The sequence below is a fragment of the Panthera pardus genome, unplaced genomic scaffold (genome assembly GCF_024362965.1).
Source record: "Panthera pardus isolate Hobbes unplaced genomic scaffold, ASM2436296v1 HiC_scaffold_13, whole genome shotgun sequence".
Lineage (NCBI taxonomy): Eukaryota > Metazoa > Chordata > Mammalia > Carnivora > Felidae > Panthera > Panthera pardus.
The window spans coordinates 88,360,937-88,634,793 of NW_026526688.1; the positions used below are offsets into that span (position 1 = coordinate 88,360,937).

The following is a 273,857-nucleotide window of genomic DNA, read 5'->3' on the forward strand; positions in this document are numbered from 1 at the left end:
AGAAGAAGAAAGAAAGAAAAAAGCAGCAATAGAGCCGTGATGATAAACTTAAAAGAAATTGTGGAGCAGAAAGAATATCATAAATAATCATATTTTCAAATAAGAATACCCTATCAGTTTCTGTGACCCGGATAAAGCACAAGCCTCCCATGACATTTCCCAGCATTCTGATGCACACACAATGCAATTTTCAGCTCAGGCATTTTATTCTTCAGTGTAAACAAGCTTTGGGTTCTTAAAATACATATCCGAAAAGTGCTTTCATAAATAATGCATATATTATAAAAATTTGACTTGTAAACTACAGGGTCCAGGTCCCTCCCAGTCTACATTGTGAAGGCTCACCATGTATAGAGAAAATCTTTTGGTAGAAACTGGTATGCTAAAGCATGAAATGTCTTTTACTGAAGGCAAATAGGATTTTTTGAAGTACAAGACAAAGAAATATCATAGCCAATTTTGCCCCAACTCAAAGAAAAAAGTGATAGATGGTAGAACTATATCGGTAATTAGTTTCAAATCCTAAGGTGTTCCTTTAAATCTTGCTAATTAAGAGAATTCAAGAGTGGAAAATAGCCCTTTTCTTATCTTCAAAGAATAAAGATGAAAGAAAACCAGAAAATGAAACCTCCTTACTTGTTCTGTTCTTTAAAACAGAGCCCCAAGAAAATCTGCCTGTGCTCACAGGAGAAAGACCCAAGCATTTACAGAGGGGGAGGGGAAGGGGGCGGGCTGAGAAGCATAATTAGAAGCAAGTTTTCAAATTTTATTAAATTCCTTCACCAACAAAATGCACTTAGAGGTATTTCAAGTTAAACCAGTACTTAAAGACTATGAAAAGCAAGATGATTACATGTTTGCGGAAGAAGAAAGGGCAATTAAGAAAACCAGAACAATTTAAGATGCCAACTAAATAAAGGCGACCAGAAGTTGATTTAAAGTTTTTCTTCTGTAATTTGCTCCCCTTTGTCGTGGCACGCTCAGAGAAAGTGAATGCAGTAAACTGGGAGGAGGAGGGGGGCGTGGGGAGGAGGAAGGGAGGAGCGGAGCGAAGGAGCGGCTCCCATCCTCCTCCCGCAGCCCCCAACCGGCCCTCCTCCCGGCTCTCCCAGCCGCGCCCCCCCACCCCCCGCCCGCCCCAAGCCCCCGCCTTCCTCCTCGCCGCTCGCTCTCCCTCTCCACCCTCCACTCTCGGCGACCGCCCTCGCTTTGGGGACACCATCAGCTTTTGATTTGGAAGCACGCTGATTGGCTGGAAGCGATTCAACACACGCCGGGCAAGAGAGCTTTGTCTGAGTTGGAGTGAAGTTGTACAGATTTTAGACTGGAGTCAGCAATCACGGGTGTTTAGTCTGCAGCCGCGCGGAGAAAGGGAGAGAGCATCGCTGGAGAAAGATTCACTGCAGCCTCTGCCGGCACCCTGCAATCGATGGATTCCGACAACACAAGGAGGGAAGCGCGGAGGTGACCCTCTTCTGCCTGCGGAGAGGACAAATGCAAGGCTCGGACTCCGCGCCGACAAGAGCTGCGAGTCGTGACACGGTGTGTATAAACCAAAAGTTTGCGAGCTGTTAATTGCTGTGCTGTGTTATTAAGAGACGCTTTCAAGTGGCAAGTACCAAACGTAGCTTAGCTTTAAGTTGCCAAAGGAAGTTGAGGGGAATTGCTTTGCTGTTTTAACTTGGTCTGTGTGAGGAGTCTCCCAAACTGACCGAGGTGCCAAATGAATGCTAAAATGCACTTTAGATTTGTTTTTGCACTCCTGACGGTGTCTTTCAACTGCGATGTGCTGGGCAAGAATTTGAAATACAGGATTTATGAGGAGCAGAGGGTTGGATCAGTGATTGCAAGACTATCAGAGGATGTGGCTGATGTTTTAGTTAAGCTACCTAATCCTTCCACCGTTCGTTTCCGAGCCATGCAAAGGGGGAATTCTCCTCTCCTTGTAGTAAATGAGGATAACGGAGAAATCAGCATAGGGGCTAAAATCGACCGCGAACAACTGTGCCAGAAAAACTTGAACTGCTCCATAGAGTTTGATGTGATCACTCTACCCACCGAGCATCTGCAGCTTTTCCATATTGAAGTCGAAGTGCTGGATATCAATGACAATGCTCCCCAGTTCTCAAGATCTGTCATACCTATTGAGATATCCGAGAGCGCGGCCGTGGGGACGCGCATCCCCCTGGACAGTGCATTTGATCCAGATGTTGGGGAAAATTCCCTCCACACCTACTCTCTCTCTGCCAATGATTTTTTTAGTATTGAGGTTCGCACCAGGACCGATGGAGCCAAGTATGCAGAACTCATAGTGGTCAGAGAGCTGGATCGCGAGCTGAAGTCAAGCTATGAGCTTCAGCTCACTGCCTCAGACATGGGGGTGCCTCAGAGGTCTGGCTCATCCATACTAAAAATAAGCATTTCCGACTCCAACGACAACAGCCCTGCTTTTGAGCAGCAGTCTTATGTAATACAACTCTTAGAAAACTCCCCCGTTGGCACTTTGCTCCTTGACCTGAATGCCACAGATCCAGATGAGGGCGCTAATGGGAAAATTGTATATTCCTTCAGCAGTCATGTGTCTCCCAAAATTATAGAGACTTTTAAAATTGACTCAGAAAAAGGACATTTGACTCTTTTCAAGCAAGTGGATTATGAAATCACCAAATCCTATGAGATTGATGTTCAGGCTCAAGATTTGGGCCCAAATTCAATCCCAGCTCACTGCAAAATTATAATCAAGGTTGTGGATGTTAATGACAATAAACCTGAAATCAACATAAACCTCATGTCCCCTGGAAAAGAAGAAATATCTTATATTTTTGAGGGGGATCCCATTGACACATTTGTTGCTTTGGTCAGGGTTCAGGACAAGGATTCTGGGCTGAATGGAGAAATAGTTTGTAAGCTTCACGGACATGGTCACTTTAAACTTCAGAAGACTTATGAAAACAATTATTTAATCTTGACAAATGCCACACTGGATAGAGAAAAGAGATCTGAATACAGTTTGACTGTAATCGCTGAGGACAAGGGGACACCCAGTCTTTCTTCAGTAAAACATTTTACTGTTCAGATCAATGATATAAATGACAATCCACCCCACTTCCAGAGAAGTCGATATGAATTTGCAATCTCAGAGAATAACTCGCCAGGGGCATATATCACCACCGTTACGGCCACAGATCCTGATCTTGGAGAAAATGGGCAAGTTACATATACCATTTTGGAGAGTTTTATCCTGGGCAGTTCCATAACTACCTATGTCACCATTGACCCATCTAATGGAGCCATCTATGCCCTCAGAATCTTTGATCATGAGGAAGTGAGTCAGATCACTTTCGTGGTTGAAGCAAGAGACGGAGGAAGTCCAAAGCAACTAGTAAGCAATACCACAGTTGTGCTCACCATCATTGATGAAAATGACAACGTCCCTGTGGTTATTGGGCCTGCTCTGCGCAATAATACTGCAGAAATCTCCATACCCAAAGGGGCTGAAAGTGGCTTTCATGTCACAAGAATAAGGGCAATTGACAGAGACTCTGGTGTGAATGCTGAACTCAGCTGCTCCATAATAGCAGGCAATGAGGAGAATATCTTTTTAATCGATCCACGATCATGTGACATCCATACCAACGTAAGCATGGAATCTGTTTCCTACACCGAGTGGGAGCTCTCAGTCATCATCCAGGACAAAGGCAATCCCCAGCTGCATACCAAAGTCCTTCTGAAGTGTACGATCTTTGAATATGCAGAGTCAGTGACAAGTACAGCAATGACCTCAGTCAGCCAGGCATCTTTGGATGTCTCCATGGTTATAATTATTTCCTTAGGAGCAATTTGTGCAGTGTTGTTGGTTATCATGGTGCTGTTTGCAACGAGGTGTAACCGAGAAAAGAAAGACACTAGATCCTACAACTGCAGGGTAGCAGAATCCACTTACCAGCACCACCCAAAAAGGCCATCCAGGCAGATTCACAAAGGGGACATCACATTGGTGCCTACGATGAATGGCACTCTGCCCATCAGATCTCATCACAGATCGTCTCCATCGTCATCCCCCACCTTGGAAAGAGGGCAGATGGGCAGCCGGCAGAGTCACCACAGTCACCAGTCCCTCAACAGTTTGGTGACAATCTCATCCAACCACGTGCCAGAGAATTTCTCACTAGAACTCACCCATGCCACTCCTGCCGTTGAGGTAAGATCGCACTCTGTACCAACTCACTGACACGGTCAGCTGCTAGTGTGCAGAGGTTGTGTATGTGCTAGTTCTTAAGTGTCTCCTTTAAGCAGTAAACAATACTAACAATATCCGAATTAAATGGGATACAAGGTACATCACCTGTATGTAGCAAGTATGCATAGTTTAGCATGCTGTTCTGTTTTTCTTAAAGAATGGGCTTGCATGTATGATGCATAGTATTGAAAAATAAATGTGAATCTCCCAAATGACTATCTAATTAGAATACCCTTCCTTCCCAGATTAAGATACTGGAAGCCACAAATAAAGGGACTTGTTTCATTCTCACAGTTGTGGCTTCTACTCAGAAAAAAAAAAAAAAAAAAAAAAGCCAAAAGATAACAACAACAGCACCAGCAAAAACCCAAGGCCTCCAGAATCCCATCTGAATGCATGTTGTATTTGTTCAACTTTTGAATTTTTTCTGACCTTATTTTAACTGCATGTGCTAGATTGTTGCATCTTACAATATTTTCCATGTATTTTTATAATGGACCTCTTTAACCTGAACTAAAACATAAAGGAACTCAGTCTATTATTTATAAAGGAGTTCTCTTTCAAAAAAAAAAAAAAAAAAAAGCAGTGTATGAGATCATTCAAGCCTCTCCGGGATGTATTCAGTTGTGTGTGGTGCCTGGCTGCATCGTCTGCCACATTCCAGCATGTGTAAATCTTTAAAACAGAGATAACATGTTCAATTCATCAGGATGAAAAGCAGTGAGCAACTGTTTTTCCTTGCTTAAGCTCGTGAGTATTAGGGGGTTTGTTTCCAGAAATCAGTTCTGTGTGTTTGGTTTCCAGCAGGTCTCCCAGCTTCTTTCAATGCTTCACCAGGGGCAATATCAACCAAGGCCAAGTTTTCGAGGAAACAAATATTCCAGGAGTTATAGGTATGAATTATCCCCCTGTTACCTATTGAGTCTCTAATGGCGTGAATGCTAAAGAGTAAAAACCATACTTTCCCTGATTTATCTTTCTAGATATGCCCTCCAAGACATGGACAAATTTAGCTTGAAAGACAGTGGCCGTGGTGACAGTGAAGCAGGAGACAGTGATTATGATTTGGGGCGAGATTCACCAATAGACAGGCTGCTGGGTGAAGGATTCAGTGACCTGTTCCTTACAGATGGAAGAATTCCAGCAGGTAAGAGGGTGGTGATAGACGGTAAATTCTTACGTTCAGATCTGTTACACCCATGGAGTGCACAGTTTCTCCCATGCTTACATTTTTCTTTGTCCTTTGCACTGAAGTATCTGTCATCTGTACACTATTAGCATTGAACATGACCTGGAGCCCCTCAGAATTATTTTCTTAAACTTCAGACACGGCAGTTGGTGGAGGAGGGGTAAGCACGAGAGCGGAGCAGGACAAGAAGGAAGGAGTGGGGAGAGGGGGATAGAGAGCCACACTATTTCTTTCCTCTCCCTGCCCCCATCCAGTGCTGCCACAGGATACTCTTGAGCAACTCTATGAAATTACTGGGTGGTTGTTGTTATTCAAACGGCCTGTTTTGGTGCATGGTGGTGAACTGGGCTATAATTTGGAAGACACAAATTTCCTGTGATGGGAACCCACTCACAGAATCAGAGATTAAAATACACTAGGGAATGGTACATTTCAATCACCAAAAATAGGACAAAGAATGCAGCTTTGTAGGTGGGAAGCACAGAATATTTTTGCCACCGTTCATTTCCTATCCGCACGGTAGTTGAAGAGGCACACGCGTTTACAAGGGAAATGTTAAGTCTGTAGCCAGATGGAGGAGACCCTGGGAAGTTAAAAACCACGTTTTCCATAGAGTCCCCCCTCTCTGACTGTGCAGTAGAACCTGTCTGAACCAACTGGGTAAACACTGACTACATCGCTGCAGCAACCCCGTTACCAGAGACTGTAATATTCAATCGACTCTTAGGAACACATAAAAACGTCGCCCTGGCTACTTACATTCCTAAACTCCACTGAATTTGATCAGCTGAGTGTTAATCAAGTGCCTGCCATTTGATAAATTAAAGAAAGGCAGAGCAAAACTAATTGCCGTCTGAGTTCCATCCAAAAATGTATCCCAAATCAGGCAGTTTGTACATGGTAGAGGTGAGATTTGAACCAATCCCATACTCTTAAATACCAACCTATTAAGAGTAATGAAGCAACAGGTTTTTAAAAAATAAGTTTAGTAATGGATTTATTCCTATATTCTGAAGTCTAATTATCCTCTATGAAGTGATTAAATGCTGCCTATTTCATTATGTTATTACAGTCATAGATATCGTATCTGTGGCAGGATGAGTGTGTGGAAAGGACTTCTGCTGGCATTAGGGCTACAATGTACATAAGAACCAATATTTGCACAGTGGTGTCTTTGTTTCTTTGTTTCATTCAGAGACTCCCTATTTCAAGGAAGAAAATGAATCTCTGAAAATCCAGTGGGATTTTCACTTGCTCACCTCAGATGATTTTCACCTCAGAAAACTTGCTCAAAGAGAATCAGTTTTATTATTTTTACCAATGAAAGGAAAGGGCTGGCTGGCTAAATTTCTATGGTTCCATGATGTTGATGGAACCCTAATTTTGAATATTGGTCCTCAATGTTGAATAATGTGATTTCTCAAATGAAAAGTAGTACAGCGGGCATAACATCAGTATTTCATTATGTAAGTTCTTTTTAAATTGTGTGAAACGTATTCATTTAAATTAAAAAAAATTAACTATTTATTAGAGAGAGAGAGAGACAGAGAGACAGAGAGACAGAGACAGAGTGTGAGTGGGGGAGGGGCAGAGAGAGAGGGAGACACAGAATCTGAAGCAGTCTCTAGGCCCAATGTGGGGCTCGAACCCACAAACTGTGGGATAATGACCTGAGCCGAAGTCAGAAACTTACCCAACGGACCTCCCCCCCACCAGGCGCCCCTGAAATTATAATTTATTGATATAGCTAAGAGGAAAATAACTTTCCCTATTGAGATAACTTTTCTATTTGTGGGCCTAAATGATATCTAAAGTCCTTTTGAATTCTGAAATTGTATAATTATATTAGCTGACCTGTTTTAGAAAAAGGCAGGACTTCTCTTTCATTCTTTCAAAGTTACCAACACCAGACATGTTCATGGCAGGAGAATTATCTAATGCTTGCATTAAAAAATAAAATAAAAATGCATGTTAATAAAGACATTGAGGAAACAATGGGTAGATATACAGTCTAGGTAATAGTGAGTCTTATTTAGTGAGTGGCTTTAGGCTCCTTCTAAGTTAACATTTCGTTCAAAGTTAAGAGTTTGGCTTTTATATTATCAACAATGATACCGCTCAATATACAGACAACCCTTTCAAAACATTCCATATTTGCACAGTCATACTTACTCTGGGCGTGTGGTGGGAGAGTTATATTGCTGGTGTATGATGTTGTTTCACTGTAGATACATTTCTTTCTTACTATCTACCTGCCTCCATGTGGGGAAAGCATTCAGGTGGCATAGAGCACCAGGATATTCCCAGTGACTTATAAAATATTTTAAGCTTTCTTCATGTCTGGCTGGTGTAGAAAGTTACATGTATACTGAGTATCTGTGCAGAGCTACTTTAATTATGACCATCCTTCTGATGATACTTCACCCATTTTCTGGTTTATTATTCTTTCTGGCAGCTCATGCTTTGTAAACTTATATTCCCAGGAAACAGGCCAAGTAGGAAAAAAAAAAAAAATGTAAGTCCACATCTGAATGCCATTAACAGAAATCAGTGCAGTTTTTGAAAGCATGTGTATTTTTAGGACTTAAGTGTCTTATTCCAACTGGTTTTCTGCATTAAACTGTGATCAAATATAGATTATGTTATGTTGCATTGCCTGCCAACAAGGTCATTTCTGGTCATTCATTCTATTAATTCCCACAGAAATATCCTGCATTCTGAGCAGTAAAATCAGCAAGCATTCTTGTCCGTTAGCTCATGTTTGTCAACATGCTTTCTTCCTTACTCATTCAACTTTGCGCTACAGTGCAAAATCTTGAACTACTTGCAGAATCTCCATTTTTCCAATGTCTTAGCGGCACCAGTGTGATTTATAAAGGCCTTTTGATTTTGTTTCTTGTGAAACTCCTTTGCCAAGCTCATTCCACTTTTCATTAATCTGCCATTGGTGATTACTTTACTCCGACATTTCTCTCTAATTCCAAGTTCTGTCCATCGTCATGGCTGGTATCCGGGTCCTGGCTATTCTTCCAGGGCCCGTTTACTGGCCCGGCATACAAGCTGAGGTTCACTCTCTAGCACCTCCTCCCTTTGTCAAATATTTCTCTTATGCAGCTTGAACAACTTTTTCAGAACATTTTAATTTAAAGTTTTTTTGGTTTAAAATCAGTTATTGACTTTTGTTGCCCAGCAACACCTAATAAAACTACTTCCCTTGGCATTCCAAGGCCAATAAAATCCACTCCTGACTTATTAACTCTCATTTTGGGCTGTTTCGTATCTTTTGCAATAGAACCATCTTTCCACGTCCATCCTTTGTTCATGTTGCCTTTCTATCTGAAAAAAACAAAAACAAAAACAAAAAACAAACTGGCTTCTCTTCACTGTGTCTATCTGAATCCTGTTCATCTCTCACAGTTTGTGTCTTTAACTACTTTAGTCTCCGCTTTGCCTCTTTTTTTTCCTTTTCTTGACATGCCTTTAGCATCATATAGGCTGGCACTTAAACTGGGCATCTGGAGCCTCATTTGTTACACTAGACTCAGAACTAGATCTGAAACCATTTGAGGACAAGGATCTATCATGGCACTCCACATATGGCAGGCTCTGACTAGATAACTGATTGGTTATTCAGTAACTCATGACTTGATGGAAGTTCGGCACCTACTTTTCGTTTCTTCTTCTTACGTCGAGTCCTACCTAAAAAGTATAGTAAGTCACAAAATTGGAAGTCATATAGTGGGAAAGAAGAGTTGTCTGCTCCCTCAAGCCTTCCCCTTCCCAGGGGAAATGTAACCACCTGGCAGGTTTCAAGGAGAGACAGAAAGATTAGCCATATGCACCACTTGCCAGTAAGTTCTGACTTACTGGGGGTGGTATGAGACCTCTGTGGCTCTGAATTATATGTACACTGAGAATGTTTTTAAATAGTTGGGTCTCCAGGGAAAAGGTTGAGCATATCACTGAAACAGAAATGATCTATTCTGTGCCACTACCTTCTTATCTCTATTTTTGCCAATATTCTCTCTATTAGCCTGTCTTCTTCAATTTTTCCTATTTTCTGAATTTAAAAAAATTATGTTAATGTATTATTTAATACTCAGGGTTCCATTTATTTATTGTTTCATTAAAATGGCATTCCCTGTTTTAAAAAATTCCTGTAAACAAAATTACCTGTGGACATATACCATCATTTGAATCATCCAGATTGTATTTTTGGTTGCATGTTCATTATATTCGGGTCTCTAGAAAGTTGGTCATACTCGGGATTCTTAGAAGCCTATGTACTTTTTCCGTTTTCCCCCACTGTCATTAAATATTAAAAGAAAACAAAGACAATCAAATAATCAAAAAATTAAGTCCTTCCCACAGGGTCAAAGGCCAGAAAACAAATGAAAGGTATCATCAGACCTGTTTCTGGTCCTTCCAACAGGATGTGTGTAAGACAAGAGAGACGGGTCTCCTTTCCATTTTCAGAGACCCAGGGAATTAGGGAAAAAACTTCATTACCACTTTGATAGCTATTTCACTGCTGAGAAAACCTCACTGCTATTAAGGCATTCCAGTTACTTTCAACTCCTTTTGGTTTTGTCCACATAAATGATGAACAATAGTAATTATTTCTCAGCAGTAAAAATGCATGCCATGCCGTCAGTAAATCTAAACATGCTTTTCTTCTTAAATCATCCATCTTTATTTAAATTTAAATAGGAAATGATATGCTGAAAGAGTATGCTTTCTTCATGGCAAAATCACACAAGGATTCTGGGTGTTTGCCCTTCCTTTTACCCATAGTTAGTTCTGCTGTTTCTGCATTTTTTCTACTTTCTATGTATTTCTAGTTTTCCTACCAATCAGACCTTTTTCTCCTTCAGAACACTTGTTCTCGATTTTGTTCCACAGATTATCCCTTCTCTGTTAAGGAATGAGTCCAGAATTGATGAGGTATAAAACCAAATTATCTCGAAGGTTTAGTGGTGAAGGGGAGGGACTTCCACCCCTTTTAACAAAGTCCTTTATTTCTCTTTTTTTCTGAGAGGAAACATTTACTCTTCGCCTTTCTTTTTCTGCATATCAATCTTTTTTAAAATTTTATTTTACTGCATAAGAACACTTAACATGAGACGTACCCTCTTAAAAATATTTAATTGTAGAATACAGCATTCTTAACTATAGGTACAATGTTGTATAGCAGATCTCTAGAACTTTTTCATTATGGTCAACCAAAACTTTATGCCCATTGTTTGGCAGTTCCCCATTTTCTCACCCCCCTGCACATGCACCTTTTAGCAAACACCATTTCACTCTTGGATTCTATATATTTGTTCATTTTAGACACCTTATATACATGGAATCATGCCATATTTGTCCTATGGCTGGTTTATTTCACTAAGTAGAATGTCCTCAAGGTTCATCCATGTTGTCACATATTGCAGAATTTCCTTCTTTTTTTAAGGCTCAATAATATTCCACTGTATGCAAATACTGTGTTTTCTTTATCCATTCATCTGCTGGTAGGCATTCGGGTTGTCTTCCCACAATGGCTATTGTGAATAGTGCTGCGGTGAACAAGGGAGTGTTAATAGCTCTTTGAGATCCTGAATTCAATTCTTTTGGATAAGTGTTCAGAAGTGGGTCTGCTGGATAATATGATAGTTATCCTTGTGATTTTTTGAAGAACTTCCATATTGTTTTCCATAGTGACTGCACCATTTTGTGTTCTTAGCAATAGTGGACAAGTATTCGAATTTCTCCACATCCTTGCCGACACTTGTTATTATTTTTTTTTGTAGTAGTTATCCTGACAGATTTGAAGTGATATCTCATTGTGGTTTGGATTTGCATTTCCCTGATGATTAGAAAATACATAGTGCATTCTTATTCCATGCAGACATTTTACCTGGTGCTAGGGATACAACAATAAACACAAGACACTACTTGCTTCTCCTGATAAGGGCTTTGACATCGTTCAAGTGTCATCCTTTTTAGCAATAATTTGGGAAGAAGAGAAACCTTGCTTAAATAGCCAGATCTAAAGAATAAGCTCTGACTAGATAGCTAAGGTTGATTATCAATCCAGTTTCGTTCAAATGTAAGATAATTACTTTGCATTTTCTGCATTGTCACTTGCTCTAAAGCAAAATCATGATGCCGAAGAGACATAATTGTCACTGAAAGAGATAAGTGATTTGTGAAGTATGTTTTACATTTCTGCATCCTTCATCATTCCTTTTATTGTAGTTTAGTTATTGCACTTGTCAATTTAGAAATTTTTCTCCTCTTTATTTTCTGCTTTTCTAATAGCATTTATTATTTGCATTCCTTCATTATTATTATTGTAGTTTAGTTATTGCCTTTGTCAAATTTAGAAATTTTTCTCCTCTTTATTTTCTGCTTTTCTAATATCATCTATTATTTTCTATGAGCATGGCCACTCAAATTCCAATCAGACATTAAAACAACTGGAAGAACTAACCAATGGATTTTTTATATTCTTTTTTACATTTTGATGACTTTTCCATCTATTTGAATTCCAAACCTTTAAAAGAAGACTTCTGAATAGAGTAACTATAGGTGTCCAGTAGTTGAGGACAGTTTGCACTGCTATTTTAAGTAACAAATCAATAAATAATCCAAAATACCTTTGAGAGAATTTACTAAGTATAATGACCTGATAGCTTGTTATATTCCCAATGCCTCCATTAAAAGTAAAGTTGGTCAGATAGACCCCAATATCCAGACGGCTACTCATAGGCGTTGCTCAAAAATTAATCTGGTGGCATTCCAAAATCACAGATTTCACCGTACAGCTCTGAGGATTTTAGAATTTATATCCAGCAAATATCCCACCACCCATACCTTCGCTCCTTTTCAGTCATCCTCATGTGTAAGTTATAAATCTATTTTCTCATTACTTGAGTAGCAGAAATAATAATCCTGAGAAGTATGTGAGTCATAATCTTCCTTTTGTTCTTTGATAAACGGGGGGAAAAAGAGGTCCATTTAACTGATACTCAGATTAAAGCCGTAACTGTAGTCCATTTAATGTGTAAAATAACGGGTATCATCACGGTAGTAGTTTAAAACGGTGTCCTGTTTTTTTTTAAGACTAAACTTGCATTCTTTTCTACCATTTTGAGATATGCTAAGCATGACGATGAATCCCTGTTGTCTTCCTTGGGTGTAGCTATGAGGCTTTGCACGGAGGAGTGCAGGGTCCTGGGACACTCTGACCAGTGCTGGATGCCGCCTCTGCCCTCGCCGTCCTCTGACTACAGGAGTAACATGTTCATCCCGGGGGAAGAATTCCCAGCACAACCCCAGCAGCAGCAGCACCCCCATCAGAGTCTTGAGGACGACGCCCAGCCTGCAGATTCTGGTGAGAAGAAGAAGAGTTTCTCCACCTTTGGGAAGGACTCCCCAAACGAGGAGGACTCCGGGGACACCAGCACGTCCTCTCTGCTCTCGGAAATGAGCAGCGTGTTCCAGCGCCTCCTACCCCCTTCCCTGGACACCTGCTCCGAGTGTCCCGAGGTGGATCGCTCCAACTCTCTGGAACGGCGGAAGGCGCCTTTGCCAGCCAAGACTGCGGGTTACCCGCAAGGCGTGGCAGCCTGGGCAGCTAGTACACATTTTCAGAATCCCGCCAACAACTCGGGGCCCCCACTTGGAACTCACTCCAGTGTGCAGCCTTCTTCCAAGTGGCTGCCGGCCATGGAGGAGATCCCCGAAAACTATGAAGAAGATGATTTTGATAATGTGCTCAACCATCTCAACGACGGGAAACACGAACTCATGGATGCCAGCGAGCTGGTGGCGGAGATTAACAAACTGCTTCAAGACGTTCGCCAGAGCTAGGAGATGCTAGCGAAGCATTCTTGTTTCCGTGTGTATGGAAATCGGGGACAGAGAAAACCCTGAGAGAACTGGCATTGCCAAATAGTTGCATTTATCATAAATGTGTCTGTGTATATTGAATATTGAATACTGTATTTTCGTATGTACACGATGCAAGTGTGATTATTTTAATCTGTATTTTAAAAATACATTTGTACCTTATATTTATGTGTAATTTAACAGACAAATTTTATTTTTTTACTCCCATGACAAACATGTCTTTCCTAATCATGTAGAAAGTAGCCACTGTTCAAATATGATATAGTCTTCGACCACAAAGTGTAAAGGCACTGTGTAGATGAGTTCTGTTGGGGGAAGAATTTGCTGTTGCTGTATGAACAACCCCACTGAAGCATTATGCAATTCTTAGTTTCGTTAAGTGATCCAGTTTCTTTTTTCGATACTTTTTAAAAAAAGAAGCATCAATGACAACGTCAGCCACTTAATTATTATTTTTACTGCTCTCTGCTAGTTCTGATGGTTCAATTTCAGCAAAATTGAGACATGGGGTGAAATTTCATTTCAGGACTATGAAGTATGTTTCACAGACCATGATGAAAAAAATAGGGCTAGAGTCAATGCTTCCCAACCCTCCCCCACGCCCCAGGCCCCTACTGTTCCAAGGCATCACACTGGCCTATACTCGAGAATATTTCTCCTGAAGTATTAGTGTCTATTTGTAACCAAGGGAAACAATGAATTTCATTCCATCCTTGTAACAGTAGACACGCTCCAAGAAAATGGAATCTGTCCTTTAAATGGGTAACGGTATGTATTCTAACAGCCTAAAGTATTTGTGGACAAAGACCATGGTGTCAGTGTCCCTCCTAGGGTAGTAAATGGAATTGATTTATTCTGAAACTGTTTTGTTTGAATCTTCCCCTGTCCTCTCATGATACTTGAACATTTTTATGTTTTGCAATGTTTTTGCTATAACTATTCACTTTTAGCTTTTGTCTCCAGTGCATGATCTCATATTTTTGCTTTTATTTTTAGTATAAGAACGTTTTTTAAAATTATGATTTTGTTATTGCAATTCTTTTGTATCTGTTGTGTGACGAACGACAAATTCTTTAATTATTGTGCTGTTATCTCTCTGTGTGGAATGCCTTGGTGAAGGAGATCGTTATTATGACTGTTCTCATTTATGACCAAGCTTCTGTTAATGTTATTTCTATGAATACACTATCTTGATTGTACTCTCCAGAAAATTTTGCTGTCAATGAAAATAAAAGGAAAATTAAAGTAAAGCTTAAGAACTGTCCATAAATCAGAACCCTGTTCCTACATATACGTTCAAAAGTTTTGCATGAGGCGTGTCCTTCATGAGAAGGTAATTCAGTGTTGAGTTTTGAATGATAAAGAGGGAACATTCAGCTTGGTGAACAAGGGAAATGCAATGGAAAAGGAATAATTTGAGACCTGTGATGGGAATGAAAGTCGTCTACCATTTTCCCAGTAGATTAAAATATTTAAATGCATTTGAAGCATAAAGAAAAAAGAATAATCAAATAGTAACTACATGAACATTTTTCAAATGAAAAAAAAATTTCTCAGAACATTTTGTATTAAGTTGAATCCAAAAAAAAAAAAAAAAAAATGTACCTTACAATGTTTCCAAGAGGTGAAAATATTATCCTCCTTGGTTTACTAGCAGGGAATTGAAATACGAAGAAAGTTAAATAGCCTAAAAGAGGCTACACTCAGATATTTTAAATCTCAAATGGGTACCACATCAAATACATGTATTATGTCTTTGAAAGGCACATTTTCCTTTATAGGAGGGATTGCAGTTACAAGGGAAATTTCAGTTTATTTTTCAGTAGATTACATACACAAATGCTAACCACATTTAAAAACATTTTTTTTTTTCAAATTCACTTCCTTTCAGTATGTATTATCCTTAAGACTTCCATAACTTCAGTGTTCTTAATTTAAAGCAGCAATAGTCATTTAGGAAGCAGAGGTGGAAATCAATGTTTAAATAATGTGAAGTAAATAAAATGCAATATTATATTAAACACAAAACCTTTGTATATTGTCTGTATAGTAAGCATTCCGTGTTTCAGACTCCTTGTTTCTCCAGTCTTCTCCACTTACTATGGCTTTCCAGATCCACAGGCTATTAGTGCAAGATTGTCACTTTTCACTCCTGTTCCTGTTACAGGTAATGTAATCTCAGTGAAAGCACGATTGTCTGGTGCTATCATAACAATTTAACCTCTCAAGTTTGTATTTCCTCCTCTTTGGTACCATGCCTCTCTTCAGACTGAAGCAACCAAAAGCACTTAAACCAAGGAGGTTCTTTTATCCAATCATGAGTGTTTAATCCCTTTGGCCCCATTTGATTCCTTTAAATGTTCTTCAGTGATAAACTTCTATTAGTGGAATCATCTTCCAAAATTCTCTTTCAACACTAAATCTGTTGCTTAATAAATCTTCCTTTTAAACACTTGTTTATAGGATGATTAGAACTGGCTCTCTCCAAATTCTTACAGGTTATTCACGTTGTTACTCATTTATCATTTACTTTTTTCTTGGTATGTAGCAGAGGAGATTTATAACTGTTTTGGTCATTCAAATTATTTCTCTTCCTGTCACCGATGTATCAAATTTGCCACTTACCAGTAGATAAATATTCAGGCAAAAGAGATGGTTAAGTTATTCTTATTGGAGTGACTGAAGAAGTCTCATTTGTGAAAGTCAGCTTAGCATCCTTGTTTCTTTCTTTTGGTACCTACTAAAACGTCAGAACATACTCAAAGCTGAGTTTGGGTATTGACACATTAAAAGTCAAACTGTTGGGAGTCTATTTAAAAATTAGTTGTGTGTGTACATTCCAATCGTACGTGAACTCATAGAACTGGTTCACCACATTTCAGGCAATTTGCCAAACCATCAGAAAGGTTTTGATGTTCCCGTTGGAATTTAATATGTCTTGAATGTATCATCACAGTATCAAAGATTGGGGATGTGCTCAACTCTGAGAGGCAATAGATATTGCTGTGTAAAATTAAATTCCAACCATATGAAAGTCTTAAAGATTTATGTTGAGTTTTAAAAAGAATAAAGACTGTATAGGCATTTTTAAAGACCCAGAGTATTAACTTCCTTAATTGCAGTTTAGATTCCTAGAACAAAGCTATCTTATATTTAAGAAGCTGTCTTATATATTGTGAAAATATTAGCTGCCTTACTGATTGTAATCATTTTTAATGTATTAGGATGTCTCTAACTGTGAATGATGGAAACAACTGAATGTGGTTATATAAAGTTTTAATTTGAGAAATTAAGCTATATGAGCCATTCATCTCATTCAGTTTTGTTCCCAGTACAAATAATAAGTCACTTTTTTAAAATAAGTACATGATATCTAAAGTTCTACATTGCAACTGAAACTGCCCAAGTCGAGGTTCAGTGCTCACCTGTGTAAGTGGAGTCACAGTCAAGTATGAACATCCTGTATACACAATCTGTACACGACATGAATTATATACAATCTGTATACCAGAAATAATAGGGCCTTTAATACACTCCAAACCAAAACAAAAATACTGACTAGGAAGATACTGTATAACAGATCTGAAAGTGATTGTATATGCTTCTCATTAATTTATATTTTTGTTATATGCTAACCTATAGAACTTGTGGAACTGTTAAAAGAATTTTATGAGGAGCTGGCATTGCAAACTTGCTGCCAAAATTTACATACTTCTTGACTTTTAAAATTGCAATAACATCCGACTCTGGCACTTTAAAATAATAGTTTTCTATTTCCTTTTATGACTTCTGCAAGTTGCTCCTAATTCTTGTTTGCTTTTTCAGATTTTATCTTTTCAATTTATTTATTTTATGGTACTCTTCCTTGATAATTCATCCTACTGTCCACATTTTATAGCAACCCTCTCCAAATTTTTGCATGTATATAGTTTTTTATATAATCACTTAGATTTTATCATTTTTCCACATATTTTCTTTGTTGTTAATACAATCGGGATCATATTTTTGAGATATGAAACTAATACCTTTTCATTCTCAATAAACCTCGCTCCTTTGATTCACTGGTTTAATGGAAGGGTAAATGTATACAATTAAGAACAAAGGGTCATTTCTGTTGTTCTTTTTTAAATTAATGTTTTTGAGTGTCTAGGGAGACATAGTGTAGAAAACAATTTATTGAGGGAGGGACTTTTTTTTCCTAAAAATAAAACACTTCTCTCTGTATTAAGGATTGGGCTAGGAAAGATAAGCTTGGAATTTTAGTATAAGTCAAAGTTAAGTGCAAGGAAATACATGTTAAAGTAAAAAAGGTCGATTACCACAGAAGAGAAAGATAACTTAGGCAATTGTTGACAGCATAGACTCTAAAGGTGAATAAATTCAGAAGGGTAAAATCTCAAATGTTAGTATCTTCTTTATTCTCACCTCCCATGATCTTTAGAAGAAACTGTAGTACAAAAACACTACTTTTGGAGAAGATGTTTCTCCTTTCCCCGACTTTCCCTGCATAAGCGTACAGACATGGAAAATCTAGTGCCAAGGTGTGTGTGCCTCTGGCATAGCATCTCTCCTCCTCACTGCCTGTGGATGGCCCGTAGAAGATGCAGATTTTCTTTCTTGTCCAAATGGGGGAGGGGCTGATAGTATAAACTACTATGTTACAAAGTGCTTTTATCTAAATGATGGAAAGCTTTCTAAAAAGCCCAGGTACATTCTTGTTTTATTAACAGGTACCATCTGTAGCTTAAAATAACTAACCACAAAATATTCTAGACAGAAGAAGCATAGACTTCTTTGGACGTACATCTTTGGGTTAGCCAGTTTTAGGTTCCAAACAATCTACACAACTTCCAGTAAATCTTGTTACATGAGATACAGCATCCAAAAAAATGCAATGAAGAATATTTTGTGAATTCTAACCAGAAAAATATTTTGCCATTCCCTGACTTGTGATTTGGATCTCTTCTGCAAACTCATGCCTGGAGGCTGTCTGTGTGGATTGCATGAACTCCCTCTACAGAATTTTGTTAATTGCTGAGTGTAGGGTGGCAAATATGCAAGACCACCTGACAACAAGGGTCATTGTAGGAAAAGTCTACAAAGGATCAACCACGACAACTGACTTCGATCTTCACTGCATTTTCTTTCTCTTTTTCCTCCTCACTTTTTCCTTGGATGGCAACTGAGTAGAGGGTCAGCATACAAATCATTCCTTTAATCAGCAAGTATTCATTGTGTACTTATGATGGATCAGACACTGTTTTAGGTGTTTGAAATATGATCATGAATAAAACAGAGAAAGAGAGAGAGAGAGATGGAAACTGCTGTACATCTATTAGGGTGGCCAAAATCCAGAATATTGACAATACAAACTGCTGGCAAGGATGTGGAGCTACAGGAGCTCTTTATACACCACTGATGAGAATGCAGAATGGTGCAGCCACTTTGGAAGAGAGTTTGGAGATTTGAAAAGAAACAAAACAAAACAAAACAAACAAAAAAAACATATTTGTACCTTATGATCCAGCAATCATGCTTCTTGGTTTTTACCCAAGGGATTTAAAAAACAGGTCCACACAAAAACCTGCACAAAGATGTTTATAATAGCTTTAGGGGCACCTGGCTGGCTCGGTCAGTTAAACCTCTGACTTCAGAGTCATGAAGATCATGTCATGATCTCGCAGTCCATGAGTTTGCGCCCCTCATCAGGCTCTGTGCTGACAGCTCAGAGCCTGGAGCCTGCTTCAGATCCTGTGTCTCCTTCTCTCTCTCCCCCTCCCCTGCTCATGCTCTCCCTCTCTCTTTCTCAAAAATAAACATTAATTTTTTTTAATGTTAAATGGCTACAGCCATTTATTTTAAAAAATGGCTTTATTCATAGTGGACAATAGTTAAAAACAACTAAAGTGTCTTTCAGTCAGTGAATGAATAAACATATACCGTGCACCATCTAGACAGTGGGATATTATTTAGCACTAAAAGAAAGGTGCTATCAAGCCCCAGAAGGACATGGAGGAATCTTAAATGCATATAATTAAGTGAAAGAAGCCAGTCTGGAAAGGCTACAGACTGTATGATTCCAGCTGTAGGACATTCTGGAAATGGCAAAATAATGACGAAAATAAAAAGATCAGTAGTTGTCAGAGATCGGGCGGGGTGGAGAGAGGGATGAACAGGCAGAGCACAGAGAATTTTTAGGGCAGTGAAAATCCTACTCTGCGTGATACCTAATGATGCACATAGGTCATTACACATTTGTCCAGATCCTTAGAATGTAAACCACAGAGAGCGAGCAATAATGTAAACAATAGGCTGTGGGTAATTATGATGTGTCAGTCTGGGTTCATCAACTGCAACAAATGTACCACTCTGGTGAAGGATATTGCTAATGGGGGAGGTTTTGCATGTATGAGTTCAGGGTGTATATGGGAAATCTCTGTTCTTTCCTCTCATTGTTGCTGTCAATCTAAAATTGCTCTAAAATAATCAAGTCTTGAAGAGAGGGAGGGAGAGAGAGGGGGAAATATATGAGGAGCAGAGCTGATACTTCACATCCAGCCAATAAGCAAGAGGACAGGAAATGACCAGAGGGTCAGCTTTGTTTACCTGTATATCTCTAGTGCCTAAAACAGGGCCTGGCCCAATACAGATGCTCCATAAATATGCTCTGCACGCATGGTTGATTGTATGTTTCTTCTGAACCCAAATGCTGCCCAGAGAGAAGGACTGAAAAAATATTGCATTAGATTACCCCCAAATACTTAAGCATTAAGCCTCAAAGAACTTAGCATCAAATAAAATAAAATCTGGTGTTTCCTGCCAGCAGCAGAAACTGGAAATCAAGAAAAATTGACACCACATATGACTGTCTATGCTCAGTTTGCACTTTTCTTAAGCACCACTTAGACACTTTGGAATATTTTGCCCTTTTCCTTGGGCATTTTTTTCTAGATCAGGCGGTACAGTCAAAAGCCCAAAGCTGATGTTCCAGAACTACATCTTTCTGGCAGAATGACTTAGAGTAAGTAACATAACAAGTGAACAATTGTTTCTTCATCCTCGTACTACAATGTTAATAATAATAACAACATTATTCACCTCAACTGAAATGAATAATGAACTTTAGCTGAGAAAAACACACAAGAATTTAAAACAGGAACAGCTGGTCAGCTCAGGGGCAGATATGGAGAATTAAATAAGTTTCTTCCCTATTGATAATTTTACTGGATGGATTGAAAGGAAAAATAATTTCATGTAAGAAAGAGAAACTATAGTTTACATTGTAACTTTCTGTTGGGGAAGGCTAACAGTTACAAAAGTAAACTCAAAATGAATAACTTCTCAAGAATAATAGAAGTTTCTTTCTTATAAAACAGTCTAAAGTGAAGTTCAGTTGAGGACCAGTCTCATGGAGACTCTACTATCATTAACCCATTATTTCCAGGGTTACTTTGGGAAGGATCTCCTTTCCAGCCAGAAACAAAGGAAATAGCCATGGAATAGTACAATAAGGAGGTCATTAGGGACCAACCCTGAAAGCGTCACATGTCACTTCCACTGATAGACCCTTGGCTAGAAACAGTCAGATGGCCACAGAGTAAGGCTACTAAATGATGCCTGCTATATTTGCTGAGCAGCGAAGTCCCTACCACACAATCTGTAGGAATCCCTGCACTCTCAAAATGTCACTGCTAGTCTTCATATAATTTTTACTGTAATTTTCAGTTTATTTCTCTAATTCCTGCACTAGAATATTGACACCTTGAGAGAGGGAGTGTAGATGTTTGTTTTTTAAATGATTTTGTGTTTCCAGAGACTAGTATAATTATCACCTATCAAAGGTCTAAGAATCAGTCTAAGAATCAGTAATATAAAATAATAAAATAAAATAAAATAGCATTTAAATATGGGGTAGGGTTAGTGGATATAGTTATTATCAGAATCAGCCTCCAAAATGATTTATTCAGAATAAGTAGAAACTATTTCTCAAGTTTTGATAGATATCAAAAAACGACTTCCCAGGTTGTGGGGGTAGGGAGCAGAGTGGGTGGAGATTGCCTACAAAGCAAAGTGAGGGAAATCTTTATAGTAATGAAAATATTCTCTATCTTGAATGGGGGTGGTGGATTACATTTGTCAAAACTCATCTAAATGTATATTTAACATCTGTGCATTTTATTGTTTTCAAATTATGCCTCCATAAAACTGAAAAAAATTACAATTAAAAATATGGCTAAGAAGCAAAAATTAAGAAGAATGAATCCAATCCAATCTTCTCTAATTCATTAAGTCAGTTTGGAGAAAGTCTGCAGCTGGAAACTCTATATGGTATTGCATTGGCAGTGACTCAGTTCCATGACCTAGCTGCTTGTGTTTTGTTATAACCTAAGGCTTCTTAGGGTAGAGAGGATCTACTTAGAGCTAATCACCTTAATCTCTATCCTATCAGCCATGACAAGAGAGCAGTGCTGAAGAAACAATCTTTTATTTCCAATATATGAAATTTATTGTCAAATTGGTTTCCATACAACACCCAGTGCTCATCCCAAAAGGTGCCCTCCTCAATACCCATCACCCACCCTCCCCTCCCTCCCACCCCCGATCTACCCTCAGTTTGTTCTCAGTTTTTAAGAGTCTCTTATGCTTTGGCTCTCTTCCACGCTAACCTCTTTTTTTATTTTTTTCCTTCCCCTCCCCCATGGGTTTCTGTTAAGTTTCTCAGGATCCACATGAGAGTGAAACCCTATGGTATCTGTCTTTCTCAGTATGGCTTATTTCACTTAGCATCACACTCTCCAGTTCCATCCACGTTGCTACAAAGGGCCATATTTCATTCTTTTTCATTGCCACGTAGTACTCCATTGTGTATATAAACCACAATTTCTTTATCCATTCATCAGTTGATAGACATTTAGGCTCCTTCCAAAATTTGGCTATTGTTGAGAGTGCTGCTATAAACACTGGGGTACAAGTGCCCCTATGCACCAGTACTCTTGTATCCTTTGGGTAAATTCCTAGTAGTGCTACTGCTGGGTCATAGGGTAGGTCTATTTTTAATTTTTTTTGAGGAACCTCCACACTGTTTTCCAGAGCTGCTGCACCAGTTTGCATTCCCACCAACAGTGCAAGAGGGTTCCCATTTCTCCACATCCTCTCCAGCATCTATAGTCTCCTGATTTGTTCATTTTGGCCACTCTGACTGGCGTGAGGTGATATCTGAGTGTGGTTTTGGTTTGTATTTCCCTGATGAGGAGCGACGTTGAGCATCTTTTCATGTGCCTGTTGGTCATCCGGATGTCTTCTTTAGAGAAGTGTCTATTCATGTTTTCTGCCCATTTCTTCACTGGACTATTTGTTTTTTGGGTGTGGAGTTTGATGAGCTCTTTATAGATTTTGGATACTAGCCCTTTGTCTGATATGTCATTTGCAAATATCTTTTCCCATTCCGTTGGTTGCCTTTTAGTTTTGTTGGTTGTTTCCTTTGCTGTGCAGAAGCTTTTTATCTTCATAAGGTCCCAGTAGTTCATTTTTGCTTTTAATTCCCTTGCCTTTGGAGATGTGTCAAGTAAGAAATTGCTACGACTGAGGTCAGAGAGGTCTTTTCCTGCTTTCTCCTCTAGGGTTTTGATGGTTTCCTGTCTCACATTCAGGTTCTTTACCCATTTTGAGTTTATTTTTGTAAATGGTGTGAGAAAGTGGTGTAGTTTCAATCTTCTGCATGTTGCTATCCATTTCTCCCAGCACCATTTGTTAAAGAGACTGTCTTTTTTCCATTCGATGTTCTTTCCTGCTTTGTAAAAGATTAGTTGGCCATACGTTTGTGGATCTAGTTCTGGGGCTTCTATTCTGTTCCATTGGTCTATGTGTCTGTTTTTGTGCCAATACCATGCTGTCTTGATGATGACAGCTTTGTAGTAGAGGCTAAAGTCTGGGATTGTGATGCCTCCTGCTTTGGTCTTCTTCTTCAAAATTACTTTGGCTATTCGGGGCCTTTTGTGGTTCCATATGAATTTTAGGATTGTTTGTTCTAGCTTCGAGAAGAATGCTGGTGCAATTTTGATTGGGATTGCATTGAATGTGTAGATAGCTTTGGGTAGTATTGACATTTTGACATTATTTATTCTTCCAATCCATGAGCATGGAATGCTTTTGCATTTCTTTATATCTTCTTCAATTTCCTTCATAAACTTTCTATATTTTTCAGCATACATATCTTGTACATCTTTGGTTAGATTTATTCCTAGGTATTTTATGCTTCTTGGTGCAATTGTGAATGGGATCAGTTTCTTGATTTGTCTTTCTGTTGCTTCGTTATTAGTGTATAAGAATGCAACTGATTTCTGTACATTGATTTTGTATCCTGCAACGTATAATATCATGTCATCTGTAAAAAGTGAAAGTTTAACTTCATCTTTGCCAATTTTGGTGCCTTTGATTTCCTTTTGTTGCCTGATTGCTGATGCTAGAACTCCCAACACTATGTTAAACAACAGTGGTGAGAGTGGACATCCCTGTCATGTTCCTGATCTCAGGGAAAAAGCTCTCAGTTTTTCCCCATTGAGGATGATGTTAGCTGTGGGCTTTTCATAAATGGCTTTTGTGATGTTTAAGTATGTTCCTTCTATCCCGACTTTCTCAAGGGTTTTTATTAAGAAAAGATGCTGAATTTTTTCAAATGCCTTTTCTGCTTTGATTGACAGGATCCTATGGTTCTTATCTTTTCTTTTATTAATGTGATGTATCACGTTGATTGATTTGCAAATGTTGAACCAGTCCTGCATCCCAGGAATGAATCCCACTTGATCATGGTGAATAATTCTTTTTATATGCTGTTGAATTCGATTTGCTAGTATCTTATTGAGAATTTTTGCATCCATATTCATCAGGGATATTGGCCTGTAGTTCTCTTTTTTTACTGGGTCTCTGTCTGGTTTAGGAATCAAAGTAATACTGGCTTCATAGAATGAGTCTGGAAGTTTTCCTTCCCTTTTTATTTTTTGGAATAGCTTGAGAAGGATAGGTATTATCTCTGCTTTAAACGTCTGGTAGAACTCTCCTGGGAAGCCATCTGGTCCTGGGCTCTTCTTCGTTGGGAGATTTTTGATAACTGATTCAATTTCTTCACTGGTTATGGGTCTGTTCAAACTTTCTATTTCCTCCTGATTGAGTTTTGGAAGTGTGTGGGTGTTTAGGAATTTGTCCATTTCTTGCAGGTTGTCCAGTTTGTTGGCATATAATTTTTCATAGTATTCCCTGATAATTGCTTGTATCTCTCAGGGATTGGTTGTAATAATTCCATTTTCATTCATGATTTTATCTATTTGGGCCATCTCCCTTTTCTTTTTGAGAAGCCTGGCTAGAGGTTTATCAATTTTGTTTATTTTTTCAAAAAACCAACTCTTGGTTTCATTGATCTGCTCTACAGTTTTTTTAGATTCTATATTGTTTATTTCTGCTCTGATCTTTATTATTTCTCTTCTGCTGGGTTTAGGCTGCCTTTGCTGTTCTGCTTCTATTTCCTTTAGGTGTGCTGTTAGATTTTGTATTTGGGATTTTTCTTGTTTCTTGAGATAGGCCTGGATTGCAATGTATTTTCCTCTCAGGACTGCCTTCGCTGCATCCCAAAGCGTTTGGATTGTTGTATTTTCATTTTCGTTTGTTTCCATATATTTTTAAATTTCTTCTCTAATTGCCTGGTTGACCCACTCATTCTTTAGTAGGGTGTTCTTTAACCTCCATGCTTTTGGAGGTTTTCCAGACTTCTTCCTGTGGTTGATTTCAAGCTACATAGCATTGTGGTCTGAAAGTATGCATGGTATGATCTCAATTCTTTTATACTTTATTAAGGGTTGTTTTGTGACCCATTATGTGATCTATCTTGGAGAATGTTCCATGTGCACTCGAGAAGAAAGTATATTCTGTTGCTTTGGGATGCAGAGTTCTAAATATATCTGTCAAGTCCATCTGATCCAATGTATCATTCAGGGCCCTTGTTTCTTCATTGACTGTGTGTCTAGATGATCTATCCATTTCTGTAAGTGGGGTGTTAAAGTCCCCTGCAATGACCACATTCTTATCAATAAGGTTGCTTATGTTTATGAGTAGTTGTTTTATATATCTGGGGGCTCCCGTATTCGGCGCATAGACATTTATAATTGTTAGCTCTTCCTGATGGGTAGACCCTGTGATTATTATATAATGCCCTTCTTCATCTCTTGTTACAGCCTTTAATTTAAAGTCTAGTTTGTCTGATATAGGTATGGCTACTCCAGCTTTCTTTGACTTCCAATGGCATGATAAACAGTTTTTCATCCCCTCGCTCTCAATCTGAAGGTGTCCTCAGGTCTAAAATGAGTCTCTTGTAGACAGCAAATAGATGGGTCTTGTTTTTTTATCCATTCTCATACCCTATGTCTTTTGGTTGGTGCATTTAGTCCATTTACATTCAGTGTTATTATAGAAAGATATGGGTTTAGAGTCATTGTTATGTCCGTAGGTTTCATGCTTGTAGCGATGTCTCTGGTACTTTGTCTCAAAGGATCCCCCTTAGGATCTCTTGTAGGGCTGGTTTCGTGGTGACAAATTCCTTCAGTTTTTGTTTGTTTGGGAAGACCTTTATCTCTCCTTCTATTCTAAATGACAGACTTGCTGGATAAAGGATTCTCAGCTGCATATATTTTCTGTTCATCACATGGAAGATCTCCTGCCATTCCTTTCTTGCCTGCCAAGTTTCAGTAGAGAGATCTGTCACAAGTCTTATTGGTCTCCCTTTGTATGTTAGAGCACATTTATCCCTAGCTGCTTTCAGAATTTTCTCTTTATCCTTGTATTTTGCCAGTTTCACTATGATATGTCGTGCGGAAGATCGATTCAAGTTACGTCTGAAGGGAGTTCTCTGTGCCTCTTGGATTTCAATGCCTTTTTCCTTCCCCAGATCAGGGAAGTTCTCAGCTATTATTTCTTCAAGTACCCCTTCAGCACCTTTCCCTCTCTCTTCCTCCTCTGGAAGAATTATGCGTAGATTATTTCTCTTTAGTGCATCACTTAGTTCTCTAATTTTCCCCTCATACTCCTGGATTTTTTTATCTCTCTTTTCCTTGGCTTCCTCTTTTTCCATAATTTTATCTTCTAGTTCACCTATTCTCTCCTCTGCCTCTTCAATCCAAGCCATGGTGGTCTCCATTTTATTTTGCAGTTCATTTATAGCATTTTTTAGCTCCTCCTGACTGTTCCTTAGTCCCTTCATCTCTGTAGCAAGAGATTCTCTGCTGTCCTCTATACTGTTTTCAAGCCCAGTGATTAATTTTATGATTATTGTTCTAAATTCACTTTCTGTTATACTGTTTAAATCCTTTTTGATCAGTTCGTTAGCTGTTGTTATTTCCTGGATGTTTTTCTGAGGGGAATTCTTCCGTTTCGTCATTTTGGATAGTCTCTGGAGTGGTGTGGGACTGCGGGGCACTTCCCCTGTGCTGTCTTGAATAACTTGCGTTGGTGGGCGGGGCCGCAGTCAGACCTGATGTCTGCCTGCAGCCCACCGCTGGGGCCACAGTCAGACCTGATGTCTGCCTGCAGCCCACCGCTGGGGCCACAGTCTGACTGGTGTGTATTTTCTCTTCCCCTCTCCTAGGGGCAGGATTCACTGTGGGGTGGTGTGGCCCATCTGGGCTACTTGCACACTGCCAGGCTTGTGGTGCTGAGGATCTGGCGTATTAGTTGGGGTGGATCGGCAAGGTGCACAGGGGCGGGGGGGGGGGGGGGCGGGCAGGGTTGGCTCACTTATCCTTCAGTGACCCGCTTTGGGAGGGGCCCTGCAGCATCTGGAGGGAGTCAGATCGGCTGCCGGAGGGGTGGCTCCGCAGAAGCACAGTTTGGGTGTTTGCTCAGAGCAAGCAAGTTCCCTGGCAGGGACTGGTTCCCTTTGGGATTTTGGCTGGGGGATGGGCGAGGGAGATGGCGCTGGCGAGTGCCTTTGTTCCCCGCCAAACTGAGCTCTGTCATCCCGGGGCTCAGCAACTCTCCCTCCCGTTGTCCTCCAGCCTTCCCGCTCTCCGAGGAGAGCTATTAACTTATGACCTCCCAGATGCTAAGTCCCGCTTGCTGTCGGAACACACTCCAACTGGCCCCTCTGCTTTTGCAAGCCTGACTCCGGGACTCTGCTTGGCCGGCGGGCCACCCCTCCACCTGGGCTCCCTCCCGCCAGTCCGTGGAGCTCGCACCGCCTCTCCGCCCTTCCTACCCTCTTCCGTGGGCCTCTCGTCTGCGCTTGGCTCCGGAGACCTGTTCTGCTAATCCTCTGGTGGTTTTCTGGGTTATTTAGGCAGGTGTAGGTGGAATCTAAGTGATTGTCAGGACGCGCGGTGAGCCCAGTGTCCTCCTACGCCGCCATCTTCCCTCCGAGTTCAATAAACTTTATTTCTTAAAGCAGTTAAAAGTATACAGAAAAGTGAACAGATGCATAGAGTTTCTGTGTGTTCTCTTTCCCCCAACCCATGAAAAGTTTTCCCTACTGTTAACATTTGCACTGGTATACTACATTTGTTACAAGTTATAATTCAATATTGATACAATATCTTTTTAATTTTTTTTAATGTTTATTTATTTTTGAGGGACAGAGACAGAGTAGGAGCAGGGGAGGGGCAGAGAGAGAGGGAGACACAGAATCTGAAGCAGGCTCCAGGCTCTGAGCTGTCAGCACAGAGCCTGACATGGGGCTCAAATTCACGAACTGTGAGATCATGACCTGAGCTGAAGTTGGACACTTACTTAACTGACTGAGCCACCCAGGCGCCCCAATATTATATTATTAACCAAAGTCCATAGTTTACATTAGGGTTCATTTTTTGTGTTGTATAGCTTTCATGTCCTGTATTTACCATTAACTATCATGCAGAATAATTTGATTATTATACCCTAGCTTGACCTATTTGTCCATATGTCCTTTACTCCACCCTCAGCACCATCCCCCACTCCCCATGGGCAACTACTATCTTTTTACTAGAAATGTTACATTTTCTAGAATGTTGTATAGTTGGAATCATATGGTATGAAGCCTTTTCAGACTGAAGTTTTGCTTAGCAATACGCATTAAAGTCCCTTCCCCTCTCCGTGTCTTTCCAGGGATTGAAAGCTCATTTATTTTTTCACTGAATAATACTCCGTTCAATGGATATATGATTTATTTATTCATTCGCCTATTGAAAGACATCTTAGATACTTGGTAGCTTAGATACTTGGGTTATTTAGGCAGGTGTAGGTGGAATCTAAGTGATCAGCAGGAAGCGCGGTGAGCCCAGAGTCCACCTACGCCGCCATCTTCCCAGGGTCGAGCCTGAAGATACAGTGATTAACACTGAACATCAAACTTCATCTCAGGGCCCCTCCCATATTTAGGAAAAAAACTTAATAATTCTGTTTTGTTTTGAGTGAAACCCAAATTGTCACACAAGAAGACTCTATGTGCATCACGAGGGTAGCATATTGAGGAAAAGGAGGTATATTCTCCCCCAAAGTATATTGCGTATATGTGTGTCTAATACAATATGCCCAAGTTATTTAACAATAGAATTCTTACCAAGTTCTCTGAAAGTACATCTGGAACATTTCATGTCAGCAATAATATAAGAGAAACCTGAGACTTACCCAGAACTATCACATGAAGATTGTGAGCAGCAAGAAACAAAATTGTTGCTCTGAAATTGTAACAATGAAACAGCCAGAAAAACTGTCAGAATGAGCAGTAGACCCAGCCTGTCAGTTGAGAGCTTACACCATGCATAAGGCATCCAACCAGCCCACATCATATTCAGGGATACACATGAAATTAATGATGATGCCACTCACCACAGAACAGTATTTGCAGAATCCTTCCTCTCCTATTGAGCAAGTCACTGTTGAAGGGTTGTGATTCCCAGCATTAGCTCTTTTATGACAACAAACAAGCAAATAACAAATGGCAAAACAAAACGAAAGCACAATCTCTTCCATATTCCTCATTTTTATTACAATGCATGCATTCTGATAAAAAGCAAAGACATGCCATACATTAAACTAATGTCTGGGATGAAGGAATGTATACTGTGACAGATTTACAGAGCGTCTGGCCTTCCATAGAAAGAATCTCTCAACTACATAATTTCTTTTAATGTGGAGGAATGCTTTCTACTCATTTAGCATAAAAAGTCTCCGCTGATATTTCACTCTCTGAATCTCAGTGAAAATATCCAAATTCACTAATTGCACATATTTCTGACGGTGGTTTTGAGTATAACTCAGAATAATCCAGTTTAGTCCATGATAGAACAACTTTTCCTAAATTAATTTTTATTCTGAGTGCTTTTCAATTTTCCTTTTCTGCTGACATGCCTTCAGAAAGTTAACCACTGTTCAGGATGTCATATCCTGAATATCAACCCCTTCTACGAAAAGAAAATTTGATTTAATCACATCTCTCCTTGACTCTTCACACTTTCCTCATTTTATTTGGTTCTAGTTCAGGCAAAAAGCTACTGCTGATAAATATTCTCCTTCAATTTGTATAATATATATTTTTTTTCTCAAGCTCTCAACTATGGTTTTCATTTAAACAATCTTTTGACTAAAAACTCATAGAAAATGAATCATATGGTGAGCAATTGATTAGTTTCAGAATAAAAAATACAATAACATAAAAATATCAATGCTTGTAGTGGTTAACAATATAGAAATTGCCTTTCTATTCAGTATCATGCTGTTTTAATTATTGTGAATTTAAAGTGATACAGCTAGAGCAACATAATCTCTGTTTCTTTCTCTTTCTGTCTATTTTTAGGACATTTATTCCTATTTTAACTTTGGAATCAATTTGTCTCGTTTCTAAAAATATGCTGTTGGTATTCTTACTAGGAGAGCATTAAATTCATAGATTAATTTCAGAAGAACTGATGTTTTGGGGATGGCATATATTCTTTTCCGAGAATGTGTCTTTCCTTGTGCTAAAGCCTTCGTTTGTGTTTCTCGGTGGCATGGATGGTTTTCTTCAAACAAGATTTTTTAAAAATGCTTTTAATGTTTATTTTTGAGAGAGAGAGAGAGAGCGCGCGCACGCCAGTGGAGGAGGGGCAGAGAGAGAGAGAGAGAGGGAGACACAGAATCCAAAGCAGGCTCCAGGCTCTGAGCTGTCAGCACAGAGCTCGACACAGGGCTTGAACACACAAGCTGTGAGATCATGACCTGAGCCAAAGTCGGACACTCAACCGACTGAGCCACTCAGGAGCCCTGTTGAAACAAGATTTTATATATTTCTTTTTATGTTTCATATTTTATCTTTTGGTATTTTACTCTTATACCTAGTTATTGTCCATGAGAAACCCATTTATTCCTATGTATCAATTTTGTACTGAGCCCTGTAACTGCTTTGCCTTATTATTTGTAATAATATAAGACAATTATTAAATATATTAGTGTTCCAATTGATCCTTTTAGATTTTCCAAGGAAAAAATATATTATTCTCAAGTAATTATCATTTGAAACTCTCCTTCCAATTTTGTTTCTAAATTCATCCCCCCAATGCATTCTTCAATATCATTGGCTAATACCTCCAGAAAATATTATAATCAAAATATTGATTACAAATTTTGTTGCTTTATTATTGATTTTAAAGAGAATGTTTCTAACGTTTCCTCAATTAGCATATATATTGCTATTTTTGCACATACATATAACAGCATCATAAAGAAATTACCCTATATTATTGTGATTTTTAAAATCAATAATAAATGTTGGATTTTACTAAAAAAATTTTACATCTATGAGATTCATATGACTCTTTTGACTTAATAAATATGTTGATTTATATTTATAGCTCTCTTAATATTTAATCACAAGAACATTCCAGGAATAAACTGAATTTGCTTTACTATTTAAGAAACAAACAGCTGAATTTTGCTCCTTATTTTTAAAATGTTTTTATTGTAATATGTTTGAATGTACTGTGGTTTTCTTTTGTGTATCTTTAATGAGATTTTGGTATCAATGTGATGCACACATTCTAAAAGAAATTTTCTTTTTTTTCCCTATGTTCAGAACAATTGAAGTTTACCTGCAATTATTTATTACTTGAGGTTTCAAAGAATTGCCTTGTGAAACCATCTGGGTAATGGCGATTAGGCAACTGCATTTCTTGAATGGTAAATCATGTAAGTTTTTGTCCAGAGCCGCCTTCTCTGGTCAGTTTTGCTAGGTTATATTTTCCAAGAAAAGCATTCATTTCATTCATGTAGTTGAACAAATGTGAAGAGATTTGAGAATATTAGTTGTTTAGAATTCTACTAATTTCTACAATGTCTGTTGTTATCTCTTTATTGTCTTTGATAAGTAAGGTTAGAAAACTGCCCTTTTTATTCATGTTACCAATTTTATTCATGAGAAAGAGCAATAAGCTATATGTACTGGTTCTAACATTTAACTGCTTAAAATTAATTAATTTTTGCTTTTATTTTTATTATTCACTTCTTTAAAAAAAAAAAAATTTTTGATGTTTATTTTTGACCGAGAGACAGAACACGAGAGGGGGAGGGGCAGAGAGAGAGGGAGACACAGAACCAGAAGCAGACTCCAGGCTTGGAGCTGTCAGCACAGAGCCTGAGGCAGGGCTCGAACCCATCAGCAGTGAGATCATGACCTGAGGGGAAGTGGGACACTCAACAGACTATGCCACCCAGGTGCCACTTTATTATTCACTTCTTTCCTTACCTTTGTTTTGTCGTTTTTCAAACATTCCAAATTGATTGTATGCTACTTTTGATATTATATGTTTCCTCTGTGCACTATTTTACCTATGTCTTTCATAGGTTTATAAATATTTATTTTAGAGGCACTTGAGTGGTTCTGTCGGTTAAACATCCAACTTCAGCTCAGGTCATGCTCTCACAGTTCCTGAGTTTGAGCCCCGCCAGGAGCTCTGTGCTGACAGCTGGGAGCCTGGAGTCAGCTTCAGATTCTGTGTCTCCCTCTCTCTCCGCCCCTCCCCCACTCACCCTCTGTCTCTTGCTCTGTCTCTCTCTCTAAAATAAACATTAAAAAAAATTAGAAATAGCGGATTTTAATTGAACTAATTTTCTAAATCATTTCCTTTTTTAAAAAAAATTTAATGTTTATCGATTTTTGAAAGAGAGAGACAGAGCACCAGTGGGAGAAGACACAGAACTGGAAGCAGGCTCCGGGCTCTGAGCGGTCAGCACAGAGCCTGATGCGGGGCTCAAATTCACAAACTGTGAGATTATGACCAGAGCTAAAGTCAGGTGCTTAACCGAGTGAACCACCCAGGTGCCCCTACATCATTTCCAATTTTAGTTTGATTCCCCATTTTATATTAGAAATGTGTAAGAAAAATTTTCTGGTAGAAAGATCATTCCTCCATTCTTGCTGTTATTTCCTATTTTATAGCATTGTGGTTATGTTATTCTTACTCTTTGGAATTTATTAAGGGGGCCAATAAATGATAAACTTGTGAACATTATTTAAGAATTTGGAAAGAATATGTATCCTCATCTTTTGGAAATATGCACACATGCACAGACATATTTACACATAATTTAGTAAAGATATAATAACGTTTCTAATACGGAGATATGACTTTTTTTGAAATTTTTTTTAACGTTTATTTATTTTTGAGACAGAGAGAGACACAGCATGAACGGGGGAAGAGCAGAGAGAGAGGGAGACACAGAATCGGAAGCAGGCTCCAGGCTCTGAGCCATCAGCCCAGAGCCCGACGCAGGGCTCAAACTCATGGACCGTGAGATCGTGACCTGAGCTGAATTCGGACGCTTAACTGACTGAGCCACCCAGGCGCCCCAAGATATGACTCTTAAAGTTTACTACTACTGGGGCACCTGGGCGGCTCAGTAGGTTAAACATCCTACTTCAGCCCGTGATCTCAGGGTTCATGGGCTCCAGCTCTGTATTAAGCTCGTGTTGACAGCATGGAGCCTGTTTGGGATTCTCTCTCTTCCCCTCTCCTACTCTCTCTCTCTCTCTCTCTCTCTCTCTCTCTCTCTCTCAAAAAAAAAAAAAAAAAAAAAAAAGGTTTACAACTACTATGTGTTTCTATCTCTTTCTTATTGTTTTTCTCTGTAAAGTTTGTTCCATTAGTGTTGAATCTATTTTTTTTTGTTGTTGGTTGTGGTTTTTGTTTGGTTTTGGTTTTGGTTTTGGTGCATAGGTGATTGGCTAGTATGCCTTTACCTATTCATTAATTTTTAGTCAATATAAATGTTGTTGTGTGAAGAATGTTTATTACAGCATATTGTGCTTTGTAGGCCAACATAAAAATGTTATTCTTTTTTTAAGCTTATTTATTTATTTTGAGAGAGAGAGAGAGAGAGAGCATGGAGGAGCAGAGAGAGAGAGAGAGAATCCCAAACAGCCTCCACACTGTCAGCACAGAGCCTGATATGGAGTTCGAACTCACGAACTGTGACCAGAGCCAAAACCCAGAGTCTGATGCTCAACTGATTGAGCCATCCAGAAGCCCCTAAAAATATTACTCTTTTAATAAGTGTAGCCTTCCTTTTGTGATTTTGATATTAATGAAATCCACTTTTTTTTTATTGCTTTGTGTTTTTTTTTTTTTAAATTAATCTCCTTTTTAGAAAATGTGTATTAACTTCTTACTATGGGCAATGACATTCAATATTTCTATTGCATTTACTCTTTTTATTCCATGTCTTTTCCTATCGTGTTATTGATCTTTATACCTTAAAATACACACACAACTTTATTTATACCATTAAATTGTTTCATTTAACTTGCATTTATGAAAGATGAAACATTCATGCTATTCACCATAGTTCTCATTGTTTTCCTTCTACTATAATTTTAGCCATCCCATTCCTACATTTTCAGGGCATGTAATGTTTTCATTTTATGTATAATCATATTCTCTGCAATTGTTTTTATTCTACTTGTTCAGGTAAATTAATTTATTGCCCATCATTAGTTCTTTTGCCATAGTGCACTTGATGCTTAAATAAATTGACATAGAATATTTACATTATCCATTCCTACTCTGAAAGCTGTGTCCACACTGCTCTGATTCCAGTGTTAGATGATACAGCAAGGAATCAGAGCCCAGAATAACTCAGTTTCCCTTCTAGCTGACTTGATCCTTTTTGCTTGGATCCCTAGAAGGTTTGTTTTTTCTGTTTATTCAACATTCAGTAAAATTTTTAGGATTTATATCATGATTGTTCTGTGCCAGTTTTTCTTGTGATAAGTGTGTTTTCTTAGTCTATATATTCACATCTTTGATTTTTGGAAAGTTTATATTATTTTTATTTTATTTTGGAAGGTTTTGCTTTATTTTATCTTAGAATAGTTTTACTGCTTCCTTGTCGAATAATTATTTCATATTCTTTTTGGACACCAATTTTGAAAATGAAATACCATTTGCCTTTCTTTCTTATCATTCATTGTTGTCTATTTTTTTTAAAACTTTTGTCTTAATTGTATCATTCATCTACATTTTTTTTGTTCCAGTCCTCTCCTCCATGTCAGTTATTGTGTTTTCAGCAGTGTCTGATTCATTAGTTGCTACATCCAATGAGGATTCGTTTCCTTGATGGTTTTGTATGCTTGTGGATCTATGTTCCTAGGTTTCCTTACTGTACTTTCCCTGTTCACATTTTATTTCCTTCTGAATTCTCACCATAAGTCCTTGAACTTTCTGGACTATACTTTCTGGTTTTCTTTTTTATGAGTTTATTTAAGTTTGAGATTGCTTCTTTGCAAATATGGCTTGTCTGTGGCTCTTTTTTTCAGGCCTGTCTTGCTTGAATCCCAAGGTCTTATGCCTAGAGCAGTTCCTCTAAAGTTTAGCTGTTGAACGAAGTTTCTAAACTATTGTTTGATTGGTAAGTTGTTTACAGAGCAAGCCACTTTTTGGAGAACATGCTTTGGTTCGTTTCCTGAATTCTAAAATTGAGATAATCTGTATTGGTTTCTTGAGGCTGCCATGACAAATTTCCACAAACTGGTTGACTTAAAGCAACCAAAATGTATTATCTCAACAGCACTGTGGGTGGGAAGTGTGTAGTCAAGGCATCACCAGGGCTGTTCTTCCTCTTATAGCCTTTGAGGAGAACCTTTTTTGCCTCTTCCAGCTCCAGTGGGTCCTAAGAAGCGAGGGAACTTCTCCTTCTTGTCTTTTCCCCTTCATTGGGTTTAGATCTCATCTTGAGATCCTTAATGTAATTACATCTTCAAAGATTTTTCCAAATAAGGTCAAATTCACGGGTTCTGAGTGAACATATTGTTTTGAGGCCCACTATTCAATCAACCATAGAATCTTAGTGTATTTCTACCTACCTTTCTGACTTTGGCAAAAGTGGTCTTCATAATTTATGGTTTGAGGTTATAAATATCCCTATGTTTTATCAGAACATGAGTTTTATTTTTATTACTTTTTTCAAGTTTTACTGAGATACAATTGACATGTAACAATATATAAGTTTAAGGTATATGAGGTGTTGATTTGCTTGAAGTATATATTGCAAAATGATTACCACCATAACAAAAACTAACACCTCCATTCCATTATATAATTACCATTTTTTTTTTGAGGTGTGAACACTTAAGATTTATTCTCAGCAACATTCAGGTATACATTATAGTATGGTTATCTATCATCACTATTCCGTACATTAGACCACCAATTAAAATAGTTATTGATAGGTAGGGGTTTATTAATATCATATTTTTATTGTTTTCCAGCTGTTCTATAGTTCCTTTGTTCTTTTTTTTCTTGCTATCTTTCTTTGTGATTTGATGATTTTCCGTAATGAAATGCTTAGATTTTTTTTTATCATCTGTGTATCTACTGTAGATTTTGTGTGTGTGCAATTATGTGGTTACCATGAAGCTTACATAAAACATCTTATAGAAATACAATTTACTTGAAGCTGATCGCAACCTAAATTTATTGCATATAAAAGCTGTACCCTTTTATTCCCTCCCCTCCACATTTTATGCTTTTGGTATCACAATTTGCCTCCTTTTTTATTGTATATCCATTAACATTACTGTATCTATAGCTATATCTAATACCTTTGTCCTTTAACCTTTATATTAGAGTTAGCTGATTAACACACAGTATTGGGATAGTCTGATTTTGATACATACTTATCTCTACCATATATTTTCATGTTACTAATTAGCCTCCTTTCATTTCACCTTGAAGAACTCCTTTCAGCATTTCTTGTAAGGCCTGTGCAGTGGTGATGAACACCCTCAGTTTTGGTTTCTCTGGGAAAGTCTTTATCTCTTCATTTCTGAAGGACAAATCCGTCAGGGGAAGTATTCACGGCTGGCAGTTATTTTCTTTCAGCACTTTGAATACATCAACCTAGGCTTTCCTGATCAGCAAGATTTTTGCTGAAAAAAACTAATGACAGCCTTATAGGGGTTCCCTTATAAATGACCAACTTCTTTTATCTTTCTTCTCTCAAGATTTTCATTTTATCTTTGATATTTTACAGTTTTAGTATTATATGTCTTGAGGGAAATCTCTTTGCACTGAATCTGTTTGGGGGACACAGGACCTTCATGAACTTGGTTGCGAGTGCCATGGATGTACTCAGGGCTGCCTCAGGTTCAAGGTTAGGAGCCAGAGCTGACAGCGGTGGTGGCTGGGGCTGATGGAATTACACCCTCTGTTGTGCGGACTGGCTGCAGATGCCAGTGTGGTGGTGGCCAGGCCACTGCAGGTACAACAGCAGCGGTAAGGGCTGGGGGCCCGCAGCAGGGACAGGGACCAGCTGGGGTATGAGAGCAACTGTGGGAGCCCTAGAGGTCAGCATGAATTTGGATGACTACAGGAGCTGGCTACAGGTGCAGATATGGTAGTGGGGGCCAGGGATAGGAGTCAGGCAAGCAGCGTGCACGTTGTGTGTAGCTGCAGGGGCTAGCTGCGGGTGCATGTGCTGGTGCAGGCTAGTGACAGGAATTGGGAACAGTCTCCAAGTACCAGGCAACCGTGTGGGCTTAGGTTGTTGACACGTGCTTCTACAGCAGCGGGTATTAGCCATGGGTGTGCACATGGCCGTGGAGGCCAGTGACAGCACACACGGCCAGATCCACGCCCACAGCAGCCACGGGGGCCTTGGCCATAGAGATACAATCACGCAAGTGTAAGTGCTAGCCATGGGCACACGCGGGGCAAAGGGGGTCAGTTGTTAGGGGCTCGGGCTGGCGTCTTGCATGCCCAGTCACAGAGGCTGGGGCTGGCTGCTGGTGCTTCCAGACTCCGTTGTGAGGGCGGCAGAGGGAACGGGAAGGGACAAAGGTGGGGGGGTGTTTGCAAACAAAAGAAAACTTCTGGGGCAAAAATCTCAGTGGTGAAATCTGAAGGGGTCTGGGGTGGCCTCGGTAACCACTGTTTCCTCAGTGGCAAAAGCTGCTGGGGTCTTCTATGGACCAGTCTGCTATGGTCCACAGCAAGATCCTCAGTGATGAAAGGGGAGGGGGGGTGTGCAGCATTGGCAAAGGGGGTTGACGTCCTCCGCAGGGTAGGCTGTCGGGGTCTCCGGCTGAGCAGGCCAGTGGGAACCACTGTGGCTCCTGCTCCTGGACTGATACGGGTAGTCCCTGGCCTTCTTCCTTGTTCCTAGCTGTGAGGGCTCAGCTTTGCCCTCTTCTGGGTGGGGTGAAAATGAACCGGGATTGAGTGCAGTGCCCTGAAAGTCTGGAAGGGCTGATTGCTCACCAGATTCTCCTACTCCCAGCCAGAGCAAGTCTCTGGTGCCAGAACTCTTTCCATCTTGCTTCTTAGCAGTGCCGGCTTAGGGGATGGGATAATGCAGGCACCTTGAAACTGTTTTTCTGGACTTTTTGCCCCAGCTCTTCTTGGGTTTTTTTGCTCTGCTGTGTTGCTGAAGCTTCTGAAATGGACTCCTGAGCTCTCTCATAGCTGTTTTCATTTGTGGATCGTTGTCTAATTGTTCTCTGTGGGACAGTGGAGGCTAGGGTCTCCTACCCCACCATCTTGGTGACACTACTATTTTGCCCATTGTTTTTTGTTGCTTTTGAAGTGATAGAAAAGGGAGAGACTTCTGTCACTTAGCCACTGTTTTAAGAATCCTAGTCTCTTTTTTTTAAAACATGTAGCTCAACTTTACAGAGGTAATATCAATCAGATAGACATACTTGAACTTTTTGCATGCAAATCTATCTCTAGCTGAAACCATCATCTATATTCCCTTTATATTAAGAATGAGTAAATGTAAATAGATGGGTCACCACCACGTTTCTACAACATTCCCTTCCCAGGTATATTGCCAAATTTTTCTCCTGGTATTTTCAGACCCTTAATTTTCGTCTCCACATGTCAAACCCTACCTTAATAGTATATTCTTTTGTGTGTTTCATCTTATTTTTTTCGATGTTTATTTATTTTTGACAGAGAGAAAAAGAGAGAGAGACAGAGTGTGAGTTGGGGAGGAGCAGAAAGAGAAGGAGACACAGAATCCGAAATAGGCTCCAGGCTCTGAGCTGTCAGCACAGAGCCTGACTCAGGGATCAAACCCACGAACCACTTGATCATGACCTGAGCTGTCGTTGGATGCTTAACCAACTGAGCCACCCAGTTACCGCTGTGTATTTTATCTTAACCTCCTCTGGAACACAGGAACTACTCCAGTTACCACACTTTCTCCCCCCTATATTCTGTAACGAAATTTCTTAAATACACTTTTCCAACTCACTAATCACAGTTTCTAACTCATAGTTCTAGATAGACTTCTGCCTTCCATTCCCAGTTTTTCATCAAACAGCCCCTACCTAAGCTATGAATAGCCTCCAACCTCATAAAGCCAGGGGATGCTTTTTGATCCTCCTTTTATATGACCTTATACTGCATTTGGCATTGTCTGCATACCATCTCTCTTTAAATCTTATTATTCCCTCGGTTTTTATGTTAATTATATATTATATGTAACAACTTACATCAAAACTTAGTGACTTAGAGCTACAAACATTTATCACCTCACAGTTTCTGTGGGTTAGGAATTTGGGAGCGGCACAGGTGGTCATTCTGGCTCAGCATCATTCATAAAGTTGCAGTTAGGATGTTAGCAAGGGTTACAGTCATCTGAAAGCCTAATTAGGGCTAGATGATTTGCTTCCAAGATGGCTTACTTGCATGGTTATTGGATGGAGGCCACAATTCCTTACTCTGTGAACATCTTCTTATAATATGGCAGCGGGCTGCCTTCAGAGTGAGTGGCCCAGGAAAGTGCCTTTTATGATCTAGTTTTTCAAATCACACCGTGTAACTTCAGCTTTATTCTCGTCTTTAGAAGTAAACTATTAATTCCAGCCACACTGAAAGAGGAGGGGAATTAGGTTCTACCTCTTGAATCAAAGAATTTTTGGAATTATTTTAAGATCACTGCAGTCATCTCATCATAAGGTTCTAAGAACTCTTAACGGATTCTCTGGGTGCTCCTTTTCCGCATGTACATTTTTCTCACTTCTTTTCTACACACTAGTGGATAGGTTGATGTACCTCAGAGCTTTGCTCCAGGTTTTCTTTGACTGTCCATTCCACAGAATCCATCCAGGTGTCACGATATATAGATATCTAAATGGAAGAAAATGCAAATTATCACCGTGGTTTAGATGTGTCTACCTAAAATGAGAAATCTAGCCGAATAGTATTGTCATAGTAACACCCGTCCTGGGCATCAGATTGGAATGGACAGGGAGACTTGGAGGAATACAATCTGTCTTTGATTTAACAAAAAGACACATATAGGTATAAGCTTCCTCCCACCATTCATTTCCTTTGTTTGTTTGTTGTCACAGTATTTATTCTAATTAGAAATCTCAAAGCATTATAAGAGATGACTAGGTTTTCTTTCTAATTTCTTTTGTCTGTTTTTCAAAGTGAGACATGGACTAGAACAGTTTGAAAAGCACACACTTAAAGAATGTTGCTTGCTAAGGCTAATTGCTTTTTGAAAATACTACACATTATGTAAGCAGCAATATTTGGAAGGAAATAATAACAAAATATTATGCATATCCCTATTTTTTGCCTGAAGAAAATGGATAGACCTTAATGAATTTACCCTTTAGAATGGGCCAGGCAATGTCTGAAGAATACAAATTGTCTAACAGTAGAGAAAAGGGTAGTTAGCAATTATTGTTAAAACCTTTGCCTCCCTGCTCTCATACTTTAATGCTAAGGCATCTGGGAAATTTAACCTTTTCCCCTCAGGCAATATTTTGTCTTGATATTCTAGATCCCTGAAACTTTGTGAAAAGATCACTATCCATTTATCTCTTTTTGATGCATTTTTCAAAGGACACAAGCCTCAAATATATACTCCAAACCAGCCCTGGGTCATCGATTCTCTGGGTTTTGCACTTCTAAGCTGCTACACTTCATCACTCAAACCAAAGCTTCTGCATTACCTACCCGAATATTTCTTTGTTTTCTAAGTGGGTTTATTTATTATTTTTTTTTCCTGGCACATACCAAGGCAAACATGTTGACTTTGTGCACTGATGGTTATTTTTAACTTTCTCCAGTTGAAAGAAATAGTCTAGATATATGCCAAAGTAACTCTAGCAAAAAAAAAAAAAAAAAAACAAAAACAAAAAACCCACAAACTTTCCTTTAGTCGGCTTAGTAATATATGTTTAATGCATTTTCTTTCCATTTGCAAGATCCACCATGGGAATTCTTTTATTTTCTTCCAGGTACAGAGTAAAAATGGCAAGAGGTTATTTCAGGGCAAATTTTTGGAGAATAATTTGAATTAACATGAAGTTAACATTTCCTAAATGGTTATTTCAGAAACTAGACCATTAACCTTTAGAAAAGACAAAAAAGAAATATATTGTAACTTTGTTCTAGTATTATTGGCTTCAGACAGAACTTGGAACAAGAAGCATATCTCTTGGACCAACTAAAAACAGTGTTATTCATCAGAAATTAATACAACTTCATAATAAAACACTCCTACTTATAAGGTAACCCCATTCAATAGAATCCCTTAAAAAGTGTTTTCTAAAGTTATGAAATAAAATGGCATGAAAGAGTAAAGATACGTATCTTTCAAGTCAAATTAGAACATTTCTTTTAGAAGAAATTGAGAAGTCTGACAGAAGGGATAGAATGTAAAGGAAAAGTATGATATTGGGGTGATTAACAATTTTATAGAAGGATGATAAAAACTTCTAAAATTAAAATATTCTTCTGTAAAAAATAGAAGAATATAGATCACATGGAACCTTCCACACATGAACCAAATAACCTGTTGTTGTTTTTTTTTTTTTTTTAATTGAACTCAGACTCCAGTGTATCAGTGAGAATACCACAACACTTGAGTGTTAACTAATATGGGTTGAAGTGGTCAGCGTTGCAGATAAGGTAGGAAACACAGAGGCCATCCTTTGGAAGCTGGAGTGTTGACTAAATGTTAAGAATTAACTTGTCCAAGGGGGAATTTGCCTCCTGCAGAATATCTGGGCACTGAAATCTATTCCAATAGGTAGCTGGAGCCAGCTGTAGATTTAAGTGCTAAAAGAATACATTCTAACAAAGTGCTGAGGTGATCAATTAGGGCTGGAAACCACTGGTATAGCCATTCACACAGCTGCAAGTTCGAGGCTTGGATACGTTCCTGAGCAAGCTGGTAGAAGTGTTTGTGCTTCCTCAATCTGCAGCCACAGAAGGCCTCAGTCCAGAGGACTGGGTCTGCCCTCCAGAGTCTGAATTCTTGTCCTACTGTTTCACCAAGTGCAGACTTGGAGTGTGATCATCGACAGGGTACAATATGCTTGCTGTTTCTGTCCCTTTTTTCCCCCAGTAATATTGTTTCAGGTCTCATGTGTTTATTTGCTAGCCAATCAGCCTTCTTTGCTTAATAGTCCTTTTGAATAAGTAAGGTGATATGCTTGTACTGTTCACTTCTTCAAAAAATTATACTTATTAGTCATACCCCAAGAATGAAATGAGGCTGTGCCAATATGAGATACAATTACTAAGAAGTTGCAATACTTACTACTGATTGTCATATTTTCTTTTTTTTCAATTTTTTTAACGTTTATTTTTGAGACAGAGAGAGACAGAGCATGAATGGGGGAGGGTCAGAGAGAGAGGGAGACACAGAATCCGAAACAGGCTCCAGGCTCTGAGCTGTCAGCCCAGAGCTAGACGCGGGGCTCGAACTCACAAACCGTGAGATCATGACCTGAGCCGAAGTCGGACACTTAACCGACTGAGCCACCCAGGCGCCCCTGATTGTCATATTTTCATTACTAGATTTTGAACTCTTAGCACAATGAAATCATTCATTTTTACATTGTGTCTTCACATACACTATTAGAGTGGACAGATTCTAAAGTGGTCCCCAGTGATTCCTGCTTTATGTTGTTCTTGCTTTTGTATACTCCTCTCTCCTTGAACATGGGTAAGATCTGTGATCTGTCACTAAGCAATAGAATATGATAAAGATCTGGGGAGCCTGGGTGGCTCAGTTGGTTAAACGTCCGACTTCGGCTCGGGTCATGATCTCGTGATCATGGGTTCAAGCGCTGTGTCAGGTTCTGTGCTGACAGCTCAGAGCCTGGAGCCTGCTTTGGGTTCTGTGTCTATCTCTCGCTTTCTCTGCCCCTCCCCTGCTTGCGCTCTGTCTCTCTCTAAAAAATAAATAAACATTTTTAAAAATTTTAAAAAAGAAAAAGTTCATGATGACGTATTCTTCTAATGCTATGTAAAAAATTACTCCAAAACCTAGTAGTATAAATAATTATTTTTATTACCTCTCATGATTCCGTGGCTCAGCAGCTTAGAACACAGTAGGAATTGCTTGTCTGTCTGGGGCTTCAGTGAGAAAATGCAAAGACTTGGGGCTGGTATTATCTAAAATTCACACACTAACATGTCTGACAGTTGATGGAGGCTGTTAGCTAGGGACTTGGCAGGGGCCGTCAACCTGAACGACCACACATAGTCCCTACGTGTGGTTGGGGCTTGCTCAAATATAGTGTGTGTATCCCAAGGGAAAATATCTCAAGAGAGGTAACAAAAAGAGAGAGTGAGAGACTGCCAGTGGAAGCTATATTGGCTTTTAGGACTTAGCCTCGAAAACCAGACAGCATCACTTCAGCCACATTGGTTGAGACAGGTGCAAGTTCCACTTAGGTTCAGGGAACGTAACATAGACATCACCCTTGATGGGAAATATTAATGTCACATTGTACATTTAAAAGTATGGAATGAGATACATATTGGTGCACCAATCTCTGGGGCAAAAATGACCTGCCACATTCCCTCTAACAATAAAAAGTAATTTTACGTATTTTTTTCTTTAGCAAATACAGGGAGAAAGAATACTGGCTTGTAGGTCAGGCAAGAGATTGACTCCCTTTTCTCATATTCCTAATTTACTCTGTAAAGTTAATTAACTTAGGGTGCTCCTTTTGTAAAATTTTCTTTCTCTACCTGTGATAAAATGACCCCTGGAGTTCTGAATTCTAATATTTTTCATATCAGTGGTTGAAATATACTAGTTAATTCTCAAGGTAGTTAAATAAAGGTATTGTAGTCTCAAACATTTTATAGCTTTTGGAAATATGAGTATAGAAAGTTTCTTAAAGAGGGATAGATTTTTCTTCTGGATAATCCTCAAATTATAGTACATGAAAGGCTACAAAATATAGATGTTCACTTATAAGTAAGGCTTCTGAAGTCAACTTGCTTGGATTCAAACCCCAGTTTCTTCACTTCTGGAAATTGGAGAAATCACTTTGCATTCTTTTTTTTTTAATGTTTATTTATTTAGTTTTAGAGAGAGATAGAGCATGAATAGGGGGAACAGCAGGGGGAACTCTCTCTCTCTCTCTCTCTCTCTATATATATATATATAGAGAGAGAGAGAGAGAGAGAGAGAAAGAAAGAAAGAAAGAAAGAAAGAAAGAAAGAAAGAATCTCAAGGAGGCTCCATGCTCAGCATGGAGTCCGTTGCAGACTTGATCTCATGACCATGATATCATGACCTGAGCTGATATCAAGAGTCAGACATTTAAATGACTGAGCCACCCAGGTGCCCCTCTCTTTGCATTTCTATATTTTTGTTTCCAGTTCTGTAAAATTGTCATAATGATACTTTATGAAGCTGACGTGAGGAGTAAATAGGTTAAAAAGCAATGTCTTACACATAATGAAATTCAATATGTGTTAACTATCATAGTTACTATTGGTATCATTAAATAGTTTAGTTTGTTGCTTACCGCTGTATTGGAGAAGACAGGTAGGTAGCCATTACAAAGGAAAATATAACATGACTATTAAATTAATAAATAGCATAATATAGCAGCATAACAGGTGATAGATGCATTGGGTTGAATTTTGTCTCCCCAAAAATTATGGCCATGTGAATGTTACCTTATTAAATTGTCTTTGCCAGCGTAATTAAGGATTTTGTTATGAGATCATCTTGGATTGTTTAGGTGGGCCCTAAATCCAATGACAAGTGTCCTTATAAGACAGAAGAAAAGAAGATGCATAGAAGAGCAGAAAGCCATGTGAAGACAGAGGCAGAGACTGGATCTCTGCATCTAAAAGCTAGTGAACATCTGGAGTCCCCAGAACCTGGAAGATGCAGGAAGAATTTTCCCCTGAAGCTTTTGGAGGGAGGACAGTCTTTTGGACACCTTGATTCTGGACTTCTTGTCTCCAAAACTATAAAAGAATACATTTGTGTGGATTTAAGCCATTAAGTTTGTCACCGTTGCCCTAAGAAACTAATATACTTGCAGATCTGACAGTTCCTCCTTTTAGTACACAGGTATGTTCCTTTTTGTTCTCTGTTTTCTTGGTGGCAGGCTACAGCTAACATTCAATTTCACAGACTAGTAGATGTATCTGCTAAATGTTTTTGATTAAACTGTCATATATGGCTATCATTGGCCCCAATTTAAAAACCAGAACTTGGGATGTCTGTTCAGCCCACAAGACAACCTCTACGTTGTTCTTGGTTTAGTAAGTCAACCATAACTGACAATGAGGTGGCCATATGTTAGTGAGGGATGCAGGTCGCTATGCATGTGATCTATTTAAGACATTTTAATACCTCTGAGAGAAATTCGGCTTTTGTAAAAAGATTTTTATTTTCCCATAAGAAAGCCAAACATTTGTAAATATATGTCTAAACTGTCCTTGTTCGTGCTTTCCTTCCCAAAATAAATTGTTCTGCTAAGAATATATGACATCTTTGGTTTGAAATTGGCTATTAATGTTGCTAGAAAATGTGTTTCAGGAGTCCAACTGAATGGATATTATGGATTAGATTTTTTTAACTCATCATCATTCATACTAATGCCCTTAATTCATATATATATATATATACGTATATATATATATATATATATATATATACGTATATATATGTATATATATATCTGAATGTTCAAATCAGAAGAAAAATTGATATATATCTCATCTCTTCTACACTCATACAAGTTGTAGTTGAATTTACATAGATGCATTATTTATGGAGGTTTTTGTAGAGTTAGGAACTTTGTTTCCTACAGACCTGATCAATTTGCCTTTACATAAAAATAAAGGTATAAAGTCAACATGACTGCAGAAAGACTATCTGTAAAAATGGATGCTAAGGCATTAAGGTAGTTCCCTACGCTACGTTATATCTTAAAAGCTACTTTCTGGAACAGACTTCAGAAGAGAAATTTTCCAACTCTTGTCTCTGACTGACCAACTTTACTGGAGAAAGTGTCTACATGTAATCCTGTGAAAGCATTCTAAATCATATTTAAAAATATATATGTTGCCATAAAGTCCTTAGGGTTGCTTTCAATTCATTACCATAAATTGTAAGCTACTGCTTGATCCATTCTCTTTTATTGATATTTTGTGTGCTATATAAACAAAAAAGAGAGTGGAAATGTTTTGGTTTTTTTTGCAATAATTACAGTACAAGGACACATCATGTGTTTCAGTAAATGTTTCTTAAATAAATGTTAAAAAAAACCCAATCCATGTGCCCATAGAGTTTTAAATAATTCAACATAAGTATATAAATATTAATTGTAATCTTTGGCTTAAACTATGAGGTTACCAGAAAATTGAGATACAATTTTTATACAGGTCATAATATTTTTTAATCATAACAACATCACCTGAAAGTAAGCACACTTTTAGATGTTATGGATAAGCTATATATTTTTTTCTTTTCTTTCAACTTTTCTTCATTTTGTATATTTTCTATAATTATTTTTATTAATGAAGATTGAGGTAAAGTTAAAAATTTTTTAAAAAGTGTTCATATAGAGCCATCTCATAACACAATATCAGATGTAATTCATACACAAGAATAAATTTTTATTTGGAGAGAGAATGTACACTAAAATCAGTTAGGAAGGCACAGCCTTAACTAAAACAATAAAGTCCACTTTTTTCCAGACATAAAATTGGGAATGCAATCAACATGTTTTGGATAAAAAGTTTTGAAAATGGATGGTGGAACAGTGTGAATGTAGTTAATGTCACTGAACTGTACACATAAAAATGATTAAAATAGTAAAATATTATGATGTTACCGCATTAAAAAAAAGCATATCTCTCTCCTTTTATTCATAAATAAGAAGAAAAATCACTATTAACAGTAGCTGCAGTTTCTTCTTAATGGACCACCATTAGATTGCCCTCATGGGTGTTATAATGTATTAACAACACAAAATGAATAGATAAGAGCAGAGTTTTACAACATTACCACATTTAGGTTTTCTTGCTTTGTTGAAACATATGTACTCTGAAAATATGATGCAATTTATAATCATATTCTCAGAAAAATGCACAGGTTCATAAACTCTTAATATTCAAATTCAATTTTCAATTTTAATTAATATATGAACTAATATGTGACTAATATATGAACACAAGAGGGCCTTTAAGACCTAGCCATGAATGTTTGTGTTAAGAATTCCTTCCAAAGGAGACAAAATATATCCAGTCCAATAAAATGTGATTTCTATATGTTTGCGTATACTACTTACAACTCTAAAACAAGGGGTCTAATCAACCTGAGATTGTAATGAAAAGTGAATCACCTAGGAAATATTAACCAAAAAAAGAAAATCAGTCTAAAGAGCCAAAAGAAAGAAAATCACCGAAAGAAATCACTCTACCTAAAAAATTCCATCTCCCTTTCAATGGTGATGTAGGTATGAGGTATTCTTAAACTGATGTCACAAAACATTTTATTGTGTAAACAACTTTACTTTTGTTCTGGAGATCTATATTTGACAAGAAAATTCCTAACTTTGAGCAAGTTTCTCATGAAGACTGTCTGCATGGCACTGCTAACGTACCTGCGAGATGATGTGATCAATTTCATTATCTTGGAAATTTATCGTTCTAGAAGTCTTACTGATAGCTCTTGCCAGCCTTGTAACACAGAGATTAAACAAGATTTATTTCAGATTACAGGTTAAAGTAATGTTTTCTCCAAAACCACCTTTAAGTTTCTTTGTCACCCAAGGCTACTATCTGTTCTTGAACCAGTGTTCCAGAATGTTCCAGCAAAGGAGAAAATTATTAAATTTTCTTTGAAATTGTTATTAGGAGGGTGCATGGGTCAGTCAATTAAGTGTCTGACTTTGGCTCAGGTCATGATCTCACAGTTTGTGAGTTCAAGCCCCTCATGGTGTTCTGCTGTCAGTGCAGAGCCTGCTTCAGATCCTCTGTCTCCCTCTCTCTCTGCCCCACCCCTGTGCTTTCTATCTCTCTCAAAAATAAGTAAACACTTAAAAATAAAATAAAATAAAATAAAATAAAATAATTAAATTAAATTAAATTAAATTAAATTAAATTGTTATTAGGAAATAGTATAGTATAGTATAGTATAGTATAGTGTGAACTCTCTAGCAAGATTTTATTACATATAATGAACCGTAGGATCTATGTAAAGTCATGTGGGAAACATAATTTGGCTCAAGAAATTCACTTCTTACTTATCTTGCTTTGTTATTATTTTTATTTAAAAATTTAATTAAATTTCTTTTAATGCTTATTTGTTTTTTTGTGAGAGAGACAGAGTACAAGTGGGGGAGGGGCAGAGACAGAGAGACAGAATCAGAAGCACTCTTGGCCCTTTCAGTGTTAAGCTTGAAGTGGGGACTAGAATCCATGAACCATGAGACCAGGACCTGAGCAGGTCAGATGCTCAAGTGACTGAGCCACCCAGAGGGCCTTTACCTTGCTTTTTTTTTTTTTTTTTTTAAGAAATCTGGATTCCAAAAACCTATGTAATTAGTGAACAATTCAAAATATTCATATTAATAGTGAGAATTAGGAATCTAATAAGTTACTCTCTAGAAAAGTACTATGAATGGACACAAGGGCTCTGGAGTAGAGTTTGTGTTTAAATCCAGCCTAGTAGCTACATTACCTAGAAAAAATTACTTATCCTCTCTATGTTGTTTCCTTATGGGGATAATAATGTTATTTGTTACACACAGTATAAGTACTGGGTACATAAAGTGCTTAGAATAATTTCCAGAGCATAATAAGTATTCCATAATTGCTTATTAACTAGTTGGCATGTAATTATGGAATTTATCCCAAAGTATACTACTCTACAGAAAAAAAAAATCATGAAATCTACTAGAGAGTTTAAAACAGTAATTTCATTTATATTTTCAACTTATATTTTACCACTTTGGTGGCTGTTCACTTAATAAGCCTAAAAAAATTCTAAAATAAGAAATTAAGACTGCCTTTCTATAAGATGTCAGAGTGACCATACCTTTGATATTTTTCAAGTTTCAAATTATTTTTCTAAATTTAGTCACATTTACAAATAATAAAGTTTCTAATGAAACAATATCTTTAGAATTGTTTATGTCCCTGGACATATTTCACGATATTTCTGTTATTACTGAATTTTGGAATAGGAGTGTGATGAAGGATGTATTTCTCCTCTGCCTCCTTCCCTTTCCTATTGCAACATTACACAATTTGTTTATCCTGTTTTAAAATCTTTTGAAAACTAAAACCCTCTTGTCAAGTCATGTGTGCCAAAGTTCTTTAACATTCTAAACCTGCTATGCTTGCTGAAATAGCTTATCGCGAAAAGAAAAGAAATGCCTTTGGCACTATCGGGAAAATAAATAAATAAGTAAAAGAAGAAGAAGGAAGAAAGAAAAGACAAGAAAAAAAAAAAGGGGGGGTGGGGAGAAAAATCCTGAGCTCACAAATAGACTATTGAAGAGCAGGAGCGTAAGGAGGAACTACTATTAGGGATATTTCATAATATGAAAAGACAGGCCAATTGGGTCCCCTCGCCTGATGGGATCAGTCCTGTCAGTGCCATTTATTTGCAATCCCTTGTGATTTTGGTATCCCACAACCCTTTTGCATGAAAATGAACCATAAAGGCAGTCAAAACACCTGCTTTACTGACAAGACCGATTAATTCTTTCATTTATCCCTGTAAGTGTGAGCTAGTCTGCTGCTACAAGGGCCTTGGTTTGGCATATAATTCATCAGACTTTGAAGGTCTTCTTTTCTACATCCCAAAGTTTCAGCTGTGAATGTCTTTTGTATAGGCTAGAAAGTTCTGTTAAGCTCCAGAACATTTAGCACAGCTGGAAGCCAAAGTTTTTAATCAATATTGGTTCAGTATCTTAAGTTATTAAGTGACTGTAAATTATCGGACTAATTTGAAAGGCCTCCGGTATACCTGGGTCTGCATTTCTCAGCACCACACTTAGCCCTAACAGCCCAGAAAAAGAAAATGGACAGACTTTACATAGTTTACTTCAAATTGTGGGTTTCCAAAGTTGATGTTTGTCATTTTTTAAATTTGTGTTATAAGCAGGCAGGTTTGGAATGGTGTTTGCATTGCTGAAGCAGGACATGTACTCTATTTTTGAACATAGGGTGATGACCATCCCTTTCAGCCTAGTCATGCTTCTCTGAGGAAAGAGAATACATCCCCGATGCTGTAAAACCTGGGCCACCTATTGATATCACAGGATACGGTTGCAGAATTCAGTAAGATAAGCTAATCTTGAAAAAAAAAAAAAAATCAATAAATGTGCCTGAATTCAGAAGACGCTACTTGGCAAGATACCTGTTTCCCTTGTCACACTTAAAAGAGCAGATCTATTTTTGTCTTAACTGAAGTGTTTAGATACATTTCTTCTGATCTTGGGAAACACTTTTTCACCCCACTTAACTCCAAAATGTTTCAAGCCTTTTTAGGATTTAGGTATTTGAGGCCATATCATTTCAGCTTAAGTAAATTTGAAAGATTATTTTATGAATGCTCAGTAAGTCTGAGCACCTTATTTGCTGTAGAAGAGGAATCTTTCATACCGTGATGGTATGATGGTGCCATGAGGATTCAGTCAGTAGCAAGGCAGCTAGGGTGGAAAGCTGTTTCTCAGAAAAAGGAAAGGAAGCTACAACAGGAGAAAGATGTTTTAAAACTTAGTAAAGAAATGAACATCCAGAGGGACACTTCTGAATACCAGTAATTCAAAGAGGTCAGTTTCAACATCACAATAATAAGGCGATTTGTTGGTATTCTGTTCTAGTCCAAGAACATGTGCCCCAAAATAGTAAGGTATGATAAAACTGAGAATAAAACTTCAACAATTTGCTGCAACTAAATAGCAGACCAGGACTGTAAAACCAGTCAAGCTCCAAACCTTTTTTTTTTTTTTTCCCCATCACACCCCAAGGAATGAATAGTTTACACATAGACAATAGGGGGTTTCTACATGTGCCTTCAGAGAAGTCAAGTAATTAAAGTTCAGAGACGGTCTGTATTTTTCAGCTTTTAGAAAGTGCTTGTGCTCATAGCTTCAAAACCTTCTGCAGCTGGTCCTATTCCCGCAAATGTATGTTTCTGCTGAGAGTTTGGCTCTAGTCCAAGCACATGCATAGAAACAACCGAAGGCCTGTATACAGTCTAAGTTTCAAGTCAGTTCAAAGGCCTGAGGGGACATCCAATTTGTGCTCTATTTATGTTTAGTTAAAATAACCTGGTTTAAAGTACCCTGTGGCTTCCTAGCAGGATGTACTTTTGGGGGATTAGTAAGTCAAAAAAATAAAAACAAAAAAAGCTTTCCTCCTATTTTGCTTTGTTTCAAATAAAATTATCAGCAGAGGTTTGGTACAAACTCATTTGTGGGATTTCTTTGTAATCAAGTCAAGGAGAAACACTTAATAACTAAAAGCAGAATATTCCCTGAATTTATTCATTTCTTTGCACCTGAAATCCTATAAACATTTGTTGACAGAAAAGAAACTGGAGTTAATCAAAGTCTGGTGACATCAGTGAAACCACTGTATTAGTATTAGCATATCAGTTTTCCAGTTTCTTTGAGAAGAAGAGGATGTGGGACGCCTGGGTGGGTCAGTTAAGCGACTGACTTCAGCTCAGGTCATGATCTCGCAGTTTGTGAGTTTGAGCCCTGCATTGGGCTCTGTGATGACAGCTCAGAGCCTGGAGCCTGCTTCGGATTCTGTGTCTCCCTCTCTTTCTGCCCCTCCCCTGCTCGTGCTCTGTCTCTCTCTGTCTCTCAATAATAAATAAACGTTAAAAAAAATAAAGAAGAGGATGTATCCATAGTTGTTACAAGTTTGAACTCAAGTAGTAGATTGTCTAGTGTGATTCTTATTTATTCCCCTACTATTTGTAAGACCTTAACCTAGCTTTTGGGTCCTCAATGCTCTGGTCCCCCAAGTTCTCATCTGTAAATGAGGATTCTAATGAGACCTGCTTTAATTCGATAATTGTAAGAGATTCAAGGTTCCTCTCTCCCAGGAAATACAACAAATGTTAGCTATTACTGTTACAAATACAAATTAGTACTTAGTGAGGTAACAGATTGTAACCCCATTTTAAAAGATGAAGACACTGGGGCATCTGCCTGACTCAGTTAATAGACCATGTGACTCTTGATCTCAGGATCATGAGTTTGAGTCCCATCCATGTTGGGCATGCAGCCTACTTAAAAAATAAAAAAAAATAAATAAATAAAGATGAGGACACTAAAATTTACCAATTTGGAGTAATATGACAAAAAATAAAGAGATCCAGTTTACTCCGAATCTCTTTGTGAGAGTATTCTTTCTAAGATAATTTAATACCCTACGTAAGAAACAGATAAGGAAAGACACTGCTTTTGCATGAACACATTTTGTGCTCATTAATATGCCTAACAATGCCATTTGTCACCAATCAGCTGAGTGTAATTTAAGTATTGTTTAAAATTAAGTGAAGTATACACTATGCTCTGTTATTTTTTTTAATGTTTTATTTATTTATTTTGAGAGCAAGAGAAAGTGTGGGGAGGGACAGAGAGAGAGAGATGGTGAGAGAGAATCTCAAGCAGGCTCTGTGCTGTCAGTGCAGAGCCCAATGTGGGGCTTGATCCCACGAACCCATGAGATCATCACCTGAGCGGAAATCAAGAGTCAGACGCTTAACCAACCGAGCCGCTTAGGTACCCCAACTATGCTCTATTATTAAAGGAGGTTAATATCATTGGATCTATGGCTTGAAAAGCAGAAGATCTGGGTTATGTTAGCATGTTTTGCCTCTAGTTACTAGCCTTGAAAGTGTATTTTCTTCATAATTTACAAATCGGCCATTTTATTTTCTAACGCTATTGTAGGCATGTAATGGAAATTAAATTTAATGTGCACAAATCTTTGGGAAATCTAGTAATATTTTACCCAAAGTTAGAGACTAGCTTGATTTTTGCCTTTCTTTTTTTTTTTTCTCTACTCCAGGCATAGTAGGATTACAGTGAAACTTTGGATTGCGAGTACCTTGTTCTATGAGTGTGCTGAAAGATAAACCAACATTTCTAATAAATTTTGGCTTGATAAACTAGCAATGTCTTGCAATACGAGTAGCATGTGACACCGAATGTCACATGGTCACAACTGAGCCGACAGTTCTTGAAATTTGCTTTGATATCCGAGGGCTTTGGATTACAAGCATGTTTTTGGAATGAATAATGTTCACAAACCATTGCTACTGTATTTAGATTTCACGTGTAGATTGAGATTACTACCTCTTTGTAGAATCTTTTCCATCTGCCAGCAATGCTTGTTACTGCCCTCTCATTAGAATACATTCCTCAATATAGTTGAGTCAGTGTTTGACTTCTTTGGTCACATTGAATTCCCATATGTACCTTTCTTTCCTCCGCAACAATTGTAAAAGGACAATTTGGCATTTATTTCAGAGGAGATTTAATTGGTTGTTTTTTTTTTTTTTTTTTACTACTTGACTGTCAGTGCTATGATGGTATAGGCCATGTTGGGTTTTGTTCTCTGTTGTATCTCCAGAGCCCGGGAGAGCACCAGAAAAATAGCGCATGCTTAGTAAATATGTTTTGAAAAAACTTAGGAACTAAAAACATGGCCTCTACCTTCCCCAATTAAACTATAAATGAAGAAATTCAAAATGAGAGAGTATGGGAGAAGGAAAGATAAGAAAGAGAAAAGTGAAGAAAATGTATCTGAAATGTAATTGTTAACAACTGATACAGCAGGTGTTTCTCTCCTTTCATTCTCTTTGGTTTTTGTTTTTTTTTTTTTTTTTTTCTACCACCAAGTGGAATACATTGTACTATGTTGCTATGCTCTGTAAAAACATGAAAACAATTTAATATGGCCTCAACATTTTGCTATCTATTGATATTGAATAATGACATTGATATTATGTTGCTGTTCCATTTCTAATTATACAGGTTCTACACCTATGGGCGTAAATATTAGCATACTTTCACACAAGGACAGATTTAGTAATGCCCTGGCAATTCATTTTCAGTGCTTTATAAATTCAACTTCAAAAGAGCTCTGCTCAGGCATTTGCAAATATCCCTCACCTAGGAACTAAGTAAGAATGCGTTCGTTTGAGTTCATGTCTGCCACATAACATGTGGCAACTTCTTTGGAACAATAATAGGAACGACAACAAAAGCACAAGGTCTGCAAGGCTTGAAAAGCTGATGAGGAGAAATAGCATAAGAGCAGAAGGAAAAGCAGGACTTTTATACATATCATTCAGTTCATGAAGAATGAGACAGCTGAGGTCCTCAAGGCACTAAAATGTCTGACAGATTAAGTTCATGTCCTCTCTTTTGGTTGTTTCCTTTCTACTTTAGCAGTTTATTCTCTCCTATGTGCCATTCTATAGAGTATACAAGGTCAAGCTAGTATGAAATTGGAAACCCATTACTACACAGTTCAGCATATCTTTATTTGCTCACAAATCCTAATAATTACCACTTGCCTGTGGAAAGATTACCAGCTATGAGAATATATTCAAAAGGTTAAAAGTACAATTCAGATAATAAGATGACTTTTTCCAAAGGAAATATGAATTCATTACCGATTTTGGGGGTACTTTCTTTAGAGAATTGAAATGGGTGGGGGAGGGATGCCCTGGTTTTGTTAAGAAATTGTACAAACAAGAGAATAAGATGTAAAGATTCACAAAAAGCTATCAAGTTGATTAACTAGTAACTCCTAGAGTAAAGATAAAAGTGATATTCTCTATAGATAACAAGTATGGGATTTCTTTTCAGGGAATTTTTTTTTTTTTTTTCCCCTTGGGACCAAACAATAGAATCAAGGCAAAGTTATAAAACCTTTGAAGGATTAGAATTCCCAGAAAAGAAGATGTGGAAATCAGTTTGAATTCAACTTTATGCACTTGGTCATAGGACTACTGCATTTTATATCATGAGTTACAAAATAATCTTGAGAGCCAGTTTAGAAAAGTAAATGAGATAAAGCGAGCTAGGCTTTTCCAAACGATGCAGCCCCTCAAACTATAGATATTCAAATAATTTTCTTGCCTTGCTTCCATATCTTCTCTCTAAATAAGAGCCCCTAACTCCTGTCAGTGGCTTATTCCTAACCACTTCTGACGTGGTGCTGTCCATTAGGAATCAATGTTTGCTCAAATACACTCTTAAAATTTTTCATATGCTTTAAGTTTATCTTTTAACAGAACCAAAATTAATCCCTGGGAAAAATAAAAACAAAGAAGTCAGTTTCCATTATAATGAGTTCCTTGTCCCTAAATCCAACGGCACATCTTATTTCCAATTCTAGATGACATTTAAATTGCACTAGGTGGTATTTGTCTTAAAGTTTGTTCATTTATTTTGAGAGAGACAGAGTGCAAGTGGGGAGGGGCAGAGAGAGAGAAACCCAAGCAGGCTTTGCACTGTTATCAGGGAGGCTCGAACCCATGAACTGTGAGATCATGACCTGAGCTGAAACCAAGAGTCCGAGGCTTAACCAACTGAGCCATATTAACCACTTCCTCCTTCAAACTCTGCCCTTAGCTTCATTCCACTGTCCCAACGTTGATTTTACTTCACCTCTCTAGCTGCTCTTTGTCAAGATTTTTGGGCTCATCTTCCCCCATGCAACATTTAAATGCTGGAAACCCTCCGAGTTTAGCCTTAGTCCAAACTACCTGTATCTCTTTCTTCTCAGCCTGCATTTATTTGCTAATTTGTCTCCTTATATCCATCTATTACAAACCTCTCTCACAGTTCCTCAATTCTTTTTAAACCCAATCTGATTAGGTCCCTGATCTACTCAAAACCCTTGAATGACTTATCATTACTCTTTGTTGATGAAAAGATCAACATCTTTGAAAGGGTCTAAAGGATTCTTTATTATCTAGCTCTTGCTTCTCTCTCCACTAGCATTTTATGCAGCTTCTTAGCTTCAGGGGTAAAATGTCACTTATCTGCCTTACTTTTATTCCTCAAGCACTCTTCTTCACACACTGTTCTCTGTCAGAAAGTTTCCCCTCACACTTTCTGTGTATTAATTCTCTACTTATCATTCATATTCCAGATGATGAAGTACTTCCTCAGGGAGGATTTAGCCACCCCCTGAACCAGACTGTCGCCCCCCTCCCCCCAATCTTTATCTTTCTTTCATGGTACTTAACACATTCGCTCATCATCACTGATCCACATAAGTTTTTTAATTAATGTTTTTCTCTTTTTTTTTTTTTTTTTTTTTTTTATTTTTGGGACAGAGAGAGACAGAGCATGAACGGGGGAGGGGCAGAGAGAGAGGGAAACACAGAATCGGAAACAGGCTCCAAGCCATCAGCCCAGAGCCTGACGCGGGGCTCGAACTCACGGACCGCGAGATCGTGACCTGGCTGAAGTCGGACGCTTAACCGACTGCGCCACCCAGGCGCCCCAACTCTTTTTGAAATTTTAATGTTTATTTATTTTTAAGAGAGACAGAGACAGAGAAAGAGCATGAGCAGGGGAGGGGCAGAGAGAGAGGGAGACACAGAATCCAAAGCAGGCTCCAGGCTCTGAGCTGTCAGCACAGAGCCCCACGTGGGGCTTGAACCCACAAACCTTGCGATCATGACCTGAGCCTTAACTGACTGAACCACATGTGCCTGTTTTTTTTCTCTTCCTACACCGATACTTCTTCATGTCTCTGGGCCCTCCCTGAAGGCTTGGAACAAAGTATCTGTTCCAGGGACTACTGGCAGAGTGAATGGAGGAAATGACAAGTTCTACATTTTTAAACCTCACAACAAACTTTTGGTGGGGAAAAAAAGGTATTACTATTATTTTCATTTTACCCAGAGAACTCTGAAACTGGCAAAAATAAAATGTGTTGGCTGTGCTGGCAGAGAGCAACTTGGCCCTGACGACAGAACTTACGCTGTAAACCGCTATGGTTCTCCATGTCCCAACAGATCCAGGTTTTCTGTGCAGATAGAAACCAGATCATTTCCCCACTGAGACACTTCAGTACAGGGATTAAAGTCAATGGCTCTTGGGCCAAACAGAACTGGCTTTAAAATCGATTAGGCCATTTGTTTGCTCTGCCATTTCTGACAAGTCATTTAATTTAAGAATTGTTGTCTTCATCTGTAAAGTGCAATTAATAATAGTAGCCATTGGGGCGCCTGGGTGGCTCAGTCGGTTAAGCGTCCGACTTCAACTCAGGTCACGATCTCGCGGTCCGTGAGTTCGAGCCCCGCGTCAGGCTCCGGGCTCATGGCTCATGGCTCAGAGCTCAGAGCCGGGAGCCTGCTTCCGATTCTGTGTCTCCCTCTCTCTCTGCCCCTCCCCCGTTCATGCTCTGTCTCTCTCTGTCTCAAAAATAAATAAATGTTAAAAAAAATTAAAAAAAAAATAATAATAGTAGCCATCACATAATTGTGGCAACTAAGTGACATGAAAATATAAGGCATAGCAGAGGACACCTACCGGCTTAATAGTAGTACTTATATTTTTTTTACCCCAGCTCTTCTGGCTCAGTTGTGAATAGAAGGTCATGGTTTATGTATGTCTAGACTCTTTCTTCTATATATAGCCATAGATCTTAGTTCATAGTCTATATTGTGCAATACTTACCTAGAAGAGAGTAAAGACAAATCTATATGGCTATCATTTTGATTAGACATGCTAAGAATGTGGAAGTTTTCTGATAGAACTAGGATTCTGCCATTTCTTTTTTATGGCAAATCAGATGATTGGACTGACTTTATTTTATGCAATGTAAAATCATGCACATATATCTTATGCATTTGTAACAATAATATTAGTAGAGAGCATTTTTAAAGAAAAAAATCACCTATTTATAATTCCAAAAATCCTATCGACATGAAGTCCACTTGTCCTTCTACCGTTTTCACATTTCTTATGTCATTAAAATCATATCGTACTTTTACCAGTTCACATTATTTCATTAACATCTTCATAATTATCATCAGATTATCTTCATAACTATAACTTTATGACTAAAAATATTTATCTAAAACAATGTCCACAAATCTTTAGCTATTTCTCTGTTGCTGGACATTTAGGATATTTACAAAGGTTTGTAGTTATAAATAATGCTGTAATTAATATTTATAAGTTTAATTTCCCTCTGTTGATGTTGATTTTTTTTTTAAGATACATTACCTCTAGTGGCTAATTTGGGGTATTCTTTTTTTTAAAATTTTTTTAACGTTTATTTATTATTGAGAGAAAGAGCATGAAAGAGCAGGGTAGGGTCAGAGAGAGAGGGGGACACAGAATCTTAAGCAGGCTCCAGGCTCTGAGCTGTCAGCACAGAACCCGACACAAGGCTCGAACTCACAAACTGAGAGATCGTGACCTGAACCGAAGTCGGATGCCTAACCTACTGAGCCACCCAGGTGCCTCTAATTAGTGACATTGTTACCACTATGCATTTGTTAGGCTTTAACAATCTCTATCACATGAAGTTAAATAAAAGCTTCTACAAAATTCTAGTGCCCCAATGCATATGTAAATATAAAAATTGCAAAATACATGTTCACACAATGATCAGAGAGTATGGGTTCCTGGGACAGGTTTCTGGGCTTTATTTATGGACCATGAGGGTAACGTTGAATGATCTTGAAAGACAGTTCTTTGTTGAATAAGAACAGCAAAAGCTATATTGTACTCCTCCTCAAAGTACCAAATATAGTATCATTACACTCAAGTCAGCTGGAGTGGCATACTAAATAGACATGACTAGTAAAGAATGCTCAGTTCAATATGCGAGAGTGTTACATTTAAAAAGATACATTTACTTGTTCAGTCAATTGTATCTTTCTAGAGTATGAATAAAATCTTTACACTCTAATTTCAAGATATGCGATTATATTATTTACCTTTTTCTAGGTGCCCAGACACAAGCTGAAATCAAAATCTCTCCCAGGACTCATGAAGATCCTAGACTAAATCAAGGGATTGTTTTCAAATTGCATGTGATAGTTGCCTTAAGTATAGTACTTGACCATCTTTGAGTTATTAACATCAGAGCTTGCCCATTTCACTTGGAAATTGATGTCCATTTGATGCAAATGATGTCACAGCCCTCATTAGAGCGTTGGTTTTAACTAAAAATCTTTGTGAGCATTGCCTAAATTGTTGCAGAGCGTGTTAGATAAATGTGAGTAACACAGGATAAAGCTCAGGATTTCTGGCCAAATATTATATAAAAAGCCAACATTTTATCATCAATGCAAGTAGTAAAATACCTCTCAGTAAAATATACATTTTTCCCTTTAAGTTTAAAAATGGAAAAGAAGTTGTTTCCTGATGCAAAACAGGGTTTAGTTATGAATTTCAAATCACTTTTCTGAGGTATATAATAAAACAGGAAAATGAAACACAACTGGTTTGAATAACATGTTTGTTTTTTCTCTCGTTCTTTAATACATTACTTAATTTATGGTGCATTTTCATAAATGCGTAAAACATGCACTTCAACTTATAAAATTATTAGAGTGCCTATTTCTCTTCCCATAATTTATTATTCACCTACATTAATTTTATTCAATCACAATGTATCCTCCCAATCCCCACTAGCACCATTGTTAACAATAGCAATTCAGCAATTTCATACCCAATGATTTTTTTATGTTTTCATGTGATTTTCGTAAAAATAAACTTGACTACACCATGACTTATTTCACATTCCAAAAAGAAATGTTTTCTTTTTCCTTTTTCTCTTGGTTATAATCGTTTTTCAACAAGTACCTCTAACCTCCGTTTATAGATGGGAAGCCCCCATTATTATGCTGCCTCAGATATAACACAAGCACCTGAAATCTTAAGTGGGACATTCTTTGCAACATCCTCTCCTAAATACCTATCCATATAGTTGTGCAATCTATAGGGAGATTCCATTAAGCATGGAAAAAGATATAGATACCTACCCATTCAGAGATGAATTGTTAAGGGATTATTTGTCTTCAATAAGAAGATAATAAATTCTTGAGTAGATATGTGTGTAAATTCTCACAATTTGGAAAGGAGAAAAACATTTCATGTTTAATAGTCATTTGCAACTTTGAGCAATATGTTTAATGAAGTTTACTGCGTATTTCCTAATATGATAATTAAGGCATAATATAACCCTTCCACTGTTTTTGGTTTTTGTTGTTGTTGTTGTTGTTGTTGTTGTTTTGAATGGATTTGCCCAATAACACAAAACTTGGAGAAATTAATTTTAACCACAAATAAAAATAGACAAGTAGTAGACTGGACTTCAAAATCAACATAGTTCTTGATGCTAATAACATAGTGCTTGATGGTAACATGGAAAGCAAAGAGATTCATGGCACTCTTTAGATTCGAGGGTATACAAAACAGGCCATTCTAATTTTCAGACTAAATGTATATTTTTGTTGCTACTATTTTCTAAGGAAACTCCTGAAGAAGGCAAATAAAAATTGTCCATAAAAGAAGAAGAAAAATAGTTTTGTTCTTTGAGTTGTAGCTGTGTGCTTTATTAAATTACAATTTAAACGGTTTATGTCTAAAATGAAACAAGAAAGAATTTTGCAATTGCCTGAGATTTTCAAAGGGAAACTAGCAAAGAAGAATATGATCAGAGAAGAAACATTAGGGTGGTTAAAAACTAGAAGTCACATCATAAGAAATATCTTACAATAATGCACTCATTTCTTATTCTAGATGGTAGAAACAGGGTTTGGCAGGGAAATGACATGGAGGTGAGTTTTGACACAATTTGAATGATTCAGATATACAAAACAAGAGGGTGTCTTATTAAATTATGAGCTCCTCAACTCAGATATTTTTGAACAATTGTCAATGACAATTAGAAAAAAAAAATGGATGTTTGTAGGTGTTTGTTTTATTAAGTGGACAATTTGTCTATATGACATCTCAATTCTTTTCCAAACTTAAGATTGTATTTTTTTCTAAATAATTTCTCTTTGAGAGGGTGCTTTCTGAAACTGCTATCGTGATAAGGTTATTTGTTCTTTGTAGGAAGCATATCATAGTTATTATAAGCCAAGGAATATGTTTTTATTTTTAGCTTCTGTTTATACTTCAGGCTATGTAATATTGCATGCTCAATGAATTGAAATGAGGAGAAATTTCAGATCCACCCACATAGAATTTCATTATTGAAAAAGAAAACAATGAATTTCAATATTTTCTTCTTCCTAGAAACAACTGTTCTGTATAAACACTGCACATATCAGTAATAACGTAAAAATAATGTGAGAAAAATAGTTACTAATATAATTTTTAAGTGAAATCATATTATAAAATGTGTATATAAACAAATTTTTTTTCTTAAAAATTTTTTTTAACGTTTATTTATTTTTGAGACAGAAAGAGACAGAGCATGAACGGGGGAGGGTCACAGAGAGAGGGAGACACAGAATCTGAAACAGGCTCCAGGCTCTGAGCTGTCAGCACAGACCCCGAGGTGGGGCTCGAACTCACAAACCGTGAGATCATGACCTGAGCCGAAGTCGGAAGTTTAACCGACTGAGCCACCCAGGCGCCCCTAAACAATAAATTTTTAAATCTATATTATCTAAGAGGTTGTCTTGTGATGGTATGTAATTCAAGAAAAAGGCAACTGTTAAGTACTCATAATTGTAAATATTTTAAGAACAACTTTGTTTCGGTTTGAAAGGTATAGTTACCCAAAGCAAATTCCTAAGTAATTCATACTTTTAATGTCGGAAAAAATCTTGGATATAAGCTAACAATTCTTTATTAAATAGTAAAATATACTGAAAGAGCTTAAAATGCTTGTAAAATTATTCAGTGAATTCGTAGAAAGTAAAAGATTAATCTCCAACTTTCTCCCATCAATACTAGTCATAATAATATTAACAGTTAACATTTGCTATAGTGCTTAGTATGTGGCAGGCATTTTCCTGAGCACTTTACATGATTAAGCACATTTATTCTTCCTAATAATTACAAGAGGAATATTGTCTCACTTTACAAAGGAAGAAATTGAGGCACAGGGATGTAAAATGACTCGGTGAAGGGCATTTGGGTAGGAAGTCGCAGCCCTGAGATCGGAATCTGGGGCATCCTGGTCATATTCTGCACTCTGAATTATTGCAGTATTCTGTCTCTCCAAATTAAGCTATATGGGATGATGCTTTTTAAAATTTTATGCACAAAATGTTTGAGGACAGTAATATGTAAATAAGAGTTGGCTAAGGAATTCACTGCATGTGGTCCAAATATCCTGGATAAAAAGTGAAAGATGTTTCGGGGTGCTGACCCTAGGTTACTTTTGTAGGTGGGGACCCTGTGGAAATGCCTCCCTGATGTCCTGGATTTGGAGACTGTGCTGCGGGGTGGCAGAGTGGACCCCCAGGCGTCTGTGAGGGGCTATCTTCTAAAAGGCAGCCACTGAAAAGTTATGTCAAGTAGAAACACTGTGTTGGCTCTTCTGAGAGAGCTGAGAGAAGCAAATAGAAGGGCTGAGAGAGCCAAGAAAGCAAAAGTAGAGGAATCAGTCAGCGTCGTACTGGTAACACTGTGATGGGCTCAGGAAGAGCATTGCCAGTGCGAAAAAACTGCCCTGTGACCTCGCTGAGTCTCAGGCTTTTAACCGTGTGCTCTGATGTCTCCTCGTTCAGGTCCAGGGGGGGTCTGGAGGCATAGCACAGAATATGGAAAGAGAAGTAATTTGAGAGAGGCAGAGAGTAATAAAATAGAAGGTTACAGAGAGGGCAAGGAGGGCCTTGCAAGGTCAGCAAGAGCAGTAGCTGTAGCTTTTAAGGAGTGGGTTGCAATTCCTTATTACAGGAGACAAACGAATAAACATGGAAAGAGATGAGGCTCCTTGGGTTAGTTCTGCAGAATAAACAGGGGATCTAAGAAGATTACACATGGCTCAGAATAGAAAAAGAATGAAAACAAAAGTAAAACATAGAAAGAACAGTGCTGGACAGGGCTCCAGGGAAATCAGTGTCCGGTGGGTAATTAAACCCTGTGATTTATGTTTTATTTGTATATTCATTTGTTTGTTTGTTTTTGGTTTTGTTACATTTTTAAGTTTATTTACGTATTTTGAGAAGGAGAGAGAGCATGACCAAGGGGGGGACAGAGAGAGAGAGGGAGAAAGAGAATCCCAAGCACGCTCAGCACAGAGTCTGATCCTCAGCACAGGACTTGAACTCAGGAACCATGAGATCATGACTTGTGCTAACATCAAGAGTCTGACCTTAACCGACTGAGCGTCCCGATTTTGTTACTGTTTTCAGGTATTTGCTTTTCGTTGCGTATGTGTGTCTTAACATTTTTTTAGTTCACTTATATGCTGCTTACCTATGGATATATTTTTAATCACCTCAACTAATTCTTCTGTGATTTTTGAAAGAGCTCTTAAACATATCGGACCTGAGATAACACTGAGGATCACAAGGATTGCAAGCATTCTGCATTTGGCATCATACCATGCAGTTAAAGAAGGGCTAATAGAAAATGAAAACTAGGCTCATAAATTGAAATTGTGCTGCAACAGAGAATATTTGTGAGCTTGGTGTCTTAACACTGTTGCCAGAATGACTAATTCTAGAAAGGCTTCAATATTCTGAGGTATTTTTAATCCACACCCTTTTCTTCTCCCCCGTTATTATTTTTCCAGAAAGTTGGCTTCATGTAGAGATTGCAGGAATTTTTTGGTTTGTTTTGTTTGTTTGTTTTTTCTATTTTAACTGAAGACCTATATTTATAGTATTTGCTCAGAGGGTATTCATTTGAATTATCACTGAAAAGGTTGCCGTCAGAGAGGGGAAAACATTCGAGAATGATTCAGTGCAGCATGCCCTTTTGTCTAACGAGAATTTGCTTCTACATAACTTAAGTTTGTTGCTCAGAGAGAGCAGCAGCACGTTCAATTATTCATGCTTTCTAATTAAGCCCTGCTGACTGTGCCTAAATGGAAACTTTATTTTGGAGAGAATGTGTTCTTAATGTTTTTCACTACAACAATAATTTGTCTGATGGCGACATAAGTCTCTGTAGGATCCTGAGCAGCCTATTTGTTGGGTTTCGGACTCACACATAGATATGAGATGTCATGTGGAAGGTCTCCAAATTGTTCATCTCATGTCTTGTTTAGTGATGACAACGATATCTTACTTTTTGCTAATGACCTTTTAGTTATTGCCTGTGTTGGAAATATTGGGAATTTACAAGCCAGATTCTGGTGCTGCGCAGTGATTCAGCAGTTGCTGTACGGTGCACTAAAATTACGTTTCTTGCAAAGCTGAGTGAGGTGATTAAAAGATTACATTTATGTACTTGTCTCTTCTTTTTGGTTGCTGTGTGGATGAAAAGCCTGTCGTCCCTAAAAATTGGCCAGCTGTCATTACTTCAGTAATGTTTATCCTAAAAAAAACCCCAAGAGGTTGATTTTAAACATTAATATTTCCTCGTTATCTCTTCCCATTATACTTTCCTAAGGTAAATTTTCCACAATTTTCCAAAAGTGTAATTGTTGTATGGTTCCTTAAAATACTGAAATTTGGATTATTTTAGCTTCATGTCCATAGATCAAGATGATTGTATTTATTTCTTATAATTCCATTCTTGCATTTTCTTAACGTTTATGATCTTTTTAGTATATTTCCTTCATTTATTACATATCTTAGTTATTCAGTAAAATATAAAGTGAATCTATTATACTGTATAATCCTATTTGAAATATTTTCATTAATTTTTCTATATCACCCATTGGACAGTTTGAAATGAACTCTAGTTAGTCTGAACAATAAATCAGTGACAATAGGATAAAGTCCTGAATCATCCATTTTGGCTAACACTATTAATCAGATTACATAGAGAGATTGCCTCTGTTACTTCATGGGAAAACATCCCAGCTTTAGTGTTTTTAAAAAGTAAGTTTTCATTTACAGACTGTGTTTTTGCTATCAAAAAGTATATATTTTTCTTAGTTTTCTCCATAAGAAAAATCTTATGGTGATTAAAGATGTTTCTTTTTTAAAAATTTTTTTAACTTTATTTTTTATTTTTTAAAATTTACATCCAAATTAGTTAGCATATAATGAAGAAATGATTTCAGGAGTAGATTCCTTAATGCCCCTTACCCATTTAGCCCATCTCTCCTCCCACAACCCCTCCAGCAACCCTCAGTTTGTTCTCCATATTTATGAGTCTCTTCTGTTTTGTCTCCCTCCCTGTTTTTATATTATTTTTGTTTCCCTTCCCTTATGTTCATCTGTTTTGTCTCTTAAAGTCCTCATATGAGTGAAGTCATATGATTTTTGTCTTTCTCTGACTAATTTCACTTACCATAATACCCTCCAGTTCCATCCACGTAGTTGCAAATGGCAAGATTTCATTCTTTTTGATTGCCGAGTAATGCTCCATTGTATATATATACCACATCTTCTTTATCCATTCATCCATTGATGGACATTTGGGCTCTTTCCATACTTAGGCTATTGTTGATAGTGCTTCTATAAACATGGGGGTACATCTGTCCCTTCAAAACAACACACCTGTATCCCTTGGATAAATGCCTAGTACTGCAATTGCTGGGTGATAGGGTAGTTCTATTTTTAGTTTTTTTGAGGAACCTCCATACTGTTTTCTAGAGTGGCTGCACCAGTTTGCATTCCCACCAACAATGCAAAAGAGATCCTCTTTCTCCGCATCCTTGGCAACATCTGTTGTTTCCTGAGTTGTTAATGTTAGCCATTCTGACAGGTGTAAGGTGGAATCTCATTGTGGTTTTGATTTGTATTTCCCTGATAATGAGTGATGTTGAGCATTTTTTCATGTGTCGGTTGGCCATCTGTATGTCTTCTTTGGAGAAGTGTCTATTCTTTGGAGAAGTTGTATGCCTTTTGCCCATCTCTTCACTGGATTATTTGTTTTTCGGACATTGAGTTTGATAAGTTCTTTGTAGATTTTGGATAGTAACCCTTTATCTGATATGTCATTTGCAAACATCTTCTCCCATTCTGTCAGTTGCCTTTTAGTTTTGCTGATTATTTCCTTTGCTGTGCAGAAGCTTTTTATTTTGATGAGGTCCTAGTAGTTCATTTTTGTTTTTGTTTCCCCTGCCTCAGGAGATGTGTTGAGTAAGAAGTCGCTGCAGGCAAGATCAAAGAGGTTTTTGCCTGCTTTCTCCTTGAGGATTTTGATGGCTTCCTGTCTTACATTGAGGTCTTTCATCCATTTTGAGTTTATTTCTGTGTATGGTGTAAGAAAGTGGGCCAGGTTCATTCTTCTGCATGTTGCTGTCCAGTTTTCCCAGAACCACTTGCTGAAGAGACTGTCTTTATTCCATTGGATATTCTTTCCTGCTTTGTCAAAGATTAGTTGGCCATACGTTTGTGGGTCCATTTCTGGCTTCTCTATTCTGTTCCATTGATCTGTCTGTTCTTGTGCCAGTACCATAGTGTCTTGATGGGTTACAGCTTTGTAGTATAGCTTGAAGTCTGGGATTGTGATGCCTCCTGCTTTGGTTTTCTTTTTCAAGATTGCTTTGGCTATTCGGGGTCTTTTCTGGTTCCATGCAAATTTTAGGATTATTTGTTCTAGCTCTGTGAAGAATGCTGGTGTTACTTTGATAGGGATTGTGTTGAATATGTAGATTGCTTTGGGTAGTATCGACATTTTAACAATATTTGTTCTTCCTATCCAGGAGCATGGAATATTTTTCCATTTCTTTGTGTCTTCTTCAATTTCTTTCATAAGCTTTCTATAGTTTTCAGTATAGAGATTTTTCACCTCTTTGGTTGGATTTATTCTTAGATATTTCATGGATTTTGGTGCAACTATAAATGGGATTGGTTCCTTGATTTCTCTTTCTGTCGCATCATTGTTGGTGTATAGGAATGCAACCGATTTCTGTGCATTGATTTTATATCCTGCAACTTTGCTGAATTCATGAAACAGTTCTAGCAGTTTTTTGGTGGAATCTTTTGGGTTTTCCATATAGAGTATCATGTCATCTGCGAAGAGTGGAAGTTTGACCTCCTCCTGGTTGATTTGGATGCCTTTTATTTCTTTGTGTTGTCTGATGGCAGAGGCTAAGACTTCCAATACTATGTTGAATAACAGTGGGAAGAGTGGACATCGCTGTCTTGTTCCTGACCTTAGGGGGAAAGCTCTCAGTTTTTCCCCATTGAGGAGGATATTAGCATTGGGTCATTCATATATGGTTTTTATGATCTCAAGGTATGATCCTTCTATCCCTACTTTCTTGAGGGTTTTTATCAAGAAAAATTGCTGTGTTTTGTCAAATGGTTTCTCTCCATTTATTGAGAGGATCATGTGGTTCTTGTCCTTTCTTTTATTGATGTGATGAATCACGTTAATTGTTTTGCAGACAATTTGAACCAGCCCTGCATCCCAGTTATAAATCCCACTTGGTCGTGGTGAATAATTTTTTTAATGTATATTTAGTGCTGGTTGGCTAATATCTTGTTGAGGATTTTTGCACCCACGTTCATCAGGGAAATTGGTCTATAGTTCTCCTTTTAGTGGGGTCTCTGTCTGGTTTTGGAATCGAGGTAATGTTGACTTCATAGAAAGAGTTTGGAAGTTTTGCTTCCATTTCTATTTTTTTTGAACAGTTTCAAGAGAATAGGTGTTAACTCTTCCTTAAATGTTTGGTAGAATTCCCCTGGCCTTCTGGCCCTGGACTCTTGTTTTTTGGCAGATTTTTGATTACTAATTCGATTTCCTTACTGGTTATGGGTCTGTTCAAATTTTCTATGTCATCCTGTTTCAGTTTTGGTAGTGTATATGTTTCTAGGAATTTGTCCATTTCTTCCAGATTGCCCTTTTTATTGGCATGTAATTGCTCAAAATATTCTCATTAATTTTTTTATTTCTGCTATGTTGGTTGTGATCTCTCCTCTTTAATTCTTGATTTTGTTTATTTGGGTGCTTTCCTTTTTGTTTTTGATCAAACTGGCTAGCGGTTTATCAATTTTGTTAATTCTTTCAAAGAACCAGCTTCTGGTTTCATTGATCTGTTCTACTGGTTTTTTGTTTGTTTTTTTTTTTTTTTTTTTTGGTTTCTATAGTATTAATTTCTGCTCTAATCTTTATTATTTCCTGTCTTCTGCTGGTTTGGGTTTTATTTGCTGTTCTTTTTCCAGATCCTTAAGGTGTAAGGTTAGGTTATATATCTGAGATCTTTCTTCCTTCTTTAGGAAGGCCTGGATTGCTATATACTTTCCTCTTATGACTGCCTTTGCTGCGTCCCAGAGGTTTTGGGTTGTGGCGTTATCATTTTCATTGGCTTCCGTATACCTTTTAATTTCCTCTTTAACTGCTTGGTTAGCCCATTCATTCTTTAGTAGGGTGTTCTTCAGTCTCCAAGTATTTGTTACCTTTCCAAATTTTTTCTTGTGGTTGATTTCAAGTTTCATAGCATTGTGGTCTGAAAATATGCACGGTATGATCTCAATCTTTTTGTACTTACTTAGGGCTGATTTGTGTCCCAGTATATGGTCTATTCTGGAGAACACTCCATGTGCACTGGAGAAGAATGTATATTCTGCTGCTTTAGGATGAAACGTTCTGAACATATCTGTTAAGTCCATCTGGTCCAGTGTGTCATTCAAAGCCATTGTTTCCTTGTTGATTTTCTGTTTAGATGACCTGTCCATTGCTGTGAGTGGGGTGTTGAAGTCTCCTACTGTTATGGTATTACTATCGATCAGTTTCTTTATGTTTATGATTAATTGATTTATATATTTGGGTACTCCCACATTTGGCTCATAAATGTTTACAGGTGTTAGGTCTTCTTGGTCTATAGACACCTTGATTATGATACAATGCCCTTCTGTATCTCTTGATACAGTCTTTGATTAAAGATGTGTCTTAAATAAAATGATAAATTTTTACTAAAAATAAAACTTGCATATACATATTTTCCTTCTATTACAGTTACTCCATTTTGTCAGATTTATATTTTTATTTATCGATATAATATAGGACACTGAAATATAACAGGAAGTATGTATTTACAAATTACACAGACTTTATCTAACCCAGAAACTGAAATAAATTTAAGACAGTGTGAATATTTTCTGCATATGTTATTTTTCTAGATGATTTAGCATTTAATTTTCAAGGAAAATATTAATCCTTCAAGTATTATAATAGAAACAGAAACACAGTGTGAAAAAAACAATTTCAAGTTTTAGACAGATCTTTATACATGACCTTAACCACTTTAACATAAGTTTTTAAATGATTATGGCATTATATACCACCTTTGAGAAAAGATTTCGAATTCGAATGAAGTTCTGTATGTAATGAAGAGGTATCAACAACAAAAACAACTAGAGTAAAAGTCAAGTGTGGGCACATATAGCATTATAGTTGGAAACTGAATAGTTTCAAGAAGAAGATGGGATAGATCTTCTGAAAATATATACATCTCATACTTCACATCTATAAAGACCATTTGATTAAGTTGTTCAAATTAGTTCTGGGATAGCACATAACACTGCTTAAGAAAAAGCAGACTCTTTAAATGATATTCGACAAAGAATTTCTTTGGAGCAGGGCCATTTTTTTAAAACTTTCTAGAAATTATTTATTCATTAAGTACAGATTGTATTATGGGTGATTCTGAAGTGGATGGAACACTTCACTGTAGAAACATTGTAATGCTGACGCCTTTGAGTTAGAATTCTATTTTTTTTTTTTTTTTGTATATTGCAGTGCTGTTTAAAAATGATATTGACTGATTTAAATAGGGCTAGATGATGACAATTATTCACTGTAGTTTAGAATGTCGATAAGGAATTAAATTTCTAGAATTTAATGTGTACTTGAATTCTGTTTATAATACTTGTTTATACTGTTGCAGATAAAGAGTTTATGAAATGGATGCTCTGAATTTTGTTGGCTCTTTCACATAGATCTTTGGCAAGGTTATAGAAAGTTTTTGGAAATGTACCTTTATTGCTTTTCTGTTAAGAAGTACGTTAAATATTTTTTAGGATAGTACTGTTAGGGTAAAGGTAGGCCAGTATTTTTACTTATCTTAATCTTCAAAGTATTAAAATAGATTTAGTTTCCCTACAAATATCTTATATAGACCCAACAATGAAAAAACTATCTTCATTTATATTTTATTTAATCCATATAACTTGGAAAATAGGTATGATTACCTTCAATGTGTATGTGAGGAACTGGAGGAAATATAAATAGTCAAGGTCACATAAGTAAAATATAAAAATCTTTATTATAGCCTACCTATCTCCCAAGTCTATATGATTCCCACCTTTACACTTAAGGAAGCCCAGTGATTAATAGATTACCTGAATTTTCTTCTCTTTCCTGTAAGGAAAGTTCTAGAGTGTTAATTATATCCAAATGATATGTTCTACCCATGGTTACAACCTTGTTTATCTCCACCTATAAATCCTTTGAAATGTGTAACCCACAAGTAAATTTGGCTAAACTTAGAGCATTCCAGTGTCCTTAAGTAAGGTTTCCTCCTTATTTGAAACTTGTTTTCCCGATTTCTAAATAGTCTGTCCTGGTTTTCTTTCCACCACTGTTTGGACCATCAACTCTTTCATAGACCTCTCTCTTTTTAATTTTTTAATGTTTATTTTTGAGAGAAAGAGAGTGTGAGCAGGGGAGGGGTAGAGAGAGAGGGAGACACAGAATTGGAAGCAGTCTCCAGGCTCTGAGCTGTCAGCACAGAGCCCAACGTGGGGCTTGAAGGCATGAGCAATGACATCATGACCTGAGCTGAAGTCAGATGCTTAACCGACTGAGCCACCCAGGCACCCCTCTTTCGAAGACCTCTCTCACACTCGTTTCCATTACACAATTATCTCTCAGGGGGCTATTCTTAGACTTCTCATTTCATTAGATATATTCTCCTTGGATTATGTCACTAACTACAATGAGAGATTCAAAATGCCTTTTACTAATACACACCTTTTCTCCGGATCTCCAGACTCACATTCTAACTGCTTAAGCATATCAAAAATAGTAGATCAAAAGCCAAATGTAGCCATGTCTTTGTATTTTCACACACTTTTATGTTTTCCACTCAGTAAGTATAACTGTATACTCATTGTCAACTCATGAATCTTAGAGATAGCTTTAATTTATTCCTCTCATATTTATTAATTTATTAATTCATTGTCATATTAAATTAGTATTGTAGAGGCTAAAAGGGCTTTTAGTGCACCAGTAACTGTTCCCTGATATCCTGGAGATTTTGCTCTAGGTAATGAGACAGATATTAAGCAAATAATCACATACACACACACACACACACACACACAAATCATATACACACACACACACGCACACGCACACAAATCCCATGGAAATTCAGCTATGTTAAAGCTTAGAATGAGAGGTACTTTGTTCCAAAACAGCATATAATGTAATACTCGACCTAATCAGGAATATCAGGAAAAGATTTTCAGAAGAACAAACACATGAGCCTGGAACTTAAGAATAAGTATTGAGTTAACTGACTTATGAGATGGAAAAGAGAGACTTCCACATAGGTAACTGCAAGTGTAAAGGTTTTCAGGCCAAAAGAAGCCCAGCAGAGAGAGCCACCAGAAGAAGGCCAGGACTTCTGGAGGGAAAGGAGTCTGGGGAAGTGTGATGACAGATGAGGTGCAGAAGAATAAAGGATCCGAACACATTATGTCTCTTAAGAAGTTTAAAATGCCATAGGAAATGGTGAACTATTTTTGGGGTTTAAGCCAGGGGATGATAAAATAAAACTATTTTAAAAAATATCCTCATGGAGCACCTGGGGGTCAGTTTAACCCTTGAGTTCAGCTCATGTTATGATCTCATGGTTCATGGGTTCAAGTCCTGCATTGGAGTGATAGCACAGAGCCTGCTTAGGATTCTCTCTCTTCCTCTCTCTCTGTCCTTCCCCTGCTTGTGTTCTCTTTCTCTCAAAATATATTAACTTAAAAAAATAAAAATATTCTCGTATCTGATTAACAAATCTTATTTCTATTAACTCTTAAATACCCTTGAATTTGTCCCCCTCTTTCTTTCTTCTTTTTTTTTTTTGTCATTATCTTAATATAAGACTTTCTTATTTTTATGCGACTAACTGCAACAATGTCTTCCCTCATTTTCCTATCTCTGTTCTCTCACTGTCAACACATCTCCATTGTGCTCAGGGGGAAACAACAGAATGTTCTGTTACATAGAGCCATGTTTCCTAAATTTCCTATAGTATAATAGTAAAAGTTTTGAGAAAAAATGATTTTGTGGTCAATATAATTTTGGGAAGTACTCCACATTCTATGCCCCACTTGGTGGTTAGCAGTCCAAATCCTCCAGAAAAGACTTTAATTACTTTTTGTTTAATCAGGAATTTCCCAAGGTTAATTGGCTGACTGTAACCTCCTTTTTTCTTCTCTAAAGAAGTACCAACATCCTTCAGTACCAGCGTTCTTAAGAACTTGGTTCTGAACCATTGCCTACCGTGTGAAGTCTAAATGCTCCAATAAGGCATTCAGAGCTTTACTTTTAGGACTTGTTTCCTTCTTCTCTTTATAGCTTCAATTCTTATAGCACTCCACTCACAGCACATGCTCAAGTACACATTTGTGAAACTTTTCACACTTCCCTGAACTTCCCTTATGTTATTTCACAATATGTTTCTCTTTACTCAAAATGTTCCTCTACCATTTTGCACTTGGCTAGTCTCTGTTCAAGGCAACTCTGTTGCCAACTTCACTGAGGCTCTTCTGTCTTTCAAACTTAACAAAAAGTCTTGTCTTCCTCCTGGAAATCTCCTTATTTTAAGCTCATTACACTTAACTCTTTGCTTTTTTAGCTCTAATACTAAAAAGTAAGCTTTTTGAGGACAAGAGACTACCCTTCCTTTCTTTGCATCTTCATTTTTTTTTTTTTTTAATGTTTGTGTTTGAGTGAGAGACAGAGCACTAGTCGGGGGGAGGGCAGAGAGAGAGGAAGACACAAAATCCGAAACAGACTCCAGGCCCTGAGCTGTCAGCACAGAGCCCAACGCGGGGCTCAAACCCACAAACCGCAAGATCATGACCAGAGCCGAAGTTGGAACTTAACTGACTGACCCACTCATGTGACTCGCCTCCTCCTTTGCTAGCGTTATGCTTGGAATATAGTAAGTTGCAAAACGGGTATGTGTTAAATAAACAAATACAAGGAACCAAACCAGGACTGACAGCAGATAAAGAAAAAGTAGTGCAAAGTTCCATTCCTCAATAAGTCTGCAATTAAAGTGGAAGTCAAATGACTGTAGCAAAAAGATTCAGAAAAATTCTCTGAGGAATGCAAGCAAGTTCACATATGGTTGAATGAATTGGAGAAGATTCCTAGAGCAATTATTTTAGATGGGCTTGTAACATCATACGGGATTTCTACAGAAGAAAGATGTATGTTCCAGATAGAACTGGGAAGTGCAAGAATATATATTCCTAGGAGACAAAGTCTACACCAGTGTACGTAGTGCACGTGCATGGCTTCTAATAGCAGATTCAGAACTGTATGTTTGGTCTGTGAGTACAGATGAAGCATTGAGGGATGTGAGCATGAGACTGTCGTGAATGTTGATGCTTTAAAGCTTTTTTTTAGTGTTTATTTATTTTTGAGAGAGGGAGAGAGAGGGAGACAGAGAGAGACAGAGCACAAGAGGAGGGGCAGAGAGAGAGGGAGGCACAGAATCCAAAGCAGGCTCCAGGCTCCAAGCTGTCAGCACAGAGCATGATGCAGGGCTTGAACCCATGAGTTGTGAGATCATGACCTAAGCTGAAGTTGGCTGCTCAACCAACTGAGCTATAGAGACGCCCCTGAATGTTCGTGTTTTTAAAAGATTCAACCAACAGGATTAACTCTTGGAGGTCTAGGGATAAGGAGACTTATTAGAATGCATATAACAATATTCTAGGTCAAGGGATGACAAACATTTTCTATAAATAGCCAGACAGTAAGCATATTCAGCCTGGCAGGCCATATGGTCTCTATCACAATTCTTTAAATCTATTGGTAAAGACTGAAAACAGTCATAGACAATATGAATTGAATGACCAAGGCTGTTTTCCAATAAAACTGTACTCACAAAACAGGTAGCAGGTGGATTTTGTTTGTGGACCATAATTAGGTGACAGTTAACCAAAGTGCCAACTGGACTGATGGTAGTGACAATGGAAAAGAAGGGTTATCTGTAACGAAATCATAGAAGTGGAATATATAGCATTTACTATCTCATTGCCTGTGGGTGGCAAAAAAGGAAAAGGTGTTAAAAATGATACCAAAAGGGCGCTGGGGTGGCTCAGTTGGTGAAGTATATGACTTGGTTTCGACTCAGGTCGGGACCTCACAGTCAGTGGGTTGGGGCACCACATCAGGCTCAGTGCTGACAGTGCGGAGCCTGTTTGGGATTCTTTCTCTCTCTCTCTCTCTCTCCCTCTGTCTGCATCTCCCGTGCTCACTCTCTCCCTCCCTCTCTCTCTCTCTCTCTCTCTCAAAATAAATACACATTAAAAAAATGATACCAAGAGTTGAGACTCAGTCATGGAAAGAGCTGGTGTTGCCTTTGACAGACATAAGTATGTTAACAAAGAAGCTGTTTTGGGAGTGAAAATGATTTATCCGTGGAATGCAGAAACCAGTTAAAAGAAGAAAGCTGTATAGTGTTGGAAACAGTCCCATTAAACTGTGAAAAACATTGAAAACGCAAAAGCCTCTTCCACTTGGCAATGAGCTTTAATAAATTTGTTCCATTTTCCAATTTTTTACGTTATAAATAATGAAGAGGTATATGAGTTTCCTTAACATTCTAGCATGCTCAATATGATTTTTATTAGCACTCTACACAGAATATATCACTCTTACATCCATTCATTCAGGATACGGAACAACCTGAGCTATGATAAAAAGCATTTATTTTAGAAATAATCTATTTCTTGCTATAAATATGTCTACATTGTGTATTGCTTGACAAATATGACCTTATTCTTTTTCTGTATTCAGAGTTCAGAAGGATTTAATTTTGATTTTAAGGAACCAATCTGAAATAAGATTAACTATAGACTATTTTTCTCCATTTCTTGGCCTGAGCAGGCAAATGTTACTATGCATTTCAATTAGAAACACACTTGTCAGGTGGGAAGGAAGAAGGACTAAAGTGAGCCAGCAATGAAACAGGACAGACTTCTTCACTAAGTCTGCTTCCTGATAAAAAAAAAAAAAATAAGTAAAAATAAAAAAGTAAAAACAAAAACAAAAACAAAAACAAAAAATCCAAAAATCTAGAAATGAATTATTCAGAGCCACGCTGAAACCAGTCAGCAACATTGAAATAGGATTCAACACACCTGAAACCTCTGCGGGGGAATTATCTCAACTTCTATTTCTTGGATTTCTACAAAAACTCCTTGTTAAAACAAGAGCCAGAAAGACTTTCGGTAAAATTGCACTTCATTATAAGGGGCTTGCAAACATTTCTGTTATTCTTCTCTACTGCATGAAAAGCTTTACTCTAGTTAAAAACTGCTCCTACCTATTACAGCATATACTTGGGACTCAGGTGCTTATGGTTTTTAGACGTTTTTTCTCTTCTTTTCATCCACTACCATCTGATTCCATTTTTGGCAACCCCTCTTAAAGATTTATTTGGACTTTAGAAACAATACAGGAGTCCTATCCCAGGTAGATCCATTGATCTGTGCTGTTTTATTACTATTGTAAATCAAGCTGAATTATTTCTTCAGAAAGATCTGTTATGTTTTAGACACTGTAATGGAAACGTGTTCTCTTTGGAATTTGTAAAGAAAGGTGTAAAACAGCTGTTTGCTATACATCAGAAACTCTACTGGTGGGCATGTAGTGATATGCAAAACACCATTTTAATTATGCCCACCTCTCCTCTTGTTTTGTGTTATTATATGAAATAAAATTAATCGTTCATCAAATTTAGAGTGATGGTAGGTTATAACTTGTTCAATCATCCTGTAAACAGGCCTGAATATATTTGATGTATCATATTAACCACACTACAAAAATATTCAAAATTGAAAAATTTCAAAATTGAAAATGCACAATAAAAATAGTGCATATGTGTGCTGGGGAAGAGGGTGCTGCTGCTAATGTCTTCTGGGTTTCTCATGTAATAACTGTTAAGTATCTTTCATATTGTACTAAACATTGATGATGTTTTCAGGGTAATCGAAAATACAGTTAGAGGGGCACCTGGGTGACTCAGTCGGTTAAGCTTCTGACTTCGGCTCAGGTCACGATCCCGCTGTTCTTGAGTTCAAACCCCGCATTGGGCTCTGTGCTGTCAGCTCCGAGCCTGGAGCCTGCTTCAGATTCTGCGTCTCCCTCTCTCTCTGCCCCTCCTCTGCTGGCACTCTGTCTCTCAAAAATAAATAAACATTAAAACAAATTTAAAAACAAAAAAGAAACTACAGTTAATCAACTTTAAGTGAAGAAGAACACCTGCTGATAGGAAGTGTTTACGATTTCCCCCCAAATAATTAGATTAATTATGTAGACTACTCAAAGAGTTTAAGTATAAATAAGTGATACAAATATCTTCACAGTAATGATCATCAAGCTGGGTGAAATAGGAGTAGCCTTGTGGGTCAGGAAGACTTTTTAAATGGTAAATGTGCACAGAAAATTTTAAGGCAATCAATTTCCAGATTTTCCGTCTCCCTATGTATTCTTTCTGATAGGTGACATAGATCATGCGTCTCCTCTTTTCCCACCTCGCTTTTGGTCATTGTCGTGCTCTCATCTTACAAAAAAAAAAAGGTAAAGCTCTTACAAATTCTGGATTTTGCTGCAATAATTTTCATGTAATGACCTCAACTTGTGCATTCCTCAATTCTAATCAAATAACGCATTGTCCTTGAGGAACGAAGCCATAGAGCATTATGTCATTAGGCATCAAATTCACAGCAAGGGTCCATGCTTTATTTGTCCGTGTGTCTGTCTCTCTATCATCTATCTCATGTCATCTAATTATCTGTGTATCTCAGAATTAAAATTGAGAAGCGAGCTTGTTATGGGAGGCATATTGACACATTTATTCATTTATTTAAATTGGAAAATGAAGTCAAGCTTTTTGTGACAGGAAGCAAACATGCCTACTGTTTTGTTTGACAGCAGGTTTGGCTTTGGGAATTCGGTTATATGTCAGGCATTTTCCCATTATTTGAATGATCCAAAACATCAGCCCCAAGATTACAAAGCACATGATACTATACAAGTGTTTTATCCAAAAGCAAAATTAATGATAATTTAACTTATTCAAGCTCTTGTGAGTGCATCTGGTTAAAATTGTGCCTCTACATAAAAGAGAAATGGGTATAAGTAACAATTACTTGATATGTTGGGGTAAAACTTTTTTTGAAGTAATAGAAATTGAGACGATAAATGATTTTGAGAAAACTTGTTTCAAGTCAGATGATTTTCAGTCATTTGCTTTCACTGAAAATGAATAAAAACTAATCAGTATGTCAGGTGACATTTTTCTTAAAGATATATTACCTAATTGGTGTTCTTAACCAGCATTTAGTAGCACTCAACCAATATGGTCTCACAGGAATAATTTGTTTTGTTTTTGGAGAGGATAGGGGCTTTGAAAAATCATTAGGAAAAATCTGATATATTATCTACTGAATTTTATTGCTATAGACATCTTAGACAATTTAACTAAAATAAAAATAAAACACCCCTTTTGTATTTTTTGTCATTTGCTTAAATCAATCAGATAAATTTAAAATTGTTGTATTTATTTTTCTTGTATTGGAAACTCTTAGTAATTCTGAAAAACATAAAAGATGAGAATTTATTCATCTTACCTTAATAATCTTAAAGATACTAAGATATTGAAAGTGAAAGTCAGTATTCTGTAGTTCTTAACACATAATCAATTTATCAGGAGTCCCTCTCTCTTTTTAAGTTTATTTATTTATTTTGAGAGATAGAGAGAGAGAAAGAGAGTGGATGCGAATAGGGGAGAAGAGAAAGAAGGAGAGAGAGAATCCCAAGCAGTTTCCATGCTGTCAGTGTGGAGATGGATGTGAGTCTTGATCCCATGAACCATGAGATCATGACTTGAGCTAAAACCAAGAGTTGGCTGCTTACCTGACTGAGCCATCTCTTTTCCATCCTTTTTAATACATCAAGAAGAAAAACCAGTTAGTTTCTAGTATGTCTTAACATTGTTCTATCACTTTCCATTCTCTCTTGGCAGGAGATAGGATTTAACGAAAATGTAATATTGTTGAAACATTGGCACTGTTGTAATAAACATAGTTGTTAAGTCACTGGGCTCTGAAGCCAGACAACCTTCATTCATTCGCTGGCTCTACTAATTACTAGCTTGCTAACCTCAGGTAAGTTTCTTAACTTCTGTGTGCCTCAGTTTTCTTCATGTGTGATAATACTTTTAAGGGAATTATATTATTATGAGGATGTTTATTCATGTACAGAATTTCAGAAACACATTTTCTGTCACATACTATGAGTTCAAGAAGTTAATTATTGAATTTATTTTTCTCGTTCTTGTGTGTGTGTTCAGGTGATCCTGTTTTTTTCCTTTATGGAAGTAAAAAGTAAGATCATTCCAAGAAATGTTTAATAGGTGTTTGAACATTGATAAAGGGATATTGTAAAAAATCATGAACGTCATTTCTAAATGGTCTATCTGTACCACAGTAATTTTTACATTTTTTCCCTTAGGGTGTTATTTAGGTGCAAATAGAGCAATCCTACTTCTAGCTAGAAATTAGTATCTTGTAGCACTGTAAGCACTCCCCACACCAAGGAAAATCAGAACATTTGGTAAAGAACCGCAATATTCTTTTTTTTTTTTTTTTTAAGTTTATTTAGTTTTGAGATAGAGCACAAGCCAAGGAGGGGCAGAGAGGGAGAAAGAGAGAGAGAGAGAGAGAGAGAGAGAGAGAGAGAAAGAGAGAGATAGACAGACACGGATAGACAGAATCTGAAGCAGGGTCCAGGCTTCAAGCTGCCAGCACAGAGCCTGACGCTGGGCTTGAACTCATGAACCGTGAGATCGTGACCCAAGCTGAAGTCGTAAGCTTAACCAACTGAGCCACCCAGGCGCCCCTAGAAGCACAATATTCTGTTTGAAGGCATTTGGAAGCTGCCAAGACAACCAGGACTAGAGAGGCTGTGATTCTAAAGAGAAGGCAACCGAGGAGAAATTAGTCATCATTCTTCAAATGATGCTTTTCTTCTTAGGGCATTTGCCAACACTTACCTCTGCATGAGAAGAAAACACAGCCAAAGGGCCATATACAAGGGACACAGAAGGCAGCAAAACAACTGAAAATATCAAGTGGCTGGAAAGACAACAATTTGAGTTCAGGGCTGCCAAGGTGGCAGAGATTTCAAGGGCAAGATCCTAAAGAGAGTGGAGGCACATGGAAGCGAACTCTACACTGTTAGTGTTTCCGCTTTGTCAGCATTTGGTGAATTTTAAAGCTGGCTAGGAAGAGGCTGAGAAATGGATCAGAACTACCCACTGCCCTGTGGTGTTCTACACTCATAGACCAGGAATTCCATTAGCCCCAAGTTAGCAGTGCAGGATGAGGCTCTGCAGGCAAGAATATAAAACCCTTATTCAGTGGTGATGTATTGTTGGCCCTCCCAAGACAGAAGGGGTCCAATGCAGTCAACTTGTCACCAGATGGTCAGTTGGTTTCCTTGAGAAATAATCACATATCAGGGCTCTGTTTTGGTCTCTGTTACTGGGAGGCAAGACACCTGGAGGTGACAATGGTCAACATGGGTTGGGTACATAGGAGAACATATTGTTCGGCCACGGATAGTCTCCATTTCTCCTACTATGTCTACTCTGTTTATGTACCCATTGAGTTGGTTCTGGGGTTAGCCACTGACAAAATCTGTAACATCTACTGACTAAGTCATTTTTCTTCTTGGTTTTTCAGTACCTCTTCCATAAGGGTTGCATTCTGGTAGGTATTAGTGTGTGATACAAAAATAATTCCACTTTGTCCTATATATATCCCATATATCCACCCACTGTCTTCTTGCCAGACTTACTCATTTAATATTATAATTTTTTTTCCTTCCAGGACCCTGACAACCTGACTAGGTCATTGGCCACAGTATAAGACTCTGTACGTAGTGTTTCCCAGGGCTACTTTTGCTTCCAGCAAGAGCTTGCAGAGTTACTTATGGGAAGATTTTCTCTGTCTACTTTCTTTCAGCGCAGTTCCTGAAAATAGTTGTAACATAGCCACCACCCATTTGTGTTTGAATCCACACACCAAGATGTCCTATCTATAAATCAAGTTGGGCTTTTCCCTCCTCCAGAAGCTAGTCCTAGGTATAGTCCATATGGTCACAGATACGAGGTGGAAGATAGGTATGAATAAAATCTGAGTAATTTGGGCTATCTGCTCATTTGCTTACTCTTATCCTTCTTGAGTTGGTTCCTGATGTCCCATTTCTGATAGACTGCTAGCCCTGTCTGACTTTTGACTGGATCCATCTGATAGAACCAGCTCTGACGGATACATGTTTAATTTTTGTCCCATAGACAACCTTCTCTGTCTATCAGGGCTCGATAGCACCCAAGAGCCATCTCTTGAAATGTGTATAATTTTCTAGTACAGCTTGCATGGACTCAACTCAAGCCCCAAGGAACTACATTATGATTTTCTCATTGGACCTTGCTATAAACACTATATTTGTATCTCCTCGCCACTAAAATCTCCATCTCCATAGACTCTTCCAGATACTGTGATCCAGGCCAATGGCTGCTTAAATTGTAGCCAGGACCTGCTGTGAAGTCCTTTCCTATTCAGATCCCACTCAAGCCTCAGAACTTTTGAGTCTCCTGATATATGGGCCAATACAGTAATACTAAGTGTGGAATGTGTTGTTTTTGGAATCCTAAGAGGCTCTCAAAACTTTGTACTTCTATCTCTGTGACAGGAGATGCAAAATGAAGTCGTCTTTTACTGTTACACCGTACATGTTCAGAGTCCATCATTTTACTATTTTCCCTCAGCAATGCATCAGTATAACTTAAGAATAATCATCTAAATCCATTGGTCTTACGACATTGTTCAAATCCTAATCCTCATTTTCACTCCCATCATTCAACTAACTGGATCATTACCAGCAAGGTTATTACCTTCCACTAAGGCAATTCGCTGCTACTGCCAGTGAAATATTAAGCAACTGGTCACCATTTTTTGTTCCATATTTTTCTTTGGATTGGATTCTCCTTGCTAGCCAGGCAACAAGAGAACCAGTCCCCAATCCATCTTTTCGCTTTTTTTCTTAAACCAGTCTCAGTACCAATGTTCTCTGTTCACAGCATCTGATAAGACATCAAGATATAATTAGACACAAGTAAGCTTTATTGTGGTAAAATCCTGTTGAGGTTAAAGACGGAGTGATCAAGAGTAGTAGAAAGAGCCTTCACAACATGATGCAGGTCTAACATCTATAGGGGGGAAAAAAGGAAACAGAAAGGAGGAGGCAGAGATAGGAAGGGCTCATGTTATAGAACTACTCTCAGAAAATTGACAGAGAGATCCTGAAAATGATTTCTCATTATAGAGGTGGAATACTGGGCAGAAGGAGCCCATCTTTCATACCCTTGACATGCTCAGTCATTGGCAACAGGGTGGATGAAGTTTGGCCTCATCTTAAGCCCCATGGAGAATCTGAAGGTGTACAACAGCTGGAGACTCCCAGTTTTCCTGAAATAGTAGGTCCTTTTGAAGGGATATCTGAGTGGTACACACCATGGACAGACACTGCAATGAAACTTAAAAAAAACCCACAAAATTCAGTGATTTGACCAAATATTATGTTTAAGTTATGTGTAAGTTATGTTAATAGAAGAAAAGAGCTAAAGAAGAAAAGAAACAGAAAGCATGGCATCTAATTTTGGCAGAAAATTTTGATAGAAAAGAAGCAAAAAAATAAAGTTACAGAATTTTTAAGCTATGCAAAATAATACACATAATATAAAATATTTAATTTCTCAAAGAGGATGCTAACAATGGAAAAAAATTAAGATTTCATTCTATTATTTATTTACTTATTTATTTATACCATTCATGTTTCAATAGTATATGATATGAAATACAGTCAGTTATTGTACACAGTTGGAAATAGTGTAAAACATACCAGCTTTGGATATACGCGGTCATTCCATACTCTTGTATGTGTCTTTTTCATGCTCTATGTATCAAGAATTACAACAGGAAAGAAAAAAGTTGGAGAGCTCTTAATAGTGGAAAAATGCAACTAGCTGTGAAAATTAATGAGATGTAAAGAACACATTGAACAGAAATAACAAAGAACTATAAAAGTAGAAAGGAGATAAAGACCACTTTATGTAAAAATTTTGGAAGCAAATCTTGGATCTGTATAAAGCTATTAGTTCTAAAGGAATTTTCCCACATTAAGTCAGAATATGGCACAATCTCTTGAATATGTACCACAGGGTAATGGGGAGGAAGATGCAAAGTACAATATGGGATCCTTTTTTCAGTAATTTCATCATACCTTCTATTGGACTACCCTTCCCAGGGAGAGTCGTTATAAACATTGAACAAAATGTAATAAACTCTTTGCCCTGGGGTGAAGTGACAGGCAAGTGAAAACTGGAATAGGGTCCATGAAGAAACTCCTGGCATACATTGTATCCTCAACTGTAACTTCAGAGGGTCCCTCCTTATATCTCAAGCAGCAGCAGTAATAATGGCAGTGAGAACTCTGACAATGGTGACCAGGGAGAGTTGTCATGGTAAAGTCTTTATGAGAGAGAGTTCGTTGATGTCCAGGCTCTGAAGGACATCTTAGCTGGCTATAGCGGATGGGGGCAAAACCCACAGAACTCACCGTGTGAAAATTCTGTCCTGAAGAACCTTATTACGAGATCTTCTCCCTTCACCCGTCATAGATAATGACACTTTCCTTCCAGTTCAGAACGATAGAGTGGAATTCTAACTGCAGTAACAACAGCAGTGGGTGGCAGAGGGGTTAGGAGTGAAACTGCTATTTCAAGGCAACATCTTGGTGGACCAGTCAGACCTGAGTTGTGTAGTGCCAATGGAACAGTAACAAAACTGAGCGGTAAGCTGGCCAGGTGTATGGATAATGAAATTGACTCCTGACTTTTGGAAACATTTAAAAACTTCACCTGGGCCTGTGCAGTGAAGCTCTTAGAGCATTTCAACTTGGACATAAAGGTGAAGGTGGCCACTTACGCACAACCTGGGGAGTCTTATGATATAAAGCTCAATCATTGTCTGTTATTTGTGGAGGCTCTTAATATTGTTGATTGATTTTGTGAAAAGAACCCAAATCTTATTTATTTATTTATTTATTTCTAATTAACTAATTAATTAATTTGAGAGAGAGAAAGAGAGTATAAGCAAGGGAAAGGAGCAGAGAGAGAGGGACAAAGCGGGGAGTTGGGGGGCATCCTAAGCAGGCTCCACGCTCAGCACAGAGCCAGACACAGGGCTTGATCCTACGACTCTGGGGTCATGACCTGAGCTGAAATCAAGAGTCAGACGCTTAACCCACTGAGCCACCCAGGTGCCCCTGATTCCTTTAGTTCTAAAGACCAATACAGACATTTAAATAAAACTATAAATGCAAAACATAGATTCAAGATAAAAATTCTCTGTAATTTCTAAAATTCTGTGCATCTTATTTGTTCATTGGATGTCAATGCAATCTTCTGTTATTCACTAGCATATCTAAAGTTTCCATACTGAGAATTGTTTTTAAAAACATTAGTTATGGGGCACTAGGGTGGCTCAGTCAGTTGAGAGTCGGACTTCAGCTCAGGTCGTGATCTCGTGGTTTGTGAATTCAAGCCCCACAGCAGGCTCACTGCTGTCAGCGCAGAGCCTGCTTTGGATCCTCTGCCCCCCTCTCACTCCACCCCTTCCCCACTCATGCTCTCTCTTGCTCTCAAAAATAACAAAAAACATTAAAAATATATTAGTTACATTGTTTGTAATTAGTATATTTAAAATGTAAAAAATTAATGTGAAAAATAGTAGAAATGAATGCAAGCTGAGTAAAAATATGGAAAAAAATAAAAATGGGTTAAAAATCACCAAATGGCATTGTAATTATATAATACTTTTTAAAGCCTAAAAATGAAACAATCATATGATCAGGATATTATTTTAAAATATCGTTCCGCAGTTAATTCTTCTATACGATGGGGAAATATGAAGATTGCATTTCTGTGAGAGTAAAGTTTCAGTTCATTTGCAAGTATCTTCATTTTTGTAATAGGGAAAACTACTTGTTATGGGGGGGAAGGAGACTAGCACATTCATTCAAAAAGATGGCACATTTACAGCCAAAGTTGTTCACTGATATTTTATTGTTTTGTTAAGACATTTGTCGCCCATTCTACCTCATTCTGATTCTGAGAATGTCATTCTATTGCTTAGTCAGGAAGAGTACTGCAATATACTTAAATGTAAAACCCAAATGGTTTTTATGGTTTGTTTTTCTGTCAAAAGCAAACATATTTCCCTGAGTTTTCTAGCTCTTTGTTTCTCTTTAACTTTCTGGATACCATCAAAGTTGAATGGATACAAACCAGTTCTTGTGCTACAGATTAAAAAAAAAAATCTATCTGATGTTTTCAAATGGCTGAAGTTTTCACCAACAGTTGTAAAATTTTTAAAAATAAAACTCTGCCTGCCAGACAGTTTCACATTTGGGAACTCGGCTTTGCTTCACATATCCTGGCCTGAGAAATAAAGTTTCCACATTCCCAGAAACTTAATGGCAATTCCACATTGCTGTTTCTCTCTGGGGGTTCCCAGCATATGTATCAAATTACTCCCTCTCTGAGTTCATGTTCATTTAAAAATCTGTCCCCACCTTGAGCTTTATTTGTCTTTGTCATTCTATATTATTTTTATGAACTCAATTATTTTCTGGGAAAATAATTTCTCTTTATACTATTGGCTTGATGGCTATGAAAATCTCTGGACTAAAATTCTTTAGGTGATGTTGCTGGCAGAGGATTTGTAGAGATATCTCAAAATAAAGGAGCTCAATTAAAAATCTTTCCACTCCACACAATCGTATTCTGGTTTTAGACTTCCCTTTCTCTCTCTCTCTCTTTCTCTCTTTTTTTTTAATGTCTATTTATTTTTGAGAGAGAGACAGAGCCAGAGAGCGAGCAGGGGAAGGGCAGAGAGAGAGAGAGGGAGACACGGAATCTGAAGCAGGCTCCAGGCTCTGAGCTGTCAGCACAGAACCCGACGTGGGGCTTGAACCCATGAACTGTGAGATCATGAGCTGAAGTCTGAGGCTTAACTGAGCCATGCAGGTGCCCCAAGACTTCTTTCTTCTTCTTCTTCTTTTTTTTTAAGAGCATTGTTACCTATGAAAATATATGTGAGAGATAAATGAACCCTGACACTCTAATCTCTATAGATTAGAGGCTGAGTTATTTTTGTGTTAAATGTGAAATAAGAATATAAACTTAACATTCAATAATGTATTTAAATTTGGTTTACATATGGGAAGATAAGTGCTCTGGTCTAAACAACCTGCCTATATTGATAAGCCATTAGAAAACTACAATACACATTTCTGATTTACTGTACATTCCTATCATAGAGTTTGTCATTTATAGCCAGTAACTATATTTAATATTTAATTGAATTCTGTGTATAGCAACCACAGCTAGGTTAAGTGGCAATTTATTTTTGATCAGTGCTTTTTGATGATAATAATTGGAAAATGATGAAAAAGTAACTGAATTAACCTTATTTATATTTGAGCAAATCCATTTATGTAAAAATGATTAATTAGAATATTTATAAATACAGTCTATTATAGACTGTCAGATACACTTTGACATAGGGATAAATGGATCCTTCCGTTTATTTCTAGAAATGTGCTATCTGAAAAACAAACTAAAGGAAAATGTGCATTTCTTTAAGGGTCTTTAAATATCAAAGTAAACAGAAAATAAGCAATTTCTGAGGGAAGATTTGGTCTACTCCATACCACTACCAAAATAGTCACTTATAAACTTAAAGCAAAAATCTGTTGCAAAAGGAGGAAACAAAGTATTGTGGAAATTGAACAAGCATCTTTTTCCCCAAGCTTAACTCATCTGTAGGATTTCTATCACAGTAGACTGCATTCACTTAACTATGCACCCTTTTATTTGTTTGCTTATTTATTCCTTCTCACTCTATTCCTCTATCAGGAGAAGTTATTAAGCATAATACATTTATAGCCTCAGGGCAACTGGGTGGCTCCGTTGGTTAAATATCTGACTTCAGCTCAGGTCACAATCTCATGGTTTGTGGGTTCGAGCCCCCGACAGCTCAGAGCCTGGAGTCTGCTTCACATTCTGTGTCCCCCTCTCTCTCTGCTACTCCCCCCCCCCTCAAAAATAAATAAACATTAGAAAAACTACCTTTATAGCCTGTCTTAAAGTGTCAAAATCAGTATCATAAACCCAGTGTTAAAATTGTTCAGTCTAGTTAATAACATCACCTAAACTTGCAATATGAACCAATATAAAGTGGGTTTTAACTTATTTTCTTAGGAATATTGCTGATGAGCTTTTTGGATAATAACATTTATGAGCAACATGTGTTGTTGTTATTGTTGTTGTTTTGTATGTAGTAATAGTTTAGGTGTTCTTCTTCCTGGACCATAATGGGTTTTAATTCATGGCAAGTACATGAAAATGAGACATGTGATACTGTTGTAAACACAGATCATTTAATTTCTCATATTGATAGAAAAGATGTATCAAATGATAGCTTGTCAAAAATGTAGGAGTCCATATCAATCCAAAGGTTTAAAAAGGAGAGTTAAATTTAGCCTGGGCCACTTGGGAAGTGAACAAAGAATGTTGTCCTTGTTTACCTACCAGCTGGATCTTCCCTTGCTATGTTGCATTAGCTGATGAAGTAAACAAGCTGGGTTATTTTTTTATACATAGTAAAATCTCCTGGCCAGTTTAAAGGAAGCAAGGGAGCAAGTCCATGGATGAGTGGTGAGAACTTTGCTGAATAACTGAACATAACCTTTCTCTGTAAGGTAAGGTTAAAGACAAAGTGCCACATGCCGTCAGGAGTGGCTGTTTCATTTGCCAAAGCTTTCTAAAACCCCAACGTGCTATGGTGAAAATACAAACGTTTGCAGCTCAGGTATCTTCTATTAAGACTAGTTAGAATCAGAAAATATGTATTAGAGTACCACATTCACAATGGATTGTTGAAGGAAAAGTTACTGCTACATGGCTTTCCCTAACCCCTGCATTATACGAAATTTCCATGTAATTTAGAGAAGATAGAAATACTTTTGGCTTACTGGATTTTATGATATTTGATTTTATGAGGTCTGATACCTGCATAGAAGTAGGCATTGCCAGAATCCACATCTGGCTCAAGGGAGAACACTTTATAAAGATTTATATGCATTATAATTTTTTTAATGTTTATTTATTTCTGAGACAGAGCACGAGTGGGGGGAGGGGCAGAGAGAGAGGGAGACACAGAATCAGAAGCAGGCTCCAGGCTCTGAGCTGTCAGCACAGAGCCCAGTGCGGGGCTCAAACTCACAAACCATGAGATCATGACCTAAGCCGAAGTCAGTCGCTCAACTGACTGAGCCACCCAGGTGCCCCAAGATTTATATGCATTATAAACCACCCTGCCCTATATTGAAAAAGCTTTTAAAATTTAACTCCTTCTGTCCATCACCCATCATACATCCTATGACAGAACCTGTGGATTTTATCTAAAGAGATGAGAGCATCAAATGTGAAAGCTCAATCTTCAACTGAAAATTTTGGAATGATTATACGGTTAGGAATCTTCTCATGTGAGGGCTGATCTTTGGTCTTAATACTGAAAAATAATGAGAAAAGAACTAATAGTAATAGACACAGATTTTTGTATATTATATCCTTAATGCAAAATGAAATAGCAGAGAATAGAACGTCTAATTCTTAGTAAAGACTTTGCACTATCATCATGAAGAAACCAACAATAGCTCCCCAAATACAATAGAGTATATGAATTAATATAATGGAAAGGAATTCTAATTCTCCAGAATAAGACTGAAGATGTTGAATGTCCTCTTTGCTGCAAAATGGAATGATGGGTAGCATATGCCTGGGAGAAATGTGAGATTGTCTTGAGCTCCAACCCTCTTCTCACTGGAACACTTTCTCAAGTATGATTTGGTGTTCTACATGAATACATAGTATGTAATGTACTATATTATACATTTTATCATATACCTTTACATTTTTATCGACGAATTAGAATTTTCTTTATATTTTTTATTGGTATGTTGAATACACTTATCTAGAAGCCATTTGTATTTAACTTTTACATAAATACCTAACAAGTTAGGAATAATTTGAATAAAGCTAACAGGAAGTAAGAGACATTCCCTTTTTTTCTATTTTTCACTTAAAAGGACATTTGCCATTAAAAATAGAGGATTAACATGAAAGTTCATATACTAAGGCCTACATCTTCTCTTGGTCATTACAATGTTACAGATAGGGGCCCCTGGGTGATTCAGTAGGTTAAGCATCTGACTCTTGGTTTTGGCTCATGTCATAATCTCACAGTTCGTAAGTTCAAGCCCCATGTCGGGCTCTGCGCCGACAGTGTGGAGACTGCTTGGGATTCTCTCTCTCTCCCTTTCTCTCTGACCCTCTCCACTCTCTCTCTCCAGAATAAATAAATAAACTTAAAAAAAAATAATGTTTACAGATAAATTTTATCCTCACAGGCAGGAGAGAAAATTATCTTCCCTGAGGCTTTGCCAGCCCATAAGTTGCTTCCTGCCCCGAGCATTTTCAATTCTCTTCTTAGTGCACTAATCATAAATATTAGCAAATAGTTAGAGATCATTAATTTGAAGAATGTGCTAACCGGAAAGGCAGACCAAAATGCACAAAAAGAATAAGTAGAAATGAACGTAGAGAAAACAGAAACAGTTCAGGGATAAAAAAAAAATTCAAATAATTTATTAATGTACTCAGAAAAATAAAAGAAGACATTATAATAATCCATGAAACAAAAGGATTGTTCAGAGAGCTAAAAAAAAAAAAAAGCTATAAATACATGTGTGTGTTCAGAAATGTTTTTCAAATACTCGTTTGAAAGGTTGGAACATAAAATTGAAAGTTGGAAAATAGAAAAATTGATGAGAAATAGTTGGGAGAAGTTTAGAAAATTAGAGGAAAACAATACTTCTGAAAAGAATAAAAAGAACAGGGCAAGCATGAAATATCAAATCATCTAAGAAAGTTTCCCAAAATAGTAGAACATGTTTTCTAGGTAGAAATAAGCCACTTAGTGCCCAGTACTCCCTGTACCAAAGCCCATCAAATGGAAACTCTGGAAAACTGAAGTTCAACAAACAGAGGATCCTGAAAGTTTCCAGAGAGGAAAAAAGATATAGGTTACTTGAAAAGGACCAGGAATCAGAATGGCATCAGCCATCTTTACAACACAGGCAAGTAGGAGAAAATAAAAAAGCCTCTTCAAAAACCTGAGGGAAATTGTTTGCAAAATATAAACCAAAAGTCAATGAAATTTGATAACAGAAAAAAATTTTTGAGACATTTAATCTCAATATTATCTCCGTTGCCTTTTTTCTTAGGAAGTCACTAGTTGATATGTTTCACCCAAATAAGGAAGTAAACCAAAAACGAAAAAAAAGAAACCTATGTGACTTAGGAAGAAGATTCCATGTAAAATGAGGAGAAAGGTATCTCGAGGATGAGAGAGGAAGATCCTCAGTCAGAAGCCTCAGAGCCTTCAGCCAAGACTGGAGACTTAACAACCCCGGAGAAAGTGTTCCCTCAAGCCATTTAAGTAGGTAGGGGCGCCTGGGTGGTTCAGTCGGTAAAGCATCGACTCTTGAAGAAAGAAATTAAGTAGGTAAAATATCTTATGTATTAAGGGGAGGTGGATATTAACACAAGAGATTTTAGAGCAAATTAGCGATAAGTTCTTAGATAGCTGAGCAAATTACAAGGCAAATAATTGTCTGGGAAACCAAGGTTCTTCCAGAAGGGGAAACACCATCCTGATACACATTAACGCTAAATTAGGACTGGTCTTCACGTGCTTATTTACCGTAATATCAACCTTGGATATTAAACTAATAAAGTTAAATTATAAACATATTTTGGGAAGGGAGTGAGAAGTGTGAAGTGTGGAATGCACACATAAACAGTGGTTTGAAACATGGAGAACATGAGAGAATTTAGTACTTAATTTTCATAGTAGGAAGCCCATAGAGACTGCCTTTAAAAAATCACAGAGTAGAACTGTAAGCATGTTATTTATAGATATGAGAATAAGTGCTTAAAGAAAGAGCTAAAAGAATGAGATGAGAGCATGTGACTGCTATTGCTCTTAATAGGCTTTATAGATCCATTTGATGGTGGAAACTATGCTAAAAATAAAAAAAAAATGAATTAAAGAAAAAGAAGGACTATACCTCCGTATTTGGTATTACTGAACAATATGAAGTTATCTCTATGGTGCTGCCCTTACAGAAATATTGTCATTTTATACAGAATAATTGAACTTTTCAAAAAAAACACCCGGTGGTTGCTTTTGAAAGAATTCATATACTTTTTAATTGGTATGTTCCTCCCGTGTTTGACAAAATTCAGGCTACCGTAACACTTTGATAACCATGGTAATAAAACCAGCTTCTTAATGTAGGATCATAGGATTTTAGATTTAAAAGGAACATCTGAAATTATATAGCCAATCTCTTCCTTTTAGACATGAGGAAACTAAGGTCCAGAGAAATTAGTGACAGAAATGGAACTATTTTCAGTTAATTTTTAGAAGAACCTATCCACGGAGATGAACAGGAAGGATCATAATACAGAAGGTATGGAATCAGATTGATCTGGCTTCATATTCTGTTCCTACCTCTTATCAGCAAGATAATATCTGACAAATTAATCTCTCTTAGGGATGAGAGATGATAGTTTATTGGATTAATAAAGTAATGTAAATAAGATATATCCCTGGTATAGAATGCTCAATAAATTATAGCTTTATTACCAATAGAGTTAAGAGTATACATCCATGATATGTACAAAACAGGAGTTATTTTCTAGTCTGGATGACCATATAATTTATCATGCAAAGTAGTCTCTTCAGAATGAGAAAGCTCACTATTAACAATAATGCCCAGAACACAAGGTTTGGGGGTGGGGTGGGGAGCATTTTCTGGTACTTACTTTAATTACAGATTTTTCTAGTGTTATTGAGATATAATTGACAAAAAGCTGTAAGATACTTAAAGTAAACAATATGATAATTTGATAATTTAATATGCGTGTTTATTGTGAAAGGATTCCCTCAATTTGAGTTAATTAACACATCTACCACCTCAATTATTTATGTGTTTTTCCTTTGGTGAGAATATTTAAGTTCTATTCTCAGCAAATTTCAATTATATAATACACTGTTATTAACTATAGTCACCATGTTATACATTCAATCTCAAACCTTTTTCATCTTTTAACTGAAAACGTGTACCCTTTTACCATCCTCTCCTTTTTCCCCAGTATTGGCAACTTTTTTCAGTTGGATGCATATATACTTAGAGTCTACATATAAGTGATACCTTGTGGTATGCAGTGTTCGTCTTTCTCTTCCTGGTTTATTTCACTTAACATAATGTCAGGTTCATCCATGTTGTCACAAATGATAGGATATCCCTCTATTTAAAGGCTGAATCATATTCCATTGCACATATATATGCTATCTTCTTTATCCATTCATCCATCAATGGACATTTAGACTGTTTCCATACCTTGGCTGTTGTGACTAATGCTTCTATGAACACTAGAGGAAGGATATCTTTTCAAGATAAGGATTTGATTTCCTTTGATTATATGCCCAGAAATGGGATTGCTGGATTAGGGTAGTTCAATTTTTTTACATAGATATAATTGACATATAACATATTAAGTTTAGCTGTGCAGCATAACACATTCTATATGATTCTATATTTGTATATGCTGAGAAACGATCACCACGGTAAGTCTAGTGAACATCCGTCACCAAACATAGTTACAATTTTTTTCTTGTGAAGAGAACTTTTAAGATTCACTCTTTTAGAAAATTTCAAATATACAATGCAGTATTATTAACTACAGTCACCATGTTGTGCATTATATCCCCATGACTTATTTATTTTATAAATGGAAGTTTGTATCGTTTGACCATTTTCACCCATTTTGCTCACCCCTTACTCCCCACTTCTGGCAATCACCAATCTGTTCTTTGTAACTGAGTTGGGTTTTCGTTTCTGTGTGCTTGTTTGTTGGTTTTTTTGACTCCACATATACATGAGATCATGCAGTATTTACCTTTCTCTGATTTATTTCACTAAGTATAATGACTTCAAGTTCTATGTTGTTGCAAATGGCAAGATTTCCTCCACTGGATGTATATATAAACTTGTAGTGGTTTTTTTTCACTCCTCAGTGAGTTCACTCCATTCCTCAGTCTTTACCAGGAGTAAACTCACTGCTGGGGTGGCTTTGAGAAGCCTAGAGAAAGCAATGTCAGTGCTGAGTGATGTGAAAATGATCAAGTTGCCCTGGCAGAGAGTAGAGCAAGAAATAAAGAGGCTGAGGTTAAGTGGACATGTTGCAATGGATGTATTACACAAAGTGAAAAAAAAAACACTACAAGTTTATAACGGCCCAGAGGACACATGAGGAATGAGTTGTGGGAGGACCAGCATCGCTATAAAGTTCATTTCTTCTGCAGGCCAGGACTAAGAGTGGGAGAGGAGTCTGGTCACAGAGCTGAGTTCCACATGGGGATGATTGGACCCCAAAGTAATAGGGACCGGGTACACCACGCCACAAAATAGGCCAGGAAACTGAAATTATGATTAGAACCAGCAAGGGTGAAGGCGTAGAAAGAGGAGTGACAAACAAAACCCTGTGGAAATGGTTCACAGAATGTGGTGTTCTGAGGCACAAACTAGAAAGGCAGCTGAAAAGGGTGTTATTTAACATACACAACTAGCAAAAGGCCAGAATTAGAAGAGTTAGAAACTGAAAGTAAGATCTTTCATTTAGGTCTCAGTCCTGAGTCAGTTTTTAAACCAGAAATCTTTTTGACAGGACTGGTCTCTATGTTCCTAAACTGGAGGAACTTGCAGCACTGCAATGAATGTATATAATTCCTCCAGGACTTGCCCAAAGGAAACTATGGCCATTTACTCAGGTACACTGGAGAAAGTGGTTCTTAGACATTTTGAAGATTATTGGACATAAAGTCTGAGTTGGCACTGATGCCTGGAGACCTAAAGTATCATCATGGTTCCACTCATAATGGAGATTTATCAGGACTGGGCAGTAAATGGAGTCCTGGCTGAAGCCCAGCTCACAGTGGGCCTCCTTAGTCTCCATACCCTCCCAGCGGTCATTTCCCAACTTCCTGAGTACAATATTGGAAGTGATATACTTGGCAGTTGGAATAAACCTTACACTGGGTACTTGGCCTTTGGGGAATACTCAGCTGAAACCTTAAAAAATGACTTAAAAGAAGTGAATCAAAAGTAGGATTATATCCTGGGGAAGGGGAGACATGGCAAATATTAGTTCTACCCGTAAAATCCGAAAGCATCAGGAATAATGTTCCTTATCTTATAATTTCCTTCGCTAACCTGGTTCCTGCAGAAACTGGATGGGTCATAGAAAATGACTATAGACCACTGCAAGCTCAACCAAGTGGTAGTCCCATTCACAGCTGCTGTGATGGATGTGGAATTATTCCTGGAGAGGATTAATAAGGCTTTCAGTATGTGATGTGCAGCCGTTTTGTTTAGCCAAGAGGATCAGGAACAGTTTGCATTTGCCTCAGTTGGACCACAGTATTCACTGGCAGGGTTGCATCAGTGATATGTTAGCTCTCCTACCTTCTGTCATATTCTGAAGAGGTATGTACCACCTGGAGTCCCATAGACTATCAGACTGATTCATTAAAACAAAGGCATCAAGGGGCGCCTGGGTGGCTCAGTCGGTTAAGCGTCCAACTTCGCCCCAGGTCATCATCTCACGGTCCGTGGGTTCGAGCCCCGCGTTGGGCTCTGTGCTGACAGCTCCCCTGTTCATGCTCTCTCTCTGTCTCAAAAATAAATAAATGTTAAAAAAAAATAAAAAACAAAAACCAAGGTATCAAGTTGACCAGCCAGGATGAGCAAGAGGTAGCTAAATTATGAGAACTTTGTTCTATCACACATATGCTCCAAAGGGCAGAATTAAGATTCAGTGGCCTGTCACTTCAGTCAATTTTTATTCAGGGACATGTCAATCCCTAATCACAATGAATGAAACACAGCTCTTGATAGACCTCTTTGAGTTCTTGAGGCAACATATTCTGAACTTAGGAATACTGCTTCTGACAAACTGAGTGATAGTGATTTGAATGACCAGAGGCTACCAAATTTTGAGTGACACTTAGAGCACCAAGGGCTCTGTAGCAGGTCTGGGCTGTAGGGAAAGCTGTTCGGCTAGTAGGTGCAGATGACACCTTAAGCCTTATGGCTCTAGAGATGCCAGTGATTGGAAAATATATAGTATGTAGTATTTGTCAAGCTCTTGTGAAAAACTTATAACAAAGTGCCCTGGGGTTCTATTTGTGTGCCTGTCTACAAGTAGCTCTTGGCAAGTCCCTGGGATTCTGTAGACATGGAGCACTAGACGGCAGGCCACCAAATGACCATGCTTCTATGATCTGGGTTATGTCAGACATTCTACTATGGTCTGAATGTTTGTGTCTCCCCAGAATTCATATGGTAAAATCCTGACTCTTAAAGGTGATGGTATTACAAGGTGAGGTCTTTGGAAGGTGATTAGGTCACACAACTGAAACCCTTATGGACCGGATCAGTGTTCTTGAGATCCTTAGCCTATCTGCCATGTAAGGATACAATGAAAAGTCTGTAACTTGAAAGGGAGTCCCCACCTAACCGTGCCGATACCCTGATGTTGGACTTCCAGTCTCAAGAACTGTGAGAAATAAATTTCTGTTTATAAACTGCTCAGTTAGTGGTATTTTGTTATAGCAGTCTAAACAGACTAAGACCTTTCCAAGTCATAAAGATGTATGGGCCCAAATAGCAGCTCATCCTAAAAAGGAAACTGAGCAGGAAGAGGAGGAACAGATAAGCTGACTGAGCAGAGATCCCAGACCCCCAGACCTTCCACAACAGTTCCATCAGGGCCATTTCCCCAGTTCGCACCTATGACCATACCAGGGAAGAGGTGGGGTAAGAAGTCCATACCAGTAGCTAACAGAGGAGGAAATTTCCAACTTCTAACTTATGGATGGGTCAGTTTGATTTGAAGGCAAAAGCGAAGAATGGATGGTGGCTATATGATGGTCATATTCAGGGCTGATTTCGAAAGAGTTAGGAAAATACCTTCCCATTAGGCAGAACTATGAGTATTACATCTGGCCATCCACTTTAAGCTTTTTATGTGGGAGAAAAAAAATGGCTGAAGGTGAGAATATGTGCGGATTCCTGGAAATTACAATGGCTTGATTGTTGGGTCATGGGCCTGAAAAGACAATTATTGCTATAGCAGATATCTAAAGGTTACAGTTTACTGAGGATTCAGTATCAAAAATTACATAGCTTTCAACTTGCAAAAAAAGGACATTTAGTAAACTCATCACCTTTAGAGAGTTTTCTCTATGTCAAAAGAAATTTCTGTTGAAAAATTTCAGTTTTCGGTCTGGGTTTTAAAATATGTACCTTTAAGTATGTTGTAACTTTTCAGCCATATTTGGTGGCATTTTTCCTGTGTGTGTATGTGTAGAAGAAAAAAGTAAATGCAATTGTTTCCTCCTCTTGATGGAAAACAACAGTCACCAAAAACCACAACACGCTTGTATTTTTTCCACTGTGGAATCTTGAAAAGGAAGATGCCAGAGTGTGATGACATATATGTTGCCACCAAATACTTTAATTATCACATTTCTTCATGGAGCTTAGTATTTTCTTAGACACAGCCACCACAGAGTGGGATGTCAGTGATCCAAAAAATTAGGCTTGCCTCAATATGCTTAATGTCAGGATTTTTTCAAGCATCTGTTAAAGTTTCAGTTTTTTCAATTTAATTTTCTTGCTAGCTTAATTTTTGTTAGTTAGGAACATTATTTTCAGACTTTCAAAGTTGACATACTTACATATGCTGTATAACCACCCATGCTTTCTGTATAACAGATGGGGAAAGTCACGTGTCTTTCAAAGCATTTTCATCATAGGGTGCCTGGGTGGCTCAATCGGATAAGCATCGGACTTCAGCTCAGAGTATCTGACTTTGGCTCAGGTCATGATCTCACAGTCTGTGAGTTTGAGCCCCACATCGTGCTCTCTGCTGTTATTGTGGAGCCCTCTTCAGATCCTCTATCCCCCTCTCTCTCTGCCCCTACCCTGCTTGCACGCTGTCTCCCTGTCAAAAATAAGTAAATATTTGAAAATAAAACAAAGCGTTTTCCTTCTCGTGGTAAATATGTCCGTACAACTTGATTACACATCACTGTGACAGATTGTGACAAGGAGATATTTTCTCAAATGGTAATTATGTGTTGTTAGGTGCCTAGTAGAAAGATGCCTAACATGAAATATTTGAGCGTTCATGCATACCTTAAATGTAGTGATTCCTCTTAAGTATGAATGTTTTAAGGATTAGTACTCTCATTGTCTTATGAAACCATTCACCATCAGATGTGAAGTTTCAGAGAAGTTTTGTGTCTGTGTAGATTTTGGTCCTTTACTGGAGACATTTGATCATTGTTCCTCAATTTTAAGCAGAGATGAAGCTATTGCAATAACCTAACGGATCCTCTAGCAGTCATTGTCCCTTTTATGCTTTCATACCTATCACTTACTAATTATACTTTCAAAAGTGTATGTCCAAAGCTTTTCATGACATCTTAATGCATCCTGCTTGAGGGTAAAACTCTTAGCACGACATTCAAGAACCTGTATGAAATGTACTTGTCTCACACTTTCTAGTCACATCTAGTACCATTGACTATTTTATGTGATAAAAAAACGGGGGCATTCAGCTCCCTATTTTTTCTCAATGCTCTAAAAACCTAACCAGGGTCTTAGACCTCTGTGTTTCCTCTAGAGTACCTACCACAATATATAAGACATAAAGGAAATATAAATGCCATGGATTTAAAACTAGATGATTACCTTTTCGCGGCGCCTGGGTGGCTCAGGCAGTTAAGCATTGGCTCTTGATTTCTGCTCAGGTGATGATCTCCTGGTTCGTGAGTTTGAGCCCCATGTTGGGTTTTATGTTGGCAGTGCAGAATCTGCTTGGAATCTCTCTCTCTCTACCCCTCCCCACATCTCTCTCTCTCTCTCTCAAAAATAAATGAATAAAATTAAAAAAATAAAAAATAAATAGATGGTTACCTTTTCAACTGCATGAAAAAGCTATTACAAAAATGTAAGTAGCCTGTTGGAATATAAAAAACTTGAGTGCAAGACCTTGAATACAATCCATTCCTTGCCAAAGATTCAGCATTCTGATGAAAGAACACATTGGCAGGAGGTGGAGAATCTCAGTCCTTCAGAAGGAGAAAATGTGTGGTTTTAAGGAGTAATAGTTAAGTACAGTTGAAAAAATTCACTCTTTATGATCAGAAATTTTATGGGTAAATTGCCTTTTGTGACCTTCTTGAAAAAAATTAATAGTCCACAATACTGCTGTCACAGAAGAAAGCATCTGAGCTCCAAAGGCTTGAATTAAAAGAAAAAATTTTATATACAACCTTGTTGTAGGATGAGGACTATGTTTCCAGTAACCTACACTCAGAGGCTTATATTTTAATTTAGAGATAGTCTTACGTGACATTTGTCATTAACAATATGACAGAGCCAACTGGGAAGCATATCTACAGATTAATGGCAAAGCAGAGAAGGCTCAGATTCTTTACAGTATGTTCGCTATTCTTCATGAAATCTGATTAGCATACATTTTGATGATGATTCATCTCCTTTGCACATTAGTAATATATCATGTCATTCATCACAAAGATAAATGTTTATCCATTTATTTACTCACCGTACATATTTTGAATCTCTTCATACCAGTCACAGAAGAGGCAGAAAAGAACAAGATGCTCTCTGCATGAATCAGCCTCTAGAACATCAAGGTAGGCAAATAAATATGGACACACACATGTGGCAGTCCAATATGGTAAATGTAATAATAAGAAGCATGTTAAATGTAGAGAGCTATCACAAATATAGTAATTAACTCTATGCATGTATGTATAAAAGCTTTTCTAATTATCCATGCCATGCTAATTAGGAGTACTCTAAGGAGATAAAGTATGTGTGAGGGTGTGTGTGAAAGCATGTGTGTGTGTGTGTGTGTGTGTGCGTGTGTGTGTGTATGTGTGTAATTATTCCTAGCTGAAGAAATATTACGTGTAAAAGAATGGAGTTATAAAATATCTACTCCACTAAAACATAAAACAAATTTAAAGGAAATGAGGCAAGAGATTTAGATTGGGACCGTATCAAAAAGGGTTTTGTAAGCTAACTATGAGGTATGGGCTTTAGAGCATAAAGAATTATAAGTCATAAGCATTATAAGCAAGGGAATCAAGCTAAGGTTTTTGTTTTAGAAAAATCAATTTGGTGGCAATAGGAAGAGTAAACTAGAGGGAGAGGGCAAGACTAAACACAAGAAGCTATGAAAAATTTGCAAGAGAGTTTATAAGAGATTGAGTTAACATGTAAAAGAAAAGAATGATGGATAGATTTGATAAATAGCAAGGAAGAGTCACTGAAAGTACTTGACCAATTTGATGTGGGGGAAAATGCATGGAGAAGTATCTTGTGCATAGCTTACAATATAACATGAAGAAACTGGTAGAGTGGTAGTGATTCCAATACAGGAAAAAGAGGACACAATTGATAGCATACATCTTGAGCTGGGAACTGGATGAGTGCACGTAATTCAGCTTTCAACAATAAGATATCAGAAGAGGAAAATATCACGTAGATGCAGATTTAATAATAAAGTGGATACATTTGTAGATCTTTCTTTGTTTTTAATTTTTTTAATGTTTATTTATTTTTGAGAGAGAGAGAGAGGCAGAGTGTGAGCTGGCAAGGGGCACAGAGAGAGGGAGATACAGAATCCGAAACAGACTCCAGGCTCAGAGATGTCAGTACAGAGCCTGAAGTGCAGCTCGAACTCACAAACTGTGAGATCATGAGCTGAGCCGAAGTGGGATGCTTAACTGACTGAGCCACCCAGGCACCCCCATTTGTAGATTTTTCTTAATGACAACAAAGTCTCTAAAGAATAAGGGATGTTATGTTGACGAGAGAGGACTAATAAGCAGTGTTATGGAGTCAACTAAGCTAGAAAGTAATGTTTTTTTTTTTTTAAACAATGTTTTTAAATAAAGTCACGTTTTCCTATATCACTCAATTTCTCCAGTATAAGACTATAGATATCAGTTATCAGGCCCAATTCAAGGCTGATGGATTGAATATTGAGATCCACAGATTAATGTTATAAATTACTTCTGTGTATTTGTGTGTATTATATATATATATGCATATGTATGTGTATACTTCCATATACACGTGTATATTCTCTCATTTTCTGCCTCTCACACATATATGCACACAAATGTACATATAGGTATATGTATGTACATATATATATATATATATATATATATATATGCATACATGTGTGTGCATATATGTGTGCGTGTGAGTATTTGGTACATAGCAGGAATTCACATAGACATGAAATTTCAGAGGCAGTTCGGCAACAGGAGGCTTTGTATAACATCCTGAGATAAAGAGAGGTGGTAGGTATTTGAGGATACAAAGGGGAGGAAATCATTAGCAGAAAGGTGAGAGGAGATATTTGGAAAACAAAGTTGCCCTATTATGCAGATAACTCTCTTAAGTAAAAAGGAATATCTATTAATAGATCTTTTCGTGGTACAGGCCCTCTATCTAAATTCTTTTTAGGCAGTTGGGGAGGAGATCAAAATTTTTTTCTGAGTTTTTTGTGCCTGGATTGTTTTCAGTTAACAATAATCTACATGCCACTGTGTCCCATCTAGGGGCAGCCTACTCTTGACCCCTACAGTACACACACACACACACACACACACACACACACACTGCTTTCAATTATTTATTTAGTCAACCAATACTTATTTGACTGCATCATTGGTAACAATACATGCAAAATAATTTAAAGAGAATTTTGACATACATTTCATTTGGTAACATGTTTAAGCAGTAAAGTTGGAGAAAAGTAGGTCTTTGGATCACCGGTCCAGGGCAATTTCAACTCTAATACATTCGCTGTCATCCAGCTGCCTACATTTATTTCTTGTTATCAGCAGGGTATGGTTAATGAATGTTAACCAAAGAATACTTTTTTTTAAAGGAAGCTCAAATAAGCCACAGGATTTGAAAACTCAGTATGGAACCTAGTACATGAATATGTTCATTATTCTTTTCAATCGTTTTCTTACATTTTTTTTTAGAGAATCTGCTGAGACCTCTTTAAAATGTGGCCTTTGACACTATAAGAACCAAAATTTCTCTTTTAAGATATTTTTTAGTCTTTGATCAATAAAGCCAAAGAAGACCTGTAAAATTACAGTACTATTGCTTAACAAATTGTCATATATATTTTTTGCTTAAGTAAATCAAAAATTCTTCCTTTATTTTAAGTTATCATTCCAAACTTATAATAAATCTCTTAAATTGGGTACCTCCTATTGAGAAGAAGAATGAAGATTATTGAATCACACACATAAAATGGCTTTGCTGCAAATTATATACATTGGAATGATATGTAAAGAAATTGAACAGCTTTGTTAACAAATTTTAAAATTAAAAGTCAACTTTTGTTGGGAAGGGTATCTAGGTCAGTCTTGTTAATCAAAAATAATGAAAAACCTAGAGCTGAACTTTATAGATCTATCACTTTGCATAGCCAAAACATTTTAGGCGAATGCAATCTTAAAACCACACAGATTAAACATATCAAAACATTTATTAACCAACAGGATAAGAATAATGTTGAATTTATCAAACCAAGGGAATCTTCTTCTTAAAACATTTTCAGATTGAGAAGAAATTGCCTGAAGCCATTCTTCTAAAATCACAGTGGTAAGGAAACCTTCTGTCTTTTCTCCCTCCCTCTCTTCCTTTCGTCCCTCCATTTCTTCTTTTCCTTTTCTCTTTGTTTCTCTCATTCCTTCCAAACTTTCTAATCCAATGTAAACAAATACTTCTGTAAAATATATTTGATGTTTGCTACTGATCTCTGCTAACTTCTTATCAAATCTCCTTCTCTGTGCCACAAAGCCCTCAACCTCACACTTTCAAAAGCCCCTGTCTCTGTAAGTACCCCAGTCTTGTCTCCAACACTGAAGAACTGTGAAGGCTCTGAGATTTCACCCTACTTGCAAGTTCATAAGCTTGCAATTTCGTTGACGCTGGGGGAAACATGAGACTCCTTGGTCAAAGACAAAGTCCTTTATTATTCATAGCACAGTTGAACAACAAACTTGCATCATTTTCCCTTATCCCAAGTCTCACAGGGAAGCACACATGGGCCCAGATGGACTACGTTTTACAGAGAGGAACCCTAAACATAGGGGACCCAGATCTTTTATAATGGGGATGAACCTGTCCATCTTTCCTCTTGTGGGAGTTATTACCTTTATTATACTAGACAAAAAGCATGCTTGTTCTAGAGGGAGACACTATCTTTAACTTCCAAGGATTTTTGCTATACAAACATCCTCAAGAAGACAGCCTGGATTAAAAACAATGGGCAGTTCTACTCACAAAATGTAAAGAAATGTGAGGTTTATGGAGAATTGGCTACCAAAAGTAGTTGGCTTTGTGTCAGAATTTTAAAAGTGATTTCTAGGTGACTGGGATTTTTGCCATCCTGACTTATTTCTCTAATTTAACATAATGCTTTATGTACTTCGATCTCCAACTGTTATATACCTTTTACACTGTCAGTGGACATATCCATTTGTAAAATCTCGGGCACCTTGGACACATTTAGACAATGGTCAGTCCTTTTGACCCTGTCTTGCAGAGAATGTAGGTGATGTTTGCATGTTTGCTTTCTGGGATTTTTTAAAAAAATGTTTTTATTTATTTTTGAGATAGAGAGACACAGAGCATGAGCAGGGGAGGGGCAGAGAGAGAGGGAGACACAGAATCCAAAACAGGCTCCAGGCTCTGAGCTGTCAGCACAGAGCCCTACACGGGGCTTGAACTCACAGACTGTGAGATCATGACCTGAGCTGAAGTCAGACGCTTAACCAACTGAGCCACCCAGGTGCCCCTCTGGGATTTGTTGTAACTTATCTTGTTCTGCTTTTGCTAAACAGTTGACATACTCAGCCTGTCTTTATCTAAGAATCAATCACTCAATACGAGATCCTTATATGTCTCAATACAATCTACATATCTTTGTTGTGTGTATGTGTGTGTGTGTATAAAATACTTATTTATTATATATTTGTTTTATATTTACATATCTTATTTGTATGTAACATATAGTTAAATATATATATTATATGTATATATAATATTTTTTACACTTGATCTTAGCCAAAAGGCCGAGAAGCGATATATATAATATATAATATAAATAATATATATTTATATAATATATTATAATAATATATATTTATATAATATAATATATATTTATATAATATAAAATCTATAATATTTAATATATATTAATATAATATATTTATTTAATATATATTTAATATATAATATAAAATATATATATAATATTTTTTAACCTTTTTTCATTCTATTTTATCTACTTATAAGTGTCACCATTTCTGCACTCAGACCAGTCCCACTGATGAGAATTTTGTGGAGGTGTGTATTTAATTGTATAATGTTTACTTTTTCTATTGCTTCATCTTGTTACATGGCCCTTTATATTTAACTATACTTTATTATTAATGTGTTTTTATTAGTTTCAGAACAGCAGGGATAAAGTGATAATGGCTGCTTAATTTCTTTGGTACATTGGCTAGTAGAGCACTGGTGTATTAAGATGATAAACAAGCATTGTTTGGTTATTTGATTATGTTGCAGTGTTTTGCAATATTCAGAGAAGGCAGAGAAACTTGAAAGGAAAAAATGTCTTCTATAGAGATAATACAACTCTCATTTCTTTAAAAGGAAGTAGTTTTGTGTTTGTCTCATCTGCCAAAGGGCTATATATTCTAAGCCATATTAGGGCTCTGTGGGGAATAAACTATGCACTTCAGATGTTTTAACCTTTAATTGGTATCGAGACACTGCGGACCAGAGAAATATCCACATAAACAACTCATGATGAAAGTGAATTTTAAAAAGCAAGATTGGAAATGAGGCTGCAGCTGGAGAAGACACAGAAAAATAACATTTTCTTCTGAAAATTGAACAGCACCCTTGCATTTATTCCCTTAAAAAAAATTATGTGTCTTTTAAAAATGTATTATCTGTATAAATTATGAATGTAGTATATGTTTATTTAATCCAGTAAATCAATCCAAAGTGTAAGGAAAATGTTTTGAATATCCTTCTACCATACTGAATTAACTAATGATAACAGCATGTCTTGTATTTTTCCATACCTTTATGAATTTTCATATGGACATGGATAAAAATATGCAAACCTATAGGTATGGCTTATTGGTATAGTTGTTTACAATAAAGATTGTAATAAACATTTATGAACATATTTTTATAATTTCTACAACTTGAATTTAAACATATAACAGCTATTCTTCTCAGTAAATTCAGAATTGATATAATTATTAAACAACCTCACTCTTGATGGTTATTGTTTTGTTTTTTTGCTTCTATGAATATATAAAACCCTTGCACATAAAAATCCTTGCAGTAAAAATTCTTGTACTTATGTCTTGGCTATTTTATTTCTGTAAGATTATTTTAATAATAGGATTTCTGGATCAAAGATTATGGTATTTTAAATTTTAACAGCTACTGATAGATTTTTTAATGCCAATTCCCATATTACTTCCAAAGGTTCCCCAAATTTCGACTTCATTCATCTCTATGAGAATTCTCCTCACCACTATATGCTATTCCTTCTTAACATTTTTGTCAAACTAATGTGCTACATTACTTTATTTAATATGTATTTCTCTGCCTGACTATTAACATTAAACACTTTCTCATGAGCTATTGGCCATTGGACTCCTTTAGCCAATTATCTATTATCAGTTATTTGTCAATTAGTTTACATTTGCTATTTTTATGGTAAGCATAAATCTATATTTGTTATTTTTCTAAGTTTGTTTTTTTTTATTTTTGAGAGAGACAGAGACAGCATGAGTGAGGGAGGGACAGAGAGATGTGGGAAGAGAGAGAATCCCAAGCAGGCTCCATGCTGTCAGCATAGAGCTTGATGTCAGCATAGGCTCGAACTCACAAAACCACAAGATCATGACCCAAACTGAGACCAAGAGTCAGATGCTTAACTGACTGAGCCACCCAGGCACCCCCATATTTGTTAGTTTTATGGGAAGCTTTAGTTACTTGTTTATCATTTGTGCTGCAAATATTTCCCAAGTTAACATGTTTTTACATACTAGCTTTTGGTGTCTTTTGCCATACAAATTATATGTAGTGCCATATACCTTCGATTTTGCTTATCACAACTGAATTATCTGTATTGCTTAGGATGATCCACCCATTTCTAATACTTTGAAGTTAATGAATACTTCTAACACTATAGATATGAAGCAATCAAATTTATAAAAGATTTTCTGTGGTCTAGGCTTAGAGCTGAGTAGTTATGTGAGTTTGGGGATATTTCAGAGTCACTTTGTACTACTCTTTCTTGTACTTATTTTTCCAGGATTTAGGATTGTCAATAAGACAAAATATGTCCGTATTTATAGCTATGCTTATATCTGTTTATATCCGTATGTATCTTTGGCAGAAGCACCTACTATGTTCCAAATATTGCTGTAGCTTTTTTCACAAAATGCTTATAACAACTATAAAGCATTATGAGGGAAATCCCTTGAACTACTCATCAGCATTATATGAACTGTTACTTGAAATTCAGAGAATTTCACCAATGAATGGGGTGAGGATTCCCACTAATGTTGGGTAAGGGGAATTGGCTATAATCTTCCAGACTAAATCTGTAAGTGCAGATAGTAAATAGCGTGGAACTCACCAGAACTGAATGCTTAGTTGCTCACCCAGAGGAGAGCTATGTTTTTGTTTGATTTCCTCTCGATGTAACATAGAGATCTCTATGTATTTTTCCTCCAGGTATTTCAGATTTATAGTCAAATCAGATCTAGCTTCCTACTGAATTTCTTTGATCAACTGCTCATATATAGTTACTTATATACATGGCAAGGGTAAGCATATAAAACTATAGTTAAGCATTTAAAACTCATCATTTTCTGTTTGAAACTCTTTCATGTCTTCCTTTTGCATTTAGAATACCTTTACCTCTGTTTACAAAGCCCTACATCTTCTAGCATCAGCTTGTGTCTCCCACCCATGTCATGTCTCTATCTTATTTGCTTTGTCTTCTCTAGACACACGGGCTTCTTATGACTCTTCAGAGGCAGCAAGGTTATTCCTTCTGACTTGCCTGAGATTATTTCCCAGTGCTCCTTATCATGTATCAGCTTAAAGACCTCCTCCTCAGAAAAGTCCTCTCTTTTTATCCAGTCTGAAGCAGACATCAATCACTTCCCATTGTTTCTTATTTTTAACTCCCTGAATGCCAATATATTTTTAGGTGAGAATGTTTTATCTCCCCTAAATAGATCCCTATGAATTCTCAAGAGAAGAATTTCAATACTGCCCAGAACTTCAGAGTTAAGAAATGAAGCTGGCATTCAAGCACATGTAGACTACATCCATTGCCCATTTAGTAACCAGTATTTTGTAAGTGTTAAGAAGGATGTGGTCAAGAATATGAGATATTGCCAAGAAGAGTAGTTGACTGAATCAAATGCTATCTAGGGTTTACATGGTTTAGTAAAAAAGTCATAGAAATTTGACAAAGCTGTTTATTTCTCTGGAGTGATAAGGGCAGACACCAAAATGTATTATACTGAGGATGGAAAAATAAACAAATTTTGAGGGAATCCATGAAGAGACAAAGTTTTTCTTAGACTGAAAGATAATGTCTGAGATAGAAAAGCCTTAAGTCTCAGTTGTTGATAGGAAGGATCTATGAGGAGATTCTGAGGGTCAAAGAGTGGTGGGAGGGATAGTTCCTTGAGCCAGGGTCTCATGAAGATGGAAGGAATGGAAGAGAATGAAAAGGCTAAAGATAAAGGTTTAGCATAGTTTGGAAGAAAGAAAGGCAGTTTGGCATAGTGAGTAACAGTAAATAATTTGGAGTTGAACCACCTAATTTAAACTGATTGACATCAATTTCCTTCACTGAAAAATGAAATATGTAATAGATATTTTGAAGGGTTGTTGTACCTATTTGAGAAAATTAGAGTTCAATATGCATATGTTGCCCTGTGGTAGTTATCACTATGTGGTAGTTAAACAGCTTACCCAAAGTAAGTTCCTGGTAAGTGATGACCAAGACTTGAGCCCCTAGTACCAAACCCAGTGACTTAATTACTATCTCTTCTGCCCTTCAGGATACAGTGTTCCCTAGATATCACCATGTCTTTTTCTCTTAACATAGGAACATGTTTTCTTGTACCTATAAACACAAACATGGCAACCCTTCAAACATTGCTGATATGTTTCATCTGAGGTGTTTGAAGGGAAGGAGACCATGGACAAATATGTGCTAGGAATGATTCACCTAGAATATCATTACTTGTAGTTATCCAGGTGGATGCTGAACTCCTATTTAGCAATACCATAGGATTAATTCATGTCATGTACATATAGGACAACTATGTCACTCTTCAAGAAAATAATTCAACTGTAGGCTGTCATATTTGCCCCATAATAAATACATGGTTGGTGGCAAGTGGTATTTACTCATGAGAAAGAAATATCAATTAAAGTGTCAAGATCAAAATGTAGCAGATATGTAGCACATTCCACATTTTTTTTTTTTGGTCCTCCTTTGCCCTGCTTGATATTATTTCTCCTACATATATGTGTTCTCTTCTTTTTAAGAGACTTTGGGGTCAATCACAACAAGGTTTAATTCCTGACCTACACTTTATAAATTTTGGAATTTTGACAGGTCACATAGCCTGTTTGAGCTTCTGGTTTTTCATCTATAATAAGTGGAAGTAAAACCTGCATCATAGTAGGAATGATAAAATGAAATTGAATAATGTACATTTCATGCCTTACATATAGCAGGTAAGCTGTATACCTTGAAGAGTTGCCTCTCCCCCCTTGTTCATTTCATCTAATCATGGGATTGTAACTAGGCCTTCAAGGAAAACAATTTTCAGATGTGTATTTCTAGTTTCATATCTCCAATTGCATAGTTTTTTTTTTTATTCTTCAAAGCACAAAGCAAATAGCACAATCTTAATGGTAACATTAACGATAAACTTTCTTCTTATAAAACTTCTAGTGTCTTATATTTCTCATGTTATTTTTCATTTTTACCCTAATCCCTTTTTCCAGATATAGACTTTGTCAGTAAGAATTCATTAATTCAGGGGTGCCTGGGTGGTTCAGTTGGTTAAGGTCCAACTTCAGCTCAGGTCACGAACTCCCAGTTCATAGGTTCAAGCCCCTCTTCGAGCTCTGTGCTGACAGTTCAGAGCCTGGAGCTTGCTTCAGATTCTGTCTCCCTCTCTCTGCCTCTCCCCAATTTATGCATGTACATGCACTCTCTCTCTGTCTCTCTCTCTCACACAAATAAAAAATAAAAACATTTAAAACAGTTTTAAAAAAGGAATTCATTAATTCACTCAAGTAGGGGCATCTGGTTGGCTCAGTCGGTTGAGAGAGTCTTGACCTCAGCTCAGGTCATGATCTCGCAGTTCTTGAAACTGAGTCCATTTCAGGCTCTGTGCTGACAGCAGGATCCTGCTTGGGATTCTCTCCCTCTCTCTGCCCCTCTCCTGCTTGAATGCTCTCCTCTCTCTCAAAATAAATCAATTAACTTAAAAGAAAAATAATTTATACCCAAATCATTTTTAATCAGGCATGATTATTAATCCAATGTCCCATATCATGCTAGGTTGGCATATAAGCAATGTCTTGGCAGAAAAGTTACATAACCTGGCAAATAGATTTCTTAATTATAGTTATCAGTGAAAATTAAAATGTGGATTTGATCATGAGGTGTGAAAATACCTTTGAACAGTCCAGAGTCATATATTCAAGGGGAAAATGATATACATTTTAACTGTGGTACATTATTTAGGTAGGTTTGCTTTGTTTGTTTCTCTTAATGTAAAGCAGTCACCATATCCATATAACCACATAATTCTGAGATAGAGAGTATCTATCTTTTATTATCACTCAATTATTTCAGGGGAAATAATCTCTTTTCTACTTATTTCTACACTACTATAGAATTACCATTTATTTCCTAGAACAGCTTATTTATTTTCAGTTTATAATATATAATTCCTTCAATATAAATTTATGATTCACTATCAGTATATCCCATAGTTAGGATCCCATTGCGTTGTCTTTCATAACAGCTTAAAAATTGCATTTTTTCTTAAGGAATCTAGTAGCTCACAATACCTCTTATATTGATGGTCAATTTCATGCTACTTCTAACTACGCACAGAAAGCCAAACAAATTTGGATGTGGCATGCTGATCCTCTATCTATCTTTCATTGAGTAGTCATTCTAATATTTACTGATCTCTATCTTAATTTTAGATATTTTTCTGATACAAAAGGAGCTGCATATGTACATGACATTACTGAGTGAGTAGTCATTCTGAATTTAAAAGTCTTATTTAAAATGTGATAAAAAAAAGTAAAAAAAAAATGTGATTAAATGTGGTTTTAAGAACTAAATCTTTTTAGTTCATTAAACTGAACAAAACTAGTTTATTAAACTTAAAAAGTTCTCATTTAATAAATATAAGTGCTGCTAATTTTCTGATCTTTAACATATCTAGCATCATATATTGACATTAATTCTAATTTTGGATTTTAGTGTAAAAGATAAAAGGAATGAAAGATTTATTTTTACAAAATAACTTTGCTCCTTTCTAGAAACAACTCTTACCATTTTTAGATTAAAATACAAACCTATAATTTTCTTTATGACCGCATGAAATTAGAATTATAATCAGAAAAACATTCTTACTCATGAAATTTTTTTGATTGGTTAAATCAAACACAAAATAATTATGAGTTTTTAGCTACTTTTAGTAAACACAATAAATTTACAATAATTTATTGTTTGAAATGGTCAAGTCTGTTTCACCAGTTACCTTTCCTAATCCTTAATGTTTATTGTGTTCAAAAATTTGATCTGCTTCAGAGGTTTCTGGATACTTATTTTATAGGACACATAGTTAGGAAAAATATATATATTGGAAGTATAGAGCGTATCAGTAGAGAATAGGTATATTATATCACATAAGCAACATTAAAAATAATGAGAGTCTTAATTATCAAAGAAGTCAATTAATTAAGTCCAAATACTGGCTTCAGTTTTGTACAAATAAAGTTTCTTTTATTTATGTTGGGGAAAATGAAACAAATGGCTGGTATACTAGGTGTTATTTGTGTAAAGGAGCAAAAATTATAGGTATAAGTTAAATTTATGAAAGTTTAATTAAGTCATAGGCCTGGTTTTTATCAAAACTATATAGAGTGTTACCCAATCTGATAATTGATGATAACGAAAAATAATTCTTTAAAGTTAATATTTACATATATGCCTTATTATTATAAGTGCTTACTTCAAAGGCGATAATATCAATGAGAATACCATTGGATTTCTTTATCTCTACGTGACAATTTGGATAAACTTGAGATGTATGGTTTATAATAGGATAATAATCTTTTGAAGTAATTTCTTAATTTTGATAAGCTATGAGGCCCACAAAGGCATGAAGTCAGTTTATTTTTGTTTTACAGCTATAGCTTGAACTTTTAACATTGCATCCAAACCAAAAAAGATACTTAAATACACATTAAATGAATGCATGGATGAATTTTAAAATGATGCTTCATTTATTCTAATTTTATTGATGAAGGATTTTAGCACCACATGCATTATATGAAGTACCGGTTATTATTACTAGGACATGAATTTAAAAAGAGAAACACTAAGATCAATAGCTACCTTAAATAAGACTTCAAAAGGAACTGTGACTCAAAACTTCATCAGGATGGGCTCAGCCTCAAGAGACAAAGAAGCCCTTTCTGACGATGTATAATTAAAAAGGGTTTAGAGAGAAGCTCTAATTTTCCATGGAAATAAATTCCACAAAATGACAGCTGTCCAGTTATATCTGGTTTCATAGGCTCTCTACAAGGAACTCAGTTTTTATTGAGTTTTCCACAAATATTTAGACTCAATTTTAAAATGTCACTTGCTCCCCCTCCACACCCCCCTCTCACCACCCCCCCGCCCGCCTTCCAAATTAAGGCAGCAACTGAAAAGCCAAGATGTAGTCCTTCATGTTTTGGATTTATAATCAACATTTTCTTTCTTGGACAAATGCCCAGTTCTTGGTATACTAGAATAGCAAGGGAAACAGGGAATTATTAGCTTATGTTGATTGTTTAAGTCCAAATGATTCCCAGGCTACAAAAATTCAAGTAACACTGAACAAGTTAATTTAGTAAGGGCAAGAACCAAGTTAGAAGATCACAGCACAGGGAAAGGTATTTTGGTTTTTCAAAAAATGTTTAAAAGTTATTGATAGCAACAGTTTTGTAGTCCCACCTCAGGATGGCTGTCTTGAGATGTCTGACAAGACATACAATGCCCTCCAAGCCAGGTCCTGCTCTGTGCAGTCTAATAGCCCTTTATTGTTCCTAAGTGAAAGTGAAATGTGTGACTATAAATAATTGTTTTTTATAAACATACCTAAATTTACTTCATCAAAGGAGTGCTGTCCTTTAAAATGAACATCTTGAGAGAGGGTCTATTTATTCCATTACACAAAGAATTTGGAAAACTTCTTGTATATTCTTGCAAATATGTGAGTCATGCAGAAACAAAAATCAATCTTAGAACTATTAAAAACACAGACTATTTGGGGGCTAAAAATGGCATGGCCCAATTCCATCGCTTACATTTTTCATGAGTCTTGGTTCCAAATGAGCTCCATCTTTTTTGTCAAATGAAATCCAAGTTTAAAATATAAAAGTCCGGGGCTACTGGGTGAGTCAATAAAATATACCACAAACTATAAAACTACTTCCAAAAGTGCTTTTCCAAAATGCCTGAAGGGATGGGGCCATCACTGAATTGGGACTATAAACTCCCAAGTGACTATCCGGATACAGGCTTAAAAAAATCACCAGCATATATTTTTAAATTATACTCCATAAATGATGGGTGCACAGTAAATGTTAGAAGCCTTTACATTTTTCTTGAGTTTTAAAATACATAACACATAAGTAGTAAGGTGGTACCCTAAGGAATACCTTTAATTTGTGAATTATTATGTATCTATTGTAACATGCTTATATTTTGAATGGGAATCAATAAACAAATGTCTGGCTCTTCATTGTGCCCACATGATTTATCAGAAGCAGAGCAGTAGAATGAATAGAAAGTAGTAGAATAAATCTACTACTACTATTTTATTTATTTATTTTTATTATTTTTTAATGTTTATTCATTTTTGAGAGAGGGACAGAGAGAGTGAGAGACAGAGAGAGAGAGAGAGAGAGGGAGGGAGCATGTGTTGGGGAAGGACAGAGAGGGATGGAGACACAGAATCCACAGCAGGCTCCCAGACTCCAGAGCTGTCAGCAAAAAGCCGGATTTAGGGCTCGACCTCACGAACCGCGAGATCATGACCTGAGCTCAAGTCTGACGCTTTACCCACTGAGCCACCCAGGCACCCCTCTACTACTAATATTTTAGGCAAAATACCAAAGTCTCACCAAGAGAACTAAAAAGGAATGGTTTATATGTAAAAACAGGCAAGGAGTGACATAGAAAGAAGGATTATTGCAATGAAAAATTAAAGACTGTCTTCAGAGAAAATAAAATAATTTCCTCTTCCCAAATATAGCTTTAAATTGGAAGTCAAACTATCCTGCAGAAGTGAAACATTCCAGACATTTTTCTTCAAATTTTAAAATTGATTAATTAGAGGAAATTAATGATTGGTATTTCATTTTCAATTTCCAAATATATACACAAAGCTATTTCCTTCTTGAGCATTTTCCATGTTTTGAAATGATCACATTTCCTGAAAGCAAACTAAATAAAATCAGATAAATAAGCACAACATATGCAAGTTGGATCTTAGACACCTTTGAGTTTTCAGTTCACCTACAGGATATCATACATTGCACTTAAAAGTTAATATTAATATACAAGGCTGTCTTGTACCTTGAAGCCGTGAGTGGAATTAATTCACCTGCAGTATAAGACCTCAATCCAATTGCTGAAAATCCTCTACTTTTCTGCCAGTCAGTCTTAGAGAAGCATAAAATCAAATGCTAGATTTTAAAAATCATCACATGAATAAATCATGTAAACTATCAACAAATATTAATTGCGTCCCTACTGTGCATAAGACAGGATGGGATACAAAGAAATGGTTCATGACCTTGAGGATTACAATATATGTAGTTGGTGAAAAAAGATCTATACCAGAAGTCTAGTAGGTTCTTTATTGTAGTACAATTCTCTGAAACTATGTAAAAAATTGTTTCAAGACAGGATAGGTAGAACATTTATAAGAATATCAAATGAGAGAATAGTAAACATCTGAAAAGCTTCTAGAAAATTTACTGTTCTAAAGGTTAGCTATTATGACATAATTGCCTAAAGATGAATTCTAATCAGAAACTGGTAAGTTGTAGGCTTTACTTTGCAAATTCAGTGCATATTATTGACTAATTGAAGAAAGGTTAAGGCAGAAAAAAAAATGGACAATACCAAATGATTCAAATTTGGCCCTTGATAACATAGCCAATGGGTTATTTTATAGCTACAACCCAATCGTTACTATAAAAGAATAATTTCACAACTGTCATGGCATTAAAATGACTTTGATAAGCATTACAGCATTAAAATATATTAAAGAATAGAAAAGATTTATATCTTTTTATTCGGTGCTTAAGGGAAAAAACAGGCAAACAAATGATTTGCTTTTGTTTATAGTCCCAATTATCCTAAGTACTTGGTTTAATTTGTTCTCTTCCTGATTAAATCTAGAAATATAAAGATCTGATGAGAATGCATGTTTCTGTTAAATGTTGATTGTGGATGCAGTAGAAAGGATATATGGAATTCTTTTCATTAAACTGGTATTTTATACTTTTATTGCAAAACATAAATGTTATATCTTACGGCTAAAGAATTAGCAGTTAATGTGTATCTACTGTTTGAAATATATGAGCAATTATTTAATAAAGCACACATATATAGATTATCAAATTATTAAAATCTTGAGTACAAAACAGAACCCAAAATTGATATGCACATACGTGGTATGTATGGGCCAGCATATTGATAACTGAGAATTCAAAATAAATTTGATCAATTGATGTAAAGTACTATTTGTGATCATTTGGAGTTGTGGGATGAGTAAAAAGAACAAGTCTATGTTTGTTTTATAAAGTTTGTACAATGGGATCACAAAGAAAGTAAAATTCCTTTACTGGCAGAAAAATAAGTGACTGTGAAAGTATTTTACTTTGTAGTGTTAAGTTTCATCTTACTAAGTACACAAAGCCTCTGAACTAATAAGAATCCATCCCTTGCTTCCAATGAATAGACTTAAAACTATTTTAGCCACGGGGGGGGGACTTATTTCTGATATAAAAACTTAAGGTATGCTTTTGATCCACAGAGGCAGGAAGGCACCATATGAGCTCTGAGAACACAGATCAACCTGTCCGACCCCTATGAACTGAATTGCTTCCAATTGTATAATGGACTGCAGTCCAGCTAGACCAGCACCTCTCAAAAGGGCATGCTTTTCCCAGAGAACATTGGAAATGTCTGGAGACAACCCATTGTCACAATTTTGGTAGGGGGGCAGCAAGGAGCGTGCTGCTGGCATCTACTAAGTAGAGATCACAGATACTGCTAAACATCCTATTGTGCACAAGACATTCCCTCACAACAAAAATTATCTGGCCCCAAATGTCAATAGTACCAAGGTTGAGGAATTCTGAGTAGATTAATTGTCTTCTCCCTGTTGACAAATGGATGAATTTGGAGTCCCACCGACTGATAAATCTATGGTCCAAGATAAACCCCATTGTATCCAGTACCAGCCAATCCTATCTGGCCATAAAAATATCCTGCTACAGTGTCATGGGAGAAATTAGAGGTGGGATACATGGCAAATGCTAATATTTCTTTCTCTGTGAATCTATTTTCAACTTTAAGAACTTTTCGGTAAAAGTACTCAATTAATTAGTTAATGGAAGTGCTAGTTAGGGAGGACTGAATTAATGTTTTCCCCCACTCACAAATCACACACTGATTCAAGTTTCTTTTGAAATAAGTACCAAAGAGGTGAGATCCACATTCATGAAGAAAGTAGAAGGTACTTATACAAGATCTGGAAAGAGGGGAGAGAGTAATTCACAAAACTTTGTAGGGACATTCATTTTATCTTGAAGGTAGTCAAATTACCCATTCACCAAATATTCTACTAGCATACAAGGCCCTTCTATTTATTTCTCTATACACTAGATACTTACTATTTTTCATGACATTCCAGAGACATAAGAAATGTGAAAGAATCATTGAAACAAAGGTGTTTAAGGACAAATGTGTTGATCAATGATAAAGATGGAAACCGCAATCTTGTCCATTTCTATCAGTGACACATTACTCTTTTTCGTTTTTTAATTAAAAAAATTATTTGAGAGAGAGAGAGAGAAAGAGAGAGAGCACAAATGGGGGGCAGAGGGAGAGAGATAATATTAAGCAGGCTCTATGCTTAGCATGAAGCCTGATGGGGGTTGGAGCCCACCACCCTCGGATCATGACCTGAGCCGAAATCAAGAGTAGGGCGCTCAACCTAATGAGCCTCCCAGGCACCCTTATACTACTCTTTTCTAAATCACAGTAAATAGAAGAGTGCTTGGTTGGCAGTAAGTGTTCAATAAATATTTATTGAATGAATAAACGTTTATTATCCAAAACATGAACTCTCTTTCAATGCATTAATACTCTTCCTTTGTTTTATCTAGTTTTTTTTTTCAAGCCAGAGTTTTCCATTTTCCTGTACTTTTCTCACATTCTTTTATTCTCTCTTCTGAACGTGACACTCTGAGAGGCACTTCCATTCTTGCCATGGTTTCCTGATTGTTTCTCATGACCTTAATATTAAATTTTTGACTACCGTGCTGCCAAATTACTCCTTTTAGAAGATATCGTTCTGCATACTGTCTACTACTTTTAGCACATTTCAAAGTTCCTTGCCAAAAAGGAAACGTCTATAGCTTTATTTTTTTTTAATTTTAGTTTATTGGTTTAATTTCACTAATTAGCCTTGAATTGTACAGTTTATGTACTATATATATTTATTTATAGTAGGTTACATATATATATGTATATATGTATACTATATATATATGCATATATATATATATATATATATATATGTAACCTACTATATATGTATTTAAAGATCACTATTTAGTAGTGTGCTTAGGTGGCTCAGTTGGTTGAGCATCCAACTCTTGATTTCAGCTCAGGTCATGATCCCAGGGTCTTGGATTTGAGCCCTGTGACTCCCTTTCCTTCTGCCCCTCCCCTGCTCATGTTCTATCTCAAAAAATGTAAATAGATAAATAAATAAATAAATAACATCCATACGTAATAAAATAAAATAAAAAATACAAGTAAAAATGACTCTTGGCAAAATAGGTAAGAAGGCCAGTATGTCATTCAGTAGAATGGTCCTTAACTAGGAATTAAGAGACTTTTTTTGTTGATCCAGGATTTAACATTAAATAGTTGTATGAATTTCAATAGACCTCTTAGATGAATTTCGAGCTATATCTCAGCTATACAATGCTTTATTGTCTCTATGGGAATGTTGTCTGATATTTGGATTCTAGCAAAAAAAAAAAATCTTTGCTCAATACCTTCATGAAAGAAAAAAAGTATATAAAGAAGCTAAAATTTGGAGACTCAGGACCCATTTGTTACTTTAGCTACAAACAGGTCTCACAGAGATTGTGTTACAGAAAATATTAGGAAGATGAAAATAAATGATTTGCCATATTGTTGAGAGAAAATTATTCTTTCGTAAAGAAAAAGTTTAAAAGTGAAATGTTTTTTCCCCACTCATCTTGGCTTCAACCAGTCCAGCTGCCTTTTAGCAGCCAAACAGTCCATTATCACTATTGTGTTTGAATCATCATGGCCTTGCGATGAACTGCTTGAGGAAGACGGCTTGAATAAAATACATACATATACATTGGCATCATTCTTCAGTCCCCCTTTTTTTTAGTGGCATTGCTTTCAACTCGAGTTGGCTCTTGTCCAAAATGAAAAAAAAAAAAAAAAAAAAGAATCAGCAGTTAAACAGCTGGTACCAATTATACTAACTTCAGTGGGACTTACATGCTCAAGTGTGCAAGGAGCGAGCTGAATCTATGATATAACGGACTTTTGAGTTTGTAACCTGACCGTGGTCCTTAGGCTGTTTTTTCAGGGACTCCTATTTAAAGTCATCTCCAGAATTATACACCTACACTCTCACAACAAGCAAGTGTTAATAGTTTTGTGTTTTTTTAATAAGCTCATTAAATTACCGCTTACTGGTATACATACACCAAAGGATCTTACTTTCTGGGGAAAAAAAATCTGAGGAAGCTGGATGTAAAAGTTTGAACAAATACTTATCTGAAAAGTAATACTGTTTTTTGACATTAGCATAAGGATGTGGAACTTCAGAAAGATAAGTACTATGATAATGAACACAATGAAATATACATCACAGATTATTTTCTAGCATCAAAAGTTATTAGAAATATAGTTCTTCTAAGTTCACTCATAGAATGGAAAAACTAGTAAGTGTCTTATACGTTATTGGTTCATTTAAAAATATTTGTATTTAGAAGACATGCAATGATATTTCATACTTCTTCTTATATGTATACCTTATGTTTTATAAAGTCTTCTCACTTTTTAAGGAGCTTAGATTGAAGTGCTAACTATCTGAGATGCCATTCTCTAGAAACAGAAAGTAAATGTTAGCAATATTAAATAGCATTGGACCAAAAAAAAAATACCAGTTCATAATTTTAATCCCTAAGAAGTACAAGTTCTAAATTTGGAAAAAATATACTGTTTTTAATATGTTCTAGTCTGAAATAGAAATTCTCTTAAGTTTACTTTAGGAAAAAAAAATCCATTGCTTTCCATCAAGACAAGCATCTCACAAATCACAAAGAGGATTTTGTAACTAGGCAACCAAGGTCAGAGAGACTGTGACCAAGGTTTGGAGAACCAGCTGAACACACACACCGGGAAGAGTGAGGCTTGGAACTGCAATAAAGGAAACTGATGTATTTTAAAGCACTCCTTTTTAAAACCTATCATTCCATAACACTATGCAGGTGTACATTCTGAAAAACAGCTGATAAATCTGCTCCAGATCCACATTTGAATAATAAAATCGTATTTTATTCAAATGATTTTCCATTATAAACACAACCTGATCAGCCAAGGAACTAGAGAACGAACAAACAAACAAAAAAACACCCTTAAACAGACATTTTTCTAACATAGGTGATTTCACTAGAATCGTACATGGATATGTGATTTTCCTAGGCAAAGATACATGCTCATCAAAAAAGGATAGATTTGCTAAATCTTTAGTCACGAATGTTAAGATGAATGAGATGTTTTCATGAGTTCTCATACACGTTTCCAAGTAACTTAAATGGATGTTTGTGTTTTTTATATTGACACAGGGCATAGCATATTGATCAATACCACAGCATTATGATACCTATCAAAATTCTAGAAGGAAGCAAATATGACTAAAATCAAATGCTGATTTTAATTGATTGTAGAGATGTCAGTTTCAGAAACTCAAAAATTGTCATAGGCCAGGAGCCCCAAGCCATCGTGTCAGAAAATTTTATTGAGTATTGCGGTCATTTTGCACGGTGAGCTGTTGAAATGTCTCATAGGGTAAGCAGTATTGTGAATAGTTTTAAAGCTTGTATGTGACTTCTAAGGTCTTTTGAGTCTCAGCTGAGTGGATCTGGTAGCCAATTTGGATACATCTGGCTATTATTCTGTTTACTTACTTTCCACTCATTTTCCCCAAAAGACGTTCATATCTGTGAAAAGAGACACCATTGCAGCGGCACCTGGGTAACTCGGTCAGTTAAGCAACCAACTCTTGGTTAAGGCTCAGGTCATGATCTCACAGGTCATGAGCCTGAGCCCTGCTTCTGGCTCTGCGCTAGCATTGTGGAGCCTTCTTAGAATTCTCTCTCTCTCTCTCTCTCTCTCTCTCTCTCTCTCTTCCTTGCTCTCTGCGCCTCCCCTCTTGCACTGTCTCTCTATCAAAACAAATAAACTTAAAAAAAAGAGAGAGAGAGAGACACCATTGCCTAAAATGTGTACCAAAATTCTCAGAGAAACTGTTATCTTGGTTGAGTTGAATTAATGTTTAGTTTTATGATATCATATTTAAATTCTTCCAATTTAAACTTAATTATGAAATTCTTGACGCCATCTTAGCAATATGTACCTTGTGTAGGAAATGTGGTACATATTGATCAAAGAAATTAAAAGAACATGGGATGTATTTGTGGAATCAAAATTTCAAATTACTTTCACATGTTGTAAAGGCACAGGAAAGGGACGGATAAGCATTTTTTAATCATGTCCTCACCTCTAACTCATCCTTCTCCCTTCTATTTTTGCCTATGGCACATATAGCTTAGCTTCAATGAGGTCATAATTAAGTGGAATCTTGTTGTTGGTTTAAAGAGAAACTTGTATATCACAGTAATACTGTGTTTGCTGTGTTTACTGGACCTTAGTGTTATCATCTCAGTACAGATGCCTGACCCCAAATCACAAGCAATGGTTCATGTCTTTCTATAGGATACTGAGCAAGTATATTTGTATGCCTATTAGTTTATAGGTGAAATCATAAGCTGTTTAGTTCTGCAGTATTTTCTGAACTTATAACCCTTCCCTCTTAGCTGACCTGCAGGAGGCTGTATAATGTACTTCAGGGACCCTAGATACATTTGAGAATTTATGTCTGATAGGAAAAACAGTAGGAGAGTAATTCAGTAATTTAGGCTCTGGACAATAGCGGACTATATCGCAAAAATGTGAGGCACCACTTTAAAGTTCACTTACACACCATGTTATTAGCCAGATTGTTTTTAATGCATACACAAGTTGTTGTGTGTGGGCCGCCGGGGTGGCTCAGTCGATTAAGCATAAGGCTCTTGATTTCAGCTCAGGTCGTGATCTCCTGAGATCAAGCCCTGGGTCAGGCTCTGTGCTGGGTGTCGAGCCTGCTTGAGGTTCTCTCTCTCCGTCTCCCTCTGCCCCTCACTCCGCTAGCTCTCTCATTCTCTTTCTCTTAAAACAAAACAAAACAAAACAAAACAAACAAACAAACAAACAAAAACAAAAAACAACAGCTGTGGTAAGCCAGACACTGAATGAAAACTGTGTGTGTGTGTGTGTGTGTGTGTGTGTGTGTGTGTGTGTTTTACAGATTTAGTGTTATGACAGTCTATATTGACATTATTTTAAAGGTCTAATTTGTGCATTTTTAAACCAAATCTTTAATATGTTATATTCTATATACATTCTAAAGGTAAATATCAAATGTCTACTTAATGTTTTCTTAGAGGCCAGATTTAAGTGGAAACAGACAATGTATCAGAATTTCCAAAGAAATTACCCCTAAGCCAGAACTTACCAAGAACACTATTAAATGAATAAGGGTTTTCCCCTGGCACAAGCACTACATGTTTCCATGTATCTTTTAGTGACAAAAGTAAATTTCCTTAAAAAATATTGTATCAAAAAATCATTCTTTGTACTGGCAAATTTTTTGTTGAATATGTTTGTATATGAGGATGATTAGTTGAAAAACTTATTATTTAGTAACACAAATTTTTAGATTTGATAAACATGTAAATATATCCTCTTTAAACATGTCTATAATATCCACTTTTATCTTGCCATAAAAATGAATGTTTCCAAACAGATTAACCATAAGGTTTTCATGTATTTCCAAATTTACAACAAATGACATCTGTGAGCCAGATGGAATTAACAAAAATGTCCCTTTTACTTCCTGTGTTGCTCAAGAGAAAATAATACTGATCATCTTGACCTCAAAACTACAGTTTTATTGTTTTCAGATTCTACCATTTTCCACATTTGCTCCTGGAACAAAATGATTGTCACATTTAACAGCTTTTTCAACTGATTGTGTCTTGTTCTTGGAAGAATTTATATTTTCTTTTAGAAAACAAACACCTACTGAAAGTTAGAAAACTTCCATACTAATGTGATAGTAAACTACCTGGGCCTTCTACCACGAATCTGGCTTTATTACCTCTATTTTGTTATAGTCTAGTAGACAAATAATGTAAAGATAAAGCAAGTATTAGCTCAAATTTTAAATTTAATAGGGGTATATCCATTTAAGAGATGAGAAGCTTTAGAAGTTATTCCCTAGAATATCTAAAATCATCTAAGTCTTATACAAGAAAAGTAAAAAGGCAAACTTCATAATTTTCAGGTTAGTTCATTTGGTAAAATAATGTTTAATATATATAATTTGACACATTTAGTACTTCATTTTATTTATCTTGTTCTAGGCATAGCAAAGCAAATGGACAACTGATACAGGAATACATTTGCTCAAGACATTGCAAAAGAGAGCAACACTAAAGAACAAAGACAAAAACTTTGTGATTTTAAAGAAGAACCTTATTTAAAAATTCCTTGCATTTGCAAGTGGAGGTAACTGAAAAACTGTATGAAAAAAAATATTTGTTTATGGAATCTGGGGCTTTTGGGATTATGTTTTTATTTTAGTACTGAATGGTTCGTATTTTCGAGTCAGCATTTCCCATTAGACTACAGTTTCCTAAGGCAGAATAATGCTCCATTCATTTCTGTATCCTGAAAGGTTAGCAGACTGATTCATACTCAGTATGGAAACAATGCAAATTTGATAAATGAATGCATAAAATGAACTCCTTTCATCAATTCCATCAATAACCACCAGTCAATATTACTTATGTCCTGTTATTGAAAATGTAATTAAATAATGCATTTTAAACAATATAAATGAACAATTCTTTGTCAAAAATGTATATAGTTGCTGTTTGTCTTACCTAATCTATTCCGAAAATGGGAAAGAATTATTATTAAATGTTTATTTTCATTTATAAACCAAACTACAAGGGAATTGGTCTATTTCTCCTATAATTCCTTGGTATCACTATACACATGCTAATTTTTTTTTAAATGGAAGAAATTTTGCAACGAATTGTTAGTGGTATCATTAATCTATGTGCAGAATACTATCATATAATTAATAGTCTTCTGGGTAAAGAAGAAATATGAGGACTATATAATTAACAATCTTTTTGCAGACTTTACAAAGATAAAATGGCATGCTGCTAAAACGTATTTTAGTTCTATTTTAGTCTTATTTTGTTCACAATATTTATAGAAATACTTGAAAGATAATAGAAATTGTTGCATTCTTAAAAGGAAAAAAAATATTAATGTCTTACTGAGACCTAAGCCATTTCCCAAATTTATGAAATAGAATCTTCAGAGGCCTTGTACAAACATTTATTACCAACTATGATCATAAATTCCAGTCAGTCTTAAGTTGTGTGATTGTGTGTGTGTGTGTGTGTGTGTGTGTGTGTGGTAGTAACTATTTATCTATCTATCCTGTCATATATCTATTCATCTTTTGATAGTCCTGACAGCCATAAATATATACTGTTCTTCATAGAAACTCAAACATGACTGCAGGAACTCTATGCAACTTAATACCCCACATGGGGTATCAAATTATCAATATTTATCCTTAACTTATTACTGTTTCCTTCCACAAGGTTCATAAAGAAAAATACATTTTATTGTTCCAACAAAGCTTGAAGCTTTGGTTAAATGTTAGTACATGTTACATTTATAAACGATTATGTATAAACACATGTACCCATACAACACAAGGATATATTTTCACCACTAGACAAAAATAAGAAGTAGTAAAATAAAAGGAATTGCTTAGATCCAGAAATATACTTGTACCCTCCAGTGTGAATTGAAAATCATGTTTTCCAGATCTAGTCTGCCCTGGCTTCTATGTTTGTCTGACAGTTCAGCAAAGTTACAAAATGTGTAGCAGTATTGAAATAGGTACATTGGAGTTAAAATTTAGCAATCTTCCTCTGTAGGACAGTGTTATTTCTAACTATTACAGGATATATATGGAGCACAAAAGGAATATAGATAGGTGTGATTAAATGAAACACAACGCATGATGTCCATCTTGAAGGACAAGCATTAAGCAGCCTTAAATGTTGAAAGACTCCTTTTAAATCACACAATTGTTAAAAAATAAATAAGTAAATCACACAAGTGTCATAATGTGTGTCCTGAAATTGCTGCTAGTCTTTTATTTTCAAAGTTTAATTACCACTGTTCACAACAGTTCTCCCGATACCTTTCCATGAGTGAAGACCATCATCCACACTGTGTCCAACTGTACATATGGTCTGAAATATTCTGCATATTTGCCCCCTCCCCCCCCCCCCGTTTTGTTTTTTTTTTTCTACTTTTAGTGTTGGTTTAGTTTTTCAGTAGAGTTGTACTATGGTATTCTGGTAAAACAGCGCTGACCTGCTGTCTGACTCATACAGCTTGATTGTTTCCAGAAGTGGAGATGTGATTTCATTTCTCCTGTCTTTCTTTTTCTTTCTTTCTTTCTTTCTTTCTTTCTTTCTTTCTTTCTTTCTTTCTTTCTTTCTTTCGTTATAACAACTTTATGGTGAGTTAGTTTGGGATGCATTTGATATTCCTTATAATGAAATTGAAACAAAAAAGAGAGAGAAAGGACATGCTAAGAAATAGGGAAGACAGATATGATGAAGTGTCATTTTCTATCTTCCTTAAAATGTTATTTATTTTCATTGTGTGGTGGTCCTGAGAGCGATTTGAATACTTGGATCAGATTAAAAAAATGCCCTTGTCACAATATTACCTCCAATTTGCAGAGAGGAATGTGGTAACTCCATACATTTCATAATTTTGGTTCATGCTATATTAAAATATTTGCAATATCAGTTTTTATTTATTGAAGTTCCCAGCGTAGTGGAACCCTACATTTAGCAATTTCCAATATAAGGGAATCTACCTCAAACAAAAAGAACTATGCAAAAATTGAGCTTTTTGCAAATCTTTAAACATAAATGAGTAATAGACTTCAGATAGACATATGGTTTAAATTTCTTCAGATTAGTCTCTGCTTGTTCAAACATGTAGATCAGGAGTCAAGGATTGGCAATCTTTTTTTCTTAAAGGGCCAGAGAGTAAATATTTCAGGTTTGTCGGCGTTATGATCTTGGTCACAACTACTTATAGATTCCATCGTAATGTGATAGCCACTACTGACAATATGTAAGTAAAGAGTTGTGGCTGTGCCCTAATAAAACTTTGCTTATAAAAACAAGTTGCCCGCTGTAGTTTGCAGACCCCTGATGTAGAAACTTGTTCAGTATTATTGGGTACATAGAAATTAATGTGATTATTGACCTTAACAATCTTTAGGAAGATTAAAAAGTTTTAATAGACGGATGAAAGTGTGTGAGGTAAGTTGAGACATGATTCTGATCTGGGCTGAAAATAATAAGGAAGGCAACATTTAAACAATGAAGGTTTGTGTTCATGTATCCTCAAGTAAAGAAATGTTACTCTTGATAAAATCTTCCGATTTTAAGTCTGTGATTTATTAAAGCAATATATTTTATTTACTATATACTTGTTTGATATGGCCTCAGAAGTTAAAAACAAAGGATTAAGAAAACAACCACAAGCTCAAAATGTTCAATTCCCAAATGTTTCTGGCTTTGTACAAATCAGGAGAAGAGAGTACCCTGCTAATTGTTCTTTCTACAATTGTTGAGTGCAAGGTTATATATCTAAATTAGATCAAACATGTTTAGCATAATATTGAATCTCATGTAATTGAGTTGATTTTTGTCTGCATATCCTATCAATGACTGATAGGGTATGTTGAAATTTCCTACTCTGATTTTAGAAATGTCTATTTTTCCTTAGTTTTGTAAATTTTCACTTTACATATATTGAGGTTTGTTACTAGGTGCACACAAATTTAGAATTGTTATATAGTCTTGGTGGACTGTCTCCTTCATCATAATGAAATGTCACTCTTAAAACTTGAGGTTCACAGTGCTTTACACATCTTCATCAATGAAACAACTTCAACATTGACTTTAGAGAATTGTCCCAACACTTCAAATATCATGGGTTTCACATCATAGCCTTCTAGGGATCCAAATTGAATATTAAGTTAAACTTGGTGGTAAATACTATATGCCTCTTACTGTGCTTGTTTTTTTGGTGTATGCTCCTCTTTTCTTTCATCTCATTCTTTAATCTCTGCATCTCTGCTCAATTATTTGAGAGAGAGAGAGAGAGAGAGAGAGAGAGAGAGAGAGCACAAGCCAGGGAGAGGGCAGAGGTAGAGGGAGAATCTGAAGCAGGCTCCACTCTGAGTGTGGAGCCTCATAAGAGGCTCTATCCCATGACCCTGGGATCATGACCTGAGCCAAAATCAAGAGTTGGATGCTCAAGTGACTGAGCCACCCAGGCATCCTTATGTGTTTAGTTATTAACTTCAGTTATGTTATTGTTCAGTACTGGAATTTTGGTGTGTTTATTTATAGACACTAGTTTTCTCATGAAATTTTCTGTTTTTTTTTCTTTTAATAACTTGAACATTAAATCACAATTATTTTAAAATCTCCTTTAGACAACTCCAGTATATGGCTTTCGTATGTTTTCTCTTCTCTTTTTCTATACTTTATCTTGATTTTTGTCAGATCTTGCACACTTTTACGCTAGGCTAATTTTGCTCAAATGCCAGACATTACAAATGAAAAATTTGAGACTTAATTTGAAGCTCCATACAACTTATACTTCCTTAGAGAGCTTTTGGTTTAATTTCTGACAGTTTAATTAAAGTAAGAAAAACGAAATCTAATCAGTGATTGAGATCATTCAAAGCTTTGATTCAGTACCTGTGAGGAATTTTATTTCCTGTAAACCCCTACTGCCAGGGCATAGTCTCTGGGGTTCTCAGACTTCAGAGGGAGGGTTGGTCTGAAACCAATTTCTTTGCTATAGCTGGAGAGGAACCTAGAGACTCATATATTTATTGAACTCTGTCATATGTTACCCAAAGACATCCGAACATCATTTTGCATTGTAGCCATTTTGTATCCTGGCTAACACTTGTTAATGTAAGTCTTTTAAATTTTTCTTAGTTTGGGTGAAGTGTATCTTGTGTTTTAACTTTGGATTTCCCTTGGTAGTTAGTGACATAGTACATCTTCTCATGCATTTATTGACCATTAATATACTTCTTTGATGAAGCATCTGTTGGTATCTTTGTTGGTAGCATTGTTGGCTTCATACTGAGGTGGGAGTGTTCTTTATATTATCTGAATACATGTCTTTTGTCAGGAATATATATTGCAAGTATTATGTAACATTTTGTGTCTTGATTTTTTTTTTTTGTTTTTTTTTTTTGTTTGTTTTAGTTTTCTTAACGGTGACTTTTAATGAGGTAACACTTTGAGTTGTGAGAAAATTCTGTCCATTTTCCAAAGGCTCATGGTTTTGGTGTCCTATTTTGGAAATCTTTCCCTACTCCAAAGTGCTAAACATTTTCTATCATATTTTCTTCTAAAAGCTTTATTTTATTAGCTTTTACCTTTAGATCTGTGATCTGTTTTATTTTGATTGAGGTGTTCTCTGTGAGATGTTCACTTTTTTTCTCATGTAGATATAAATAATCGTTGCCCCACCACATTATGCTGGAAGACTTTTCTTTCCTCCATTGAATTGCATAGAACTTTTATTTAAAAGCAACTGATGGGGTGCCTGGGTGGCTCAGTTGGTTAAGTGTCCGACTTCAGCTCAGGTCATGATCTCGCAGTCTGTGAGTTCAAGCCCCGCATCAGGCTCTGACAGCACAGAGCCTGGAGCCTGGTTCAGATTCTGTGTCTGTCTCTCTCTCTCTGACCCTCCCCCATTCATATTTTGTCTCTCTCTGTCTCAAAAATGAATAAACGTTAAAAAAATTAAAAAAAAATAAAAAATAAAAAAATAAAAGCAACTGATGATATATATATATATATATATATATATATATATATATATATATATAGGTCTATTTTCTGACTATTCAATGCCATTGATGTATATGTTTATCCTTTGATTATCAGCACTCTTTTGATTACTATAGCTTTATAAAACCTTGAAACCAGATGGTATAAATTCTCCCAATTTTTTCTTGTTTTTGAAATTACTTTTGTTGTTGTAAGTTAGTTTCATTCGTATATAAATGTTCAATCCTGCTTCCTTCCCTCTGCCACAAGTGTTGATCCTGAGTCTTCCTTCATAAGCTCAGATTCAGAATCTCTTTCCCAGTCATCTGGACCTGCAACGCTTCTATTTTATATATGGTAAATTTGAATTTCTTTGAAAATAAGTGGAGATTAATGCCACAACATAGCACATGGCAGAGACATTTTTATACCCGTGCATTTTTAACTAAGAGACTCCCAAGCTATTAAGCATTTGTTTTTCTGTCCAAACCCTTAATCCAGATAATCATTCTCTCTTTCCAGAATATTTTAATAGCCTCCTGACTGGTATTCTTTATCACTCCTGCTCCATCTAATCTATTCTACATTGTAGTCTATAATGCTGTCAGATGTTTATTATGTTTACAGAAGTCATATCATTTTGCACTCATACCAAATGCCCTAAGTGGCTCATTGCACAAAGAAAAAGAAATTCCAAACCCTTTGGTTGTTAGAAAAGCATTGCATGATCTTTCTCCTTCCTACATCTCCAGTCTCACATCCGTCTGCTTTCTTCCTTCCTTCTTGTGCTCCGGCTTTTATGACTTTCTTTTAGTTTCTGGAATGTAATAACCCCCCATAGAAGGCTGTTGCATATGGTGTTTGTTTTTTTTTTTTTTTTTCTCACAACTAGTTCCTCCTTATCCTTCAAATTTCAGTTTAAGTATTCTTTTTTGAGCAAAATATAAGTGTAAATGCTATGTTATTCTCAATCACAGAGCTTGCATGTTTCACAATTCATATTTCTAAAAGTATTTGACTATTTATTTTGACTTTCTCTTGTACAAGGAAAGATGGTGTCTGCCTTGTTGCATTGAATCTGCAGTGGTTTACAGAGCATCTTAACGGTAGCAGTATTAACCTGTGTTGAATTAAAGGAAAACTTGGTGTCTGCTAGAATCCCTCTGCTGCTCCCAGTCTCTCCTAAGAACCATTTTTCTAACCTTATTTATTTTTCTCAAGCTTCTTCGTATTTTGTCAATGAAATAGGTTATGGCACTTTTGATCACTTCTTAGAATTATCCTCTTTTCTTCTTTGAGTCCATACTTTTTAATTCCGCTGCTTATCCTATAACTTTAACTTCGTGATTCTTCTCACTTTTTTGTTTCATGGTCCTTTAAATGTGAGTATTTCCTAACATTTTATTCTTTAGGAAAATACACGGATTTTAACTATTGCAGATGTCCGGTCTTCTCAGATGGAGTGTCTTAGACTCTGTGGGCGACTATGACAAAATACCACAGATTGGGTGGCTTACACAACAGACATTTATTTGTCACAGTTCTAGAGGCCAGGAAGTCCCATGTTGTGGGTGCCAGCTGATTTGGCTCTTGGTGAGGACTTCTTCCTGGCTTGCAGATGGCTGCCTTTTTGCTATATCCTAACCTGGCAAAGAGAGGAAGCCTTGGGGTCTCTATTATAAAGGCAATAATCCCATCATGGGGACTCCATTCTTATGACCTCATCAAACCTAATTAATTCCCCAAGACCCCATTTCTGATGCCATCTCATTGAGGTTATGCTTCAACATATGAATTTGGGGGTGAGGGGAAACAGAAACATTTATCTCAGAATACCCAGTTTCAAGGTTTTATTTCCACCTTCCATCCGGATAGCTCTACCAGGACCTGATGGACAATTAAAACTCAATGCGGTGTAAAACAAATATTGTATTTTTTTTTATATTTTCATTTTTAACTTACACAGATTTCTGCACATATTTACCTGATAATCTTCTTATACAACCTTTTACAACACGAAGAACATTTTGTAAGGAAATATTTTGTACTGAGCATCTTAACAAGCCAATTTTCCTGCTAAATAGAGAGTTCACACAAATTAACTAAAACACACATGATGTTTCCATATATAAAATGTTATTTATTAAGTGAATCAAAAATTGAAGAAGGCAGTCTTAAGAAAATGTCCTTTTAATTAGAAATTGTGAAAAGTAAATTTGGTCATTGATTGAATATTTGTTATATGGTGATTACTGTGCCATGGATAAAATATTAAGCAAGGTCAATAATATAATATCTCTGTCCTCATGTATAATACATTTTAGTGCAAAAGAGAGCATTTAAAAAAATTAAATACTTGCAGAATTTTAGACTAACAAACTATAAAATACAAGCTGTGGGGATAGCGTAAAAGTGAGAGAATAAGCTATGGTCCAGATGATCTGGGGAGGCATCCTGATAAAATGATATTTAAATTCAAGGGTGAAATATGAGAAGTTATTTAGGTAAATGGGGTAAGTGTCTCACACCAACTGAGAAAGCAAAAGATATATGTATATATATCATCACAAAAGATATATATCATCCAGTCTTGTCTGTAATTATAGAGAAAGAAAAAAAAACCCTAACAATCCAATAATGGATGAATGATTAAGTAAATTATGGTACAAACAGCTGATGAGATATTATGAAGACGTTAAAATAATTGGGAAATTTGTACTGATCCCATGAATATCTATTGTCAAAAATGATTCAAATTGTATATGCAAATATAATTATATAAGTACATACTTGTGTATATGTGAAACACACAAGCACATTAAAAACCAACCAAGAGCAACAACAACAACAACAACAACAACAACAACAAAAACCCACCTCATATCTTTGGATAATTTAATATTTATGAAGATGCCATTTTAATGATTTGCCCTCAGTTTCTCTATACCATTGGTCTTCTACACTACTGCTGTGCAGTGTTTTCTTGCTGCCCACTAAATCCATATTTTCCCCTTCTGTCTTAGGTCACATTTCCTTAACTCCGTTGTGGATTGGTGCAGGTATATGACTGAGTTATAGGCATTGCACTATGAATGGAAAGAAGGGTCCCCTTTCCAAGTCTCCCCTATATAAGCCTTCCACATGTTCCTCCTACAAACAGGTGCCAATATGGGATTGAACGTGCAAGAGATTTATTGGGGGAAATGGGGAGGGAGACGTATGTGTGCAGGAAAACCTTTCCAGGTCTCAGCCATGTTGCGGAGAGAAAAGGGAATGAAATTACACCAGAAACATCTTTAGCTGCAGTGCAGTTCTGGGAAAGTTTCTGCAAGGCCAGGGAGAATCCTTAAGTTAAAAGTGCCTGTTAGAGGATTCCTGCATCTCCCCAGAATGTGTCTGCTTTGCTCTCCCTGATGCACTCCATCATTTGTTGGGGCCAACCTGTAGGAAGTGTGTCTTTGTCAAATGGTGGAAGACCCCGAGGGATCGTATCTGTGACCTGAAGTCACCTACACTCCTTGCACTGGGAGGTGCATTTATGGAGAGGTGAATTTCCTTGGCTGCCACATTCTACTCCTTTCACCACACAGATCAACTTCTCCACACAGGTTTGATGAGAAGCTCTTCCTGCTTCTATGGGAGAAACTCAGAAGACTGAGGTTAGTGTGACAAACTAGAACCCCTGAGCTGCAGTTGTCTCAAGGTGATAAATAGAACTCATCCCCTCCATGTTTCATATATCCATTCTAAATTCCCTTTACTCCCAACTCTTACCTTGGCAGTTCTTGGTGGCTTAGCTGCTAGTGTGATTCCAACCTTCATTCCTGAGAAGTCTGAAATCTTGGCAGCCAAACATTTCTCAAACACGAATGTGGCACCTGTCCATTCATAGTTACAGTAGGGTATGACATGGACACGGAAACGGATCACATCAGTTACAAAGTTTCTAATTGGAGTCAATTACTGCTGCCAGCATGGTGATGCCTTCCTTGCCTGTTGGTCTCTTGATGTAAGGAGCCTAAAATGCTCTGTAGCATGTACTTAAATAGAATCCTATTGTTTCCCCTGACAAAAGTGCACTCCCTCTGTAGACCAAATCCTGTAACCCTGCTGAATCTAGAGTTGAGAAACCAGAAGCCCAGAACCATCCCCTTACTCCACCGTGAGTCTTTGGGAATCGTGGTTGTATTCGTTAGAGCTCTCAGAGAAACAGAACCATACAGAGAGACTTATTTCAAGGAATTGACTCATGCGAATGTGGAGGCTGGGTGAGTATAAAATCTGAGGGGGTAGGCAGGTCGGCTGGAGGCCCAGAGAAGAGTTGCTGTTTCGGTACAAAGGCAGTATGCTGCAGAATTCTCTCTTGCTTGGAAGAGGTTGATCTTTGTTCTTGAGGGTTTCGACTGATTTGGTGAAGTTCACTCACATTATGGAATGTAATCTATTTTACTCAGGGTCTGTGGATTTTGATTTAATCTCATCTAAAAAAGCACCTCTACAGACACACCCACAATAATGTTTGACAAAATATCTGGGCACCACAGTCCAGCTAAGGTGACACATAAAATTAATCACCAAGGATGGCAATTGGGCTACTTCTGTTTCCACGTTCTTGTACCCATATATTCTTCCTATTGGGGATATAATTCCACGTCAAGGTCTCTAAGTTAATGCATATGCTACATCTTGAAGGTGGGAGGATTTTGTTTTCAGAGTGTTGTCTTTGAACTTGTGTTTCAGCTGTGCTTTTAGAAGGCTATTCTAGCAGTCGGTCAGGCCACCTTCCTTGAGATAATGTAGTACGTGATACAACCCATGAGTCATATGGCCATGGGCTCACTACCACATTTCTTGTGTCATGAAGAGAAGCTTCTGGTAGTATGCTATGGTGTATGGAATTCCATGCATTTCACAAGTCTCTGGATCGTGGCCCTGGCTGAGCATCTGTAGGAAGAAGAGACAAATTGATACCCAGAGTAGGTATTGGTCCTTATCAGGAATAATCACTAACTTTCGTAAGGTGAATGTGGCTCAGTGTAGTCAGCCTTTTATTATGTGGGTGGATTCCATAAGGATTAATGATATGTTGGATAATCAGCATTGGTCTCTGTTGCTGACATATTAGACTTTAAGAGATAATAGTGGACAGACATTGGAAAGTGGGAGATCAAGCTGTTGGACCCATGTAGATCCTTGGTCTCCATGGTCATGCCATTCATATGTCCATCATACTAGTTCTAGGGTGGCCAATGATGAAGGCTGGCTTAAGTATGCTGGTCCAGTTATTTGATTCATTTAATTATGCAGTGCCTATTCCATGGTGGATTTATTCTGGAAGCCATAATCACGTGATATAAAATTTCCACTTTTTCATGCCTATTCCACATATAAATTCACATGTCTCTACTCCAGCCCCATTTGTCTTTGCTCTTTCTGTTCTTTTTCTTTTAAGCCTCAACCAGATGCCTAGGTCGTTTGTCACAGACTGATCAGTAATCTCACCTTGGGTCATTTTTTCCTCCCTATTAAATGGATGACCAAGTGTACCAATAATAGATCAACCCATTAGATATATTGCCTCTACCCACTCTTTTTCAAAGTAGTCCTTAAATGTGGCGAGAATTAACCACTATCCATTGTTCATTTGCTTCCACACATTGAGCCAAACCATCAGTAAATCCAGATCTGACTTTTCTTTTGTTCTCTTTCAATGTATTGTATAAATTCCTCATTCTCATGTAGTCATAAGTGTGAGATAAGAGGAGGTGTTATCCCAACTGCTGTGAATTACATGGAGTCTGGGCTACCTGCTTATGCAACTTGTTCTCTTTCCCTGCTCAGGATTGATGTCAAACATATCACACACTGGACTTCATCTGGCATTATGGCTTGGCCTGTCCAACAGACCCCAACTTGCATCAGGCTGTTCCAGGTTCATGAGAATGTGGTGCTCCATGGCCCAAGAATTCTCACTCTTAGTGACATGCCAGAGGCTCTTTAATAAAAGGCATATACTTCTCTGCTTTAGATGGCATGGTCTTGTTCCTGAATCCCAATGTCCACACTACAATCCTTCCACTAGGGTCTGCCATTAGATCCATCTTCCAACTTTTCCCATCTCCGATAGCATACAGTCTACCTTATTATATGGGCCAAATGACAGGGTAACTTGCATTGCAGTCTGGCCCTGTTGCAGAACTCTTTCCTGCTCCAGGCCTGATCCAAAGTTAGCTTTCCATGACACAAGGATTATGAAACAAAGCAATGGTCCTAGGTGTAGAATATGTTTGCTTTCCACAACCCCAAATGACCCACCAGACACTATGCTTCCTTATTTATAGTAGAGGATGCAGGAAGCAATTATTTATTTTTTATTTTGAGGAAAGATCTTGGTATATCTTGATTTTAAGAATTCTAAAATCTTCATAGAAAAGAAGTTTCCTTGATAAATGTAGGGTTTATCTACTACCTCTGGAGAGCATGTATATTACCAATGCCTCCACAATTCTAGTCACCTTTTGCTTCTTCTGCCTAACCAGCATCAAGTCCTAAATGTTATGAATCAGCATAGTGTTCTTAAGGACATCTAGTTGATCTAATTTCTTTGTAGTATATTATAGCACAGGGAAAGATCATGAATTTAGTCCTGAGAAGAAATTTTAAATTGAGTATTATTGCCCTTTCCAGTGAATGCAAACTTTTTATGATCTTCTAAACTGATTGGATTTGAAAAAATCTACTTACTTGATTATCGGCTCAAGAGCATGTAGCCGAGGTCTTATTAATCTACTCTAGCAATGATACATACAAGTAGTTGTTGTGATTGGATTTGGTTAAGCCTGTGATAGTCTACATATATTTTTCAGAATCTACCTGGTTTCTGCAGGGATCAGATTAGTGAATTAAACAGAGATGATAATGACCACTACCGCTGCATCCCTTATTACTTTAATCATCATCATCATCATCATCATCATCATTTCCATTATCCCCCATCCCTTGATAAAAGGCTCTTTTGATTTAAAATTTTGGCTGTCAAGGGGCACCTGAGTGGCTCAGTCGGTTAAGCATCCAACCTCTGCTCAGATCATGATTTCGCAGTCTGTGAGTTTGAGCCCCGTGTTGGGCTCTGTGCTGACAGCTCGGAGCTTGGAGCCCGCTTCGGATTCTGCGTCTCCCTCTCTCTCTGCCCCTCCCCCACTCGTGCTCTGTCTCTGTCTCTGTCTCTGTCTCTCTCTCTCTCTCTCTCTCTCAAAATAAATAAACATTAATATATTAAAAAATAAAGTTTTGGCTATCAGGAAAGAGGTGACAGAGATTTCCACTTGGTCTTGCCTACTATAAAATCTCTTACTCCATAGGCCAGACCAGTGTGGGGATTATTTTCAACTGCTAACCATATCAACTCCAATTATGTACTTGGGATCTGGTGAAATTACCACTAGATGGGGTCTATGGGGTCAGCAGTCTCATTTTAAAGTAAACTTTATCCTTCGCTCCATTTATTACCTGGCACCTGTAATCACGTACTGTAAAGGGAGCCTTGATAGCAATTTAGGTAACTGTGTATATCAGTGTCAACTCAGACCCTGTGCTCACTGATCCTGGAAATGTTTGGGTATGTAGGTCCTCCTGGGGAAGGACTGTGGTAATCATTATAGTGTGCACTTACCAGAGTATGGCAGAATCCTTCCCTCTTGACACCTGGCCACTTCTTTAGTAAGTTCTGGATATGAAAATTGGTTCAAGGTTGAGAATCGAGCAAGTCCTGATGCCTTCCTGTTGGGACAACTGCCTTCATTCTCCTGTTTCTTCATTCTTCCCCTTTTTCTGGTTGTGAAAGTCAAACAACATCCTTACTGACTACCAGCCTATTTGCCCCTTGGGATATTATTGTTGATGAGCTATCTCCAAACATCCTGCTGGGCAATCCTTTTCTGCTGTTCCTCCAGCCTTGAAAGTATATAATAATTTGCCTCTTGATTTCTAACAATTAAGCTCTACCATCTGAGCTCTGTTTACTTCATGGAACAACATCATCAGGGATATTAAAGGGCCGGCTCTGTGACTGCAGACAAGGGCTGATATTGAACTTTTCCTGTGGCGCTGGCTCCCCTGTCACCAGACGTTCCTGATGGCCTTGGAAAATGGTATGTCCTGGGGACCTCACATAAAACCTGACCTGGTGATTCTCTTGGCCTCACATAATATATCCATTCCAGCATGCCACTTTACTTGGTCTCCTTATTCCCTTCTCTACTGTCAGTCTAGACAGCTTGAGCATGTCCTCTTTGCTCAGCATTGGTCACAGCCCCCTTTTAGGCCTATCTGAATCACTGGAGGAATAAGTAATGTGTCCCATTCCATGGGGTCCTTGCTAGGGTGATAATTCACTACATCTTTTAGAATGTGCCCCAATTTTGAAATATTACTAATATTTCAAGTCAATAAAATATTGCCCATCCAGTGATATATACTACTCCGCTTGATCAACTTCCCTTAAAATCCTAAAGACGGTCCTTGGCTCATGTTACTGGTATGCCAATAATTGTTATGTTTCCTCCAATGTATAATTCCTTTCCTCCCTTCTTGACCCGGCATTTTCCCAGCCCAATAATCCTGTGATTTAACCCCTGTGATTGACTTAGTAGCTGGGAGAGTTGTTGAAGGGAGTTCCTGAGAGAAGCTCCTGAGTCCTCATAGGAGAAGAACCTCTTCAGCGTCTTCAGGCAAGGAGCTCGCTCTTACTACGGAAAAGTACACAAACTGTGAACTCGGAGGATTTAGAACAAAAATATCTGCAGAGACACCACCTTCGGAGGAGTCCATTCAGGAACCCTCAGCTTATGTTTCAGCGTTCCAATGAAAGCCGTGATTTTAGAATGGCACACCCACCGTAGCTGGGCATGTAAGCATGTCCGGAACTGTGAAACTCCAATTGTGCAGTCTTCTGTTGGATGCTTAGCTCTGTTTGTTCTTTCATTGCAGAGTAAGAGGCTGTCTGAAAGCTACCTCAGAGCCCTGTGGCTCTCACACTGTAACTTTAAGGCCTGAATGTCACATTATCCTTCCGCAAGGCAATAATCCAACTTTTCAGTAATCAGCTTCCATGCCTTCTGAGCATTGTTGCTCTAATATTTTTCAAATGCCTGAATTATTAAATCTGTAAAAGAATTTCCTTCCACAGGGATATTTTCCTAGGTCACCTCTGTGAAATCATTAGTGATGCAAGTGTACCATGTGCAAGCAACTATCTGTGCCCCCGTTCTTCAGAATAGCAACCTCCTTGCCTGACAGTGAGTGACTTAGTCCCAGACCCCATTTTACTGCCTGCTTTCTGGCACTGCTTCCATTTGTTTGGGTCCTCTCAGAAAAATATATTAGAAAGGTTTAGACATGCAAGTCATTTAGTGAAGAAAATCATCTGAGGGGAAATGGAAAGCCAGAAAAGCGTGGGAGGGGGCTCAGTCCTTGATAAAGGTCTGATCCCCATGGAGGAGAGGGGGAAGGAAGGAACTTTATGTAGGGAAAGTCTTAGACTACTGTGCAATTCTTAGAGATTTTCAGCAAGACAGATAGCCAAATCTGCACATGAGAGAAGTGTGAGTCTCCCAGATCAGGCCTGCCTTAGTATTTCTGCCATGCCCAGTCATGGACGGTGGGAAGTGTGACTTCTGCACAAATGCAGTGTTCGATTTCAGAGTACAACAGCTGCAACCATCAGTCAGTTTTGCTCCCTGCATTCAGAGATTTGGGAAGAACATTGTCTTGATTGCTAAAGTCCAGAATGCTTTTCTCCCCTTTGGAGTGCAGATGACCCTCTGGGAAGCCATGTGAATGGCAGAAACTCTGCCAGCTTGAGTTCCTGAGTGGAGGATGACACTCTCAATTACCATTATGTGAGAAAGAAACTTCTATTGCATTTAAGCAATATACATTTTGTAGTCTGTTTATAATAGAAGTTAACTCATTGGTATTTGCATTTACCTTTTGTCTGTGTGCTTTTGCTAACATTTAACAAGCTCTGACCCATATTTTCACAGATCCCACTGTTGCCCACTTGCTAATCTCTATGTTTTTTTGTTTGTTTGTTTGTTTTGTTTTGTTATATTCTGATCCTATAAGCACTGACGTGTCTTTACCCAGGAATTGTCTCTTTCCCCAAGAGGAATCAAATCTTTGAGATGGAAATTATTTAAAATTCCAAGTGCTAATTCTAATTCTTCCCAGTGCTTTGGTCTCTTATCCTGATTATTTATTAGGTTTCTTTTTTTCCTAGTCTACTTCAGCATCTGCTATTCGTGTATTTCTGAATCCTGTGTATTTGCCTGGTACTTGAAGCATTTTGAATATTCTGATTAATTGAAACTGTCCGTATATTCCCTGAGTTTTGCATGTTGGCTAATATAACTTTTTCTTGCCTAAATTAGGGGTTAATGTCCTCCTATGGTTCCTGGCTTTATGCCTTCTTTGAAATACTATGTTAGTTTCATATCTGGAAATTTTCAATCTTCTGTTTCTCTCTGTTCTCTTATTTTACGACCCCTTGGTTTGGGGCTATCTTCCATAAACTTGGTCCACGGTTTAAAGAGGGAAAGCGGGTGCCTAGATTGTTTTCTGACCTGGTTCAGATTTCCAGCTGTTTACAAGTCTGTCATTACATAGGGCTCTACTTTAACACAGCCATTTTTCTCTCTGCAGTATTCTCTGATATCTTTCTTCCACTCCCAGGCTATCTGTCCTTTTACAAATGATACAAAGCAGAAAATTTACATAGTTCCCAGTGATATCTTTAATTCCTGAGTTATTTTATGCCTATTTTGTTTAATTGGCCTTATATAGCCTCTTTAAATATTTTTGCTATATGTCGCTAATTGGCTATTTTTATAACATTAAACTTTTTGGAAGTTAACATCTTTGCAACTAGTATAAAACTTTGAAGACAGAAACTAAACATATATGTATATATACATATATATATGTATATACGTATATATACACACACACACATATATATATTTAATCTTTAATTCTGTACAGTGTGAAAATATTTAATGTTCTAATGGGAATTTCTCAAAACTCCCAATTTGAAAGCATGAATTATTCAGATTGATTGTCGAAATATCCCCGGATTTCTCACTTTTATTTTAATTTAATACAGTGTGGAGCTAATTAGTATAAAAATATTGCTTTTTAATGTAGCACAGCTATTCTAATCAAATAATCAAAGAGGGGCACTTTTTGTTAGTCTTTCAAACCACTGTCGTCCTTATTCACCCTCTTTAGAGTTGGTAGGAATGATTAAATGACAATTCTTAAACAGTCTGCAGAATTCAAAATGGTATTTGCTCACTCTGACTTCTAAAACCCTAGATTGTTGACAGGTGTAGGGAACATCCTATACTTTCTACTCTTACCTTGTAAAGTCCTAGCCATACGTACTAATTAACCCAAGCTCTAACTCTTAGAGTTAAAAAAAAAAGGAAAAGAAGAAATCAATATTTGTTTATTTTGGCACACTATATGTATTGACTTCTTTGCAACTCTTCAGTGGAGTTGCAAAATATTGTAATACAATGTGTAGCATAAAGAGTACAGTACTGGGGGAGCAGGGCACCTGGGTAGTTCAGTGAGTTAACTATGCATTTCTTGGGTTTGGGCTCAGGTTATGGTCTCACGGCTTTGTGGGTTTGACCCCCACATCGGGTTCTGTGCTAGAAGCATGGAACCTGGTTGGGATTCTCTCTCTCTCTCTCTCTCTCTCCCACTGTCTCTGCCCCTCTCTCACTCATGCTGTCTCTGTCTCTCTCAAAATCAATAAATAAACTTAAAAAAAAAAGAATACAGCACTAGGGTTAGCTGTTCTCCAAACTGAGTCTTGATGTCTTTGTAAGTGAATAGTAAAAGTTACAATGAGACTAGCTTTGGAGATGGGACCAGATATAATATGTAAACACTCAGCATTGGACAGAAACATTGGTAAAGCTACCATACTAAATAAATGGTAGTTGTTATGAGGAGGAATAAGAGGAAGAAAAGAAGGACACAGGCAAAAAGAAAAAAAAAGGGAGAGGGAAGAGAAGAAAGGGGATAGGAGAAAGGCATAAAAATCCTCCCCATATACCTGGTTATACACTGTTCTGTAATCCTTACAAAGATTATTATGAACACTGTAATGAATTATTTTGAATTCATTCTGAAAGAATTTTTTTTTAAGAACTGTTAAACATTATTAAGCATCTGACTTCAGCTTAGGTCATGATGTTGTAGATTTTGAGTGTGAGCCCCATGTCGGGCTCTGTGCTGACAGCTCAGAGCCTGGAGCCTGCTTAGGATTCTGTCTCCCTCTCTCTTTGCCCATGCCCCATTCATGCTCTGTCTCTCTCTCTTTCAAAAAAAAATAAACATTACAAAAAAAAAAAACTTGTTAAACATTAGAAAGCTGATATCAATTTCAATTAATGGAAACTGTATGTATGTATATATTTATTTATTTATTCTGAAGTTAGCTTACATACAGTGTAGTCTTGACTTCAAGAGTAGATTCCCATGATTCATCATTTACATACAACACACAGTGCTCATCCCAACAAGTGCCCTCCTCACTGCCCATCCCCCATTTTCCCCACCTCCCCAACCCACTGCCCCCATTAGCCCTCAGTTTGTTCTCTGCATATAAGAGTCCCTTATGGTTTGCCAATTTCCTGTTTTTATTTTATTTTTCCTTCCCTTCCCCTATGGTCATCTGTTGAGTTTTTCAAATTCTACATATGAGTGAAACCATATGATGCCCATCTTTCTCTGATTGACTTATTTGGCTTAGCATAATACCCTCCTGTTCCATTCATGTTGTTGCAAATGAAAGATTTTATTCTTTTTGATCGCTGAGTAATAGTCCAGTGTGTGTGTGTGTGTGTGTGTGTACATATATATGTGTGCACATACATATATATACCACGTCTTTATCCATTCATCAGTTGATGGACACTTGGGCTCTTTCTATAATTTGGCTATTGCTGATAGTGCTGCTAAAAACATTGGAGTGCATGTGTCCCTTTAAAATTTATTTTAATCTTTATTTATTTCTGAGAGAGAGAGATAGAATACAAGTGGGAGAGACACAGAGAGAGAGGGAGACACAGAATCCGCAGCAGGCTCCAGGCTCTGAGCTGTCAGCACAGAGCCTGATGCAGGTCTCAAACTTGTGAACCTTGAGATCATGACCAAGGCCAAAGTTGGTCGCTCAGCCGACTGAGCCACCCAGACACCCCTACATGTGTCCCTTTAAGTCAGCACTCCTGTATCCCTTGGATAAATTCCTAGTAGTGCAATTGCTGCATCATAGGGTAATTCCACTTTTAATTTTTTGAGGAACCTCCATACTGTTTTCCAGAGTGGCTGCACCAGTTTGCATTCCCACCAACAGTGCAAAAAGGTTTCCCTTTCTCCACATCCTCACCAACATCTGTTGTTTCTGGAGTTGCTAATTTAGCCACTCTGACCAGTGTGAGGTGGTATCTCAATGTGATTTTAATTTGTATTCCCTTAATGATCAGCGATGTTAAGCATCTTTTCATGTGTCTGTTAGCCATCCAAATGTCTTCTTTGGAAAGGAATAATCACCGGATTATTTGTTTTTCAGGTTTTGAGTTTTGTAAGTTCTTTAGAGATTTTTGATACTAACCCTTTATCTGATATGTCATTTGCAAATATCTTCTCCCATGCCATCAGCTGCCTTTTAATTTTGTTGATTGTTTCCTTTGCAGTGCAGAACGTTCTTATCTTGATGCGGTCCCAATAGTTCATTTTTGCTTTTATTTCCCTTGCCTTCATGGACATGTCAAGTAAGAAGTTGCTGCAGCTGAGGTCAAAGAGATTGCTACCTGTTTTCTCTTCTAGGATTTTGATGGTTTCCTGTCTCACATTGAGATATTGCATCCATTTGAAATTTATTTTTGTGTATGGTGTAAGAAGGTGGTCCAGGTTCATAGTTCTGCATGTTACTGTCCATTTCTCCCAGCACCATTTTCTGTCTTTTGCCCACTGGATACTCTTTCCTGCTTTGTCAAAGATAAGTTGGTCATATATTGTGGGTCCAATTCTGGGTTCTCTATTCTATTCCATTGGTATATGTGTCTGTTTTGGTGCCAATACCATACTGTCTTGATGATTACAGCTTTATAGTACAAGTTAAAGTCCAGGATTGTAACGTCTCCAGCTTTGGTTTTCTTTTTCAAGATTACTTTGGCTATACGAAGTCTTTTCTGGTTCCATACAAATTTTAGGATAGTTTGTTCTAGCTCTGCGAAGAATGTTGGTGCTATTTTGATTGGAATTGCATTGAATGTGTAGATTGCTTTGGGTAGTACCAACATTTTAAGAATATGTGTTCTTCCAACCTATGAGTATGGAATGTTTTTCCATTTATTTGAGGCTTCTTCAATTTCTTTCATAAGCTTTCTATAGTTTTAAGCATTCATATCTCGTTACTTCTTTAGTTAGGTTTATTTCCTAGGTATTTCATGGTTCTTCATGCAATTATATATGGGATCGATTCCTGGATATCTCTTTCTGTTGCTTCATTGTTGGTGTATAGAAATGCAAACAAATTCTGTGCATTGATTATATATCCTGCGACTTTGCTGAATTCACGTATCAGCTCTAGCAGTTTTTTGTGGAGTCTTTCTGGTTTTCCATGTAAAATATCATGTCATCTGCGAAGAGTGGAAGTTTGACCTCTTCCTCACTGATTTGGATGCCTTTTCTTTTTCTTTCTTTCTTTCTTTTTCTTTTTTTTTTTTTTTTTTTTTTTTGTCTGATCGCTGATGCTAGGATTTCCAACAGTATGTTAAACAATAGTGGTGAGAGTGGACATCCTGTCATGTTCCCGATCTCACAGAGAAAGCTCTCAGGTTTTCTCCTTTGAGGATAATATTAGCTGTGGGCCGTTTATATATGGCTTTTATGATGTTAAGCTATGTTCCTTCTATCCTGACTTTCTTGAGGGTTTTTATTAAGAAGGGGTGCTGTATTTTGTCAAATGCTTTTTCTGTATCTATTGCCAGGATCATACGGTTCTTATCCTTTCCTATTAATGTGGGCTACCACTTTGTCAATCAACAGATATTTTGGTTGTGAGATTCTTTTTTCTTCTTTTCTTCTCACTCTCTCTTCTTCTTTTTTTTTTTAATTTGCCACAGACCTGGTTATATCACTTTTTGGCTCTATCTCCTGGGGAAAGTCATTTAGATTCTTTGTAAAGTGATAATTAATACCTCTCTGCAATTTAACTATCTTGAGGAATAGATGTTCTTCACGAGATTGTTTTCCTTTAAATTAAACTTTCAATTGAACTTTCTTTAAATTAACTTCCTTGACTAAATTAAGCCTTAAATAACTTTATCAACCTGTTGTAGACTGTTACAGTAAATACAACTGAAATGATTTTAGCTCATTTGTCTCTCTTCTTTCTCTGCTGCCCTCTCTGTCCCTTTTTGTGTTTTTTCCCCCTATTCTCCTCTCTCTCTTTTCCTTCTCAGATTTACATTCAGATAAAGTTTTTTTTTTCTTTTCAATTTTAGCATTTTCAGTCCTAGCTTTTGAGTGTGTACATGTGTGTCTATAGCTTGTGAATGAGTATATCTGTATATAGAATTCAGCAGTTTATTTCTGAACCTATTTTAAAGTAATAATTTTAAACTATTTCTAAAAGGCCTTTGTTTATATTGTTTTATATGTTCAATTAACATTTGAAAGATAACTTCCTCATTTTCCCTCATTTTATTTCTGCTTAAAATATCAGAGCTGTCATTTTAAAGCATTGCTAAAAATAAAATGGAAGAAAAGTTAATTCTAAGAGAAAGACCAAAAGGAAAACAAAGCAAAAAACAATCCAAACCACCTTCCAAATGCCTTTCATCATACTCTGTAAGGTACTGAAATAGAGTTTTCTATTCCTGTCACATCCAGTTGCAGGATTTACCAGAAGTGGACCTTGTTCCAGTTAGATGAAGTAAGATTATACTGAAAGCTGCTGATCTGTTTTCAGAAGAATTGTTACAATCCTTGAGAGAAATTGTTTAGAGTAACAGAATTTTAGCAGAAATGAATCTGTTACTACCTGGGAAAAAATTGTTACAGGCACCGAGACTTAAGATGCCAAACTTGCAATTTTGATCATGGTTTATGAAATTAGGACATAGAGGAAGGGAAATACATTGGAAGAGAGTTTTATTATTTTTTTCAACAGAAACTTAAACCCCTGTGAATTGCACCATTTCATTTTTTTTTTTTTTCTCTAGATAGCTCTTAGACAATAGTTATTACTCACACCAGCAATGAACTTCACTTGCATGTCAGTTCACAGTAATACCTCCCTCTTCCCTGGCTAATCCAAATGATGAAAGGAACACAGGCTATTTTCTTTTGTGAAAGCTTTATCTTGAGGAACGAAATTTTAAAAATGACATGTCTTTGGAAACACTAAATTGACCAGGTTTCAATCTAGAATAAGTTATTGGGGTCAATCATCACCCTAAAAGTCACTATAGTCCACTCATAACTTAGGAATTTATTTCTTAACCGAGTACAATTACATTTTAAGTAAGTATATCTAGGTGACATTGCTGTAGGCAAGACTTGAGAATGAAAGGCTACATTTGACCCTAAACGAGGAAGTGTGTCCTTTACATACAAAACTGACAAAAATATTATGAAAAATAAAGAGAAATTGAAGTTTCTGCCCACAGTTTCATAGTTTAAAATGCAGTGTTTTGTTTTTTTGTTTTGCTTTGTTTTGGTTTTGTTTGTTTGTTTGTTTGTTTTTTAACTGGCTTAGTCTGTTCAGGCTGCTAAAACAAAATATTATAGACTGGGTAGTTTATAAATAACAAATTTATTTCTCACAGCCCTGGAGCCTGGAAGTCTGAGATCGGGGTGCCACATTGTCATAAGAGGTCCCTCTTCTGAGTTGCTGATTTATCCTTGTACCTTTATGGTAGAAGGGGCTAAGAAGCTCTGTGGGACCTCTGTCATAATATAGGACATTAATCCCATTCATGAGGGTTCCACCCTCCTGGTCTAATCGCCTCTGAAAGGTCCCACCTCCTAATACCTTCCACACTGGGCATTAGATTTTCAATGCACGGATTTGAAGGGACACATTCAGACCATGCAATAATAGTGGGGCAAAAGGAATCACAAGATAAATACAATTTTTTTGTGTGTATGTGAAATGTAAACTCAATCTAGTCATTTCACTCAAATCTGTCTTTGCTCCTTATGACTCAAGATGTCAATTAAGCAAAATAAACAAGAAACAATTAGTAATTTCTTAAATTGAAGGTTTTTCTAACTACTAAAACATTGCTAAGGATCCACTGTTGATCACAAGGCCTATGATGTAGGAAACTTGTCTCCTCACTCTTACTCTTTTCATTGTGGTCACTGCTTAACATACCCCTGTGATTATATCAGCAACTGATTGCTTCCCTAGCCCCTAGGAACATTTTTGGCACAATTATTTTGGATTAACCCCAAATACATAATTTAGCAATATTGTGCTCCAGGTTTTTTCCTTCTTTTTTCTTTTTATTTTCCCTATTCTATGATCTCCAAAATCACTATAGCATTTATTGCTGAAAATTCCAAGCATATGCATGTTAGCAACATCATAGCCAAAGTAGACACATAATATAGACTTTAGAGAAAATGTACAATGTTTAATGGGGCACGTATATTTAGACCAAAGAACTCATTCAAGTTTCTAAAACTATAGTAATAGTGAAGAAAAACTTCCTAATCTGTGAAGAAGCAGCAAGGTATCTTTGACACAGCAAGCATTGGATACAACGATTTTGCCCTGTTACTTAATAACTTACTCTGAGAATAAAAATTAGCTTTCTATGTGTGTACTTCTTTTGTAAAATGAGAAAAATATTAACTATGTCCTTTATTGTTGGTACGATATAATTAAATATAATTAAATTATCTGTGTTGATGTGCCTATCACAGGATTTGGCATATAGTCAAGAAATACTAGTTTCCCTGTCCAATGAATGTGACTCTGCCTTCCATGTTCCAATAAAAACACTTGTGTACTTAAGACTTGGAAAAATCCCCCTATTGTTGTGAGTGCAGCAATGCAATCTCGTGTTTTATTATTTTGGACAAATCACTTTCCTTCAGTGGATATCCAGAACTGCTAACTTACATCAGAGTATAAATATGGTAGGTATAATTATGCAAGAGGATTATAATACCATCATTTTACTTCTGGTCTCAGCAGAAGTGTCTAGACAATATTGAGGAGAATAAAGTGGTTTTTATCTTTAATAGCCTATGGAAGAGACTACGAGCCAGAGAGTAGCCTTGTTAAATGTGAGAAGAGGATTTTATTTTATTTTATTTTTATTTTTTTAAATTTTTTTTTCAACGTTTTTTATTTATTTTTGGGACAGAGAGAGACAGAGCATGAACGGGGGAGGGGCAGAGAGAGAGGGAGACACAGAATCGGAAACAGGCTCCAGGCTCCGAGCCATCAGCCCAGAGCCTGACCCGGGGCTCGAACTCACGGACCGCAAGATCGTGACCTGGCTGAAGTCGGACGCTTAACCGACTGCGCCACCCAGGCGCCCCAAGAGAAGAGGATTTTAAATGGGGAGAATTTTTGTTCCTTGAGTACAACCACCCCCCCCCCCCCCCAGCCCTTGATATGAAGGGGCCCTTCAAGTTGAAGAGGTCAACTTGTCCCTTCAAGTGGAAAGAAGTCTTCAAAGTGACCAAGAGGAGAGCTTGATATATGTTCCCCGGGGACTCAAGAACCAGAAGTGAGGCCACACAAATAGGAGGAAGGTGTAATAGTTGCATAGGAAGAAAATCATGCGCCCACAGATTTTATTGCAAAAAAAAAAAAAAATAGAATGTTTGAGTATACACGCTCCAAATGCGTTCAGTCAAGGAAAATAACCAGAAAAGGGTCAATTTTGAGTCTGTCAAAGGGAGACAACTGAAAGGGTGACAATACCTTGGGCTAAATCTTATCAAACCACCAGACGCCCAAGGGATAAGCAAGGAGTGGCAAAATGACAAGGCATGAAATGTCTTGCACCCACCCAGTGAGGATTGTAGTCCAGCTATCCGCAGGGTTAGAGAATTTCAAAACAACAGCAACAACAACACCACCACCACCCCCACCCCCACCCCCCCACAAAAAAAAAAGATCTAGGAGCAAAATTGCTTCATCTTGTGAATTACATTCTTTGTTTATGCAGCCATGGTGTTTGCAGAACCCTCAAGTGAGGAGGAATTTATCTCTAATATGCACTATTACACACAAATTCAAGACTTGTCTTATTTTTGCATTCAGATTGCACAAAATATCTCTACCTCAACATTGTAATAATGCTGACTGGCTAATTTTTTTAGATATATTTGAAGTCCAGAAACTGCTAAGATATAACACTGTAGCAATATAAGTGAAGTGACTACTTTCCAGTCCTTTTCTGCTTGCTTTCTTTCGCATACTTTGGAAAGGTCAAACCATGGAATTTCCAAAATAGGAGAAGCAGCAGAGGAAACAAAATAAATAAATTGTATCTCCCTCCTTTTTAACCTACCCTATTGGTTGATATTCCATTCTTCTGTTTATATAGGCATGTGGTTGTAGCACAACCTGTGAGTAAACAGAAATAGGCCGATCTAATAAATTATTTTATAATCTGTTTCCTCTCTGTTTGAGTTTTACAAAGATCTGTAAACAAGTGGATGTAACAATGCTAATTTTCCGAACAATATATTTGCCCTTACCCATATCAATAACAAATAGTGTTTTTTAAAAATATTTTTATCAAGATTGGGTTTGAAATCTGTTTTCTGATTGACTATTTGCTACTAGAAATAGTCCAAAGCAAAGAGAATTAAACTATATCCTACAATTTACTAAAATATTGGAGCATAGAATAAGGATTGCTAGGTACAAAAGGTATATACCATCTTGACTTTTTTTTTTTTTTCAGTAAATGGTAATAGGCTTATATTCATCTAAACATAAGCCAAGTAAACAGATGTTTTTACACGTAAAAGAAAACCCTGAGTTGTTGAATTGCTCTAGTATAACTGGGTTCAAACAGACACTTGAGGGTTTAAGAGGGAATGCCATGACCAACAAATCCAGACGTTCCTTGAGCTCAGCTAAATCCAACAGAAACATTCAGCTTTATACTTTTACCCTTGAGACAGCTTGAATTCAATAGCTATTTGCAGAGTTATGCGATGGTAAGACAAAAATGAATGTACCATGTAAAACAGTGTTTCAAATAACATAGTGGTTTGAAGACATTTATTCTGATTTTTATAAGGCTTTATTTCTTTCTTACAAGTTGGTTTAGCTTGTTAAAAGAATATTACCCTCTTAAAAAATATAAACTTTTTCTCCTTAAGGACAACATAAACATAGTTAACCTACATCGTCACATTCTTCCAAGACTAATATTGAATAAAAGAGGGCATTGTGTGGACAGTCAGCAATTCTTTCTCTGCTCAGTACCCCTGAAACTGCAATTATCTGAGGTGTTGCTATAAATCCAGTATTTGCAACATAAATTCTTTAGAGAGTGAGGTAATCGCATGTGTCATAAGGGAAGAAAAAAGTTTCATGTTCACTTTTTTCCCATCATTGAATTTATACTTCAGAAGAAATAGGGTAAACATTATGCAGTCCAATGCATGAAATCATTTTAAAAAAACTACTTTAAACAACACATCTAGTAATTATGGTAACAGTTTGTCTTGTTACTAATGAATGTAAAACTGCTAATGACATTACTGTTGTTGTTGTTATTTTTAATGCTTTCTGGGCATATTATTTGACAGGTTTCCACATTGACATTGTTTTTCATGGCCTTTTGTATAAAATTCAAACATTTTCATACCATCCTACCTAAATTTAAATCATTCTTACCTCTTCCAATTTGCTCTACTGTACAAGTTCACGGTTACCCCAAAATTGCTTTCATCAGGAACTTGTAGAGCAGACTGAACTTGCCAATAAAATATCCTTAGAAAGTTATTGCCAAGAAACTGTGTTCATTTTTTGGTTGTTGTTTGTTTTCAGAGTCTTTGCTAACACACACACACACACACACACACACACACACACAGAGGAATTATTTATAATTCCTAAGCATTCTGAGAAAGAGGCCCACCTTCAAGGTTTAGGAGTGGATCAGGCCCAGGAGTCTCCGTCCCGGTTCCTGTGAGTCAATGTATTGCAACATGGAACCCTGTAGTAACCACAGTGAAAGGCATTGAACTCCCAAAACTCTGAGCTTTCTCTCAAGTGCTTCAGGGTGCATTTCCACAGATTCTTATTAAAATTAACGGCTACTGTGAACAAGACAGGGAGCACAGAAGACATAACCTCTGCCCTACTGCAGTTTCCAGTCTAGTAGAGGACACATTTTAAACATGGAAACAAAGACATGTACAATATGTATCATAACAGAAAATGCGCATGCTAGAAGAATTTGGCTATGACGGCATCATCTAATAACACAGATTTATTTTCTCACACTAAAGAAACGCTATTGTGACAGATAATAATTTCTGAAGATGTGCCCACCAATATATTCTATCTTAAATGCTCTTTGTACAATGCAGAGGTAGATTTTATGGCTTCTCTTGCATTTGGTGAGGCTCAGCTATGGCAAATCTGACAATATATGACTTTTGTGACTAAATTTTAAGAGGAAATAAAGCTTCTGCTTTTCTGCTTCATCCTTTTGGGATTCTTGATCCTGGAAAAGAGCTACCGTGTTGTGCAGAAGCCAAACAGCTACATGGATTGGCCAGGTGAAGGTGTTCCAGTCCGACCCCCAGATCCGGCTGAAGTCTCAGCCAAGAGGTAGCATCAACCTCTACTATCCGAGTGAGTGCATCTTCAGATGATTCCAGCCCTGCCTTCAAACCTCCCCAGCTGACCCTGAATGGAATAGGAATGAGCTGTCCTTGATAAACAGCAGATTTGTGCGTGAAGTAATGTTGTTGAGGGGCACCTGGGTGGTTCGGTGGGTTTGACTTCAGCGGGTTTGACTTCGGCTCAGGTCATGATCTCACAGTTTGTGGGTTCGAGCCCTATGTCGGGCTCTGTGCTGACAGCTCAGAGCCTGGAGCCTGCTTCGGATTCTGTGTCTCCCCCTCTCTATGTCCCTTCCCTGCTTGTGCCTTGTCTCTCTCAAAAATAAATTAAAATTTTTAAAAAAGAATTAATGTTGTTTTAGGATTGTCTGAGCAGACTTTGGTACTTTGGTACCTGTGAGTGGGGTGCTAGCAAAATTCAAATAGATGACACAGATTTAGATCTACAGATATAGATATATCATCACTTCAAAGCACATACCATGATGAGCCATTGTATTTAGATCATCATTATTGTTGCTCAGGTCCCAGGACTGCTAGTTCTCCCTGCCCTCAGCCGTCAATATTTTTTCTAATGGTAGTTAATTAATTGTCCATTAACCTCTTCCTCCATGCTTCTAATTCCCTTACAAACTAAATATTTAAACCCCTATTACTTCTTTAAATACTAATTATAATATTCAATTACTGAGTAAAGAATTCAGTAAAGAATCCTACTGGGCAGGATTAGAAGTGGCTGCAGTTCTACACTCCAATTCGGCCATGATTTTAAAGCAATGGAAATTAAGGGGATACTCACATGTATGGGTAGGAGCGATCCTTCACATCTCCCTTGCCTCTCTTTCAATGTCCTCCCTTTAGAGGGAAAAAGTGTTATGCGTACCTAACGTTTTTTCATCTTATTAATCACCTGCCAGTGTGAATATAAAGTTCCGTGTGAGGCACTGGGATGAACGGGAGCAGCGTATGTATTTATTTACTCCTTTTGGAAATTTTGCATCATTGCCTTCGTGTACATCTTGACTTGTTATTCTAAATGCTGGTCGATAAAATTATTTGTTTGCTATGCAATTGCTTTACATGACTAGAAAGGTTTGAAGCTTAACTGTTTCGAAAGTCTGTGTACGCATGTGTCAGTGAGATCAGGAATTTCTGACCATTCGCCTATCAGAATTTCAAATCTCTATGTCAAAATGTCTTAAGACTTAAAAACGTGGGGCGCCTGGGTGGCTCAGTGGGTTAAGCGGCCAACTTCAGCTCAGGTCATGATCTCGCAGTCGGTGAGTTCGAGCCCCGCGTTGGGCTCTCTGCTGACAGCTCAGAGCCCGGAGCCTGTTTCAGATTCTGTGTCTCCCTCTCTCTGACCCTCCCCCGTTCATGCTCTGTCTCTCTCTGTCTCAAAAATAAATAAACGTTAAAAAAAATAAAAATAAAAAAAAAAAAGACTTAAAAACGTAAAGCCTAGGGACATGTTCTATTTTTTTAACGTTTAGACATCCACTCCTGTTTTCTACTGCTAGAGGACAGAAGAGTTCAAGTGGACAAAGGGAGAGAGAAGTCATCATGTTTTATGGGCTCTCTTCTCTAGTGCATTTTGAGCTCTAAAGAAACGTGGTGGCCACAATCTTTGCTGGGATTCTGGCATCCTGTGATACAAATATCAGAAATGAAGAGAGAGAATGCTCAATTTGTGCCTTTATTGTCCTGCCACTCACTTCCTCCAACCATATGTCATTAATAAAGCTAATGGGGTTTTGGCACCAAATCAACTGGAAAGGGATGTGGTAAAAGTGGGGGTAGACGAAAGTGGATGATAGGAGCAAGGAAAGCACTCACATGTCCTCTGTGTAAGGAGCGGCAGCCCCATCAGCCTTCTCTTTGGTGGCTCCCTGACAGGGCTGGGGCCCTTCTTCAAGTGACTGTGTCTCATGCATTCATGGGCCGCTTTCACACCACAGCCCCTTTTGTTCAGATCTGAAAATACAGCTCATTGCTTTCCTCCCCTCAGCTGCCATATGGCTTTGTGGAAACTGGCCTAAAAGGAAGCAGGGGGAAAAAAAAAACCCTAGAAATAAAACAACCAACAGATGAAATTGATTTATTTTCGGCATTAAGAGATGGGGGTGGAGGCCTTTCAGAAACATAAAACCTTGCGCTGAGCCGGCAAACAGGCTGCTCGTATGACAGCGTTTGTATACGTTTTTCCAAAAAAATAACATGTGGCAGAAAATAGAAGCCCCATTGTTTTACCGAACTACTGTATCCAATTTGAATGAAACGCAATTTTCAAGCTTAAGTAAACCGACTTCCCAGTTTGCCAGCGTATTTAGTTTTAGCTGGACAAAATACTCCAGAACTTTAAAATATGTACTGAACATCAGCCTTCTCGAAGTTTATCTTACTCAAAAACTTTCGCAAATAATTCTAGACTGTAAATCACTTTATTTTAGTTCCTCTGCTTTAAGCTTCTCGATTGAGGCCGTTCTCAATTGCTTTAAAAGCCTAGTTAAATATGTCTAAACGGTGGGTTTGGAAATGACATCTTGTCACGATGTACAGATGCGACAGGAGTGCTGAAAACACAAGCTAATGATGGAGATATATTTGAAAAGACAGTTGGATCTCTGAACAAATTTGCCGTATTGAAACATTTAAATTAAGAACAGGAATATTTGAGTTCTACAAGACTATTCTATAGACTGTACCTTTTTCGTTTGGACATTTAAAATGGTAAATAAAAGGGAGTATCATTGACACAGGTATATAGAAGTGAAATTAGTTTATTGATATTTATAGTCTGGTGCTCACATGTACGTTGCTAAAACACACATGTTATTTTCTATGAGTTCCCTGTATTTATTCAATAGCTATAAGCACTGGGTTACCTCTTCTTGGTTTCTGAACTTTTATTTTAAACCTAGGTTGAAATATATCAAAATAAACTGAATGCATAGGAGAACATAGGCGGTACATACTTAGGTTGCTTCTTAATTGATTTAAAAAAAAACAAAATCAGAAAGATGCCTACATTCGATGGTGTACATGACATTGAGGCAGAGTTGTAAGTTTAGCTCTATTGCTAATACATTACTTGACTTTAGCTATTCATTTAATGTCCTCTAACTTTGTTTTTTTATGTTTTATTCTTATTTTATTTTTATTTTTTTTAAGTTGATTTATTGTGAGAGAGAGAGACAGTGCAAGTGGGGGAAGGGCAGAGAGACGGAGAGTGAGAATCCCATGCAGGCCTCACGCTGTCAGCACAGAGCCCGATGCAGGACTCTAACTCACGAAACCGCAACATCATGACCTGAGCTGAAACCAAGACTCAGACACTTAACTGACTGAGCCACCCAGGTGCCCTTGTGTTTTTTGGGTTTTTTTGTTTTGTTTGTTTTGTTTTTATTTTTTTTATGTCTTAGAATTTTCCAAAAATTCTTTAAGAAACATATCTTTGTGTTTAAAAGAAATCTTGCTCCAAAGGCTTGTATTTCAATACACAAAATTAGTGCTACTCTTGAAATCTTTAGATTTCTAGAGAAAGTTGCTTCAAGAGATTCTGCACCTCTCCTTCTGTCTTTTGGGTCATCCCTAGGCAACTTTTTTTTGATAAACCAGTTGTTTGATTTGTAAAAATATTTATCATTTTAAAGTTGAATTATGAGAAAACAAATTGAGGGTGTAAGTTTATCATGGCATCTGGGTATTGGTAGTTTTGACAGAAGAGGCTCCGGTCCCCACTTGGAACATAGGTCTATGGGCAAGACATTTTTGAGATCCAAGCCAGGGAGGTAAATTTTGAGGACTTATGCTATTTAGAGGAGGCAGTATTTAAGAACTTTAAATGGCTAAGAGTTCTATTTATATACTACACACACACACACACACACACACACACACGATATTTACATAATATTCTGTGACATACATTTTAAGTAACAGATACTTATAGCTATAACTATTTAGGAGAGAAATTTGTTAAGAAAGGAATCTAAAAGAAAAAAAAAAACCTCTCCTTTGGTTTTTCTGCTGAAAGTCAGATTAATTTTTATTAAGACCACATGGCATTTGGCACTGTGCTTTAGAATTGTGAAACCCAAGATAGGGTTATACTACCTGAAATAAAAAATACGGGGGGGGGGGGGTGGGCAGAAAGAGTGGTTGGTCTCAAGCAGTATCAATATATTCCAAAGAGTTTTTAGTTATGAAATGGACGATTGCTATCAGCAATACATTGTGATTTTAGTCTCTGTGAGTTCTTCTCTACGGTTCACATTCTGCAGCCGTACTAAGGAATCTGTTGTGTTCCCCTGAATCGTAAAGAATTAGTTTCTTCTTAGGCAGAAATCTGGGAAGCATATGGTCTTGTGCAGATGTGCGCATGTGTAATGCTTCCTCGCCTCAGAGTTCAGACAATGGCATGTGGCTCATGGCTCACTTTGTGTCTGTCCAGTTTCTGCTCCACATGTTTTCCCACTCAGAGGAAATAGGAATGGAGCTGCTTCTCACCTCATTACTTGTTCTATACAGAATGTCCTATGATGGCTTGATGGTTTCTATGGTCCCAACAGGAGTCAGAAAAATCTTAACTTGTATAATGTTTTGAGCCTTTTAAGATTTTTCTGCCTCATTTTCAACTGTGACAAGAAGATGTAAAGGAGGAAACAGGCATCTCAACAGCTCAGCTTTGACACTTAAAAATAGTTGAAATTCTCCCTTTGTCGTTAAGAGTTTTGTCTGGAGTTTTGAAATCTGTTTCCATTGCTTAGTGATAATAAACTTTCTGGTTTATTTATTTTACTATGATTTCATCTGAATATTATTAAAACTTCGTCTTTATTGGAACCATTATGATTGCAATGACTTCCAAGCAAAAATCTGCAATTACCATATAAGGAAAAGATTAAAAAAAAAGTTTGGGTAAAGTATCTGATTGTGAATACTTCTTTTTTTTTAATTTTCAATTTTGTTTGTTTTGTTTTTGAGATAGAGAGAGAGAAAGGATGAGGAAGAGGGGCAGAGGGAGAGAGAGAGAGAGAGAGAGAGAGAGAGAGAGAGAATCTTAACAAGGCTCCACGCTCAGCACAGAGCCCAACATGGGGCTCTGTCTCATGACGGTGTGATCATGACCTGAACTGAAATCAAGAGTCCAATGCTTAACTGACTGAGCTACCCAGATGCCTCTTCATGGTAGCCATTTTGAAATGGGTGTTATGACATTTTCAGAAAATCTCTTTCTGTATCTATGTTCTTTGTTTCAGGTCTAGGGTTTCTCCTACCTCATCACAAATGTGAATATACATTATGATAGATGAGATGATCTTATGGGATGGGACTATTTGAGATGACGAATCTGGTGTTTACCAAAACATTCTTGAAAGCATCCTTCACGTTTCTTTCATAAAAAAGAGTTTTATAGAGTTATTTGGAAGCACACAGATTGATGGACTTCAAGGTTGCTTCAGCAGTTTGAGTCTGAGTTTTTTGGCTGCCTCCATAATAAAATTTAAGGTATTTCATATTCGGGAAATGGAGCCTCAACAGGGATTTGGAGTAATACAAAGTTGCTTTAAAAGACAAAACCAGACATTGAGTATCGTTTCAAAACTAGAAATTTACCTTATTTTCCACTGTTTTAGGCACTTAATATTGTTTGCATTGCTATGAATCTTCTCTAGAAACTATGAAAACAAGAGAAGAATTCTTAAACAAACAAAAAATACGTGCAGTAGGAGTCACTCTCAATGTCTTATACCCCATCACTCTCTGGGAATATCTGTATACTGACAGAGAGGCACATTTGTAGAACAAGTGCTTAAATTAGAAAAATCACATTTTGCTGTACAAAATTTCTTGTGTCATGTAAACAGGAATAATATTTGGAAGCAGGAGGCGGGTGTCCTTCCACAATTCTTTAGAAGATATAAGATCTGCAACTAGTTTCCTACCAGGTCTGAAAAGGTCACTTATAATCGAGGTGTATTTTACTATCAGAACTCTTGCTTCTAATCATACCTGTGGAATCAAAAATAATTAGACATATATAGGTCCTATTGTCATGAACGACTTAATAACCATGTACATTTGAGCAATAAAACTCTTCCTGATCCTAAAGTTCCACATCTGTATGATGGGGTTAATTATATCAACCTGTGGGGCTTTTGTAATGATTTGAAATAATTTAATAAATTACAAAATTCTTTGCCAGGAGTATATTAGGCACTCACTAAATGATAAAATAGAATACATATAAAACATTTTCTATTTGTGTGTAAAACTGTAATATACAGGCATTGTACTGAGTGTTAAGTCCACATGAACTTATCGAACATTCTCAACATCCTCTAAAGCAGACTCCGTCATTATCTTGATTTTAAATATGAGGAATTTAAGGCTTAGAGATGTTAATTTGTCCATGGTCACTTGGTTAATACTAACTATAGAGATGAGTATAATACCAAAATACTATGACACAGAGTTCTTAACTCCTTGAATAAATGGTTTCCATTTTGACATCCATTTATCTCCATTATTCTGTCTCTGTAATAATGCTTAAGGATGTACCTTAAAATTTACACTTGCTTATTTTAGATCAGATGTGTAGTTATTATTACTCTACTTACCAGATCATAGGTGGCCATGTTGCATTTTACCATGTAAATCTACCTACCTGATCTGGAATCACCTAAACTGCTTAATCCTGCAATATAGCCTTCTAGCCAAGTGAAAATTTAAATTTACAGGTTGAAGATTTTTTTCTTCTTTGGGAAAACATAAATCTAAAAGATAAAAAAAAATCTGAAGAAAAGGAATCGAGTAATTGGAACACATTGCTTTACGCAAGATGATGGCAGAATGATGTTTGACAAATTGTTAAAATATTTTAGTATGCCTCTTTTGAAGACCGAGGATGCTCAGAATACATCCTTAGATATTTAAGTCTAAACAAGCAGCATTAAGGATACAGATTCCACCACCCGTGAAGCAGGTGAACTCGACGAGAAAGTCACAGCGACCAGGCAGCCTGAGACTTCCCTGACCATTTGATGACACCAGCTGCTCAGAGGAAAACACTTTGAAACTGTTTTTCTTTTAACCTCCTGGGATATTTTTGATTTCATCTCTGGGTATTTCTTGGCATGGAAATCTTGGACTACAATTTATCTTTGTACTGGCAAGAGGACTCTAACTCATGATCTCCAGCTTGGATAATAGAGGATTATTGGCAAGGAGATTTCTGTGGTTGGCCTGTAAAAGCTTTTTCTTTTCCTGTTTCATCAGTCTTTTGATTGTTTATCTTTAAGTCATAAGATAATGTTTTCTCCCTCTTCTTTTGTCCTAATTGAGCATTGAACTTGATTTGAATAATTTGTTTGTATTCATGTCTGAAAGTAGCATTGCAATTTTTATCCCCAAGATGTAGGCATTGTGGAGTATGTCCCCAAATCATGGTATGATAATATTTTAGTTTTTCACCCTTTAACATTCTTCGTATTACTCAGGAGGCTGCATGAGATTTTATATTTTGTTCATCTTGTTATGAAGAAAATTCCGTGAACAACTTTTTTCTTTTTAAACTCTGGACAGATTATCTTGAGCCTTGATATTTCCTTAGTGTACTAGCACTTTTGCCTTTTCTTTCAAAACAACTCTTAATTAGGAAAGTCACACTTTTCATTTTGACCAAATGTAAATTTTTATTTTCACATTTATCTTGTTGATTTATGAAATTACAAAGCACGATACAAGATGAAACAAATTCTATAACGATAATGCATGGTATAAAACTCAATAAATGTTATTAATGATTTCTTAAATGACATAATTGATACTCTATATTTTTGTTGTCTATTACTTATTTGCAACGAAGATTAACAATATATTGCAAAATTAATGATTTAATTTTCATAATTGATAAAGATTTGAAAGAAAAAACAGGAATCATATATAATGTCTTTTTTTCCATTATAAGGATACCCAGTGCTACTCAGTTGGTTTATATTATCAGCATATTAAGGAAAAATACTTATGAAAATATAACCCGATTTTGGGTGCCTAGCTTGGTTAAGCGTCTGACTCTTGATTTCAGCTCAGGTCATGATCTCATGGTTTCTGAGTTCAAGCCCACCGCCATGTCAGGGCAGAGCCTGCTTGGGATTTTCTCTCTCCCCCGCCCCGTGTCTCACCTGTGCATGCTCTCTGGAAAAAGAGCACTCTCTCTCTCTCTCTCTCTCTCTCTCACACACACACACACACAAATAAAGAAATAAATATTAAAAAGAAGAAAGAAAATATAACCCAATTTATACATGCAAATTCACTGTAGAAGGGAAAAAAATACTGTGGGTAATCAACTCTAATATTTAGCCTAATTTTTTTGTGTGTTTTATCTTTTTTTTTGTATGTTTGCTTTGGTGGAGGGTTGATTTTTGTCTTTAATTTCTCCAGATTTCCAGTTTTCTTCATATCAGAATATAGTTCTTGTATAATCAAACTTATCTGGCTGAATAGCATTTACAATTTGTAATGAAATAGATCAATTCTTGAGTAGAGGCACAGCAAATGATTCAGTGAGAATTGTGGCACTTTTATGCTATTAAGGTATTGTCTGTCTTACAGCTTTCAGTAGATAGACTCAGAAATCTGTTGGTTTTCTGCAGCTGTTAAAGTAGGCAGAATATTAAGAACTTCTGAACACTGGATGAAAACTACATAAGTGGATATTAAATGATAAAGTAACAAAGGTGATGTTACATTTCCAAAAATAGTAAATAAAATATTGATTCTTAGAAATTTTCTCAAAATTGAAATTGGACAATAAATGTCAACCATTGCGTTAATACAAAACAGCAATTCTGAAATACTCAATTTTATACAATTTTAAAAGCATACCTTTTAATAACATGCTCACATGATTTGAATTAAAGATGGATTAATTTAGAAGTAATCCCTTTATAAGAGTATAATAGGTCATATTCCATAATTGCTTTGTGTCATTGTCATTTGGTAAGTTCTGTTTCTTTTAGATCGTGCTGACATAGTCTTGAAACCTCTACTTTCTTACATACAAGTCACATAGTCTTTTTTTAAAAATTTTTTTAATTACATTTATTTATTTTTGATAGACAGAGACAGAGTACAAATGGGGGCGGGGCAGAGAGAGAAGGAGACACAGAATCCGAAGCAGGGTCCAGGCTCAGAGCTGTCAGCACAGAGTCTGAGGCGGGACTCGAACTCACAAAGCGCGAGATCATGACCTGAGCTGAAGTCGGATGCTCAACCTGCTGAGCCACCCAGGCGCCCCACAAAGTCACATAGTCTTTAGCAAACAGTGAACACTTTAAAGAAGAAAGTAAATCAACCTACAGTTCACATTTTTCCTTTAAACTGTTAGCAAGCATCTTGTAGCATGGAAATCTTAGTTTATAGAAATGTAGAGAAAACAAACATAAACAGTACTTTCATGTTTCTTCCTTGAATCATCGTCATAGATGTACTAGGAGATTCAATTAAAGAAAAACAAATAAACCATAATTATTTTATTTTACAAAAGGGAATATTAAAAGCATCTAGAAAATAAATGAAACATTTTGTAATTCTGTAATTAAAAATACATAAGCTACATTAATAAAATTTACTTTACTTTCATTAATATAAACAAGATTATACTCCTTACTGATGAAGGATGCAATTGCTATAATTGAATTTTGGAAAAATTTGGAGGAAATAGTAGACTCAGGCAAAGCTGGAATTGATAAATGCAAACTATATATATTGTACATTATAGAATGACCTAAGGATATGGTAGAAGAAATCACTGCCAATTATTCATAGGCATTGTGATAGAATTTTCCTTGAAAATCACTTAGAGACTCATTTAGTTCATTCTAATGACATCTCACTTATACAGACTGGACAGCAAACAGTGATATTTTGGGTTGCGTCTAGATAAAAGAGTTACAAGCAGTTAAGTATCAAAAGCAAAAAAACACTTGATTTCAGAAAAGGAGAGTGTGTGGGAAAATATTAAGGAACAAAAATTTTGTATTTACAATCAGGAAAACTGAGACCTCTAGATCTGTAGGGCTCACCTCTACCAGTGATAAACCCATTCCACAGGTGATGTGAGCATTGAGTGATAACTCCCAGCTGCTGCCTAGTCCACCTACCACCCACATCTATATACCTTGGCCAATGGTGCTTTGAGTAAATTAATATATAATTTTTTTCAGAAGTACTCTTCATCATTTCCTCCTTACTCTAAATATTTTGGCTCTTTGTTGCTTAGGTATCATTAAGACACAAGCAGAGTCACTAGGTTTCTCAGACTCTTTATTTATGTTTTTTAATACACATGATTTAAACCATCTGAAAGACAGAAGGGATTAATTAGCCAAAGTATAATCTAAAGAATAGATTTCCCAATGAAAAATTATGGGAACCTAAGAAGAAAGCAAGAAAGGTGCCTACATAACAAAAGTTCCTTTGGGCCTTCCTTTGTTAGAAGCATTTCCACTTTTTAACAAATTTCTTTCTATATATATGTGCATGCTGACTATATATGTTGAATATATATACCTATATTATATATAGGTAATATGTATATGCAACAATATATATTATATATGATACGTATGTTACATGTATTTGGTGTATGTGTGTGTATGTGTGTGTGTGTGTATTTATTTATTTCTTGGTTTATTTATTTTTTGCCAGCAACTCCTAAGTTATTACCTAGTAATTTATGTAAGCGATCTTGTTTGACCTTCTGAACCCACAGATGAATGATACAATGGGAAGAAATTATAAAATGCTAAACAAGTTCCTACAGAGATTCAAAATCTTTTGAAAGCAGCTTTATCATATTTATTAACATATGTTTATTCCTATAATTAAGATTTATAACTAAGATATTTAAGTATAGAGAATACTTTCTGTTGTTTTTTTAAGTACCTAAAAACTGATTCAAGTTGTGAATGAACCACGACTGAAACTGAGTGTACTTGAACTACATTCCATTGCTGTAACAGTGATCTAGTGCCTCAGTGATGTTACATTAACAAACAAGCACTAAACCTCAGTAACATACAACAATATATCAATAAATATGTGTGCTCATGGTTGTGAGTGTTGGCTAGTTGGGATCAGAGGGACTCATTCGTATCTACAGTCTGCTGTTCATCAGCTACAAGTTGGCTTTTTTGATCTTGACTGAGCCTTCTGTCATGTCTAGGCCTCAACTGGTACAAAAAACTGGGCCTACTGGGCTCTTCTCCTTGCTCCAATAATGAAGGCAAGGAGCAAGAAGAAGGAAATGGAAGTGCCTGAGCCTCTGATCACATTGAATGTGTACCGATTCCATTAGCTAAAGCAATCACGCGCCCAAACCCGGACTCCCTGGGGGAGGGCACCACCAAATAATGCCGTCAACGTCCTGCAGCAAGCTGTGCCTCAGCTTGAATTCTCACCTACATTTTTTCCTCATCACTGTTTTCACTTTTATGGGCAATGGTGAGCTTAGAGGAAACAAAAAGAAGTTTTCCGGGATTTGAAGGAAGGGATATAGCCAAATATGAAATCTGTAGTCTGGGAATAAAACATTATCACAGGATCTTTAACTTCTTAGGAGACAAGGCCCTCAGTATAATACTTCTCGGAAGAATGAAGATTTTTTCCAAGGCTCAAAAAGAAACAAAAACAACAAAAAAACATCATGATGTGGGCCACCTGGGTGGCTCAGTCGGTTAAGTGTCCAACTCTTGATTTCAGCCCAGGTTATGATCTCACAGTTTATGAGATTGAGCCCTACTTGGGCTCTATGTGCTGACAGCTTGGAGCCTGCTTGGGATTCTCTCTCTCTTTCTCTCTCTGTCTCTCAAAATAAATAAATAAACTTAAAAACCACATCATGATGAGATAAATTTCTTTACATTTGAATAAATGTAAAATGTGTAAATTATCTACTGTTTACCAGGTATAAGTACCTATTTGCTAGACACTTGTATTAAAATGCAAAGAATATGTCAAAAGTCAATGCTCCTCAAAATTTAAAGTATATTTGAATCATCTGAAGGTTTTGTTAAAATTCATATTCTGATTCAGTAGGCCTGTGGCAGGCACAAAATTCTTCATATCTAAACAACACCTTGGTTATCCTCATATTCCTGGTCCTTGGAATAATATTTTGAGTATGAAGGTCATAGATTACACCTTTAAGAAACAGAGCCTATGTGAATAATGAGAGTGAGGTGTGTAAACAGATAAAATACTCCGTGAAAATATGCAATAATAATAATAAAAAAAAGGAGAACTGAAGGGTAGTTATTGGACTTTGTTTGCACTGGAGCAATCAATACATGGAGATACCTAATACTGTAACATTATGACAGAAGTACGTGTATTTCTATATCACCAAAGCATGATGACAAGTCAGGGAAGTTATTTCAATGAAAGCTGTGCCATATCATGAACGTAGCTCATGGAAGCCACCTATGCAGCTACAGATTTAATTTGAGGTAAGCTATTAACTTGATTAGATATGTTTTTAAGCACCGCCACCCTCATGACCAGGTGTAAGAAGGGTAACATGTAGGCACTAAGACTGCTTTAGAGATAAGTCAATAGTGGAGGTACTCTATGTTGACAGCCTAAAATTAATGTCATGACAGGTAGGGTGATGATAATGCCTTCAAGACATATTTAAAAGACAGGAGTGAAGTCAATTAGTGATAGGTTAGTTGAATAAAAAAAAGTAGATAGGAAAGATGTATCAAGCCTTTTAGTTGTTTATTGCAATAGACATAATAGAAAACACATGAGAAGACTTATTTCTCAAAGGAGAAGGGCATATTGGGAGGAAATAACATACACTATTTCCTGGTCAAAAAGATTTAATTATGCAAGGACACTGATGCTTCATCTCAGAAAAGCAAACAAATTAGTGCTTAAAGGCAAAGTCTAATTCTCAATATTCTTAGTCTTCTTTCCAATGAGACTTTGGTCCTCTTTTAGGGTATTTCAATTATTTTAGCAGGTGGTCCATTTTTGGTGCTTCTTTCCTCAAATGTTTACCTACCAGTACATCTTCAAAGTTGCTGGTTGGTGCTTACTGACAGTCAATATTAGATACTTGCCACTCCACATGAATTTGCTCTTGGAAAGACTCCCCCCACTTGATAAACCTGTCAATCACATTGTCCATATTGTCAACATGGGACCCAGAATCTCTTGCTGAGCCAGACAGAATTGTCTCTGGGTTGCTGGTATCTTCAGAAAACACCCACTATGTTCTCTAGAATCACAAATCATAAAGACAATGTGAGTCTAAAGCTGCAATTACATTTTTTTAAGGAAGCCTAATTACAGGAAAGAGAAGAATGGAAAGACCTGGAGTACTATGGCATGCTTTGTGTTTTGGATCCAGCCCTGCTTAAAGCCATGTTTATCCTAGACTATACCTGCATAATCCACTAACTTCTTTCTACAGTGTTTAATCTATTTTGAGATAGTTTTTTTTTTTTTTTTTTTTTCCTCTGATATACAATAGAACCTGGGCTTACTTTCCTCCTACAGAAAGTGAGTTATCTATCTTTCCAGTTTCAGTTGACTAAATTCTTACTTGGTCTTAGGCACATAAAAACTATCACTCTATATAGTCATGTAATTCATGCGAGGCAACTACATAGCATATAGGTCAAAAGCCAGAAATAAATAACAATAAAAATACAATGCTCTGTTTTTACTCTCTCTCTCTCTCTCTCTCTCTCTCTCTCTCTCTCTTTATCTTTTGCCAAGGACTGATGCTTTGTTACATACCTTCTTTTTATAGGTTCAGGAACAGTTTTAAATGGAGAGAAAAAAACACACAATAGATTATGGTTATTCTGTTTCAGAGAAAGGATTAACTTTGGTAGCATGATAAAGAAGCCAGAATTTTCACAGCAATCGATAGGTGTTTTTTAAGGGATATTATAGTATCTCCAAAACCAAATAATAAACTAATAACATGAAGAGAGAAAAAAAAAAAAAAAACATTACAAAGGCTTCAAAAAAGAATGATCATAGTCCATTAGCCATTTCTGGCAGCCTGAGGAAGAATGACAGTGAGCAGAATTATAAAGCAAGGATGGTCAATATTAAGAGAGGCATAAGCAGAAAGGAAGAAACAAGGAAAAATGCTAAGACTCTAATCATTTGCTTCAAGCTACCTGAATATGAATTCTATGAATGCCCTCAGAGGTCACTTATTCATTAAACTAATATTTGAAAATATGTCTTTAACTCTAAACTATAAACAATGGATTGCCTTTTTTTTAAGAAGAGATAACATTATCTGAAGTTCCTTTGTAGAACACGTTCATAGTAATTCTTACTCTCTGCTGCAAATGGAAATGTTAAATTTACAAATCCTGCCCACTTTTAAATCAAGGTGAGTACTTTAAACATAAACCTTTAATTCTGACATATGCAGATCAAAATTTTGTTTAAATAGCATTATGTATTTTACTACCTCTAAAGGCCAAAGACATAGTATAGTCTAAGATGAATGAAAAGAAGCTCCATTTCCTCAATAAATGACAACTACTTTGAAGGGAAAGTTGCTGGTAGTCTGCATAATGAGTGCCAAGTTAAAATCCTATTTTTTTTTAATTTTTTTTTAACGTTTATTTATTTTTGAGACAGAGAGAGACACAGCATGAACGGGGGAGGGGCAGAGAGAGAGGGAAACACAGAATCGGAAGCAGGCTCCAGGCTCTGAGCCATCAGCCCATAGCCCGACGCGGGGCTCGAACTCGCGGACCGCGAGATTGTGACCTGAGCTGAAGTCAGGCTTAACCGACTGAGCCACCCAGGCGCCCTGTAAAATCCTATTTTTTACTAAAACAGTAGACAACGTATTGGGTAATTTTCTTTCAGAAATGTGTATAAATATTTGTTACCTAATCTTAAAAATAGTTATTTTCCAGATAAGAATTATTTAAAAACAAACACAAAACATCTTGCTCAGGAATATGTAATATTTTACATTGGCAATTCACTCCTCTAAATATTATGATGGAAACAAATTCATTTTAAATAACTACTAAGTAGAGCTTTGTACATATTCTGTCATTATATGTTCAGGCAGAGATAATCACTTATTCATCTCATTGAAGTGAAATAATTCTTAGGTAATAATAATATGTTTGTCGCTCTGTTACTCTCAATTTCTCCCATTAGAATCTTGTAAGCAAATTTTAGTGATGCCTGGATAGTAATTTTACTGCTATTTTATGATTCTCAGTATAGCCATTTCTGCATGCACCCATCAATTTTTTCCATAAATTACTGTACCTTCATTGTGGGCAAGGCATTGTGCCAGGTATTCTGGAGCAAAGAAAGCTGAATAATTTACAGTTTCAACTTTCAGTGAGCTTACAAACAATGAAGGCAGAAAAGCTCCATGCAAAATATCTATAACACAAAGTAATAAGGTTGTGAAGACAAATGGATCATTGCAACCATTTGAGATCAAGGAAGGTTTGAAGAATGTGGCATTTGAACTTTATTTTGGCATACGAATAATATTTGAACAGATAGGGAAGGAGGAAGGACAAATCAAATAAAAAGATAGTTTAAGCAAATGCATAAAAGCTAAGAGTACAGAGCATGTTTAGGGAAATAATGAGACTAACAGGTAGTTGTATGAAGAGGGAAAAAAAGAGAGACAATGCTAAAATAGTACATCATGAGCAGATAATTATATATTTTAAATGTCAATCAGTCTATGGACACTCACTCTTCACTGAAAAAATAAAATAAAAAAAAACTGTTAAAAATGTTTGAAAAAAGCACACTAAGGTCAAGCTATGGTTTTTGAGATTAGGGTATAGGATGGATTATGTGGCACTGATCTCAGAGTCAGGGAGAATAGGCTCTTTAAAAAGTCCTAGCAAGAGAAATGGGATCCGAATTTGAGTAGTTACACTGGAAACGTAAAGATCGATGAGAGAAATATTGTGGAAATGGAATCAATATGTTTTGGAGACTGGATAGAAATTGGAGATGAAGGCAGGAGAGAACAAAGTTAATGATAAGTTTGGTATTATAATCCTAGGTGGTTAAGAATTGTGAAATAATTAGTAAAAATATAGATTTAAGTAGAGCTATATCAGGATGTAATAAGACATAACTAAAAACTAGTGTTAAGTTTTTTGGCTAGAAGATTTGGTTTGAGAAGTATAAGCAGCCGCTGTAGCAGATTGCAGTCCTGGCTGTTATCACAGTTATCAAAGGAGGTCAAAAACCAAATAAAACAAAACTACATCAAGAAGTTGCTAAGTTCTATCCTAAAGAATTCTGATTCAGTAGGTTTAGGTGGCACCATGGGGTTCTGTATTTTTTTTTAAAACACTATTCTGAAAAACAATCAGGTTGGGAAATTACAGATCTATATAATACTGTGTATGCATGAAATGCTGAAATAATAATTCCTTCTCTTTCTGGGAGAAGGTAATACAGAAAATGTGACAAATTTATTTTCAGCTTAGAATGCAATCAGAAAGTAACTGCTCCAAAAAGAGACCTAAGAAGTTTTTCCCCATGACAACAGAACACTCTGAGTCTTGGTTATTGTAGACAGTGAACATAAACAAATGGTTCATGTTAGAGACGTATAGCTGCAGAGTACTATGCAGGTGTTTCACTGATAATTATCATAGAAGAACAACATCTTGCAGGGCATTTTAGAGGAAATAGAAGACTTCTTCCAGCATCAACTAATGATTATTTTGTACTTCAAAACCATAAAGACCACAAAGGGGCCATAAATAAAATGTTAGAAAACACAGGAAAAGAAAAAGAATTAAGGAAGTAAAAAATTAAGCAAATGATAAGTATTCATATAAAGCAAGTTAAGATGGAAAGAATTGTTACCCAAAGGGTTAAAGCTGTAGATAACTCAATGGGTAAGTCTGAGCGAGTGTATTAGGGTTTGTTGTTTGTAATGGGTTTTGAATTACCAATTAAAATATATATATTCAGGGGGCATCTGGGTGGCTGGGTTGGTTAAGCATCGGACTTCAACTCAGGTCATGATCTCACAGTTCATGTGTCCGAGCCCCGCATTGGGCTCTGTGCTGACGGCTCAGAGCCTGGAGCCTGAGTCAGATTCTGTGTCTCCCTTTCTCTCTGCCCCTCCCCCACTCATACTCTGTCTCTGTCTCTCAAAAAAAATGAATAAATGTTTAAAATATTATATATATAATTATATATGTTATAAATTATTATAAACTATATATATAATCATATATTATACATATAAATAAAAATTATATACATATATACAAATTCAGTTATCTGTAAGAAATCAAGTAGATTTAAGTAGAGTGACTAAATGTTAGGTACTTTATAGAATATTTGTTGAATGTATACAGATCAAAACCAATACTGTTTATTTTTTAAATATTTTTAAATATTTATTTATTTTGAGAGAGAGTGCACACACATGTGAGCATGAACAGGAGAGGGGCAGAGAGAGAGAGAGAGAGAGAGAGAATCCCAAGCAAGCTCTGTGTTGTCAGCTCAGAGCCTGATGCTAGGCTCAATCCAATCCCATAAATCATGAGGTCATGACCTAAGCCAAAAACAAGATTCAGATGCTTAATCACCTAAGCCACCCAGGCATCCCCATATCAAAAACAATATTATAACAGATGAGAAAGTGAATGGGTCATAAGAAAGTGATTATGAGTACATACTATTTTATTAAGTTTAGCATTAATTTATTTTTTTAAAGGTAGTTTATTTGGAAGAAGCTCTTAGTTTTTCAGATATTTAATATTCTACTAGGAAGAATATTATATGTCAATACCGAGAAAAAATAATAATGACCCCCAAAAAATCCAGAGTAGAGACTCTTTACTTTCAATAATGGTGAATTTGAAAATTTATGTCAATCTTTATCATTAGGTAAACAGAAAAGATTGAAAATATTTACTTTTTTTGTTCCTTCAAAGCATCAGAAATCAATAAACTAACAAAGAATTATGTGATGAAAATCATGGAGAGGAAATAATCAAGAGAAATTAGCTAAAGCCACAGACACTTTTCACTTGGAGGGGTTAGCTGATATCAGAAGAAACAGACAAGAGGCTAAGTGGTAATTTGAAAACATCTGCAGTCTAATGTGGCCGAGGTTAAAAAATCAGGGTATACCAAGGGAGTGAGGGGAAAAAAACTGGTGTGCATATATTTTATACTTTCGTTTGAGATAGTTAGAGACTACCTTGAAACTGGAAAAAGCTGATCTAAGATTACTGCTCTCCAAGTATCAGCCCAAAGCAATCTTCCTTGGAGGAAGATGAGATAATGATAGGAATGAAATACTTTTAACAATTTTTCATGTAGGAATCTTGGCACACTGTATAAAACAACCAGTTATGTGAACAGGGAAGTCAACAGGAGGAGAAGCAAGAAAAACAATAGAAATTTAAAACAGACCTAAAGGGGCCTGATATTAGAATTTTCTATCAGACTTTTAGGGGGGGTTCCGGAAGATGGCGGCGTACGAGGACGCGGGGCTCACAGCGCGTCCGGCCGATCACTTAGATTCCACCTACACCTGCCTAAAGAACCCAGAAAACCGCCAGAGGATTAGCAGAAGGGAGTCTCCGGAGTCAAGCGCAGACTAGAGGCCCACGGAAGAGGGTAGGAAGGGCGGCGAGGCGGTGCGCGCTCCACGGACTGGCGGGAGGGAGCCGGGGCGGAGGGGCGGCTAGCCGGCCAAGCAGAGCCCCCGAGTCTGGCTGGCAAAAGCGGAGGGGCCGGATGGACTGTGTTCCGACGGCAAGCGCGACTTAGTGTCTGGGAGGTCATAAGTTAACAGCTCTGCTCGGAAAGCGGGAAGGCTGGAGGACAAAGGGAGGGAGAGCTGCTGAGCCCCCGGACGGCAGAGCTCAGCTTGGCGGGGAACAAAGGCGCCAGCGCCATCTCCCCCGCCCATCCCCCAGCCAAAATCCCAAAGGGAACCAGTTCCTGCCAGGGAACTTGCTCGCTCGGTGCAAACACCCAACTCTGTGCTTCTGCGGAGCCAAACCTCCGGCAGCAGATCTGACTCCCTCCCGCTGCCACAGGGCTCCTCCTGAAGTGGATCACCTAAGGAGAAGCGAGCTAAGCCTGCCCCTCCAGCCCCCGTGAACCTTGCCTACCCACCCCAGCTAAGACGCCAGATCCCCAGCAACACAAGCCTGGCAGTGTGCAAGTAGCCCAGACAGGCCACGCCACCCCACAGTGAATCCCGCCCCTAGGAGAGGGGAAGAGAAGGCACACACCAGTCTGACTGTGGCCCCAGCAGTGGGCTGGGGGCAGACATCGGGTCGGACTGCGGCCCCGCCCACTAACTCCAGTTATACACCACAGCACAGGGGAAGTGCCCTGCAGGTCCTCACCATGCCAGGGACTCTCCAAAATGACCAAAAGGAAGAATTCCCCTCAGAAGAATCTCCAGGAAATAACAACAGCTAATGAACTGATCAAAAAGGATTTAAATAATATAACAGAAAGTGAATTTAGAATAATAGTCATAAAATTAATCGCTGGGCTTGAAAACAGTATACAGGACAGCAGAGAATCTCTTGCCATAAAGATCGAGGGACTAAGGAACAGTCACGAGGAGTTGAAAAACGCTTTAAACGAAATGCAAAACAAAATGGAAACCACAATGGCTCGGCTTGAAGAGGCAGAGGAGAGAATAGGTGAACTAGAAGATAAAGTTATGGAAAAAGAGGAAGCTGAAAGAAAGAGAGATAAAAAAATCCAGGAGTATGAGGGGAAAATTAGAGAACTAAGTGATACACTAAAAAAAAATAATATACGCATAATTGGTATCCCAGAGGAGGAAGAGAGAGGGAAAGGTGCTGAAGGGGTACTTGAACAAATTATAGCTGAGAACTTCCCTGAACTGGGGAAGGAAAAAGGCATTGAAATCCAAGAGGCACAGAGAACTCCCTTCAGACGTAACTTGAATCGATCTTCTGCACGACATATCATAGTGAAACTGGCAAAATACAAGGATAAAGAGAAAATTCTGAAAGCAGCAAGGGATAAACGTGCCCTCACATATAAAGGGAGACCTATAAGACTCGTGACTGATCTCTCCTTTGAAACTTGGCAGGCCAGAAAGGCTTGGCACGATATCTACAGTGTGCTAAACAGAAAAAATATGCAGCCGAGAATCCTTTATCCAGCAAGTCTGTCATTTAGAATAGAAGGAGAGATAAAGGTCTTCCCAAACAAACAAAAACTGAAGGAATTTGTCACCACGAAACCAGCCCTACAAGAGATCCTAAGGGGGATCCTGTGAGACAAAGTACCAGAGACATCACTACAAGCATAAAACATACAGACATCACAATGACTCTAAACCCATATCTTTCTATAATAACACTGAATGTAAATGGATTAAATGCGCCAACTAAAAGACATAGGGTATCAGAATGGATAAAAAAACAAGACCCATCTATTTGCTGCCTACAAGAGACTCATTTTAGATCTGAGGACACCTTTAGATTGAGAGTGAGGGGATGGAGAACTATTTATCATGCTCCTGGAAGCCAAAAGAAAGCTGGAGTAGCCATACTTATATCAGACAAACTAGACTTTAAATTAAAGGCTGTAACAAGAGATGAAGAAGGGCATTATATAATAATCACAGGGTCTATCCACCAGGAAGAGCTAACTATTATAAATGTCTATGCGCCAAATACCCGAGCCCCCAGATATATAAAACAATTACTCATAAACATAAGCAACCTTATTGATAAGAATGTGGTCATTGCAGGGGACTTTAACACCCCACTTACAGAAATGGATAGATCATCTAGACACACAGTCAATAAAGAAACAAGGGCCCTGAATGATACATTGGATCAGATGGACTTGACAGATATATTTAGAACTCTGCATCCCAAAGCAACAGAATATACTTTCTTCTCGAGTGCACATGAACATTCTCCAAGATAGATCATATACTGGGTCACAAAACAGCCCTTCATAAGTTTACAAGAATTGAAATTATACCATGCATACTTTCAGACCACAATGCTATGAAGCTTGAAATCAACCACAGGAAAAAGTCTGGAAAACCTCCAAAAGCATGGAGGTTAAAGAACACCCTACTAACGAATGAGTGGGTCAACCAGGCAATTAGAGAAGAAATTAAAATATATATGGAAACAAACGAAAATGAAAATACAACAATCCAAACGCTTTGGGATGCAGCGAAGGCAGTCCTGAGAGGAAAATACATTGCAATCCAGGCCTATCTCAAGAAACAAGAAAAATCCCAAATACAAAACCTAACAGCACACCTAAAGGAAATAGAAGCAGAACAGCAAAGGCAGCCTAAACCCAGCAGAAGAAGAGAAATCATAAAGATCAGAGCAGAAATAAACAATATAGAATCTAAAAAAACTGTAGAGCAGATCAACGAAACCAAGAGTTGGTTTTTTGAAAACATAAACAAAATTGACAAACCTCTAGCCAGGCTTCTCAAAAAGAAAAGGGAGATGACCCAAATAGATAAAATCATGAATGAAAATGGAATGATTACAACCAATCCCTCAGAGATACAAACAATTATCAGGGAATACTATGAAAAATTATATGCCAGCAAATTGGACAACCTGGAAGAAATGGACAAATTTCTAAACACCCACACTCTTCCAAAACTCAATCAGGAGGAAATAGAAAGCTTGAACATACCCATCACCAGCGAAGAAATTGAATCGGTTATCAAAAATCTCCCAACAAATAAGAGTCCAGGACCAGATGGCTTCCCAGGGGAGTTCTACCAGACATTTAAAGCAGAGATAATACCTATCCTTCTCAAGCTATTCCAAGAAATAGAAAGGGAAGGAAAACTTCCAGACTCATTCTATGAAGCCAGTATTACTTTGATTCCTAAACCAGACAGAGACCCAGTAAAAAAAGAGAACTACAGGCCAATATCCCTGATGAATATGGATGCAAAAATTCTTAATAAGATACTAGCAAATCGAATTCAACAGCATATAAAAAGAATTATTCACCATGATCAAGTGGGATTCATTCCTGGGATGCAGGGCTGGTTCAACATTCGCAAATCGATCAACGTGATACATCACATTAACAAAAAAAAAGAGAAGAACCATATGATCCTGTCAATCGATGCAGAAAAGGCCTTTGACAAAATCCAGCACCGCTTCTTAATAAAAACCCTTGAGAAAGTCGGGATAGAAGGAACATACTTAAAGATCATAAAGGCCATTTATGAAAAGCCCACAGCTAACATCATCCTCAACGGGGAAAAACTGAGAGCTTTTTCCCTGAGATCAGGAACACGACAGGGATGCCCACTGTCACCGCTGCTGTTTAATATAGTGCTGGAAGTTCTAGCATCAGCAATCAGACAACAAACGGAAATCAAAGGCATCAAAATTGGCAAAGATGAAGTCAAGCTTTCGCTTTTTGCAGATGACATGATATTATACATGGAAAATCCGATAGACTCCACCAAAAGTCTGCTAGAACTGATACATGAATTCAGCAAAGTTGCAGGATACAAAATCAATGTGCAGAAATCAGTTGCATTCTTATACACTAACAATGAAGCAACAGAAAGACAAATGAAGAAACTGATCCCATTCACAATTGCACCAAGAAGCATAAAATACCTAGGAATCAATCTAACCAAAGATGTAAAAGATCTGTATGCTGAAAACTATAGAAAGCTTATGCAGGTAATTGAAGAAGATATAAAGAAATGGAAAGACATTCCCTGCTCATGGATTGGAAGAATAAATATTGTCAAAATGTCAATACTACCCAAAGCTATCTACACATTCAATGCAATCCCAATCAAAATTGCACCAGCATTCTTCTCGAAACTAGAACAAGCAATCCTAAAATTCATATGGAACCACAAAAGGCCCCGAATAGCCAAAGTAATTTTGAAGAAGAAGACCAAAGCAGGAGGCATCACAATCCCAGACTTTAGCCTCTACTACAAAGCTGTCATCATCAAGACAGCATGGTATTGGCATAAAAACAGACACATAGACCAATGGAATAGAATAGAAACCCCGGAACTAGACCCACAAACGTATGGCCAACTCATCTTTGACAAAGCAGGAAAGAACATCCAATGGAAAAAAGACAGTCTCTTTAACAAATGGTGCTGGGAGAACTGGACAGCAACATGCAGAAGGTTGAAACTAGACCACTTTCTCACACCATTCACAAAAATAAACTCAAAATGGATAAAGGACCTGAATGTGAGACAGGAAACCATCAAAACCTTAGAGGAGAAAGCAGGAAAAGACCTCTCTGACCTCAGCCGTAGCAATCTCTTACTCGACACATCCCCAAAGGCAAGGGAATTAAAAGCAAAAGTGAATTACTGGGACCTTATGAAGATAAAAAGCTTCTGCACAGCAAAGGAAACAACCAACAAAACTAAAAGGCAACCAACGGAATGGGAAAAGATATTTGCAAATGACACATCGGACAAAGGGCTAGTATCCAAAATCTATAAAGAGCTCATCAAACTCCACACCCGAAAAACAAATAACCCAGTGAAGAAATGGGCAGAAAACATGAATAGACACTTCTCTAAAGAAGACATCCGGATGGCCAACAGGCACATGAAAAGATGTTCAACGTCGCTCCTTATCAGGGAAATACAAATCAAAACCACACTCAGATACCACCTCACGCCAGTCAGAGTGGCCAAAATGAAGAAATCAGGAGACTATAGATGCTGGAGAGGATGTGGAGAAACGGGAATCCTCTTGCACTGTTGGTGGGAATGCAAATTGGTGCAGCCGCTCTGGAAAGCAGTGTGGAGGTTCCTCAGAAAATTAAAAATAGACCTACCCTATGACCCAGCAATAGCACTGCTAGGAATTTATCCAAGGGATACAGGAGTACTGATGCATAGGGGCACCTGTACGCCAATGTTTATAGCGGCACTCTCAACAATAGCCAAATTATGGAAAGAGCCTAAATGTCCATCAACTGATGAATGGATAAAGAAATTGTGGTTTATATACACAATGGAATATTACGTGGCAATGAGAAAAAATGAAATATGGCCTTTTGTAGCAACATGGATGGAACTGGAGAGTGTGATGCTAAGTGAAATAAGCCATACAGAGAAAGACAGATACCATATGGTTTCACTCTTATGTGGATCCTGAGAAACATAACAGAAACCCATGGGGGAGGGGAAGGAAAAAAAAAAAAAAAAGAGGTTAGAGTGGGAGAGAGCCAAAGCATAAGAGACTGTTAAAAACTGAGAACAAACTGAGGGTTGATGGGGGGTGGGAGGGAGGGCAGGGTGGGTGATGGGTATTGAGGAGGGCACCTTTTGGGATGAGCACTGGGTGTTGTATGGAAACCAATTTGACAGTAAATTTCATATATTAAAAAAAAAAAAAAAAGAATTTTCTATCAGACTTTTAAATAATCAAGCTTCTATTCCTCTAGGTCAAAGTAACAACAACAACAACAACAATAATAATAATAATAATAATAATATAAAGAATTTACCAAAGAACTGGAAATAATAAAAATAAATTACATGGAAGGTTAATAAAACAAGTTCTTTTTGAAACAAGAATAAAATAATATATTATATGAAATGATTTTATTTAATGACACATAAGAATCAGAGAAGTACTAATTAGTGAACTGGAAGTTTGATCAGAATAAGATATTCAATATGAAGCATAGAGAGAAAAAATAATGAATAATACAGAAGAGAGAGTAAGAAACTTAGAGAATACAGTGAGATGGGTTAAAAGGTATATAACCTGAGACACAGGAGAGATAAAATGAGGCAGAATCAATATCTAAAAAGACAATGGTTCAAAATTTCTGAATAGTGAAGAAAGACACAGAATCACAATAGGAAAAATTTAAAAAAAATATATGCATATACATTATAGTAACACAGGTAAAAGTTAAAGACACAGAAATACATTTAAAAACAGGCAAATGAAAAAAAATATATTATTCATCAAACACCAATAATTAGATTAGTACTTGATTTTTTTCAATATGAACAGGGAATCCAGATGCCAATGGGATAACTGATTTATAAAAAAAAAAAAGGTAATAAAAAAACAGAAAAGATAGACATATTTTTTATCAAATAGTAGTGGGTCAGTTCAATATTCATTTGGAAAAGAATGAAACCTGACTTGCACTTCATGCCACATGCAAGTCAATTCTGGGCATTTTATAGATCAACATACAAAAGGCAGAGCAATATGTTCCTGGAAGATAACACAGGAAAATATCATCATGCAGTTATGGGTAAGAAAGCTTTTTGAAAGAAAATATTTAAAACATAAAACATAAGGAAAATGATTAATTGAACCATATCAAATTTAGGGACTTTTCATCACAAGGCATTATTAAGAGTAAAAATGAAGAAAATGAAGGTAGTGGAAAGAGATACCTGTAGTTTATGTTCAAATAAAAATGCAAAAATTTTAATAAATTAAAAGTCTCCTCTCCAAAATGCAAATAGATAGGTCCTACAAACCAATAAAAAAGAGCAAATCCATCCAAAAATGGACAAATAAACTTAACATTTATTTTAAGAAAAGCGAATGTCCAAATGATCACAAAGTTCACAAAAATATGCTTAACCTCATCTGGAAAATTAAAATTAAAATCACAAATAGATACCACTGCAAACCAATAAGGATATCTAAAATGAATCAGTCCGGTTATGCCAAGTGTTGAAGAGGATGTGGAACACATGAAGCAATGTTGAAGGAAGTACATACTGATATAATCATTTTGGGAATCTGGAATTTTCAGCAAAAGTTAGAATATGCATAACCTAGAGCTCCAAAATTTCAATCCTAAGTATATATTCAACAGAATTTCATGAGTGTGCATGTGTGTGTGCGATGTACATGAATAATGAGTGCTCATAGCAGCATTATTTACAAGAGCCTCAAAGTGGAAATAATTTGAATGGAAAGCAAGAGGAGAAAGAATAAATAAAACATGGCACATATTTCATACAATGAAGAACCATATGGCAACAAAATGATAAGCTATTGTTATGTGTAATAACATGGATAAATCTGACAAACATAAAAGTGAATGAGAAAAAGTCACACAAAAAAAGAATACGTAGAATGATTCTATGTAGACAAAATTCAAAAACTCATAAAACTATACTTTGATTTTAGAAGTCAAAGTAGCAATTATCTTTAAAGAGGAAGAAAGGTTAGTAGTTAAATTATATTTTAAAAAAAAGGAAGAGAGTAAGAGAGAGGCTTCTGGATTGCTAATGATATTTATTTTTTGACCTTGGAATTGGTATTTAATCAGTGATCTCCGATGATATGGTGTATTTATATGGGTATATTTACTTCAAAAAGATGATATGGGTGTATTTATGTGTGTATATTTACTTCAAAAATAGTTACATAGAAACTCATGGAGAGTTAGATTCTCAAGATTGACAATCCTGTTAGTTACATGTGTTGCAAATAAACTAGGCCTAGTTTTTATGGTTTCATATACTAGTTAATTGGTGCTTAAAATATATTTCCCTTGTACTACTCTTAATCTAAAACATTCATCTTTATCAGAGTCGGTTATAAAATGACCATTAACAGAGTGAAGAAGAAGTTGCATGTGGAGCAAAGATATTTGCAACACATATAACTAACAGGATGGTCAATCAAGAGTATATAAGAAACTCCTAACAATCAATAAGAAAAAAGAGAGAGAGAGAGAGAATGCCATAGGGAAATCTCCAAGTGCACAATAAATATAATAAAGTTTTCAACCTGAATGGAAACTAAGGCTGTACAGTTTTCAACCACAATATAATGCCAGTACACACCCAGAATGGCTACATTTTAAAGAGACTGACAATAACAATGGTAAGGTGGGGGGCAACAGGGGAGTGAAAACTGTTACAACCCCTTGGGAAAAGTATTTTATATTATCTACTGAAGTTGAAGATAGGCATGGAAATTTTATTCCTAGGTGTATACCCAACAGGAATGCATATACATGTTCACCAACAAATGCAAAGGAAGATGTCGCTGTATCATTGGTCTTTGGCATCACTCCTGGGTTATGATACAGAAATGAAATGAAAGTAAATTAATTACAGCTACTTGAAACCACATGGACGTGTCAAAAAAAAGAAGGTGTTGAGGAAAAGAAAATGTGTTATAGTCCATTTCCGTAAAGAATAACAATATCAATAGCAACAACAATAAAATAACGAGCAAAAATTAAATATAATGTTTAGGTGTGTAAGGTTTGGTGGCAAAGCTATGAACAAACAAACATACATACAAACAAACAAGGAAATGATTACTGTAAAATTCTGGATAGACGTTTTCCAGATGTTTGGAGAGCCTAATGATTGGCAAAGGAATAGGGGATTCTTGTTTTATTGGCCATGTGACACCTCCTGACTTTGGTTTTGGTTACATGGGTTTTGCTCTGTGATAATTTATAGTGTAGCTAATGTTTTGTGCCTTTTTTCCAAGTGCTAAAATAGTAATAATAATAATAATAATAATTTTTTAATGTTTATTTTTGAGAGAGAGAGAGATAGACAGAGCATGAGTGGGGGAGGGGCAGAGAGAGAGGGAGACAGAATCTGAAGCAGGCTCCAGGCTCTGAGCTGCCAGCACAGAGCCCAACACGGGGCTTGAACTCACTAACAAATGAGAGCATGACCTGAGCCGAAAGATGCTTAACTGACTGAGCCACCCAGGCACCCCTATAATAGCAATATTAATAGTAATTAATAACATATTTTATAAATATAAATTAAAAAGAAATAAATAAAAAACCGTCATAGTTTTCTACAAGAGTATTTTGTTGTAGCTAGGGATGTGATCTAAGATATAAATGTAAAATTTAAGGATTGGAAACAAAAAATAGCTTTCTTTATCTAAAATCTTGGAAAATCAGCTGAATGTGAGTCAGTTTAGGAAATTTTAACATATACAAGGCAGTGGATCACGAAGCTCTGATGAAATCATCATTTGCTCAGTAATCAAGCACACATTCGGGTGGTCAGATGCTACGATTAAATAATTGTCTTAAGGAAAAACAATCACTTTGACGTGAAATAGGTATTTTACCATATGGCAAAGGCAAATTAAGACCCAAATACTTACCAGGCTTGCGGAAGCAGAGTTCATTGAGGTGGCTTCAGAAGCAGAATTTAGGAACAGGGGTGTGGATCCCTCACTGCCTACTGTCTATTCTAGGCCTCTGTGTGGTGTTCTGGCAGGTTCAGCCTTCATGTTTTGGGACAGCAAATATGACAGTGGGCCCTGGGTTTTTGTAAACTGCGTGCTTTGATCACTGTGAAGGGATTGTAACAACAGGCCTCGTCAAACCCTGGCTCCAGCTCTCTCCTGCCCGTTCAGTGCTTGTGGTGATGGATTGTATGTGAGAGAATCGCTCCCCCCCCCCCCCCCCCCGTGTCATCAGGGGGCTTATTCCAAGTCTCGTGGTCCCAGCTTTATGGATGGCAAGGCAGAAGGCCTCGTGTCACTGCTGCTTTGGGGGAAGGCCGGCCGCTCCCTGGCGTGAGGACAGCTTTGGGAGACCAGGAATGATTGCCTTAAGCACTAGGCCAAAATATGTTTCCACAGAGTTATTGGAGGCCAACACGTTTTACGACCAGTCTGACAGAACATGGATTGTCAAGTTCATCCCTGCCACCTGCTATGTCTGATTCAAACCTATGAATTTTCCAATATGCCATATTGAAGAAATGAAGAACTCGCGTTTAGGGATTGGACAGGCATGTAGGGAATTGTGGTTTAGTGTTTTGGTGTGGTCATTAGCTGTATTTAGCTTTATTTTCCAGATAGCATCCCTCTGCCCCACTTTTTTAAGTTTATTTATTTATTTAGAGGGAGAGAGAGAGAGAGAGAGAGAGAGAGAGAAAGACGGAGCGAGCAGGGAGGGGCAGGAGCAGACAAAGAGGGAGAGAGAATGTCAACCAGATTCCACACCATCAGCATGGAGCGTGAAAAACACGGCTCAAACCCGTGAACTATGAGATCATGACCTGAACTGAAATCAGCAGTCAGGTGCTTAACTGACTGAGCTCCCTAGGTGCCTTTGCCCCACTTTTATTATTATTGTTTTTTTAAACAGACCTTTTTTTCTTTATTTTTTTTAATTTTTATTATTATTGTTTTCTTTAACTTCAGAAGCCACTTTCCCTCATTTTTATCCTATGTGCTTTACTGGGACTGATACTTTTCTCCAACTTCAAGGATAGGCTAGTGGGCCAATCAGAATCTTAATGAAGATCTTAATGCAAGCTACAATACTGATCATAGTTCAAACTAGTTCCATAGTTTCCAGAGGAAACTATCACTTGGTTTCCCCACACCACCAAGTGATTCTCTGCAACACCAGCTGGGTGTCCTACAAATTAACTGAATTCTGACACTACTTAGAGATAGCATCAGGTCCCACAGGTCAAGAGTTCAATCCTACAAAGACTGTCTGGTACCCCCTTCAGACACCTATCACAAGTCTAGATCATGCTTTTTTTTTTTTTTTTTTAACTTTTTTTTAAAACATTTATTCATTTTTGAGAGACAGAGTGTGAGCAGGTGAGGGGCAGAGAGAGAGGGAGACACAGAATCCGAAGCAGGCTCCAGGCTCTGAGCTGTTGGCACAGGGCCTGACACGGGGTTTGAACTCAGGGACTGCGAGATCATGACCTGAGCCAAAGTCGGATGCTTAGCCAACTGAGCCACTCAGGTGTCCCTAGATTATGTTTTTCTGATCAAGTGACTACAGATTAGAGAGTCAAATAACCTTCTCCCTGAGTTCAACTAATTTACAGTGCCTCACAAAATTCAGAGGAACATTTTACTTACTAGATTACCTGTTTATTATAAAAAAGGTCTAAGTCAGGAACAGCCAGATAGAAGAGATGCATTAGGCAAGAGGAAAGAACACAGAAGTCTCATGACTTCTCTGAGCATGCCATTCTTCCCAAATCTCCACATGTTCACCAACCAGGAAGTTGTCTAAACCCCATCCTTTTGAGTTTTTGTGGCGATTTCATTATGTAAGCACGATTGATTAAATCATTGTCTCTCAAGGATTGAACTCAATGTCTAGCCCCTCTTCTCTCTCCAGAGGTCACAGGGTAGGACTGAAATTTCCTATCTTCAAATCCCATAGTTGGTTCTCCTAACCAACACCCCCTGTCCTTAGGTGCTTTCCAAAAATCACCTCATAACATCGTAAAAGATACTTTGGTTGCTCTTGCTCTCCTCAATTACAAAATTCCAAGATTTCTGGAGCTTTTTGCCTGGAATAGTGGATGAAGACCAATTATGGATGGTGGATGAAGTGGATGAAGACTTATTATAAATCACAGTATCACACAAGTCATAATAAGTATGTAGGTCTGAAGCTTCGGGGAGTCATCCTCCTCACCAATGTATTAAGAACATCTGTCTGAGAATTACTGCAGCACAGAAGAAAGCAGAGCCAAGACATGGAGACATGTGCTCATGACAGTATGGTTTGATCACCTGAATTCCTTTGTGCCTAAAGCTAGTGTACCATAGGGCTTTTCTGTTACATGAGCCAATAAACTTCTTTTTATGCTGAATCTGTTTGGAATTGGATTTGGGTCACTCGCAGCCCCAAGAGTCTGACTGATGTAGTGAGGAAAGGATCCTATGGTGTGGAAGGAAGTATCATGTAATAGGTTGATCATACTGAGTTATATAGGGGAGATTATGATTTATAGAGGAAGGTCATCACAATGTCAAAAAGCAATGAGGACAGGAGTGGAGGGCTGGATAAAATGTGTGGGAAAGGTTGTGGGGTACTGCATTGTGGTTGGGAGTGAGGAAATTTCACTTAATGGTAAGTGTCAGTTGTGGCTGTGATTCTTTGGGACCGGGTGAATGTGAATGGAGAACAGACTACTGGAGCTAGGAAGCCACAGAACTACGTGGCTAAGTTTTTTTGTTTTGTTTTTTTTTGTGTGTTGTTTTTTGTTTTTTTTTTTAAGTAGATACTTGGTTTTTCTGCTTCTCTTCGCTCATCAAAGTAGTGATGTGTCTTAGCGTTGCTACATCCTTGACTCCAACAAGTCACCAAAACTCTTTTTGCCTTTGTTGCTAATTGCATTTTTGTTGCTAAGTCCCTTTTACATCCTCTGTGCTTATTTATTATTGCTGTATCATTTGAAACCATTTAACTCTCCATACTTCTGAAGATCTCTCTTCTCTTGGTTTCCCTGGTCCTAGCTGTTCTTGTTTTCTTCCTACCTACCCAATCTTTATTTTCAGTCTTCTTCCTGACCGTCTCACCCAAAGCCCACTCTAAATAAGTACATTCTGTTATTTACATTTAATCTGCACTAATTTGTATGCACTCTTTCTGAGATATCTCACCATTTCTAATGATTTCAACTCTCCTCCATAAGCTGTAGACTCCAAGAGATCTGCCTTCATTCTAGGCCTGTCTTTAAATTCTGTTCCTATATAGGAACTACACTTCTACTCTGATACCTGAATGTCCCATAATTACCTCAACGTATAGACATCCTAAAATGTACTTATCACCAATTTTGTCACGTATGTCTCCTCCTCATTCTCCTGCTCTGGTAAAGTTGCCTGGCATTAAGAATTTCACATGAGAAGGGAGCCTGGGTGGCTCAGTCGGTTAAACATCTGACTTCGGCTCAGGTCATGATCTCTCAGTTCTTGGGTTTAAGCCCTGCATTGGGCTCTGTGCTGACAGCTCAGAACCTGAAGCCTGCTTTGGATTCTGTGTCTTCCTCTCTCTCTGCCCCTCCTCTGCTTGTGTGCCTCCCTTTCTTTCAAAAATAAATGAACATTAAAAAAAAAAAAAAGAATTTCATAGTGAATGATTAAACATTTCCTCAGTAACTGGTGTATTTTCTGGGATGATCTTATTACCTCACAGAGTTTAGATACTGTCCTAACTGAAAATTTTCAATGTCATATGGTAATCTGGAGAATAAAATCCTACCTTCTCAACTAGTCTTTTAATGCTCTGATTCCTATTTAATTTTCTGGTTTTACAACATACTATTTGCAGTTCCCAGAACTGCTCACGTTTTCTCATCTTTGTATCGTCTGCCCTTTGCTATCCACCCCCATGGTATTTACTTATCACCACATTTGCATAAGCCCACTTTAGAGGTCACTTTCAGGAGATCTAGGAAAGCCCTGCATCTAGGATGGGTAAGGCTTTCCACCCCACATGCATCTTCATATAATGTGAGCAACTATGTTCAGCCCACACTTGTCTGTATACCTATATGCACATTGTGTTTGTTTTCAGCATTTTGAGTGCTTTTCAGCCTCAGAGACCGGAAATTATGCCTGGCACCTCATCAGCACTGAGAAAAAATTAAAGGAGGAAGGAAAGAAAGTAATGAGGGGAAAAAGCAAGGAAGAAAAGTAGATACCATTAGGCACTTTGATGAGAATGTCTCAGTCTCTAAAATAGATAACTGTGGATAAAATGTAGAGAAGCATAACCCTAAATTTGCTTTCTTTTAGCAGTGGTGGACACAGCCCTGCTCAAGGAAACTACATGAAGTGCTTGGGTTTGAATCTCATCTTAGAAGCTTTCTACAATCTTGCTCTGACACTACCTTGGGCAATTCGCTCAACCCCTCTGTGCCTCAGTTTCCTCATATGTAAAATAGTGGCACTCATACTGCATAACTTTAGGATGATTTTGAGCATTAAATATGTTTATACCCATAAGGTACTTGGAAGAGTGTTTGGCCCATGGGAAACCCTACATGGGTTTAATAAAGAAAGGTAGGCGTTGATGTTGGGAAATTCACCATATAATATATAGGGTATTTCTCTAAAACTACTCATTTGTTTCATGCGTCTCTGTATATGCCTGCGTGTGTTAAGTCCACAATTAAGGACAACGTTATTGGCTACAGAGAAATATATTTTAATATAGAAGTGTCGAATTCTATGCCAGGCAAAATTAACACCTAAGATATTCCATATTAAAAAATGTATTAGTTTGGACATTTTTTATATTTACATTTTGAAGATGGAGAAATACTTGATTGTAAAGATTATGATTTGGGGCGCCTGGGAGACTCAGTCAGTGAAGCGTCTGACTCTTGGTATCGGGCTCGTATCATGACCTCACGATTTCGTGATTAGGCCTTTTCCTTGGGCTCTGCACTGACAGTACACTCACAGAGGGGCACCTGGGTGGCGTAGTTGGTTAAGTGTTGGACTCTTGATCACTTTTCAAGTCGTGACCTCACTGTTCGTGAGTTTGGGCACCAAGTTAGACGCTCCGCTGATGGTGCAGAACCTGCTTGGGATTCTCTCTCTCCCTCTCTCTCTGCCCCTCCTCCACTCATACTGTCTCTGTCTCAAAATAAATAAATAAATTTAAAAAAAGGATTATGATTTGACTTTGAGTAATAAATGTCTTCTTCACAGAGATTTATGAAGAGAATGATATTTAATACTGTTCTCTTGTGCCCTTCAAATTCTTTGCCTTATAATTGTGGGTGATGCTCTACTCATCTTCTCTACTACCAACAGAATTGGCTACACATTGGATTATTCAACTTTTTCGCAACTTTTTCACTCATATGTGGAATTTAAGAAAACAAACAAACGAATGAGCAAAGGGCAATAAAAGAGAGAGAGGCAAACCAAGAAACAGAGTATTAACTGTAGACAACAAAATGATGGTTACCAGAGGGGACAGGGTGGGGGGATGGGGGTGACATAGGTGATGGGGATGAAGGGGTGCACTTGCTGTGATGAGCACCAGGTGTTTATGGAAGTGTTGAATCACTGTATTGTACACCTGGAACTAATACTGTGCTATGTTAACTAATTGGGATTTAAATAAAAACTTTTAAGAAAAGATTAAAAAAAAAAAGAATTGGCTACCCAACTTATAAACTACTATGTGATATATTTGTACCTTCATTTCAGCTAAACTTAAGTGTAAGTCCAAGAGTTTTAGCAAGGTTTTATAAGCCTGAGCTCTCATTTCTATGAAGAATATGTCTCACATGGTATGCTTTTCAACTTTGTTTGATGTCATTCCCAGTTATAATTGTGCTATAACAGCTTAGACATGCCTTTAAATGTAGACCTCAAACCAGGCATGTTAGTCGGCCTAGTACTGCCACAATTACTGACGAAACTAGAAAGAAGGCTTGTACAATTTTCCTATAGGCCTTGGGAAGCGATTGCCCTTGATGTTTGAAGCACGTATTTAAATCAAAACAGTGAAAATGGAATAAACTATTCTAAGCATGTTTTTGAACTGTCACAAGTGCAGCTACATAAATCAACTTGGGCCCACAGGCAGAGGACACAAAGGGATTTGACTTCAGATATAAATGAAAACAATCTAAAGACAGGGAAGAATTTTAATTAAATTGAAAATGTGAATCAAAGTATTAACATCGTTCTGGTACAGATTCTCATTGCCATCAGATGCATCGTGCTTTAGACAATAGTAGGGTTTCAAAAATTTAGTAAAACGTTGTGGCATAAGAAATTCTCTCTGCCCACATGCAAGGCTGAATTTTTTTTTTGTCATTTTGTTAACTGAACTGCTAACCGTAGTTGCAATTAGAAATGAAAACTTCAAGTAAAATGCTTTCTTTTTTGTTTGAAAAGGTCTAAAATTTAACGCATGTGGATAAAAATCACAAAATGATAGGTAACAATCAAATATGAAAAAAAGGAGGCTCTTTCCAGTTGCTTATTTTGATAATTTGTCCTGTGCACGTGCTTTTAGTTTTGATCAGATTATATGGAAAACCTGAGTATGGATTATAAATTAACATTATATAGGTAGATTATTATATAATACTCAAGAGTATTATTTAATATAATTTAATTTTTGTTGTTTAATTTTAAAATCATGACTTTATAGGTATATTTTTCCTTAGAAAATTAATCTTTTTAAGTATGGAGAAAATATAGATTTGTTTAAATAAAAGCTAAAAAATAGATTTCTAGGGGAGTTAGCAAAGGAATGAGAGAAAGAATGCACGCTGTAAGAAAAAAGATAGTGAACTGGTGGAATAAGGAGACAGATTAAAAAATAAAGGAGAGAAAAGGGAATAAAAATTCCAGGAAAATACAAAAAAGAAATAAAATAACTGAGTTACAACTGAAGATGATCATATGAGTGGAAACAGTGTTAAAATTGTTTTTTTTTTTCCGCCTATTATGTTAGATTCTGGGGAATAGTAAATACCTCCTATTACTTTCAGAATTCAATTAGTATCTTAGAAATATTTGAATTCCAGGTGCCCATTAACTGATGTCCAAAGTCCATCACCTTGTTAAGTCTCCAATCCTCTCCCTCTTGCATCATTGAAAATAGTGGACACATTTTGTTACTAGATTTGAGAGAAATTATTTAGTCAGGCTTCTGCATTTCATTAAAATTCATAGCGTCTAACCTCAGCTGGGTCTTTTGTGCTAAATGGTGTTCTTTTTATTCATACATAAATAAATCCCTATACATTTCTCATTGCAGATACTGTAAGATTTTCATTTCCCTGAAGTTCCTAAGGCCATTCTGACCCTCTCACTATTACAATGAGTTAAGTTTGCCTCCTAACTTACAAATAAAGCCATTTATTATGACTTCTTTAGTGTTGGTACCCATCTCTGTCAAAATTTCTTTGAACATTTTTCATGATTTGCTAATCATTTCTATTTTATTTTTTTAATGTTTTATTATTTATTTATTTATCTACCTATTTATTTTATTTTTGAGACAGCGAGAGGGAGGGAGAGAGCATGAGTGGGAGACTGACAGAGAGATGGGGACAGAGGATCTGAATCAGGCTCCACGCTGACAGCAGTGAGCCCGATGTAGGGCTCGAACTCATGAACCATGAGATCATGACCTGAAACAAAGTCAGACACTTAACCAACTGAGCCACCCAGGCACCCTAATCCTTTCTCTTTTCAAAGGAGGAAATGCTATTTCCCTTTTCTAAATAAACATCTTCCTGTGTTCCCCAGCCATGACCCTTGTAGGCTATGCTGCTGATAACCCATCACACCTTCATTCCCTTGGTCACATTGTTCCATTGATCATTCCCTCTTCTATTCTTTCATCTTCTATTTGTTCATCTTCTATTTACTTTCTCCCTTTGGCTTTTTGCCAAGTCCTTCAATCATGGTCAGTTTTGAAATATATTAAAATACCTTTCTTCATTTCTGTCATGTGATCAAGCTCTCACTCTCTCCTCAAGAGGCCTAGAAAGATATTTCCATATCTTTATCTCTTCCTTATGATTCAGATAATTGAAATCCTACTTCTACAACACCTGGATTTTAATCATTATAATATCATAAACTACCATATAACCCACCAATTCCACTTCTGGGTATGTATTCAAAATAATTGAAATCAGGAATTAAATTAGTTTTTAATGTTTATTTACTTTTGAGAGAGAGACAGAGTGTGAGCAGGGGAGGGGCAGAGAGAGAGGGAGACACAGAATCGGAAGCAGGCTCCAGGCTCTGAGCTGTCAGCACAGAGCCCAACGCAGGGCTCAAACTCACAAACTGTGAGATTATGACCTGAGGTGAAGCTGGACACTGAACCTAATGAGTCACTCAGGCACCCCTGAAATCAGGATTAAAAAAATGTTTATTTACTTATTGAGAGAGAGACAGAGAGAGAGAGAGAGAAAGAGAGCGAGCATATGCACATGAGCTGGGAGAGAGAGAAAGGGAGAGAAAGAATCCCAAACAGGCTCCATGAACTCTAATACGGGGCTCACCCCACAACTGTAAGATCATGACCTGAGCCAAAATCAAGAGTCGGCCATTCAACCCACTGAGCCACCCAGGTGCCCTGAAACCAGAATCTTGTAGAGATATCTACACTCCCATGTTCCCTGCAGCTTTACTCATAATAGCCAAGATATGGAAACAATCTAAGTGTCTGTCAATTGATGAATAGATAAAGAAAATGTGGTATATGTATTTATATTATGATATATAAAATACCATTAGCTATGAGAAAAAAGAAAATCCCACCAATGGGACAACTTGGATAGACTATGAGTGTATTAAGCTAAGTGACAAGTCAGACAGAAAAAGATAAATACTATATGATGTCACTTATATGTGGAATCTAAAGAAGACAAACTCAGAGAAAGAGAGCAGAGTTGTGGTTTCTGGGGTTGGAGGGTGAGAGAAATGGGGAGATATTAATCAAAGGGCAGAAACTTCCAGTTATAAGATTAATGAGGTTGAGGATCTAATGTATAGTAGGGTGTTTATAGCTAATAATACTCTATCATATACTTGAATATTGCTAAGAGAATAGATCTTAAAGATTCTCACCACCGAAAAAGAAATGATAACTATATGATGTGATGGAGGTGGTAGATAATACTACAGTACTCATTGTTTTGCAGTTTATAATTGTATGAAATTAACACGTTATACACTGTAACTTACACAAGGTTATGTGTCAATTATAATTATATTTCAATAAAGCTAAAAATAATAAAAAATAAAACATGTATAGAAAACAAACCAATGAAGAAAAATCACACGATCATTTCAATTTCAGGAAAAAACCTTCACTGATTCATTAATTTCAATATGTACTTTTTGGGTTGACTTTGTTTTGGTCGAAAAAGGTAATTTAGAAATTTTGAAAGGCATGTTGTGGAACATTGGTATAAATTGGAGAAAAAAAATACTTGAGATGATTCAACAGTGAATGATTCATCAACAGATGGTTTCAATTAAACTTTTTCAAAACACATATTCAGCAAGGGTAAACCAGGTGTCTGGATTTTTACATATTCTTCTCTTTCTTTCTTTCTTTCTTTCTGTAACATAAATCAGTTAATTTGTTTCAGTATTTGTGCAGAATATTATAAAACATTGTTTTCCTTTCTGTGACATGTTTCAACCATACAATAGGGAAGTAGGTGATTGTGTTCAAGGGATTGGATATATAAACCTGGTCACAGAGGAGGAATATTTAAGCCACATTTGCTTATAAAGAATTGAATATGTTTGTGAAAATCATGAGCTATCAAAGAAAGCCCTGGCTAAGGTTCTGAATGCTTCGTTAAGGAGAGAAGAAAATGAATAAATAAGACAACGTAAATGTTTTTAAAGTTTATTTATTTTTGAGAGAAAGAGAGAGAGAGAGAGAGAGCATGCTTGTGTATGCATGTGCATGCATGCAGGAGTGAGTGGGGGAGGGGTAAAGAGGAAGACAGAGTTTTCTGAACTGGCCTCTTCACTGACAGCAGAGGGCCTGAGGTGGGGCCCAGGCTCACTCAGGAACCATGAGACCGTGATCTGAGCCGAAGTCTGATGTTTAACCAGCTGAGACACCCAGGCATCGATAATACACATTTTTAGATAGCTAATCAGCAATATATTTAATTGTTTCTGTTTTCTTTTGATCACGTATCCTTAAATAGTTTAAATTGTCTAATGTTAAGAATGACAGTAATATATTCTAAGAAAACTGTTAACAGGAAGTGCCAAATATTTCCCAAGTTGATTTCATAATTCTGGTGTGTCACTCAGAGTTCACCAGAGCAACAGAACGGACAAGATATATGTATATTATGTGTAATTTAAGGACTAGGCTTGCATCACTGGGGGGACTGGCACTTTTGAAACCTTTAGGCAGGCTGGCAAACTAGACACTCAGGGTTTCCACGTCACAGCCTTACGGCAGAATTCCTATTTCTCTAAGAAACTTCAGTTTTTGCTTTTAAGGGCTTCAGCTGACTGGATGAGACCCACTCATACTATCCAGGGTAAGCTTGACTTAAAGCCAACTGGTTTTTGGTGTGAGCCGCATCTACCTAATGCCTTCACGGCAACACGTAGAGTAGTTTGATTAAATAATTGGGTGCGATAACCTTGCTAAACTGGTGCGTAAACTAACCATCACATCTGGTTATCTGGTTTTGTCATTTGCTTATTAAAAAAATTATTTATTTATTTTGAGAGAGAGAGAGAGGGAGAGAGAGGGAGAGAGGAAGAGAGAATGTGATGGGGAAAGCCAGAGAGAGGAGGAGAGAGAATCCCAAACAGACTCTGCCTCTGAGCTGACCACACAGAGCCCAACACGGGGCTGGTCACACAAACTGTGAGATCATGATCTGAGCCGGAATCAAGAGTCGGATGCCTAACTATCAGAGCCGCCCAGGTGCCCCTTGTTTTCTTTAAAGTGAGATATATTTTATATATATTCGATGTATTTAATAGTCACTAATCCAACTATTAATATGAATGTTCAATATTAAAATTAATCACTATTCATTACTACAACCAATATATAAAATGTGTAATACTTTGTATTCACTGAGCTATTTTTCACTTAACGTTTACTAGGTATTGGGCACTGTGCTTTGTTATGAGACACATACAATAAATATATTACCCCCAAACACTTAAATTAAGAAATTTAAATTTCAGTGAGATGAAATGTTAAATCTTGACTTTGCGAACATACATATATCATCCCCAATTTTCAGACTAAAAACAGCTCAAAAACATATTGTATTCATTAAATATTACCTAGTAACTATATGTGCAAGGCATTATAATATGTGCTCTGTAAACTTTAAAGGTTAAAAAAAGTGCCCTTCCCTCAAAGAGTTTATAATCTGCTGGGAATTAATCTGACTCTTAATTTTGTTACTATGTGATATGGGAAAATTACTGTAATTTGAGGTTCAGTTTCCTTATCTATGCAGTGGGAGTTATACCAGATGATATTTCAGTTAAACTTCTTTATGGTCTTAAAATGTTATCATTTTCAAGATTCTTTGTTTAGAAAGTCATTCTCCAGTGGGTAAGAATAGGATACATTATTTATAATGATTTTTTTCCAAGTAGGAAATTAGTAATTGATGGCTTGCATACAAGTATTGAGATCTAGGCATATTTTCTCTTATTTATATCGACAGCTAAATTGCCTTCATAAAACAATGAAAGTTAACCTCAAAGACTGATGGAGAAAATTACCAATAAGTAGAAAATACAGTGGACGATAGCAAAATATGGGCTTTAACACGATGTCAACATTAAATAAAAATTACTATTTTGAGATAGTCAACTGGTTATGAACTATATCTAAAAAAGTGTTTAAAGAATTTAAAATTTGAGAATTTAAAAAGCTATATTTTGTGTTAAAGCTTATTATTTGGCAGTCATATTTGGTCTGCAAGCTAAAACTGTTTTGCAAAATTTGTCTATTCAAGTTTAAAGGAGTTCCTGTATTATAAAGTACATGTTACAAGGATGTAAAGTTTTTAATACTTGTAAGAAGTGATCCACTTTAATTGTTGGTACTCATTTCCATAAAAAACAATTGCTTAGGGCAGTGATATTATCATGATGTTGTTAGTAATATGCACACGTCTGATGCTTTATGAATCTGAAGGGAAAGGTGCACCATTTTACGTATCCTTTCTTCAGGAGGAAAAAGCAAACCTTCCCCTCAGTAAGGGAACTGCCTGCAATTCTCTGCACCCACCAAAACGTCATTCTTCATACTTGCTTTCTATTTTCATAGCAATGGGAATGGAATGTGCTCCTCAGTACTCAGCCATTATCCTGACCCCTGTGTCCATAGCCTTTGACTCAGGCCTGAGTTCACCATAACTTATTTTTACAACAATCCTGAGATGCAGCCAGACCACTTGGCTATAGTTTCACTCCTACTCAGCTTGTTTGCAAAATGGGGATTCTCACTGTTTCTCTTTTTAGAGCATTTCTAGTTTCAGCATGAAACCTTTTAAAATAAAAAAAAAAAAACTGCTGTTATGCAAATGACTGAAGACAAAAGGCATTTTGTTCAACTCCCAGAGTCTGTCTTGATTATTAAGCTCCATAAAGCCCTCTACTTTCCAGGCTTATTCACAAAGCTATTACCCAATCTGGCAATATTTTCTCAAGAAATTTCTGGTTAGTGCACACTTTTTTCTGATGGCAAATTGGTTCACTGTTTTCATAAGCTGCATCGTAGAGTAAATCCTCAACATGTGGATCCTGAATTCTTGCCTTGTTTGGTAGTAAATCACTGGAATTGTTTGTGATTAGCAGTGAGTCAAAGGGAACATTGCAAGGTTTGGGGTTGGGGTTCTTTCCTTTCTGACTTTTGCTATTCTCCCTTATAAGGTTTTGTTTTGCTGTTTATTATGTGCAGTTTAGCTCTTCCGTCCCCCCACACTCCTTGGTGGGTTTTTATAATAGTGTGAGTTGATGGGCTTTAAAATCATAAGCTATCATTTTCTATTTTTTTCTTCTAAAAACAGTCCACCTCCCTTAAGCTTAGCTCTAGAGTTCTTTAAATAAAACTCGAATTGAAGAAATAGTCATATTTCTGACGAGCTGTGAGACTTACCAAGGTCACTTTTGTTTGCTGTATCACTTAAAATACAATTCCACTTACAATTGCCTGGCGTGGATGAGTGCATTTTTTTAATGTACATAATACTTTTTGACATTGGGAAATAAGAAGCTATGAAAATAAGGTTGATAAACCAGTAAAGAAGTCTTTCCTTAAATGGTCACAATCTGCCAAGAGCTGATAAGGAAAAGGATCCTGTGGGGACAATGACAAGAAACTTACAGCCATCAACCCCATGTCAGCACTGGGCGAGAAAACAAATAGAATTCCAGACAATTCAGAACAAATACTACAAATCAGAGATGATCCCCAAACCTCCTTTCAATCTTACCCTTTTGAAAGACAACTAAGAAGCACAAAGGACTTTGGACAACTCCACACGAATAGTTACACTGTGCCTTTTCTTTCGTCTTTCTTCTCTTGACCTCAAATTAAATTTGTTTTCAGTAAAAAGTTTTCTCTATGGAGTATATCATTTCATCTCCAACATAAAACACTCAAGAAGAGACAGAGGCAGAGCAAGGGTAAGTTAATTATTGCAATTAAGTGTTAATTATGATGAATTATTTTAGAGCAATGAAGTAATGCTTAGTAGATTTCTGTTGTGTCTTCATATAATCTGTTCTAGAGGGTATTGAAGCTATACAGTATTACTGGAAGTGATATTGTCAGATGAAGTTAACATGTGAATAATCATAGGTTTATAGATCACAGATATCGCAATATGGTTAATTATTCCTCACAAAAGTAAAGTATTTTTCACAAACTACTGGGTAAATGTTATGTCTCAGATTTCTAATTTGTTTTATTTTGTACGGGTTGCATAACAGATTTTGATGCTACTTCTGACACAGGGTAGATAAAATAAATGGCAGCAGGTAATGGATTAATCAGAGCTTATGAAATATTGGATAATAGAGTTTAAAGTATTTTCAAAGTAGTTGTGCAGCAAAAGTAGATGAGGGATAAAAGCTAATAACACTAATATTCCATAATCATTGGGAAGGTACGGGGTTCAAGACATTTTTCTAAATACATAAATTACATAAGTTAGCCATCCATTTCCACCACAAAAAAGACACAATCACGAGGTATTACCAGTCACATTCAAGAGAATAACAGAAAAGTTTCTTTGGCTCACGTATATGACTTCCTGGGCTCTGAACTGCACAACAGATGGCATCCCATGAAGTCAGAGGGAACTTAGATTTAGGAAAGTCAAATAATTTGGGAAAACTCATGCAAGTACTAAATGCTGAAGCTAGAATTTGAACCCATTCTTATTCCCTGAATTCACATTAATGTAACTTTATACTAATGTTTTTAAGACCATTTATATGTCTAAACAAATCCTCCCTTGTTGATAAAAATAACTCAGTTGGCATAAGTTTGCCAAGGTGACACTTACAAAGTCACAGAGAAGGTAAATTCTATTGAAACATCGGAGATATGAGGTAAACATATATCTTTATAGTACATTTGTACAATAGGGAAGAATTCTGCTTAATTTACATGCAAAATGGTAAAAAAATGCAGCATTTTGTGTTATTATATTTTTAAATGTTGTATTTTTAAACTTTATTTTTGACAGAGAATGCATGCACATGTACACACACACACACACACACACACACACACACAAGTGGGGTAAGGGCAAATAGAGAGGGAGAAAGGGAATCTCAAGTAGGCCTTGCACTGTTAGCAGGGAACCGCACGCAAGGCCAATCCTATGAACTGTGACCTCATGACCTGAGCAGAAATCAAGAGTTGGACACTTAACTGACTGAGCCATCCAGGTGCCCCATTTTGTGGAATTTTAAACGAGTAGGAGATCCTAAATGAGTAGAAGATCCAGGGTAAAATAGTTCAGTGACAGTAATTTTTTTCTGAATATCTGTGAAGAGGAAATAAAGACTCCCCAAAATAGAGCGATACTGATTTTTAATGTTTTTCTTTTTTTCTTATATTTTTTCCTTATTCCAAATTGTGAAATGATATTTGCATTTATATTCTTCTAAACAATTGTCATCCTGAATTCACTGTTTAATGTGTCAACAGTAAAGTGAGTTTCTACAAAGACTTGGTCAAGGTAGTTGATGGTATGAGGATAAACCAATTTCTGGAGTGAAAAATTAGAGCCACGCTTCCTGAGGGGATGCTTCTCTCTTGGTGTTGCTATGGTGACTGAGCCCAGCTTTACTCACTGTTTTACAGAAACTTGGACCCAAATTGTCAGCCTCCAAATATCCTCTAGCCAAGATAGATTGAATTAAAGAAAGAATACTTAAAAGCATGTCTGCTTTTCTTTTAATTAATTGCAGTGACCCAGGGGAAGAAGAGAATACAGGTACAAATAATTTATTCAGAAAAGTAGTAGAAAAATAGAATGGCTTGAAAGTCAGAATGTTTGAATCAACTTAGAGCATAAAACTAGCAGAAGGGGGAGATTGATTAAAATGACAATGACAATTTAATAAAGATACATAATATCTTATTTTATATTTATAAAGATATATAATAAAATGTACTATGTTCCAGTAATGGCTAAGAAGTGGAAAAGTAAAATAAGTTGATGATAAAGCTAAACTTTCACAATAAAAATAATAGGGCAAAACAAACTGATATTAACTTAAAATCCCGTGAAAAAGAGAGTAGAGCTATAATTTCATTATCTTGACAATCACATAGTGTTGGTCAGAAGTTGGGGAAAATCTTCTAAGTCATGACGTTGCACAAAATATTTGATTCTAAGTGTAGCTGAATTAATAAATACCTTAGACTCTTTTATAATTGCAAAAAGTGGGATATTTTATGAATACAGCAAATATTATAATCATCGCATAATTTTAAAAAGATATCTATATACAGCCAAATGAAAGCATGCAGGTGCAAATAGTTTCTTTTCAAATAAACAGTATTATTACTCACTATTTAATGTAATGCCCATAGCTGATTACAACATTTCTTCCTTCCTTAACTGTGAGTTTGGTAGTAGTAATTTCCCTTTTAAAAAAGTAATGTTAGAATAAAAAACATTGACGTTGGTCTAAAGAGAGCTTTTATACATCTGAGAAGTAATAATAGTAATTTGGCTGCATCTCAGTTCAGGATTACTGGCAGAAGCAAGGAAGAACGAACAGACTATTTCATAACACAATATTTATCTGTTGCATATACAAACCATAGAAAAAATATGTAAGTAGTGTCTTAACATTATCTTAGAAATATAGGAAAGATAACATTTTTGATGTCCTGAATAAAAATACAGATGCCAAATATGTAAGTAAAATACACTTTTTGATTCATTAATTCATCCAATTAATATATTTGTGGAATAGCTAATATGGTCTTTGTTTAATGGAGTTTATATTAATTGAATTTTCTTAGAGTATTCAGAGGTTTATTTATTTATTCATTCATTCATTTAATTTTTTTTTGAGAGAGAGAGAGAGAGCATGAGAGCAAGGGGGAGAGAATCTTAAGCAGGCTCTACACTGCACACAGAGCTTCATGTGGGGCCTGAACTCACGAACCTGGAGATCATGACCTGAGCTGAAATCAAGAGTCAGACGCTTAACCGACATGAATATGTGCCCCAAGAGGAAGTTTTTTTATCTCCACTTTTAATACTGCAGAAAGCTTAAGGTACTTGTCAAACAGGGAAACTGTCATTAGAGCTGTTCCCGGAATTGCACAGGTGAAAATCAGGTAGTAGCGTACATATTAATGTGCATATTAATAGAATGTACATATTAATGGGAAATTGGGCGCAAAAATGAGGGGATGCCAGACACAGTCTCTCAGAGGTCTTATTTCCACCTCTTGCTTAAGTGTGAACTTAAGCAAGGACTAAGTCAGGAGTGAATTCAGTGCATAAGTAGAAATTAATTGTTTCTACTCTGTCAACATTGGTGGTGAGAAAAATCCCACTTTTTTTTTTTATTATGGTGAAATTCACATAACATAAAACTAACCTTCAGAGGTGCACAATTCAGTGGCATTGAGTACATTCACAATGTTGTGCGACAAAAAGCCTCACTTTTAATGATCATAGTTTTGAAACATTAAACCAAATAGCTTGAAGAAATCATATAGGAAAACTCTTTGACTCTAGAGAACATATGAGCAAAAGAAAGTAAATACGAAAATCTGAAATCAGCAAATCGGATGATTTCAATTTGCATCAAACTGAATCATTCTAATCAGTATTGGAATGATTTTACTCTGCTGACTAATGGCTTTACATATCGTATAAGATGTATACCAAACTGCTATTCCAGCTAATCAAGGATTGTGGCATAACCATGGTTTTCATGATAGTTTTATGTCTCCTTACAGTTTTGTGTGCATGATTTTCCAGTCCTTTCTTACCTTGGAGTTATAAATCTTATAGAGCATGTTAGGTCTTTTGTGGGCTTTTGTTGTTGTTGTTGTTGTTGTTGTTGTTTAATTTTTATGTTTATTTCTGAGACAGAGAGAGAGCATGAGTGGGGGAGGGGCAGAGAGAGAGGGAGACACAGCATCAGAAGCAGGTTCCAGGCTCTGAGCTGTCAGCACAGACTCGACGCGGGGCTCGAACTCACAAACCATGAGATCATGACCTGAGCCGAGGTTGGTCGCTGAACCGACTGAGCCACCCAGGCGCCCCATGGGCTTTTTGTTTTTGTTTTCTCTAACAATGAGAGTGTCTTTTCTACAACATGCTATTGAAAAATCAACGGTTAAAAACTAATTTTTAAAAATAGAGTGGTAAATTGATTTTCCTAAGTCTATAATTAGAGAAATTATTCCTGGGAATTACATTTGATGAAACTGAAGTTCAGGAAAGAGTTTTGGTGTTTGGAGTGAAATGGAAGAACTGCCGCATATGAGTGAGGAGATTAGGTCTCTGGTTGTTTGGGGAGTAACAACAGAGGCTAGTGAGAAATGTGCAAAAGAGAATAGGGGTCATGAGGATTAAGCACAGTAAAGGAGACACAGATGAGTCCAGCCGCCTACTGTCTTTAATAGGAAAAGTTAGTCGAGTGTTTATACTCCTTTCTTTTATTAAAAACACGATGCCCTAAGCTGACTCAGAGAATTTCCTATCTGCTACTAAGATGAGATTATATGTACAATAACACTCTAAAAAAATAATATCTAGTCAAACACAAAGGAATGAAAGGAAAGATTCAGGAGTACAGAGAACAATAAAAATTAACATGGTGTGTTGATGGCCTTATAGCCCATAGAGATTTTTACCGTATATTTAGGCTTTAGAGGCTGAAGCCTAGCCTTCTAATCTACACAGGAAGACAAAAAAAAATGGCCTCAGGCTGTGTAAAATACTGCTTGAAAATCTTTTCATAGATATTCTCCATCCATTAAAAGTGAACTAGAAAAACTCTATACACAAACAAAGATGTGGCCATAAAATTTCTGTTCTGTCTACAGTCTTGAGTAAAAAGGTATAAAGGCAGCTAGGAAAAATCAAAGGCTTGGGGCCAAACAGGTCTAAACCCAGCTTTCAAATTGATAATATTCACCTACAATTTCCCCTAGAATACTGAAATCTATATAACCTTGTCAGAAACAAGGAAACTGAAAGAATATGATGAGATGTGAAAAAAAAAAAGGTTGATGAAAATTAACTCATAAAACTCAATTTTAAAACATGATAAGGGAGCCTCCATGAGGGTGTTAGTAGTTGCAAGAAACGGAAATTGAAGTTAAAAGCTAAAATAGGAGAATAATAAGGATACCATTAAATATACACTATCGAAGAGCTAATTGACTTAAAACAACCGAAGAGCTAATAAAGGAAGAAAAGAACAAATGTGAAAAAATAAAATAGAACTTGTGAATAGCATGTGTACAATAATGGAACTGAAAACTCAACGGAAAGACTAAAGAGATTAGTTGGAGCTAAACAGAGAATTTGTTAACTGGGGGATGAATCTAAGGAATTAGGTTAACATGCCACACAGAAAGCTAAGCAACTACAGATAGTGACTGGCAGGAAGCACCGAGGATTTTCTGGAATGTTTGGAATCTTTGGCTTCTTAATCTGGAGGCTGGTTATAAGGACATGCTCACTTTGTGAAAACTCATTGAGTTGTACAATGAAGGATGATCTATTTCTAGAAAGAGGTAAAAAGTGTCAGGTACACATACACAAAATTTGGAATACAAATAACAACTGAAATTATAATGGGGAAAAGAAAATAGATAAATGTGTATCAGTTTTAAAGAAGTCAATAAAGTAAAAAGAACAAAGAAAACATGATGAGTAGATCCACAAAACAAAACAAATTGAAATATGTCCAAATATAAATCTGCCTCTTTAAATACAGAGAATGTTAGGTCTGATAAAGTAACAAATTTTATTTAAAAGAATCATACCTAAAATATAATGATGAAGAAAGTTTAAAATTCAAGAAATGGGAAGGGATCAGCCAAGTATTACACATATAATAATGTTAATATACAATTAATATACTTTTATACAGATAAAGGGAGTCATTAATGGCAAAAAATAATTTATCAGGCAGACACTGTATACTTCTACCTGAATGTCTGTGATTCAGGACTGACTAGAAAATAAAAATGTTTGCATACAAAAGCATAAGAGGCTTTAACACTGTTGAAGGAATTAGTAGAAGATGAATCTCAACAAAAGAGACCTAAAGCTTAGAAGAAAAAAGGGGCATGCAAGAAACAAAACAACATACAACTGAAAGCGTATGTAACATTCTCCATGTTATTAGTTAAAACTGAATTCAAAGAATAACTCACTGGAAATTATAAAATATTAATAACTGAATGGAGAGGATATCTATACTTGTGAAATGTAGCAAAAACCATAGAAATTTAAAATCTCTAGTGATTTTTTTTTAATTGAGAAAAATCAGAATAAACGACGTGTTTATTCTACATCAAACAGTGAAATAATATCCATAATAGTGCTCCCACAACGTCTAGAAATATGCAAATAAATACAATAAAATAAAAAAAATAATAAATTATCACTTCTAGGAAACAAAGAAAAAACAAAGAATATATATTAAAAAGAAAAAAGCCAGGTTTTTGCAAAGGCTAATAAAAGAGAAAAAAAAAATTCAGAAAGGACGGGTCAGCCAAGAAAGACAGGAGAAACAATTTTAAAATAATGGCAGGCCCAGAAGAAGAAATTTTGCTTGCGGAGGGCAGTTTCAGCCCATTCCAGAGAGTTCCAGCCTGTCTCTCCTGATAGCCTGACCCACAGATTCCATGCTTGCCCCCCCCCCCCCCCACCTTCCCCACCTCCAGAGTCAAGTGAGCTTGTTTCTAACAACTTGCAGATTGGTGAGGGGCTGTGGAGAGTGGCAGGACACCAGCAGCTACAGCAGGAAGGCCATAGAGAGCCCAGCTACTTCAGCAGACAGCAGAGCAGGATGGACGTCTAACACCAGTCGTCGTAAACAAGTCCAAGGAGGCATTGATATATATCATCCTTTGAAGGCACAGGAAGCTAAAGATCAGGAAAAATTCATTAATCTGGAAATGTTGGCCCCGAGCTAAGCTTTACCCTCTTGTCCTACCTGAATGCAACAGACTTCTGCCTAGGGTCATGCGTTTGGCAGGACCTTGCAAATGATGAACTTCTCTGGCGAGAGTTGTGTCAATCCACTTGGGGTCACTGTTCCATGTATAGTAAGAACCCTCCCCCAGGATTTTCTTTCAGAAAATTGTATATGCGGCTGGATGAAGGTAGCCTCACCTTTAATGCCAACCCAGAGGAGGGAATAAACTACTTTATGTCCAAGGGTATCCTAGATGAGTCACCAAGGGAAATAGCAAAGTTTATCTTCTGTACAAGAATACTAAAAAAGGAGATTCTATCTTGATGAAAAAAAGAGATGTCTTGGATGACCTTGTAATGTTGCATAATTTTAGAAATCAATTCTTGCCCAATGCACCAAGAGAATTATTTCGTCATATCAACGCCTCTGAAAAGCATGAGGAGTATCTTGAAAGTCTCATAACAAAGTTCTCACATAGATTCTGTGTTTGTAACCCCGATTTAATGCGAGAACTCGGCCTCAGTCCTGATGTTGTCTACATACTGTGCTGCTCATTGATTCTTTGCCTTGACCTCACTAGACCTCATGTAAAGAATAAAATGTCAAAAAGAATTTATTTGAAATATCTGTCGTGCTGCTCAACACATTAGTGAAGATTTTGTAGGGCACCTTTATGATAGCATCTACCTTTTTGGCCATGTGGCTGCAGAAAAGCACAGTTTCTAGGACTTCAGCTATTAACTTCAAACTGAAACTACCCAAGGATTTATTTAGCAGGTATGAGGCTTACATCAGTGCTGGTCATGCTAGCCTCTGTATACAAATCAAATACTAGAATGTACTCCTTTTTTTTTTTTTTCTTGTACTATTTTCTTTTCTGGCAATTTCCTTGAGTAACTAAAGAATTTTGCAGAGTTTTTTCTTAATTTTGCTTATCATGTTTTGCACAAAGCAGAGCCATTGTCTCACACAGCTGTTTAAGAATGTTAAACTGGCATTTTACTCTAAAAGATGGCATATTTCTGTATTCGATTTGCTTGGAAAACTATTCATTTCCATTCCATTTATAATTATAATTATTTTATTGTAAAGATTTTGACTAAAGCCTTTCTTTTTTTCTCTAAATAGATAGATAAATAAATAAATAAATAATAAAATAATGGGCACAAAATTATAGGTGCAGTAAGATAAAAACAAAAAAAAACAATGAAAGAGAGTTTTGCTTTTAATATTAAGAACTAGAAAAAAACAGACATCTATTAACAGGGGAATTGATAAATAATCTGGTGTAGCTTTCAATGGACTACTACATGGCAGAAATTGGTGAACATATATTTATATGGATAAATGTCAAATATAAGGCTACACACAAATTCAGTTTGAAGAATACATATTGTTACCAATTAAATGATGCTTTTAAATGTACAAAATAATATCAGCTTTAAATCTTACGTCATCAGAGGATTCTACCCATTTCCCTCTTTTTTGTTGTCATCTAAAACCCTAAAATCAGTTTCCAGTGTTAGTGTCATATTTGGACTTCCACATTTGCATCACTCTCTTTAATGTCACTATTGGCTTCGTTTTTGATGATTTTAACATCCACAGAGATAATCCTTGCAATTCCCTGGCATCTCAGTTTCTTGAAGTTCTCTTATCCGATGATCTTCACATTCCATCTACCACTCTGCCATAGATAAGCACTCCATCCTGAGCGGTCCAGCCATCACTTCCTGTCTCCATGGCTAAATATCTCTGGTTCAGCTACAACTTTGATGTTGCTCTGACTTACTGTGTCAGTTCACCAGGGCTGCTATATAACAACGTATCATGAACTGTGCGGTTTCAAACAACAGGCATTTATTCTGTCACAATTCTGGAGACCATAATCAAGAGTTAAGAAGTCCATAATCAAGGGTCAGCAGGGCCATGCAGAGGTATCCTTCCTTGCCTTTTTTTAGATTTGGTGGTTTCTAGGCTTCTTGGTGCTTTTTAGTTTGTGGCAGCATAGTGCCATTCTCCACCTGTGTCTTCACATGGCTCTCTTACCTCTGTGTCTGTTTCAGATTTCCTTTTCGTATAAGGTCACCAGTTATTACATTATGGCCACCCTAATCTAGCATGACCGCATGTTAATTTGATTACATCTGCAGAGACTATTTCCAAATGTGGTCACATTCATGGATACCAGGGGTTAGGTCTTGAATGTATCTTTTGGGGGACACAGTTCAACCCAGAACACTTACAAAACATTGGTCCTAACATTTTTTCTGTACCTCACACCTAGCGTGACCTCATTCTCTTTTACTAGCTTATAATTCCAAACTTCTCAACCTTCTCTGATTTCATCATTATATTATGGAAAGACTTGCTAACCTTTTGTTATTCCACATATACACTTGTACACCACATGTGGCTAGAACACACACGTAACCATGCATCCCCCCACACCCCCACACCCATAGCCTGCTCTCAATTAAAATTCCTAATCATAAACCTTGATTATGTGCTTTCAAGTTGCTTGACAATAATATTACATTTCACTATTCCATTTATACTCAGAAGTTTCCCCACAAGTATTTCATCCCTTCTTTTCCACTCCCTACTACCTCAGTTAATGACCTCGCCACCTAGTTCACTGAGAAGATAGGGACAATCAGAAGAGACTTTCCACAAGCCCCCACCCTACTTCCAATAATCCACCTGCATCTGAACTTGTATATTGTCCTTCTCTGCCACACATCTTCACCCTCTCACCTTGTGAACTAGATCACATCATCTATCACAGACAATGTCTTTGCTCAGCAATTTTCCCTTTCTCTTGTCACCAAGTTTTCCCTCTCTACTGGAATCTTCCCTAAGTACATAGACATGAACTTCTTTCGTACAAACAAACAAATAACAACAACGATAAAAACACCTTTCGTAACTTTACATCCCTTCCAGGACTGCTCCGCTTATCTCCTTGTCTATACTCACTTTTTCCAATTTAAATTTTCCCATTCTTTACTGAACCTCCACCTACAGGTTTTCGTTGCCAACACTCAACCAAAATGGGCTCTTCTCAAGGTCACCAATAAATCCCAATAACAGATTTCCATGGTTATTTCTCTGTTTTATTTTATTTGATCTACTATCATCATTTGATGTATTTGTAGCTTTGAGGAAATTATACTCTCTGTTGGTTTTTTTTTCTTTCTAAAAATATAATTCTTTCATGCACCTTAACTGCTTCCTCCTTGACTCTCAGTCACACTGGGCTTACGGGGGATCAGTATCTGGATTTCTTTTCTTTTCTATTTATGCTAATTCCCTTGGTGACCTTTAAATGTCATTTATATGTTAATGCTTCCCAATTATATACCTGCAATCTTCTTTCCCCTGCAATCCAGCTTCATATAGACAGTTACCCCTTTGACATCTTCACCTGGAATGTCTTAACACACGTATCTAATTGACTATACTCAAAGCCGAGCTTCTAATATGTTTATTCCACTGCCTCCACACATGGTCCATCTACAGATGTTTTAGAAAATTTCTAAAATTAGTGGGAACTCTTTTCTAACTGTTGAGGACTAAATCTTTGACCCGAGCCACCATAATTTTTCATTTGGATTATTGCAATAGTTTCCCAAGTGACTTTTCTGTTCTCCGTCCTTGTCTCTACCCATATTGCAGTGTATTTTTAACATACCAGAATTTTCATGTTAAAAGTGTGATTCTGTTCATGCTTCATTTCTGTATAATAGACTACCAATAGGTTTCCATGTCACCAAGAGTTGAGAATCCCTACAATGGCTTGTGAAAGGACAAAAAACACCTCTCAGCTTCTCTCATAGTTTATGTATAAACTTGATTTTTTAAAAATCCTGACAATATCAAAGTATAAAAAATCAGTTCTGGGAGGATGAGTCAAGATGGTGAAGAAGTAGGGGGACTCTAGCCTTTCCTCGTCCCTCAACACAGCTGTATTGAGGTCAGATCACTCTGAAGACCCAAGAAATCTGTCTACAAATGGCAGAAAGTTCTCCACAGTTGGAAGGAGACAGCATGGCAGGTTTGAGGTGGGTGAATGTAAACTGGGGAGGGAGGGAACACCAGAGCCACTGAGAGGAGGGAACCCTTTCTGTGAAGAGAATAAAAGGAGAGAAAGAGAAAGGGATTGAGGTAGTGTGGCATCAATTTAGCACAAGAGAAAAACCTTTCTGTACCATGGACTGGAGAGTAAAAAGTACTGAGTGTCCCAGTTCTTTTTTTGCAAACAGCTTTTTGAGCTGCAACTGAGGTTTTGGAAGCACGATACTTTCACCAGAGCAGAGCCATGGCAGGCACTCCTGGGGAGGTGGGAGTTGGCATTGGAGTGTGGACTGTGCTGTAGCGATCTCCGGGGCACACTGGGAAAGAATGATCCCCTTCCTGGAGTACTTTTGGAAGACGGTTTATTGCCTCGTCAAGGACAAAAGACCCTGCGGGTGCCAGCCAAATGCCTTTCACCAGCAGGTTGGAGAAGGGGAGAAGATCTGTGCTGTGCCGTGTCTTTTAAGACTTCAGGTTTTGAATCCCTGCTGCGCACCAAAGAAAAAATGCAGGAGAGGTTTGGTGCAGGATGAGCTGACTCCCCCTGCTATTCTGTGAGGGCTGCCTGAACAGCAGGAGTTGTGATCCCTGGACCAGGGATGAGATATTGGGGTGGTGCTATTTTCCCCACCACCACCACCATGGTGGGACTTCAGAGAGCAACATAGCAGCCCCTGGTGAAGGCAGAACCAGCTAACACTAAACCCTGCCCTCCCGCCTCTCACCCCCCCTCCCCCTTGCCTGCAACTGCTGGTTTACAGGGGCAAGACTGACTCTGAACCCACACAGCCTGCCTCTCTTCCAGAAGACCAGCACAACCAACACCCAGGAACCAATAGGAAACTCTCTTTTTCTTTTTTTCTCCTTTTTTTTTTCTTTTGGAATTGAGCTCATTGTTCTTTTATTGTTTTATTTTGTTTTTCATTTCCTTTTCTCTCTCTCCTTTTTTTCTTGTTGATAAGACTTTTTTATTATTTTCTTTTTCCTTCTTTTTTCTTTTCTCTGGCTTTTTTTCCTATTTTTTTTCCTTTCTCAATCGTTGAAATCAGCCTTATAGTTTTGGGTTTGTTTTTGTTTTTTTGATTCTCTTTTTATTTATTTTTCCCCTTTCCTTTTTCTCTTCTTTTGGGATCAGGCTTCACTCCCTCCTCTCTTCCCCCAGGGTTACCTCAAAAAACAAATCAAAGCACACTTAGTTAAAAGCTCAAACACTCCACCACTGCAACCAAGGAGGAGCTCTGCAGCGGACTGACCAGTGGGATGGAGCAACCAAAACACAACAGCAGATTGCGACAAAGCACACACAAGAAACACTCCCTGGAGTGCCAGGCCCTGGACAGTGTATGATCACTTTTTAATATAGCAGTACTCTCAGGTGCAAGAAACATAATAAGCTTTTAAACCATGCAAAAGACAGAAACTTAACCAAAATGACAAGATGGAGGAATTCTCCCCAAAAGAAATGTCAAGAAGATTTCTTCTTGAAATCACAGGCAAGGACTTGTTCAAAGCAGATATAAGCAATATATATGAACAAGAATTTAGAATAATAGTCATAAGACTACCAGCTGGGCTTGAAAAAAGCACAGAAGACACCGGAGAAACCCTTGCTGCAGAGATCAAACACTGAAGAACTAGTCAGGATGAATTAAAAAAATGCTATAGCTGAGATGCAAAATGAACTAGATACAATGACAGTGAAGATTTAATAATCAGCAGAAAGAATAGGTGAATTAGAAGATAAAATTATGGAAAATAATGTAACTGAAAAAAAAAAAAAAGAGGGAAAGAGAATTGCTAAATCCTGAAGGGATGCTTAGAGAACTAAGTGCTTCTATGAAATGAAACAATATCCATATCACAAGATTCCCAGAAGAAGAAGAGCAAGAAAATGGGGCAGAAGTCTTATTTGAACAAATGATAGCTGACTTCCCTAATTTGGCAAAGAAAACAGTCATTCAAGTCCAAGAATCACAGAGAATTCCTTGGGGAAAACAGCCACAACAACAACAACAACAACAACAACAACCAGACTGACACCATAATGTATCATAGTGAAACTTGCAAAATAAAAGTATAAAGAGAATTCTGAAAGCAGCTAGGGACAAAAGGTACTTAACCTACAAAGTAACAAGGTAGACACATAAGGTTAGTAGCTGATCTGTCCACTGAAACTTGTCAGGCCAGAAGAGAGTGGCAGGGAATATTCAATGTGCTGAATAGGAAAAATATGCAGCCAAGAATCCTTAATCCAGCAAGGCTATATTCAGAATAGAAGGAGAGATAAAGATTTTCCCAGAAGGGGAAAAACAACAACAACAACAACAACAACAACAACAACAAGAAAACCTAACACAATTTGTGACCACTAAACCAGCCCTGTAAGAAATTTTAAGGGGGATTCTGTAGTGCAGGAAAAAAAAAAAAAGACTAAAGCAGCAGACCAGAGAACATCACCAGAATCACCAATGCACAGATAGCACAATGGCATCTTTCAATAATCACTCTCAATATAAATGGACTAAATGCAGGGCACCTGGGTGGCTCAGTCAGTTAAGCATCCGACTTCGGCTCAGGTCATGATCTCACGGTTCGTGGGATGGAGTCCTGCATTGGGCTCTGTGCTGACAGCTCAGAGCCTGGAGCCTGCTTCAAATTCTGTGTCTCCCTTGCTCTCCGCCCCTCTCCTGCTCACGCTCTGTCTCTGTCTTTCAAAAATAAATAAATGTAAAAAAAAAAAATTTAATGGAGTAAATGCCCCAATCAAAAGACATAAGGTATCAAAACGGATAAAAAACAAATCCGCCTATATCCTGCCTACAAGAGACTCATTTTATTTTATTTATTTATTTTTTTTTTTTAAATTTTTTTTTTAACGTTTATTTATTTTTGAGACAGAGAGAGACAGAGCATGAACAGGGGAGGGGCAGAGAGAGAGAGGGAGACACAGAATCTGAAACAGGCTCCAGGCTCTGAGCTGTCAGCACAGAGCCTGACGTGGGGCTCGAACTCACGGACCGCGAGATCATGACCCGAGCCGAAGTCGGACGCTTAACCGACCGAGCCACCCAGGCGCCCCAAGAGACTCATTTTAAATGTCAGCACACCTGAAGATTGCAAGGGGTTGGGGAACCATCTATCATACTAATGGAGGTCAAAAGAAAGCCAGAGTAGCCATATTTATATCAGACAAACTAGATTTTAAAAGAAATACTGTAACAAGTGATGAAGAAGGGCATTTTATCATAATTAAGGGATCTATCTCAAGAAAACCTAACAATTATAATTATTTTTGCCCCCAACTTGGTACAAATAAATCAATTAATTAATCACAAACATAAAGAAACTCATTGATAATAATACTACAATGATAGGAGACGTTATTACCCCAATTATAGTAATGGACATATCATGTATGCAGAAAATCACCAAGGAAACAATGACTTTGAATGACACAGTGGACCAGATGGACTTAACAGATATATTCAGAACATTTCATCATAAAGCAGCAGAATACACATTTTTCTAGAGTGCACATGGAACATTCTCTGGAACAAATCATACACTGGGTCACAAATTAACCCTGAACAGGTACAAAAAGATCAAGATTATACCATATATATTTTCAGAATATAATGTTATGAAACTTGAAGTCAACCACAAGAAAAAAATTTGGAAAGCTCTCAAATATATGAAGGTTAAAGAACATCCTATTAAAGAATGAATGGGTTATCCAGGAAATTAAAGAAGCAATAAAAATATACATGGAAGCAAATGAAAATGAACATACGACAGTCTAAACCCTTTGGGATGCAACAATGGCGTCCTAAGAGGAAAGCACATTGAAATTCAGGCCTATCTTAAGAGGCAAGAATGATCCAAATACACAATCTAACCTTACTCCTAAAGGAGCTAGAAAAGCAGAAGCCAATAAACTCTAAAGCCAGCAGAAAGGAAATAATAAAGATTAGAGCAGAAATAAGCAGTTTAGTAACAAACAAACATACAAATAAGCAAACAAACAAAAAATAAACAGTAGAAGATCAATTAAACTAAATGCTAGTTTTTGAAAGAACAAAAAAAATTGGTAAACCCTAGCCACATTTCTCATAAAAAAAGGAAAGAAGACCCAAATAGAAAAAAAAAAAAAAAAAAAAAAAAAACTAAAAGAGGAGAAATTACAACCAACACCACAGAAATAGAAACAATTATAAGAATACTATAAAATATAATAAGCCAACAAAATGGACAATCTGGAAAAAATGGACAAATTCCTAGGCACTCACACACTACCAAAACTCAGTGGGAAGAAACAGAAACTTTGAACAGGCCCCAAACCAGCAAAGAAATTGAATTAGTAAAATAAAATCTCCCAACAAATAAGAGTCCTGGGCCAGATGGCTTCCCAGGGGAATTCTACCAGCCATTTAAAGAAGAGTTAATACCTATTCTCAAATTATTCCAAAACAGAAATGGAAAAAAAGCTCCCAAACTCATTCAATAAAGCCAGCATTACCTGGATTCCAAAACCAGACAAATACCGTACTAAAAAGGAGAATTACAGGCCAATAAACCTGATGAATGTGGATGCAAAAATTCTCAACAAGATACTAGCAAATTGAATTCAATAGTACATTAAAAGAATGTTTCACCATGATCAAGTGAGATTTAATTCTGGGCTGCAGGGCTGGTTCAATATTTGCAAATCAACCATTGTGATATACCACATTAATAAAAGAAAGGTCAAGACCCATATGATCCTTTCAAAGACTCAGAAAAAGCATTTGACAAAATACAGCATCCTTTCTTGATAAAAACCCTCAAGAAAGTAGGGATAGAAGTAACATACCTCAACATCATAAAAAACATATATGAAAAGCTCAGATCTAATATCATTCTCATTGGGGAAAAACAAAAGTTCATGTTCCTGACATTACCCCTAAGGTCAGGAACATGACAGGGAATGTCCACTCTCACCACTGTTGTTCATAGTACTGGAAGTCCTGGCCTCAGCAATCAAATAACATTAAAAAATAAAAGGCATTCGAATTGACAAAGAAGAATTCAAACTTTCACTCTTTGCAGATGACATGATACTCTATATGAAAAACCTGGAAAGATCTCTCTAAAAACCTGCTAGAACTGATACACGAATTCAACAAAGTCAAGGGATATAAAATCAACATAAAAAATAACTTGTATTTCTATACATCAAAAATGAAGCAGAAGAGAGAGAAATCAAGAACTGATCCCATTTGCAATTGCATCAAAAACTATAAAACACCTAAGAATAAACCTATCCAAAGAGGTAAAAGATCTGTACCCAGAAAACTATAGAAAGCTTATGAAAGAAATTGAAAAAGACATAATGAAATGGAAAAAAAACATCACATGCTCATGGATTGGAAGAACAAATATTGTCAAAATGTCTATTTTACCGACAGCAATATACACATTCAATGCAATCCTTATCAAAATAACACAAGCATTCTTCACGGAGGTAGAACAAACAATCCTAAAATTTGTACAGAACCAGAAAAGACCCTGAATAGCGAAAGTAATGTTGAAAAAGAAAATCAAAGCTGGAGACATCACAATTCTGGACTTCAGGCTGAATTAAAAAGCTGTAATCAAGACACTATGGTACTGGCACAAAAACAGACATATAGATCAATGGAACAGATAGAGGGCGCAGAAATAGACCCACCAGTGTATGGCCACTAATCTTCGACAAAGCAGGAAAAAGTATCCATTGGAAAAAGGATTGCCCATTCAGCAAATGGTGCTGGGAAACCTGGACAGTGACATGCAGAAGAATGAACCTGGACCACTTTCTTATACTACATACAAAAATAAATTTGTAATGGATGAAAGAACTAAATGCGAGACAGGAAACCATCAAAATCCTAGAGGAGAAAACAAGCTATAACCTCTTTGACATTGGTGAGAGCAACTTCTTACTAGATATATCTCTGGAGGCTAGGGAAATAAAAGCAAAAGTGAGCTATTGGGATCTCATGAAAATAAAAAGCTTCTGCACAGTGTAGGAAACAATCAACAAAACTAAAAGGCAACCAACGCAATGGGAGGAGATATTTGCAAATGACATATTGGATAAAGGGTTAGTATTCAAAATCTATAAAGAACTTATCAAACTCAACACCCAAAAAACAAATAATACAGTGAAGAAATGGGCAGAAAAAATGAATAGACACTATCCAAAGAAGACATCCAGTTGGCTAGAGACACATGAAAAGAATTCAGCATCATGTTGGTAGGATGTGGAGAAAGGGGAACTCTTTTGCACTGTTGGGGGAATGCAAACTGGTTCAGCCACTTTGGAAAACCACTTTTGAGGTTTCTCAAAAAGTTAAAAATAGAACTACCTTACAACCCAACAATGGTACCAATAGGTATTTACCCAAGGGATACAAAAATACAGATTCGAAGGGGCGCATGCACCCCAATGTTTATAGCAGTGTTATCAACATTAACCAAATTATGGAAAGAGCCCAAATATCCACTGATTGATGAATGAATAAAGAAGAAGTGATACACACACACACACACACACATATGTACATACAATGGAATACTACTCAGTGATCAAAAAGAATGAAATTTTGCCATTTGCAACAACATGGATGGAAATAAAGTGTATTATGCTAAGCAAAATAAGTCAGTCAGAGAAAGACAAATATATGATTGTGCTCATATGTCGAATTTAAGAAACAAAACAGATGAACATAGGGGAAGGGAAGAAAAAAATAAGATAAAAACAGAGAAGGAGACAAACTCTAAAAGACTCTTAAATACAGAGATCAAACTGAGGGTTGCTGGAGAGGAAATGAGTGGGGGATGGGATAAATGGGTGATGGGCATTACGGAGGGCACTTGTTGAGATGAGCACTGGGTGTTACATGTAAGTGATGAATCAATGGGTTCTTCTCCTGAAACCAATACTACATTGTATGCTAACTAACTTGAATGTAAATAAATAAATAAAAATTCAGTTCTATTTAATGATGAACAAAGAATCAAGACCATAAGTGAAATATTAATACATTAAACTAATTGTGTTCTTTCAACATTTATTTCAGGATATAAGAGAGTTAAACCTCAATACTAAATGATGATTTAGTATTCACTATATTAATAGATTAAAAAAGAGAGAACATATAGTACCTTTAAGTGAGATAAGAAAAAAATCATAATATTAAACATTTATAAGAATGTAAAATTTGTAATTGAAAGATCTCCTTAATTTTCTAGAAGCTACTTACTTGTGGCCTTCAGCAAACCTTATAACTATTAATACAATAATATCAGCATCTTAATTTTTTAATATAATTTATTGTCAAATAAATTTGCAAAGTGTGTAAAATGTGCTTTTGTTTTTTGGGGTAGATTCCCGGGGTTCATTGTTTACATATAACACCCAGTGCTCATCCCAAGTGCCCTTCTCAATGCTCGTCACTCATTTTCCCCTCTCCCCAACCCCCCCAACAACCCTCAGTTTGTTCTCCCTCCGTTTTTAAGACTCTCTTATGGTTTGCCTCCCTCCCTCTCTGTTTGTAACTATATTTTTTTCCACCTTCCCTTCCCCCAAGGTTTTCTGTTAAGTTTCTCAAGATTATCAGTATCTTCTTTGAAAACAGGAGCAAAACAAGACTTTTTCTTCTTTTCTTTAAACTTCTGGGTGTTGAATGAGTCTAGAGACGATTATGTTGAATAGAAGTAGTAAAAGCAAATAAACATAGCCTTGGTTCTAATCTTAAGGTAAAAGCAAATATTCTTGCTTTGGTTCCATTCTTAAGGTGAAAGCATATTATCTTCAATATGAAGGTTAATGCCAGCTATAGAATTTTTGTAGATAACTTTTATTTATTTGTATTTCATTTTGCATACTAATTTTTGTCTTCAAATTGACATATCTTTTCTACTACAACCTATGATATTCCATTAATCTCATTCAGTGTATTTTTTTATTATTTATTTATTTATCTATTGAGATTGTTTATTATATTTAGTGAGAGGGAGAAAAAGAGAGAGCACACAAGTACGTGCATGTGTGGAGGAGGGGCAGAGAGAGAGGGAGAGAGAGAGATCCCAAGCAGGCTCTGTACCATCAGCACAGAGCCCTACATGGGGCTCAAACTCATGAACTGCGAGATCATGACCTGAGCTGAAATCAAGAGTCGGGCGCTAAACAGACTGAGCCACCCAGGCACCCCCTGTGTATATTTTCATCTCGGAAATTGTTTTTATCTCTAGAATTTGGGTTTATTTTCTTTTAACACATGTAATACAGTTACAATATAGCTTAATGTCCTTTTCCACAGATCATAACATTCGTGTCAAGCTCTGTCAGTTTGCGATAATTGTTTTTTCCCCTCATTAGAGGTCATATTTTCCTTTTTCTTATCATGCCTGGTCCTACGATTGGATGCTGAACATGTCAAATTTTATATTCAAATGGTACTATCTAGTTTTGATTTTCTGTAAACATTTTTGATCTTTGCTCCAGGAGGAAGTTTAGTTAGCTAGAATCAGTGAATCCATTTGGGTCTTGCTTTCGTGTTTTTTTTTTTTTTTTTTTTTTTGGTGGTTCTAGAACAGTGCTAAGTATTGGGCTAATTATTCCCCATTCCTGAGGCAAGACTCTCCTGAGTATTTTACTCATAATCACCTGAAGTTCACAGTTTCCATTTAGGCATCACTCCTCATGTTGTACATTCTATGGATATGGCTGAATGTATAATGACATCTACCCATCATTATGTTTCCAGAGTACTTTCACTGCCTTAAAAAGATAGTTTTTCAGACACTGAACATTAAACAACAAAAGACAATGAGTGAGACCTGAAAGAGGAGAAGCAAACCAGAAGAGGTTGATCCCAGCTTATTGACTTGAGAAAACTTGTATTGTTTAGTGGAGGTATTGATAATGAGGGACACTATGTATGCGTCAGGGAGCAGGATGGATGAGAAATCTCTGTACTTTCTTTTCGGTTATGTTGTCAATCTAAAACTGCTCTAAAACATAAATTCTTAATTTAAAAAACAGAAGTCACACTACCAGAAAAAATAAGTTAAAAAAGACAAAAGGAGGAAAATAAATGACAAAAATATGCATATTTTTCAACTTTATTAATCAAGAAACATAAATTAAAGCAGTAAGTTCTTTCCATCAGATAAAACTTTATGAAAATGGCCAGAGGCTTTCTCACATATTTCTCACACATATTTTACTACTGGTAAAATATAATTTAATACACTGTTTCTGCAAAAAAAATGTAAAATACATTTTAAAATATGCTAAAACATCTTTTTATTTTCTTTCTTTCTCTTTCTTTTTTCTTTCTTTCTTCCTTTCTTTCTTTCTCTCCCTCCCTCCCTCTTTTTCCTCTTTCTTTCTTTTTTTTTCTTTCTTTCTTTTTTCTTTCCTTCTCTATGCTTTTTGGTTGTTTTAGATGGGATTATAACTCTGTCCCCTGTTATTACACCTTTACCACTGCTTGTAATTTTTTAACACCTATGATTTTTAAATATATTTACTCTTTATTTTCATTTACCTTTTAAAATACTCTTTCCTCTCTCCCTTCTGTTTTTCTCATTTCTCAAATATTTTTGTACAACCTCTTTTTCCATCTTCTGTTTGTTCCTTACTCTTTTTTTTTCTGTGACATCTCTTTGCCACACCAGTATCTCTTTCCTAATACCTGACAGGTTTCGTTGTATACTATTGGTCACCCAGACATATATTTCTTCTTAAAAAAATATTTATTGTAGGTATGCACTCATTTTATTTCATTGTTTTTATTAATTTTTATTTTCCTAAGGTTTAATTTGCCTAATGATCCTTAGCCCTGATTACAATGAAGTACACTAAAATTTCTTTGAAATCAAGGAGGGCTAAATTTAATGCTATATTTCTAGTTTAGAAAGAGACACCCTTATTAAATAGCTTTTATAATAAATCTCCCAGTGGTCTTGACCAATATCTTCTTTGTTTATTTATTTGTCTATTTATTCATTTTTATCTTTGGACCCCTTTCACTCATTTCTTTCACCCCTTACCCCTGCCTCTGGCAACCAATAATCTGTTTTCTGTACCTATGAGGTTGGTGTTTTATTTGTCATTAGATTCCACATATAAGACAAATCTAAGAGAAAGACATCTGACTTATTGTAGTTAGTATAATGCCCTCGAGATCCATCCATGTTGTCACAAATGACAAGATCTCATCCTTTTTTATGGCTGAATAATAACCCTGTGTGTGTGTGTGTGTGTGTGTGTGTACCTACTTCAATATAGTTTTGTTATCATTTACCTGTTGTGTACTCATAACAGTCAGCATTTAAGAAAAAAATTATCTATGTGTAGCCATTGACTAAGTAAGTCTGTTGGAAGAGGTGAGTTCAGGATCTTCCTGTGTCATCGTCTTGAACTAGAACTTCTTCTACACATACATTTCTGATATTTTTCAAATTGCATTTTAGTCAATCTTTCAATGATTGCATAGTTTTAAAAACATTTTCTCCACCTGTATATACAAATTACTGGTCTTTGTCGTTGTGAATTCCTGGTGTTTTTCCATTATTCATTCAAACATAAGGTTTATTTTTATCTTTTTTTCTTATAATAAATGGGATGGAGTTAGATTTTGTTCTATTTATTATTTTTAAGTATCTTATGTTTAAATCATGAGGCTTTTCCCGAAAAACAAATAGCTGGAACACATTTTCAAATTTCATGGTTTTTTCAAGCATTTGCTATCTGTGATACCTTCTTTGAACTGAAGGTCCACTGTTTTTGTCCTATTCATTTTCTAATTTTTTAAAATGTATTACTTATTTTTGAGAGAGAGAGGGAGACAAAACATGATCAGGGGAGGGACAGACAGAGAAAGGGACACAGACTCTGAAGCAAGCTCCAGGCTCTGAACTGTCAGCACAGAGCCTGACGTGGGGCTCGAACCCATGAACCGTGAGATCATGACCTGAGCCAAAGGCTAATGCTTAACAGACTGAGCCACCCAGGTGCCCCTTATCTTATTAATTTTCAATGTTGTAATTAATATTTGTTTTCTGTGAGCCATTTTCCTTTGCAAGAGAGTATGAACTTGATATCTGAAATTCTCAGGAGGATATGCTGAAGTGGCAATATTCAATCTTGTATACCTGCTCAGAGGTTTTTGCATTGCCATTATCCTCTGTGAGTAATTTCCCCAGTTTTACTAGTTATTTCTCATTGCATCTATTCAGGTTTCCACTCAAGGTAAAACACATTATATTAAGTGGTAATAATTTTTTTCTGGCTTTTGGGGAAAGGAGAAGTATTTCCATGATTTACGGTTATTTTTATATGTATTTTCACTCTCCCAGCTGCTATTATATCGTTGCTGCTTTGGTGGTTTGGTCAACCTCATGTTTGTTCTGAGATTTGTAGGGACTCTTATTGCCTACTTTTTAAAAGATGTAATGAGTATTTTTCTTCCTGTCATGTAGATTTGCTTGAGTTTAGGAGGAGTTTGGAGATAAACTTAAAAATACTCAAGTTCACTATATGTATAATTTTGACAAAATAAAGCAAAAATGAAAAGAGAATAAGGAAATTTAATTTAAAAATATTAATAACTATTGTGGCACCTTGGTGGCGCAGTCAGTTAAGTGGATGACTCTTGGTTTTGGCTCAGGTCATGATCTCACGGTCCATGAGCTCAAGCCCTACATTGGGCTCTGTGGAGACAGTGAGAAGGCTGCTTGGGATTCTCTCTCTCTCCCTGTCTGTCTGCCCCTCCCTGCACTCTCTCTCTCTCTAAAAATAAATAAACTTAAAAATATCAATAACCATAGTAAGAAATACTTTTACGCAGGAATAAATTGAAAAAGGAGAATGTAATATATTTATGGGAAAAACATAAAACTACTTACAGAAATAAATAAAAGAATGTTAAATGAGGGAAGACACAGATTGTGTTTGTGGGTGGCTAACCTCAGCATTGTAAAGATGCCAGTTCTGGCCGAGAAAATCTATTCCATTCATTCTATTTCACAGAATTTGATTAAACTCTTCCTGAATGTATACAAAACTGAAAAAGCCAAGATAAGCTAAAACATTGATAAAGAAGAAAAATAGAAGGAAGCTTTTGAATACTTACTATACTGATGGTTTTTGTATAATTATAAAAATATATACTATACATTTGTTAATAATACACAAAAGAAAATTTATGTATACTTACATGGTAAGTTTATTCAAGCAAGGGTAGAATTATCGCATAAATAAAATAATTTTTCTTTCAGTGAAGTAAAGGTGAGAAATAAAATTGTAAAGATATTCAAGAGCCTTCAACTTCTTTTGTAATATTTTAGTTCTTTAACAAATATTAGGTCTATATAGGGCAAATGTCTATTAATTAAATCCAAGTGATTATTCCTAATGTGTTAGTTATATTTTCTCCTTCTCCTTCCCTTTCTTTTCCTTCTTCTTCTTCCCTCTTTCTCTTTCTCTGACCGCCCCCCCCCCCCTTTTTCTTGTGAAGCAGGAAATGTGATTTTTTTTTTTCTTTTTTGGTCAAATATATCTTATTTCCCCCCTCCATCGGTCAATAGGGAATGGTCCTGATTTTAGAAGAAAAATAAAATGTTTATATTGTTCTATTTCCCTCCTCTAACTTCTTTTTTTTTTTCGTTTGGTTGGTAGTATGGATGGAACCTATGAAGAAAATTTATGAGGAGAAAATAGCTGTTAGCACCAAACTGATAGAGTCCATTAAGTGTCCTTACCATATGCATTGTGTATAATTTTGCAGGGTTCAAGATTTAATTTAGTTTTAAAGTTTTTTAAAAAAAAGTATCACTGTGAATTCTGGACCACCAGGCACCAAAATCCATGATGAATAACCACTCTGGGATTACATTTTAACCACTGTAAAGCTATTTATTCTTAAAAAGAGGCAGAAGATGAAATATTGTCTAATCAGATGGTGTAAACATTTTTTATACAGAGAAAAACTTGCTGGGGATTTCTGTAACTATCGTTAGGAATTGTGTTTGAGGCAGGGTAATGGCAATACAAATAACATGGTGGGGAAGGAATAACTGATACGCAACTGGACTAACTGAAAAGGTTATCACTGAAGCAGAACTTAGTATTCGGTTACACTCGGATGAAATGGACATTTCCCAGTAGTGGGTGAGGTTAGTCTGTTGCCAATGAAATTTAATAAAATGGATTGGCTAGAAATAATGTCATTTTATACATTATCTTTTAGATCATCTGAAAGATGCTTAAAACTGAGATAACGTAAACGATGACAGTTGATCCAATTTCTCATACAGCATGTTAGAAAATCTATGGAGACAAAAATGAAAAAGCAGCATGTTAAGTGCTTTTAGTGACTCAAATTTTGGTCCTGTCGCTGTAGGAGAACTCCATGTGGCACCTTGGCAAACTTGCATGTATTCATATGGGGTACACAGGCAGAAATTTGAGCCCCAGCTAATCTGAGTCCTGACAGGATGCTTTATGATGCTACCAGAACACAAGAAGATAAGAAGGCATGTGGAGAGCATCCACAAGGCATCCCACTCAGGCCTTTCACCCATATTCCCTTGGAGGTTAACATGAGACAGTTTCTTATCACCTCCTGGGTTCTGATGAGATACTAGAGTTCCAGAACTCCACACTCCGAATGAAACTTCAAAACATAAAGCTGCTTAGCCTCTGTTGAGAATGAGCCCTTCAGCAACAGGGTGTCTCACGCCCATTCAGCTCCTTTGGTTTCTTTCTGGTGCTGGTACAAAGATTGTGGGGAGCTGGTTCCTTTAGCTAATCATTTTTTTCTCTATGTAAGGAATAAAGTCTCTGAATCTGAAAGTGACTCATTGTATCTTTATTGGTAAAATCAGTCAGGGATTGGTCTGGCCTTGTTTAGTGTGCCCTTGACAGAGTCAAATTAAGAAATTCATTTTGCATCATTGAAAGAGGACAACGGGTTATCTTCCCAGCATTGAATCAATCAAGTTGGTTAGTCTTGTTTCATAGATCCTTATTTTGTATCCCTTGTAACCAGTCCCCTGCCTACCACACACACACACACACACACACACACACACACACACATATGCACACATGCAGACTTGCACATTGTATCCATAAGTCAGTCCCTGAAGGTTCCCTGACATCTGGGCGCTTATCCTCCCATTTAAGAGCATTATTTTGTCTAGAAATATGATGTCGCTATTCCTAGGAATTGAAATAGTGTCCTTCAAATACAATTCTTGCAACTACGTCTCAATATGTATGTTAAATTGCTCTGAATATGACTACTCAACTGTAAGAAGCACCTGAAATCACCTGTTAGATTACATGATATCTAGCTGAATTAAATTAAATTAATTTAATTTCTATTGTTTTCACTGCTGTATTCTCATGCACAGAATAGTATTAGGTACAGTATAGGTGCTCAATTATAATCTTTGATTGACTAAAAGAAACAGAATAGTATGACATAGCATAGCACACAAGGAGAATTTAAGCCAGGGCATGATGAAAACTTGATAGAAAGCTGCTGTCCTGTTTTCAGTCTTATGAATTAAAGTGAAAAAGAATGATACTATCAAAAGGAGTTCATATGGCATCTTCAATGCCTTGGAGTACTGTACTGGATAAGGAACAGAATGTGTATCTGAAAGGAAGTTAAATGTTCAAAGTTATCTAATACCTTTATATGTTAAGGTATGTTTATATGTTAAATGTTCAAAGGTATCTAATACCTTTATAAAGAAAAAAAAGAACTAGTATCAAAACTTGTCTATGGGTAGGGAAACTAAAAACGACAGATAGAAATGGTAGGAAAGCCAACTTCTATGTTATTTAACATTTTCTGTGAGTATATATTACCTGTTCAGTTTATAAAGTGTCAAGTATGTTTATAAATAATTTGACTATCAGATGACAGGGCTGAATGAAATAAATTTTAGCTGAGAAATGAGTATGACATTTTATTGAAAAATAGAAGAGTTATAGGAGACAATAAGCTCAGTTTGTGCAGATCATTAAAAAAGACCACTAAAACCAGCAAATAAGATAATCGAAGTCAGTGTTGGTTTGCATCCTGAGGAATTCCCCAGGTGAAATTTGAAACTAGCCTCCATCCATGGAGGCAGGGAGACGACCACACTCCAGACTGGGAAGTGGCAAGTTGAATACATACAGGAATTTACATACTAGGCTTGTCTTCAATGGATGTAAGACAAGAAGATCTTTGCATCCACAGTCACATTTTAAAAGTTTATATAGAGTCTTAGTGGGGTTCAGTCACCTGTACAGTCCAAATGATCCTAACACCACCTTCTGCTCTCAAGACTACATTTTTGAAACAGATGCTAGGGGGGAAACAGTGGTGTGAATGTTTATTCCAAGAGCAGGGAAGTGGGTAAAGAGTCTCTGATGGCCTGAGTCTAGCTTGTGGGTCAACCAGCAGTCACCTCCTGTCAATGACCTCTTCTAACACTCAGATCAAAAGATCGGAGCCAATTTTAACATACCTAGAGTGTTTTTATTAGCAAAAATTGCTATTTTCCACTTCTGGAAATGTTCATGTACTGGGTGACAGGTTTCAAAGTTATATATTCAAAAGTTAATTGAAAGGATTCATAACCAGTGATAAAAACAAAAAAGTAGATAAATCTTAAAGAAAAATGATATATAAAAAGTTTATAAAACTTTGAAAACTCTTATATATGATTTCAAGAATTTTAAAAATGTGAATCCTCATTTGTTAAGTTTGATAGCAGTTCATAAGAGGATATACGTGCGAGGGGAGCTTATTGAGTAAATTACTTGCCTACAAAAAGTCCTGGAGATATTTATAAAGGGAAGAAATTAAACATCAAGAATTAAATGTGTCTTTAAATTTCAGCTTACCAACGTTGTGTGTACATACAACTGATTATAATTTCAATTTTAATCCTTGTGTTTTTTTCATGTTTTGACAAATCTGAATTTAGTTCATTCAGAGTATACTAATGTTGCACAATGCTGCACAGATTATTCACATTTGTTATAGATTTCCTTGATAGAACTATTTATTTCTTTACAGATGTGAATTAGAGCTTTTGTTTTGTTTTGTTTGTGCCATTACTTTTAACCATTCAGCCTCACGATGTCTTGTATTTTTCTTCTTGAACCAGGCAGTTATTTCTCTAAAGATAAAAGAAACATTTTTTTTTCTTTTCCTTTGTTTGGAAATTAGGTCATCTTGACATTTGGCAGCCTGCTTAAATTACATTGATAGTACTTCAAGGAACAAGTGCCATTAAATTTTAGTATCCTCAACAAAGTTGCTTTGCATGTTGAGTTCCAACTCAAGGAGGAGAAATGGACACATTGTCTTGATTGGATGAGTCTAAGAGAGACCTCTGCTGGCTACATTTGAATAGCTACTCTGGGAAATTTTTTATCAGAATCACTAGTACTTTTTAACTACAATTTGGACAGAAAAAAAAAAAAAGATATGGCAAAAATATCTGATAGTATTTCTAGAATATAACTCATTCAAATAATTTTGATACTTCAATTATCAACAAGTTCACAAAAACACAAGTCTGCACATGCACTATAGAAAAATGCTTTAGTGGTTCTCATTGACAATGTCTGTCTTTCTTTTAAATAACAACAATTGGTGGGGAGGGGTTCCTGGCTGGCTCAGTTGGTTGAGCAACTGAGTCTTGATTTCGGCTCAGGTCATGATCCCAGGGTTGTTGGATCGAGCCCCACATCGAGCTCTACAGTGAGTGTAGAGCCTGCTTAAGATTCTCTCTCTCTTTCCCTCTGTTCCTCTAACTTGCTTGTGCTCTGTGTCTCTAAAATGAAAAATAAAAAAATAATAACAGACAGTAGTAATATACAATATAATCATAAAGTAATAGCAAGATCTGATTGCTCATATAGTATATTATTTAGCTGGACAAAAATTATTTTTTACAAGTCAAAAATGGAAAAAATAATGCTGAATAACAAAACATTTTAGAAAATATTATTTTATATACTATTTATATATTTACATTATATAATACATTAATAATAGTTATATTATTAATAATTATATATTTATAAAATATACATATATTATTGTTTTCTATTAGATATTATAGTATATTTTATATATTATATAATTTATATTATATTTCATATTATAGTATTTTTATATAATGTATCATACAATTGTATAATTAATAATATATAATTTATATAATATAAAAATATATAATTTAATATATAATTTATATTTTTTATAAACTACTATCTTTTGGATATTAGTTTTTAAAATTTTTAAACTGTCACATTTTTATATACACTGTCTTAAGATCTTTTCTCTTTCGCCATTCAACTTTGTTCACATATTTATTCATATAAACGTACCAAAAATGCTGATAATTATTATTATGCCTTTTTTTGCTCTAACCATCATTTCCAAAGATACCAAGAAATGGGTATAATTTCATAATTACGTCTTTGTGACACCTACTTCTTTATACATACATTCTTATGAAAAATCCATATAGACAGAATACTTAATCTCAGAGAATCAAATAAAGAGTTAAAGTAATTGAATAAAAAAAGCAGTCTCATCTCTGGAATTGAAAGTCTGAAAAGGATTTAGCCACATGAAAAGCCTTTCTCTTTTAATATGAGTTCTGTAAAAACAGCCAGTGATTATAGTTTTAGAAGTTGCTTATTCCTTGACCAGCTGTGTAAAAGATAAAAGACAGACTGAATCTCTTCCAACAATTTTTTTTGTTTCATATGTGGCTTATCTGGGCATGCCATCTAAGTCTTTCTTCCACAGGCACTGTTGCTTCTTCGCTTTTTCTTTTTTGAAAAAAAAAGTTAACCTTTACTTATTTTTTTGAGACACAGAGAGACAGAGCATGAGCGGGGGAGGGTTAGAGAGAGGGAGACACAGAATCCGAAGCAGGCTCCAGGCTCTGAGCTGTCGGCACAGAGCCCAACTGGGGGCTGGAACTCACAGTGAGATCATGATCTGAGCCAAAGTCAGACACTCAACTGACTGAGACACCCAGGTGCCCTATCTTCATTGCTTTTTCTATCCTTTCCCTCTGGAGATGAGTTGCTCATCAGTGGCTTATTTTGTTTTAAAGAATTGTGTCAGTTTGGGGTGTGAGAGTAAAAAGGATTAAAGACATCTTCCTGTAACCTCAGCTACTTTCTTGAATGAACAGCAGCTTAAGTCATACTGATACTTCAGGGCTGATGCGGGAAACATCAGTTCTTGGCATCTCAAAGCCTTTGATTCCTTTTATTCTCTTACTTTTTTGGTAACAAAAATAATTCTTTGCATTTGTATAGACTATAACATAGAACATAATTTTGTGTTACAAAAAAAAGTTATTCTAGTAATCCTACTCGAGTAGTAACCAATTATTTTCATTTCCCAATGAGAAAATTGAGATTTAGAGAAGGTAAATGATTTTCCTAGGGGCATGTGTTTACTTAGTTTTTTGTTTATTTTTGTTTGTTTATGATATTGCCCAGGCAGGCCATCTACATATATTTTTTTAACATTTCTTTTGGAAGATGTTCTCTATTTATTAAAGAATAAATATGTCAGATTAAATTTAGGAACAGTGTTAAATTTTGGGGCACCTGGGTGGCTCATTCGGTTAAGTATCTGACTTGATTTTGGCTCAGGTCATGATCTCAAGGTTCATAAGATTGAGTCCCACATTGGGCTCTCTGCTGATAGTAAACAGCCTGCTTGGGATTCTCTCTCTCCACTTTCTGCCCTTCCCTACCCTCTCAAAATAAATAAATAAACGTTAAAAAAAGATAGCAGTGTTAAATTTCAATAACCATTCCATATCTCCAACTCAGTTGTTCTCCAATATCCGTTACTGGCATCTGTTCTTTCATCCTCTTGGATACTAATTTCAAATCCATTGTTTTTCTTTTTTTTTTTTTTTAATTTTTTTTTAACGTTTATTTATTTTTGAGACAGGGAGAGACAGCATGAACGGGGGAGGGTCAGAGAGAGAGGGAGACACAGAATCTGAAACAGGCTCCAGGCTCTGAGCTGTCAACACAGAGCCTGATGGGGGGCTCGAACTCACGGACCGCGAGATCATGACCTGAGCCGAAGTCGGACGCTCAACCGACTGAGCCACCCAGGCGCCCCTCGAATCCATTGTTATTGTACAACCATGAAGATATCATGTTAGGTATTCTCAGTATATCTTTTTACATATTTATATGTGTGATAAAATAGTGCTATAGAAATACATTTATACATTGTGAGACATATTCTCAAAATTTCAATTAATTAAATAAACATACAAAATACACATCTAAATGATTATTGTGCTCATTACAATTGTCTCTAAATGTATAATTTGACCTAGATACAAATTATTTATTTAGTTATAGGTGAGACAGGGCAAAATAATTGATAATATATGAAGATGATAAAATGAACAAAATGCACCTAATCATTGCCATGTACACAAAGTATAGAACTATATGAGTATACCCTTTTCAGCAACCCAACATTCTATCCTTTCACTATCTTAGTCTTATATACTGACCCTTCCTGTACATCAATACTTTCCATGTTTCCATCTGTTTCTTTTAGCATCTACAGACTACCCCACCCCAATTCCACCCCCTTTTCTTGCAAATACACTATTTAATTAATACCCACAAGTCTTGTTCTTTCTATTCTCACTACTCTTGTACTGCTTACCCTTATTGCTGGCTCAATTTGGCCACACCTTTCTCTGAGTTTAATCTTAGCTAAAACTGGAGGGCATATTAGAGAGAAATATTCAATTTGTGATGTTGTGTTTGTATGGTCTAACATTCAGCTGAAACTTCAGCACTTTTTAGCATTTATTCTTTTTGATGTATCTGATATTTTACATTTCTGTAGTTGTTATCTCAAAGATTCACCACTTTCTTAAATCTTCTCTCTCCTTCACTCTAACTCATTCCTCTGTTGAAAATCTTACCTGCTACTTCACAGGAAAAATGGAGGTCATTATATATTACCTTTAATTTAACCCGTCTATTTAGCAAATATTTATTGTGTTCCTTTCTGTTTTGGATAAACAACAATGGAAAAGTGTTGTTGTGAGCCCTTAAAATTAATGAGGAAAATTGATATGGCAGACTCCTAGCTGTCCTCACTATCTCCCTTTTCCATTATAATTGAGTTTAACTGGTGCATGGCCATTTAATGGTGTTTAGGGACACAGGGTGCCATAACTGGTGTTTTAAATTTTATTTCTTGTTTATTTTCAGACATTTTATATAATTGATCTGTATTTGTTGTATAATTCTTACGTCTCTGAGAAACAGAAATTAGTGACTAATGTGTAAAGTTCAATATGCTAAGTGCTGCACGTGGTTTATGTTGTTTGATCCTGATTGCATACTTCTGAGAGTTTGGTGATCAATTAGGTAGACACATCTGAGTAAATACTAGTGAAAAACTGAGGTTTACAAGGGATAAATATGTAGCTCAAGGTCAAACATCCAGTGATGATAAGGACCTATGTTATAAATATGAGAGAATCTGGCCAAGAGACACATATAATTAATCTTACAATAGTTAATAATTTCTAAGTATCATAGAATTTCTAAGAAATAAACTTATCCTTGACTACATCTACTAAAAGCTTAATTCTAACACTTTCATGTCTTACAAAGGCACTTAAAATTTAGAGCATAAATTTGATGTGTCCTAAAAGGCTCAACAAGATATGGTCACTATTTACTCCAACCAACCTCATATTGAATCCCCATCTCCTAGACTCTGAAACCCCAGCCACATTGGTTCTTTGTTCTGTTTGTTCAGTGAATACAACATGATCTCTTCTATGACAAGTTTTTTTGCATGTGATGTCCTTTCTATCTATGAAGATTTTTACAACCTTGGGTCCTTATCCTACTTTTTTTATTGTATACCATTAAATATATTGACATGATTATAAGATAAAATATTTTAATGAGGGGCTCCTGGGTGACTCAATTGATTAAGGGTCCGACTCTTGATTTTGGCTCAGGTGATGATGTCACAGTCATGAGATCAAGGTCTACATGGGATCCGTGCTGAGCATGGAACTTGCTTGGGATTCTCTCTCTCTCTTCCTGTCTCTTTGCCCATCCCCTGTTTGTGCTGTCTCTCTTTCTCAAAATAAATAAATAAGCATTTTTTAAAAATAAACTTTTTTATTTTAAGATAATTATATATTCCCATGCAGTTCTCAGAGATAATAAATACAGAAATATTTTGTCAACTTTTCACCTATTTTTCCAATGATAACATTTTACATAATTACAGTATACTATCACAACCAGGAAATCAGCATTTATACAATCGACCAACATTGCTCAGTTTTCATTGGTTTTATATGTACTTATTTGTATGTGTATATTTATTTTCTTAATGTTTGTTTTGTTTATTTGTTTAGAGAGTGGGGAAGGGACAGAGAGAGAGGGAGAGAGAGAATCCCAAGCAGGCTCCATGCTTTCAATGCAGAGCCAGACCTGGAGCCCCATCCCACGAACTGGTAGATCATGACCTGAACTGAAATCCAGAGTCAGACCCTTAACCGACTGAGCCCCCCAAGTGCCCCATATCTGTGTCTATTTCTACACAATCTTATCATGTATAGAATCACATGACTATAGTCATAGACCATAGCCAATATACAGAACAATTCCATCACAAGGATCGCTTATTATACCCTTCTGTGGCCACAGTTACCTCTCTTCCTCCTTCCTTTATAATTTCTGACAACCACTAACTATTCTCCGTTTTTAAAATATTATCATTTGAAGGATATTACATAAGTTGAATGTGTGCAAGCTTTAAATTTTTTCCTTCATTGTTTTTTGATAATAAACTTTTTAATTTTTTAGGATACTTGAGATTTACAGGGGAGTTATGAAGATTGTTCAGAGGGTCCTGATGTGCCTGCACCCAGTTTCCCCTATTATTAACACCTTACACCTTACAATATAGCACAATCATTACAATTAATGAAATAATATTGATACATTATCATTAAAGTAGAAGCTCTTCCATATTTCCTCAGTATTTACGTAAATATCATCCACTTTTCTGTTCCAGGATTCTATCCAGAATACCACATTACATTTAGTTGTCAATTTTCCTTAATATCCTCTCGGCTGTGACAGTTTCTCAGAATTTTTTTTTGATAACCTTGGCAGTTTTGAGGAGTACTGTTCAGGTATTTTGAAGAATGTCCCTCAGTTGTATTTGTCTGATTTTTTTTTTAATGTGTATTTATTTTTGAGAGAGAAAGAGACACAGAGCACGAGTGGGGTGGGGCAGAGAGAGAGGGAGACACAGAATCAGAGGCAGGCTCCAGGCTCTGAGCTGTCAGCCCAGAGCCCGATGCGGGACTCAACCCCACGAGCTGTGAGATCATGACCTGAGCATAAGTCAGATGCTCAACTGACTGAGCCACCCAGGCGCCCCTGATGTTTTCTGGGTTTTGTTTTGTTTTGTTTTATTCTCATGATCAGACTGGATTTATGAGTTCTGGTGGGAAGATCACAAAGGTAAAGTACCATTTTCATCACATCTTGTCAGGGGTTCATGCTATCAATATGACTTATCACTGCTGATATTAACCTTAATCATTTGAGATAGTATTTGTCAGGTTTCCTCACTGAAAAGCTGGTTTTTTTTCTTTTTTTTCCCCACTTTCCAAACAGTATTCTTGGGAAGTCACTGTGTGTAGTCCACCCTTAAGAAGTGAGAAATATGCTCCACCTCCTTGATGAGAAAGTGTGTTATAAATTATACAGGCTTTTTCTTTGGAGATTTGTCTCTTCTTCCCCCTTTATTTTTTCATTTTCTTATTTACGATAAACTCATGGGTACTTGTTTCATGCTTTATATTCCAACAATGTTTGATTTTGTTTAAATTGTTTCAGCTTGGGTCATTGGGACCTCCTTTGGTTGGCTCTTGTGTCTTTTTCATATACCCCCATTATTGTGTGTGTGTATTTTCTTCCTTATTCTTGTTGATTCCTTATTTGCTGGCAATACAAGATATTCCAGACTCATCTTTTATACTTACTTCATCAGTCGTAGAATTGACCATTTATTTAAAGAGCCCTGCTTCCTCTTATTGGAGAATGGTATTAGGAACTAAAATCTAGATGCTAGGTTTACTCAGTATGTATGTAGATTTCAATAGTGTGTTCTGTTTTATTAGTATGGAGTATCACATTAGTGTAGGCGTATCATAGTTTGCTTAATTATTCACCTGTTAAAGGACATCTGGGCTATTTCCAGTTTGGGGCTGTTAATAAAGCTGCTAGGAGAATTCATATTCTATAAACTAAATTCCCAAGAGTGCAATTTCTGGATCATATGGTTAGTGAATAGTTTTATAAGAATCTGGCTAAATGTTCTCTGGTGTGGCTGTATCATTTTACAATCCGTTCCCACTAGCAATTTATGAGTGATTCAGTTTCTTACATCATTGCCAGCATTTGATATTATTTTCTACACCATTTTGATGTGTGGAGATATTTTATTTTGGTTTTACAATAATATTTTACTTACATACTACTGAGAAATAAGGACAGATGGAAGGAAGAGCACTACAGCGAGTCTGCAACGTTAAAACCTAACAAAAACGCACCACAAAATCAGTAATTGGCAGTTAAGATCTCTTCCTTATCCATATCTTAGGTAAAAGGCCATTTTCTCACCGAAGCTTTGCCTGATCCTGCAAGCTGGCTGAGGTCACCCACTCTAGGAGTAGTAGTTACGTGTTTATTTTCTCCATACTACTAACAACGCCGTGTAACTTTATCCCAGAGTATTTACTTGTTGTTTCCTTTTTCCTGTCTAAACTGGAAGCTTCACAAAGGCAGAGACTATTTCCTTTACCACACTACCTCCAATACCCATGCCAGGTTCTGGTGTATAGGTGTTTAAAACTATTGTTGAATTAATACATAGACATGTTCTTCACTAAGTAGTGCACGTTCTCAACCAAGTAATTTAATGTCCTTCAAATTGCATTTACTTATTTACACAACAGAAAATTGATTTACATCAATTCTAAGACTCTAGACTTCCAGTTACAGAAAAAAACGGGTGATAAACGACAAAGAGAAAAAGAGATGATTTTTATTTTCAAACTCAATACTACTAAAAAAAAGAAATACCATTTAAAGTTATCAGTTGAGGATACTATCTTCATATATTTCCAAAAACAAGGCTAAACGATTTTTTCTTTTGCAAAAATTACCTCAATCCCCATCCTCAACCTGGTTGAATATGCTGAGACACCTTTGACTAAGTTGGTCCGTCTTCTCAGGAGCCTTCAGTCTCTAATTATCTTGTGGAAGGAGGCTGGAGTTCCTGCTGTTTTTATATCAGTCTTCAAGTTAAGATGATACTAGAACACAAAAAATAAAAAAAAAATCCTTGTACCCAATAAATATTTGGTTTATAGAAACTTCCAATAAGGAAAAATTTGTCAAAACAGAGTGGTTTTGAATTTTGTTAGTTATGGATCTATAGTTATAAGATATTTCACAACTGCTCTTAAATACTGATGTCAATACAAATTAATTTCAGTACATTTATTGAAAACAGTTTCATGACACAAATATATTGCCAAACTTATGACTAGTGGAATAAAAATTAAATTATGTGCCATGGCTCAGGATAGCCAATGCATTAAAATCTGATGTGCTTGACATGTACCCAATAAAATAGAATGTAATAAATCATACTCAATATAAAATATTAATAATAAATGACACATATGTGTTTTTTTTATAGGAAAGTAAACTAAAATCATAGTAAAAGGGCATGGGTCATAATGAAAGTATTTCAAATTAAATATAGAATATTCTTCAGACAATTTGTAATGTGTTCCAGCAATTTTAAATCATTTGCCTTATATAATTGCATATTTTTCAATAAACATTAATAGAGTATAACTTAATCTTAATATATAGAAATAACTTGAGGGATATGGCAATACTTACTAGTTTATATGATCAATGTAAATAGTTTAACTGGATAATTCAGGCCAAAGTGTTTCATATTTAAATACAAATTAATAAATAAATATGAATTTAAACAATACAAAAAAATTCTACTTATCCACAATCCATATGCCTGGCTGATCTTTATATGGCTACATTATGTCCAGTTAGATACAGCTTCTATGTCACAGCCTTAAATAAAGTTGCCCTCAAATCTCTTTATTTCCACTGACTGGGAAAATAATGGTTTACACCTCCGAAGGAAAATGTGAGGATTAAATAAGAGGTTGTATGTAAAAGAGTTAGAATAAAATCAATTATTATAAGTTATTGTACTATTATTATCCACATAATATTGTTTTTTTCCCCCTGTGAAACAGCACTAAATAAAGAATGTTATGTTGCAGCTTCAAGGAAAATGTAAATGAAATGAGGGCAAATTTCCTATGCATTACAAAATGTGTTCCCCAATTTGACTTTGAATCTCCTGATAGCCAAAACAAAATAAGAAAATGTGACTAGTTGCATAATTTTCTTTGTCCATGAGAAAATGATGTGGTAAGGAGAGACAAGGATTTTAAATACCTATATTTTAAAGTAATTTGTGTCATGGACTTTTATTAAAGGAATAGTAAGTCTGCATCTGCTTTTATTCCTCTATCAGTATAAGTTGAGCTAAAACTTCAAAGCTTAATGAACTGAAATCAGTTCTGTAGGAGTCTGTGACAATGTACAGGCAGTATAGTAGAGTAAGGAGAGTGACCTCGTTTTGAATCCAGGTTTTACCTCACTTGTGGATGCCCAAGCAAGTAACTTAACTCAAGCATATATAAAGCTTTGGATTACCTTGCAGACTGATAATTCAAATTCATTCAGTGTCCAAAAAAGTTCATAAAATGAAATGAAATTATTTGCATTCGTTACTTATACCAGTAGGTAGCCAAGTTCTCCGGAAGAGTAACCAAGATAGATTTATTTTTATAATGGCAAGGCAAGTTTCTTATGGCTGGAAGAATCTTCTGCAGACCTCTGTTCTCACAGGAAACTGAGGATTTAGAAAGATGCTTCATGGTTCCTTATTTTTATAGTTGTCTTGGTAATTTTTCAGTTACTTTTCCATTTAAGAAGATGTGTATCATTTGTCTTTGTCAGTTGACATCTTTCCATCAATCTTGCCATCGACCTCAAAGGTTGGTGTCAGAATATAGATTAGCACAAAGGCTTAGAATCTGAATATTAGTTTGATTTGAAATAATTAGGAACAACAGCAGCAACAAAACTTGGGAAGGAAAATGATACTAGATGGCTAAGATTGCACCCAGATTATTCTAAACAAAGAGCTTATAAATATTTACCAGTGATGAAAGATTGTTTCAAAAGAATATGACCATTTTTTCCCATGATTTGTGACAGAATTACATGCTGGATTAAAAATAAATTGTCACCAAAATGATAAAGTTCTCATTTCTCCTTTTAGATTCTAGACTCTATTGACTTTAACCAAAGAAGTAGAGATGCCTGAAAGTTTCCAACAGATTGAAACTAAGAAGCACTAGACCAGAAATCTAGTAGGTAAGCAAAACAACAACTGAAATTGTGGATTCTCATGTTTTTGTGCATAAATATTTGGGGTGTTAATGTTAAAAATGTTGGTAGGTCAGAGGACCTCCTCAACCCCATCCTCTCTAAAATAGAAGTTTGGCATAAGTAAAAATATGCTAGAGTGAGAGGTTGTTTGTTTTCAACTCAAAGCACCACGCAGAGAGGAAAAGGAAGAAAATTTAAAGTATGGGAATTAGTATTAACTGTGTTCTTAAAAATTCTTTTGTTTTGTTTCATTTTTTGTGCATAATAAGTGTTCCCTTTAATCCTCATCACCTATTTCACCCATCTCTCCCCACCATCCCTCTGGAACAATCAGTTTATTGCTTCTCTCTCTCTGTATATATATATATATATATATATATATATATATATATATATACAATATGTATATATATATATACATATACATATATATATGTATATATATATGTTTTTTTCCTTTGCACATTTGTTTTATTTCTTAAATTCCACACATAAGTGAAATCATATGATATTTGTCTTTCTCTGACTAACTTCTCTCACTGAGAATTTTAATCTCTGATTCCATTCATATTGTTGCAAATGGCAAGATTTCATTCTTTTTTATGGCTGAATAATATCCCATTGTATTTATATCACCTCTTATTTATTTATTCATCTATCGATGGACACTTGCGCTTCTTCTATAGTATGGCTGTTGGAAATAATGTGCAATAAACATAGGGGAGCATATATTCCTTTGAATAAATGTTTTTGAATTTTGGGAGTAAATATCTACTGGTGCAATTATTGGATCATAGAGTAGTTCTATTCTTAATTTTTGAGGAACCTCCATACTATTTTCCAGAGTGGCTGCACCAGTTTTCATTCCCACCAACAGTGCACAAGGGTTCCTTTTTCTCCACATCCTTGCCACCATTTATTGTTTCTTATGTTTTTGATTTAACCATTCTGACAGGTATGATCTCATTGTAGTTTTGATTTGAATTTCCCTGATGATGAGTGATGTTGAGCCCTTTTCATGTGCCTCTTGGCCATCTAGATGTCTTCTTTGGAGAAATGTCTGTTAATGTCTTCTGTCCATTTTTTAATTGGATTATTTGCTTTTTGGGTGTTGATTTGTATCTGTTCCTTATATATTTTGTATACTAGACCTTTATCAGATATGCCATTTGCAAATATCATTTCTCATTTGGTAGGTTACTTTTTATTTTTAGTGATTGTTTTCCTTCACTCTGTAGAAAATTTTTATTTTGATGTTTTCCCAATAGTTTGTTTTTGCTTTTATTTCCTTTTTCTCAGGAGACAAATCTAGAAAAAAAGTTGCTATGGCCAGTGTCAAAGAAATAACTGCCTGTGCTCTCTTCAAGGATTTTTATGGTTTTAGGTTTTACATTTAGGTTGTTAACCCTTTTTGAGTTTTTTAAGTATGGTGAAAGAAAATGGTCCAGTTTCATTCTTTCTCTTGTTGCTGTGTAGTTTTCCCAACAACATTTGTTACAGAGACTTTTTCCTATTGTATATTCATTCCTCACTTTTCAAAGGCTAATTAATTAACCACATAATTGTGGGTTCATTTCTGGGTTTTTATTCTATTGATCTCTGTGTCTATTTTTATGCCAGTGACATATTGTTTTAATTATACTGCTTTGTAAAAAACTTGAAATTTGTATTAACTGTGTTTTAATATGCATGAGTATCTAATCTATGGTTATACTTTTTTTTGAATGAAGCATGAACACTTAGTTTGATGACCTATGAAACTAATTACTATAATATAAATTATAATGATACAGGCATACTTTTTTTTTTACTTTTTAATAAAATAATCTTCAGAGTACAGGATCTCAGAAATCTTTTCATATATGGACCATATTCATTTGAGTGTAGAGTCAGAAGTGCTTAAGTGACATAAAATTTTTTTTGCTAAAATGTATATACCAGTTTTACCCTCAAATTTCTATTTGAATGATGAGTAAATTCATGACACATGGCCAGTAAGGAAGATTCAGAGAATGAATGTTTGCCTAACATGTCAAAGCAGTTTCACTATTAGTGGAGTGATCCGTGATTTCAATGTATTCTACATTGGTCTAAAGACATGATGATCAAAGGGTTAACTAACTTTCTCCTTCAGGCTAGTTGTGTTTGGGGGAAGATATTTTGTTACACTGGAGCCAAAAGAGATAAGTGGGGGAGGCTGGAACTATGCCCAGCTTCTCCAATACCAAGATCCTTGGGAAAATAACTTTTTCCTGTTCTCATCCCCTTGAGGTGTTTTGTCAACTATGATTTTTACTAAGGTTTCTTAGGAAGGGAAAGCATCTGGCAAGGAGCTGGAAGTCTGTCCCTCCTTTCTCCACTACTTTTACTTCTTTTTTTAAGTAAAAAGTATGTAAGAGGTGAAGTTACATTAAAAAACATTCAATAAAAATAAAATTATTATATAGAAAAGACAAATTTTCAAGTCAGTTATCAAAATGTTAAACTGCAGGATATCTGACAGTAGTACTATTGACCAGGATCAGCAAGAGAAGCTGGTAATAAGACAGTGGAGTAAAGATCAAGGCAGTTTCTGGTTCTACATGTAAGGAGCTTAGAAGTCACCACTCTGTCCTAACAAGTAAAAATATGAACAGACTGAAAAATCAACAACTCTTCTTTGATCCATAAGACAGTAGAGATCACAAGACAAATCACTTTTCTCCAACTGGAGAGAAAGAGAGATGAATATAGGGAGGCATGGCTTACCAGAGCAGAGTTGCTCAAACAGAACCGCTACAAGAACCAGTGCTGGGGAACGTAAACCTGAACTGTAATTGACAAGTTGCTGGAGGCTCCTGATTCCAAAGTTAGTATGGAGATGCAAGACCCAGAATAGCCAACACAGTATTGAAGGAGAAGAACAGAAGTTGGAAGACTGACTCTTCCTGACTTGAAGACTTACTATTCGGCTATAGTTATCGAGATAGTATGGTATTGTCAAAAGAATAGACAAATAGATCGATGAAACAGAATAGAGAGCCCAGAAATACATGCTCATAAATATAGTCACTTGATCTTGGACAAAGGAAAGAGGCAATACAATGGAGCAAAGACAATTCTTTCCAACAAATGGTACTTAAACAACTGAACATCCACATGCAAAACATGAATGTAGACACAGACCTTATAATACAAAATATTAACTCAAAATGGGTCATAAGCCTAAATGTAAAATGTAAAACTATAAAATTCCAAAAGATAACATAGATGGAAACCTGGATAATCTTTTATATGGTGATGATTTTTTAGATATAACACCAAAAGCATGACCCATGAAAGAAATAATTGATAAATTGGATTTCATTAAAATTAAAAGCTTTAACTCTGCAAAAGACAATGTCAAGATAATGGAAAGACAAGCCACATACTGGGAGATAATATTTGTAAGAAACACGATTAATAAAGAACTGCTATCCAAAATACTCTTAAATCCAAAGAACTCTTAAAATTTAACAATAAGGAAACAAACAACTCTATTTAAAAATGGGCCAAAGATTTTACCAGACATATCACCAAAGAAGATGCACAGATGATAAATAAACATATGAAAAATTATATGTCATCAAGGAATACATATTAGAACAACAATGGTACACCATTACACGCCTACTAGAATGACCAAAATCCAGAATACTAACAACACCAAATGGTAGTGAGAATGTAGAGCAACAAGAATTTTCATTCACTGATAATAGGAATGCAAGGTAGTATAGCTACCTTGGAAGATAGTTTGGTTGTTTCTTACAAAACTAAACATACTCGAGGGTCCTGGGTGTCTCAGTTGGTTAAGTGATTCTTGGTTTTGGCTCAGGTCATGATCTCACAGTTTCATGGGTTTGAGCCCCTCATTGGGCTTTGCATGGAGAGTGCAGAGCCTGCTTGGGATTCTCTGTCTCCTTCCGTCTCTCTCCCACCCCTCTCCCGCTGTCTCCTTCTGAAAGTAAATAAACTTAAAAAAAAAAAACCAAAAAACCTAAACATACTCTTGCCATATGATCCAGCTATTATATTTATGTCCATACAAAAGCCTGCAAACAGATGTTTATGAAAGCTTTATTCATAATTGTTAAAACTAGGAAACAAAAAAAATGTCCTCCAGTAGATGAATGGATAAATTGTTGTACATCCAAACGATGGAATACTATCTAGCACTGAAAAGAAATAAGCTGTTAAGCTGTGAAAAGACATGGAGGAAATTTAAGTGCATTTTACTAAGCGAAAGAAGCCAACGAGAGAGGCTTATATACTGTATGATTCCAACTGTATGACATTCTGGAAAAGATGAAACTATGAAGACAATAAAAACATCAGTGGTTACAGGGATTAGGGGAAGGGAGGGTTGAATAGGTGGAGTACAGAGGATTTTTAGAGCAGGGAAAATACTTTGTATGATATTATAAGGATAGATGTATGTCATTATACATTTACACCATGGACATATACATCATAGACGAGTTAGGGGGATATTACAGAAGAAGAATGATATGATTTCAGAACCCAGAGTATCTTTGAAAGTAGTAAACAGCGAACACATTCAAGGGAAGTTTGCAGTAGACAGATTTGGAGGAAAATATAAGGAGTTTAGGTTAGGAAATGTTGATGGGATTTGTGTTAGATGTCCTATGTATGTGTTGAGTAGTCACCTGTGTTTTGGCAACGTGTTGTTTACAGATAGTCATTTATTATATGGGAACTAGCTATATAAAACATGAAAACATTACTATGTTTTCTTCTTACCTCATATAATAGTACTATTAGATAATAAGAAAAGCTTATGTTCTATCTTAAGGTAGTGCATTTAGTACTTTGAGGCCTAGAGTAAATATTTCTCTTTAATTTCTGATTCTTTGATAATGATTTTGCCAAATCTATACTATATTAGGAAATAAGAATTTTTAAACTTGGGGCACCAAGGTAGCTCAGTTGGTTGAGTATTAGACTCCTGGTTTCGGCTCAGGTCATGATCTCACGGTTCATGGGTTCGAGCCCCACATTAGGCTCTGTGCTGACAGCATGCAGCCTGCTTGGGATTCTCTCTCTCTCCCTTTCTCTGCACCTCCCCTGCTCTCTCTCTCTCTCTCTCTCTCTCTGTCTCTCTCTCTCTCTCAAAATAAATAAGTAAACATCTTTTTAAATAAAAAAATTAAAACTTCATGGCCCATATTCTTTAGATTTGTGAAACATGCAGTATTTATTTTTCACTATGACAGTTTTAAGGTATACCTATCACATTAACTTTCTGGTAAAGTTTCAGGTATCCTGAAAATTAGCACAACAAATGAATCAGACACACAGAGATAATGCTTTTGCCAGCCCAGAAAATATATGCAGAGCTCCTATGCCTGAGTACCCCTTTATTCTTTCCATGATTTATCATGGAAATGTGAGTTGACAGTTTTATGTATGGAATGCAAATCTGGCTCACTTTATCAATCCCATGCATATTAATATGTATATATGGTAATTTTTGTTGCTTGCAGAATGGCCCTTAGATACTGCTTCCATTCTATGTAATTTAACAGGTGAAATGTTGGAAGGTACACATTTCATGGGCTGTTTTTATTAAACCAGTAAAATGTTTGTAGAAATCTGCTTGGTGATTGTAATTCTTTTATTATATTCCTATACATGATCAAAAAAGAAGTCAGATTCATTATCATATATATGCATGCATGATATATTTACCAATATAAATGTTTCTATTTATGGAACTAATAACTTTATTGAAGCAAGAGAGTCATTGGGGAAGAGTTGTTACATAACGAAGGAGCACATTTTCATCAAGTTCCAGAAATGATCTGAATTAGAGTAATTATGATCTACCAACTAATTTTGTAGCTTTCTAATATAATTACGAGAGAAAATAAAACTTCATAATTCCTAATTATTCTTTCCACATGTCATATATCATTATCCACTAGACTTGGTTATGATGATGAAAACATCCCTCTATCTTTCCTTCCTTTCCTTGCCACTATACTTCAAAGATTTAAAGAGTTGTGCTTTGCAGTCAAGAAGTTACATTTGAATCACAGATCCAAGCACTTACTAGCTGGGCGATCTTAGACAAATGTTTTAAACTTCTAAGAGTTGGGGCCTTTGGGTGGCTCAGTAAGTTAAGCATCTGGCTCTTGGTTTCAGCTCAGGTCATGATCTCACACTTCATTAGTTTGAATCCCACATGGGACTCTGTGCTGACAGTGTGGAGTCTGCTTGGGATTCTCCCAAGGGGAAGTCTCCCCCTCTTTCTTCCCCTCCCCCATGCTCTGTCTCTCTCTCTCTCTCTCTCTCTCTCTCTCTCACAAAATAAATAAATAAACTTAAAAAAATTCTCTAAGAGTCAATTTCTCCAACTATAAATTATATAATAATAGTAATAATTATTTTATATAGATTTTAAGGATACGAGTAATTAAGATAAAAGAGGTAAAATGTTTTCCTACAGAGCTAGCACTCAATGTGATTTCTATTAGAACTATCATTATCATTATACATATATTACTTATACTAAAGATATATCTTGACTTGTTTACAGGCAATAGCTCTACCTAAGAAGTACATAGATTATATATTTGCTCAGAAAACCTACACTTAAAAGTATTCTCTCTCTTTTATGTTCTGTAATTACACTGATCCATTTCTCTGTGTGTGTGTGTGTGTGTGTGTGTGTGTGTGTGTATACATATATACACACACACACACACACACACACACACACACACATATGCATGGCCACATTTCTTCCATTAAAGACAACAACAAAATACTCCGCAGATCCCTTCTTCTAACCTGCACTCTCCTCCTCTAGTTATATTCTACCTCTCTGCACTGGCGCCATCCCAATTTCTTGAATTGCTATGCTTTTTTTTTTTTTTTTTTGGATTCCCCACCTCACATTTGCTTCTCCATGATGGATTTGACCCTCATCCCTTCCTTCAAGTCCAGCTGAGTAGTCCTTACTAATATATAAATCTATAAATATATATAATATATATATAATATATAATCTATAAATACAATGAATATTTTCTCAGTGTTTTCTTGTCCTACTTTAAGCAGCATTTCACTGAATTGGCTACTTCCTCTTTTTGAACATCACATCCAATGACATCAGTGTGGTTGGTTTCCTTCTAGCCTTTGGCCTAGTCTCTTAGTCTTCTTGCCTCATTCTTCAAAGCTTTTCATTAATTGTTCTGGTTTCTCAGCAACTCTTGATCATTCACCAAAGTTTACACGTGTTTTAAGCCTTTTAACTGCTCGGTAAATTATTAACAACAAAAAAATACAAACAACAGATATATCTGATTGTTCTGGCTCAAAAAGTAGAGCACATAGTTGATGTATTTCTTTTCTTTGCCTCTCACATCCAGTACATCAATAAGTCCTGTCACTTCTACATTTGAAGTATTATTAAATCTGATGACTGTTCTCCATTTTCAGTATATCATTGTCTTCACTGGGGTATTGGAAAATAGCCATCTTATTTTTGTCTGTGTAGCTATAAAATAAACAAAAATAGTAGTACAACATACAGCAAAGTTAGGTTTGTATGCTATGTTGTAACAAGTGCTGTAGGGAAGATTAAGAAAGGAATGAACTAAGTATGATCTGGAAATAGATATGGTTTAAATTTAAATAAGAACTTGAACGTAGACCACGTTGAAAAGGTGACATATGAATGAATGTTCACAATGTATTTATTCCAAATAAATGTACTTAAATAATTTAAACAACCTAAAATTTTGTAAACTAAAATAAATATAGAGTTTACACTCTAGCACTTTACAAAAATATAATTCATTGTAAATCATAATGTGTGAAGAGGAAATATATGTAGCAAATGCTAAATGTGATTTAAACATTTTTTTTTCCTAAGTGTTAGCAGAAACCCATGAAGGCAAATGGAATAGGAAGAAATCCTCAATGGAGTTTCTGTTTATGCAAACTCTAAGATATTGTGAAAGAATATCTGCCAGCAGTAGCCCAAAAATTACCTGTGGTCTATATAAAAGTAAGGGAAAACATGTAGTATAAAGTTGAAGACATTGTATTGGAAGTTTTCTTTAGAGAAGTAGAGTTGCTGATATACTGTGGGTTTCCTCAAACCTATGATGAGGCAGTGCCTCCTCCTTATCTCAAGCAAAATAGGAATAGACTCCAAGTGAACCAAGTCTGTATTGAAGTCTGAAAAGTCTAAATACAAGAGGCCAGAGTGGTTTCCTGGGATTAACAAGGTCAAAAAGTACTACTTGGAGAGAGATCTGCACTTCTGTTAGCTGTCAAGCAGCCCTTTGTTTTTCATGCACTAGAGAAGAATACTGAACAAAAGAAGCAACAGTGAGTCATCTCTAAAGGATACTTTCCATGATCCCAGGAACCATTAGATCATGGTCTGAGCCAAAATCAAGACCTGGACATTTAACTGACTGAGCCACCCAGACGCCCCAGACACCCTTTCCAGGAGGACTTCCAACCAGGGGTAGGGTATCTCCCAGAGGAAAGACTGGAAGTCTAGTATGGCCAAAAGAAGATGACACTTGAATGATAGGGATATAAATGACCACATATGAAATAGAACACATCAACCACTTTAGGAATTCTAGGAAGCTATGCAACTGTGAAGAAAGTTTCACAAGAGAAAGAGGTAGCTTTTGGCATACGATTAACCCAAATGGTACTAACATTGGATTACAACCTTCCCAGGCAAGTGAGACCTTCTGACACTTCTCTCCCTGCTTCTGTTGGCTTTGAACTTGGGGGTTCCCTAAAGATCCACAGTGTGGGGCAGGACAAAGCAACTATGCTTTTCCTTTTCTTTGATTGCTCATCAGCTGAGGAGAGACCGTTGTAGACTTGAAGAGAAGTTAAAGATTTGATGTTAAACTGGAAGGGATTTATTTTATCTGAAAAGAACCAGAAATCTATGAGATCTTCCTGAAATTTTCTTTAGACTTAAGGAAGAGAATCAGTATAAAGAGTGCTCTGAAAAAGGAGGTTAATAGAAAGAAAGTTTCTCCTTGACTACATCCTACCTACCACATCCACTTTTTCATTAAACTGAATATGTGCAATTTTACAAATTTCATTAATTTTTCATTGAGCTATAATTGGTTGTGTTGGGAACTTCACTGATTAAATTCATTTGTTCTTTATCTGAAATTAGACAGAAGTTCACTTAATATGAGCAATTTTGCAAATTATTCTCAATAATATAGTCAGGAATAATTGTGAATGACTTTGAAATTTGCAAAAAAGATTACTGGGTGTCCTGTCTAGTTCATCCTTCAGTATCTTTGAGCTATGTTAACATTCTAAATTGTAAATAACTGACAGCAATGGATATGATTTTTCTCATAAGCATGCAAAATAATTTTCTCTAGTGGAGGTACTATTGATCTTCTTTTCCTCCCTCCCAAAGAAGTCAGTTTTCAATCTATCTATTGACCGAGTTTATTACAACAATCCTGATTACTTACTATGTGCCTCTCAATTCTCCCTCAAGCTGTTTTGCAGTATCTTACTGGTTCCCTCATTAATGTATGACTGTCATGATTTCATCCTTTAAGAAAAAATATTCTTTAAAATTGTGGAGTCCCCCTGGAGAACTCAGTTGGGTAGCCTGACAGAGTAGGCGCCAGGGGAATACATTTCATGCTGCTGGTCTGCTGATTTTTTTCTTGGCCCCAGAGCGAAATCCAAGTGGCAATAGAACTTTAATTGTGTTGATTTTGTATTTCCCTCATTTTTTTCTCTTCTCCTGATTTTATGATTTATTTTGGTTTTTGTTTCACTTGTGTATTTTACCTTCCAATGTGACAATGATAAGTGGGAATTTGGTTTTATGATCTGACTTTGGTGATCTTTGTAGATGGATTATAAAGATCTATTCCATTAGGTGAGAGATAACATAGAATAAAGTTTGTTATTCTTTTTTTTTATTGTTTTTCTTTTGAAAAATCTGAATTCAAGTAAATTAAGAAGTATGTACCCACAGGAAGAAAAATGGTTCTTTAATATCTGTGTTTTGATATTTACTTTTGACTGGTGGCTGAAATTATACATCTGAAGCCATAAGCATTCTATGTGTCTTTTTGTCCGTAATTCTGAAAGGTTTTTACTTTTCATTGTGTGAGTGTGAAATGTTTTACTCTCTCTAGAGGATTCCTCTAGAGGAATGAATTAAATAATAAAACATCTTAAGTTATAAGAACTCTGCTGTGATTTGCTTATAGAGATAATATATAAGCATTTATGTGAGTTAAATATTCTTAAAATTTCCAGAAAGTAAGAATATTAAAATGTTAATAGTTTATATGTCTTAAACTTAAAAAAACATTTCTTCTTAAAGAAAATAACTCAGAAATGTTCTAAGACACTAGATAATTAGGATGACCTTTGACAAGACTAGTTGAATAATTTTTGTTTTAAACAAATATAGCCATGTCTTATCTCTGATTTATTAAAGTACAATAAAATTAGATATTTCATTTTACTTGGGTTTGTTTTCCTAAACTCTTACAAATGTACTGATCAATAGTTTCTCTCAAATAGTTTAAGATTAAAAAAAAACCTTTAAATTTGTTCAACTGAGTAATTATTTTGTCTAACTTTTTATTTCCATGGTAATTGTGTTTTGTAGTACGTCAGCTCAAAGGAAATTTTCTGAGATCTTTATATAATTTAAAACCTCAGTCTTATGCTACCTTACATTAATTAATGGATACTCATTGCATACCTAAATAATTTTTAAGAAAGATAGATTATCTAAGCATGGTTACTAAGCATCATTTTTATTTTATATGCCTTTTACTTCAATACTTTATACAGGAGCTGCATATAGCCTTGAGCCATAACTGTGTAAATAAGATGTGTTTGACCTTAAAAAGTTTTATTATGTGTCTATATGTAATTGCTAATCTGAAGAATTCTTGTGTAAAACAGACAGTTCTCATTAATCCCATACCTTGCTTTTACTGTGAAATAGTAGTTACTTTGGTTGAAAGTTATAAACCTATATATAGTAGGAGCAATGGTGGCAAAGGAATACAGTTGTGTGTGTGCTTTTGTTGATCAAAGAAAAGGTGTAGATTTTTCCTACCATGGCAGTTCTCAGGCTTCTTAGTTTCTGATCAGACCTTATATACTTTTGTGGGCCCCAAAGAGCTTTTGCTTATGTGTGTTGACTCTCTGCATTTACTGTATTGGAACTAGAAACTGGCATTTTCAACACGTCAGTTCGTTTGAAGATAGCAATAATGAACACAGCATAAACATGAATGAAATATCAGTATTGTTATGAAATTATTTTGACCTTGCAGATTCCCTGAGAAAACCGCTGTCCTAAAGTAAAGTCTCCATTGGTTCTAGAAAATGAAGGATAACATTTGGAAAGTGGATTTTATTTGACTTGGCTTATAATACTTGTGTTTGGAAAGAAAAAAAAAACTATAAAATATATTAAGATTTTAGCAAAGTCCACTCAGTTTGGATGGGCTTGCTTTCATAGTTTCTAATTAGTGCCTTTAGCTACAGTAGGAGAGGTTATTTTTCAATTTGATGCAGTCTGCCTAGATGGAGATTCTGTGTTGTATCAGATTAATTTTCTGTGCCTTATGCTGAATTTATGATCTTCTAAAGAAGATTACTTAAAAGGAGGAATCTACTTTAGAATAAAAAGGAGGGGGAAAAAAGACCAAAGGTTCTGCATTTATGGAAGAGCTATAGTTTTTTACAATTATTTTATCTTCTATTTGTCCTAAAATGTTTTGTCATTAAATTAAATATAGAACCAGCTGTTGCTTCTCATGCACCCAACACCCTATCCTAACTGAATGCCTTAATATCTGACAACTCTTGGTTTTGCCTTGCCAAAATCTACACTACACTTGTAAAAAATCCGCTTAATTTTTTGTAAACATTTTCCAGACAGTTTCTGAAAAATCATGCATATGTCCTTTCTCTCTATATATAAAGGGAGATGCTAGAAATCATTAGGATGTTTATGTGTTACTGTTATAGGGGTCACACAGAAAATTGTCAGATCAGAAGATATGCTTAGCCTTCCCTAAGTTTGTATAGGTAAGATCTTATTAATACAAATATTTTTTAAACTGTTACACCTTATGGGAAGACTGGGGATTTGTTAATATGCTTCTTTCCATAATACTAATTTATCTTCAGGGAAAGCACTAGTCAAAACTCTTATGGTATAGTTACATACTATAATGCAATAGAGAATTTTTCTCTCTTCTGTACTGTTGGTTATAGAAATAAACTAACCACAGACAGGAATAAATCCTTACCTACAGATAGTTTTTATCTTACTATTAGGTTTTCCTGAAAGTTCTAATGCAAGCTATAGTCCAAGGAATGTGTTTTTAAGAAAGAAAGACCATTTCAGAGTTTTGCGGAAAAATAACTGTATCAGGCATTTCAGGCTATTGATGCTAAGACACACACAGAGTAAACTTGTGAGTATAGGCTCTGTGCAGACATCACTTAGATGACTTTTAGACCTTATCAGTGAACTGAGTTAGGATTTCCAGTACTCATTTTTGTCCAGACATCAGTCATCTGCAAATGGATGGGTAACCCAGGATCCAGCAAAACAAAAATTAATTACCTAGGACTGAATGAACTGATGAGAAAAATTACCTTGTGTTTATTTATTTCCAACATTGTTGATGATGTTTGATTTTCCAGGTATAAACGGAAGTCCTTTTTCTTTATTCTTAAGCTATGCACAACTCACAACAATTCAATAACTCTGCTTTTATACATTGAAATAAGACATTTTAAAATGATATCTGATTCTCATTGATCCCTTAGAATTCATAAAATCTTACCGAGTCTCCTTACTTTTCATGACAAAAAAGGATAGATTTGTAAGAATCTGTTCTCCATTTCACCAGTACATAATTGACAAATTATATAATCACAGCCATACCTGCAGTGTCATATTTGAAAACCGATGTTCATTAACTCAGGCCTGACAAGATAGTTTTGAACAACAATGTTGGTTTTATTGACAGGCTCAGTGCCTACACAATTCTTTTAGGAAAACTTCCCTTACACCTGCTTTACAGGATTGGGCCTTTTAGATGGTAAGGGAGATAAATACCTGGCAGGCCAGGACCCCTAGGAAATTTTGAGGATCTCTGGAAGAGAAGTCACTCAAATGTACAGGAACTGTGGTTGAAATCTGTGGAGAGAGTTTCATGCGTTTGTTTTCCTATCTTCCATATAGCAAATAAACAGAGACACTTAAAAGCATGATCTGAGATTCTTTATGATCTTAGGTTCTTTTGGACAAAAATGAATTTTGTCCTTGTAGGTTGTTCAATACTCTACAGCATTTAATTTGCAAAAGAACGCTAAAGAAATTCTACAGGGTTAGTTAAAACACTTACTGAACTTAGGTAAATGACCAGACCAAACCTAATGAGACCAGTGTATTTTGTCTTGAGCAATAATGGCTTTCTTTGATATTATGATGATCATAAGAGGGGTGAAAGTGTCAGAAAAATAAATACAAATGGAAAACGGAAGTGGGCAAAAATTATTATTGGGTGCCTTGGTTAGTGCAAACATCCCACTTATCTCTGTCTTCTGTTATTTTTGAGCTGTGTTACAATTTTGTAAGTAGCAGATACATAATACTGATGCATATAATTCTAGTCCATGTATATATATACAGGTGCATTTTGACTAGGTATGAATGATTTCCATAAACTGTGGAATAATCAAATTCTTTTATCTATTAAACATAATAATTTCAGCAGCCTATTTCCTTATAAATGTCTCTGGTTTTAGGATAATCCATTGACCAGATACAACATTTTTCATGCTTTCTTATTCTTATTAATTTCTTATTAATGAGTTAAACTACATATGTGAAATGGTGATCATATTATATTCAGATGACAGTGACAATTTACCTTTTAAAAATATACTTTAATTTATATCATTTCAATTTGCTTTTCGAGCTTTTTCACCATCCTTTTTTCTACTTCTACTATGTAACCCGTGCTATTCAAGTAGATTTACAAGTCCTTTCAAGTCTAAGAGCCACTCTACACTGTAGGTATTATTATGTTTATTTTAAATCTACTGAACTGAAATTTCAAGATAGTAAGTGGTGAAATTATGGTTTAAACTGTTTTCAAAGCCTGTGCACTAACTTAACTTTCAAAGTGTTTATCAAAGCTCCAAAATGCAAACAATTGCTTTACCACTCATTGTCTACTTCGATATAACTGAATTTGGTTTGTTTTGATTATCAATCAGGATGTGAGCTATGAAAAAAAATTATTCTGGATAAGTTCTCAGTGAGATAAAGGAAGTTGGCATCTGTTGCATACATTCTGTTGGCAAAACACACACACACACACATACACACACACACACAAAACCTCATAAATAACCTTGGAGAAAAAGCTGGTATATCATTAACAATATACCTCTATAAAATTGGCCAACTTCCTAACTTCCAACCTTCCAGCAAGCCCATTAACCTTAGCTGGTACTGTTTTGAACAATTTTCAGTCTCATCTACTTTATCACCAAAAGCCAAGAATTGCTTGTTCATTTTTATGTTGTTTTCTTTTTTTTTTTTTTTTTTTTTTTTTGTATAAGGATAAAATCCTTGATGGAGGTAGCTTTCTCACATACTTCAGCAATATAGTTTGCCCATGCTTAGATATGAGGTAGCATTTTGAATGTCTTGCTATAAAAATTTTTTGTCTGTCTAAATTGCAATGCCTTTGCATTTTGCTGTCTTTTCAAAGTTTTCCCTATTCTATAACTATAGGTTTTCAGGAACTATTTTTGTGAGAACAATAAAACGTTACTTCTTCTTGTCCCAGAATTCTGTTACCAAATGTCTATTTGTCTTCATATATTCATAAGTTTTGGTTTTCTCCGAAATTAAAAAGTCCAGAACAAAAACTTTGTTTAGGCTTCTGATAGTTCTCAATAGCTTATATGTTAATTTCTGTTAATTTCATGATTAGATTTTGATAAGCCACAGAGAACCTGACTTCTGCCATCCATTTCTACATGTGCAGCAATATAAGACGACCCAGTTGTAATTGTGTGGCCATCAGTCTTTTACTTAACCTATGCTCACTTCACAAAATTGTGAGAACCAAATACGTATAATAGCTAAGCCCCTTTTGAGCACATAGCAAATTCCAATTTCCTCTCTTCCTTCTTTTTCCTTAGTGTTTAATTTTGTCTTTACCATTATAGCACTAATTACCTCTGGCGGCCTAGACATACCCACTACACTCAGTCTCTTCTCATCAGCATTAGTTCCTCTGCACATTTGAAAGTTGTCTGGCTCATCTACCTGGATATTTCTTTGGAAAAGTATGTTCATGCTTTCGTGATTTATTGATCTTCTTCTTTCTCTGCCGGTTATGGGGTTTTCTGTTTGTTGTCTTACTCCGTGACCCCATATTTAATTCTTGAGGCAATGTGTTTTACATTCTATTCTCTCCTTTATAGTCTTCCCATATTCAAATACTTCAAATATCCTCATCCTGTCTGTATCCTGGGGCTTTCAGTTGTATCGGGATATCTCCGATTTTGTATGTCAGTTCTCCCTCAAAATTAGCAAGCCAGAAATATATCATTTGAAAATTCTTGATTCAGGATCATACTATCTTAACAATCTCTATTCAAATGTGGAATGGGAGACGTCTGGGTGGCTCAGTTGGTTAAGTGTCCAACTCTTTATTCCAACTCATGTCATGGTCTCACAGTTCATGGGATGGAGCCTGCGTTGGTCTCCTTGCTGACAGCGAGAGGGCTGCTTGGGATTCTCTCTCTCTCTCTCTCTCTCTCTCTGCCTCTCCTCTGTTCACGCTCTCTCTCTCAAATAAATAAATAAATAAATAAACACTAAAAAATAAGTGCACTGGAAGAAAGCAACCCTGGAGTTACTGTGACTTATCCTCTCATGTATTTCCCGTGTGTTCATGCCCTCATTGACCGCTGCTTATTCTTTATCAAATAAAGATGTTAATTTATTCTTTTTTTTCTACTTAAACAGGTAATATTTTCATCAAAGCCCTCATAATTTATGTCTGGCTAATTGAGAATAGCTAATACTTGTGTTCCCTATTGTCACCTTGCTGTAACACAACTACACCTTAAGAATTTCTTAAGCAAATTTTACTTTCCATGTATTCGTCCATTCTATCATGTTTCCTCCAAACTCTTACCTCTTTCATTTAGAAGCTCTTCACTTTTCAATATTCATATACAGATTCATCTACTAAATTCTTTCCTTTCTTTATCACTGTCTACTTAATTTGGCTTATCAGTTATATTTTATATGCTTCACAACCATTAGAATTATATTGCTCAGACAAGTCCAGCATTTTGTTTGTTTGTTTGTTTGTTTGCCATGTAGGTAAGTGCTATAATTTACAATTCAAGTAATACAATAAAATGGGAAATAATTTTTTTTACAGAGATATAGTTTAATATTAAAATAAGGTCTGGGAGGAATTTCTTGAGAAGTTGCCATCCATGTTTGAATTCAGAACCAGGGGAATTCTTTTTATCCATTCTGACACTGGCACTGAAGACAGAGTTTTCATTCTGTTCAGTATTATAAAGATGGTGTTGATCATATTTTTCTCCTTTCAATCATTCTTTCATTCATTTACTCATTCATTAAACACTTTTGAGGATGAACTCTATATGAAAACCTGTTGAATGTATATAAAAAACAAAATGTCACTGTATTCAAAATGCTTAAGTGTAATGGGGCAAGAAAATAAATACAAAATTAACATGCAGTGTGATAAGTATCATGACTAAGTTATGGGGGAAATGCTATGGGAGAAAAACCTCCAGAAGTCTTGTAATGTTATAAGGGAAAATGAGAGGATTGGGTTCTGTCTGGGAGGAGAGACGGCACAAGTCTTCCAGGCAGAAAGATCACTTGTAAAATGGTAGATAAATGTGGGAAAGGAATGTTCAGGAATGAGGAGGAGTTTGGTTTGACTTTGTATGAAATAATTGTTCTCTCCTCCTGACTGTTCTTTTCTTCCAGTATTTCATTAGAACTTTCCTTTATCACCCTTAAAGCTTGCAAGAGTCTTTAGGACCAATGCTAGTCTGATGCTTTGTTTTCATTAAATGATAATAATGTTAAAACTAAATTCATAAACTCCATTGTAGCCATGCAGTTGGATATATTTTATTATTCTTTACAGACATAGCATTTGAGCTAGACTGTCAAAGTAACCTCTATTTAATAGATTGAATAGTCATGAAGTAAATTAATGAACATCTCAATATGTACATTTCTGCACCTTTATCTAGACTTTCACATGGACAGCTCTAACTGGTTTGGCTCAGATTCACTTCAGTTCATACACTCAAGAACACATTTATCAGACACCAGACAGCAAGCCTCCTTTAGACAGTCAATATACTGCAGGAGAGACACTGAAAAGTGAAATTCTAATTATTCTTGACATAGGGCATTCTAAGGGTGTTTCATGCCAAAATAATGAAAGTTATTTTTCTTCAGAAAACTGAAAGACGATGCATGAGGCATCTTCAGGTTTCCATAGAAATGGAATTAAATAAGAAACATGTGGCACCTTCTGATGGATACAGATCATCCTGAAATCACTTCACATCTGTTGGTTAAACAGAGAAATAGCTATAAATCTTTTTGAAAACAAAGGAGAGAAAAATGTAGCAAATATATCAAGTAATACCTTTATGGCATAATTTAGCATGACTCCATAAAGAAGGTTATTTATAATGGCAGAATTATTTGTCACATACCACTTTTTAAAAAGGAAATTAAAATTATAGATGGGTTATGATGTTTAATATAGTCTTGTAAACTCTAGATATTTCGCTTTGCTATTTACAAACCTTATTTTTAATCATCAGCAACATTGTGAAAATTTAGAAATGTTTGCATTATAACTTGGTGTAAGCATATATCATTAGGATATATTTAACAGTCCTCTGTCAAAATTTAAATGAGTCTTTCTTGCTCTTACACGTGCATACGTATGAAAGGAGTTATTCTGAAGGAGTGTTAATAGTGGATCAATGTATGTTTCAGAATAAATTGTTTATAACTATGTAAATACTTAGTGGGAAATGTGTATAAAGCTCACAGGAATTCAGAAATTTCCACCTTCTAAAAATGTTTCTGGAAAATACTTTCCTCACCATGTTCCATTTTCAGTAACATACAATTTAATTATCCAACATAACTATGTAAGAATTTTTATTTTTTAAAGCCAACATGGGATTAATTTTTTTAAGTTTTTTTTTTTAAATTTTTTTTTACCATTTATTTTTGAGACAGAGAGAGAGAGAGAGAGCATGAACAGGGGAGGGTCAGAGAAAGAGAGAGACACAGAATCTGAAACAGACTCCAGGCTCTGAGCTGTCAGCACAGAGCCCAATGCGGGGCTCGAACCCATGGACCGTGAGATCATGACCTGAGCCGAAGTTGGACGCTTAACCGACTGAGCCACCCAGGCACCCCTTTTTAAGTTTTTTTTTTAATGTTTATTTATTTTTTAGAAAGAGAGAGATAGAGCGTGAGTAGGGGAGGGGCAAAGAGAGAGGGAGACACAGAATCCAAAGCAGGCTCCAGGCTCTGAGCTGTCAGCATGGAACCCAGAGCCTGACGTGGGGCCTGAATCCACAGACTGCCAGATCTTGACCTGAGCCAAAATCTGACGCTTAGCAGACTGAGTCATCCAGGTGCCCATGGGATTAATTTTTACTACTTTCATATCACTTATATCATAATATATGTATCCATGAATGTTAAAATATACACATTACTGAACAATTTATCATCATATAACTCGTCTTATACTTCATTTCTATAAGGAACATATATTATCCCTAGATAAGTGTTCTCATATGACAGATATAAAAATGAAAGGTTTTCATAGATATTCACATAGCGTAAGATAAGATTATGACCTTCAAAAAGCCCTGTTATAAATATTTTTATCATAATCCACAGTCCTGTTTCCGGTAACTTTTAGAAAAGAACTATTGATTTTTTTCATAAGAATCAAGTAAGAAACAAAGGAATGAAAGTGATCTTCTGTTCCATTCAAACTCAATCACATAAACCTGGGTATTGGTGGTGTTGCTGGAGGCAGGGATGCTGTGGGAGCTCTCGTCTAGCACACGGTCTTGTATACTAATAAATACCCAATTTGCTCCTTTGTGCTCTCCTTTACTTTTTCAAATAATTTTCCAATGGCCTCAGCTACAAAAGTGAAAGCTTCAAATTCGACTGAGAAAAATGAGAAAGGACCACACCCTGGGTGAAGCAACTGTCTGATTTGAACATTAAATTGTAGTTTTGTATGCCATGCTTTTTTTCTCATACTCGAGGTTGACCCCTATTAAATACCAGGATCTGTGATAAAATTCTGGCCTAGTATGAATTTTCAGCCAAAGAAAATAAAACCATTTCAGGAAACTGTTATATAAGATACTGAAATTTAATGATATAATTTAAGTGGCATAACATTTTGAAGGGATATTGGAGGTCAGAGTTAAACTTCTTCATTTTCTGATGTAGAGAGACTTAACAATGAGTTTTAATGACTTGTTCAAGGTCATTGTTAGCTTTCATTAGACGTAATTTGCGTATTTTATTTAGTTTCTTTGCTCTTATATGCCTAGTGGTACTTCTTAGCATTTTTTTCACTCCAATGTAAGATTATTCATGGGGATGGGGACTGCATAACAGGGACATAATCCTACCCCTCAAGAAAGAACCAAGTGGCCATTAAGAGATGCTGTGGGAGGATGGCTTCCATTTGGAAATTTCCTTTTTTTTTCTCGACATTCAGGGCAAAAGGACATCACTTAATAATTGTTCTAGACTAGGGTTTTAATTAATTCCTAGAATTCTGAGTGAATTTACACGTCATACTGCAACAAAGTCATTGGCCCTAAAACATCCTGCACCCTACACTCTTTAAGGTATTGTCTTAAAAGAGGGAGAGGGAAAGGACGAAGGAGATGGAGATACCAAGTCCCTCCTGAACATCTCTTCGGCATTACGTAGAGCGAGTGTCTGTGTACTTCATAGTAAGAAGAGATGTGGAGGACATACAGCTCTTTTGTTAAACCCCGATGACCTTTTTAAGAATCACTTTAATCATTTTGATGGGAAAAGTAAAAGATTTGAAAACAAAAAAAAGGCAACAGAGGGGCATCTGGGTGGTTCAGTCGGTTAGGCGTCCTCGTAACCCCTCTCCCTCAAAAATAGACGAAAAAAGCACAAAAAGATGTGTCAAAGAGTCTCAAGAGTAGTGTGGTATGTAAAGAAGAATTTCTTACCAATTTCTCATAAATATATCTGGTCTCTTATTTTATACTTATAAAATGCCTAATCACAATAGCAGTGGTGTGAGATAGAAACTCTGTCCCACCACCACATCCCACATCCCACATCCCAGGGATCCCACATCCCAGGAGGTGACCTGATTACTTTTGAATGGAACAGAGAGGTAAATGGGACAGAGAAAGCAAACTATTACAGTAGCTCTAATTCGCTGAGTGTCAAATCTTTGCCATCTGGTTAAAAGTGACAACCTCATTGTCTACTTTTCTGTACTTGTCCGGTTTCGTTCTGTCTGTGACAATTCAAATTTTGTTGCCAAAGTTACTCTATGATCTGTGGTCAAGTCAGTATCTTTTCTTGTACTTTTTGAGAATTGCCTGAGTATGGAGTATAATAAGAAGAAGAACCACATTTATGAAACTTTGGATGATTTGTCTGAAAATCACAGATTTTTGGCAGTGTACGGAGATTAGGATTTAACTTTCCATTTCCATAGCCTTTCAACAGGATTTTGTCTTAAAACTCCCAGGGAAGAGAAGTTGAAATATTTTACTTCAGGACTTAATATATAAAATGCTCACTATAGCAAAGCTACTCCTTAAGGTAAATATTGAGACTATAAGAGAAAAAGTATCAATTTTGTATGTGCTTAAAACAAAGAAACTAGATATATTCAGCATGATAAATTAGACTTGGACACTTCTAAAAAATATATATATATATACACACACATATATATATATACATATATATACACACACACATATATATATTTTTTAGTGTTTATTTTGAAGACAGAGACAAAGCGCGAGTGGCAGAGGGGCATAGAGGGAGGGAGACACAGAATCCTAAACAGGCTCCAGGCTCTGAGCTGTCAGAACAGAGCCTGATGCAGGGCTTGAATTTACTAACTCGCCAGATCAAGACCTGAGCTGAAGTTGGATGCTTAACCGACTGAGCCACTCAGGCGCCCCGAGACTTGGACTCTTCTAAGGCAATCTGAGAAGTTATAGTTCTTTAGAGCCTCTAATCTTTGTCATTAATAACATGTTTGTGGATTACCAATATATATTTTTATATAATTTCCCCATGACACCTCTCACCTTCTGGCTGTTATCTAAGAAAGAGTCAGGATGGAAAAAAAGGAATTGGCATTTACTGAGCATAAAAGCTAAGCCAGGAATTCGTGTTTCACATTTTAAAAAAATTTTAAACAGTGATTTTATGAGGAATGCATTCTTCTTCATTTTTTAGATGAAAAGAAAAACTCTGAAATTTAAGGAAATTGAACATGTATCACTTTCTAGGATGTGAAATAATCTTTGAGATGTTAAGGCTCTTTATCTTTGCCACTTGTGAGCTGTGATCACTAGATCCTACCTGATTATTTAAAGTTCTAATGGAAGAGACATAAGTTTCTGCCTCTATCTTTGACCATTATCAACAGATTGCTAACACTGGTGGCAGAGGAAAAGAGAATCATTTCACAGCCAGTCCTTCTGTGATGCTGAAGGGTGTAGGTTGAGAAGATGGTCTTTGATTTAACCAAATGTGTCAATCACTGATATCTTTGCAATCAGAGAACACAGGATGAAGAGAGGGGGCACAACTGAATTGTTCTCAATTCTGTTCACATCTTTCCAGCTCTGGGGCAACCACCTTGCTTCAGGCAGCCATCTTTTCTTTCCTGGAGTACCGTGGTAACTTCTTCACTGAGCTTCCTACAACAATATACGTGCCCTTTTGATGCAGCCTTCATGTAGCTATCCCCAATGATGTTCCCTGAACTCAATTCAGTCATGTTACTCTCCTACTTTCTAATCTTTTCCTGGCTTCTCATTTTTTGCATGGATGAAATTCAACATTCTTAAACTGTTCTAATAGCTCTTATATCATCTGGTCACTATGATCTGGAAAATTAGAATATAATTTTCAGGAGAAAAGTAAATGGGTAATAGATATCACCAGATGCAAAACAAATAATTCTATATAAATATATTGAGCTTTATTTGCAATAAATATTCATAAGTTTTTACCTTATAAGAAAGTTCTCCTGTTCTTTACAGATTTTGAAGAATTTTAGGAGATGACAGAATTTTTTTCTCTCTAATCTTTTAAAAAGTATCTGTGTTCAGTACAAAGCTCAGGAAACAGTATGTGTTAGTAGACCTCAGACTATTATTTTGACACCATTTTATGAAACTCTTTCTGACTAAAAATTTTTCAATTATAAAATATAAAGAATAAATAAAAGAGTAAAAAATATATTCTGTTCTTGTGAGAAAGCTAGGTATCAGAGAGAAAAAATTGTCCAGGGTCAGGCAACAGTTAGAAATGAGCTAGTCTTCAAAGTCAGTGGCACAATTCAGGTATATGATCCGTTGCTTTTTCAACCACTCCATAACCACCTGCTTTCTATTTAAAGATAGATTTCAGAAAACATTTAGAATCATTCTTTCTACTAATGCAATCCTTTCTCTCTAATGCAATATATTGCATTAGAGGTTATTTAAACAGTTTCTATTCAAATGAACCTTGTTTTTCTGCCAGGTACTTTGGAGAAATGATGAGTAGGAAAAAACTTTACAATGTGCATGGTGCCCTACATTGCCATATTGTTATTTAACAATTACATATATATGTTTGTATTAAAATAATGAATAAAAGTGGCTGAACATTGAGTGGGGTACAAGTAAGTGAAACCACTGTAAATGCACTGGAAAAAAATTGTAATAGCTCATATGTTTCCTACTTAACCTGGTAAAATTTCATGAACTGTAGTAATACCAGATCTTTTTGTATGTTTTTAAAATGCAATTTTATAGCTTCTAATCATAGAAAAATCATGAGTTCCTGTTGTTAGAATGGAAACAGGACAAACAATAATATTCACATGCTTTTCATGCTTGTGTTACATGTAGGAAGGGACATTCAAAATCAAGGATATATAGATAAATAACAGTACTGTGTAGGTCCAACCACTGATTTTTTTCAACCGTTTTTCAGTTCACGGTCTGCCTGTATCTCTGCTAATACACTTTGAAGAGGCAGGATTTTTCTCAGTGATTGGCACGACTTTGATTCAGCACAGCAAGGACAAGTTAGTTGGGACAGATGGATATTTAATTTTTTTGTTAGAGTTGTACTTGTGTGGTTCCAATTGAAATACACTTTTTTGTTTTAACATTTCTTTTCTATTTTAAGCTTATTTATTTATTTCTTTTTGAGAGAGAGAAAGAGTGAGGGGGGAGGAGCAGAGAGACATAGAGAGAAAGAGAGAGAGAGAATCTCAAGCAGTATGTACACTGTCAACGTGGAACCCAACGCGGGGCTCAAACTCCCAAACTGTGAGATCCTGACCAGAGCCCAAGGCAGATGCTTAAGCAACTGAGCCACCCAGGTGCCCCTGCTTTGTTGTTTTAAATAGCATCTTGGGTAGTCTATGTGTCTGCCATCAAACACCATCAGAAAAATGTTTAACATAATCTTACCTACTGCTTAATTATAAAAATGAGAAATTTTTTCTTGAGTCACTATATCCTCCAAACCCAAGTCACTCTTCTGTATAACTGATACAAGCATTAGGTTACCTATTTAACTGATGATGTTTTAGAAAGACTAGTCTGGAAACATTTAATGGAATCTTTGCTCTACTGCTTAACAACTGAATCGCAGATGCTAAGTTGGTAAGTTATTTGAGCTTCAATTTCCCCAACTAATGCCTATCATTAGTTTTTGATAGTTCCCAAAGCATTAAAGTACATAATTTGTTTGAAAATATTTTATATGAGATGAAGAGCTTTTTATGAGAAATTTAGGGAATAATTTATGCATTTTTTTTATAATGAAGTGTTTTGGTCAAAAGATCATAAGTTGTAAGTGCATTAAAATAGTTACAGAAGAACGATGTCATTTTAATTATAATAAACAACTTACATCACAGGATCATTACATACAGAAAGATTCACCATATCTTTGCATTTCACAGTGCACTGTACATAAATGTGAAGTATCCACTGTAGCACTAAATCATCAAGGATTATTTTTATTACTGATGTATAATCTAAACTGTTTTCTAACACATTCTGTGAGAAATTTATTAAATTTTAAAATGCATACTATAAATGAAGTTATTAGTAAATATGACTATATTAAGACAAGACAGCATTGGATATAAATTCAAATGACTACTAAAAGACAATATGTATTAAACAAATATAAGGCAAAGAAGAATTTAAGCTTCAAGTATATTAGATCATATAAACTAATACGAAAAAAAAACTAGTAGAAGAATTGGTAAAAACATATCAGCAAATGTAGAAATGAAGAAACTATGGAAACCAGTACATTTATAAAAAAAATAAATGGAGTACTAAATTGTACTCCATTCAAAGTAAATATCAGATATTTAGTTGTCAAATTGGAAATAAAATACTAACATTCTGAAAACACCGAGTGATTTCAAGGATGTAGAGCAGAGAATTCAGATTTTGTGCTGCTGAGAATTTAAACAATCATTTTGGAAAGTAATTGAACAAAATTCAGTAAGGTTGAAGACGTACATATCCCAAGACTCATCATTTCTATTCATAGTTAAATCGCTGAGAAAGTTTTTACATGCTTTTACATTTATTAGAGCATTGGGTATAAGGGTCAGTATCTGATATGACCTAAATGTCCATTGAAAGCAGAAGCTTACTATATTTTCAGTATATGTTTACAAATAATACTATTTAACATTTGAAATATTGAAGTGAACTATATGTATCAACAAAGATAAATTTCACAAATATTTTTAAGAAAATTTTGGAATGGAACTTTCAGTATTGTGTCATATGTAAAAATATAAAAACATGCAAAATAATGGTATGTATTTTGTAGTGCCTCACATACATTAACTAAAATTATAAAATGTAAGGGGAATAAAAAGCACTAAAATTCAGGGTGGTGGTTTTCCGTTAAAGCAGAAAGAAGGAAAATGAGATCAGAGAGGAGAACACAAGGAATTTTAATGTATTTATAAAATTTATTTATTACAAAGTAATGATGAGACCCGAGCTTCCAGAATTGGTACACTGGTTATTTTGATCAACAGTCTTGCTAAGAACAATTCGAAAAGCTGGACAAAGCATGAATAAGCATATGTTTGAAAGAATTGACAAGTTAGCAAGACTGTGAAGAATTGGTAGACCAAGCATTGGAAAAGATGCAATTCAAGCAATTTAAATTTGGAATTTGAGATTGCTTTAGCCTTGGGATATTTGTTAATTCTGGAAGAAGTGACTGAGAGATTTATGTTCCAAGAACTACTTGACAATCTTGTGGGACTAAGGATACAAAAATTGGAATCCAGGAATTTCCATGAGGAAGATGACCCAGATACCTCCACCATATTTAGGTTGGTATCTGAAATGTTCAGAATAAAAGAGCAAGTTTAAGCTAGAGGTGGACTGACTTTCTGAGAGCATCAGTTAAATATAATTACAATTACTTTATTTAGTTGATTTGGCTTTACTACCGTCTCTAGATCCCTAATAGGAATTGTCAAGATTGTGATTATTTTGGAGGGAAAAAGGAGGTGGTTAGTAATGGGAGAGAACAAGAAAAGGGCGTGTTGTTGTTGGCTAATGTTTTGTTTCTTTGCTAGGGTAATGGTTACAAAGATAATATTGTGATAAATATAGGCTGTATATTTTTGTTTTATGCACTTATAGACTTGTTGAAATATTTTAACCTAAGTAAAGCCAAATATGACTTTTAAAAAACTAGCAGGAGTTCAATAAATGTTAATTGATATTTGGCAAAAAAAGTCAAGCAAATAAGACAAAAGTATTAATATTTAATAAAGCTGATCCATAAGATCATGGATGTTTGCTTTATTGCCCTTTTGTAAGCATTATAAAAATGATACTCTCCACAAATAAATTTTTGTCAATGACACCTCAATAAAGCTGTAAATAATTAGTAAAAGAGTTAAAAAAAACCTGTCAACAAAATGTACATTCCAAGAAAAGACTGAGGAAAATAAATCACTGTCACATTCATTCCAAGGAAACAAAATAGTATAACTGGCATATAAACGACTCAGAGGTGATACTTACAATAGTCTCAAGCCATTTCTGCACATTGTTTACAGGGTTCAGATATCTCACTTCATATAGTATAACTTTTTTCTTGAGGTCTTTTTGTTTTCCAGAGGGGGAAAAAATACCACAAAGTCATTTCACAGCTTTTAGAAACAACAGTAGTTAATGCAACTGTAGCTCATTAAGCTAATTCAAGAATCCTGCAAAAAGACAGCTAGAAACCAGGATTATAGATTCTGCCCCTTGAATTATCTGGAATAGTTGCGCAGTAGAGTAAGTTTGGTAAAAGTAATATGAATGAAAATCACATTTTGGAATCATGCAACTTGATACCTTTTTCATTCCACTGCCAGAACATCTCATTTAGCATTCTATATATATTTTTCTTCAGTAAGAGGTCAACAAGGTTGAAACTTCCTTTCCTGTATCATTATTTTGAAAAGTCTCCAGTTGAGTTGCTAGGGCATTTTTTTTCCCATTCAAGAGGAAAATTTTTATTTTTAATGGTCAAGTATAGCTCACTCGGTCTAGTTGTCTGGGAAGGAACTGTGTCATATATTAGGAAATGTGTCAACTCATTTCTAAAATAAACAAAACAGGTTATTGAGAATAACTCATTAAAAAACACCTTAACAAAAATCACATAGATGCAAATTATACATCAACCTAAGCACACACTCTACATACAGAGCCTTAAAGATGTAACAAATATTAAACTTTATGTATGAACTTCTAGTTTCTTCACTAGGGCATTAAGATGTTTATTTTGAGAAAGACAGAGAGAGCAAGCAGGAGAGAGGCAGAGAGAGAGGGAGAGAGAGAATCTCAAGCAGGCTCCACACTGTCAGTGCAGAGCCCGACGTGGGGCTCAAACTCATGAACCATGAGATCATGATCTGACCCCAAATCCAGAGTGGTGCTTATACACATGAATCAACCAGGTGCCCCCTCTTGGGAATTTTTAAAGACAGGTGTCCTCTTGGTTTCTTCTCAGTGTTTCTAATGTTTAAAACATGTATACGCTTTATCCTGCCCTCACCCCATATTTATCTCATGTCCTGAAATACTGAGGCAACATTTACAGCCTCAGTTGCTGAGCTCCTATTTCACTTGGCATCTTCTGCTGTTGCTATTTATTCCTCTATGCAAATCTTGACGTAAAAATCTGTTTCTTTAGGGCGTCTGGGTGGCTCAGTTGGTTAAGCATCCAGCTCTTGGTTTCGGCTCAGGTCATGATCTCACAGTTTCATGAGTTTAAGCCCTGTATCCAGGCTCTATGCTGACAATACGGAGTCTGCTTGGGATTGTCTCTCTTTCTCTCTCTCTCTGCCCCTCTCCCACTTACTCTGTCTCTGTCTCTCTCAAAATAAATAAACTTAAAAAAATTTTTTTTAATCTTTGTATCTTCTCTCACTAGTAAGGATTCAATAAACACCAGATGATTTAGTCAATGAAGACGAAATCTCATATATATTTTATGTTATCTGTGACACAATCACTGCTTCCTGGAGATTGAGTGCGCTTATTGGCTCTACTTGTATTTAGTCCTAGAAATAGAGGCAACTTTCCAGAAACAAATGAACCCCCAAAAGGAAATTCAGGGTTGTCAGTACAAGAAGTGATGCTGGGGGTGGAGGGGGGTAGATAAATAAGGTGAAGGAAAAATGGGGATTAATTAGCAAGAAGAAAAAAATTGTGAATGTAATTTCCTTTGGAAAACAATGTTGTCTTTTGTTGCTTTTAATCACTGTTGACCAGTATGGAATTCACAGTATGATCTCATAAATTATGATCTCAACAAAAATTTCACAATAAATAAAACAAGTAAACATTTCATTATTTCCAACCTTTATTGTCATAAATATGGAAAACCTAACAGACTCTATAGACAAATTATGAAAATTAATAAATTAATAGTGATTGGGTGCAATGAATGGATACTGTACCAATTCTGATGCAAAATCAATGTATAAAAATAAATTGCACTTAAATGTTAGCAACACATGAATTGTAATTTTCAAAAAATGCTAAATATACAATTGTGGGAAAATACGAGCTCTACTGTAAATGTTGTTTGTTTAGATTAGAAAATTAAAAAATAAAATTGTGTCCCTATTTTATACAGTATTTAAACAATATCTAGGTAGATGAAAGTCTTAAATTAAAGTCACAATTTAACAAATTTTATCAATAAATTTGACAATTATTGGGTGTAATGAAAGATTTCTTTTAAGAAAAAGTATAAACCACGAACAACAAAGGTAATTTTTAGGATAATATCATGTATTTATTTATTTACTTTCGTAGGAGGATAGTTGACACACAGTGTTAACACTAGTTTCAGGTGTACAACATATTTATTCAACAAGTTTATATCTTATGCTAAGCTCACCAAAGTGTAGCTATAATCTGACACGGTACTACATATAACAACATTGACTATATTCCCTACAAAGGTAGTTATTAATATATGTCATTATGACAAAGTCTACAATATATATTCTGTACAGGACACCTCAAATACAAAAGCTGAGTCACAGAAAGAAAATCTTTACATTGTAGTCTTGACCTGATTAGTATTTACATGATAGGAAACTTTGAGAAATCAATCAGGGAAGACAACAGTACCAAAATAGACAAATGAAAAGGACATTCAAAGAGAGATCATAAATAAACACTAGCCTGTGAAAAATTATGCAATCATAAGAGTAATCATGAAAATACAAATTAAAAGCACGATGAGGAGTGCCTGAGTGGCTCAGTCAGTTAAACGTCCAACTTCAGCTCAGGTCATGATCTCACCCTTTGTGGGTTTGAGCTTCATGTCAGACTCTGTGCTTCAACTCAGAGCCTGGAGCCTGCTTAGGATTCTATGTCTCCCTGTCACTCTGCCCTTCCCCTACTCATGCTTTCTATCTCTCTCTTTCTGTCTCTCAAAAATAAATAAACATTAAAAAAAATTTAAAAATCACAATGAGATATTATTTACTACTAATCGGATTGGGAAACCGTTAAAGTCTGACAACACTAAATGTTTTAGATGTGGTGCAACAGGGAATCCTAAGGCCATGTTGAGCATATCTGATATAATCACATTACAGAACAATATGGATATAGGGTAAATATTGAAAAGGAAATTTTAAGGTACAAGTCCGCCTCTTGGTTGCTGATCCAGAGACAGTTCTGTGTATGTATACACAATAACAAGTAAAAGCAAGATAATTTTACTGTTGTTCTTAGTGGTGAAACTTAGAACATATCTGATACCAATGTCCGGTAACATGAAAACAGAAAAATAGTGACTGCATTAGTCACCTAATATAATGACCTCATGTGACTTTATTTCTTTGAAAGCTCTATCCTCGAATAGAGTCACATTAAGGCCTCGGCATATGAATTTTAGGGAACATAATTCAGTCCACAACAGTGACGTTTTCATATAATGGATCGTTGTAGACCAGTAAAATAAATGATCAATAAAGATGAATTTAACAAACAAAATAAATGATAAGTATACAAAGCAGTAGCATATTTACTGCTTAGGAATAATAATAATGTGTAGTAAAATTGTAAACAGCTGTATAGGAATAAATAACTCAAGAAAGTCATTTCTTCCGCAGGGAGAGGACAGATGATTTGATAGCTTATGGGTATCACAACATTAGCTCAGTTGGTGCATATGTTTGTTCAGTGGCCTTTTTTATTTTTTTTTATTTTTTTTATTATTATATTTTTTTATATATGAAATTTATTGTCAAACTGGTTTCCATACAACACCCAGTGCTCATCCCAAAAGGTGCCCTCCTCAATACCCATCACCCACCCTCCCCTCCCTCCCACCCTCCATCAACCCTCAGTTTGTTCTCAGTTTTTAAGAGTCTCTTATGCTTTGGCTCTCTCCCACTCTAATCTCTTTTTTTTTTTTTCCTTCCCCTCCCCCATGGGTTTCTGTTACGTTTCTCAGGATCCACATAAGAGTGAAACCCTATGGTATCTGTCTTTCTCTGTATGGCTTATTTCACTTAGCATCACACTCTCCAGTTCCATCCACGTTGCTACAAAAGGAGTGGCCTTTTTTTTTTTCATTTGTATTAACACTTACATTCAAAAGTATGTATTACGCAACAATTTTGTGTCGAACATTTTTGTAGAATCCTGCGATACATTGCTGGGCACACTAAGGTTACCTACTCTTGTGGAGCTTACATTCTATGGCAGTACACGAAGAGTAAACATAAGAAAAAAGCAAAACAGAGGTGCCTGGGTTGCTAGGTCAGTTAAGCAGCTGACTCTGAGTTTCAGCTTGGGCCATGACCTCATGATTTCCTGGATTTGAGCCCCGCCTCGAGCTCTGCGCTGACAGTGCGAACCTGCTTGGGATTCTTGGTCTCTCTCTCTCTCTCTCTCTCTCTCTCTCTCTCTGCTCTTCCCCCACTGGCACTGTCTTTGTCTCTCTCAAAATAAATAAATAACCTTTTTTTAAAAAAACAGAACGTATAGTCTTTAAGTAAAACAAGAAGAAAAATAGAACATATATTTTTTTAAACGAATATTTGTTTTCTAATATTTGTGTTCATCCACAAGAACTGTATTCTTTTTACTTTATACAGTTTGCAAGTTTCCTACTTGATCAGACCTTTTTTTCCCCCAATTTTACTGTCAGAGTTTAGATCCAACCTGAGTAAATATGGAAGCATTTGCTATGCTATGTGTTAGCATGTTAGACTTAGTCCTAACTTCTAATTAGATCTCTAATTTTAATGCTAATAGTCTAGTAAGCTGCCTTACTTCTATATATAGAAACCTCTGTAATATAAGCAAACATAAACAAATGAATAAGGAAAGAACAGAAATCAGGTAATCTTCACATTGTCAACAGATTAAGTACAAAAGAGCAGCTGTTAGTTATTTGTTTAGTGCATAATATATATTTTCTTTTTCAGTAATGTTAAAAATGCTGATCAAATACCAACCCCAACTTAGAAAAAAACAAAAACAGAGAACAGCCAATTCAAAAAACAAGTAATCTAGTGCCAATAAGTGATAAAATGTTTTATCACATTATTCAACAAATACAAACTAAAATATAATTTTATTTATAATACAGGAATATATGTGTATCTATAGATATACATATATTATAAAATTGGAGAAGTTAGCTTTTACTATGTAACATTAAATAAAGTATATCCATATAACATCAAAATTATAGTTTGGAAAAATGTTAAAGCACATAGAAAAGACACAGAATGTTTAGTGAAAAATAGAGGATACAAAATTCTATTCTGTGACAAGTTCTTTGTTCCCAACTGTACAATATACACGTGTGCAAAGAAAGATATAAATAATGGTTGACATTTAATGAGTGTTTACTTTGTTTCAGACATGAGCTGAGGATTTTACCAGGATTATTTCACTAAATCCACATAAGAGCCCTATCATGTAGGTACCAATATTATCTGCATTTGACAGGTGAGATGAGTTTTAGAGAGATTAAGTTCATAAGGCTAGATATTGTGGAATCCAGGATATGAACCAAAGCAGTGAGATTCCAGCACCTTAATTACTATGCCAACTTGGAGGTAAACTGAGGTTACTCTTTATGATAAAGAATATAATTAGTTAGAGATTAAAATTATAATCCTGTTTCTAATGGTAAGGACAATGCTGCCCCCAGTATTATGCAAATTTCCAGGGGCTTATATTATTTTCTTTCGATTTATAGAAGTGATATTCATCATAGCAACAGCAGCTGTGAATATGAGAAACCTCCTCCTTAAGAGTCTAGGTCATCCTGACACTGGAAAAATTGTTTCCTGCCTTTTCTTCAAGCTAGAGCCTCCTAATCCTGCTTTTCTTCCCTCTCTCCCAACTCTTCTTTCCTCTTTTCTTGCCCTACTTTATCCTGAGTCACTGTTCATTTCTTAGGCATAGTAATTTAACAATCATTTTGTTGATTCCTTCCAAGTCATGTTGCCTGAATAACAAGACATTTTGCTAAGTGAAAACAGTGCCCAAAAACAGTGATGCTAAACTTTAATGGTTAATTGTCTGCTACATTACATAAATATGGCAATCTAAACAGAAATATATATATATATATATAGCAGGCCATATCAAAATGAAATACAAATGACCAATATGCACTGGAAAAATCTTTCAAGCTTACCAGAAATTAAAAAAAATGAATACAATAGTCACCTCAAAAAATGACTTTGAAACTTTAAAAAATAACTTTAGCTTTAAAAATACATTACCCAAAATATATATTACTCAGTAGTATAAAAGGTGTTTTGGCAGTATTCAATGGTGTGAACTTTGCATTGCTACTTCTGGCCAAGTTCTTTGGCACTATATTAAAAGGAATCTTCATACTAAATTTATACATTTTGACCCTTTAATTATATGACTATCTTCTAAATGGAAGAATCTCCTTCTATTTTCTATATATATGGACAGTGGTTCCTATTGTCCCTTGTCACCTTTATTTTTAATAGTACTTATATTCAGACAGTGGAGTTAATATTCACCAGTCTCTATAGAGCATCTTTATAACGTAAAATTACATTATGCTCATTATAAAATTCTAGTGATCTATATGTGTTTATAAATAAGTACATAAGTATATACTAATTTTAATTCTAATTTTGTTCAAAGGAATTTGCCCCTACAGATATACACAATAGTTCTTCTATATTTCATATATAGTTATACTTTCTAACTTCACCTCTGAAACCAATTATCTTCATGGGTTTGCCTACCAATTCTGTTCAGAGCCCCCTTTTTTTTTTAATTTTATTTTGAGTGAGAGAAAAAGTATGAACAGGGCAGGGGCAGAGAGAGAGGACAGAGTGAGAATCCCAAGCAGGCTCAGCACGGCCAGCATGGAGCCCAAAGTGGGGCTCGAACTCATAAGCTGTGAGATTAATAAGACCTGAGCTGAAGTCCAACACTTAACCAATTGAGCCACCCAGGTGCCCCGTTTTCAACACTAGAATCTTAGTATTTAGTGAAATTTTCTCTCTCCCAATTCTCTTACCTGCAGTGTTTGGCACTGTGCTGTGTCTTGTTCGAGCTCCTCTTGCCCACATCATCTCATTTCTGCTTCTTCATGTCCATTTCCATCCCTAATACTTTCTTTATGTTAATGGCATTTTTTCCCTGAGGTATTTCTTCATTTATTATCATTGTTACAATTCTTTTTTTTTTTATTTAAGGAGCAACATAATGTTTTATAATTCTATTTTTGAAAAATTTCTAGAATGTGCACATGAATCTATATTGACAAAAATTAAATTGGTGATTGGGGCTGTTGTAGGAGAAACAAAAATGGGAATCACAAAAGAACATCAGACATATGGGAGGTAATAGGTTCATTATCTTTTTTTTTCCTTCTTTTTTATTCCTCATATTTTTTAATTTCATTTTTTATATTTACATCCAAATTAGTTAGCATATAGTGCAACAATGATTTCAGGAGTAGATTCCTTAATGTCCCTCACCCATTTAGCCCATCCTCCCTCCCACAACTCCTCCAGTAACCCTCAGTTTGTTCTCCATATTTATGAGTCTTTTCTGTTTTGTCCCCCTCCCTGTTTTATATTATTTTTGCTTCCCTTCCCTTACCTTATGTTCATCTGTTCTGTGTCTTAAAGTCCTCATATGAGTTAAGTCATATGATATTTGTCTTTCCCTGACTGACTAATTTTGCTTAGCATAATATCATCTATTTCCATCCACGTAATTGCAAATTGTAAGATTTCATTATTTTTGATTGCCCAGTAATACACCATTGTATATGTATATGTATATGTGTATATGTATATGTATATGTATATGTATATATGTATATGTACACATATGTATATATGTATATGTACATATATATATTTATATATATATATATCATATCTTCACTATCCATTCACCCATCGATAGATATTTGAGCTCTTTCCACACTTTGGCTATTGTTGATAGTGCTGCTAAAAACATTGGGGTGCATGTGTCCCTTTGAAAGAGCATACCTGTATACCTTGGATAAATACCTAGTAGTGCAATTGCCGGGTGGTAGGGTAGTTATATTTTTAATTTTTTGAGGAACCTCCATACTGTTTTCCAGAGTGGCTACACCAGCTTGCATTCCCACCAGCAATGCAAAAGAGACCCTCTTTCTCCACATCATCGCCAACATCTGTTGTTGCCTGGGTCGTTAATGTTAGCCATTCTGAAAGGTGTGAGGTGGTATCTCATTGTGGTTTTGATTTGTATTTCCCTGATGATGAGTGATGTTGAGTGTTTTTTCATGTGTCGGTTGGCCATCTGGATGCCTTCTTTGGAGAAGTGTCTATTCATGTCCTTTACCCATTTCTTCACTGGATTATTTGTGTTTTAGGTGTTGAGTTTGATAAGTTCTTTATAGATTTTGGATACTAACCCTTTATCTGATATGTCATTTGCAAATATCTTCTCCCATTCTGTTAGTTGCGTTTTAGTTTTGCTGATTGTTTTCTTCACTGTGCAGGAGGTTTTTATTTTGATGAGGTCCCAGAGGTTCATTTTTGCTTCTGTTTCCCTTGCCTCCAGAGATGTGTTGAGTAAGAAGTTGCTGCAGCTGAGGTCAAAGAGGTTTTTTCTTGCTTTTTCTCCTTGAGGATTTTGATGGCTTCCTGTCTTGCATTGAGGTCTTTCTCTTCCATTTTGAGTTTACTTTTGTGTCTGGTGTAACACAGTGGGCCAGGTTCATTCTTCTGCATGTCGCTGTCCAGTATTCCCAGTACCACTTGCTGAAGAGACTGTCTTTATTCCATTGGATAGTCTTTCCTGCTTTGTCAAAGATTAGTTAATTGGCCACACATTTGTGGGTCCATTTCTGGGTTCTCTATTCTGTTCCATTGACCTGAGTGTCTGTTCTTGTGCCAGTACCATACTGTCTTGATGATTACAGCTTTGTAGTACAGCTTGAAGTCTGGGAATGTGATGCCTCCTGCTTTGGTTTTCTTTTTCAAGATTGCTTTGGCTATTCGGGGTCTTTTCTGGTTCCATACAAATTTTAGGATTGTTTGTTCTAGCTCTGTGAAGATGCTGGTGTTACTTTGATAGGGATTGCATTGAATATGTAGATTGCTTTGGGTAGTGTTGACATTTTAACAATATTTGTTCTTCCTATCCAGGAGCATTAAATCTTTTTTCCATTTTTTTGTGTCCTCTTCAATTTCTTCCATAAGCTTTCTATAGTTTTCAGTGTATAGATTTTTCACCTCTTTGGTTAGATTTATTCCCAGGTATTTTATTGTTTTTTTGTGCAACTGTAAGTGGGATTGATTTCTTGATTTCTCTTTCTGTTGCTTCATTGTCGGTGTATAGGAATGCAACCGATTTCTGCGCATTGATTTTGCATCATGCAACTTTGCTGAATTCATGAATTCTAGCAGTTTTTTTGGTGGAATCTTTTAGGTTTTCCATATAGACTATCATGTCATCTGCGAAGAGTGAAAGTTTGACCTCCTCCTGGCCGATTTGGATGCCTTTTATTTCTTTGTGTTGTCTGATTGAAGAGGCTAAACTTCTAATACTATGTAGAATAATAGTGGCGAGAGTGGACATCCCAGTCTTGTTCCTGTCCTTAGGGGGAAAGCTCTCAGGTTTTCTCCATTGAGGATGATATTAGAGTTGGGTCTTTCATATATAGCTTTTATGATCTTGAGGTATGCCCCTTCTATCCCTAATTTCTAGAGGGTTTTGATCAAGAAAGGATGCTGTATTTTGTCAAATGGTTTCTCTGCATCTATTGAGAGGATCATACGGTTCTTGTCCTTTCTTTTATTGATGTGATGAATCACATTGATTGTTTTGCGGATATTGAACCAGCCCTGCATCCCAGGTATAAATCCTACTCGGTTGTGATGAATAATTTTTTTAATGTATTATTGGATCTGGTTGGCTAATATCTTGTTGAGGATTTTTGCATTCATGTTCATCAGGAAAATTGGTCTCCTTTTTGATGGGGTCTCCTTTTTGATGGGGTCTCATTTTTGAGATGTTCTCTTTTTTGATGGGGTCTCAGTCTGGTTTTGGAATCAAGATAATGCTGACTTCATAGAAAGAGTTTGGAAGTTTTTCTTCCATTTCTATTTTTTGGAACAGCTTCAAGAGAATAGGTGTTAACTCTTCTTTAAATGTGTGGTAGAATTCCCCTGGAAAGCCATCTGGCCCTGGACTCTTGTTTTTGGGGGGAGATTTTTGATTACTAATTCGATTTCCTTACTGGTTATGGGTCTGTTCAAATCTTCTATGTCTTCCTGTTTCAGTTTTGGTAGTGTATATATTTCTAGGAATTTGTCCATTTCTTCCAGATTGCCCATTTTATTGGCATATAATTGCTCATAATATTCTTTTATTATTGTTTTTATTTTTGCTGTATTGGTTGTGATCTCTCCTCTTTCATTCTTGATTTTATTTATTTGGGTCCTTTCCTTTTTATTTTTGATCAAACTGGTTAGGGGCTTATCAATTTTGTTAATTCTTTCAAAGAACCAGCTTCTGGTTTCATGGTTTTTTTCTACTGGTTTTTTTGTTTTTGTTTTTGTTTTTGTTTTTGTTTTTGTTTTTGTTTTTGTTTTGGTTTCAATAGCATTAATTTCTGCTCTAATCTTTATTATTTCCTGTCTTCTGCTGTTTTGGGGATTTATTTGCTGTTTTTTTTTTTTGTTTTTTTTTCTAGCTCTTTAAGGCGTAAGGCTAGGTTGTGTATCTGAAATCTTTCTTCCTTCTTTAGGGAGTCCTGGATTGCTATGTACTTTCCTCTTATAACTGCCTTTCCTGCATCCCAGAGATTTGGGGTTGTGGGGTTATCATTTCCATTGGCTTCCATGAACTTTTTAATTTCCTTTTTCACTTCATGGTTAGCCCATTCTTTCTTTAGTAGGATGTTCTTTAGTCTCCAAGTGTTTGTTACCTTTCCAAATTTTCTTGTGGTTGATTTCGATTTCACAGAGTTGTGGTTTGAAAATATGCATGGTATGCTCTCAATCTTTTTGTACTTGTTGAGGGTTGATTTGTGTCCCAGTATGTGGTCTATTCTGGAGAACGTTCCATGTGCACTGGAGAAGAATGTGTATTCCACTGTTTTAGGATGAAATGTTCTCAATATATCTGTTAAGTTCATCTGGTCCAGTCTGTCATTCAAATCCATTGTTTTCTTGTTGATTTTTTTATTAGATGATCTGTCCACTGCTGTGAGTAGGGTGTTGAAGTCCCCTACTCTTATGATATTTTTATCAATGAGTTTCTTTATATTTGTGATTAATTGATTTATATATTTGGGTACTGCCACATTTGGTGCAAAAATGTTTACAATTGTTAGGTCTTCTTGGTGGATAGACCCCTTCATTATGATATAATGCCCTTCTTCATCTCTTGATACAGTCTTTATATTAAAGTCTACATTGTCTGATATAAGTATGGCTACTCCAGCTTTCTTTTGTTGACCATTAGCATGATAGATGGTTCTCCATCCCCTTATTTTCAATCTGAACGTGTCTTTAGGTCTCAGGTGGGTCTCTTGTAAACCACATATAGATGGATCTTGTTTTCTTATCCATTCTGTTACCCTATGTCTTTTGATTGGATCATTGAGTCCAATGATGTTTAGAGTGAGTGCTGACAGATATTAATTTATTGCTATGATTTTGCTTGTAGAGTTGGAGTTTCTGGTGATCTTCTCTGGTCTTTTCTTGTCTTTGTTGCTTTTGGTCTTCATTTATTTGTTTGTTTTCATTTTTTCTCCCCTCAGAGATTCCCCCTCAAAATTCCTTCAGGGCTGGTTTAGTGGTCACAAACTCCTTTAATTTTTGCTTTTCTGGGAAACTTTTTATCTTTCCTTCTATTTTGAAAGACAGCCTTGCTGGATAAAAAAATATTGGCTGCATCTTTTTCTGATTCAGGACATTGAACATATCCCACCACTCCTTTCTGGCCTGCCAAGTTTCTGTGGCTAGGTCTGCTGCAAATCTGATCTGTCTTCCCTTGTAGGTTATGGACTTTTCCCCCTGCTGCTTTCATGATTCTCTCCTTGCCTGAGTATTTTGTGAATTTGACTATGATATGCCTTATTGATGGTCAGTTTTTGTTTAATCTAATGGGAGTCCTCTGTGCTTCCTGGATTTTGTTACCTGTGTCTTTCCCCAGTTTAGGAAAATTTTCCACTAGGGTTTGCTCACATAAACCTTCTACCCCTATTTTTCTCTCTTCCTCTTCTGCGATCCCTATGATTCTGATGTTGTACCTTTTTAATGAGCCACTGATTTCTCTTATTCTTAAATCGTGCTCTTTTGCCTTCATCTCCCTTTTTTTTCTGCTTCATTATTCTCTGTAAGTTTCTCCTCTATATTGTTGATTCTCTGTTCTGCCACACCCATCCTTGCTGCCGTGCCTCCATTTGAGATTGCAGCTCAGTTATAACATTTTTTATTTCATCCTCACTAGCTTTTGCTTCTTTTATTTCCACAAATAGGGATTCTAATCTTTTTTCGACTCCAGCTAGTATTCTTATTATCGTGATTCTAAATTCTGATTCAGACATCTTGCTTGTTTCTGTGTTGGTTAAGTCCCTGGATGTCGTGTCTTCCTGCTCTTTCTTTCCTTTGGGGTGAAGTCCTTTGTTTCATCATTTTGAGGGAAGAAAATAAATTAATGAGATAAAAAATGAAATTAAAAAACAATTAATATTTTTAAAAAATATTACAATTAACAATTAAAAACAAACACACACACACATACAAATCAAATAAATGATGCTGGATCCTAAATGTTTTGGTCAGGTGTTGAAAGGGCTTGATAGATTAGAGAAAAATGGGGAAAGAACAAAAAAAGAGGAAATCATTTGAAAATTTGCAAAAATGAATACATTGAAGTAGACTAAAATAAAATGATGAAGGTAAAATAGAATTTGAAAAAAATTACAGAAAAGTAATAATTTTATTAGAAAAAAATTAAAGAAAGATATTTTTAATAAGAATTGAAAATAAAAATGAATTTTTTTCTCCTTCTGTATTCAAGAAAAAGAAAAGAAATTAGGAAGAGAAAAAAGAAAAGAGAAAAAAAGAGAGAATGAAAAACTGAATAGATAGATGGGCGAACAGACTAAAATATGACTGAAATTACTTTGTTTTCCTTAGAAGTAGAACTATGAAGTGCTTTACAGTACTTAAACTAATCTGGTAGAGATACTTGTGTTCCTGAAGAGCGAGGCTGGCCCAGTTGTGCATGGGTTAGTGTAAATGTTCCATTTTCCACTAGATGGAGCTGCTTAGCTTACTGGGGTGGATTGTTGTGGTGCTGGTAGGTGCCTATGTGCAAATGTGAGAGCTGTGAAAATCGCTACCCAGCTACCCAGCTACCCAGTCTCTAGTATTGGAACTCTGTTCTCCCTGATAAGCAATAATGCACTTGTCTTTTATCTTTAGCTTCTGTCCACTCTGTGCTTTTACACAATGCATGATGAAGCCCCAGGCAGCACCTCCCTCCTGAGTTTTGTCTCAAATGCGACTGTTTTTCCCAACCCCTTACTTCTGAGGGACTGCAGCTTTGACCCGTTCTGCTCCTCTGTAAGTGGGTGTCACTGAACAATGGTTGGGTGCTGGCCTCATCCAGGAATGTTTGCGGGTCCATGCTGTTGCCAATATCCAGAAACTGTGGCCAGGTGCCAGCTCGCCCCAGAAAAAATTCGCAAGATAGTGTAGCAGCAGCATTTCAGGGATTATGGAAAATCACAACACACTTCTGGCACGAGGCTTCACCCTTAAAGACCTTGTTCCAGCACCAGCCAATGTGGTTGTTCTCCTGGGTCCACTTGGGCCTTGTGTTTGGGAAACCCACACAGCCTCTACCAGGTGCCCTCCCAGCAGGGGAACCACCTCTCCCCATGTGGCCTGAAGACCCCTGGACTCCACTCTGCTTCTGTGGATTCGCACTTCCCACCAGAGTACTGCCAAATATTGTGCTGCGGAGTTTCAGACTCTGTGCTCCCCCTGTTTATGTCTTAATGGAATTTAAACCGTCTCCTTTCTCCTTCCTCCCTTTTTAGTTCAGTCCCTGTGGCTGTTTACACTATTTTACTTTCTCTCCAGCAGCTTTTACGGGGTGTTCTTTTCCTGTAATCTCCCCCCCCAAACCCCAACTCCGTCCTCTCTCTACACACAAAAGCAGCTCCCTGCCCTCTGTGGCTTCTCTCTCCCCCAGTTCACCTCTCCATGCTGCGTACCTGCTGAATTCTGTGGTTCAAGTTTTACAGATTGTTGTGTTAATCCTCAGGTTAGTTTTCTAGGTGTACAGGATGGTGTAGTGTTGGTCTGGCTGTATTTTGTGGACGTGAGACACACAAAAAACTTTGATGCTGTTCTGCAATCTTGGCTCCTCATCTAAGTGGCATTTTTATTAGCTCTTTAGATAGATCTATAGCATATATGCTTGATGTAGCAGTATTGTAATGACATTTTATTTATATTAAATGTCTATTTATTTATTTATTTATTTATAATGGTATTTTAAAGGTAAATATTCAATACTTCCTTTATTGTTAAAATATTCTGATTTTCAGTTTGGGAGATCTTAGCAGGGAAATTAGGGCCTTCAATTGATGTTTGGGAAGTGAAGGAAGAGGGAAAGGATGTGGGAGACTTCAATTGCAACCAACTTAGGTTGGTCTTCATTCAAATAACATTTAAATTCAAATTTTAAGTTCAAACAACAAAAAGTACTCCTAGATATGAACAGGAAGGAATACCCATCTGTAAGTTAAGCATTCACTAGTTCTTCAGAATTAAGAAACAGAATACAGTAAAATCTTGGTTTGTGAGCATAATTCGTTCCAGAAACATGCTTATAATCCAAAGCACTTTTATACGAAACCAAATTTCCCATAAGAAATAATGGAAAATCAGATGATTTGTTCCAGAACCCAAAATATTCATGTAAAATGATTATAATACTGTAATATAATGCAAATTAATAAATAAAATACAAAACATAAAGAAAAATAAGTAAGTTAACCTGTACTTATCTATGAAAACCTTCGTGGCTGGTGTAAGGGAGACAGAGAGTGGAAGGTTATTGTGTAGGACAACTTTTGCTATCACTAATGGAATCACTGGTATCTATTAGCTCAATGGAACCGTTTTCTGCATGGAGGCCATTGTATATGCTTGCACAGATGTTGACTATAGTACAGTATTAATAAAATCTTGTCACATACTATATTTAATGTTATTGGCAATAAGTCAGCAGAGAAAAGGGTCTATATCTGCAGGCAGCCTGACCTAGAACGAAGCAAAGGAATCCTAAGCTTACTCTTTTACGGAAAAGCAAAGGACTGTCCATAGGTGCTTTGAAGTGACAAAAAATACACTAGTACCAGTTGTGGGCATCTTCTGATGTTCTGAGAAATCACTGATTTCTTCCAAACACTGTGGCCTAATACTGAGCATCTGAGCATGGGAGACGATCACCCATGATTCCACAATGAGAGAGAGAGAGAGAAAGAAAAAGAAGAACCATTGGCTCAACTGTGATAACATTTGGCATCATGGACTACTCATATTGAAGACATCACTCATTTGCTGTGTTAAAATTTGTTAGGAATGTTTGCTCCTCTTAGGGAACATCGCAGAAAAAGTTACTAGCAATCCCAGGTTTTACTGTACAGTTCTACTCGAGTTGTAGAAAGAAAAATTCCCCACTTGAATATTTTAATAATTATTTTTTTTTATGAATAACTTCTGCACCTCAAGTTTCATGTTCATGGATGTAAAAGAAGCTACATCTACAAAAATAATCCAAATTTATCTTTATGCTCTTATCTTCCAAGTGACTCACTGTAGGGATGCCAGCCTTAACCAGGGTCTTCTGCCTTCAAATTTCTGAAAATCTCCAAGATTGCTGCCAGTGAGACAAAGCAGTTGTTCGCCAGCTTTGAATATGGTTGGTAAGTGAGATCCTCCACAGAAACTTAAAGGCCAATGAGCCCAAGATGCTCTCACTCTAAATGAGTACTAACTGTCCCTTGTATGTCGGCTTCCCCTGTAATGTACAACTGGATGCCATTGGCCCTTCTCACTGGCAAACTCCTTACCAAGCCAGAAAACAACAAATGTTGTAGGTGTCTCAGTTAACACACACCATTTCTAGCTTTACTGTAAGAGGGTGAAATGCCATAGGTCTGTGTTTCACACAGTCAGGAAGCTTTCCACAGCAAAATTGCATAGGGACAAAATTATAGCTATTAATGATGAATTCCTTTGAATTCATAGACTGACTGACACAAACAGAAAGACACGGATATTCACCTCAAAGCTCCACCAGCACCATCACCAAAATGATGATCCAGTGACTAGATAGCATTTAGTTCTGATACTAGATACATCACTGTTTCTCTTTGACTTCCTTATTCTTGATAGAATTTCAGTCATCACAGCAGGACGCTATATCGTAGTTTATTTAACCAAGGTCAGTTTAGTTCACATCAAAAATATTTTATATGATATAGCTTTATTGTGGGTTGAATCCAAATCTCTTTTAATTTCAAAAGACTCTACAGCGGATGATGTAAATTAGCAGATATAAATCGATATGTAGACACAAGGGAAGGAGAAATTCTGACTTGTTAACATCTTCTTAAGCATCAAATTCATATAGATATTGGAGGTTGAATATAACCAAATCCATATATGAATAATGATAAGTCTTAGGCCCAAACAACATGTTTTGTTATATATAGGTTGTTTACAGTTTGGATGCCTCTCAATCCAGAGTTCTCTATGTTTAGGATCAAAGGTAGAAAAATCCCCATGGTTACTAAACTTCCATCACCATCTGATGGTGACTATTTTGAACTGCATCCAAAGATCCTAAAGGGCTAGTCCTGCCCTTTTTCTGTGCTGTTACACTAAAGTTCATGAGGAATTTTTGAAATGGGAAAAGTTAGTATCATAAACTTGTTCAGTAGCATTCTCATAAAATGTAGAATTTATATATAAATCAATAATTAAGGAAGACATGAAGGAAAGTTTATACATAAACCCTTATGGTAAAATTCTTCTGAATCCTGTGAGGTTCTATGATCTTGCACACTAGAAAAATTAATTACAACACATTAGTTTCTAATAGATAGTTTTTCCTCAGCATATATTTATATACCAGTACACTAAATGCAAGGAGAAGTTTGTAAGTAGCTTATGCTTTATTTTTAAGATTGCAGGTGTTCAGTTCATCTGCATATAAATATGACACCCACACATGAATGTGAGTTTATTCACCAGAGTAAATGAGGCCCCTCTAGCTACATTCAATGTACTTTCTTCAGAGATCAATTCAGCACAAACCACATTATTTATTCAGGATGGCATTAAGATGTTCGCTCTTCACAAGAATAAACACATTGATGATGTTAATGCCAACACTTCATTTACTGTGGAACAGTTACACTTAAATACAGCAGAGGAGTGCATGACATTTTCTTTGCATTTTTTATTTCAACATGTGATTATAGCTTTCTGTTCGTGCTAAGTCACTTCTGCAAGATTCTCCAAGTTTAATTTAAACTTTAAGATATTATACATATTTCTAGGCTCTCAAATAAGCAACCTCAGCATAATTTTATCATTGCAACTCTTTGGTGGAAAGATAGAGTAAAAATTTAAAGATATGCGAGGACACCAAATTCTATTTTTTCAAAAAGGCTCAAAAGGAAAAACAGAAACGGAAAGCACCGAACAAGGGGAAAGTCACAATAGTCATATAAAACTCCAGGTAAAACAAACCTCCTAAAGAAGGAGATGGGTCTTTTTACAACGAGCTGAGCATTTTTATGGCCCACTGGAGCACATACTATAAAGTGTCAACGAAGAAGTGTAGATAAGTCTATAAACTAAGATTCTGTCTTCGTAGGGGCTAGTAAACGACTCCAGGATGTGTCCTCAAAGGCTTTTTAAGCTCCAGCTACACAAACAATAGATGTAGAAGGCAACATGTGGTGCAACAACATCCATTTTTTCCCCTTGTTTATATGAAGACTGTGTTCCTGGGCTTCTGGCTCTAGAGGTTTGCTGTTGCCTGTTTAGGGTTAATCTCATTTACACAATTAACTCTTGAGAATCTGTGCCCTGAGTTATTGCTGATCATTCAATTCTGTGTATTTCACTTTCTGAAAGACAAGAAGCAATTTCCATTTCTGCTGCATAGCTTTCTTATAAGATATACAGCCACAATTTGAAAACCACTGGACAATTTCCAAATATCAAATTTAAGTAAATTTTTAAAACGAGAGGAAAAAAATAAAATAGATGTTCCTCAGAAATCTGAAAGAAAGTCAATAAAATTCAAAGATCTAAAACATATCCTGGATAATTTAAGGGATAACTGATACCACATTGGTCAATGTTGAAATAAAAACAAGTATATCTCCAAAGTACATAGTCATAAAAAAAAATTTAACAGAAAATATTTTGTTCTTCTAAGTAGAAATTATGTTAAACAATATAATCATACTTAACTGACTGAACAAATAAAACCCAATTCAATATTTAATAAAATATTCCAAATAATTATGGGACAAATATTATATATAACATATAGTTAATTTAAGTCAACTTTAGGAAATCCTGCAAAAAAAAGAAGATAAATAATGATTTTTTTTAAGAGAAAGAATTCCTACTTCTTCAGGAGCCATGTAACAGTAATCCAGTAAGATTTGCACCTTTCTAATTTCGAGCTGTATTACTGTTACATGGCTCCTGAAGAAGTAGGAATTCTTCTTAAAATTAGAATTGCTTAGGAGTGCCTGGGTGGCTTGGTCGGTTAAGTGTCCGACTTCAGCTCAGGTCATGATCTCATGGTCC

At 36.3% G+C, this 273,857-nt stretch overlaps 1 protein-coding gene and 1 pseudogene across 2 annotated transcripts; both read left to right on the top strand.

Moving 5' to 3' along the window:
* The first annotated feature begins 1,207 nt into the window (after positions 1-1,207).
* Positions 1,208-14,575, top strand: PCDH18 (protocadherin 18). 2 transcript variants are annotated; one of them, XM_019419686.2, is made up of 4 exons: positions 1,208-4,201; positions 5,045-5,133; positions 5,224-5,387; positions 12,616-14,575. In XM_019419686.2, exons 1-4 carry the CDS (start codon positions 1,724-1,726, stop codon positions 13,284-13,286), a joined length of 3,402 nt encoding a protein of 1,133 aa, XP_019275231.1. In that variant the 5' UTR covers positions 1,208-1,723; the 3' UTR covers positions 13,287-14,575. The 2 variants fall into 2 exon arrangements, with proteins under 2 accessions (XP_019275231.1, XP_019275240.1); XM_019419695.2 differs by having other exon boundaries at positions 1,209-4,201; positions 5,048-5,133.
* Positions 14,576-93,583: 79,008 nt separating this feature from the next.
* LOC109246754 (F-box only protein 8-like) lies at positions 93,584-198,822 on the top strand (annotated as a pseudogene).
* Positions 198,823-273,857: the final 75,035 nt, after the last annotated feature.

What these genes read in the sequence shown, in the direction of transcription:
- PCDH18 (XM_019419686.2), top strand. Translation starts at nt 1,724, where the DNA reads ATGAATGCTAAAATGCACTTTAGATTTGTTTTTGCACTCCTGACGGTG. An exon ending in ATGCCACTCCTGCCGTTGAG is followed by an intron (nt 4,202 to 5,044) that starts GTAAGATCGCAC and finishes TTTGGTTTCCAG; the next exon opens with CAGGTCTCCCAGCTTCTTTC. An exon ending in AGATGGAAGAATTCCAGCAG is followed by an intron (nt 5,388 to 12,615) that starts GTAAGAGGGTGG and finishes CCTTGGGTGTAG; the next exon opens with CTATGAGGCTTTGCACGGAG.